The 286,220-nt window shown below is 41.6% G+C and overlaps 13 protein-coding genes, 2 long non-coding RNA genes and 2 pseudogenes across 31 annotated transcripts in view; 7 read left to right on the top strand and 10 right to left on the bottom strand.

Annotated features, from left to right (window-relative positions):
* Positions 1-11,154: 11,154 nt before the first annotated feature.
* On the bottom strand, positions 11,155-31,672 carry LOC122834273 (protein-glutamine gamma-glutamyltransferase E-like). Of its 2 annotated transcripts, XM_044122559.1 has the most exons (15): positions 27,175-27,323; positions 22,946-23,116; positions 22,574-22,828; positions 21,649-21,767; positions 21,433-21,561; positions 20,186-20,363; positions 18,838-18,973; positions 17,928-18,037; positions 17,248-17,363; positions 17,035-17,161; positions 15,287-15,480; positions 14,784-14,958; positions 14,257-14,420; positions 12,758-12,891; positions 11,155-11,881 (listed from the first exon to the last, which is right to left on the bottom strand). In XM_044122559.1, the coding sequence occupies exons 1-15, from the start codon at positions 27,209-27,211 to the stop codon at positions 11,734-11,736; spliced, it is 2,193 nt and encodes a 730-aa protein (XP_043978494.1). In that variant the 5' UTR covers positions 27,212-27,323; the 3' UTR covers positions 11,155-11,733. The 2 variants fall into 2 exon arrangements, with proteins under 2 accessions (XP_043978494.1, XP_043978496.1); XM_044122561.1 differs by lacking the exons at positions 22,574-22,828; positions 22,946-23,116; positions 27,175-27,323 and adding exons at positions 30,551-30,682; positions 31,565-31,672 and having other exon boundaries at positions 11,156-11,881.
* Positions 31,673-34,039: 2,367 nt separating this feature from the next.
* Positions 34,040-43,443, top strand: LOC122833867 (G-protein coupled receptor 37-like 1). The gene is made up of 2 exons (XM_044121805.1): positions 34,040-35,222; positions 41,358-43,443. The coding sequence occupies exons 1-2, from the start codon at positions 34,488-34,490 to the stop codon at positions 42,357-42,359; spliced, it is 1,737 nt and encodes a 578-aa protein (XP_043977740.1). The 5' UTR covers positions 34,040-34,487; the 3' UTR covers positions 42,360-43,443.
* Positions 43,444-87,840: 44,397 nt separating this feature from the next.
* LOC122833820 lies at positions 87,841-91,681 on the top strand. Of its 3 annotated transcripts, XR_006371059.1 has the most exons (10): positions 87,841-88,075; positions 88,426-88,545; positions 89,233-89,293; positions 89,438-89,489; positions 89,562-89,606; positions 89,678-89,738; positions 89,823-89,885; positions 90,334-90,360; positions 90,455-90,614; positions 90,692-91,678. It is a non-coding gene; the product is annotated as an uncharacterized LOC122833820 (long non-coding RNA). The 3 variants fall into 3 exon arrangements; XR_006371060.1 differs by having other exon boundaries at positions 89,249-89,293; positions 89,823-90,614; positions 90,692-91,681; XR_006371058.1 differs by having other exon boundaries at positions 89,823-90,614; positions 90,692-91,681.
* A 23,413-nt stretch (positions 91,682-115,094) lies between these two features.
* On the top strand, positions 115,095-178,525 carry LOC122833530 (plasma membrane calcium-transporting ATPase 2-like). 7 transcript variants are annotated; one of them, XM_044121177.1, is made up of 21 exons: positions 115,095-115,544; positions 138,274-138,699; positions 146,105-146,302; positions 146,572-146,829; positions 147,149-147,274; positions 147,364-147,489; positions 151,177-151,212; positions 155,390-155,563; positions 157,854-158,311; positions 158,382-158,623; positions 159,088-159,325; positions 160,483-160,662; positions 161,258-161,345; positions 161,423-161,529; positions 162,831-163,022; positions 164,963-165,176; positions 165,249-165,460; positions 165,784-165,891; positions 167,027-167,209; positions 170,255-170,380; positions 173,181-176,040. In XM_044121177.1, exons 2-21 carry the CDS (start codon positions 138,480-138,482, stop codon positions 173,352-173,354), a joined length of 3,660 nt encoding a protein of 1,219 aa, XP_043977112.1. In that variant the 5' UTR covers positions 115,095-115,544; positions 138,274-138,479; the 3' UTR covers positions 173,355-176,040. The 7 variants fall into 7 exon arrangements, with proteins under 7 accessions (XP_043977112.1, XP_043977108.1, XP_043977106.1 ...); XM_044121173.1 differs by having other exon boundaries at positions 170,255-170,462; XM_044121171.1 differs by lacking the exons at positions 170,255-170,380; positions 173,181-176,040 and adding an exon at positions 178,003-178,525.
* A 453-nt stretch (positions 178,526-178,978) lies between these two features.
* Positions 178,979-183,596, bottom strand: rpp14 (ribonuclease P/MRP 14 subunit). Of its 2 annotated transcripts, none has more exons than XM_044122502.1 (6): positions 183,528-183,596; positions 182,457-182,567; positions 181,789-181,873; positions 181,636-181,712; positions 181,476-181,554; positions 178,979-179,941 (listed from the first exon to the last, which is right to left on the bottom strand). In XM_044122502.1, exons 1-6 carry the CDS (start codon positions 183,530-183,532, stop codon positions 179,885-179,887), a joined length of 414 nt encoding a protein of 137 aa, XP_043978437.1. In that variant the 5' UTR covers positions 183,533-183,596; the 3' UTR covers positions 178,979-179,884. The 2 variants fall into 2 exon arrangements, with proteins under 2 accessions (XP_043978437.1, XP_043978438.1); XM_044122503.1 differs by lacking the exon at positions 183,528-183,596 and adding an exon at positions 183,450-183,516.
* Positions 179,402-179,878, bottom strand: LOC122833999 (hydroxyacyl-thioester dehydratase type 2, mitochondrial-like). Its single transcript, XM_044122034.1, has one exon. The coding sequence runs from the start codon at positions 179,876-179,878 to the stop codon at positions 179,402-179,404; it is 477 nt and encodes a 158-aa protein (XP_043977969.1).
* Positions 183,597-183,937: 341 nt separating the features above from the next.
* Positions 183,938-192,656, bottom strand: LOC122834255 (monoacylglycerol lipase abhd6-A-like). Its single transcript, XM_044122504.1, has 8 exons — positions 192,530-192,656; positions 191,294-191,453; positions 187,903-188,020; positions 186,692-186,823; positions 185,693-185,859; positions 185,563-185,617; positions 184,661-184,761; positions 183,938-184,522 (listed from the first exon to the last, which is right to left on the bottom strand). The coding sequence occupies exons 1-8, from the start codon at positions 192,646-192,648 to the stop codon at positions 184,364-184,366; spliced, it is 1,011 nt and encodes a 336-aa protein (XP_043978439.1). The 5' UTR covers positions 192,649-192,656; the 3' UTR covers positions 183,938-184,363.
* A 3,175-nt stretch (positions 192,657-195,831) lies between these two features.
* LOC122834253 lies at positions 195,832-206,895 on the bottom strand (annotated as a pseudogene).
* A 442-nt stretch (positions 206,896-207,337) lies between these two features.
* On the bottom strand, positions 207,338-215,878 carry LOC122833998 (annotated as a pseudogene).
* A 5,456-nt stretch (positions 215,879-221,334) lies between these two features.
* Positions 221,335-241,622, bottom strand: ippk (inositol 1,3,4,5,6-pentakisphosphate 2-kinase). 2 transcript variants are annotated; one of them, XR_006371167.1, is made up of 15 exons: positions 241,347-241,620; positions 234,651-234,710; positions 233,413-233,508; positions 232,701-232,767; positions 232,504-232,622; positions 231,998-232,087; positions 231,290-231,348; positions 231,100-231,172; positions 230,792-230,944; positions 230,593-230,713; positions 228,090-228,225; positions 227,902-228,004; positions 225,194-225,285; positions 223,428-223,834; positions 221,335-222,683 (listed from the first exon to the last, which is right to left on the bottom strand). XR_006371167.1 is itself a non-coding variant. In XM_044122499.1 (14 exons), the coding sequence occupies exons 1-14, from the start codon at positions 241,425-241,427 to the stop codon at positions 223,594-223,596; spliced, it is 1,491 nt and encodes a 496-aa protein (XP_043978434.1). In that variant the 5' UTR covers positions 241,428-241,622; the 3' UTR covers positions 221,335-223,593. The 2 variants fall into 2 exon arrangements, 1 of the variants encoding a protein (XP_043978434.1); XM_044122499.1 differs by having other exon boundaries at positions 221,335-223,834; positions 241,347-241,622.
* A 427-nt stretch (positions 241,623-242,049) lies between these two features.
* On the top strand, positions 242,050-246,024 carry LOC122834252 (dynein light chain roadblock-type 1). Its single transcript, XM_044122501.1, has 4 exons — positions 242,050-242,166; positions 244,623-244,698; positions 245,003-245,170; positions 245,526-246,024. Exons 1-4 carry the CDS (start codon positions 242,164-242,166, stop codon positions 245,567-245,569), a joined length of 291 nt encoding a protein of 96 aa, XP_043978436.1. The 5' UTR covers positions 242,050-242,163; the 3' UTR covers positions 245,570-246,024.
* A 608-nt stretch (positions 246,025-246,632) lies between these two features.
* LOC122834249 (dynein light chain roadblock-type 1-like) lies at positions 246,633-248,792 on the top strand. The gene is made up of 4 exons (XM_044122498.1): positions 246,633-246,762; positions 246,976-247,051; positions 248,387-248,554; positions 248,640-248,792. Exons 1-4 carry the CDS (start codon positions 246,760-246,762, stop codon positions 248,681-248,683), a joined length of 291 nt encoding a protein of 96 aa, XP_043978433.1. The 5' UTR covers positions 246,633-246,759; the 3' UTR covers positions 248,684-248,792.
* Positions 248,793-249,298: 506 nt separating this feature from the next.
* map1lc3a (microtubule-associated protein 1 light chain 3 alpha) lies at positions 249,299-256,094 on the top strand. 3 transcript variants are annotated; one of them, XR_006371162.1, is made up of 6 exons: positions 249,299-249,407; positions 250,962-251,100; positions 252,441-252,496; positions 254,044-254,150; positions 254,970-255,605; positions 255,992-256,094. XR_006371162.1 is itself a non-coding variant. In XM_044122496.1 (5 exons), exons 2-5 carry the CDS (start codon positions 251,061-251,063, stop codon positions 255,130-255,132), a joined length of 366 nt encoding a protein of 121 aa, XP_043978431.1. In that variant the 5' UTR covers positions 249,299-249,407; positions 250,962-251,060; the 3' UTR covers positions 255,133-256,094. The 3 variants fall into 3 exon arrangements, 2 of the variants coding, with proteins under 2 accessions (XP_043978431.1, XP_043978432.1); XM_044122496.1 differs by having other exon boundaries at positions 254,970-256,094; XM_044122497.1 differs by lacking the exon at positions 249,299-249,407 and adding an exon at positions 250,484-250,601 and having other exon boundaries at positions 254,970-256,094.
* A 352-nt stretch (positions 256,095-256,446) lies between these two features.
* On the bottom strand, positions 256,447-265,655 carry eif6 (eukaryotic translation initiation factor 6). The gene is made up of 7 exons (XM_044122494.1): positions 265,594-265,655; positions 265,333-265,491; positions 263,878-263,963; positions 263,626-263,801; positions 260,881-261,057; positions 260,620-260,804; positions 256,447-256,788 (listed from the first exon to the last, which is right to left on the bottom strand). Exons 2-7 carry the CDS (start codon positions 265,437-265,439, stop codon positions 256,779-256,781), a joined length of 741 nt encoding a protein of 246 aa, XP_043978429.1. The 5' UTR covers positions 265,440-265,491; positions 265,594-265,655; the 3' UTR covers positions 256,447-256,778.
* Positions 256,795-272,575, top strand: LOC122834250. Of its 4 annotated transcripts, none has more exons than XR_006371163.1 (4): positions 256,795-257,370; positions 268,030-268,208; positions 271,459-271,567; positions 271,635-272,575. It is a non-coding gene; the product is annotated as an uncharacterized LOC122834250 (long non-coding RNA). The 4 variants fall into 4 exon arrangements; XR_006371166.1 differs by lacking the exon at positions 256,795-257,370 and adding an exon at positions 267,442-267,458; XR_006371165.1 differs by lacking the exon at positions 256,795-257,370 and adding an exon at positions 267,496-267,511.
* A 1,031-nt stretch (positions 272,576-273,606) lies between these two features.
* On the bottom strand, positions 273,607-275,128 carry LOC122834057 (E3 ubiquitin-protein ligase TRIM35-like). The gene has a single exon (XM_044122158.1). It carries the CDS (start codon positions 274,695-274,697, stop codon positions 274,008-274,010), a length of 690 nt encoding a protein of 229 aa, XP_043978093.1. The 5' UTR covers positions 274,698-275,128; the 3' UTR covers positions 273,607-274,007.
* A 5,500-nt stretch (positions 275,129-280,628) lies between these two features.
* The window catches only part of mmp24 (matrix metallopeptidase 24), a 34,052-nt gene continuing 28,460 nt past the window's right edge, over positions 280,629-286,220 (bottom strand). The window contains exons 8-10 of the mRNA XM_044122157.1: positions 283,868-284,006; positions 282,803-283,069; positions 280,629-281,173 (exon numbers count right to left, since the gene is read on the bottom strand). Coding sequence (XP_043978092.1) covers positions 280,815-281,173; positions 282,803-283,069; positions 283,868-284,006 — 765 coding nt within the window. The 3' untranslated portion in view covers positions 280,629-280,814. The remainder of the gene's footprint in view (positions 281,174-282,802; positions 283,070-283,867; positions 284,007-286,220) is intronic.

The raw sequence follows: 286,220 nt of genomic DNA, 5'->3' as shown, positions 1-286,220 counted from the left end.
ACCATGTCCAGACCCAAAATGCTCCAAAACACACTCTGGTAAGGTTCCCATATGGACCCCCAACACCAACACTTGGTCCATTTTCATGACTTGGCCCAAGTCCACCAACCTCCCACGCACTCAGGGCTTCGCCCTGGCGCTCTAAGACAGTCGCCTCCGCACTCAGTGCTTCGCACTGAGCGAAAATACCTCTCCCAGGACCATGTCCAGACCCCCAAAATGCTCCAAAACACACTCTGGTAAGGTTCCCCTATGGACCCCCAACACCAACACTTGGTCCATTTTCATGACTTGGCCCAAGTCCACCAACCCCACTCGCACCTCAGGGCTTAGCCTGGCGCTCAGACAGTCTCACGCCTCCGCACTCAGTGCCCCTGAGCACGAAAAATACCTCCCAGGACCATGTCCAGACCGCCCAAAATGCTCCAAAACACACTCTGGTAAGGTTCCCATATGGACCCCAACACCAACACTTGGTCCATTTTCTGACTTGGCCCAAGTCCACAACCCTCCCACGCACTCAGGGCTTCGCCCTGGCGCTCTAACAGTCTCACGCCTCCACTCAGTGCCCCTGAGCAGACCAAAATACCTCTCCCAGGACCATGTCCAGACCGCCCAAAATGCTCCAAAACACACTCTGGTAAGGTTCCCATATGGACCCCCAACACCAACACTTGGTCCATTTTCATGACTTGGCCCAAGTCCACCAACCCACTCCCACTCAGGGCCCCCTGGCGCTAAGACAGTCTCACGCCTCCACTCAGTGCTTGCACTGAGCTCCAAATACCTCTCCCAGGACCATGTCCAGACCCAAAATGCTCCAAAACACACTCTGGTAAGGTTCCCTATGGACCCCCAACACCTTGGTCCATTTTCATGACTTGGCCCAAGTCCACCCAACACTCCCACGCACTCAGGGCCCCTGGCGCTCCTGTCTCGCCTCCGCACTCAGTGCTTCACTGAGCACCTAAATACCTCTCCCAGGACCATGTCCAGACCAAAATGCTCCAAAACACACTCTGGTAAGGTTCCCATATGGACCCCCAACACCAACACTTGGTCCATTTTCATGACTTTCTCAAGTCCACCAAACCACTCATAAGCACATCCCGCCTCAGGGCTTCGCCTGAGCACGACTCCCACCTCGATCACGCTCCTAAAATAATGAATTGTCTATGCAGCTATAGGAACCAGGACCACCAAACTTGGTGGGCAGGTAACAGGGACCCCCCTAGACCCAGTGTACCCAAGTTTGGACTTATACTTTTGAGTTATTGAGCTTGCTCACTTTTTTCAATGTATGGGGTCAATGGCAGCTATGTCAAGGAAAGCAGCCACACCCACCTTTAATAGATTGTGGGTCAGTGTCCCCTCTGGGCCCAGTATGGGCCCCTACCTCTTTACTTTTTGAGTTATAGAGCTTGCTCACTTGACTTTTCTGGTTTCATCCCTTGTCCTACCTAACCCTAACCCTAACCCCTAACCTAACCCTAACCCTACTAACCTAACTAACCTAACCTAACTAACCCTACCTTCCTAACCTAACCTAACCCTAACCCTAACCTAACCTAACCCTAACTTCCCCTAACCCTACCTAACCCTAACCCCTACTTAACCAATTAAACTAGGCCTAACTCTAACTGTTCACTAACCAAGTTGATTAATCTTGAACTACCTAACTAAATTAAAATTTACCTTGCCTAAAGTTCATTATGACCTTTGACCTAGACAATCAATTAATTTTGAAACTCATTATAAATTCAAAACTTAACCCCAAACTTAACTATTTAAATTAGATCTTCAACCTTGATATAAGGTTGACTCTGAATATAATTTATAGATTGAATAACTTCACTATAATTTTAGCCTAATATGTAACTAATTATAGAAATACTTACTTATGCTATATGACCCTGACCTACATAACAGTTTAACCTAAATCCTAACTCTGATACTAAATCAACCAATTACATTAACAATAAAAACTTCCTCTAACTGTAATGGCCAGAACTCAATAATTTAGATCCTAACCCAACCTGTTGACTCAAAATCTTAACCCTATGTCCTTGCTCCTAAACACACACCAATTAATGGATAATTCACTAAAACCTTTATTAAACCAATTAAGTTTGGCCTCTTAAACACTCTAAATATGTTTAGTAATCAGAAAATCCCCACCATATCCAAATACATAATTTAATTAATTAATTGGTAATTTTAAACCTTACTAGACCTGGCCTAACACTTTTAGTTGCTTAGAAACACTCATAACCTTGATTCTTAACCTAACCAATTAACTACTCCTAGAACGCACTATTAATTTTAAATTTAATGGAATTTGGCCTGAACTCAACACACCCCAACCTCTAATGCTAACCTAACTTAGGTTGAGACTCATTATGACCCTGACCTTAAAACACAACTAATCAATTTGAATTCAACCTTTTTCTAACCTAACCAATTTTTGGTTTTGTATCACAACTGTGGATTCTAATCCTAAACCTTCTTTAGTTTTGGGACAATAGTAAAAATTTTAGCCTAAATTCTGAAAATTAGACCCTAGATTTATTAACCCCTATTTAACACAGGATAATACACTCATGGGTGATTTTGTTGGCCCAAACAGACAATTTGGGAATTGCTGACTCCTAATTTACTAATCGAAAGTAAAAGCTTACCATACCCTTTCTACTTATTAATTAATTTGGATTTTAACCTATGATCCAGTTCCTTTAAGGTTACCTAAAATTTGGAAACCTCTTCACTACCTGGATAACTAACCAATTAAATTAGCTTGAATCCCTTACTATGGACTCCAAATTTAATGAAACTTGAATTGGCCTCACCTACCCCAATCCTCTAAATATAACTAATTACTTATTTTGAAATTCATCATGACCTGACCTTAAAACCCTAATCAATGGCTCACTCTCTTATTCTAAACCTAACCAATTGAATTTGGCCTTTTACCCTATAATTGTGGCCTAAATAAACTTATTTTATTTGAAACTTAATATATTTTTAGTTTAAATCCTAACCAATTACTTAATTTATGATTATTATTTTTAATTATTAATATACGTTTGTTAATGTAGTATTATTATTAGTATTCTTTTCTCTAACAGCACTGACAATACACTCCTGGTTTAGTTTGGGCTGGCCCTAAACAGCATCCACTTTGCCTGCACCCTCAGGTTACTTGTTAACCATTGCCTAAACCCTATAAGACACCAGCATTCAGGCTAGCTGTTGATCTCTACGTTACCTTGGATGAACCAAGATGACCTCTTATAACCCTTCAAACAAGGTTAACCCATTACCCTAACTAACCTAACCCTAACCTAACCCTAACTAACCTAACCCCTTTCCTACCTTGCCCTAACCCCTAACTAACCCCTAACCCTACCTAGTCCCTAACTACGCCTCAGGGCTTAGCCTGGCTAAGACAGTTGCCTCCGCACTCAGTGCTTGCACTGAGCCTAGCAAAATACCTCTAGGACCATGTCCAGACCCCAAAATGCTCCAAAACACACTCTGGTAAGGTTCCCATATGGACCCCCAACACCAACACTTGGTCCATTTTCATGACTTGGCCCCAAGTCCCAACCCTCCCACGCCTCAGGGCTTAGCCCTGGCGCTCTAAGACAGTTAGCCTCCGCACTCAGTGCTTGGCACTGAGCCCAAAATACCTCTCCCAGGACCATGTCCAGACCCTAAAATGCTCCAAAACACACTCTGGTAAGGTTCCCTATGGACCCCCAACACCAACACTTGGTCCATTTTCATGACTTGGCCCAAGTCCACAACCCCACTAGCCTCAGGGCTTGCCTGGCGCTCTAAGACAGTCTCACGCCTCCGCACTCAGTTAGCCTGAGCACGTACCTCTCCCAGGACCATGTCCAGACCCCCCAAAATGCTCCAAACACACTCTGGTAAGGTTCCCTGGACCCCAACACCAACACTTGGTCCATTTTCATGACTTGGCCCAAGTCCACCAACCCTACGCACTCAGGCCCGCCCTGGCCCTAACGTTAGCCTCCGCCTCAGTGCTTACTGAGCAGCCTAATACCTCTCCCAGGACCATGTCCAGACCGCCCAAAATGCTCCAAAACACACTCTGGTAAGGTTCCCATATGGACCCCCCAACACCAACACTTGGTCCATTTTCCCTTGGCCCAAGTCCACCAACCCTCCCACGCCTCAGGGCTTAGCCTGGCGCTAAGACAGTTAGCCTCCGCCTCAGTGGCCCCACTGGCTAACAAAATACCTCTCCCAGGACCATGTCCAGACCCCAATGCTCCAAAACACACTCTGGTAAGGTTCCCTATGGAAACACCAACACTTGGTCCATTTTCATGACTTGGCCCAAGTACCAACACCTAGCACTCAGGGCTTAGCCCTGGCGCTCTAAGACAGTTGCCTCCGCACTCAGTTAGCACTGAGCAGCCTAAATACCTCTCCCAGGACCATGTCCAGACCGCCCAAAATGCTCCAAAACACACTCTGGTAAGGTTCCCTATGGCAACACCAACACTTGGTCCATTTTCACCCTTTTCTCAAGTCCACCAAACCCTCATAGCACATCCCCACTCAGGGCTTGCCCTGGCGTTGGACTCCCTCGATCCGCGCTCCTAAAAAAGCGAAAATGAATGGTGTCTATGGCAGCTATAGGAAGGGACAGGACCCCAAACTTGGTGGGCAGGTCCCAGGGACCCTAGACCCAGTGTACCAAGTTTGGACCTGAGTTATTGAGCTTGCTCCTAATGTTGTCAATGGCAGCTATGTCAAGAAAGCAGCCACACCCACCAAACTTTAATAGATTGTGGGTCCCCAGTGTCCCCTCTGGGCCCAGTTGGCCCCAACCTCTACTGAGTTATAGAGCTTGCTCACTTGACTTTTCTGGTTTTCATCCCTTATCCTTACCCTAACCCTAACCCTAACCCTAACCCTACCCTAACCCTTACCCTTACCCTAACCCTAAATGTTACAACCCTAAATGTTACAACCCTAAATGTTACAACCCTAAATGTTACAACCCTAAATGTTACAACCCTAAATGTTACAACCCTAAATGTTACAACCCTAAATGTTACAACCCTAAATGTTACAACCCTAAATGTTACAACCCTAAATGTTACAACCCTAAATGTTACAACCCTAAATGTTACAACCCTAAATGTTACAACCCTAAATGTTACAACCTAAATGTTACAACCTAAATGTTACAACCTAAATGTTACAACCCTAAATGTTACAACCTAAATGTTAACCTAAATGTTGCAACCCTAAATGTTACAACCCTAAATGTTACAACCTAAATGTTACAACCTAAATGTTACAACCTAAATGTTACAACCTAAATGTTAACCTAAATGTTACAACCTAAATGTTACAACCCTAAATGTTACAACCCTAAATGTTACAACCCTAAATGTTACAACCCTAAATGTTACAACCCTAAATGTTACAACCCTAAATGTTACAACCCTAAATGTTACAACCCTAAATGTTACAACCCTAAATGTTACAACCCTAAATGTTACAACCCTAAATGTTACAACCCTAAATGTTACAACCCTAAATGTTACAACCCTAAATGTTACAACCCTAAATGTTACAACCCTAAATGTTACTACCTAAATGTTGTCCTAAATGTTACAACCTAAATGTTACAACCTAAATGTTACAACCTAAATGTTACAACCTAAATGTTAACCCTAAATGTTACAACCCTAAATGTTACAACCCTAAATGTTACAACCCTAAATGTTACAACCCTAAATGTTACAACCCTAAATGTTACAACCCTAAATGTTACAACCCTAAATGTTACAACCCTAAATGTTACAACCCTAAATGTTACAACCCTAAATGTTACAACCCTAAATGTTACAACCCTAAATGTTACAACCCTAAATGTTACAACCCTAAATGTTACAACCCTAAATGTTACAACCCTAAATGTTACAACCCTAAATGTTACAACCCTAAATGTTACAACCCTAAATGTTACAACCCTAAATGTTACAAACCTAAATAATACAAAACTAAATGTTACAACCATAAATGTTACAACCCTAAATGTTACAACCCTAAATGTTACAACCCTAAATGTTACAACCCTAAATGTTACAACCCTAAATGTTACAACCCTAAATGTTACAACCCTAAATGTTACAACCCTAAATGTTACAACCCTAAATGTTACAACCCTAAATGTTACAACCCTAAATGTTACAACCCTAAATGTTAGGTTTTTCCCAGTGATACCCTTCCTTTAAAAAAATTATTTACATTGATTGTGTGTACCGATTTATTATTAAATTTGGTAAAAGTTTGATGAATCTACACTCACTTGTCTAAAAACAAACCTTTACCCTTACTCTATCAAAAATGTGAGATATAATAATAATTTGGCTTGTTTCTATAGTTTACTATCAGGTTAGGGCAGTCTTTTTAAGGCTTGGTGAATGGTGATAGAGTGTAGGGCAAAGGGTTACTGAGATTTTATCTTCCAGATTTGTAGAATTCTTTACAATAAAATGCATGTAGGCAAGTAGTTTTGTGAAGCTACCAACAAAATCTATGAAAGTGGTTGGGAGAGCATCAACACAAGTTACACTGACTGGTAAATATTTACAAGGTGAAATTATTTTTTGCTACTACTGATGTCTACTGTTAATGCAAGAAAGGCAGAAGAGACCTCACAAACATATCACACTTAAATATATGAATCTCACAATCCCGTATTGTCCATATATACAACTCCAAAATGGCTGCAATTGACCTTATAATGAGTTGCTACCACAAAAATGGAAATTGAGGGTACTAATTACAGATTTGGCTTTAAACAATAGCTGACTATTGTAATGCAAAGACTTCTGTGTGGCACCAAGAGCTCCATGCACCATTTTGCATAGAAGCAGCAAAAATTGTTAGCTTGATGGCAACTGACTTCTCAGAGTGGGAACCAGAGATTTTACTCCAATGGAAAAAGCACCCAGTGAAGGTATTGTTCCATATCTCAGTCCATGGAAGGGCTAATGCCATATGCAAAAGGCAGTAAACTTGAAGAATGCAATGTGGCGCAGAGTGAAAGAACATCAGAAAAAATTTGAGTGCAGTTTTATTTGCAAGGTGCTCTGCTTACAGGCAGGTTGCAATTGTTGCAAAGCCATTTACACACAAGTATAAGCATGATGCCATAAGAGGAAAAATAAGTTGAAGTAGATTTGGTCTCTGAATTAAATTAACTGTTTAGAACAGCAACAATGCAATTTACTTTGAGGGATTTTACTTTATAAGGAAATTGCCTCTTCCCATACCTATTAGCAGTATAGTCAATGGGCAACATTGTGGAAACAGTCTCAACTAATGTGTAGCATTTTGTTTTTAAACTCAGAAATGATGCTAATGTGAACGGACACCAAAGGTTTGGATTTCATTGATCAATTGTTACCATGTTGTCTTTTTTATATTTAAAATAAATGTCCTCATATGTGGACATAATTTTTCTCAGCAGCTACATCATGTACAAATAATTTTACATTTGGGATGATTGGGAGCTAATGATTGCAAAAATCAAAGAAGATGTAATAATGCTTGCCATGCTAGAGCTCAGGTCTTAGGAGGTTAAAGCTATTTAGCAGACCTTTAAGCTGAAGATTTCCTGAAAATAACATTCCTTTCGCAGTTAGAAGTGGAGGAGCTGTAGAATTGAAGACAGAATGCTAGTTGGTGTGTATGTTGCGGTGTGTGAGGCTAATCCTCATAGAAGACTGGACTGCATTTAAGACTCCTGAGTCCTAGAGTCACCTTTCCCACGTGCTGTTCCTATAGGCGGAACCTGGGAAGGCTGATACGTACCGGGCCCCTGGTTTCAAAAACACGCTATCCGTTAACACCGCAAGGTGGAACTAGCATGCCCAGGAAGCAGAAGAGTTCTCCGTTGATTCTTGTTTGGTCTGGTCTGAGTTGAATGCTGGCAGTCTGCTAATACACTGACCTGTGCAGAGTGAATTGCACACCAGTAGATCTCCACCAGGTTGTTACAGGCCCCGGTACTCTAGTGCCCACCAGAAGGAGAAGCAAAAGCAGCCATAGCAGGGTGTCACTACTCAGCGATCCTCCAAGGAAGTAGAACCTGAACCAGCCACAACAAGCTGCTGCCTTCCAGGTCTCCATATACCTGCTGGGATTCAAACCATCACCCCTGAAATGAGAACAAAGAGCCATTCTAGTGCCACCATACACCGCAAGACCTCTAGAATGCTCAGAATATGTGGACCAAAAAGAATGCCTGAACACATTAACAAAGTGAGATGACTTACCCAAAGTTGCCACCAGGATATGTCCTCTGATCATGCATCAGTTCAACAATGAACACCACATTCTGACTCTTGGTACTGATTTTCTTCATGTTTCCAAGGTCATTCTAAGCAATTTAGATTGACAGAGGAGCTCATGCTACTCATAACAGTTTATATATATATGTATAGTTTGTTAGAGTTTGCAGCAAAAAAAAAGCTGAACTAGGTACAAGCTAAAATATGAAGTCCCACCATACAATGCATTCTGGGTAATGCTGACGGACATCTTAAAGTGCATTTCTGATGTTAAGAAAAGCGGTAACACATTTCTGGCTCCTAGCAGAAGGTCAGATATGAGATTAGAAGCTGAGCTGTGATTTGAAGACAAAACAAGTGAAATAAAACATGGTTAAAAGAGCGAAAACTTAAAACCAAATTCCAGCCTTCAGAGCAGCATTAGCATAAAACTCCTTCATCCAACAGATTCACAGAGATGACATTTTAAAGCTGAGCTGTGATGTATGTAAAAAAAAAGGAGCTAAAAAAACTAATGAAAATGGACTTTTTGTGGCTGACAGAGATTAATGTGCACTGAGTGTTTGTCATAACCCTTTGTCTTATTTCAAGTATTTGGGTAACATTTGGATATTCAGAGGTGCTTCATCATTCCTTAGACACCTTACGCAACCACAGTGCTTTCAACAAATTAAAGTTATCCACCAGCCTTACTGCAGTGGATTTCTTGGACACCACAAACTTTAAAGATCCAAATTTCAGCTCTACACACCAAATGGACATCAAAATTTATTTCAAACTGATATGCAAACGTTATTGAAATAAAGTTTTGATCTAAAGCACACATTGATTGGTAAAATTGCAATTATTGCAGTTTAAAAGAATTTGGAGAGAAGAATCTGATTTTTATGGAACAGTTAGGGTGGTTTTTTGCTGCTCTTTCCACCACAGGCTGCCACAGGTCCTCCTCAAGGAGCTGCTTGAAGTGGTTTTCTGAAACCAAACCGACTGTTGAGGCCGTGGCATTTCCTTTTATCACCTGATAATATTGATTTGATTAAAGATCTCAGACAGAACTTCCTGTTCCTGTTAGTGGGAGGCTGATGAACAGGAAGATCATAGCTGCTTTCAAGAGGAACAAAAACCTCAAAGACCATCTGTGTGCATGAAAAGTTCAGATAAAACCAAGAGCCTAGTACTATTGGTCCTGGGTAATTTCTTAGGTACTGGAAATGGTTGCTGAGCACTTTAACACAAATTGTGTATCGTGTTCCTAAAACGCAGGGCTGGTCAGTCCTGGTTCTGGAGGTCCAGGGTCCTGCAGCTCTTAGAGTCTCTCTGGTCCAACAACCTGAACCCAACAACTGAATCTCCTCAGTGCAGTCGGGTTCTCCTGCTGATGAACTCATGATTGGACTCAGGTGTGTTGAAGTAGAGAAACATCACAGTTGAAGGGGATCGGACCTTCAGGAAACCGGACCTCTGGCTCTCCAGGACCAGGAGATCCCACCCCTGCTATAACGGATGGTCCAGAAACACAAAATTGTGTTTATTTAATAATGTGGATGACATTTGGATATTCAGAGGAGGTATGAAATTAATTAATTTCACCTTATAATTAAATTTTTAATGTCCAGCAGGTGTCAGTATTCAGTGACAAAATATCAACACAGTATCAATACAGTTTTTCTATGGGTAAAAACACTTCATGACGCCTTATTTACCACTAATAACCAGTTCCTTTACCTGTGATAAACACGTGAGATGGTAATGAGCTGCATATTTTATACCTTATTAACAAGAATTATGGCTCTTTAAAGAGAGGCAGTCTGGTGCGTTGTCCACCTGCTCTGCCTCCCCTTCAAACACTGAACAAAAATATAAACACTTGTTTTTAATCCCATATTTATGAGCTGAACTCAAGATCTGACATTTTAGCAATCTCTTATTGTGGCACAACTGTGCAATAATCAGGCTGTGTAATCAGCATCTTGATATGCCACACCTGAAAATGACGGAAGAATTAGAAGCTGCAGAAAGTAATGCACAACAAACAGAGTTTGGTGTGATTTTTGAAGGGTGATTTGCTCGTGTGTCGGAGCTGAGAGGAGCCAGATTCATCTGTAAACAAGAAGAGAGGCAGCAGGTAAAACAGAGGCTGGATTATTACATCCTGGAGTAGCTTTAGCCTAGCCTAGCCTAGCCTAGCCTAGCCTTCCGGCTGTATACCAGCTGTTAACATCTGTGTTGTGCTATATCTGAACTTAAATATTTATTTAAATATGAAATAGTTGTGAAGTGTACCATATTAATTGGGGATTTTTATGGTTGGAATAATTGTGATATAGTGATTTTTTAAATGAAGTTAACAGTTAAACTATTTATTAAACATTAAATAATTATTTTTATATTTGTATAATAAACACTCATTATTTCAAAAGGTAAACAATTGAAATGTAAATATTAATTTGAAATGTAGCACTTAAAAGTTAAGGAATTTAAATGAATTATTTTGCTCACTTGAATCACTTTGTGGTTTCACAGTGGGTTGCTAGTATTTTCTTTTCTGGATAAAATTAATTTATGTACAGTTAAGTAATATGGGTTAGTAATATTTATTTTTTCTTCTTTTGGGGTAAAAGAAATGTCCAATACACTGATAAATAAATGGAGGGTGGAGGAAGAAAAGTGCTTGGTCCTTTGAGTGAAATCTAGTCAATTAGAAACGTTGTGTTGATGTATCTACATGGAGAAGCTCCACAAATTAAAGGGAAACTTGACATTGTGTTTTATATTTTATTCACTATAGAATAATTAAAAAAACAAAAAAACAGCTTGCACTTATTACCTTTGATGTATTTTATCATTGAACATCAGGAGGACTGCATATATATTATACAGAATTTTATTGAATAACAATAAAATTGTTATTTTATTGTTATTCAATAATAACTGAAGTTAACAGTACAAAAAACACTGTTTTTGACTTTTCAGACAAAAAAAATTTAACACACTGACAAAACAGATATGAAAGTTAACTTTTTAAACCCACAGAAAAAAACATAAAACTGGTTATTTTTACTCAGGGTTTTTTTGGAACCGCAGGATGAATTTTGTTGAGCAAATGTAAGTTCATGAAGAAACTTGCTGCACAGAGCAATGACTAAACCAGAGAAAAACACTTTTTAAAACTACATTTCACAGTTCTTAGATGTACAAAGTTTTATGGGACTGGTGTGTTTCTGTTCTTGTCAAAAAATTTATTTCTGATTTCAAGACTTTGAATAGATTAAACACACTTTATTCTCACTGAAAAGAAAACACATCAAATTCTTATTATCAGTAAATGTCTTAATGCTTGCATCAGCCATCTTTCTTTAAAGGAATGAAGGAAGAGGAGGAGAGAAATTTAAGGTTTGACGATGACTGTGCAACTATTTTTGATGTCTCTGAACGAGTCGCAGTCAAAGTCGACCAGAAGAGTCCTCTCTCCGCTCTTATAGGGAACCAAATTAAACTTCACACGAACTCTGTTCTTTGGCAGCAGATCTGGGAGTCTGAGGAGCACAAAGAAACATTTTTGAAGTAAAAACACATTAATACATTTTTAATTTGCTGACTTATGATTCCCAGAGCATTTAGATGTGTTCAATGGTACAAAAAAACTGTTAATATAAAGTAATTGAGGAAGAAAGTTGCAAGTTTTTGTTGATTATTTAACACTTTATGAAAATAGATCATGTAACTTTTGTCATGTGGTGGTGAGGCAGACGCTTGAAGACCCAGGTAGATGAATGATGAAGGTTTTATTTGAGGAATAATCCACGAAACAGAATACAATGATGAATAAACAGTTCAAATCTCTGGCAGCACTGCTGAGCAGAAGCTGAGGGTTACACAGGTAGCAACAGAAAACACAGATGAACAAACCTGACACACGGCAGAACAGACGCCAAATGAGACGAGGACCCGACAGAGACACAGAGAGACAGAGACACAGAAGGTAATCAGGGAAAACAAGAGACACCTGGGAAACAATCAAGGGGGGAAAGGAGAACACGGAGACTTAGAAACTCAAAATAAACACAGAAAAACACGGAACATGAAAACTTTTCCCAAAAAAACATGAACACAAGATTTTTTTTAAATTATTTAAAGTTTCTGAGCTTCCTTACTGTGTGTTAGTAAAATGTAGATATTACTTTTGTATTTATTGCAAGATTGTTTCCTTTTTTAAATTAATTAAAAATGTATTATTGGGAATATTGAGGCCAAATGAAAATTAGCTTCATTTCTAAAACAGAAAAATTTTTACAACTGCTGTGGGTCCTCTTAGTTTTTTTTTGGTTTTGTTTTGTTTTATTACTATACATAAATGATACACTCATTACAAACTCAACACATTTCTAAGCACTTGCATTAAAAAAACTCACCTGGTTGTGAGTTCTCCTTTAAAGAGGCCACTTCCTGTCAGGGTCAGACTGCAGTTTCTCAGTATCTCCTTCACTGGATTCTGGAAAATCACCTCAGCAATCAGTTCCCTGTTCACTCTGCTTTCACCAAACACCTACAATCCAAACACACAATGCATTTCTGCAGTGAGTTAGTGGAAGACACTTAAAAGCATCTTGTTGTTGGAACCTCCAGATTGATGCTAAACTGTTAGAATATGATGCTTTTTCCTTTTTCAGAGAACCTTCATGGATAAAATTGATGATAAAAACTGTAAGATACAGTTAAATATACAAAACTTTTCTTTTTCCATATATTATTATATTCATTCTGCCAGACTGCGTAACTTTTAGTTCTTCACAAAGCAGGAACTACAATCCATAATTGACACCTGCATATGAATCATCATTTGTGAAAGTGCATAATCCATCCGATAAATGAAATATGTATTTGGCCAGTTGGATGGATGTCTTGCTTGTTTTTTGCCTCACACCAAATTTACAGTAATAACCAAGTCACAAGAAAAACAATCTCCTCCTGTGTGATTCAGCAGCTGGTGGTTTATGACTGACTGTCAGCCTCTTCCATCATTGTGGAGGGATTTGGTCTCGCTGACATTTGCAGATAAGCTGTGGATTCGAGCAAGTTGAGTCCTGCATAATGACAAAACATCCTCTGGAAAGCCTTCCAAAAAAAACACATTAGTTCAAGCTTTTGGTATCAACAATTTAAACATTTAACACCCTGTTTTGCTTTTGTTTTCTTTCCATGACCAGAGAGATTAACAGCTGTTTTGAATCTTACTTACTAGTCATCATAATTTGTCTCACTGTTACTCTTAAATCCAATGGAATAATCGTTGTATTTATATTTTTACATTCCTGTGAATCAAAGACACAAAAATGTCAAATGCAGTGAAAAGTGATGGGGAGATCATGAGAGGAAGGAAATAATAAAGATGGAAGGAAAATGTGGATATGATCTTAATATTTACCAAAACAATCATAATTTAGTGATTATCAGAAACTATAATAGATTATTCCCAATTTGTGGACAAATGTGGTTTGAAATTAAACAGAAAATGAATTAGGAGAGAATAAAATAATTTATTTAATAAAACCAAAGGTCAGGGAAAATATTAAAAATAATTTCACTTGAGTAAGTTATTCAGGTGTGAAATAATTGTAGAAAGAGATAAAACTGTTTATTTTTAAAATAACAAAAAATATAGATAAAAATCTTTTGCTAAACAAATACTATAAGGTTTGATCGGTTCCCTTTGAGTTTGTTTAGTGACTATTCAGTGACATATTAGAAAACACACAGAAAAGATGATGCTGTTTTGTTTTTATGATGCTGTTTTGTTTTTATGATGCATAATCTATAATAAAATGAAACTTGTGCTTCTCCCCACATTTTTTTTGGTCAATACTTTGTGTTCTCACCATTGATAGGAATTGAAATATTGTTTAATACTCACAGTGATGGACATCGGGGGTTTCATCAGCACAATGCGGGTTTCTGCCAAGAACAAGTGATTTTTGTTCTGTTGGTCAGTGATGACAGCTGAAATGTTCATGCTCTCACATCCAATCATGTATTTATGGTAAGCTAAGAACGGGACCAGGATGGGGACGATCAGATCTGGAGGGACAAAAAGAAGAAAATGGGATCTAAAGTTGATTTTGAGCAGGTTAAAAGCCTCAAAAACATAAAAAGTCTAAAGAAAAGAATCTGAGATGTTGGATACAGCAGTAACAATTTTATGCTGTAAAAAGTATGGTGGCCCAAAGTTCAAAACACGACGACATTAACCGACTACAAATCACAAAATACGACACTAGAAAAACTAGAAATTAAGAAAACACAACATTAACTAAGGAAACAGCAAATTAAGAAAATATATTTTAGTACATTTACTTTTTTTATGTGAAGCTATGTTCAGTGAACTTTGGAAATGGTTTGAACTTCAGGGCCACCATAGTTAGTGTCCATTAAGAGGATGACCTTTGCCGGGCAGCAGCTCCTGTTCCAGCGTCTCACTCAGGATGTTTCCGGCCGGCTGCCCGCTGAACCTCATGGCCTGGACGGCGACGCTGATGGACAGCCTCTTGGTGGCGCTGCTGTCGCTGTTCAGAATCAGCTGCAGACTCACATCTTCACCGTCCATCAGCATGGACATCTTCAGTGTCACAAATTTAAAGAAGTGGAGACGTTTAGATTCTGCTACTCAGCTTTTTAAAATGAAATCCAACATCTTTGTTCCTCATGATATTGTGGTATTACATCAGAATTTAGTGATTATCAAAATCACTTGTTTTGTTTATTGTTTAGTTTTTATTAGTTACAGCAGTAGTTCTAGTATCGCCATTATGTATTCATTGGTTTGGTAGTGAATACTCAACAAAAGATAACATTTTCAAACAATGTATCACATTGTAAACCATATTCTGGTTTATCGCAATAACTACAAGGACAATTTATCATCCAGCAAATGTTGATGACTGTACCGGTGCAAATCGAATGAAGAGTTGTGGTGTCGCCGTTGAACTGCATATTTGATCATTTGTAGCATTTTCATCAGATACATTATTGATGTTTGTCCCATTTCCAACTTTCTCATCACCGGCACAAGTTTCTCCCTCCCCTTCGTTCTCCAGCCTGGTCAGGGCGTACTGGAAGACGTTTCTCTCCTGTTCTGTTCCTGTGAATATGATGTTTCATTTAATCAGTAAAACTGCATCAAAATTGGGTTTTCTCAATGAATTGCTTACATGTTTTGACTACCAAAAATCACCATTTCAACTGAGAATTCACTGCTTGTTTGTGTTTGAAAAATTTCAGCGTTATTAAAATGATTTGCCCCATTCACAGAGGATTAAAACCATGCTAGGATGTCAGAAATGTTCGTTCTGATGAGCAGTTCTGATGTCGTAATCTTATGCAGTGGTGGCCACACTTCCAATAACTTTGAAAACATTTAGCGCACTTAGCTTCCTAACATATCACAAACCTGAGAAGTTTGTAAAGTTACACAGAAAAAACATTAACAGCAATAATTTAGTTTCCAAACTAAATATTACAACTTTCAAGTTCAAAATATTTTTGTTTGCAAATTAAGTATTTAATTGAAAATTAAATATTTAATTTTGAATTAAATATTTAACTTGAAATTCTGTAGGAAAAAGATGGGGAAAATAGGACTTTAAAAAGTGAACACACTTTTTAACGGAAGGCTAAATAAACTAAATTATTGCTGTTTTTATTTTTTTACTGTGTATCTTTACAACAGGCAGCCTATGTACTGTTACAGCACATTCTGTCATCGACACAATGGGTATCAATATGGCTGAAGTTAGCATATTAGCATTAGATTGCACTAAATACAATGTTTATAAAGCGCTTTCACATTAGCGAAAATAATATTTAGGATTATTGCTTTAGCATAAAAAAAGCTATGTTTTTCTCTTTCTTTCTGTTGCAAACTGAATATGTATGTTTTTATTTAATCTTATTTGATCTAAAGGTTTAATTAACAAGAATCCCCACATTAAAAATGAGGATTTCATTAGTTTAGTTAAATGAAGAAAATTGCAGAGATTTTAAGTAAGAATCACAGCTGAAAGTAGAATAAAATATTAAAATATAATTGTAATATTCTGATATGACATTGGTACTGTTATAGTGAATGTTTTGGAAACAATATTATAGTATCAAGTTATTACATTTAATTGAGTATAAAGCCTGCTTTGCACTTGTAGGAGCTATTTATCTACTTTGTTAAAGCTTAGAATTTAGATTATTTAGTTTATTTGTATTTTTATTTGTTTATTTTCTAGTTGACTTATAATTAGAATTGTTGTTTAATTTGTTATTTAGAATAGGTTCTTTGGTTAACAATTCACTTAATTAGTTAATTAATTTCAGTTTGGGACGTGGGTGTGTCACAGTATAAATACGTAGCTCATTATGCACGTGGGTGGTCATAAGGTTTTTTACCAGTCAGTGTCAATCAACCAGTCAGTCATTCCAGTTGCCTGAACTGGAATAAAAGACACTAGAACAAAATTTTTGACCGTTTTGATCCCCCTTTTTTTTTAACTGCGTAAACCTGAACCCATGGTGCATCAGGTGACTATTTGTGTTTAATTCACTTTTTGCTTTGATCACTTTTGAGTCTTCAGGTTTTTTTTATTTTGGAAAAAGAGTCACTTCAGCAGTAACGGGATTAAAAACAGTGATGGAAAAGAGTAGAAACCTTCTTTCTGCTTGTAGCTGTCTGTGATGTTCATCCTGTCGTTGGTGCCGACACATTTGGTTGAAATGTTTTGCCCAATTTTGATATTGTCCGTTTCAATGTTTACCATGGAGCCATCACGTTTGACCTAAAGGAGCATGCAATAAAAACAAAAGGTGAATATAAGGACTGGCTCAGAAATAATTCAGAGAAGGTTCATGTTTTTCCACTGACCAGCCAGGTTATGCAGTCAGCGTTGACCTCAGCAAAGACAAACGGGACGTCGTATTTCAGGTGAGTGTCTCCGTTCCGGATGGCTGAGACTGGAGCCGGGCCGCAGCAGAACATACCTAAAATACCACTAAAGCTTTATTCCTCTTCTTCACTCCCATCAGCCTTACACTTTGAAACAAATCAAACTAGATCAGTCAACACAATTTTAAGTGTTGAATTAGTGCAACCAGCTTTTTTTTATATATATAAAATGAAAAGTTCAAATGTAAAACTTAAGACAAATAATCACACTGCAAAAACACACAAAGTAATTTTTGTTTAGTTTCTAGTGCAAATATCCAAATACACTTGAAATAATAAAATTAAGTGTTAGTTCCATTGGCAGATTATTTTACTTATAACAAGACATTTTCCCATAAGCATAATAATCTAGCAATGGAACCAGAACTTTTTCATCAATATTAAGGAATTATTGATTTAGAAGAAACTATTATGTCTTGCTGAAAAGCTACTTGTAGGTTTTCAAGCGTAATAAGGTATCTGTACTCCAAAACATAATTGGTTAAAAATAGTTTTTGCAAAGTTAACTTTCCATCATTTAACATCAGATTGAACAATTTTGACAAGAAGAGATCCAGGTGATCAGAGGAAAGTTTGAAAAGAAACAGGTTTGATCGTACCGTCACTCTTTTCCTGGGGAGTTGGGTCCAAAACCTGCCAGCCGTCATATTTACTGTCTTTCGCCAGGTCAGGTCGCCTCATCCAGCACTCGACCCAGACGTGATAATTCCTTAAAACAACATTCACAGATTTAATGAGAACAGTTCAGAATCAAGCATGGCCTCTTTATGGCCTCCATGACATTTTTTGTTAATTTCTATTACTAATGTGTGCAAATTCTTCTCCATATTCTGCTAATGTCCAAAAAACACAATTTGACCATTGCGGTGTATCCATTAAAAAAGAAATTCAGTTAAAATCATGCGTAAATAAGCTTGTATAACTCATTCAAAATCATGGCAGTGACGGATGTAAACAGTAGCATGAGATTTATTTAGAATTCAGCCATGGTGGCGCTAGCGCTCTTCCTCTATGAGCCAATCAGAGGAGATGTCAGCGTCTTATTCAAGCTTTGGAGCGACAAGCCCCGCCTACTTCAGAGCGGATGTGTATGCAGCATTTTGAGGAAATTTTACAGAAGAGCAATGGATTGAACACAGCTCTTCTTCAGCTGCAGATTGTCTGAAAGAAACAAAACAAACAATCATCCTCCAACTTCTTGCTGTTATCTTCAGCGTTTCCGCCAGTAGTAACATCTTTACTTTACCTTAAACATTACTTCTTTATTTTTCAACATTGGTTTAAGCAAATTTATTTTTGGGCAATTGTATGGTTAATGGAAATTCAACTATTGATATAATTTTACTTCTGTAAATGTATTGTTTTACTATTCTTTCTGTTTCTTTTACACCGGCTTCCAAAAGCTAAAGTTTGTCCTGTGACTATTTCTTTTACTGACTTTAGGAAGAAGGCAAATAAAACATATGGATTATGCATCGATTTAAATCCTCCAAGTGTGAAGCTTCTCACCAGACGCTGTCTTTGGACTTTTTCTCTCTTACTCCGTAGTCAGCGTAGTACGTATCGACGGTCAGATTCTTGTTGGTGTCGTGGGCAGACTGGTAGTTGGTGACGACGCGGCAGGGAATCCCCAGCAGACGCATCACTGCAGCCACGCATGAGAAATATCATTAAGATGCTTCAACAGCTATTTTAGTTTTATTTGTGGAAATCAAAAGTTAAATCTAAAGACAACCAGTCATTTTTGGAGAAATGTCATTTTAGTTTGCAGGTTTTCAATAAATATTTGTGTTGGGTTTCGGGTTTTCTTTTTTGTTTGTTTGTTTGTTTTTGTCGTTTTTCTTTTTTTTTGGATCCCACTGGTGGTTCATTGGCTGTCCACCAGATGGCGCCAGAGGTGGGGTTCCGGGAGAGGTGAGCCCATGGTTCCGCACATCTGACTATGATGTTCTCATCATCATATGGAGGATAAAGACGCACTTTAGGGCCAGCACTTCAACGCTGGAGTGTTTTCACCAATACGGTACTCTGAGCCCCTCGGAGTCAGTCTCCGAGTTTTGTTTCCTCCAGAGTTCCTCTCGAGTAAATCGTAGTGTTTTTCCCTGTGCTCTTCAGGTTTTCCTCTCAAGTCGTTTCCTGGATCCTTCCTGAGAGAGTCTCGTTGTGGCTTTGGGATCAAGCCCTCCTCGTGACGCAGTGAGTGGTACCCACAGGCCGCCCGAGTTTCACCTTCCATCTCATCTGTCTGACCTTAAGATTCTCCAGCTCCAGTTCCTCCCGCTGGCAGTCGGACTTTTCCCTCCGTCTTCGTGGAACCCAGAACTCATCTGTCCGCCCTCCACCGCCGTTCCCAGCCTTTGGACCTCGCTCAGCTCTACGGCCCATCCGGGACCGACAGTATCCACCCCCTCTAGATCATCTCCACCCAGAAAGTAAGAACTGACATCCCGTTTCCCAGCTGCCATTGAACTCACCATTCCTTCTCGCTGTTCCGTAGAGAGCCACAGTCAGCAGAATCCCCCAATCGGACCCAAACCACACCAATATCGTCACTGGTTTATTTTTTACAATAAATATCCTTCAACTGATTTTCTGTCTCCTGTGGTGTTCTGCATGTGGGCTGGAAACCTAAAGCCCAACATGACAACTTGGCAACATTTTCAGGGTCGAAGGGGTTCCAAACAAAAGTTGTTTCCAATTGGTGTGTTTTTTATTTTTTCTCTGATACTTTGGTCCCAATTACAAATACAGGCCCAAATACATATAATCTTTCTGTAAATTTCCTTTGCTGTTGCCAATAAACATCTTGCAAAATATCAATTCAAATACTATTTAAATTGGAGGAGCTGGATATTACCTGAACACATGACAGCAGCATATACCCAACACTGTCCGTACTTCACAGAGCTGAAGACGGAGTTGGACCATTTTTTAAGGATGGCGTAGCTGCCGCTCCAGTGAGTGGGCGGGACCCCCCCGCTGAAGTCTTTTCCCCATTGGCCCTTCAGGATGCCGCCCCCATTTTCACTGTTAATCTGGAAGAACAATTGAAAACAAAAAGGTTTCGTTTTCAGGAAAGCAACACTATGGACCTTTTAAAGTAAATATTACACAAAATGTACTTTAGGAGCTGCTCTAAAATTTCTGGATTTTCTACCCGCTGACCGAAGTACATGTTTTAAACAAAAATTCACCGGAGACACAACTACAGTTTTTGCTAGTTTTATTTATATCAAAAAACTGATTTGGAAGTTTTGTCTTTTGCATAATTTTGGGTTTTTTTTACGTATTAATTACTGTTATTCTGGTCCTTAAAATACCAACATTTGTACTTAACTTTATGTTTTAGTCCGTCTGATTATGTTATTATTAAACATTGAATGATTGATCAGTTTTTATCAAAACTTTTTTTGGTAAAAAATGGCATGGATACCAAGTTGACCACTAGGTGTCAGTATAATGTAAAGGGTTGGCGGCATTTGGTCCGATCAATAAATGATCAAACAGTATGGGACTTTCATCAATTTAAAGTGATGAGAGAGATATTTTTAATTCCTCTTTTTTGAGATTTGTCCGCATTTCAAATAATTCATCTTTCCAGGAGAATAAAAGACTTCAGTCAAAGATTTTCCTGTATTTTATTAACGTTAAACAAATGCTTCGCAGAAAAGGCATAACTGATATTGTGAATTAAAGTTAAAAATTTGGGACTTCTGTCTCTTTCAATTTTAAACAGTTAGTTTGTAATATTAAATGTTTCAGATATTTTAAGGGATCTGTGAAAGTATTTTCTGTAATATTTCAGTTTATTTGCTACAGGTAGGTTTCATGTCACATTTCATATTCACAGCATGGTGCAAGGAAAAAGATGTAAGCAGTTTTTAACAGAATAAATATATTAAAGTATTAAAATACATTAAAGTTTTATTTTTGTTTAATGGGAAAGTAAATGTATTTTCCAATAAAAGTGCTAAAACACAAACAGAACTAAACATTGTTTAAGTGTTTTTACAACCTCTTATAAACCCAGATTGTATTATTCTGAAGCATCACAGCATGTTACAAAATGTTTTAATTTGTATAAAAATAGAGACTGTGACCCACCATGGATGTGACGACACGGCTGACGTAGATGGGGTTACAGCGAGCGGAAATGTCGTCAGCTGGGTTCCGCTTGTGTTTGATGTTGTAGTCGAGTATTTTCATGCAAATCTTCACCATATCCTCTTCAAACTGGAAAACAAGTGAGAGACAGATGACCTTTAATCTACAAAAAATGCAAATAAATGTTCAATTATAACAGTAATAAAGTATGACTACCTGTCCGAAGTCCCAGTGAGTTGGAGAAATGTACTTATCAACTCCTTTGTAGATTATTCCGTGTTCATTCATCACGTACTCTTGCCTCTCAGCCTCATCTGGCAGAAAAACCCAATCCTCTGCACAAAAAAAGAAAACGATGGAGAATTAATATTAACAGCTACAAAAAATGTTGCTCTAACATTAATAGATATAAAAGTTATTAAATGTATCCAATAATTTGAGAAAACATAATTGTATAAGAGCGAAAATATTTTAAAAACTTTTGGTAACGTAGCAACACAGAAAACCATAAACTAAAACACAGCATGGAAAATGCATTTCTGTGAGTTTTATTCAAATAATATGAGCTCATTTTATTATTTTGGTCTTAACTATCCTGTCTCAAAAATCAACCTTTTCAACATTTTGACAAAAAGTAAGGCAGAGAAAATGTAAAAATATGTATTTATTTTGTTTCTTTTGTAATACAAATGTCTATTTTCTCCTTTTACAATTCTTATCTACTTGAGGTTTTCTTCCTACTTCTATATGGTACATAAACTTAGAGACTTACGCAGCTTCTTAAACATTAGTTTAATTTTATCTCTATTTATATTAATGAATTTTGGAGGTAAACATGCACAAAAATGTCAAAAACCTCCACATTGCAATTAAAATCAAACTGTTGTATGACAGCTTATTGCACATCCCATTCTAACTGATTAATTCCTGTTTGAACCAGTTGACTCTGAGATTAAGTAAAAATAACTTAAAGATAAGTAACTTCATCTTTGACTTATTAACAATGAGCAGAATATGTAAAATATTTCAAAATCACGTGTTGTTAAAAGGAGTACAAAAAGACAATAGAAGAAGAAAGAAGTGTTTTTCTAACCCCTCAAAGGTTGGACACTTTGGTGTTGGACAGAGAGCAAAAACCTACCAGGACACCAGGGGTTGAAAAGCACACAAAGGGTTGCCAGGTCCCTCTCCTCCTCCCCCAGTTTGGCAGACATCTTGTATTCCCCCACTGGACAGGAAGCTGGAGGCGTGATATCCAGCACCAACACTCCCGTTTCAGGACTGGAGCTCCACTGAAGCTCCGCTCTCCAAACCGCCTTAGCAGAACCAGAACATTGGACTTTGTCTGGGACCCCAAACCGCGACATTGTCCCCAGGTTTTCAGACGGATGTCCTCCTGGAAAGAGGAAATCAGGCAAAAGCACTTCATGTTAAATCAGTATGAACAGATCACAATTTAATCTGTTTGACTTTCTGTTTAAGCTGCATCTAAATGATGAAATAAAAGGCCAACCTGTCACAGCGGTCATGGTCAGCTGATCAAAGGTGGGTCTGAAAGGTCGTGCCAGTCGCAGGGTTAGCTGGAAGGTTTGGCCTCGTCTCACAATCAGCTCCTTCACTGAGATTTCACTGGTGCGATGCTGGTTGTTGTTGGTCTCACTGTGCAGGTCCAGTCCAATAAAAACTGAAAGGAAGACAAAACGTTTAAAACTGTGGCACAAATCAATCTATCGATTTTGTTTGTATAGCAAATTTCAGGAACAAGGCAGTTTAAAATTGTTTACATCATAAAAACACAAACTAAAAAATAATCAAAATACAGTCAGCAATTAAGAAACCAGAAACAAACGTAACATTTTGATGAATGCCATCATCGAAATCATCAATACACATCAAATATGTTGGTCTATGATCCAATTATCATGGTTGGAAAAGCGACTGTGAGAGGTTTGTTTTTAACTTTGATTCAGTGTTCTGGCTGTTTTGCAGTTTTCTGGAAGTTTGTTCCAGATTTGTGGTGCTTAGAAGTTGAATGCTGCTTCTCCGAATGGAATTGTAAACTATTTTTACAGCCATAACTTCATGAATCGCATCCATGGAGAGGAAAGTAAAAGTCCTTCACCCTTTCTTACTTGTTTGTATGTTTTTTACTTAATTTAACTTCAAAAAATATCAGACATAGATAACTTAGGTAGAAGACAGCAGTTTAACAAAGGCTTTGAAAAGATCTAAATGTGTGAAACTTGCTCCCACTCATTAGCTGTGATGTGTCATATCTTGGAAATCTGCGTTCAGTTGCCACACCCGGCCAGATCACGGCCACACCAGTTATCAATCAAGAAAACATTTCAATAGCATCTGCCTGACTCAAGAGACAGCACCTAAAAATCTTTAAAATTTAGAAATGAATGTGACACAAAATAAGTGAGATCTACCAGCCTGAAAAAAGTCCAGAGAACCAGAGAGAGTGAAACAGTGAAAACGTTGAACTATAGTGAACTTTCTGAGTCTGATCATAATAACCCAAAAATCGCAGCAAGAGCGACATCCAAAGACCTGCAGGCATCACTTGTATGGAGCTAAATTGGTGGCATAAAGTTTGTTAAAACAAAAAAAAATTCTAACTGAAAATTATTTTGAAGTTGAATTTTTTTTTTACTGAAAATAAAGATTTTAAACTTAAAAAAGGATGTGAAACTGAAAAATAACATTCAAAACTACTTTTCATATTCAAGGTCTTGTTTAAAAAATTTTGTTTTTCAATCTCTAATTTGTTTTTAGTTTCAAAACATTTAAAAAAAAAATTTATGGCCCCAATTTAGCTCCCTACTCTAGCCTTATTTAAGGTCAGAGTTCAAGCCTCCACTGCAGTTCCTGGCAACGTTTCACCTTGAAAACCCCATATTGAAAAAGAACATTCATCTCGGTTTTGCCAGAAGACATCTTGTTCCCAAAACGTTTGGGAACTTTTGGGAAATAGGGTCATAAAAAAGAACATCAAACTGCTGGTCAAATATGTTGGTAGATTGGTGGCAGATTTACTGCCTGATATGGAAGATGAGTGAAATGAATCCGCCAGTACAAAACACGTCTCCTCTTAAGAGCTGGAAGAAACAAAATAAAGACTGTAGAGGGGGCCTAGTCAAAGGCCTGACATAAATTTATTAGAGATGCTGTGGCTTTAACTTCAAAAGCTGATTTATGCTCATAAATTCTCCAAAGTGGCTGAATTCCAACAAGTCGGTGAAGATGAGAAAACCACAATTCCTCGACAGCACCGTAAATAAACGTGTGGCCAAATCCGTTATTCACTTTAATTCTTTATAAAAACGTTCATTTAAAGACATTATCATTCACAAACATACAAACTAGAAGAAATGACAAAACATTTTCTCACCAATAAGTCTCTTTAATTATACTGCATATACACTGATTATGTGTTGGTTAAAACTTGAACTGTGAAAGGCGAAACTTTGATGAAATAAGTTTGATGAAGGTTTCACACCTTGATCCATTATGTATAATTCAACAAATCTGTTTGGATTTAGAGAGGGAGTGGAAAGATCTGGATTTATTTCAGTGAATGAAAAGCCAAACACCGACACGCCTCGCATGTAAGCTTCTGAGTAACAGCCTGGAGGGGTTTGCACATGTTCCATAGCACGTTGGCACGTTCCACACATGGGAGGCTGTGAGAAAACCTATCCTTTAACTCATTATCTTTGTTAATTGATTACAGGACATTTTAAACGTCTAAATTATTTATTTGGAATTTGTTTTCTGAACGAGTGTTGGGACAGAATCTGACGAGAAGTTTAACGATCCTGATATAACGTTAAATGCTAGACAGCACAAGTCAGAGTAAATCTGTAAAACGTTTTTCCAGCGTAGCTGCGTGTTCCAGAAGAATGTGACGTAGCAACCGGTTTGTTTTCTTACTATGAAGCATTTTGGATCTAACCGTCTCCAGGTGGATGAACAGCAACCACAACTTCACCAGCTGAGGATCAAAATGTGTTTGAATTTATAATTATTGCCATTTAATTAAAAAAATGAAATGATTGGTTATGAAGCATAAAGATAATTAGGGTTTTTTTTATTGAATACTAAACAATCGCTGCTTGTGGTTTGTGTATTTTCCAGGCACATATTGCCATTTTCTACCACTGTGTTGCTATAAAAATGCTGTTTATAGAAAACATAACTTAAAAGAAACTTGAGTTTTTAATCTGACTCCTTGAAATCGGCCCTCTGTCTCTTTAAGAAGCTCCTGCTCTCCCTGACACTCTGACATCATCAGTTTGCAATCGTTCTTCAGAGCAGTGGACTGAGAAGTAGCTTGTATAATAAGTTCAGCAGATGTGCAACTCCACCAGGTGTTTGCTAGTTGCTGCTGCCACTAGTCTGAAGGAACTGAGTCTGAAAGCTGCTCTGTTAGGAGGTTGCGTTTCCATGGAGGATTCAAATTTTGACATTTCTACAATGTTAGAAAACAGAAAATAGTATATAAAAGTAGAAAACATTCAGGATTGTTGCAAATTTTCCAATAAGTTTCCATTTTTATCATTTCACTCCGTATTTGCCAGGAAAAAGCCTCAGTTTAGATTTATTGTGCTGAAGAATTAACAGTGAGCATCTGGAAATGACGGATGCAGATATATTTCTCTTTTCTTTAGTCATGCCTTGACTAAAAACCTTCATTTTAAATCGGGGCGTAGAACAATGACTTGACCTTACAGTAGTATTTATTCAGAAAGCAGAGACTGCGTTATTTTCTGTTTCCATAGAAAGCTCAACAAATCACCTGGCTCACCTTTTGGGTGTGTTCTGTAATTATTGGCATCTGTATGTGGGAAGGGCAAAAACACACGTCTTTGTGTCGTAGTCATGTGTCACCAGAGTTTATTTGTGAATGAAACTTGTGCAACTGAACACAAACAAGCCTGGAAAAAGTTTCTGCAATCGATAGAAAATAATTCTGAAAGTTTTACGTCTTTGAGCTTCATAAGTTTTTTCTCTAAATGTAGTCTATTGAGAAAGAAACATTTTTAGTAAGTTTAAGAAAGATCCTAACATTACAAAATAGAGATGACATTAAGATCATTGACACAGATGAAATAAGAAGCAAATAGTTCAAAAAAACAGTTAAAGACTTTCATAATGCAACTCTTGCTAAGTTTGGATGTTTGTAATGCTTGTGTTTGTCAATCACCAGTTTTCAGGGCTGGAAGTTTTGGAAAACTCTTGTGAACAAAAAGTTGAGAAAAGTGTGAGCTACTAAATAAAATAAATAAATATGTAAGTAAAAAGCAGCAAGCAAAAACTGTGCCATCATTTACAAAATCAAAGCACTGATTGTTTAGTCTAAAGTTCATAATTTTCTGCTTCAGAGCTGTTGGGTCGTGATCATTTCGGCACAAACAGCCTCGATTTTAACAGATTCTTATTACATGTAAATCATTTAACATTTTAAGCAGGTGACTTTGGTTTCTTCCTTTAGACTGAGATCCCACTGAGACAAGATTGGTTAGGAAGAGTAATAACTGTAAAACAGCTTTCTGGAAACAACGTGATACAAAAACAGCATTTATTTTTTAATAGTGCGTCAGATTAAAATTTAGCACGATATAACACTCTTCTGATTTATCTGTTACTACAGTTACAGGCGGTCATTCACACAGAGCTCAGTCAAATGTCTCTGAAAGACAAAAGAAAATCAACAATAAAGTTTTTAGAACATACCTGACTTTGGATAGTTCAGAGTCCAGTCAACCTTCATTTTCTCTCTTTGCAGAATTTTCTCTCTTGTGGTGCAGAAACGGCTGAATTTGCTGTAGCAGGAACACAACTGTGATGCACAGGTGGATTTAGAAGTCCTTGTTACACCCAATCACTTTTAGTCTCCTGAAGGATTGTGCAACCTCATTACAAATTCTCTGAGCGTCTGCCAAGCAAAACATATCAGTGACGTTTGTTTCACAGCTCGCTCCGGGTTGAGTCAGAACTTTTTTTAAAGAACAATAAAGCACCTGTAGTGTCACTGGAGCAGAAAAAAGATGAATCAGATTTAAAGACCGTACCCGAGTTCAGATTGCTGAACTTAGTCAAGTACAACATTCCCTCTTACATAAAAAAAAAAAAACACTTAAATTTGTTCCAGCAGACAAACATCTGCAAACTGAGTGATGGACAGGCGGTTTTCATAAACCTGTGACACCCAGCGGCGATGCGTGTTGCAGCCTCATTAAAATGTCTGAAACCACGCCAAGCTAGAAGACACTGACGTCTGTCTGTCTGTCTCTCCCGTTGAGTCAGAACATTTTTTTATTGTATTTTTTGAGCTGATGGGAGTTCTCACTGCTTTGAACGTCACTGAAAACCAACATGTAAAATTTACAGATTTCTGCCTTATGACTTTTTATTTTACTTTAATGACTGCACAGAAAGTAAAAAAGAAGAGAAAATAATAGCTATTTTCAGTGTTCACAACTCGATCCGAATTGTTTATATCTGAAGAAATCTGACGTCTGCCCACTGAGGTTATGACGGTACAGAACATGAACTTGTTAATATTTATTAAGGTTTAAAAAATTAAGAAACATGCTGAAAAAAAACTAAAAGCCATAAACTTTATCTGTAGACTAATTATCAGTACGGGGTAAAATAATGGCAAGTTTAAGGATTCTTGACATTTTTTAAAAAGACTTTTGTAAGCTGTTTTTAAAAGAAGAGGAAAAGGATTAAAAATCTAATTCTAAGGTTTCAAACCACAAGTTTCCAACTTTCACATTAGAATCAAATCATGATATATTTGGTTCTGACACTAGTTTTTAGTTTTGTTGCTCTATTTCCAAACTTATCTTTGGATTACAAACGCTCAATACTTTATATTATTTATTTTAAAAAGTGAAACCCACATAAAAGAGAGATTAATTACACATTGAGGGAAATATTTAAATGTTTTTTAACTTCTACCAGCAATCAGTAAGGGTGTGCAGTTAACTAAAAACATTTTTGAGGTTTTTAAAAGTTGCAGAAACAGTTTTACAATCTTTGTCAGTTTTATTCCCAAAGCAAATTCTGAGATCTGAAGTTGTATTTGATAAGCTCAAACTTTACAAACCCAAGACCAAAAAATAAATGGAATCAAACCAAGCAGGGGTGAAAATGTGTGAACAGATGAAGCAATTCCAAGTGACAAAAGGTTAAGAGACAACTAAAACACATTAAAGTTGTGTTTTCAAGTAAGAGCAAAGTAAAAAAAGACAGATCTGTGCAAACTTTAAGCTTTAAATCATGAAAAATATCGACTGGAGAAAAACAACAGTCAGAGTAGGACCTGTTTTCTTATGACTGTTAGAAGTTTAAAACAATAATACAACAGAAAGTCATAATTAAAATTAAATTCCCAGCACCTGAGTGTCAGATTACTACAAGTTTTTCATTATTCCTCTTAGAAATCCAAGTTTTAAATTTAAAAATAAAGAAACAACCTAAAACAACAATTTATTCAAACAAAATTCTCCGATTTCAATAATCTCTCTACTTGAAAAACATTTTTCTTTCTGTAGTTTAAGGTCTGACATTAACGATGCAGCTGGTCTTGATGTCTCTGAAAGTCGGACAGTAGAGTCCTCTCCTCGCTCTTGTAGGGAACAACGCCTAATTTGAAACATTTTCTTGTTTGGCATCCGATCTTCAAAAACACAAGAGTCAGGTTTCTCCTTAAAGCTTGTCCACTTTTCAACACCTGTCCTGCAGGTAAACAAGAACACACATACTTGAATGTTTGCTCCCAATCAATAAGTCCAGTTCCAGAGAGTCCAATCTGTCAGCGTCTCGCTGATTGGATTTATGAAAGTCACTAAGATACTCAATATCTGATTCACTCTGGCTTCATCAGACACCTGAAACAAAAAACAGAAAATGTTTTTATACAATAGAAGGAAGTGGAGATGCAAATAAAATAAATGAGTTAAAAAGTTTTAAAAACTTTAGGCAGATGTGCAAAGAGTCGCCAAAAATTATACTCAAGTAAGAGTAAAAAATCTACTCAATTACATCAGAGGGATCATAATATAAAGTTAAGTAAAAATGTTGGTATTTTAAAGATCAAAATGAAAATAATTCATATAAATAATGTCAAATTAGGAAGAGTAAACATTTTTCCAAATCATTTTAATGCAAACCTTATGAAACTTTAACAAAAATTGCAGGTGTGTGTCTGGTTAATTCTGGGTTAAAACATGTTGGATTTTCTTTCAGTGGGCAGAAATTTTACTCAAGTAAGCATAGAAATACTTCATAAAAAATGACTCAAGTAAAATAAGAAGTACAGAGCAGCAAAAATATTCCTGAAGGTAAGTTTTTTTTTAACTAAATATTACTCAAATTACCCTCTATTTGTAGCTAGAGTTTAAAAAGCAACAGAATCTCACAGTGATGGCGATGGGAGGGTCTTTCAGCACAACACGGTCCGCTGCCAGGTAGTGATCATGGCTGAAATGTTCATAGTCTGGCAGTCCATCATGTATTTACTGTAGGTGAAGTAGAGATCTGAATGGGGATGGTCAGGTCTGAAGGTCACAAAACGATAAAAGATCAAATTTAAAGATTTCCACAAACTTCAGGGTGTTTTCACACCTGATAGGATCTGCCAGATCCGGTTGTCTCATCCACTCCTCTACCCACATGTGGAAGTTCCTTTGAATGAAACCCAACAGGGATGTGCATTAGTGTCCTGCTGGTTTGAAACGCCTCCATCCTCTCTCCAACTCCTGTTAAATAACATCGTTCTTTAGATCGGCAGACATACATGACTAGATACAAACGTTGATGAATACACTAAATGTGGCTCTTGGTTGGTTTTATCAATACTTTACTTGCACCTACAATAACTGTTGCAAATTAATCATTTTAAGCTGTTTTACATTTTCCTGCCGAAATGAATATTTCTGATGGTACAAGTGAAAGAATGAATCTATTGTGATTGACAAAACTGAAACTGTGAAATTAATATTTCTGACGATTAATCACACAGTGTCTTTTGATTCCTGTGCTTGGAAGATTAAATCTAAGGATAATGTGCATCTCAGAAGGAGAAATTAGAGTATTTTACCAGACGCTGTCATTGGACGGTTTGGGTCTGACACCAGACTCTCCGTAGTAAGGTCGATGGTCATGTTTGCATCGGGGTCGTGAGTAGATTCTTAGTTAGTGACAAGGCAGGGGATTCCCAACAGGCGCATCACTGGAACCAAATAAAGCACAATTTGGGTTAATTATTGTAAATGGCTACCAAATGGTGAAATTCTCCTTCTTGTTCATTAGTCAAACAGTGACACCTAGTGGTTAATTTGTGCTTTTATTTTGAAGAACGCTAGATTTCTTCTTCGTGTGTTTTGTGATGTGCGGCACTTCCTGTTCTTGCTAAGCGTGATGAGTCAGCGTTAGATCCTGAAGAAGACTAAAGAAAATTGTTAAAATAGCGCCCTTGGAAAGCAGAATGAAGTATGAATATGCGCAATTGTGATTTGTATTAAGAAATGTTTATTTAAAAACAGTAGAACGTCATTGGTTTATTTGTTTAAAAACAAAACTGTGTGTGTTGACGAGCTAAGGACAACGTATTCTTTTCTTTGTATGTGTAAACAATAATACGTTAATTTTATACATGTCCAACAATTTGTTTTAACCAAAAAGGCTGGAACAAAAATAAAAATAAAAAAAACAAATTAAAATGTCCGAATCTGGTGCGACCCTCTGGCCACGCCGCAACAGGAGGTGAATTGAGCGCGCCGGTGCCGCACGCCAAACACCACTTCAATTAGGGCGTGTAGCCGCCACCACAATCCGAGGTTGATGATGCGCAGAATCCGGGATATCAACAGAGCAGCAATGGTAATATGGGGAGATCTGTAAAAGTTAGTCACTATTTAATAGAACTGCAACAAATTGGTGCTAACAATGAGCGTTACTCCTTACCTCCCAATCCAGACAAACTCATGTATGCGCGCACACACACACAAACCGACGACGAGGAGGAGAGCCGCACAGTAGCGTTTTGCCTGATCACACCTGGATTTATCTTCTGTGAACAAGCAGCAATAGTGCAAAGAGAGGGGAGACCTACCACCACAAGATCAGAGCAGCGTGCACCTGATGTTATGCCTTTTGGCCGTCAGTCCCTGAGACGCGAGTCACAGCCAAAGCTTGAGGAAGACATGTGTGTCCGATTGGGCGCAGCGGCTTCTTATATACCACGCCCACTTTGCCCAACCGGAACCTCGCACCTGAAAGCTATTTGTATAGCAACCTACATATATTTCTATACCACTACATAACTATTTGTACATTTAGGCTGATATCGTTTTCTTTTTGTTGTACATTTTGGATTGTTTTCTTTATTAATTGTTTTTTTTCTCTCTGTTGGCAGTGCTGAGGCCCGGCGGCGGTGTTGGTGTGGTGACGGTGTCTTCTTTTTTGTGTGCCGTGATTCCTGAGTTTGGGTTGTCTCACTGCGTCTGGTGCTTTACAGGGGTTTTGTTTGCTGTGTTTGAGTGGATACCGTCCTATAGTGGCCCCCTTCCGCCGGTAACCTCAGCTACTGTAGTTACTTTTCTTTTTTTTTTTTCCCCTTTAGTGTTATAAAGAATTGGTTTTAAAAAGAATATTTTAAGAAGCATCTAATAAAAAGCTGTTTGTACATTTTAAAATAGTCTCAGATGTCTTAATCCACGCATGAGTGAACTTGTGTGTCCTATCAAAAAGGGGAGTAATATTCCTTGGGTGAAATTCCCAAGGTGGCGCTGTGGAGCAATTTTATTTGGGTTCAGAAATTTACAATTTCCCGATTTCAATCTAGTCTCGCCACACCAACATCACAGCTCTGCTGTTTAAAAACAGATTTTTATTTCTTTTTTTATTTCAAACAGGTTTTTAAAAACACAAAGAAAACCAGCAGAGCAAGTGAAAACAAGTGCATACATACCCAAGGACAAAGTAATTAGCTTACCACTGCTTTTCTGTTTGAACAGTGAACACACTGAGTGTTAAACGTTTGGAACAGCCAGCGCTGTCCGTGGCTGGCAGCTTTGCAGAAGGAGGCGTAGCTGCCGCTCCAGTGGGTCGGTGGGAAGCCATATTTAAAATCACCTGACAAGTTTTGTTGATTTCTTCTTTGTTAACCTAAGTTAATATTTTGACAAGACGGACTCATTTATGTGTTTCCAACTTAATTAGTTTAGAGGTTTTATTATTCTAAATGACAAAACAGATTTTATTTTTATCATAAACAATATATTAAATGTGGCCATCATGTTGAGTTCTGTCGATTTACTTTTTCTTGGAACCAAAATCTGTTATTAATTTTTGTATTAGAAATTATTTGGATCACTTTGGAAACTTTTAGACCTTCCCATTAATTTAAAAGATTAAAAACACACCGGGGGTCGTGGTGCAGATGCTTTTTGTTTGCCAAATGACTTTTTCTCCCTATTAAGGCTAATGTGGGAAAATATTAGATTTTTTTTTGTCAAAGGTGATGTGGAATGGGAAAAATGAACAAAGTCCAAACCTTGTTAAAAAGAGAGAATAAAACACAGCTTTATTACATCTGTACAGACGGAGAACTCAGAAGAGAGATCTGAGATCTCACTAGACAAAGGAATCACTTATTTACTGTTTAATGCCCTTCGCACACAGACAGGGTGTCATCGCTGATATTCTAAAAAAGCTTATCAGATTAATACACATAGTGAGAAAAATGCAACCTTTAGTTAAAAACCAGTTTCAGGCAGAATATTCTGTGCCTAATAATAATCACTCAGCCGTTGGCTCTGGTCTGTCACTCCGGAGGTTTGATAGTTATTTACTTATCACACTGGAGCAAACTTGTGAAGGCTAGAAGAAAAACAATGACTCTGTAAGTCTGAGTAAAATATAATAAACTGATTAAACAATGTAAGATTAATATTAAATAAACTTCTAACAGCAAGCATACTGTAAATAATGATTTTATTCCACCGTGAGCAACACCTTAACAGGCAAATAAAGGATTTATTTTAGACAGAGAATTGGTAAAAAAAAAAAAAAAAAAACATTTCAAATAAATAATTAAAAAAAAAACTAGTTGCAACTTTCAAAGTCAGGGTTGAAAGGTTTTGTCAGTTGAAGGGTTATGCTGAACGGCTGGCCTCTCCTCACAATCAGCTGGTTGACTGAGACTGAGTTGGTGTGGTGGGGCTTGTTGTTGGTCTCGCAGTGGAGGTCCACTTCCTGAAAAGCTGAAGGAAAATGGAAATTTAAAAACAATTTAAAATTGTAATTTCACTGATAAACAAAAAGGTTTATCAAGTGTAAAAATCTGATGCAAACCTTTATTAAAGTATTTCATAAGAAATGTATTTTCAACCTGATGCTGCGAGAAAACAATTTCCTTCACAGGAATAATAGAATAGCATAATAGCAGATTACAGACAGTTAAAAAAAATCAGTAGAAAAGATTGTTGGAATGGCAGAGAATTGCTCAACTGAAATATGAGAACACAAAAAAGACTTAAACAGTTTGTCATGCCTGTGAAGTAATTGAATGTTTTGTTGGTGTGGAGAGGAGGCCGATGGAATAGCGCCCCCTTATGGACAAAACAGGAAACAAATTATACACTGAAAAAATGACTGTGTGGTGAAATCTAATATAAATGAATCTGTGATATCAGCAATAAAGTATGTAGTATTGATTAAATGTCCCTTTAAGTATTCATGTGTCCAGCGCGAAATGAAATACATTTTATAATTCCATTTGTGTTTTTCATGATATTGTTCTACAGCTGACATTAATCCATGTCCCTGGAATAGACCTCTTATTGGCGTGATTTTTTCAGATTAACCTGCTTTTAATAAATAACACGTCTATTTAAAATTAATCAATGGTTTTTAGTATTTAAATTTCTATTTTGTTCCCTCACTGTCCTCTGTAATTCTGAAATTTGTTTTAAATTTTTGCCTTTAATTTGAAATGTCTGACCGGATCCTCTGTGCTGTTTTTGTAAACTTGGATGCTGAACTTGGTTGGACTGAAACTTCTCCATCAGGACCACAGGGAGGTTGGACCGACTCCAGTACAGCTTCATGGACATTTGTCTCCTGCTTCAGTCTCAGCAGATGAAGGACAGCAGCGGCTCGGCGGAACCATGAGGCTTCTCTGCTGCGTTTTTCTGCTCTTTCTGCGCAGCGCGGACCTCCGTCATAACATCACAGCCGCCGACTTCCAGGCGGAGGATGCTGCGGGTTTGGCTGCGGGGACAGAGGAGAGGACCGGGCCGAACCGGACGGAAACTTTCAGCCTGAAACGGGTGACTCGAGGAGCCAAAGATGGGAGTTTCAGGAGAAGAGAGCCCGTTTCCCAGAACGGTCCTCCCCGCAGACACGACGACCCGAGCGGCTTCTTCACCACGCCGCGGACGCACCGCCACTCCTCCGCCCCGCGGACCAACTCCTCCGCGGGGCTCCTGAATCCGCTGCTCCCGGTCACGGATGCCTCTTACTGGGCGTACGCGGTGCTGCTGCTCGCGCTCGTGCTGTTCGCGGCGGGTCTCGTGGGGAACCTCGCGCTCATGTGCATCGTGTGGCACAGCTTCTACCTGAAGAGCGCGTGGAACTGCATTCTCGCGGGACTGGCCTTCTGGGACTTCCTCGTGCTCTTCTTCTGCCTACCCGTGGTCATCTTTCACGAGCTCACCTTGAAGCGGTTGCTAGGAGACCTGTCCTGTCGGCTCGTGCCCTACCTGGAGGTGAGAGAGGGTTCCGCAGGTTGTGTCCGGGTAAAAAAGTCAGTTTAATTAAATTATAATACAACTCCACCTTTAATTTTATTTAGTTTAGAAATAAAAATCCAAACCGCAACAAATATTATTATGTAACAGAATAACCAAAAAATGATGTCATAATTTTTGCCATTTAAATAAAACCAATTATGAAGAAAGAAAAATGTAAAAAGATGTTATTAGTCGGTTAATACAAAGCTCGCGTTGGTCATGTGACCGCGGATTTTCTCACTTATTTTCTAAGTGATCAGATGCAGTATGTGTCTGTTTCTAAAGCATATTTGGTTAAAACATGTTTGTTCAGTGAAGTTACTCACATGGAGTAAAATATTCTGAAATGTTACTCAAGGTAAATTAAACAATACCGTAGTAAAATACTCCTAAAAGCATTTTTTCCAAAAAAGTTACTCAGTTTGCAATTCAATTGATTTGAGTTTGTGTGTTCTTCACTTAACTGCTTTTCATTGTTGTAGCAATAGTCTTAGTTTGACTTACTCAAAGATTTGTCAACAATTTTCACACAGTGAAGTAAATTAAAATTACACCACTTTCGTTTTGTGGAACAAACATTTATTACCAATAAAACACAGCATCACAGATAACTGCTAAGTATTGTAGCGTAGCACCTTGAAGCTACATGTAGAGAAAGAAACAGTGTCTCGGGAATCCACCATTTCTCTGGCTACATGTCTGAAAACTGCAAAGCCCACAGTGGTTCATGTGGACCATCTCTCTCTGGTATAGTTACTCTACTGCAGGGGAGTAACTATACACAAAGTGGCTCCTGCATGTTTTAGTTCTTAATTATCGTATTAATCAACATTTTCTATCTTCTTCACTGACCTTCATAATGTTAAACAATGTTCACTAAAAGTGAGAAAAAGTGAGTTTATTAATTCCACAGTTAGCTACTTATGACATACAGATGTACCAGATGACTTTCAGTGTTTGACAAAATTGAAAGAGTAAACCAGCAACAAATATTCACTAGTTATTATTTTCTGACTGAGGTGTGTGAATTTGTTTTGCACCATTTGTTTTGGATCATTTGGGGCAAAACTGTAAGTATAATTTTTTCTTTCTTGGTAAGGGGTTAGGGGGTAAGGGTTGGTAAGAAGGCATAGATGGCAGACCGATCGTCTTACGTTTTATTACATTATTGGCTGATGTTGTTGCTCTTTAAAGGATTTTATCGTAATTATTTAATGTTAATGGAATATTCAGAGCTCTTCTCCTGATCTCAGAGTCCAGCCGGTGAACGCATTCAGTTCAGACCCAGTTCTCCATCTGAGCTGTTTTTACTCCAAATGTTGGACCGACTGTGAAGCAAACTGATGAATGGCTCTTTGTCCCTGGCTCCAGACGGCTTCCCTCTGAACAGAGCAGGCTGTTGTGACCCGTTTGGCCTCTTTGGTTCTGTTTGTGAAGCATGAAGCAACTCTTGTTTGTCAGATCTCAGAAACAAACAGTTTGAAGAGCTGAGCTGTTTGTCTGCAGGTTCAGACCAGAAGATCCACAGTTGGGTCTAAGTGAAGGCAGAGACTCAGATTCTGACGTCTTCAAGCTAAAATAAAAATATTTAAAGTTTGTGACCCGGATTACTGGGTCAGGAAGGACCGTCAGATAGAACTTCAGCTGTGAAAGAGTATTTCCATTTTAGTCGCAAATGTCACCTGATGTCTTGACAGTGCACCTGGAGAGAATCTGAGGTCACAATGGTGCAACCAATCCTTGGAGTTGGAAGAAAAGTCTCAGACACAGAAAGTCTCCCTGACTTCCTCTCAGTCACAAATCAGGTCTCAGCTGTCTCTTCACGACGACCGATGGATACTCCACCCACTTCACTACAGATGGCGCACCGAGCCATCAGTCCATCTCCACGTCATTTTATACCTCAGTTATGAAGCAGACCTAGAGATACTTCAACTTCTCCACTTGGTGCAGAACCTCTTCCCAGACCCAGAGACGGCACTCTAGCCTTTTCTGGCTCTAGAGCATAGTCTCACATTTGGAAGCACTGATTCTCCTCCCAGTTGCTTACCAGTCAACTGTGAACCACTCCAGCAAAAGGTGAAGGCGATAGGACCATATCAACTGCAAAAAAACGAGTTTCCAACTCTTCTAGAGGAGACAGGTTCTAGAGCAGGGGTCTCAGACTCGCGGCCCGCGGGCCAACTGCGGCCCTCGGGACGATAGTTTGTGGCCCCCACCTTAATATGAAAGTTTAATGTTAGTGTGGCCCGCGAGCAGTGATGTCAGTAACGCGTTAATTTGTAACGCGTTACTGACGTCGGACCACTTTTTTCAGTAACGAGTAATCTAACGTGTTGCTATTTCAAATCCAGTAGTCAGACTACAGTTACTTTTCAAAATCATTTTTGCGTTACTATCTTCTTTTGTTATTTAATCGTATTTCCTCTACTCGTCTTGTCGAGTGACCGACGTCTCTATGCGACAGAAATGTAAACAATGGAGGGAGATGCGCATTTTGTTGGTGGAAAAACTGGAACTATTTTGAGATTCTGCCGCCAAGTCCGATTATTATAAGCGGCTTTGGGCTTCATTTTTTAAAGTCGCTTGCCGATTTAATGAGTGGCGGGTTGCGCCTTTTTGGGCTCGTTTTTGAACGTGAAGTTGCTCATTTGGGCTTGGAAATAAGCAGAGACTCATAATAAATCCCAGAATTTATTCGTCATTAAGGTAGTTTTACTCAGTCTCTCCCTGTTCATCATTTCTCAGATGATCCGTCCCGCTGTGTCTTTGTTAATGGCAAGTTACTGTATTACCTCTGAATGATGTCGAGCTTCGCGTTGCGCTCCAGAAAACTACAAACATCGAGACTAATATGAACAGCGCAATAAACGTGAAAACAGCCACGAATGAACGTGTCCGTAGTTTCCAATAATTATAATGGCAACTTAATTCTAATTATTAATACTAAGATAAGTGTCGCAAATCTGTGCAGCCATCTGAGCTGTGAGCTGCAGGAGGAGATCTGTGCGCAGTGACACCAAATGCAGGGCCGTAACACAGAACCTGGAGGCTGGGGGGAGGGGGGGCTTTAAAATCCTTCTCAGAGTTTTCCAGACAACAGTGGACCACACAAACTACTCACGTTTTTTATTTTTCTACAATCTCCTCTTCAGTTCAACCTTATCATTGGAGACACATTGTTGATGTTACCATTATAAAATAGCTTACAAAAAAGTATTGGCAAAGCTCAATGTGATTTTCACAGGAGGCGGAGCGTTGTTGTCAGCACCTGCTGAAAGTAACTAAAAAGTTACTTTTAGTGTAACTTAGTTACTTTCCAAATCAAGTAGTCAGTAATCTAACTAAGTTACTTTTTCAAGGAGTAATCAGTAGTCCGATTAAAGTTACTTTTTCAAAGTAACTATGCCAACACTGCCCGCGAGTTTGATATGATTGGCACTTTTCAGTGTTGTGTGCGGAGCTGAACTAACTTACCAATCACAGTGCTTCAAATGGAGCTCATTGACCCGCAGTGCCACTCTGAACTCAAAGCCAAGTTCAGGGAGGTGAGTGGAAAAGCAGACAAGCTTGGGCAATTTTTGAGAGAATTGCCACCCAGCTTCCCTGAGCTTTCCCGAATGTTCAAGCGGACCATGTGTCTTTTTGGGAGCACATACTTGTGCAAAAAGCTCTTCTCTACCTTGAACTTCAATAAGTCCAAGTACAGGTCCAGACTTACTGACGAGCATCTTCAAGCTCTACTTAGGGTCTCAACTGCCTCCTCCCTTAAGCCAAATGTGGCTCGGCTATGCGAGAGGAAGCGCTGCCAGACCTCTAGCAGTAAGAAGTAGGCAGAAGAAACAGTTTATAAACTGTTATATTCATAACAGTTTATGTTCAATGTTCCATTCATGTTCAGAAAGTTAAAGGTTAAAGAACTGTTAATACAGCCATTTGAATCTGAATTATAATAATTACATTTATCTAGTCTTCTATAGCTGCTGTGTTATTATTATATTTTATTTATTTATTACTGATTAATTTTTTTCTTATGAATTGTTAATTTATTTATTTTTTCATCTTATTTTGTGTTTAAAAAATAAAAATAAAGACATTTGATAACATTGGTATGTTTTTGTAAGAGCTTTTCTTGTGGAAAACCCGATGCGGCCCAGACTCACCCAGACTCTACCTCCATCGGCCCCCAGGGAAATTGAGTTTGAGACCCCTGTTCTAGAGTCATGTGTCAAAGTGAGTCAAACTATTTCTAGCGGGAACCTCTCAAACTCACACACCACTTCAGAGTGCTTTCCCACCAGAGAGGTGACATTCCCCACCCCGAGAACCAGCCAAGGATCAGACCGCCATAGTCCCAACATTGGCCATCACCCATCCCACATTACACCCCAACACTTTGGCTCCTCCCCTATGAAGTTTGTGAATTCAGGCAGCGATTAGACTGCAGGCAAGAGGGTCCAAATACTCTGTATGGGCTGTATAGTTTGGAGACTGAGGAGAACCATCTCAGGGTGATCAGTCCCTTGGCTCCTGTCCTCTCGTCCTTCTGCTCACTGGATCCAGGCAACAACATCAAGTTTACGGAATTTTCTGTTAAATAAGGTGATAAGAACTGAATCACTTGTCTTTTAGAGTTTTATTAAATCTTGTTTTAACAAGGAGAGCGCTGTCATATCAACAGTATTTTTCAGAGCTCTGGCTTCTCGCATACAAAATGTATATTCTCTTTTGCAGCCACCCGCCCTGTTTCCCTCTCCCACCTCTTATCATGACCTTCGCATACCGAGAGTTGCTCCAAGTTACACCACTTTATTGATAGCCAACAGACATCCCTGTTCTGTATTACCTAGTGATTAAATATTAAATCAAATTGTCCATTACAGTCAACCAGCTGGTTGAGTTTATTTTAGTTTCCTGTCTCTGCAGCGCTCCAGTTGGGCTCCCAGGTCCCTGAACTGGAGCTTCTCCTCATTTGTAGGAGCATGTGGTCTGCAGCGGGCCGTAACGAGGTCGGCCCTCCAGCCTCATCAAGGCTCTGTCTTCACCTCTGTTTGTGCAAACAAGGGAATCTGTTTCATGCTAATTAATGACCGTTTTCTTTAATTGTTCTTTCTGCTGAGGAGCGTTTAAGCGGGTCAGGCTGCCAGCTGCCCCCGTCTGCTGTTAGTTCAGCTTTTCTCATGCTAATTACATTTCAGCAGTAATTACCCTCAGCTGGGTCATCTCACTAAGCTCTCTGAGGGAGGAGAAATCTGTTTCTTTTGGTCAAATTCTTCAGTTCATGGTGATGCTCCCTCTGCTCTGGATCAATGTGGAAATTGCTTCTCTAGCTGGAGTTGCTGGTCTTGATATGGATGTAGATTATTTAAGTTAATGTTAGGAATAAGACTGAGATAGAGTTTATCTGTTCAGTTGATGCAAAAATAAAGGATTGTATGTATTTTTCCAGGCACATAGTTCCATTTTATAGCCTAATCAAGTAACTATGTTACCTTCTGTTGTTAGAAAATGCCAATTATATCAAATATGATTTAAAATAAAATTGACTTTGTCATTTAAGATTTTGAATTTGGACTTCTGTCTCTTTAAGAAGCTCCTACTCTTTCCGACACGCCACGTTCAGCACATCGTCACAACAAGAACTAAGAAATCTTCAGGTAATGAGCTCAGCAGACTGTGTTTGCTAATTGCTGCTGGCTAGTCTGAAGGAGCTGAGTGCCGAGGCAGAGAGGAGAGCTACTGTGTGAGGTGGGGAGGAGCTGCATCTCGAAGGCGGGGCTAGGTCCAACCAGGCATTGTGCACAGCTGAATGGTTGCCATGGAGATTAAAGGATTTCTCAAACATGCATGACAGAATCAATCCAGAATCAATCACTTGTTGACGAGGGAATTATGTTATAACATAATGTAAATCTAAAATAAGGCCCATTTTACATTATACTGCCCCTTTAAGGGAATTTTGGAAATAAATTTTAATGAACACGACATTGGAGAAAATTTTCTGTGCAGCTGAGAGGGAATGGGATCTCCAGCCGTTTTGTTCTGAAACCTGTCTTATTGCAGCCAGAGAGACGTTTTAAACTCTGGTCTGGGTTCTGTCTCCTCTGTCAGGTGACCTCTCTGGGCGTGGCGACCTTCAGCCTCTGCGCTCTGAGCATCGATCGTTTCCACGCCGCCACCTCGCCCTCCCCCCACCAGACGCCAAAGGTGGAGCCGTGCCGCTCCATCCTGTCCAAGGTGGGTGTGATCTGGGTTGGCTCCATGGTGCTGGGGGCTCCAGAGTTGCTGCTGTGGCAGCTCGTCCAACAGACCGTCAGCCTGCCGGCGCTGACCTCTGACCTGCCTCAGCACCAGCCGGCGGCCTCCCTCCTGGCCTCTCTAAGGGCAGACAGGGTGAAGGTGGACGCCTGCATCCGCGAGCCGTGGGCGGAGCTCCCGGAGAGCGTCTACGCGCTGGTTCTGACCTACCACCAGGCCCGCGTGTGGTGGATCTTCGGCTGCTACCTGTGCCTGCCGCTGCTCTTCACTCTGGCCTGCGACCTGGTGACCAGGCGGGTTCTGGCACAGCGGGAGCCACAGAAACCCAGCACTGAGAAGGTGACCAGCAGGTGCTCTTCCTCCTCCTCCTCCTCCTCCTCTTCCTCCTCGGGGAAGAAGAAGCAGCAGGTGAGGGAGCAGAGGCTGCGTACCGCCGTGATGGCGCTCACTGCCCTGTACGTCACCTGTAATCTGCCTCAAAGCGTGTGCAGCATCACCCTGGCCTACGTGTCCGCCCCGGTTCTGGTTCTGCCGGCGCTGGCTCTGGTCGAACAGTTCCTGCTGTTCATTCGCTGCTCGGCGACACCGGTTCTGCTGCTGTGCCTCTGCCGCTCTCTGGGCCAGGCCTTCATGGACTGCTGCTGCTGTTGCTGCGACGAGTGCCTCCCTGACTCCTCCTCTTCCTCATCCTCGGCCTCCACCGCCCCCACCTCCACCCTCTCCTCACCCTCCTCACCCTCGCCTTCCTCCCTCGCCCCCTCTGGCAAAGAGGAGGCGATGAAGAGCATGGCGGCAGAAAAGGCGGTTTGTGAGGCAGTGAAAGACTCTGCAGCCGCCATCGGGACGCCCTGCTGAGCCCAGAGCACAAAACCACCATTTAAAGGCATAGTTAGTGTTTTCTACATCGGGGTTGTGTGAAGTAGTTATGAATAATTAGCGTCTTACATGCAGAATTCATTCCACATGGCTAAAAGTAGCTGTGTTTCCATTACAGTTGTGTGCACATCTTTGTCTATATTCTGGGGTTGGGATGTGATGCGTTCACTGATTCACACTGCTTTCATCACTTCATTATTATCATTTTCAGACGTTGTTTACGTCCAGATTTCAAGTCTGGCTTCTTCTGCTGCAGAATTATGAGGCATGTCGGATAAAATGCGACATGACCGTTCGGACTGTAGAACCTTTGAAAATTATTGGATGGGATTCAGGTCCAGATATGAAAGCAGCTCTGACTGATTTTATCGGGTCGTTCAGTGAAACAGTTGGATAAAACTGAATTGTACTTGGGTTTTGTGAATGTAGCCATGGTGACTGAGGCCCAAACTGTTAACCACAGCAGGGTAGATACTGACTGCTTGGAACTGCTTCACACAACCCTTTTTCATTTTATTTTTTTTAAATGATCCTTTTTGATATTATGAATTCTTGGGGTTTATTTTAACATTTTCAAATAGTAAAAATATGTCATGTAGTAAAAGAGCTGAGCTACTTTGAGAACACATTTCCTTTTTTCTATCTTTTTCTGTGATCCAGAAGAATGAAAGATAATAGGAAATTCTCTCTGATTTCCTTTTATTTATTCTGGAATTGCAGACAAAATAAAACCCAGGAAATAATTTTATGTAATCATATTTTCAGGAGGTTCTGTAGAGCAGACAATTATGTCCCTTTTGTTAGAAAATTACAAATTTTAGATGCATTTCTTTGTAAATGTTTGTAGATAAATATTCTTACTGTTTTCCAGTTTCATATTTTTCTGTTTTACTAATATTTGTTCAGGATTTCTGTCCGTCCTGTTCTCAGTACTGTACGACATGAAAACTAATTATACTTCGCTAAAATTCAGTTATTCTGAATTATGGCTGTTTATTTTACAGCATGTTTTTGCTGGCTGTTTTTTTACATTTTGTTTCAATAAAATGTTATTTTTCTTCTTGAATCAATCAAATTTTATTTGTATAGCACGTTTCAGCATCAAGACATTTTTTACATCAAATCAAACACAGAAACACAATGAAACATAGAATCAATAATTAAAACATGACATTAGGTCAAATTCCATCAATAAATTTTTAATTGATTACGTTTCAAATAAAATCCTAAACAGGTTGGTTTTTAGTGGAGTTTGCATCCATAAAGGTTTACCTGTTTCACTCCTACTGTGTTGTATGGAACAAAATACCTGTTGCTATTTTTATTCACAGTCAGGATCACAATCACTCAGTTTAAAACTGTGGCATTAATGTTACGCATGGTTAAAGACTACAAATGGCCACCTGTGATGACATCATAAAGGAGCGTCAGGCTCAGGTAGTCTAGTGATGCTGATTGTTATAATGCAGCCAAGCTGGAAGTTTGGTGATTCCTAATAAACCAATAACGATGATACAGTTCGACTCATTCTTCATAAAAACACGACAAGAACCATGTAAACAGCCTTTCAAAGGGCTTCCGGCACCTGAATGTTAACATTTGTTCTTTCTCTGCTAGCACAGACACGAAGAACCATTTATTTCAACATTTTGTTCGCGTTTTTCTATTTTTTTCTTAGGGATGGTTGAATATTTTCTCCAAAATCACAGATTCACGGAACTTCAATTTTACTATGTTTCTCTGTGAATTCAATAAATAGAATGAAAATAAAGATAAACCTTTGTCGGGGCGATTTCAGATTGAACATTCAGAACTTGTTCCAGAACGTCGAGTTGCCGTTGGGTTGTGTTTTGTCTGGAAGGCGGGGATGATTAGGGACTGAAAGGAGTGCTGAGCAGCTGCACGCCCACCGCGGCACCGACCCGCCATGACTGTGACGCTCCTTTTTGTTGCTGTTGGATTACTGAAGGTCACGGCTTCACAATGAGCTCCTGCAGACTGGATGAACACAGACGCTCTGTGACCGGTTGCTCTGGAGAAAATGCAGGAATTCCTCACTCAGCCGACGGGTTTCCAGAACCTTCTTCAGATTTTCTTTTATTCCGGGTTCAAACTAAAACTTCATCCAAACACAAGAAACTTCCTGACTGACTGATTCACAGACTGGGATTGGTCAGGTGTATTCAGAGATTTGATTGGCTGGTTGTTCTTTCACAAAGTTTCCTGTGTAGAAACCATAAAGCTGAATTTTTACTCAGAAACTAGTGAAAAAACCCACTAGTTTCTCCTAAAACCATCAGTTTAAAGATTTTATTTCTGTTTTCAGGAAGGTTTGACTGAGATCCAGTCTCTTCCTGAGAAATCTCTGTTTACACTTAGTTTACACCCAAATCCATTTCATTTTTACCATAATTCTGAGTACAGAAATAAGTCCGACTACCTGCGGTTGTCCACATTCTGGACAGAAAATTCTCTACATTGATCCAGAAAATGTTAAATCTGACAAACTGGAATCATCATGATTCATGTAGGATTTTTCTCCCCTGGTTGGACTCCATCAAAAATTAAACCTGATTTATGGCCTTAATATTTGCATGAATATTAGTTCTGTCATTTGAATAATAAAGCTGAAACACCTGGAGGCCGTCATCGGTCTGAGTTTCAGTTCATGAGCCGCTGCTGCGTCTCGTTTCCTTTGAGCTGAAATATTTGTCCTCCCACGTCGTTGTGCCTGGGCAAAGAGGAGGAGGAGGGGAGGCCTCAATAAGGAGCGCTTTGTTCAGGCCCCCTCCTCCTGCAGCTCAGAGAGAGACGGCTGAATAACGCTGCATATCAATCTCCATCCACCGAGGGAGTTGCTAAGCTACAACACCCACTGCCTCCCACCAGCTGCCCCCCGTCACTGAGCAGAAAGAGGCCGAGATGCAGCGGAGGGTGAACGGCCGGATAAGCTCAAAGACAAACGGCTCAGTTTCCTCAGAAACCAGTTCAACCAGAGGCAGGAGTATCCCTAAAACTAACACTGTCCCAGTTTGAACCACACTGAGCTTTAATCCTGCAGAGGTCATGTGATCAAATGTTTTCTGCAACAAACTGAAACTGACTCACTCGTTCAGAAAAAGATGTTATTTTTTATGATAGGTACAAAAACCCAGAAGTTTTTGTGCTGACAGGAAGAACAGCTGATGGATTCATAGTCATCCATCCATTATCTCACTGTTATCATTAATTAATAAGGTCACCAGCTCCCCTGGTGAGGTCAATGGGCAAGAGTACACCCTGGACACAAATAGTTCTATCATAAACTATTAATGTTAATCATACATCCATTTTTTCAGGTCAAAGGGGCAACAGGTCCAGGAGGGAAACCAAACATCCATGTCCCAACTGACATCCTGCAGAGGGAAGAGCTGGTCCCTCAGTGTTGGCTCCTCTCAGTAGAAACTTCTTCCTCATTTTGATTGTCTCCACATGAAAGAGTATGGAGGGCTGACAGTCACATGGATCATCTCTGAAGGCCGTCCCATCGGTTCTGTAAAGGTCCGTACTGAGCAGTGTCACCAGCAGCTCCTTCCAGATTCCTCTCAGTCCAGAAAAAGATCCAGAGGATCAGAGTGAGTCTGGACTGGGATGGAGGAAAGCTGTCATTCTCTGATCTGGACACTAACACACACACACACACACACACACACACACACACACACACACACACACACACACACACACACACACACACACACACACACACACACACCTTCACTAACAAGTTGTTTTCACCAAACCTATAAAAAAGTCAAACCCTAACCCATGAAGACCTCAGTGACCAAACAGCAGCTCTGATGTTCTCAGCATGAAGTTCACAAAGTCCAAATGAAAGCTCATTGATGAGAATGAGACTTTGTCTTTTGAAACAGGAAACTGGAGATGATTTAATCCGATTGTTCAGATTAGAACTGCATAAAATAAAGCTTTGATTCAGGGTGTGAAATATTACGGAGGACTGCTTGGATGTCATTGTTGAAATAAGAAACAGTAATTTGTTCAATGGTTATGGTTATTAATGGAGAACCTGTTATGCTGCCATCTACTGTGTCTTCTGTGTACTGCAGTTGTATTGTACCACTGTTCTAAGAAAGAAAATAAACGAACGCACGTTGAAACGCCTGTTCTCTTCAGTAATGTCTCTCTGATATGTTTTCCTCTTGGGAAAAATCTTCTCTGCAGAATAATAGACTTCAGATGGATTGGAGACGACCTTTGAACTTTTCCCAGATTATTGGTAGAACCAGTTATTGCTCTGATGTCAGTTCACATAGCTCACAAAAGAAAGTGAAGCGGTTTGTTTGGGTCAGAACAAGGGCGTAGGTTTGGTCTAAGTTTTGGTGGGACCTTACAACTTTCCGCCCCCCTTAACTTAATTTAAGACTAACACTTCAAATGCCATATTTACTGAGATAATTTCACAGTATATTACATATCTGAGAACTAACACCTCACCTGGAGCTCCAGCCACCTCTCCATCGATCTGCTCTGCTGTCTGAGCATCCTATGTGAAAAAATATGAGATAATTAACAGACCTATTCTACCTCACATTCAGTGCTGACCTTATTAAACATCGGACTTTACAACAAATGCGTTGCGTGATAGATATCTAACTTATGGGTACCCTCACTGTACTGACAACCGAGGTAACGAAATAACTTCTAATGTCTGTCGTCCTTTTCTCTTTTGGTCTCGGAGACTCATAATAAATGTCAAACTCAGAAGGAGACGCGTTCACTTTCAGCTCCATGGACCAAGTTTCCGTTCCGCGTGTGTCCAGCTGGCCGCCGCCTGTTGCAGCCAATCAAAGAACGTAGATCCACGTTCTGTGAGCCAATAGCGGCATGGGTCGTCATAGTTCATAACAGCGAATTTTAAAATGAATGCTACCACTGCGTAGTATATTGAAATGTTAAACTAATCAATGTAGATTTTCGTTTATTTATTTTGTTTTTGTAAAAAAAATACATAGGTTGTTTTTTTTTTATTAATATGGCAAAAATTGGTCGGGACTATTTTATATCCCTTGAATATTGGTCGTGACATGTCAGGACCGTCCATACCCCAACCTACCCATGGGTCAGAACCATTAACCTTTGACTCATAGGCGAACCTAAAGTGTCTGCATTGTGCCAACACACATCTGGCTGCTACTTTCTAAAACCTTTGAAATATTTTCACTCACTTCTTCTGGGTTTTGGTTCATTGACATGAATTTTTGTCATATTCCTGTGCATCAAAAATCAGTTCCATCATCTTTTCATAGATGTTTTACTGATCAGCAGTTTCCTCTGAGCTTCCATTGATTTCAATGCTGCACCAGATATTATTTAGATTTTGGTTTCTCTCGAGTTTGAAGCTTCCCATCATTTCCCGCCGTTCCGGATGCTTCCCTGGCCTGCGCCTCCTGAACACAGTGGGCTGTGGTCCGTTGAGAGGCAGACGGCGGGCGGTGGAAGCTGGCTGGAGGCCCACCAGCATGCCGCTGAAGGACTGCCCGTCCTCTTCCTCACTGAGTCCTTCAAGAGGACATGGGAAACATCACAGGAGCCCACAAGTGAACTCTGGGGGTCTCCTTTGAGCGCTGAGCAAACAGAGCTCTCATTAAGTCGACGGCTCAGGCTGGGAAAATGGCTCCATTCAAATTCAGTCAAAGAGAAACCAACCAGAGCAACACTGGGATCTGCTGGAGACCTGAATGAAGAACATAATGGGGAGAAGCTCATAATGTTGCAACGTGTTTAGATTCTGATTAAAAACTATCCTCTGTGATAATCTTCTGTATTATGAAGAACAATTTTAAAACTTTTTTTCTATTTTTAAATCCAGCCAATAATTTCTGATACATCAATATTTAATGTCCTAATGAGTCTGTCGTCCACCTGGGGAGAGCTGCTTATGATTCAACTAAAACATTTAATGTCAATTTTCTCTTATGCCCTTGAAGTCATAAAACATCACTGATACAACAGTGTTGTTAATGATTGCTGTAAATATTGTAAATCAGACTTTTTTTTATACATCTCATCTGCTTAAATAAATAAAAGTTATCAAAGCAGGCAGCTCCTCTGATGGTGGGAGAAGATAGGCCGACTTTCTTCCTGCAGGTAAACTTTCTTAGTCTGATGCTAATTGTTTCTGTGACTCCATCCGTTTCCTGAAGCTGCCTCCTTCACCTCATTGGCTGCAAACGCTCCTTCTATTTAAACATGTTGAGTGAAGGAGCTCCAGGTGGAGCTGTGCCAAGGATGCAACAGAAGAAATCATTGTAATGGTTCACTAGAAGGACCCAGAAAATCAGCCACGACACAGGAGTGAGCAGTAAACTGATATTTATTAAAAGGCAGCTTAAACCGGGCACACAGGACCGTCAGCTGCAGCACTGCGAAGGGGGGCGGAGAGGAGAGATTGGTGACTGGAGAAATGAAGGGATCCGTTAGTGTGTGTGTGAAGGGAACAATAACCTGGCTTGGCGATTAGTTACTGTAGTGATCGGCTGAGGAACAATGAGGAGAGCAGATGCTGCAGAGCTCGGGAGGAAGTGCCTGGGGAGGGAAGCGCTGATGCAGGGCAGCGTGCTAACTTAGTGGGGCAGCAGAAGAACCAAATCCAGATCCGAATCCTGAGTCAGATGGGCCGAGGTCATGCATGATCGGGGCAGAGAGCAGAATCCGTGGGAGTGGGCGAGAGCGGTGTAACTGAAACAGGTGTGGGTCGAGATCCAGATGGGCGATCAGTAACAGTCCGACAAGACAAAAGGGGCAGATCTGAGGAACAAAGCGTGGTCGTAACTATGAGGGCGAGGAAGAAGTGCTGGGAAACTACTTGCTGAAAGCCTTTAATAATCTGGCAGCGTGGTTGTGACTGACAGGGTTAAGAAGGGAGACAATCAGGAAGCAACACAGGTGCGAGGAATAATGAGCGACGTGACTTGGATTGGCTCAAACAAAAAAACACAGAGTACAATGTGAACGTCACAACTCAAGGCCGTGAATCCCCGGAAGGGGTCGGGGGTTCCGGACCCCCCCAGACTTGGACTTGGAAAAGTCTAGAATTGCCTCCCGAGAGAAATGATGAAGGAAAACCTTGTATTTAAACAATATAAATATAAAAAGGCAAAAATAACAAGGAACAAAATAAATCCGCCTCTTAACTAAGAAGAAAATGAAGGATGGATTTTTAGGCTCCCCCCTACTATTATTAGAACAATGGTTCAGTCCAAAGTGTGGGAGGAGCAACAGCTGAACTGTAAGGGCTTCGTTAGAGCCGCTTTAGAGAGGAGCTAGCTGCTAGCTTTAGCTCTGCAGCACGAATAAAAAACATCCAGTAAGTAAAACTTAAAGCAAAAGACATGTAACACCTTTTATTTACGTTCACTGCTCAATAGGAAGAAACACATGAACAAAAATCAGACCGCAGTTTGTTCACTTCATTACTTCGGCTTAGTCATGATATACCGCCACGCTATGCCTTAAATAAAAACTAGCTGACCTAGCTTTTTTGTTAAAGGTAGCAAATATCTCAATTATATTTAGCCCTTTAACTTTTACGTTAATAAGAAGAGTTTGAAACTGGAAGGGCTGAGTGTTAGCACTGGCCTACAGCTCAGTGCAGGGGTCCCCAAAGTGGGTCCCTGAGGGCCGGCATCCTGCATGTTTTATTTTCTCTCTGGTGGCACCAACAACCTTTTCAGCAGGTCAATGTTCTTAGGCCTCTAATGAGCCATCATTTGATCCAGGTTTGTTAAACCAGGGAGAGACTAAAACATGCAGGAGGCCCTCCAGGACCCACTTTGGAGACCCCTGGCTCAGTGGAAGCTGAGAGCAGAGGGGTGACTCTGCAGAGCAGCTACAAGAAAGTATCAATCAATCAATCAAATGTTATTAGTATAGCACATTTCAACAGCAAGGCATTTCAAAGTGCTTTACATCAAATCAAACACAGAAACACAATGCAACATAGAATCAACAATCAAAACACAACAATAAATCAGGTTCAATCAATAAATTAGTAATTGATTACGTTTCGAATAAAATCCTAAACAAGTTGGGTTTTAGTTGAGATTTAAAGGAAGTCAGTGTTTCAGCTGTTTTACAGTTTCCTGGAAGTTTGTTCCAGATTTGTGGTGCATAGATGCTGAATGCTGCTTCTCCTTGTTTGGTTCTGGTTCTGGGGATGCAGAGCAGAACCAGAACCTGAGAGTTCTGGAAGGTTGATACAACAGCAGCAGATCTTTAATGCATTGTGGTGCTAAACCATTCAGTGATTTATAAACTAACAACAGTATTTTAAAGTCTATTCTTTGAGCTACAGGGAGCCAGTGGAGAGACTTTAAAACTGCTGTTATGTGCTCTATCTTCCTGGATTTAGTCAGAACTCCAGCAGCAGCATTCTGGATCAGCTGCAGCTGTTTGATTGATTTGTTGGACAGACCTGTGAAGACGCCGTTACAATAATCAATACGACTGAAGATAAACACATGGATGAGTTTCTCTAGATCTGGCTGAGACATTAGTCCTTTAATCCTGGAAATGTTCTTCAGGTGATAGAAGGCCGACTTTGTAACTGTCTTTATGTGGTTCTAGAGGTTAGAGTTCATCACTACTCCCAGGTTTGGGCTGATTGCTGGTTTTTAGTTGTAATAACTGAAGCTGTGCACTGACTCTGGATCTATAGCTCTAGGTCTATAACTCTAGATCTATAGCTTTAGATCTATAACTTTAGATCTAGAGCTCTGGACCTATAGCTCTAGATCTGCAACTCTCGATCTATAACTCTAGATCTAGAGCTCTATATCTATGACTCTAGATCTATAACTCTAGATTGTTCCTCTTTAGGTCCAAAAATAATAACTTCAGTTTTGTCTCATCCAGACATTTATCTGTTCTAAGCATCTGTTCAGTGATTGGATGGGGTCAAAGGTCACCTGGTGACATCATAATGTAGAGCTGTGTGTCATCTGCATAGTTTTGGTAGCTGATATTATTTCCTGTTATAACCTGAGCCAGTGGGAGCATATAGATATTAAATAAGAGGGTCCTAGGATTGAACCTTGGGGTACCCCACGTGACCTTTGACCTCTTTGATGAGAAGTTTCCAATTGAAACAAAGAAATCCCTGTTCTTTATGTAAGATTCAAACCAGTCAATCTCTGGACCGGAGAGTCCGACCCAACTCTCCAGTCCATTCAGTAAAATGTCATGATCGACACTGAGGTCCAACAGAACCAGAACCAGCACTGTGGTTCTCCCACAGTCCGTATTTATATGGATGTCATTGAACACTTTGACTAGGCCTGTTTCTGTGCTGTGGTTACCATGGAAACCAGTCTGTAAGGAATCAAAGCAGTTGGTTTAGTTAGGAAGTTATTTAACTGTTTTAACAGCTTTTTCAATAACTTTGCTGATGAATGGGAGGTCAGAGGTCAGAGATCGGCCTGTAATTCTGCAGTAGTGATTTGTCTAGATTGTCTAGAAGTATGCCTTTATTTCTTACTGTCTTCAACGTAGAGCATTTAAAAGCACACAATAAAGGGAGGTAAAGATAACCAAGTCAAAAAATGTAAGGTGGAATCTAAAATAAGACTTGTAGTAATTTGTTTCTCCACGCGGGGGCAGTGTTGCTCCACACCAGAGGCATTCATGTGGTTGAATGGGTGAGTCAAACTGCAGAGAAACAGTAAAACTTTGAGAATCTTTTTTATAATAAACTAAATAATCATTTACTGTTTGTTTCCTGATATTGGAGCTGTTTAGCGGAAGCGGCTCGTGTTTCTTCTGGGTCGGACCTGCCGCAGGGTCTCCAGGCTCCCTCTGCAGTCACATGACCCGCTTGTTGGGTTCATTGATTATCCTTTCGTGCACACATCCGTGAACATGCACGCTCCTCTGTCTCTCTGTGTTAGCCTCTGGGTGGGCAGGCGACCCGTCAGCCTGCTGGTCCGAGCTCTCGATGGAACAAAGTGGGCCCAGTTAATGCTGGACTGTTGTTCTGGGTTATGTAACTCTATTAGTGGGATCAGCGCAGGCTGGCTAAAAGGAACTGTTCAGGACCATTAAACTCCTGCTTATCCTTCACAACCATCATAAACCTCTTCCTGCAGATCCTCCTGCTCACAGTGAAACTTTTATTACCAACTCGTACATCTGCAGTTTGGGCTGGGGTACATTTTTCACCCCCAGCATCAGTGCAGGGAGTTTTCCATCAGTGTGTGTGTGACTGGATGTTTACACAGCAGGCCTGCAGTTTCCTAACAAAGACCAGCTCCCTACATCCATATTTAGACTGTTAGAAGCTGCAGCAGCTCGATTGCCACGATTTCTACCCGCATATGGAGAACGTTCTGCTCCGACACCGTCACACAGTCCTTCTGCTGTGGTCACACGGTTTATGTTTGAGCCTGGATCTTGTTTAGGGCCTGAAATAAAAATAATTCTTCACAACTGAGAGAAGCAGCCATTGTTCTTCCAGAGATCTGGGGAAAGCTGCAGTTTTAGGCTGTTAGTTTGAGGATTTATAGCAGAATTGTTCTTCATTCATGCTCACATTGTTTACAGAAGAAAGTCAAACGATGAATCCAGAAAACAAAAGTGTGAATGAAAACATCCTGTTCTTCCTGCATGCATCACTTCTCTCTGGATACTCCCAAAAACATGACTGCTGGGTTAATTAGACTGTGTGTGTGTGTGTGCGCGCGCGTTTGTTTGTAATACTTTGTGGGGACCATTTTCCTGGCACATACTATGTTGTGGGGACCCACTCCTCCTTGTGGGGACGGGAAACCAGGCCGACCGAAGCGGCAGCATTGATTTAAAAACTCACGTTGACGTTTCTGACTGGGGGAAATTGATCCGACTCTGGTGCTCCAAAGCTTTCAGTAAAATGACATTTAAAGATTTGAAGCGGCGGAAATGAGGACAGTAGAGTGGCTGATTGCTCTCTGTGGTTCGGCCGGTTATGAAAACACTCAGACATCCAGGCTGAGAGCTCAGGATCCGAACTCAACAAGCTGCTTCACCGAGTCGGAGCTGGAAGTTTATTCCTCCTGCACAAAACACTGAGGACGACCACTGAGCCCAAATATTGATCCGAGTGGGTTATCTTTACGTCGTATCACATCTTTGTCTGCTGAACAGGCTGCAGGTTGACTCACTCAAACCTTCATGCAATGAAAACATCTAACTTTGACTAGGTCACTGTAAAATCTGCATATGTTTAGTTAAACTGAACCATTTTGTTTTTGTGAATAAACTGAACTGAGTCGATCCAGTTACAGTTTGTTGTGTGAGAGTAAATATTTTAGTATATTCACAAACAAACAGGATAAAAAATTTAAGTAACTTATCCAATGTGATGTTTTTAATTATTCAACTCATTCACATTAACAGTCAGGATGACTTCAGCAGAAGCAACCAGAGTCACTTTCTATTTATTCAGTTTTCTGATAGAAGTCCTGCTGATCGTTTATTAAGCTGGGAGATATTAGAAACATGTGAAACGTGAGGAGTTCCTCTGCATGTTTTAGACACTGCAGTGAAGAGGGTCAGAGGCATTACGAAGCAATCGGTTGTAGTTTTTTGGCCGACCATTGATTATCGATCATTAAAGAGTCTGACCTGCTGATTCCGATTTTGGCCAATACTGATTTTTTTTTATCTGAAATGTTGCTAAATATAGCAAGAAAGTCACTGACTTGGCAACATTGGGGTGATGCAAACATGCAGTAGTGGTGGTGAATATTATTATTATTATTATTATTATTATTATTATTATTATTATTATTATTATTATTATTATTATTATTATTATTATTATTATTATTTAATATATATTATCAATATAACTAGAAACCATCCAGCTGCTGCTGCTATAGAAATTTAAGATAGACTTATTTATTTATTCATTTAATTTTTAAAACAGGAGCAGATTAAAGAAATCATGCCTGGCTCAGCATTATTGCTGGGAACATAAAAACACGTTGATGTCCAACATCACAGTTACTAAATTTTAATTACGTAAAAATTGGTTTTTAAGGCTGGTAGTTGTCAGTTGGTAACAGGCGAACATTTCGGTCTCTGCATCTCGTTTCCTCTCACTCTCCAACCCGTCTGCATGTTCCGATGTCTGCCCGGTTCTGCAGGCTGTAGTCCCATTACTGCGCTGCCCCCTGCTGTGCATGTGTGGCTCTGCAGGCTGACGCTTGTTCTGGTTTTTGATAGTCCAGGAATCAAACCTCGGAGCTGCTGTGATTTTTCTGCGTCCTCCTTTTGAAGCAGAGCTGCCTTTAATCCCAAGCTTCCCTCCCCCTCAGAGACTCCAACTCTTCCTGTCCTTCTCTTTGTCTCTGTCTCTTCCTCCCACATCTTCTCCCCCTCTTTCCTTCATCTATCATCATCCGCCGCCTTCAGCTAACCGGCCTCCCAGCAGAGAATTATGAATAGGATTCAAATCAGTCGAGCTTCTTGTCTGCCACCCCCTCTCTACCTGCCCCCTCTGCGTCTCTGTCCCTACTTTCTAACTTTCTCGTCCGTTTTGAATCGATTGCATCCGACCCGACACCCACATCTCTCAGCTTCCTATGGATTAACCCCTTCGCTGCCTGTCTGAGGCAGGCTGAGGGGAGAGCGAGACTCGTTCTGGTTCACAGATCATTAATCATCCGTTTTCTCCACTTCCTCTGCTGAAAGTTCTGCAGCTACCAAACCTGGCCATGATCTAATGCTACGGGCTCAGTCAAAGTAACGAGGAGGGAAATAACCCAGAAAACATCTAGTTGTAGGAACCAATCAGGTGTTCCTCCGGGTTCAGCCTGATGAATTTCTGCTGACATTAACTGTTACTTTTAGAAAATTCTCTTTTTTTCATTTTTTAAAGGTTTTTTACTGCAGTCCTCCCAGTTCAGATCCAAAACTAGTAAGCAATAAATCAATCCATCTTGTGGTAAATTAAAACAGGATCAATAATTTCCTTTTGCATGATGAATCTTTTCTTTTTATCAAAAGCAAAAGTTTTCATTTCAATGCTTTTTTTCTCAGCTAAACTTTTTATTTACAGAAACATAAAATGATTCATTTTATTTATTGTTTAGGAGACGATCAATTGTCCCAGAAGTTATCACAATAAACAATAATATTGTTGATTTTAGACCATTTTCAAGAAATATAACAGTAGTAGAAAATATCAACAAACTTAAATTTCTAATGAACATTACTAAACAAAACAAAAAAAAACTAATAAAATGAATTCAGAAGTTTTTGGTAGAGAGAAATGATAACTCATTCAAATGGAAATGATTCAGTTTGTTAGAAATTATCATGTGATTAATTGATTTATTGATATAGTAAAGGACTGCACAGTGGTGCAGTTGGTAGACCTGTTGCCTTGCAGCAAGAAGGTCCTGGGTTCGATTCCCGGCCCGGGGTCTTTCTGCATGGAGTTTGCATGTTCTCCCTGTGCATGGTGGGTTCTCTCCGGGTTCTCCGGGTTCCTCCCACAGTCCAAAAACATGACTGTCAGGTTAATTGGTCTCTAAATTCTCCCTAGGTGTGAGTGAGTGTGTGTGAATGGTTGTGTGTCTCTGTGTTGACCTGCGACAGACTGGCGACCTGTCCAGGTGACCCCGTGACCCCGCCTCTCGCCCGGTACGCTGCTGGAGAGGAACCAGCAACCCTCCTGACCCCATTAGGGAAGAAGGGTGTATAGAAAATGGATGGATGGATGATATAGTAAAAACAATATCTGAAGGTTCAGAAAATATCAGATTTTTCCAAGTTTTTTAGACTTTTTCACCTTCCTGCTCATGGGAACACAAAACAACCTGAACGACTCGGATCAGAACCGAACAGAAACAGAACCAGTCCATCTCATCCTCCTGCTTTATCCTCAAGTTGATTCAAGGTGAGAACATCTCCAGATGTTCATCAGATTAGCAGCTCAACGGATCCAGCACATGTTCTTGGTTCTGAACTTGGTCTGTTCAGAACTAAGTGGGTCCAGTAGCAGAACCAAGGCTGCGGATTGGCTTCACTGAGATGCTTAACCTGTCATTTTCTCCTCCAGTCGTGTGGCGACGCACACGAGCGCGTCACCATGGTTACACGATGTTTAAATATAGGATATACATTAGCAGCTGCTCAGAGGCAGCAGGAACACACATTCTTTATTAAAAACAAGATGCAGGCAGAAAACGCAGGAGGAGTTTCAGGCTGAAGTTTATTTTAGTTTTTAAAGACAAAGTGTCATCCTTCCCTCTGACCAGCTCCTAAACTACTGGAAAAGTAATAATAAATTTCACTACAGGAGGAATTTTAATCAAATTTTACTTTTGACAAACACTCTTTCTGACGGACCAACTGTCTCTCAGGGCAGAACTCAACCTGTTCATTAAAGGGGCAGAATCAAGTAAAATCCACTTTTTTAGCTTTATGTCATGACATGATGTTATTCCTTCATCTAAAACAAACCTGGGGAGTTGAACTGATTCTTTCATGCATGTATGAGACGTCCTTTAATCTCCTTTTCAACCAGTCAGCTAAAACGCCTGGGTGGACCTAGCCCCGCCTTCATAGCGCAGCTCCTCCTCCACTCAGCTCCTTCAGACTAGCCAGCAGGAATTAGCAAACACCTGATGGAACTGCTGATGTCATCATAGGAGCTACTTCTCAGTGCAACTCTGGTAAAAAGGTTAAAGGGTTAATAGAGGAGCCATGTTGTTTCAGAAAGAGCAGGAGCTTCTTAAATAGACACAGGCCCACTTTCAGGTTAGTTAAATTACAAAGTCAAATTTCTTTTATGTCATGTTTGATATATGTAGTATTTTTAGAACAATTGAAGTTAACATAATTATTGTTATGTATGAGGAAAACACATAACACTCCTTTGAATAATCTACATTTTTGTGAAAATGTATTTTATCTCCTTAAAAGTTTCTTCTGTTTCCTTAGTGATTCAGATCATCAGTCCAATAATAATATCAGACAAAGAGGATCTGAATAAACACTAAACTGATCTGTAAGTGTTTGTACTCTTAGTTTTCTCTGTGCTCCTGGTTTTAATCATTTCCTTGTTATTCACACAGATCAAAAGCTAAATATTTATAAAATGCAAATTGGTTTGCCGATAAGGGGAAGTGGAATATCAAAATGAAAGCTGGGTTTATGTTGACCCCAACTCCACTCCTGGCAAGACTGAATTGTGGCCCAAGTAATAATTTTTTCTTTATTATTAACCGTTTGTTTTTTCCTCTCCGTGTGTCCAACCTGTCAGCTAAAAACATAAAGTGTTCAGTCTTGATGGCTTTTCAGGCATTTATTCATGTTTCTATAGCAACAGTTTCTGCATCCACATGCATCTCTGTGGTCAAGCCAGAAAACTTCTGGTTAAACATTTAGCTAAAAAACTAAATGTGTAGTTTCCTAACTAAATAGTAGAAAACTAAATATTTAGCTTATGAATGAAGCATCTAGTTTGGAACTCCGACTTTTATAAATGTAGGAAAATATGACTGAAAAATTAACACCCACATTTTGTTTCTTTGTGACTGGCTAAATAAACCAAATTATTGCTGTAAACTTTTACAAACGGCGTCCATGTTTTAATCAGTGCTGTAGCTGCACCTCCATTGGTCCAAAGGCGTCCAATCAGCAACCAGATCAGGTCCTTTCTGACAGCTGGAGGTTCTGGGAATGCTTCAGATGTGCCCCACTGGTTTCCCTGCAGTGGGACACACATGGTCTTTTGAAGCTAACGTTTCAGAGATTTGCTCCCTATCAGCTGCCACTGAACAAACTGTTGTTGATGTTTTTCATAAATGCCAGCTTTAAGGAAGCCGCAGTGTATCTTCAGCTTTCTGGAGAACTGATTCATTCCTGCATGTGGAGGCTGAGCTGAAAGATTCAGGGGAACAGCCACCGGTTAATCAGTGTCACAGCTTGAGAGCGATGACTGCAGCAGCGAGGCGGTTATATAATGTCAGACTGTGGGATTCCCAGCAGCTCTGCCTCCTCCACTCAGCAGTCTGAGGACAGGAGGGGGGATTGATGTCGGTGATTGCCATCATGAGTGTGAAGCGTTTAGATTGGTCACCAGCTCCTCTGCTCCTCAATAATCCAATAATTACAAGAAGCATGTTAACTGGGATCCCTCTGCTGCAGCTGAGCGGAATCAGACTCGCATCCATAATGCAGCCAGCCTGAGAGCACAGCGACAACAAATTACGCCTGGAAAGCCAAACAGCAACACATCTCTGCAGGAAGCTTCCCTCTGAAGCAGCAAGGAAGACTCCAGCAGCCGTCACTGGGAGTATTCCTCTGGTCCCCCTGAGGTCTCTTTAAATAAAATATCAGCTCTGTTTTAATTAAATTCTCTGAATTTAAAGGGACTCATGCAACTCTGACAGCTTAAACTGGGAATATGGTTGGAGATGGTCACTCCAGATTCAGACAAAATAACAGATTTCAGAGGCAGCCCGTTCTCAAAGACTTGAAGCTTGACTTGAACTTAGATTCTCATCTTCTTCATCCTTCCACCCGTAGATGCCATCATCATCATCATCATTCTCTGAGGCTGAGGATAGCTGCAGAGTCAACACCTCAATGGATCCTTATAAACATGACGGCTTCACCAACTGGTATCACAAACTGGATAGACTGTGTTAGAGAATTTTTGGTATTATCATTTTGTTATTACTTTAGTTAGCATTCAGTCTGTTTAAAATGTTCTCTTCCTTATGTGTGCATTAACTGACCTGGAGGTCAGGATTGTCTGTTTATCTTCATGTGAGCAGTTGTATTTTGTCTAGTTAACAGCTTGACCGAGATTTGAACCGGGCTCAGATCGTAGATCAGTTATCACACCTGGAATTGGGTTGCTGGTTGTTTAGGTTACATGTTTTACGACCTCTGTTGTTTTTACTAACTGCCCCCTTGGCTGTTTTTCTTTGACAATAAAACAGGGGCTCGCGTGGAAGGATATTCAGAACTCTCTGTGAACGGCTTGGAGAAGCTGCTATCAGAGACTTCTCCTTTTGCAAAAGCTTTGTCGTAAAATTCATATACGTTGTCTGTGGTTCTTTTATGTAGGTTCAAGGAAAAGTACCTATCAGACTGGGTGGGAATTTCACTCAAATTCAAAGTGACTTTATGCATCCAAGAGGGAAATTAAACATTGTTTTAACTCATATAATCCAAACTTGCTTTACAAATACATGAATGATGCAAACTCCAGAACACAAAAATAAAAAGCAAAGCATGCAAATATAAAATACTGCAAACACGCTCAACAAGACAGAAGTCCTCCAGGCCACTAGGGGGAGTCGATCACCTAATCATACAGGATCACGTCCTCTGTAAATGTCATAATTTAAAGCTGCAGTATGTAACTTTTATAAAAAAATATTTGTTTTACATAATTGTTGAAACTGTCACTATGAGGCTAAAATATGAGACAGATAATCTGTGAAAAAGTTGAGCTCCTCTGGCTTCTCCCAGTGCTAATCAGAAACAACCAATCAGAGCCAGGAGGCGTGTCTTAGTAATGACAGTCACAATCTCATGGCACCTCTTATTTACCCGTTTCTCTCTGCTACGCTGTCGTTAGCATAGGCTGTTGTGAGTGCTAAAGCTTATTAGCATGACCATTGATGACGGATAAACAGTTTTGCTGGAAGAGTAAATTGGTGGATGGATTGATGGATGGATGGATGGATGGATGGATGGATGGATGATGGATGGAATTATTGCTGTATATTGGTCCAAAGGCGATCAGGTCCTTTCTGACAGCTGGAGGTTCTGAATGCCAGATGTGCCCCACTGGTTTCTGCAGGACACACATGGTCTTTGAAGCTAACGTTTCAGAGATTTGCTCCTTCAGCTGCCACTGAACAAACTGTTGTTGATTTTTCATAAATGCCAGCTTTAAGGAAGCCGCAGTGTATCTTCAGCTTTCTGGAGAACTGATTCATTCCTGCATGTGGAGGCTGAGCTGAAAGATTCAGGGAACAGCCACCGGTTAATCAGTGTCACAGCTGAGAGCGACTGCAGCAGCGAGGTTATATAATGTCAGACTGTGGGATTTAGCAGCTCTGCCTCCTCCACTCAGCAGTCTGAGGACAGGAGGGGATTGATGTCGGTGATTGCCATCATGAGTGTGAAGCGTTTAGATTGGTCACCAGCCCTCTGCTCCTCAATAATCCAATAATTACAAGAAGCATGTTAACTGGGATCCCTCTGCTGCAGCTGAGCGGAATGATGATCCATAATGCAGCCAGCCTGAGAGCACAGCGACAACAAATTACGCCTGGAAAGCCAAACAGCAACACATCTCTGCAGGAAGCTTCCTCTGAAGCAGCAAGGAAGACTCCAGCAGCCGTCACTGGGAGTATTCTCTGGTCCCCTGAGGTCTCTTTTAAATAAAATATCAGTTTGTTTTAATTAAATTCTCTGAATTTAAAGGGACTCATGCAACTCTGACAGCTTAAACTGGGAATATGGTTGGAGATGGCCACTCCAGATTCAGACAAAATAACAGATTTCAGAGGCAGCCTGCTCAAAGACTTGAAGCTTGACTTGAACTTAGATTCTCATCTTCTTCATCCTTCCACTGAGAGATGCCATCATCATCATCATCATTCTCTGAGGCTGAGGATAGCTGCAGAGTCAACACCTCAATGGATCCTTATAAACATGACGGCTTCACCAACTGGTATCACAAACTGATAGACTGTGTTAGAGAATTTTGGTATTATCATTTTGTTATTACTTTAGTTAGCATTCAGTCTGTTTAAAATGTTCTTCCTTATGTGTATTAACTGACCTGGAGGTCAGGATTGTCTGTTTATCTTCATGTGAGCAGTTGTATTTTGTCTAGTTAACAGCTTGACCGAGATTTGAACTGGCTCAGATCGTAGATCAGTTATCACACCTGGAATTGGGTTGCTGGTTGTTTAGGTTACATGTTTTACGACTCTGTTGTTTTTACTAACTGCCCCTTGGCTGTTTTTCTTTGACAATAAAACAGGGGCTCGCGGAAGGATATTCAGAACTTCAGAACGGCTGGAGAAGCTGCTATCAGAGACTTCTCCTTTTGCAAAAGCTTTGTTTAAAAACATATAATGCTGTCTGTGGTTCTTTATGTAGGTTCAAGGAAAAGTACCTATCAGACGGAATTTCACTCAAATTCAAAGTGACTTTATGCATCCAAGAGGGAAATTAAACATTGTTTTAACTCATATAATCCAAACTTGCTTTACAAATACATGAATGATGCAAACTCCAGAACACAAAAATAAAAAGCAAAGCATGCAAATATAAAATACTGCAAACACGCTCAACAAGACAGAAGTCCTCCAGGCCACTAGGGGGAGTCGATCACCTAATCATACAGGATCACGTCCTCTGTAAATGTCATAATTTAAAGCTGCAGTATGTAACTTTTATAAAAAAATATTTGTTTTACATAATTGTTGAAACTGTCACTATGAGGCTAAAATATGAGACAGATAATCTGTGAAAAAGTTGAGCTCCTCTGGCTTCTCCCAGTGCTAATCAGAAACAACCAATCAGAGCCAGGAGGCGTGTCTTAGTAATGACAGTCACAATCTCATGGCACCTCTTATTTATCCGTTTCTCTCTGCTACGCTGTCGTTAGCATAGGCTGTTGTGAGTGCTAAAGCTTATTAGCATGACCATTGATGACGGATAAACAGTTTTGCTGGAAGAGTAAATTGGTGGATGGATTGATGGATGGATGGATGGATGGATGGATGGATGGATGGATGGATGATGGATGGATGGATGGAGAGATGGATGGATGGATGGAGAGATAGCTGGATGATGGATGGATGGATGGATGGAGAGATGGATGGATGGATGGATGGATGGATGGATGGATGGCCGGATGGATGGATGGATGGATGGATGGATGGATGGATGGATGGATGGTGGATGGATGGATGGAGAGATGGATGGATGGATGGATGGATGGAGAGATGGATGGATGGATGATGGATGGATGGATGGAGAGATGGATGGATGGATGGAGAGATGGATGGATGGATGGAGAGATAGCTGGATGATGGATGGATGGATGGATGGATGGATGGAGAGATGGATGGATGGATGGATGATAGATGGATGGATGATGGAGAGATGGACGGATTTGGACGGAGATGGACGATTGATTTGACGGACTTGATGGACGGATGGACGGATTTGATTGACGGATTGATGACGGATTGACGGATGATGGATGGATTTGATTTGATGGATGGACGGACGGAGATTGATGACGGATTGACGGAGATGGATGATTTGACGGACGGATGATTGGATTTGATGGATGGATGATTGACGGATGACGGATTTGATTTGACGATGGACGATTTGACGGACGGACTTTGGATTTGACGGATTTGACGGATTGGATTGATTTGATTGAGAGACTTGACGGACTTGACTTGATCGACGGACGACGGATTTGACTTGATTTGATTTGGACGGATTTGACTTGATGATTGATGGATTGACGACGGACGGATTTGATTGATCTGAGATTGACTTGGACGGATTTGACGGATTGACGGATTGATTAGACGGATTTGATGGACGACGGATTGATTGATGATGGATGACGATTTTGATTGATCTGACGGATTGATGGACGGATTTGATGAGATTTGACTTGACTGGATGATTTGATTTGGACGATGATTGATTTGACTGAGATTGATTTGACGGACGATCTGGACGATGATTGGACTTGACTTGATTGATTTGATGACTGATTTGATTTGATTTGATCTGATTGAGATTGATGGACGGATGGATTTGACGATTTGATTTGATTTGATTTGATGACTTGACGGATTGATTTGATTTGACGGATTTTGATTTGACTTGATTGACGGATTTGATTGATCGATTGACGGATCGATTTGGATTGATTTGATTTGATGATTGATTTGATGACGGACGGATTTGATTTGGACGATTTGACGGACGGAGAGATTGGATTGATGGATGGACGAGATATTTGACGGATTTGATTTGACGGATGGACGGACGATTTGATGATTTGATTTGATGATGACTTGACGGACGATTTGATTGATCGACGATTGGATTGGATGGACGGATGATGATTTGATGGACGGATGGATTGATTTGACTGACGGATGGATTTGGATGGATTTGGATGGAGAGATGGATGGATTGGATGGATGACGACGATGGATGGATGGATGATGATGATGACGATGGATGGATGGATGACGGATGGATGGATGGATGGATGGATGGATGGATGGATGGATGGATGGATGGATGGATGATGGATGGATGGATGGATGGAGAGATAGCTGGATGATGGAGAGATGGAAGGATGGAGAGATGGATGGATGGATGGATGATGGATGGATGGATGGATGGATGGATGGAGAGATGGATGGATGGATGGATGGATGGATGGATGGATGGATGGATGGATGGAGAGATGGATGGATGGATGGAGAGATAGCTGGATGATGGATGGATGGATGGATGATGGATGGATGGATGGATGATGGATGGATGGATGGATGGATGGATGGATGGATGGATGGATGGATGGATGGGTAAGTTGTTTCTCCACCATTAGCACATTTAGCACCGAGTACATGAGGATGATTGACGTGCTAAAACCCTCCTCATGACTCCGGTTGCTTGTTTTTGGTTTGGTGAATTTCTTCAGACGGTTACAGCAGTTCAGGCTGTAAGTGGATGATATCAATGTTTTCACAGATTATCTGTCTCAGCAAAATGTCACAACATGAGGAGAGTTTAAACAAATATGTAAAAAAACAACATTATTTATACAAGTTACAAACTGCAACTATAACAAGATATCAAGAAGAAAGTAGGAGGGAAGAAAAGGTCCGTTTTCAATCATAAAACCTCGGCATAGTTGCATATGTAACATTACCGAACCACTCCAGACTCCTCCTAGTGGTCTGGAGGACTTACAATTTGTGGAGAAAGTTTGGGATATGCTTGTTTTTCTTTTTGCTTCTATTTCTTGAGGCTGCAGCATTTTTTGTTTGCAGCAAGGTTTTTTTCTGTTGCATTTATGTTTTGTGTGCGTTTTGGCGTTTGCATCATTCAAGTGTTTGCAGCTCTGTTCTATATTTGCATCTGTCAGCCACCAGAGGGAATGATTGTCTAAACATGCAGCGATTCAGCCAAAAAACAGATGAACAAATCAAAACCCGTGCAGCAGTTTATCTGCAGCTATGAGGGCGTCCATCAACTCTGCTCTAGAGAAGAAGGGTTAGGGTTCTGACGTTCAGAACAGGATGAACCAGTAAAATGGAAAAAAACAGCTGAATTTTTTAGCTGTTTTTCTGTGGATAATTTCAGATTTGCTGAATGGAAATTGAACGACTCTGTTCTGATACTTTCTGACTTTGCTGCCTGTAGTGCTCGGCTTCTCGCCTGCCAGCTGCAGCAGCAGATATGAATCTTTAAAAACTTCTCATATATGTAGAGTTTTATTTATTCAGCAGGGAGAGCGACTTCCTGAAAGAGACGTTGCATTAAAATCACTTCCCCCAAACCTGTAGAGAAGATTTTTTCCCCTTGGGACTTTTTCTGCACGATTAATATGTAATGTATAATAATAACTTCATGTAGGGTTTTTTCTGTCATATTGAAAAAGGCCTTCCCACTGAAATTAAAGATGAATTACTAATGCAGCAGTGCTTCTCTGCTGGCTTCCTCTGCAGAAGCTGCAGGTTTTTGGGAGCAGAATCTTATAGGACTGATCCATTATTCTCTCTGTTTCTCCCAGAAGATCTGAAGGTTGTCGCTTCAGTTTCTTCACAGCGTTTTCACCGCAGTGAGGCTGAACGGCTCACCTGGTCAGGAATGATGGCTCTTTATGAACATTACAGAGCTACAACTCCAGTGTCATAAGTAGGATTGATTTGGAGTGTATGAAGTTGAATTTAAATTTGTTTGCATGATTAACTGGACTGATTAGATTATCTGCATGAATTGGATCCATTTGTCTTCTGAAGTGCTGAGAAATAACATTTATATCCAACTGGTGCTGAATAAATGAACACACAGAGGAAACCTGACAAGCAAACTCAAGGAAATGCACAATATTATCATATATGTGCACATTAAAACTGAAAATGTGGCAGTTAATACCAACCTGACAGTCTAGGTGTCTGGTACCAAACACAAAATATGCTTTGTAAAATGTCTTATGGGGGTTTTCCCAAGCTCTGTGAATTAAAACATCCTTCATTTAAAGTATGGAAGCCCAAGGAGGACATGCTTCCTGTGTTTCTAAAGTTTTGTCAGAGGAAACTAAAAGCTCCTATATCATCCAGCATTGTGATGCATAGAGGTGATAGTCCTTCAACATTTTATTTTAATGTTGCAGTTCAACTAAGTGAAACTAAAAATGCAATAAATAAAGTTATATGTGACAGTGAGCGGCTGCTGTAAGCTTTAAATTGTTTAAGATGATTGGTTGATGCTGCTGCTCAGAGTTGTAAACATCTGATCAATCTGCCAGATTTATAAATATATATGCTACAAAATATACATGAGAGAGAACCCATTTCACATGAATTATTAATGTAACATCATAACTCTGACTATAACGGTCTATAATAACAACTATGGATGCTCTAATTGTGTCCATGAGAGCGACCCAGCTCATTTCAGACCCGACCCAAGTTAAAGTTCATGAAGATCCAGCAACTTTAAAGCAGGAGAATAAGATACATTTTCTTTCATTCATTCTTTCTTTCATTGCCGTCTATAGCTAACTTGCTAGCTATAGCAAAACGTGTTAGCTAACTAGCTGTGCGCAAGTCTTTTTCTATATTCTGCTAATGTTGAAAAAACACAATTTCTCAATTGTGCTGTTTCCATTAAATAATAAATTGAATTAAAATAACACATGAATAAGCTTGTTAATATATGTAAGCTGTATTTTGGGGAAATTGTAGTCGGGCATTTTACAGAAGAATGATGCACAACTTTTTATGAACTGTGAAGCTGTGAGAGCTCTGGTGGAGCTGGCGACACATCCATCATCCTCCTGCTACTTCCTGTCGTCTTCTTTGCAGTTTTCTCCAGTAGTAACATCAGGCTGTCGATCATGTGACTCGTGGAGTGAAAAATTGTTTCCACTTCAGTTTTGTGAAAAACATCCACTTCAATATGGCTGAAAAACCACCTGATCCCAGAGCAATTTTTTTAAATTGGTGTTTTATTTTAATTTGCATAGTTTTATAGTTAATGGAGACGCAGTTATTCACGTCTGGCTCCTCTGGATGCCCTCATGTCAGACGATGCTCATAACTCGGTGGAGCGTCTTTCACTGAACTGAAAGAGTCACAGTGAGACAGATGAAACAGACTCTTGTCTCTTTCTCCTCCTGACCTTCTCCTCCCAGTCCATCCTAACCTTGTTTTCCTCCTCCGCTCCATCCGTCCTCCGCCTCCCACCACAGAGTGTTTTAGGACTCTGTGGACGGGTCATAAAGTGTGTTTTTTACAGCCTCCTCCTCTCTCGCTGTTTATCTCGGAGTGAATGGACGTCAGGAGCTCGTTGAATATTTACAGCGACCATTAGAGTCTCAGCTCAAAGGAAAACAGAGCAGAGCAAACTGAGGGGAGGGGAAAGAAAGAAAAACTTCCATATTTTCTGTTTAATTGGCTTCACAGAACAGATGAATCAACTGATGACGCAGTGGAACCGGATCCTTTGGATTTCCCTCTGATCATTTAAAGATGTCTTGATCAACGTTTCTCCAGGCTTTCTGGAGACGTTTCAGTGTTTTTCTTTGGTTGCTTAGCAACAACTTTCAGTCCAGTATTTGACTCAAAAAAAATCATCTATAAATTTTTGAAGTACTAAAAACCTTCCTTAATTTAAAAGATGAACTTGTGTTTAACAGACAGAAAACAGAAAACTTTAATTAGTTATGCAAATTTACAAGACTTTAGGGTAGTCAAATATAATAAATTACTACGCAATACACATTTAACTAGTTATCATTTTTATCCAAATAAACAAATTATAATAAGAAATATGAACATAACTTATCTTAAAGTCTGAATGAACAAAAACTGAATTTAGGCTTCTACACTATAGCTCTAGATCTATAGCTCTAAATCTATGACTCTAGATCTATAACTCTAGATCTATAGCTCTAAATCTATGACTCTAGATCTATAACTCTAGATTGTTCCTCTTTAGGTCCAAAAATAATAACTCCAGTTTTGTTTCTGTTCAGCTGGAGAAAGTTTTGTCACATCCACACATTTATCTGTTCTAAGCATCTGTTCAGTGATTGGATGAGGTCAAAGGTCACCTGGTAACATCATAATGTAGAGCTGTGTGTCATCTGCATAGTTATGGTAGCTGATATTATTTCCTGTTATAACCTGAGCCAGTGGGAGCATATAAATATTGAATAAGAGGGTCCTAAGATTGAACCTTGGGGTACCCCACATGTGACCTTTGACCTCTTTGATGAGAAGTTTCCAATTGAAACAAAGAAATCCCTGTTCTTTATGTAAGATTCAAACCAGTTAAACACTGGAAGGAGTCAAAGCGGTTGGTTAGGAAGCTATTTAACAGTTTAAACAGCTTTTCAATAACTTTGCTGATAAATGGGAGGTCAGAGGTCAGAGGCCAGAGGTCAGAGGTCAGAGGTCGGCCTGTGATTCTGCAGTAGTGATTTGTCCATATTGTTCTGTTTTTTTGTTCTGTTCTCACCTTCCAGGAGAAATGCGACGGATAAGTGATTTATTTCCCTGATAGCACATCAAGTGACAGTGAAAGCACCGTGATGAGTTCAGAGCTCATTTTAATGTAGGATTGTATTGTTTTGTATTGTTTAAAATTTTCTGAAGACATCTAAGGATATCCAGCCTATACATTTGATATTTTAGTTTTTTCCTGCAGTAATTTAGTTCCCTCAGTTTATGTTTCCCAGGTGAATAAAAACCATGTGACACAGAGGCTAAATTCTCCTCAAAATGGGAAAGACAAGACAGTATGGCAGTAAGAGGATAAATGAACTTATGGAGCGTTTCCCAGGTCAAAGTGAAAGGGTTCAAAATAAAGGCAGAGAATCAAACAGGACAGCAGACAACTGCATATTATAGTACTTTTAGTTTGTAAACTAAATATTTAGCTTGTGAATTAAATATCGTTTTAAACTTAAAATTTTGTTTGTGAACTAAATTGTTAGGTTCCATGTTTTTCTGTGTATTTATTTCTAGTTTCCTGTGTCCCTGAGTCTCTGTGTTGTCCTGTCTACCCCCTTGATTAGTTCCCAGGTGTGTCTCATCCCCTGATTACCTCATGTGTATTTAGAGTCACCTGTGTCTGTCTGTGTTGTCGGGTCCTCGTTGATTGTTGCGTCCCTGAGTCTGCCTGTTTTGTTTGCCCTGCTAATTCTGTTGCTACCGGTGTGAGCCCTGGCTTCCGCTCAGCCGTGCCGCCAGAATTTTGTAGATTTATTTTGAAGCTGTAATTATTTATTAAAATTTGCCTTTTCCGGGAGATCACGTGATGCACGCTGCGGAATAGTCGTGTGTTTTTCGTCTCCTCTCTGGGTCGACGTGAATCTACAATTTAAGACAACAACCCACCGTGTGAACTGAAACAATAGTTGCGGTAAGCTTCGACATGTCTCTAGATAATTTTTTTGCACCTGCTGCATCGAGCAAAAAGAAGAAAGGAGGTCGGAAAGGTGGGGCTAATGCTAGCATAGCCGCAGCTAGCCAAAACGACCAAGACGATGTGGCTGAAGACATGGAGCAGAGCTGCATTGTGAGTGACGTGGAAGAAGCTAACACTCTAAAAGAAGACATTATAGTAGAGCGAGTTACCAAGAATATCGAAGAAATACTGGACAGAAAAGTAGCTGCAATTCTTAAACCAGTCTCTGAACTTGCAGAAAAATTTGATAGCATGACGCGGCGAATGGCTGCTGCTGAACAGCGCATTTCTGATCTGGAAGACGTAACAACAAGAAGCGCACCTAGAATGGACGGTATGGAGAAAACTATTGGAAGAACACTGGAAAGACTGGACAGCCTCGAAAACCAAAGCAGGCGCCAGAACATTAAGATTATGGGACTAAAAGAAGGCATCGAAGGCAGAGAACCGGCGGTTTTTTTCGAGGAGTGGATTCCTAAAGTCCTGGGACTGCAGCAGACACAGATAAAAATCGAAAGAGCCCACCGCACAGGACCCCCGGCCGGACGAGGTGACCGAGACCATCCACGGGCAGTCCTGGTGAGACTCCACAACTACATGGATAAACAAAAGATTCTTAACGCTGCAAGGAATAAAGGAACAATTCAAGTAGAAGATCGCAGAGTCTCCTTTTACCAGGATTTTTCTGCGGAAATTGTCAGAAAGAGACAGGAGTCCTCAGGCGCTCGGCGACAGCTGCGAGAGGCTGGTGTCAAGTACGCGTTCCTGTTCCCAGCGGTTATCAAGATCTTCAACCAGAACGGGACGACCACATCCCTAAATGATATGAAAGAAATTAACGAATTCATCAAAACGCTTCATAAATGACTTCACATGGATCTTTCCACACGTTCGAGTGGCATAAAAGACTGAATAATGATGAGAGGTAAACACTGAACACTCGTAAGATAAATACATTAATAACATTATTCATAATCTTAAATCAGTTCTGCTTATATTGTTTTACAAATAAGAACGGTTTGTTGAGATGAAACATCTTCATTATATTTCACATTCATATATCCATGGGGGCTTAATATTCAGACCCAGAGAGGGCAGGATGCTTCATTCTTTTTTCTTTTTTTGATCTTGGTCCCCCCTCCCATCTGCTGTACCTTAGAGTTAGGGTATGACAAGTTCGTTATTGTTATTTTTTCATGTAGTTTGTTACGGTTACTATTTCTTTAGAATCTGGTCCAAGCTTTGTGTAATGTTCGGGTTTTTGCTTGGAACTTTTTTGTTGGTTTGTCAGCACAGAACACAATTTGAGGCATTACAGTCCTTGTATGTAATCATTATTTGGGTGGCATTGCATTATGACTTTGGATTATAAATGCTAAGAATATGTACATGGAACATTAAGGGAAGTCACTCACCAATTAAAAGAAAGAAGGTCCTTTTAGCCCTTAAGAAGGAAAGCGTAGATATAGCGCTGCTGCAGGAGACACATTTAAATGACTCCGAACATTTAAAATTGCAACAATGCGGTTTTGAACATGTTTTTTTCTCCTCTTTTACGACCAAAAGTAGAGGAGTCGCAATTCTTATTAAAAAATCAGTGCCCTTTAAAGTCATAGAATGTATTAAAGACACAAATGGGAGGTACGTACTTGTCAGAGCAATGATAAATGGGGAAGAATCTGCCATATTGAATGTTTATTTTCCACCGGGCCACCCCATTAACTTCTTAACGAAAATAATGGCAAAACTTGCAGGGCTCTCTCTTGAAAATGTTATTGTGGGAGGTGATTTTAATTGTCTTAAGAATCCACTGATTGATAGGCTCCCCACTAGCCCCCTTCCCATTTCAGGGAAATCAAAACAGATTTTTGATCTTTTTGAGGAGGCGGGGTTTGTGGATGTATGGAGAAAACTCCATCCTGCTGGAAAGGAATATACTTTCTACTCCAACCCCCACAAATGCCACACACGTATTGATTATGTTTTCCTCCCTAAAACTATTTTAAGACAAGTTGCTTCCTGCAAAATAGGACACATTGTTATATCTGACCATGCTGCAGTGTATCTAAATTATACCTTTAAAAATGCTAGGGTTCAATCAAATCATTGGAGAATAAATCCTTTAATTTTAAAAGATGAAAAATTTGCGGAGTATTTTAGAACAGAATTCAAACAATTCCTCGCTGTCAATTCTCCTTCCGCTAGCAGCCCCTCCTTGCTCTGGGACACAGCTAAGGCATTTAGTAGAGGATTAATAATATCATATACATGTAGCAAAAAACGAAGAATTGCAGAACAACAAAACATTTTAGAAAGAAAGCTTAGACTTGCGGAAGAAGAATATATAAAAAAACCTTCGCGGACTAAGTTGGGGGAGCTCAATGCTATCCGGTGCTCACTGAATACATTACTGACGCAGAACGCTACAGACAAAGTCAAATTTGCTAAACAAAAATTGTTTGAATACGGGGATAAACCAGGTAGATACCTTTCCTATCTTGCAAAAACACGTAAGACTTCCCAAACAATTGCTTCAATTTCTGACCGGAGGGGTTTATGTTCTACAGACCCAGAGAAAATAAACGCAGCTTTCTGTGAATTTTACAAAAATTTGTACCAATCTGAACAATGTGACAACTCTCAATCTTTAATGGAAACATTTTTCTCAAAAATTAGGCTGCCCAATTTGCCAGAGGACAGAAAAAAAGATCTAAATGCAGAAATATCGGAGGCAGAGGTGGTAAGAGCCATCAGATCCCTACAGGGAGGGAAGGCACCGGGCCCGGATGGCCTCACTTCGGAATTCTACAAAACATTTATGGACCTGCTGTTAAAGCCCTATCTATCCATGCTGAATGACTCATTTGGTAACGGTGTCCTTCCCCCTTCCCTCCGGGAAGCAAATATATCCTTAATTCTTAAGAAATCAAAACCTCCAGAAAACTGTGGCTCTTACAGACCGATTTCATTACTTAATGTAGATTTGAAAATACTGTCCAAAATTCTAGCAATACGCTTGGAAAACATTCTACCCCTTTTGATGGGGATAGATCAAACGGGTTTTATCAAGGGTCGTAATTCCTGCAATAACCTCAGACGTCTTTTGAATGTGATTCAGCTGTGTCATCAGCGGGCAGTGGATGGTCTTGTAGTGTCCTTAGACGCAGAGAAAGCGTTTGACCGCGTGGAATGGTCATATCTTTTTCATACTCTGCATCAATTTGGACTGGGCCCCAACTTTATCAGCTGGATTAAAGTCCTCTACAGTCGTCCCTTAGCTGCAGTTATTACAAATGGGGTTAGGTCTAGAAATTTTGAGGTAGGAAGGGGAAACAGGCAGGGCTGCCCCCTTTCACCTCTTTTATTCACTCTTGCAATCGAACCGCTGGCTGAAGCAATTCGTAGTGACCCCACTGTATTCGGTATCAACACTGATCGGGGGACCCATAAAATATCTTTATATGCCGATGATGTTCTGTTGTTTCTCTCTAGACCTACCACTTCAGTCGAAAGAGTCATTGCAGTCATTAATCAGTTCGGGTCATTCTCGGGATACAAAATAAACTTCTCCAAATCCGAGGCCATGCCCTTGGGTAAACAACTCTATATCCCTAATTCCCCTTTTAAGTGGTCTCCAGCAGGATTTAAATATCTCGGCATATTCGTCACACCTCTTTTCGATCAGATGTTCAAAACAAACTTTGTCCCATTATTTGAAAAAATTAAGCTAGACCTTGAACGCTGGAATTATCTTCCCATATCTTGGTTGGGTAGAATCTCGCTTCTTAAGATGAACATTCTCCCTCGCTTGTTGTACCCAATTAGGATGATTCCTATTTTGTTTACTCAGAGATGGATCCAAAAATTAAAGAGTTGGTTTGGTTCCTTTATCTGGGCCAAAAGAAGGGCATTCATAAAAATGTCAACACTACAGCTACCAAGAAACATGGGCGGCTTAGATCTTCCAGACCTCAGAAAATACCAATTGAGTTCTCTTATTTTATATGCCCGAGAGTGGGTATCTGGAAACTCATCCACAGTGTGGCTGGATATAGAAGCCTCGTTATGTGACTGTCCTCTTAAAAGCCTGCTTTTTTTGAAAAATATAAAAACAATAAACAAATACTGTTACAATCCAATCACTGTGAATACAGTCAAGGCCTGGAGGGCGGTTCAACACATCGAGGGAAGAACTGGGAAGACATCCCCATTTACACCCTTTGTCCAGAACCCTGACTTTCTTCCGGGTATGTTAGATGCAGGTTTTGGGGAATGGGTGGCTAAAGGTGTTTCCTCTTTGGGCTGTCTTTTTAAGGAGGGGATCCTCATGTCTTTTGATCAAGTTATGAAAGCCTTTGGAGTAGGGAAAAATAACCTCTTCCGTTTCTTCCAGCTAAGAGACTTTATTAAAAAAGAAACAACTCTAATCAGGGACACTGAGATTGTGGGCATCGAAAAATTGTTCTTCGGAACTCGTGAAGTGTCACTCAGCATGTGCTACAAAACATTAAAATGCTATAAATGTCACATACCAACTCTGGCCCGGGCCTGGGGAGGAGAGCTGAATATCGAGATCACTGATGAAATGTGGAGCAGTATTTGGAATTCTGCCAAAAAAATTACTATTTGTAATCGCTCCTGGGCATTGCAACTTAAATTAATACATAGAGCTCACTTGGCCCCAAACAGAGTGTCTAAATTTAAACCGGGGTCCTCTTCATTGTGTCCAAAATGCAAAATAGATGAAGGCAGCCTCACACACTGTCTTTGGTCATGCCCCAAGATCCAGATATACTGGAAATCTATTCTGGCTGAGATTAGGAAAATTTTTAAAACTAACATTGATCTTGATCCAGTGTCTCTTCTCCTTGGTCTACCAAATAAACATATCCAAAACCAAAATAACAGTAAGTTGTACAATGTTCTAATTTTCTGTGCCCGAAAGAATATTTTATTACAATGGATTTCTAATAAATCTCCTACTATTTTTGGGTGGAAGAAGCTTGTTTTGGAATATATCCCTCTAGACTTTCTAACATGCCTCGTCCACTCAAAGACTGACGTTTTTGGACGCATATGGAAGCCCTTCTTGGACTATGCTGAAGAACACGTGTCTACCATCCTGTCTCGAGCATTTATGAATGTTTAGATGTGTACTGTACAATGATGGAAGTATGTATGCCCCCCATCTTATATTTCTTTTTATCTCTGGACTGCACTGCTGAGCTTTTGTTTTGTTTTGTGTTTTGTTGTTGTTGTTGTTGTTATTAAACAAAAAAAAATCAATAAACATATCTAAAAAAAAAAAAAAAAATTTGCCTTTTCCTCCACTCACCTGGGTCTACGGCGTCTACCTCACCTCACACCACACATTTCACGACAGAAGGACCCGACCAACGACAAGGTGAGGTAGCGCACCATCATGGACCCAGAAGGCTTGGAGGATCTTACTTTAACTATTAAGGACTATGTGGATGCGATGGCTAAACCTTACGCCGCCTGCAGACGGCTCGGGTTTGCCATTCGCATGGTTCTGGCGCTGGAATACTGGATTCCGCGTCTTCCGCACCTGGGGTTGGTGGAGTTATGGCAGGAGGCAGAGTGGGAACGCCAGACTGCTCTGGCCATCATGGACGGACACCCTCTGCCTCGTAAGTCGGACATTACATTCTTCCGCTCCACCAACCCAGCTCCTGTATCTCCGGAACCGGCACGTCCAGCCGGCGCTTCCGAGGCCGGCGTTCCAGCCGGCGCTTCCGAGGCCGGCGTTCCAGCCGGCGCTTCCGAAGCGTTCAGCACGGCGCTTCCGAGGCGGCGTTCAGCAGCGCTTCGAGGCGGCGTTCCAGCCAGCGCTTCGAGGCGGCGTTCCAGCAGCGCGCCCGAGGCGGCGTTCCAGCCGGCGCGCCCGAGGCCGGCGTTCCAGCGAAGCGCGCCGAGGCAGCGATCCAGCAGCGCGCCCGGCGGCGATCCAGCCAGCGCGCCGAGGCAGCGATCCAGCAGCGCGCGCCCGAGCAGCGATCCAGCCGGCGCGTTCACATTCATCATCCGAGCCTCTAATCACCACGCCAGGGACCGCTCCAGCTACAGTACCCATGGTGATGGGTTTTCAAGCGCCGCCTGTCTCCAGGGCGACAGGTGGCGCGGTGTGGGCTTTAGTCCCACCCAGCCAGTCCCCGAGCCTCCTAGCCAGTCCCCGAGCCTCCTAGCCTGTCCCCGAGCCTCCTAGCCAGTCCCCGAGCCTCCTAGCCAGTCCCCGAGCCTCCTAGCCAGTCCCCGAGCCTCCTAGCCAGTCCCCGAGCCTCCTAGCCAGTCCCCGAGCCTCCCACTCCGCCTTCAGCGCGCTGACGGCCCCGGACCTGCCCGTGGGCTCCGCCTTCAGCGCCGGGACGGCCCCCGGACCTGCCCGTGGGCTCCGCCTTCAAGCGCCCATGCGGCCCCCGGACCTGCCCCGTGGGCTCCGCCTTCAGCGCCGCGGACGGCCCCCGGACCTGCCCCGTGGGCTCCGCCTTTTTTTTTGCCTCCGCCCACCCTGTGGGTAGTTTTTCGTTGTTTGGACTCTGGCCCACCATCCAGCGCCCCACCGCCCACCCGTGTTGGGTTTGAGTTTTTGACTGTTTTTGGGCGTCTTGGAGCCGCCCTTTGAGGGGGGGGTACTGTTAGGTTCCATGTTTTTCTGTGTATTTATTTCTAGTTTCCTGTGTCCCTGAGTCTCTGTGTTGTCCTGTCTACCCCCTTGATTAGTTCCCAGGTGTGTCTCGTCCCCTGATTACCTCATGTGTATTTAGAGTCACCTGTGTCTGTCTGTGTTGTCGGGTCCTCGTTGATTGTTGCGTCCCTGAGTCTGCCTGTTTTGTTTGCCCTGCTAATTCTGTTGCTACCGGTGTGAGCCCTGGCTTCCGCTCAGCCGTGCCGCCAGAATTTTGTAGATTTATTTTGAAGCTGTAATTATTTATTAAAATTTGCCTTTTCCTCCACTCACCTGGGTCTACGGCGTCTACCTCACCTCACACCACACATTTCACGACATAAATATTTAGTTTTTTCATTAAATATTTAATTTGTTAGCTAAATATTTGGCTTGTGCATTAATTTAGTTTGGAAATCTGACATTTATTAATAAAAGCATAAAATGGTGAAAATACAACTAAAACATGAATATAAAAATTTTTTTCTGACAGAAAAATTGACAGAAATAATCAGGTTCAAATGAAGTTATAATGCTACTTAGCAGCACATGCCTTATAGAAATAGTTGCAGAGAACAAAAAGTTGCACAAAAATCCTCAAAAAACAACATTTGAAACCAGACATTAACCAGAAACCAGAATAAGTCAATAAAATGATACTTGAGTCGTAAATCAGAAGAAATGAGCTGCAGGGGTCAAAGTTCAGGAAGCAAACAGGATAAACGGAGTTTTAACGACGCAACGTCTCGGTTCTGCAGCCTGATGACTTTGTATTTTTGTGTTTTTATGACGTAACACAAATTTGAACTGCCTTGTTAATGAAGTGCTACTCAAATCATCTTGATTGATTGATTCAGTGACTTCATTCGGATCAGAACAGAACCGATCAGGAGTAATTATCAGTTTAATAAAACCTTTTTTCCTCCCAGACATCAGCTCCATCTGCCTGAGCTGATTTTGGTCAACTTTACGTCACTGGAACCTTTAAATTGTGGAAATTGTGGTTCTTTGAGCTGCTTTTGGTTATTACTATGAAGTCGGGTTAAAGAAACATCCCAGGTTTCCTGACTCAACATCTCCAGAGAGAATTTTTCCGCCTCCTGCAGTGAAACCTCTGGCTTCAGGAACAGACCCCCCACCGAACGCTTTTCTTTGAATGCCGAACCGCTTGGAAATCTGCAGCCTGTTTCCATCTGCAATTAGTAAATAATTTCAGTTTGAAATCAAAACCAACCGGAACCAGACGGGTTCTCTACCTCTGCAGATGTTTGCTGGGCTTCATCTTTAATTCTGAGTGAAAAGCATCAGGTTTTAATGTGAGCTTCATTAAAACTTCTGTCTGGAGTTTAGGCTGAGGAAAACTAGCTGCAGGAACGAAGAGAAAGGTGGCAGAGCGAGGATTTACCGAAGGCCACTTCCATCGTCTCTCATTCAGTTTGACTTCCTCCCTCGTCTTCCTCACCCCCGCAGATGCCTTGATCTGTCTTTAGTCTCTCTTTCCTCCATCCAGAGAATCATTAAAGCTCAGATGTGATGGCTGGGACACATCAGAGGGAATCTGCAGCCCAATGTGTCGAAGCTTCACCTTTTCTCAACTCTTCCTTTCCTTTTCTGATCTCATTAACATTTACATTCGCTCCATAGATCCGCCACCGCTGAGCAGCTCCCACCGTTTCATCACTTTCTGCTGGAGAAAAACTTCTGTTCCTGCAGGAAAACATGTTTATAAGGTGAAGAAAATAAAATCTTCTCCCTCATTTATTACCTGTCTGTTTCTAACCTTCATCATTTTCAGCAGATCTCAAGTTTCTATGAGGTAAAAAATAAGATGAATTAAATTTTCTCATTTTTCAGTGTGATAAGCAAACACCTGGAGGAAGAGTTTCAGAAAGAGGAAGAGCTTCTTAAAGAGGCAGAGGCCCAATTTCAAGGCTTTACCTTAGAAAGTACATTTTTTAAGTTATACCAGATACATATAGTATTTTTATAACAACTGAAAGTTACATTGTTACATGATTGGCTATGAAAAGGCTTTATACACATAACGCTGCCCTTTTAAACATCTGCGTGGTTTCTAAAGATCTAATTGGATCAACAAGAAAACGCCAAACTTTCATCCTCAGATCCACAGATTCTGCTGCTGAAACTGGATCAAAGTTCTTCTTTTTAGGTTTTATTCTGAGCAGAAATGTTTGTTTTTTTAGGATAAACCTCCATTCAGCGTTGCTGTAGCAGCAGGACCCTACAGAGCAGTGGCAGCTCAGACTGAAATCTGCTGCAGGTGCAGATTAATCCAACTTGTCACGATTTAGAGTTACATTGTTTAAATTAATTCCTTTATGTTCTCAGCTCAGCTCTCAAAAATTCTCAGAAATGCTTAATTTTCTAACATCAACCTACTGTAAAACCATAGCAACGCTAACAACACTTCTTCAGCTACACAAGCAACTTTTTAAATGAACTCTGCTCTTTTAGCAGAACATAAATTAATTCTTGTTTTAGATGATTTATGGTCATAATCACATTTCCACTTGGCTCCAGTAACCCTAATAATAATAATAATAATAATAATAATAATAATAATAATAATAATAATAATAATAATAATAATAATATTAAAATGCTCAATAATTTATTGATACTTCCAGGATGTGTGTTTTTAGGAAAAGAAAGCTTAACATCTGATACTTTACATTTTTTTATTCAGATGATCATATAAAAGATTTTTTTTTTTATACATTACAAATATTTATTAGCTTAATCTATCACTGTCTTTTTTAATAAATGTATCAAAAGTATTGTGCATTGTGCATGTTTATTCAGAATGTTTTTCAATGTGTGTCTGCATTTAATTCTATACTAGTTTATTGTGGCAATTATTGGTTTTCATGGCAGATCAATAAATTGATCATTCAGAAACAGGTTCAGATCATTTTTACTTTCCGGTGGGTTTAGGTAATGATGATGATGATGATGATGATGGTGATGATGATGATGATGATGATGGTGATGATGATGATGATGATGATGGTGATGATGATGATGATGATGATGATGATGATGATGATGATGATGATGATGATGGTGATGATGATGATGATGATGATGATGGTGATGATGATGATGATGATGATGATGATGATGGTGATGATGATGATGATGGTGATGATGATGATGATGATGATGATGATGATGATGATGATGATGATGATGATGATGATGATGGTGGTGATGATGATGATGATGATGATGATGATGATGATGATGATGATGATGATGATGGTGATGATGATGATGATGATGATGATGATGATGATGGTGATGATGATGATGATGATGATGATGGTGATGATGATGATGGTGATGATGATGATGATGATGATGATGATGATGATGATGATGATGATGATGATGATGATGATGATGATGATGATGATGATGATGATGATGATGATGATGATGAAGGGAGAGCTGATCCTGCTCTTCCTCTCAGTGCTGCTCCTCTTCCTCATGTTGATTCCCAGTCCTGCTTCGCGCCGTCAGCTCTCTCTCTCTCTCTGAGCTCCTCTTCCTCCTCTTCCTCGCTGACAGATAATCAATGAGCGGCCGCCCGCAGGGGAAGAGGCTCCGGCTGGGCGCCATGGATTTCCAATCGGCCTGTCGACCCACTGAGGGATGGCAGCCGAGAACAAAATGTACCAGGACACAGGAGGAACTACTGGGAAAGACTGGAATTACTGGGACATCTGGGAACCACCAAGAACTGGAACCAGAAGAGCTACTGGAAACAACTAGTGGGAATCCTAGGAGCCACTTGGATGACAGGGAACCACTGGGAACAACTGAGAACACTGGGAAAAGTGGAATTACTGGGAACCATGGGACAACTGGGAACTACTATGAACTTTTTGAAACAACTAGGTCCACTGGGAAGTACTGGATTCACTGGGAACGATTGGGAATCCTCGGAACCACTGTGGAAAGCTGGAAAGAGTAGAAATGCTGGGAACTATAGGGAACCACAGGGAGTCACTGGGAACTAAAGGACTGGTAGCTTCGGTAACTTGAGTCTAACCCGTTAGCCTCCTCTGGGCGGCTGCTTCTCCTCCAGGCTGATTTTATCACATCAGCCTGGCTGACAGTCATTTTCAGAGCTGCTGCTTCAGCTTCTGCTGCTGACGGCCAACCGGACGAGCTGCAGTCAATTAAAACTAATTAGAGCTGAGAGTGAGGCGCTGCTGCAGCTCCTGTGGCTCCTGGTCTCAGGTGACATTTCCTGCTGACATTCAGGGACAGAATCTTCCTTTCTTAAGTTCTTAATGAGCCCATTACTGGTTCCCAGCGACCCTGTTTACTGCTGCTGTGGTTTTTGTGGGGGAGCCGGGGTATTAAAGGATCAGCCTCTTTCTGCTGCAGGTTTACATTAAAACCTACAAACATTTGATCTTTATCTCTGTTCCTGACCAGCAAATACTGCAGCAGCTGTTCATTCAGTCAAACTTCAAAGCTTCTGATCTGTGAAAAATGTTGTTTGTTGTTGGAACAATTCATTCAAATTCACTCATCATTTATAAACATTCTGTGGATTTGCATTTTCTTCTTCAATTATTCCAACAGTTTCCAAAAATCTGACCAATCAGCTAAAGGTTTTCCGTATTTCCTTATTTTTTGACCAATCACTGCAACTGGGCTGAATTTGGACCAATCACCTCAGCCGCCTTCTGATTTAACTTCCTGTTTCATTTCTTGAAAGGGGAAATTGCCTGTGATGCTAAACCGTAATGTTTACCTTATTTATTTATTTATTTATTTATGTATTTATTTATTTATTTGTTTGTTTGTTTGTCAAAATCATTTTCAGATGTTTCACCTGATTTGTTGATCCTGTCAACTTAAATGACCAACATGGAGTTCTTCTTTTTGACCCCTCCAGAACCTGGTTTTATCTGGGAACTAATTCAAGATGGTACTTGAAAATGTTATTTGAAATATAAATATTAACTAATTTAAAATCTTAACTTATTGGGAAGATTATTTGCAGCAATTTTTATTTTTTGTAAGATCATGTTTTGAAAAAAATAAAGTTTAAAAGAATTCAGGATTTGTCGATTTAGGCCGTCACAACATCCTGGAGGGCCTGATGAAACGGTCAAGAGTTTATTGGAGAGTCGTGTTTCCCTTTATGACCAGCTGTGTTCAGTGATCTGTGATCGATAACATTTCCTGTTCTGATGTCTAAATGCTGCTTTTGTCTGGAATATTTAATGCTCATCAGATGAAATGAGTGTTTAGTGTCCCGGGTTTCCACATTAAGGCCGATTGATCTGAACGGCCCTGAGTGCAGTTATGTCATCATTTACATCATAACTTTTCAAATTCACACACAGAAACATGTTAACTCAATTATTGGATTGATTCTATGTGGCTGAGTTACGCAGCAGCAGCTGCAGCTGCAGCAGCAGAAGTTGCTGCAGCAGCAGAAGTTGCTGCAGCAGAAGTTGCTGCAGATTGATGCCAGGGTGGAACGACATCAGCAGTGACATCAGAGAACCAGCTGCTGCTGCTGCTCGCCAGGCTGGGAAGGGTCAAAGGTCGTTGTTCTCCAGAAAGGAAAACTTCTCCTCAGCTGCCAAGGAGCAGACGTCCAGCAGATTCAGCCTCTTCTTCTTAGAAACAAGATGGCCGCCAGACCGAGGTTAGAAAAGCTGCATCTGGATGGAGGACAGGACGTCAGCGTTGAAACACGGTGGTGGAGGGTTGAGGATGTGGGCTTTTACTTAACGGGACAGTAGTCTGTATTTCCCATGCATTTTTATTGCATTAGCAAGTAAAAATTATAAATATATCAAATATGATTATGACTGATTATGAATACATTTTAGTTCATAATTTGACACCTTGAAACAGGTTTTTTCTGGATGTCCGCCTTTAGTAAGTCGTCACAACATGGCTCCTTTATTAACACTTTAATGAGCTTAGCAGTTCCACCAGGTATTTGCTAATTGATTCTGGCTAGTCTGAAGGAGCTGAGAGGGGGAGGAGCTGCGTCTTGAAGGCGGGGCTAAGTCCAGTCAGACATTTATCACAGCTGAATGGTTGCTGTGGAGATTAAAGGAATCCTTTTGATGAGAAAAAACACTTTAACATTATGAAAAGTTGTTTTTTTCATAATTTTTTAAAAATTCACTTTGGAGATCATGATCCATTTAAATCCAAGATTTAAATGGATCATGATCTCCTCTGTCTTCTGGAGTCAAAGGTCATCTGTCCAGCAGCTGAAACTGGGTATAAACTGGGTCATCAGTGGTCACAGTTGAAGAAGGGAGAGAAACTCTGGTCAGAGGTCATCAGGCGAACAACACGTCAACGCCCTCCATCTTTCAGGAAGTGTGATGAAACGTCTTCATCAGGGAGTTGATGCAGTTGATGAGCTGGTCCTGAAACCGTCCATCAGCCCCCAGAGGTCACGCTGAGGTCAGATTCAGGGATTTTCAACTTTTGATGTAGAAGCTTGAAATCAGTCAAGTGTATTTGTAGAGGCAGTTCAAAGCTCTTTACATCATAAAAACCCAAGAATAAAAAGTCATAAAAACAACCAACCATTGAGAAACCAAACATTTCATTTTGTCAAATTCTGCAATCAAAATCATCTTTACACATCAAATTATTCATCAATGTTTCATTTATTATGTTTCTAATCTCATGGGTTTTAATCGAGATTTAAAGGAACTCAGTGTTTCGGCTGTTTTGTAGTTTTCTGGAAGTTTGTTCCAGATTTGTGGTGTATAGAAGCTGAATGCTGCTTCTCCATGTTTGGTTCTGATTCTGGTTCTGGATGCAAAGCAGAACCAAAAGACCTGAAAGGTCTGGAAGGTTGCTATGACAACAGCAGCAGATCTTTAAGCCAGGGATTTCTAAACTACCAGCAGTACTTTAAAGTCTGTTCTCTCAGTGAAGGACTATAGAACCAGGTGATGTAGAACCAGGTGATGTAGAACCAGGTGATGTGCTCTATCTTCCTGGTTTTAGTCAGAACTCCAGCTGCAGCGTTCTGGATCAGCTGTTGCTGTAATCAATGACTAAAGATAAACGCCTGGATGAGTTTCTCTAGATTTTTATGGGACATTAGAAAGATGAATTGTGGTTTAGCAGCACAATACATTACAGATCTGCTGTTGTTGTATCAACCTCCCAGACCTCTGATGTCTGCTGGTTCTGCTTCTGCTTGGCGTCCAGAACCAGAACCAAATGAGGAGAACCAGCAGTCAGCTTCTATGCACCACAAATCTGGAACAAACTTCCAGGAAACACTGAGTTACTTTAAATGTAGATTTCAACCCGCCTGGTTAGAAACATAAACCATTAATCAACTTTCTACTGTGTAACGACAAACTGTAATGATTCAGTTTTTGTTTGCTTTTAGTGTTTTTATGTTGAAATGCCTTCTTGATGAAATCTGCTTCACAAATAAACTTGATTGAATATTTGATTGATTGATTGATTGGTTGATTGATTGATTGATTGATTGATTGATTGATCGATTGATTGATTGATTGATTGATTGATTGATTGATTGATTGATTGATTGATTGATTGATTGATTGATTGATTGATTGATTGATTAGTCCTCTGATCCTGGAAATGTTCTTCAGGTGATGGAAGACTGACTTTGTAACCTTCTTTATGTGGCTCAGAGGGTTCAGGTCTAAAAACCAGATTTCAGGCCTTGTGGAGCTCCGGCACCTTTAGGGTGTAGATGAGCCACTTTCTTCTTGCTCATGGTCTTTTATCTCCTGAATCTGCAGAAAGGTCAAAGGTTAATGTAGAGCTAATGGAGGTTTCCTGATGCTGTGAAGCAGCAGCAGATCTGACAGCAGCTAGCAGCTTTAACTGAGGGCAGTTTGGACAGGCTGGTTATTAGAGCCTTGCCTTACGGAGAGGGAAAGCATTTCCTGAAGCTATTTTCTCCTCGGCTGACGGCTCAGCAGCAGACGGGTTTATTTCTGCTCCTCATGAATCTGTCCTTTAACATCCAGAACGGGGATAAAATGTTCTGGTATGAAAAGCTGTCAACCTGACCGCAGGTCTCAATTTCAGACTATTAAAACTCTTATCCGAACCAAGGCTATTTTAGCTAACAAAATAACAAAAGCTGAAATTAAGAAAACATTTCCTGAAATAAAGAAAAACAGAAATGAATGGGAAATTATATTAAATTACATTAACTAGTATTAAATTATCACAACATAGTGACAGTTTCAACAAATATGTAAAATATATATTTTTTCTGAAAGTTAGTCACTGCAGCTTTAAACAACCTGTGTTTGAATCAGAACCGCATTAATATGCAGGAGCCAAAGGCAGAAACGCAGCCGTTTCCCTCTGATTCTCCCAGGGAGCTCAGATCTGGTCCGTTCAGCCCTGAACTGGGGAGGAAGAGGAGGCGGCGCTGCTGCTCGGGGGGATGAAGACGACTCCGGACTCCTGGGCCAGCGGAGAGCTGCTGGGTCGACTGCTGCTGGTAAACAACCAGAACCGGGCCGGTTGGGGTTGCCATTTGTAAAACAATAACAGCAAAGTCTTGAATATCATGCAGAGAAGAATTCTCACCTTTCAAAGTCATATTTTCATGTCAGAGTCCCAAATTAAAGATTTAATTCATAAGGTAAATATTTAGTTTGCCAACTAATTATTTAGCCATCAAATTAAATTTTTAGTTTCAAAGGAAAATATTTGCAATCAAAATATTTAGTTCCACACTAAATGTTTGAATGAAACTAAATATTTATTTTCCAAACTAAACATGTAAATATTTAGGTTGCTACATAAAAAAATAGTTTGTAACAATATTTATCTATGAGCTAAATATTTAGCCTGCAGCCTAAATATTTAGTTTAGAAAGTAAATGTTTAGTTTGGAAAGTAAATATTTAGTTTAGAGCTAAATATTTAGTCAGTTCCAAACTTAATAAATATTGATTTCCAAACTAAATATTTAAATAATTAATTTACAAGCTAAATATATGGCTTGTATACCAAATATTTAGCTTGTGAATTAAATATTTAGTTTGAAACACTGATATTTATAAATGTATGAATAACATGGTGAAATCTTTCCTCTGACAGGTTGAATAAACCAGAATATTTCTGAAGCCGATCTTGCAGCAGGTGGCTGTTTGGACGGATGACTCAGAAAGTGAAGTCAAATATTTACGGTCCTGGAGGAGCGGCAGCCGAAAACAGTCAGTCAGAGAGGAAGCAGCTGGTAAGTAATTCAGCCTGACAGAAACGTGTCAGAACCAGGCAGAGCAGCCAGGAGGGAAAATCCAACATGGACGCCAATCAGCCCACACGCAGATCAGAAATGGAGAGGATTTCATTTACACAGCCACTAGAGGGTGATAGTGAGCCATGACAGGTGATCAGGCAGTTACAGAAGCAACCGACAGCCGATCACAGCAGTAGAATATTTAAATCCCAAAGGTTTGAGTGCATAGAATACAACCATGTAAAAACTGGAGAACTGGAACATTATGAACTAGCGGCTCTGCATCGTAACTGCGGCATCCAAAATGGCGGAACCAAGTGAACTGGTCGTAAGTCCCAACTACCACATGCATTTTTAGAAAATGGCAATCCAGTTTTAAAAATACAGTACTGGTATTTTTACTGTCCAAAGTCATTTCAGGAAATGTTTTTATTGGTTTCTTTATTTTGAGATATAGCATCTTTTTATTGTATACATCGGGGGCCCCCAAAGTGGGTCCCTGAGGGCCGATTGCATCCTGCATGTTTTATTCTCTCCCTGGTGGCAGTGAAAACCTTCTCAGCAGGTCAATGTTCTCCTTTGGCCTCCAATGATCCATCATTGGATCCAGGTGTGTTAAACCAGGAAGAGACCAAAACATGCAGGAGGCCCTCAGGGGCCACAGTGGGGACCCCTGATGTATATTTATATTGATATATTTTTATGACTTTTCTGGAATAGATTTTCAATGCAACACTCGAAATGCTGACTTTGATAAAATTCCATCTCTTCTGACTAATATGTTCATAATTATGACATGAGTTGGATTGTTTCTAAAATCCACCTGGAATGTGGAGGAAATGACACACCTGATGTTTGTGTCCTCCTTCTTGTTAAACAAGGTTCTGGTAGCTGTTTCAGATTTCTCCTTCAGATCTCTGAAATAAGCAGAAATAGAAATGGACCCGAGACGGAACCAGAACCGTCAGGAGGGACAATGAGACATCACCCTGAATCGTGTTGGGATGACTCAGTTTTCCTCCTTCACCCTGAACATCAGCAGCTCCAGACTTCGGCTGGTCATCCCAGAAACTGGTTCACAGTTTCTGCTGACTGAATTAAGGCCCAGTGGGACGAGTAGGCAGAACCAGGCATGGAGTTTGGGTCAGAGCCCGGTGGGTCTGAAGCTAGCTCTCATTTTGTGGCTGTTTCCTGACATTTAATTAAATTTCCAGTCGGTCAACATTAATGTGCCGTCAACGCTGAAGCAGCACGTTTAATCTGTGAGTGATGAAAACAATCCCGTACTAATTATAGGGGGGGATTTGGGTCAATAACAGAACCAGATGCATGAGCATCGTCCTGATTGACCTTTGATCCCTTTCCTGGATCTTCCCAAAAGCCCCGTTACTGTGCAGCTGTGAGCTCAATTGGGTTTCAACTAGGCCTGTCACAATAAACGATAAATCAATTAATCATAGATACATTTAAACTATCGACATCATTTTAATTATCGTCTCTTCCAGCCTTTTTCTCTTTCTGTTGATGACACTGAATGAAAAAAGGTTCAACTCCGCTGCTCTCCACTGACCCTCCCTTCCTCATTTCCTCAGTGTAATGTCCAGTTCACACTACACCATCTTAGAGCTGTCGGTCGATTGTCGGCCCATTTCCAAAACCTGAGAGATCACACATTAGCCCACAGAAATCCTAGGTAGAACGGTTCCATCGGGTTCCATCGGGTTCCATCGGGCCGTGTGGTGTCCAACAATGGGCACAAAATAATGGCTGCAAGTCCAGTGAAGTCATTTTAAAACCAGGCATTAATCAATGCTTTACTACAATCTCCCTGCAGTGCATGTGTCTCTAGTGTCAGCGTAACGTCCTGACTGAATGAAAATCATTAGAACCTTTTTATGTCACGTTAACGAAGAACAGCTGAAAAGTTACCGGGTTCATCAACTGGTACCAATTTGGCTCCAACTCCTCCCCTCCTCATTTCTATATTCTTTACAAGCAATGGCCGGAACCTGCAGGAACCTGCAGGAACCTATTGTTATGCACCTATTACCGTTAATGCGGCTCGAACCGCTGAATGCACCCCTACAAAAGTGGTGTCAAAACGTGCGGCTTGATCACAGCATTGGATTTTTCATAAAAATTAAAAATCATAAGGTTCAGTAAAAAAAAAAGACAATATAGAAAACATTCTTAAAAAAAAGAAGAAGAAAGGGTAAAGCAGACATTCCCACCTCAAACATGGTGTGAAACTGCATATAAACTTTATTCCATAAACAAACTTGAAATGCTATCTGGCCAAGAAACGCTAAAATGAGACCAGCCAATCTGGTCCCATTTATAAATAATTCTATATTTATAAATGGAAATATAAATATGGACAGTTTTTATACATTTAATAAACGCGCCGTCTTCCCCAGAAATGAACCAATATGCTTTCAGAGTTCGGCTGATCGCTATAGATTAGAAATCTGAGCTGAAACCACAACTTCTGGTGGGATTAATATGGGGTGAGTTAATATGGCGACAAAAAAAACAAAAAACGCTTTTTGCCATTGTTGTGTATGGAGACAGATTGGATGAGTCATCACAGCTGCCAGTTCATGACTGGCAATTAAATACCATAGCAACGGAGCGATCAGCACGAACAGCTCAGACAGTCCGTCCGGTGCGTGACTCGTGATTGGTTGAGAGAGGAGGAGGAGGGAGGAAGAAGGACAGCAGAACCGAGGAGAAGGACTTCGCTGCAGCCAACAGAAAGGGGCGGGGACGGACCTTTCCGTCAGTCCCATACCTTATTTGGAAATGGGACTATTGCATTCCGGAAACGAAGGGGGCGCTGTTTTCATAATCACTAGTATAAATACCTTAAAGACGCGGGGTTAAGAGGAAAGGAAGAAGAAAGAAAGAATTTTAAGAGGTTCTTCCACTGGAGTTCGGCACACGATCAACAATGCAAAACCCACAAAGTCAAGAAAAGGTAATTTTACCTTCTTAAAATTTTTTCACATAGTAAATCAATACGCTTTTCTAGATTAGGTTGTAAATATAATTAACAGCTCTAAACTAGTGAAATTCGTAATTCATACGGGAAGGCTAATTTTAGCAGGTAGCTAATTATTATGCTGGATGGCACCTTTAGTTAAAAATAGTAAAGTAGAGCCTCTCGCCCGGAACGCAGCTGGAGATAGGCACCAGCAACCCTCCCGACCCCATTAGGGAAGAAGGGTGTAAGAAAATGGATGGATGGATGGATAGTAAAGTAGATAACATGTTTAGTTGAGAAATGTATTGTATACTCAAACTTTGTTTTTTATTTTTATTATACAGATCCACCTATCCATTTGCAAAATTCGGAACGGAGAGGAGATTCTCCCGTATTGCTACGATAAATATTGCTGTCGAGGCTACAGAACCATAAAGCACAAACTGCTATGGTTCAACATAACGGTATGTAAAACTACACTTGAAAAATATAAAATATTTTTGTACATACTTACCAGTTTTCTAGTGTTAACAAAGAAGAAGAAACCTAACATAAACATTTATCTGTGTATCGTGTTTTATTTCTTTATGGATTAAAATGTGTTCTTCATTCAGTTAAGTTACTTGCATTAGGTTGCATATAAAAAAAATTTACTCAAGAGTATAACATGGAAAAATAGTCCTAATTTTAATTAATTAATTTTTTTATTTTGTCAAAAGTTACAGAGTAATTGAGTAAATTACTAATTTTAATTAGTTAACACCTGCCCTTGGCTGCTTGAGCAATATTACTTTTACAATTTCAATTAATTTTTTACAGAATATATATTTGGTATCTGGAAGTCATTGTGAGTTTGAAAATTAATTATTAAATCCTACAAAACAGTAACAATAATGTTAAAGAATCTACAGTGATTAATTCAAACATGTATATTTCCTGATGTGTAAAAACCTTTTTCTTTTATGTTAGTAGCTATTACGTTGTGTCCATGCTCTGTTTTAAGTGGGAATGAACCACGTCTTGTTTAAACATATCTGCAATGTATGTAGATGTTGCCTCACCTCTGTCTTTCATTCTCATACATGTTTGTAATTTTTATGTTGTGAAATATGCCCTTGATAATTTTTAACTTAAAAACTTTGTGTCATCAGAGAAGTCTGTCTTCAGATGTCATCTGGACCTGGACAGAATCTGTTCTGTAATGATGTTAAGGTGAGATGTTCTGACCATTCCTGCTTTAAATGTTTATAATCAACACTGTGGGTAAGGCTGTTGTCCTTTACCTCAATTTAATTGTTATAATAATGACACATTCATTTTCTTCCCCCTTCTTGAATTTTCTCTTAAACACCACAGGGATTGTCTGAACAAGGACTGTCCAGCAACTGTTTTAATGTTTGTAGTCATGGTAACATCCGCCTCCACCCACCATATTGTTGTATGGTCTTTATAGATGTAATAATCCCATTTTTCTCAACAGTGTACACTGTACTTTGTGATGGGAGCATCATGTGATTTCAGTGAGGTAAGGAAACAGATGAGAGTTTATACTTTCTGTTGGAGATTTCATTAAATGTGAACCTGTGATGTCCACAGGATGATATGATGACAATACGAAGATGGTCTCTCTCTCTCTCTTAAGAAACTTCCCTGTGAGGTAAGAATAATGGTGCTCTGTACCACGTCATGTTACACATCTGTCAGTTTTTTAAGAAAACCTTCAATTTGTCCTTTTTAAAAGGTCCAGAGAAGAACAACAAAAGGAGAGAAAGCAGAAAAAAAGTTGATGAAGGCAAAATGTGAGGTAAAATTCATCACTTTGTAGTTTTAAATCATGTAATTTGTATTATGTCCATTCACAGTGTACTTTTGTTCTATGCTTATTTTTTTAAGTCCGAAAGAAAATCAAGATAGAAAAATTAAAAGGGTTGAAGCAGTTTTGATGTTATTTGGACTTGCATTCTTCTTTCACTTAGAACAAATCTGTATTTTTACAGACTGTGTGCTGATGGCCACACTGATCCCAAAGCAGTCGAGGCACAAATTGAGATAAATTTTTAAATTTACACATAACTAGTAATGTTGATTTGTATATCTTTATGTGCAATTGAGACTAAAACCCTAAATGATTTAAATAAATAATAATTTTAATTCATTATTTGGACATAATTTTTTACACCATTAGAGATGAAAGGATAAGATTCTGAGAGAGATAAAGTATAAATTATTATTTAATGCTCTTCACCATGCAGGTGCAAAGGATACCACCAATCTTACAGGTCAGATTCATCCATCATGTGTCAGAGCCATTCTTCCTGTTTCACAGTCTTGCAATACACCTGTTTTTGTATTAATTTGTTTTTTTATTTCCAGATGCCTCTGCATGGACTTGAAGCTGTTGTCCAGGTGGAGGTTCTGACCCAGGTTCTGACCCAGGAGACACAGCTGACCTCACCTTGGCATTGACCTGCAGGTCCTTTCATTGTGTCTGACCCAGGTTTCAGGAAGAAGACTCACTTTGCTTGGCTGGACGGTGAGGACCTTTTACTGTTTTCACCTAAACATGTGAAATTAGATTTTAACTACATGAAATCAATTTTTCATTAACAGATCAACTGGGGGAAATTTTCAGTCATTCCAGGCAGAAAACCGGATTCCTCTTGCTGTTGTAACGTGTTCTTCCTGCCACCGGCGATATAAAGACTGTGGGCTTCACCGGCAGTGGAAGACCAGGAGAGATCCCTCCTTCTTACTGTGATGGGTCTTCTGGACCCTGACCTGAATGTCAACACTGAATTCAAGAGAATATTAGTTGTTTTCCACAATCTGTCACACATTTCAGTCGTCACACATTGTTGTTCATTCTTTTTTTTTTGTGACATGTTAAATAGTTTCTGATAAAGAATATTTACCTTTTGACTTGTGCAGGGATCCTTTTTCATAATGTGTTCTTTCAATATTATTTACATTTTTGAAAGTTTCTTTTGTTGTAGCTCAGTTGATTTACATAATTTAGTTTTCATAGAAATGGTGTCGTTTCCACATAAAGTTACTTTGTGGCTGTAATTTGTTGGAGAGACAGTAGAACCAATAAAGTAGTTGTAAATATATTTTAACAGCGCTAACAATTGGAAAACCTTGTTTAAACATTTTAAATGCAAGCCAAGTTAATAACTTGTTATATTTATATGTATAAATACAAAGTTTCCTGAACATTTTGAACAATGACTGGAATCAGTCCAGATTTTCTTTCCAAACCCGACAGACAGAGAAGTTGTTTATGTTTTAACAGTGAGAATCAACTGTTGGTTTTTTGTAATAAAGCAAGTATATACAGAAACATATTGTTCATTTACAAATCATAATACAAACATAAGATTAAAGTTATCCTGAGCTGGACTTTCTGAAGGGTGGAGGAGACGAGACCGGCGCCGTTAGGCTGGGAGGGAGACACCTGACCAGGTGATTGGCGGACCAGGTGAGATGAAGACAGTTAGAAATTACACATTGGTCTAATTTATGTATCCAGTGACTTTATCCAAAAAGGTTTTCATATAGAAAAGAGATGATTCTCTCTGGTGGTTACCAGCTCAGTGTTTACTGCCGGGATCAGAAAGCTGAAGATTATTTCTTGTCAAATAAACTTTCTAAAACCTGCTTTCTGTGAGTCTTTCCAGGTTGAAGCTACATTTAAAGTTTTAATGAATCACTTTGGGTTTTGCAACAATTGGATATTTAAGGTCTTTATTTTGTGAATCTATTGCAATTGGTAGAATTAATATGGAATAGTGGGACACCAGTCAGTTTACTGGTTGAGCTGGAGTCCTTATAGGAGACATTATGCTGAACTATGATAATTGATCCAGTTTATCTGCAGCCAAGAATATTCTAGTTACAGAATGTCACTTGTTAGAAGTTCAGAAGTCTTTTGGTTTGTTTGTAAATTATATTCACAATGTGAATAATAAGAAAAATATTTGGCAAATAAACAACAAAAATGCACTGTGAATGGATGTATTAAGTTGGCCAAAATTGTTGACTAAATGTTTTACTGACCAAACCTCTTTTCCATCTAGTTGTTAATAAATAAGCCAAAGGCTATTATATTTTACATTTTAACTTATTTATTTTAAGAGTACCATTCACAACATCAAAATCTATTATTTGAACTTCAGCACCAGCAAGTATTTACTTATATCTGTTTTCTGAATCTGTGATGGACTGGTGATCTGTTCAGGGTCAGCAGCCCTCATGACCCACTATAAGGATAAGCGTGTGGGTATGATTAATTAATGGATGGATAAATGTGATCTTAATGCACGTTTGTCTCCAAAATATTGATTTGATTAATGTTTTATGACTTTTGTTTGAGACAGATAGGGTGTAAGGATAGATAAATACATTTCCACAATGATTCCTTATTGTTGCTCATTTTAGATCGCTTGTTACTAATATAATTTTAAATAAAGATTTAATAAAGATTTAAAAATAAAAAAGGGACATACCACGTGACAGACATGCCACGTGACATGTCACGTTTTGTAGCCATTTCTTTACTGTTTAATTAGTATTTTTAATGTTGAAAGTGTTCTTGGGTGTTTTGAAAGGCGTTGTCAAATAAAATACGTTATTATTATAATTATTATGAAACGGTCGGTACAGGAAATAGTGTCACTAGCGCCCCCGTCAGTTCCGGAATGAAATGGTCCCATTTCCATATAAGGTATGAGACTGACAGTGGTCCGTCCCCGCCCCTTTCTGCTTGCTGCAGCGAAGTGTACTTCGAACCGAGACGAGCGGACAAGAAGTGAAGAAAACACTTAAAGGAGTGGACTAAAGTACAGAGGAGGAGGGAATTCGGGAGACGTTGGAAGAGCTTGGTCGCCGCGAGAGGGACGGGACCAGAGGAGCTAGAGCAAGTAGTCCTGACGAGGTTTGAGCTAAGCTAAGTGAGCTAGCCGCTTCAGCACCACGTGTTCAGCTGCGTTCAACGGAGGACCAGTGAATTTCAACACTCTCCATGTTTTCCTATGGGATTTCAACTCACTGTTTTTTCTAACAGGCCTGCAACGTTTTCACTCTCCTGGAGGTCGTGAGTAACAAACTGACTGGGTTACATTTTGTTTAGAACTGGATATTGATATAACTGGACATTTCTTGTTTTGTCCTAGTTCTGAGAACAAAAGGGTGGCCATTAATATTTTATTTATCCTGCCTTAGATGTTTCTGACTTTCCACACACTATTGACTATTATTTAGTAAAGCTTAGGCAGTTTGCTAGCATTAGCTTGTTAGCTTAAATAAGCTATTAGCTACATTTCTGACTTATTAGCCATGTTTCATATGCTGAAATGAGTAAGTTAAGTACAGACAACATGCAGTCATGCCCCACATGCTACTGACAGCATTCACGCTAACATTAGCATTTTGGCTAATTTTGGCTCATACACTCATTTTAACACACTGAATGGCTCAAGCCCTTGTCTCAGGTTAGGGAACTGCCTTGCAAAACAAGGCAGTTCATTAGCATTAGCCTTTTAGCTTAAATAAGCTATTACCTATATTTCTGACTTATTAGACATGTTTAGTATGCTGAATGGAGTAAGTTAATCATGGACAACATCCTAGTGATGCCTCTCATGCTACTGACAGCATTTAGGCTTACGTTAGGATTTTGGCTAATGTAAGCCAAAATGCTAATGTGCATTTTAGCTGACGTTAGCATTTAGCTAAAATGCTAAATGCAATTTATCTAAATGCTAAAATTAGCATCTAGCTAATTTGAGCTAAATGCTAAAATAAGCAATTAGCTAAAATTAACAAACAAACAAAACAAACAAACAAACAAAAATTAGCATTAGCCAAAGCTAAATTTAACTAATCTTAGCATTAGCGTAAATTAGCTAAATTAGCATTTTGGCTAATATTAGCAAAAATGCCAAATGTCTTGGCTAATGCTAACATTTAGCCAAAATGTTAGCATTTTGGCAAATTTTAGCTCATACGCTCATTTTAACACGCTGAATGGCGCAAGTCCGTGTCGGTTGACGTTCTTGCGATTCTCCTCATGCAGCTTTCTATGGCATTGATGCTAACTTTCAGCGTCGGAACGCCGGGTCCACACCGCTTCGGCTGGCCCCCGTTTAAATTTCTTCAGAAATTTTATAGTTAACATTAATGTTGTTTCCACATATCATCTCCAATGTTCGCTGGACTTCGGGTTGCTCCGTGTCAGCTGTTTGGGATTCCCCTCTGTAATTTCCCCTCAGAAAGCAGGAGGAGAATCCGGCTTTCTGATTGGCTACCTGTCACATTCAACAGGCTGCGTTAAGCTCCCAGTGGGGAAAACCCCTGATTTAGATCGGAGTGCCACAACGATCTACCATAACATTAAATCAGTGTAAAAAGGTCTTCAAACAATATTACTGTTTGTTGCAATAATTTTTGAGACAATTAATCGCTCAGCAAAATTTGTTTTGTTGACAGGTCTAGATCCAACCAGTGACGTGCGGTCAAGGGAAATATCATCATGAAAAAATAATATATAATGTTAAAATAATTTATATTGCTATTTTCACCCTGTGGTTTGTACTATAAAGTACCTATTTTTCATTTAGCTTAACCAATTCGGATTATTTTTTCTTCAAAATTGCTGAATTTAGCATTTTCCCATTGAAATGTTCGGAAGCGCAGCAGGTGAGGCAGCAGGTGAGGCAGCGGCGAGTTGAGCCTCACCTGGATTGATCAACGTCTCACTAACTGCACTGGCTGCTGTTCTATAGCAGCATCATCCTCCTGTTTGTCACCAACTGGAAAAAAACCCTGATTTTTATTAGAAATAAAAACATTTTATTTCCAATAAATAAACTGCTTTAATAACATAAAGTTACATAATTTTTTAAAGTTTAATCAGTAATACCTTTAGAACAAATTTATGTCAGGTCATGATTTCTTGATTAATGACAAGTTGTCATATCAAAGACATTTGGAATAATGTCAACTTTGTATTGAAAGTGTCATAATATTTATGCCAACAGTCATAAATATTTATGAAGGCTTACTCATGTCCGTTAGTTCAGGTGTTATGTCGTGTTTATGACTGTCATGACAATCTTATTCACAACCCGTCAAAGTGTTACTGGAAAAATATTATTTTGCCTGATTTTGTTATTTTTTTATTAATAATAAAATGTTTTTGTCCTTAAAATACCAACATTTCCAATTAACTTCTTATTGTGGTCCATCAAATGATGTAATTATTAAATATTAAATAACTGATCATTTGATCAGTTTTCAGTACTTGAGTAGACATTTTACCAAATACTTTTTTACTATTTAAGTAATTACTTGGACTTTTTACTTTTACTGCAGTAAAAGTATGTTGAAGTGGAGCATCTTTTACTTGTTTACAGTCTTTGGGTTCTCTGCCACCTCTGGCTGTGAACCAGTAGCAGGAGATCCGAGTGTCTGCTGACGGTAGCCGTGATGAAGACGTGAAGCAGCTCCTCCTCATCAGCCGCTCTGGAGGAAACGGCGTTCAGCGCTCCCAGCAGCTCGGTGACAGATTCGCTGCTACCTGTTGTTTTTCTGCACTCCAACGGCTGTGATTCACCCAAACTGAGATGTTTTCACCACCATCTTTATTCATGTGTTATATAAGTGCTAACAATGCATGAAGCCACCCACCAGAACAGTTTATCCCTGACGAGAACAGAGAAATCATCCATTATTAAAACAAAAGGCGAATCTTCATTTACATAAATGGAGGTAAACATCAGATTTCTGAGGCCTTAATAAAAACATTCAAACCAGGAAAATTCTAATCAATTAGAGGAAAATCAAAGGATCTGCAGGTAGAAATGTAGAAATGCATCAGTCAGGAGACGAGAAACAAAAGTGTTCCCTCAGATGAACATTGAGTAACGTTCAAGTTTTAATCTTTGACTGGATGAAGGTCAAGGTCTAACTTTTCTCCCAGATGACCATTTATGAGGTCAGACACTGATGTTGGACAAGGAGGACCAATTGAGATCAGGACTGTGTCTCCTTCACTTCCCTTCCCTCCATGATGCACCTTGGTTTGTCACCTGAAGCGCAATTTATTTCAGCTCAGTTTACTTATATGGCACCAAAAATAATCATTTGAATTCAGTCACACTAAGATTATCAACTGATCCTTAAAATCCATTAATCAAACTAAACATTTTTAGTTTCATATCATCTTATGATGTTATTCCTTCATCAAAAACAAACCTGCAGTGTTGCTTTGATTCTTTCATGCATGTCTGAGAAATCCTTTAATCTCCATGGCAACCATTCAAATGCAAAACGCCTGGGTGGTCCGAGCCCTGCCTTTGGGGTGCAGCTCCTTCTCAGAGCTGCAGTTTCCAAGCTTCTCCCTCACAGAGCGGCCCAACCCTATAACTCCAGCTCCTTCTGACTAGCCAGCAGCAATTAGCAAACAGCTGTAACTGCTGAGCTCATTATAGGAGAGCAATGCTAGGTAAAACATTAAAGGGTTAATAGAGGAGCCATGTTGGGATGACTTCCTGAAGACGGAGCTTCAGAAAGACCAGGAGCTTCTTAAAGAGACAGAAACCCAATTTCAAGGTGTTGAATCAGAAAGTAGTAATTCTGTAAGTCATATTTGATAAATGTACATTTTTTAAAACACCTGAAGGTATCATAGTTACTTGACTGCTATCAGATGGCACTATGTTTCTGGAGAGTTCATAGTTCTTCTAGCCTCTTGAGCAGTCCGTTAAGTTTTCTCAGCAGGGCTTTTATTGTGAAATATCAGTTAGCAGAGAAGCATCAGGATGTGAAGAGGTTCCTCCTGCAGTGACCTTGGTGACTCCATCATGTCCGCTGGCCGGTCATCCACCTGCAGCTCTGAGTCTGACTCGTCCTGTTCCTGGCGCTTTGAGGCGTGAACGAAGCTGATCCGGGATCAGATGAAACGAGCATCAGCTCCCCAGTTTCTGACCGGTTTGCCTTGTTCTCCTTTATGTAAGCGCGCAGCTTTGTGTTGTTGCCATGGTGTCGATGTCTAGCAGGCGCTGCAGCGCCTACATGATTCAGTCACATCAGAGGTTCTGGCTCTGGGCTGCAGGGAGCTGCAGAGACAACAAGGTAGAAAACAGCATGTAGAAGCTGCTGCACCACAGAGTAATTTAAACACAAGCAGGTTCTTCATTCAGAACCAGAAGATCTGCTGCAGCTCATAGTTGAACTCGTCTAAGTTTTTCCACACCTGAACTCATAACTCATAAAATCAGCCTTTAAAGCTGTCGGTGATGGGACAGTGCTCTTTTATTGGACCGTGTTGCTATGGAAACAGATTGGGTCCAAGTTCACTGGCTGTCAGAGACCCTGACAATAAATATTCATAAACAAGATGCAGAACATCCATAAAGGGAGGAAGTGAGTTAAAGTGAATTTTCTGCCTTTAACATTTGGATCTTTCTTCTGTTTGTCCTTAAAAAAAACCTCAGAACCAAAACAGGAACCACAGAAACACTTCGGGACACGTTTCCCTTCTTCCTGGGTTTCATTCTTTATTTCATTTTTGTTGTGTCTGATACCGCTCAGACCGAACCCTCTGCAACCGGAACCAGAACTGAACCTACAAGGCTGCTGTAGGGTCCAACTCGTCTCTGCTGCCGTCCTTAATAGAACCAGAAACTGGATCTGAGGAGCTGGAGGACAAGGACAGGGCGTCTCCAGGACGAAGACATCTGATTGGTCCTCTGAGATGTCCTGGAAAGACGTTCAGGAGGAAAACCTGGAGAACTCCTCACTAGCCAGGTTTCCATCCAGTTCTTAGGCAAATTCTGAGCAAGCTTTTGAAATGTCACAAAAGGAAGAAAAAAAATCCAATGTGACTTGTTTCCATCTTCCGGTTTGGAGCAAATCACTCAGGTGACCCAAAGCGTGACGTGATCGGATGTGGACACTATGCATGGCTGGAATAAACAGGAAGTAGAGGATGCTGGTAGCATGGAGTACAAATCACCCCTCAGAACCACCTCTAAGCCCTGGAGGCTTGGACTTGGAAGTGCTTCGGAGTTTGGTGCCTCTGGTAAGGTGCAGAATGGACGGGAGCATTTCCTTTGTCAGAACTTTAAATCTCCCTTCCAGTGCATTTACTCTTTTTCAGAAAAACTGCCTCAAGAAAGTGTAAAAACTACATTTGCAACGTTAAAGAAGTTATTTTAAATTTTGCTGTTCTACCTTTTCTAATGCAATTTGTCAAAATGTGCATAAAAACCGTTGATGGGAAGAAATTCCTGTTTCCATGCAGACATTCAGGCGACTCAGGAAGCAGAACTGCTGCAGGGTTCTGGCTAATCCTTTCCTCCACAGATAGGGAACTTGATGCTTGTCTTTCAACAGAAGGGAATCTGATCTTAGACATGTTTGACCTCCAGTCTGGAGCTCTACAGAGCAGCCATTGATGGTACGGCTGAACGTTTGACCCCTCTGTCTAGTCAGAACCATCTGGAAACCAGTGATGTCAGTAGATCTTCAACAGCTTGTTTCCTCGAACCAAATCTTGTGTTCATTTTGCCTCCCTGCAGTTTCAGGTTCACCGACATCCATCCTCAGAGTGGATTTATTTCCCCTGCGGAGCTTTGGCTTCATGTCGCTCCGTTATTACCCCACTGACTGCTGGCGGCTCCAGGGAGCAGTTCCAGCTCTGAGGAGCGCATGGCGGCGGCGGCTCCTCTGCAGCCCAACTCCAGTGTTTACTTGGATGAAAAGTGAAAAAAAAACAACAAAAAAACAAGAAATGTGGCTGTGATGATCTGGTTGAGTGGGAGCAGCTTCCAGTGTGTGGGCTGCTGCTAGCTGTGTGTGCCACTCGATGCGTGGGCTGAATGTTGAAACGTCTCATTGACATGAGCAGAGCGCCGTTTCTGCTGCTGCTGTGATGTACGAACAGGAGCACATGGTCATAGTGCGACACTATGTGTGTGTGTGTGGGTGTCTGTGTGTGTGTGTGGGAGCTGAGGTTGTGCTGCTGTTTGAAGTGAGCAATGGGGTGCAGCGCTGCAGCTGCCGTTTGCATGCTAATTCTGCGGCAGAGCTGGAGGATGTGGGAGAGGAGGGGAAAAGGCCAGAGTCCGCCCACACACACACACACACACACACATCCCAACCTGCCATTTCACACCTCTGCTGCTGTAGGAACACGCTGGATGTGTTGATGTCTCGCTGCAGAGGAGGAAACCCTCTGAACACAGACGGCGGATCGTGTTCAGAGTTGGCTGCAGATTAGAAAATGTGTCTATGAGGAATCAAACCGCAGAGCTCCTGTTTCAGGGCCCAGATACGCGGCTGATGGAGAGAACACAGTAATAACGAGGCTAATTTCATTTGTGGGTCATTTTTCAAAGACGAAGTTAGAAAATCAAATCAGAAATGGGCCTGAAGCGGTGGTACAGTCTGAACAGCAGAACTTATTCTTAGCCTGGCCCCGTTTCAGCTCAGGAAGGCGCATCAGGACGAGACATCCATCCAACCAAAAGCTTCAGGAGGAGTGGAGGGAAAATGATGACGTGAGACCGAATCTAGGCTGGTTAGAAGAGACCGAGCTCTGCAGAGGAGATTAACAGTTGACATGGAAACTAACTTGCTTTAAAACCTGGAGTCCAGCCGCCATGTTGATGGTCCAGGTCTCCATCCATCGCAGGTCAAACACCAGTTAACTCAAATGTCTTGGTTCTGGCTGTTGGAGGAAGAACTCATGTTTGGACAGGGAGGACATGCAAATTTATAATTAAGTTATTGTAGATAGTGATGGCATTAAAGTTCTCCTAAAGTGGTGTGTATTACAGCAAATTTGAAGAAGCCTCTGACTGAAGCATTCGTGTAGATGATGGCCAGAGTTGTCCATAATTTTATTGGTCTTATGAATTATGCAGACTCCATGTAGAACAGGGGTGGATACTCCTGGTCCTGGAGAACCTGGAGTGTCTGGAGGTCCAGAGGTCCGGTCTCCTGCAACCTTTAGCTGTTTCTCTACTTCAACACACCTGAGTCCAATCATGAGGTCGTCAGCAGGAGAACCCGACTGCACTGAGGAGGCGATCCAGCTGTTGGGTTCAGGTTGTTGGACCAGACAGACTCTAAGAGCTGCAGGACACCGGACCTCCAGAACCAGGACTGACCACCCTGATGTAGGAAGACCCCAGTTGGAATTTGAAGCTAAGACCTTCTTGCTGTGCTATCAGCATGCAGACCTAGATGAACTGATGTGGATGAGAAAAGGAAAATGTCTCAGATGAATGTTGGCCTCCACATTCACCATGAAGCTACAACTTGGAGAGTCAGAGATGATCCAGACAGGAGAAGCAGAAAATTAATCTTCACAATCTTTAAATAATGAAACATTCAGGTATTCATCATCAGAGTTGTTAAAGCTTCTTCTCCATAGAGTCTCACTGTGTCCCGTTTCTGGTTCGGTTCTAGCAGTGGTTGACGCTCCAGTCATCTCATTTTGGCACGTCTACCTTTGGGTGGGCAGATCCTCTTTAGTCTCTTAGAGTATTTGTTTGTTGCCCTGTCCAGTTGACATGGTATGCGCTCTACTGCCACAGTTGATAAAAAGGTTTGGACCTCAAAGTTTGACCAAAGATTCAGCAAGCTGCTGCTTGTCAACTTCTACGGTCTCGTTGCTGATTGGTTGAGATGTTGTTGGTCGAGGAGGAATCAATGAAAGCAGTCTACTGACTTGTGCGCAATACCAGGCTTGGCTCAGCTTATACCATCCCCATTGCAAAAACCCAGAATCTCTGTTTTTTGCAACGGAGATGAATCACCCAGTATCTGCAAATGGAGACAAAGCCAGGCCTTTAGAGAAGAGGGTTAAAGGTCTGTCCTGGCTGCATTCCATTTTTGATTCCATGTGGTGAAGAAGAAAGTTGCACTAAGTGTCTCTATCAAAGGTTTTTGTGTCTCTTGCTGCAGTGGTTCTTGGTGCAGCGCCCCCACAGGCCAGGAGGGGAACAGCAGTAAAAGAAAACTTCAGCAGCTGAAAATGTAATAGGTTTTGCAGTTTTGGTCTCCAGTCAAACTGAGTCTACCGGAAAACACAATTAGTGTGTAATTTGGAGAAAAAGATGGAGGGATGGGTCTGGTGAAGGCGGGTGTGTTTCTGCTGTGTGTGAAGTCAACCTCGCCTCTTGAAACCGGAGTCAGTCGTATTAAAAATGTTGAGCATCCAGAAGGAACAATCAGCTCCTACATGCAGATGATCTCAGTTAGACGCTTTGAGTCAGTCAGTTGTTTTATTCCAGGAGCAGCAGCTGATGGAAACCTGGAGGTGATGAAAGTTTAGTGGCTCTCTCAGCCAGCAGGTGTTTCACGATGGAGACCTCCAGCAGCGCTTCGGGTCTGGAGGGAATCCCGACCCGCTAACCCGGATCCATCAGCCGCCAGCTGGCTGCGGCCGCCCCGATGCTGAGGCTGACGGCGGGTGACTCCCTGAGCAGCTGCACGGATCGATGCTGGCTGAGGAACGGCATGGGTCTGATGACCTTTCACCTGAACCGGCAAGTCCTCTGCTGTCCTTTGGTTCCACTTTGTTTGGGATTTATCCCATTTTCCTTTTAATATTCATTACATTCCTTAAGATTTCTCATCCTTCAGTTTCACTATTTAGTGTCTCAGCTGCCATCTGACTGATTTTCTTTCATTGGGACAGTGCATATATACCAGATGTAGAAATACAATAAAATAGTATAGAAAGTTGGAAAAATCTATTTCAAGAGGTTTTAAATAGAAATGCTCATTTAAAAAGTATTTATTTTCAACAGAATGTCACAAAAATAATAAAAACCTGAAAGTCCTCAAAGGTTGCTGAGGTTGATTGACTGCAGTCCTGGCCAACATGCTTTAAAGAAAAGATAGGTGGCGCTCTGTCTAACAACAAGATAGGTGACATTTTTTAATTGATAAAACATTTTTTGAGAATGAAGACTTTCTAGATTGAACCTCTCAGTCCCTTTTGAAGGTCGACTTAGTGCTTTTTGCTTTTTAATAAAATGTGTTTTTATTGGCCTTATCCATTAAAAACGTATCAATAAAACAGTGATTTTCAAAGAACTGAAAATTCTGAAAACTTAAAAAGTTCTATTTGTCTAAAACTAGGCAAATATTATATGACTGTGGCCTCCTTTAATTGACTTTTTAAAAAGCTGTTTAATATGTTTTCATGCAGTAGCACAAGCAGGTGGCCACGATGTGAAGCAATATTCAGTGTGTGGTAAAATCCTGCAGTTGAGGTCAGACTGAGAGTTTGAAGTTAAATATTTGAGTTGCCTTGTTTTTTTTGTTTTTTTTGTTTTTTTGTTAAAGCAAGCTGGAGTTAAAAATGAAACCAAGATCCAAATCTCCACTTGATCATCTGATCCTCTGATTGTCGCCTCCGGTTTCTGTTTCCTGGATTCAAGTTTGACATTTTTACCAAAGATTCATCGTTTTTCATCCAACTGCTTCCTGTTCAGCTTAATTCTGGTCTCTAATTGAGCTGCTCAGATCAGATGATCTGCAGTATCGGTGGGAGAACATTGCAGACGGGTCGGTTCTGATCAGCTGAAGCAGGAAGTGAGAGAAGAGAGGCAGAATGAAAACAGACAGCCTGTTTTATGATCCAGTGAGCCGGTTTATGTCCGGGTTCCAGCATGGACCTGTCGCCATCTTGGACGTCCTCTTCATTTTCCAGAGGACTCCATAAATCCTTCAGGTTTATACGGACAGATGCTCGTTCTCGTTTCATCAGGGTCAGACACAAAACTGCATCTGCTGCATTAAATCTTTTCACACACTTCCTGAAGCAGATCCTTTCATTTATAATAATCTTTTTCTCACCTTCTGCCTCCATCTTTCTTTCACCTCATCCCTCTCAGCAGAACCAATAAGTCCAGTGTTTCCTGTTTAAAACCACTGATGGCCTGTTTTCTCTCCACACAGCAAAGCTTTCCTGTGATCCTTCAAAGTGGTTTGGATAAAGAGCTCCAAAAACCCTGAACTCTTTCTGCTACTTTCAGTTTCACAGAATTTTGATGTAGTTTAATAGTTGAATCAATAGCAAGCAGCAGGTAGAAATTGTTTACTCTAAATTAGCTTACTCAGCTGGACATGACTTTTAATCTGAGTGTACAGTATTATCCTTTTATGCTGTATGTTTGACCAGAATGTAGGGTTAGAGTTAGACTTCCTCAAACCCATCGTCAGGTCCTCCGGTCAGGTTTACAGTGTACGTACGTATCTGGTCTCAGCTGTAGAGAGTATGACTAATGATGGCAGATGATTTTGAGGATACATTCACACATGATAGTCTGGTACAATTGATTTAATTGGGAGCCAAAACTGCTAAATTTGTTCCATTTCCAGCTGCTTTGGTTCTTTTTCTCACTGCACTGAGTCAAACCAACCATGTGCAACATGTATTTTGTACATGTTGCCATTTGGTGGAGTCATCAGGAACCATGAATCAGCTTATTCAGTTATGCTGATGTCACTCAGCCAATCACTGCATTTTTTAATTGCATTTCAGACATAAAGACTGGATGGCAGCTCAACCAGGACAAAACAGAGTTTTAATAATTGGACCAGAGGATAAGAAAGAAATTACAGTTCAAAAATTACAAAGTGCATCTTTTAAACGTTCAAAACAAGTCAGAAGCCGGCCATTCTTCGGCCATTCTTTCTATTTTAACAAATGGTTAAAATAGGATTTATCTTCTAAAAATGTAGCCAGAGTTCACCATGTTCTCTAACACTGAGACTCTGATGCATGCTTTTATTTCTAGCCTTATAGATTACTGTAATGCTGCTTTCTGGTCTCCCTGGAAAAACCTGCTCAGCCTTCAGCTGTTCCAAAACTCTGCTGGTCCGGTGCTAACCAGGACCAGAAGGCAGGCTCACACCTCGCCTGTTTTAAAATCACTGCATTGGCTCCCAGTATGTCTCAGGGTTGATTTTAAGCTTCTTTTATTGGTTTTTAAACGTCTTAATGGTCTTGCACCATCTTACCTTGCTGCTAATACCTTATGAACCTCTCAGGACCCTGAGGTCCTTTGGCACCGGACTACTAACAGTTCCCAGAGTCAGAGCTCACAGTGATGGGGACGCTTCTTTCCAATATAGTGGCCCAGTTTGTGATGACTGATTTCACTCGTTAGCAGGTTTGTTTTGGTTGGGTTTATTTAGAGGGCTGAAAAACAAGTTAGTAAATACAAACCAAGAAGTAAGAAAATAGGCACCCCAACATTATTTGGTTTCTCGTTGTAGTGAGTTTTTTGGCGTTGTTTCAGTTAGTCCGTGCAATTCTACACACGACCACTGGGGGCGCTGTCACGTTGGTGGTATAGAAAAGACTGAGCACACAAGAAGAATAAATCTTCCTGTGAGATGCTGACGGAAGCTCAACGTGTGTATCTCATCTTTTCTGTTGAGAGAAGATCGTTTTCTACATTTCTCTTAGCCATCCAAGGTTGCAGGGTAACATTTACCCAGAATGCCCAGCACTATAGTCTGCTTCCTGTTTTTGGAACGGACTCCAGTCTGTTTGCATTCCCAGACGCATTCAAACAGAACCAGAGTTCAGGTTTTTAGGTGGACCAGAGTTCTCTTTTTTTGGTACATCAGTTTGTTTCCACATTCACACATCCCCAAACGGACCAAACTTTTTAGACTAACAAACTAAAGTTTGATTAAAGCAGATTAAACAGGGTTTGTGTGAACGCACCCCATCTGTCCAGTCATAGCTCTTGCTTACTGTAGAGGAACCCATTGAGAGAAACCCGCAGTTGGATCTGCTGGATGAGGTGTTCAGCTTCGTCAAGTAAGAAGAAATGTAGTGAAAACAGAGAAGCGCTGCTTGTCTCTTCTCATTAAAATCCTCCCCTGATTCCTCCATCCTCCGGTTCAGAGACAATGGGAAGCTCCGGTTCGTCTTCTTATAGCAGCCACTGTGTGTATACCAGCATCATGTTAGCAGGAGGCTCGGGAGGAAAAACAGAAAGGCTTTTGTGATAAAAATAATACAGATTACGTGAGAAGGTAGCCATGGATACAACATCCAGTCACCCTTGTCAGTGCATATATGGAGAGATTTATGTTTCCAGCTGGAGTATGTGTCTCAGTGCGGCGTGTTGTCAGCCTGCTGCTGTGTAGGTGGATCCTGACCCCAGGAAGTCACCGCCTTACATAAGCCTGCTGGATCTCAATCACAAACTCCACTTCCTAATCAAAATTAATGCTGAAAACTTTCTCAGGGAAAAAGAGCCTCCTCTGGCAGGAACGCCAACGAGGGACTACACGTCCAATCAGATCTGCCGCTGGGTTTGTCACTGAGACCGCCCACTGGACCGTCCAGCCAACATCCGATCCGGACTGATCCAATCCAGTCCAGCCCCTCAGAGGAGGCTCCAGTTTTCAGGAAACCTTTCACTGATGTTTCCAGAACCACAATCATTGCCATACATCCATCTTCAGCACTTAACTCAAACTGCATTAACAGCTTCTGACATCAACACAAGGACTTACTGTTAATGTAATCCATAGGGGGGATCCTGTAGCCCAACTTCAGATGAATTGTTAATCAATAGACCATGTGCTAAATTTATTTTGTACCATTCACTCCCCTGCCGGTCCAGCAGGAGGTGACAGTGGAGAGGAAACAAGAAGAAACCCCCAACAGAACCAGGACCTGGTTCAATACAAGCGGGCCTCTGCCACTGATGGAGGTTTGACTTAGAAAGAAACAGATGAACTGAACCAGGCGTACTCTCTGTTTTAGAGACAAGAAAAAAGTTAACAGAAGAGGGAGAACGATTAGTTGACAGCAGCATTTTCTCAGCAGATGGCCTCCGCCAGGAAGGAATCTCAGATAAACGGAACTCCAGACCAGGTGTAGCTTCTACTGGGAGAAGATAACAGAGAAAACACAAGATAAGTAGCAAATAATTCCAATTATGGAGTAGTAGGAGGAGAAAGCAAGGAAAAGAGGTCAGCTTGAGAGAATGGAAAAGAACAGAAGCACTGAGCCAGGGATACTTTCTACAGACAGCATAAGTAAAAACCAACATGAACTGTGAATCTCGACAGATTTTCATTTATGCTGCAGGTAAATCATCCAGAGAGGCTGACCCAAACCATTCCTGTCATAAACTGTAATTGTTAAGGATCTAAACGCACACGCAGGAGGTGGGCAGAATCATGATCACACAACGATTTAAGGAAATAAACAAGAAAACCTACAGAAACTGAGGTGACAAGAGGAACCAGGAGTCCAGCAGGTGAACTCAGAGGTGTTTCAATCAGAAAACTCTTTACCACTGGAATGGGAGAGACTGGATCCTGTTGCAGAAGTGCTGCTGTTTCTGGTTCAAGTTCCTTCATCTTCATGGGTTTTTTATTTAACAATATATTTATTGAGTTTTTGAAAACATACATTCAAACAATCATTGAAGTTCCTTTAGCCAAAAATCAATATTCAGGGTACAAAATAAAATTCAGCTAAAAATAGAAAAAATATATATTTAAAAAAAGAAAAAAATACAAAGGTGTGTTGTCCATATATTTATATATACTGTCTATATAGGTTTTCATGCTAATGATCATTTCAATCTGGAGAGATTCACACAGAGAAGAAAATAGCAGTTAAAAAGATTTAATGGTACAATGGCGCTCGGACTCGCCGAGGATCGTCTTCACCCCAGGACCGAAACTGGTGGTGGAGCGGAACCTGGAGACGGAGAGCACGGAGGATCCTGGAGGACGTCCCTCATGGTGAAGGTGGAGACGGGGAGGAGGTGGGTCGAAGCACGGCTGGCGAGCAGGAAGACCCCAGGGTAGCTTGAACCTTTGAAGGTGTCCTTGAACAACAATTGGCTGGAGCGGCGTGGAGCTCCGTTCCAGATTGGCTGCGACCGGGTTTGGTGATTCAACCCAATTGATTTCTGTAATTAATGTTTTGTTTTTGTTTTTTAAACAAAATCTACATGCATTTCCACTTCAAAAAGAGCAAATTCATAAAGGTAAATAAATTCATATATATATAAATCAGGGGTCTCAAACTCCAGTCCTCCAGGGCCGCAGTCCTGCAACTTTTAGATGTGCCTCTGCTGCACCACCTGAATAGAATAATTAAGGCTCTGGAGAACTGATCTACAGGTGGAGGTAATTAAGACATTTCATTCCAGAGTTTTGTACCTGTGGCTCATCTAAAAACTGCAGGACTGCGGCCCTCCAGGACTGGAGTTTGAGACCCCTGATGTAAATAAATAAAGCTTCAATCATTCAAGTCCAATGACTAGATAAAGTGTCACTCTCTTCCTAAATGTATTAGTTATATGAATTAATATGAATCTTATTTCCAATTCAGCTTGGTCAAATTGCATAAAATATGTGATTCCATATTTCCTTAAATTTGCAGATATTTAGCTCCACAGTCAAAGTGGGAGAATGCCACCTGTAGAAATCCTTTTACCCAGGCAGACTGAAATGTGTGTCGTCCTGTCCTGTGGCCCAGTGGCCGCTGCAGACAGACTCCCTTCCCCACATCTGCTTCCTGACTGAGAGCAGCAGCTGGAGTCGGTCTGCAGGGCAGAAGCACCAATAGCGCGTCACGCCGTGATGAACGACACCATTACTCTGCAGACAAGCAGATCCGTCAGCGGCCCGCTGCAGCGCTGCTTCCCCCTGCAACACGTCCCTTTAATGAAGCCACTAATAATAATGCATAATGTGTGGTAACATCATCTTTTGTGGCTGGAAAAGCTTGACTCAGAGCTGGAACCGAAGCAGATGATTTACCAGGAAAAATCAATGGTGTGCAAACAAGAAACAAGCCTGATAGATCTGAGGATTCATGGACATTTCAGACTAAATCCTCTATAGTCTTCACCCGCTCTTTGTTTTCTGGTGAGGGTGTCCTTGTCCCCGTCTTGCTTTAGGGAGGAAAAAACAAACAAACTTTTCCTAATATTATCTGTTAAATTTCAGCGTTGGCTCGCCTTGCCCAGGGACTGAAAGCAGTGCCTTTGTTTACAGCGTTTCTCCTTGAAACTGACAGGAAATGGTGCTGATGTCCTCTGAAGTGACGGAAACATTCCCCCTTGTGTGTGTGTGTGTGTGAACTCCTGCTGTCTGTGCAGCCATGAACAGATGGAGAGGTGACTCTTTACCCTGAGCTCGGTCTCTCAGGATATTTTCTCCTCAGTATTTGAGGAAAGTCCAGCGACGACTCAACCTTTGGAAGGAGTTTGGGTCACATGTTGGGTCCCCCGTCTTGGAAAATAGAGCTGGTCCAGTTGGTTCTGTGTTAATTTGAGCTTTATGTGCTGATCAACTCAGTGAGCCTGACTCTAGTTCTGGTTTCACCTGTGTTTACTTCCCTGCTGGTACTAGTACATCTCTGTTGTTTGGGCAGTTTTATTTTCATTTTCACTTGTTATAAATCATCTGTTTTGATCCACTTTTACATGTGCATATTTTGTCTATTTTTTTTTAAATAATCCTATTAAAGATGCACTGATCTGAAATTGATATCTGTATCGGTATCGATATCGATTCAAGTTCGGGTATTGGTGTTTGTTAATTGTTGTTGGCTATTCTGAAGGAGCTGAGTGGGGGAGGAGCTGCATCTGAAAGGCGGGGCTAGTTCCACCCAGGTGTTTTGCATAGCTGAATGGTTGCCATGGAGGTTATAGGATTTCTCACATGTGCATAAAAGAATCAAGGCAGCGCTCCATGTATGCTTTTGATGAGGAGATAACTTTATAATTTGATGTCAAGCTCAAAAAAGTCACATCATGTAATATTCTGTAATGAAGTGTAGGGAGAGTCTGTTTTTCAGTCCCCACTATAGAGAGCGTTAAAACATAAAACATTAGATCAACTCTGCTTAACTGCAATCAAAGGAATAAGAGTGGTGTTTTTCATGGTTAAAGACGGCCTTTGATCCTATCAATGATCTACCTGCACATGATGATGTTTACCTGGGCTGCTCTCCTCTCCTTATATTGACAATACACACACCGGCCTGTTGTGACAACAGCCTGTTGGCGCGCTGAGGCTGCACTGCAGTCACCCACACAGCAGAGGATCTGCAGCAACAGCAGCCCCCTCATCAAACTCCGAGTCTGAAGTTAAAACATTTATCACTTTCTCTTTGATTAGCAGAATAATCCATGTCATCTCCAGGCAACGTGTTGCTGATAAAAGCTCCAACAAGTCCAAACTGAGGAGCTGAAAACAGGAAATCCTGAAGTACTGCATGCCAGGATGGATTAAAAACTGAACTACGTTGGTCTTTGATGTCATCTTTCATTAAAAATGTCCAAATAAAATAGTTTGCTAAATTTGAAACTGCTGATAAAAAAGAAGAACACCAGTGTGTATCAATGAACATCTACGAAACAATCTGTAGATGAAAATAATTAATCCAAAACAAGGATGCATTTTAATTTCATTTCATGAAATTCTAATGATTAATAAAATGACAAAATTATCATAGATTGCTTAAAATGCAGAAACTTACCTTATATTAATTATGTGTTGGCATAAATGAGAAACAACAAACTTTTCTGTTGATAAAATCAACTGTGCTCAGAAAAATAGATAGAAATTTTTAGAATAAAATTTGCAACTCAATGTATACATTTGTAAATAGTTCTGCTGATTAATATACTACAATTACTTTTTAGTAAAGTAATGAAATCCTCCTTTATCCTACAGAGTTTCTGAGTAGAAAGCTCCATGATGAAGCCAACAGAATCATCTATACTTCTGCTTGTAGCCAGTGTGATTTATGACAGAAATTATTCTTAGAGAGTTGAGATTAATGACATTAACAAAAAGCCCTGAGAACAGGATAACAAGATGTCTGTTGTTTTTACACCCAGAAGTACATTTTTACTGAGCAGAACTTCATTAAAGGTATTTTAGTAGCATATGAATTATAATGTTTTCCAGCTTATTTGGCCTCTTTGAGGCTTTTAAAAGAAATGTTTAATATACAGAGGTAACCTCTCTACTACATTTGCAATAAAGCAGTAAATTAGAAGTCATCAGGAATTATTTTAGCAAATTTTAATAACTACATTTATCATCAATACTAATTTACTGATTTTTTTTTTTTTTTTTTTTTTACAAAAATGAGTTTAATTAAAATTTTGTTTATTTAGTATATCAATGAAAATGGGTAAAATTGCATGCAGTCAGCATGATCATTTGTTTTATTCTGTTTTTACTTTTTTTATGTTCAAAATAAATGTATTAATTAATAATTCTTTTCAGTATTTATAGAAAGCTCTCAAATGCTCTCAACTTTACATTTTTGAGTGTAATGTCAAAACGTTTGGACACTGCTGATATATGAGATACATTTTAATTAGTTTATTTTTCATTTTATTCTCAGAGCTTCATTTTAAGCATTGTACTGGCAGCTGGTGGCGGCCAAAGCAGAGGAAGCGGGTAAGGTTGGGTTCTGAGGTTTAGGAGGCAAATCCTCTGGTTTAGTTTGTTACCTGGATGGTTAGCCGTCTTGTCTCCAGGGCGGCGCCGTGTCCGATAGAGAGGAGAGAAATGTGTGTGTTTGGGGGAAATGTGAGTCTTATTAGGCAAAATTACCAAAACATGGGGCGCTGAAATTTAATCTTTTCAATCCAGAAATTATACCTTGGGCCACACTTTTACACTTTACATTTTTAAAGGGGCAGTATTATGTGTTTTACAGGCGTATAGCATAATAAACTATGTTAAACATAGTTGATATTAAAGTGATTTATATATCAAATATTGCTTAAAAGAAATTAGATTTCCTAATTTAATGCCTTGAAATTGGGTCGCTGTCTCTTTAAAAACTCAACATGGCTCCTCTATTAGCCCTTTAACATCGTTCTTACCAACTTTGAGAAGTAGCTCCTGTAATGAGCTCAGCAGTTCCACCAGGTGTTTGCTGATTGCTGTTAGCTAGTCTGAAGGAGCTGAGTGGAGGAGGAGCTGCGTCTCGAAGGCAGAGCTAGGTCCATCCAGGTGTTTTTGCACAGCTGAATGGTTGCCATGGAGATTAAAGAATTTCTCAAACATGCATCAAAGACTCAAGGCAACACTCCACTATATATTTCAATGAGGGAATAATTTTATAACATGATGGAGAGCTCAAGAAAGTCAGTTTTACATAATACTGGCCCTTTAATATTTCATTTAAACTTGAAAACTGCTGGTGGTTCTGCTGGTAGAGCTGCAGCAACATCAGGCAGAAGAGAAACATCTGTCAGTCAGATTCACTGAGGGTCTGCATGGTGAGGGGAACCCACACCATGCAGACGTTCAAAGCTATTTGAGACTCTAAGCAGAGTTTAGTTTGGGTTGCAGCACCAATGCAACCTTCCACCATCTCCACTAAGCTCCAGATTCTGATGCTCAGGCTTGAGCTCATTTATCATGCAGGAGCAGATGTGATGCTGCAGTCAGAGGAGGAGTGACTGATGTCAGGAGAGATTGTTCCTGCTACACCAGAAAAGATTAAAATCTTCCTTCTGTGAACAAAACTTTCAAACAATAAAGGTTTTCCATTTAAAAAATAATGAAAAGCTAAATATGTAGGAATGCTTTCCTGTTGCTGGAGCAGCTGAACCAGCAGAGGAAACACCCGATTCATCATCTCTCTTCTTATTGTCCAGCAGTGAACCAACGCTGCAGCTCTCTGCCTCTCCATCATTAGCATAGCGTGGGAGCCACAACTGATGGAACGGCCAGTTGGAAGAAATATTCTTTTAATTTATTTATCCATTTTCTATGCCTGCAGAGTGTAAAAAAAAGAAACAACAAAAAAAAAACAATTTCATCAAGATCCGCCTCCATCTCTGATGACATCATTTTCCATAACATTGAACAGATGAGGCTATTTAATGATATTGTTGTGTTTTCATTAGTAAAATTATGGTTTAACAAACAACAAACTGTGTTTTGAAGGATGTTTAAGTGTTGTCTAATAATTAATCGGGAGCTAGTCTGAAAGTTTGATGATGGTAGAAAATGAAAAATATAAAAGGAAGTGTAAAAAATAGCAACCAAGCAGCAATGAGGTGAATTCAGCAGAGCCGTGCCATACCACATATTTTAGTAACGATCTGATAACAAGTAAATACAGAACCTGTATCACAGATATCGATTCTTTTCCATTGTTTTTTTGTTTGAAATGTCATAAAACTTCTGGCCTTCAAGCATTTTTTTTTTTTGTTCCCCACCAGGGTGTCCTTTTTGTGGGCTCTAGTGTCCCTTTTATCATAGTGGGCTGACAGGAAGGGGGGAATAAGAGGGGTGAGGACATGCGGCAAATGTCGTCGGGTCCGGGAATCGAACCCGCGACGGCCGCGTCGAGGACTGAAAGCCTCCAAACGTGGGGCGCGCTAACCTCTACGCCACCGGAGCATTTTTACAGTTTTTTCCTTTCAATTAGTTTTTTTTTAAATTAAAACATGGGGAAAATAATAAGTTTAAAGCAGTGACGTGCGGTGAGGTTCATAGCTGGTGAGGCACTGACGTCATCAGAATCAGATTTGCAAATAGATGCATAGATTGACAGCAGTTTACAGGTTATGTTTCACTTCTGCATCCTTACACATACAAACTGTAGCTCACAAAACACACATTTCCTTAAAAAAAACAAAACAAAATAAATGTTATTACTGTCTATCGCTGTCACTTACTCGGCAGTTGAGGAGTGAACAAGACGAACGTCTGGGATCTTGAGCGCCCCCTGCCATGAGGCAAGAGAACTGCCTGCCTCACCTCGAACCTGTTCTCTGCCGTTTATAATCGCTCATTACACGAAACACGTTACACAAACACAGTTGGTGACAAAAAGCACTGTACATTATATACATAAGCTAAATTATTGGAAATAAGTTCACATTAAATTTGTTCAAACCATTTTATTGACGCCGTACAGCAACATGCTCTCTCCGCTTAGCAGCCAGCGCAGAGCCAGGGGTTGCAGAGCTCGCCACTGCCTCACCGGCATCGCTTCCAAGCATTTGAATGGGAAAATAAGAAAATTCAGCGATTTTGAACGAATAAAAATCGAAATTGGTGAAGCTACATGAAAAATAAATATTTTTTAGTACAAACCACCGGATGAATATAACAATTTAAATTACTTTATGATTATATATTTTCTTTCTTTCCATGATGGCTGGTGAGGCAGTGCCTCACCTGCCTCCCCTGACCGCACGTCACTGGTTTAAAGGTATCTACAAAATACTTTAATAACAGATTAACTAAGAGCGAACAAATTTATCTGTGCTAATGTATTGGCTGATACTTACATGTAAAGCTAATCTTATCCCCCAAGCTTATCTACTTCAGCAAACATCTAAAAGATCAGAGACCGGCTCACCAGGTCACGTCTTGCTATGTTTACTGACATTTCAGGCAAAAAAATAATATCTGCCAAAATCTGAATTGGCAGGTCAAAGTTTTTGAAGATCAGTAATCTGCAATCACCCAGAAAACTTTAAAAACAACTAATTTCTGTGGATTCTTTCCAAAAACAAAGTGCATAAAATATACGGTAATTTGAGCGCAACGACAGCAACGCGCATTGACAGAGTTCATCATATTATCATTTATGTCAGTTTGCACAGCATTGTATCCATATAAAAATATAGTAAAAGTAAGACATACAGCAGAAAAAACAGGTGACTTCCTGTCAGAAGTGGGCGTGGCTTAGATGACGTCAGACTATGGTGATATAGGATCGTCAGGCATCCCACTAGGATCACTCATGCCAAGGTTGGTGCAGCTTGTTGTCAAGGCAAACATATGGCAACGGTGTTACAGGTCACTTCGCCACACTGCCACGCCCGGCTAGAATCCACAATACACCAACATGTCTTCTGTCCCTGGACACAGTTTCATGTTTATTAGGTAAAAAGGGTAAGATAGTGACCATTCAAAGTAATACATGACACTTCCTGTTCTCATGGGGCGTGGCCTAAGTGATGACATCATTTGACCATTGGATATTGTAGGACACCCGATGATGATCAATCACTGAAAGTTTGGTACAGCTGTGTGTTTTTGTGTTGGAGATATAACAGTTTTGTGTTTCATGGCGAGTAGGTGAGCTTTGACCCCCGGCATCCCCACCTCAGCATGCTCAAAAACTCACCATTTTGATAACTTTTAATTGGTCACGTCTTATGATCAGACTGACCGAGTTTGAAGTCGATCAATCGAAATCCCTAGGAGGAGTTCGATCAAATAGGAAGGCTGTAAACGTCAAAAATGGGGTCAAAATCGGAACTTCAATCCAAAATGGCCGACTTTCCTGTGATACTTGCACTATGACATTAATTGTAAGTTCTGAGGGGCTTGGTTAGGTCTACAAGTGTACAAAATTTCATGACTCTACGATGAAGAAAGGGAATAGCAAAGGGTCTTTTGAGAATTTCTAGGTGGCGCCGTTGAGCCAGGTTTTTTTTTGTTTGTTTGTTGTTTTATTTTGCATTATTGCGACGACCTTAAAAGACAAAATTTTTAAACAGGCTTGATGCGTCCGCCAAGTTTGGTGAGTTTTTGAATATGATAAAGCCCCCAAAAAGGGGCCTGCTGCTCGGGCCTAAATATTGTTACCAAAATGCACCACAGCCAAACTGTCAACCATTTCCATCAACCCAGCAAGCCTTCCCCACCTTCCAAACAAACAGAAACAGGGCCAGAGGCCGCAACCCTCCTGCACCTTAAATTAAAGGTTAGAGCAACGTGAAGCGCCGTTAAGGTGAGCAGGTCAACTGGGGGTTTGATTTCTCTCCCTTAACTGATTCAACTCCCTGGATATGGACCAGTTTCGCTTTCCCCCAGCCTGGACTTGCTGTCCCGATCAGGATAGTCATCGGTTAGGTTCCCGTCCGGGCTCCTGGTTTATGTTTCTTGATCTAATTAACTCCCGGAGCCACCTTAAAAAGCGGGCAGGGTGATCCCGGCCTGGCCCCGCCTCTCGCGGCTCGTGCGGCAGACGTTGCTCCGGCAGTTTTCCCGGGTCTCTTTCTGGATGTAGACGTTGTCGGAACCCACCGAGTCCGAAACCCAACAGCACCGCCACGAACGGGCTCCATTTACCGGATCTGCAGCGCCAGGAGTGGGGAGGTGACTTTATTCAGCCCCTCCTTATCGATTCTTTTCTGGATTCGGTTCGTTTTTGCCCCTAGGACCAGAGTCTGTTTTCCGCTGCTGAAGGAACTGGTTTCAACGTCGGGACGAAGACCAGTTGGAGGTTCCCCCCCCTTCCTCCTCCTACTCCTCTTCTTCTTCCTCCCCGCTGCTCGGAGGTTGTTCCACCGCGGAGCCCTGTTGGGAGATGGACCAGCCCCAGTAAGAACGCTGCCCCGCGGTTCGGACTCAGTAGCAGGACGTGATTTGGACCAGAACTCGCCTGTTGAAGGTACCATCTAATTCCTGCGCAGTTAAACTTTATGTCCACTTGTGGCTGGAAGACGCGGATCCGACATGTTGAATGTTCTGTTTTGTTCCCTAAAATCTGGTTGTTGTTTTTTTGTTTTTTTTAAATGCTAATTATCGAGGTTGTTTGCGCCAGTAAACGGGCACTCCGGCTGTTTTTCCTCCTTATTATCCGCCTTGGCTATCCACAGGTGTGAAGCCGTGGCGAACCCACTAAGATCCACTTTCACGTCGGTCTGGAACCCCGGGTTTTAATCCCGGCTCCAGCTGTGGAAACACCGCGGCTCGTTTCCCCCCCACCCCCGCGGCTCCGTGTTCCGGACGGTTAGCTCGGGTACAGCCGCGGCGGTACGTGCCTCCTCCATCCGCAGTCAGAGCTCTATGGAGACCTGCTGCCCGTTTTTTTGGGCTCGGAAACGGACTGAATCGGCCGTTAAAGCCCGTTATCTCCCGGTTTACCCGCACCGCGAGGCGGATGCCTCTATAACTCGTCGAGTTGGTTTTATTATAAGGTTTGAATCATCAAACTTCCATTAAGTGGCCACTTTTCATGAAACTGGCTGGATCAGCGGCTAAAGTTGCTTTTCCATTTCACCCAGGATGTTTCTGTGTCCTACAGACCGGCCGAACTGGGGCAGCTGGTTCCCAGTAACCTGGTTGGGGGTGTTAACTGAGCCGAACGGCGCTGGGTTTGCGTGGAATGTGTTTAAAAGTGGCGCAGTGTGTGGATGGCGCTGCGGGTGATTTTTTTTTTTTGTTTTTTTTTTTTTGGGGGGGTTAGGGTAACCAATTCGCGGGAGTCTCTGGTTTCTCCCGGCGCCACTGGTTGCTCTGGGGACTGCCCGGGTGGATCTGTGGTATCACGCTGGCTGGTCGCAGAGGTTTTCCCCCAACACCAGGCTCCTGAAGTGGAGGTGGAAAAATCCTCACCTAGTGCGTTTCTTCTAATTAACGGGGCTTTAGCGCATAAAGAGCCGTCCTTACGTCATCCGCCTGGATGGGTGGATGAGGCGCTCTCCTCTCTTTCCTCCCACCTCCTCCCCTCCTCTCCGGCTGGGTGTGTCCCTTATTGCGTTAGGAAGGAGGGGGATCCCGCATCTCGGCTGCGTGACTCCTCCTCGGCTTGTGACCTCCAAGGAGGGCATTGCTGCAGCTTAACCCCCGACAGACACCCAAGCTGCTGCAGAGAGAAATGGAAATAATGCGCATTTGAATCAGGTTTGAATGTTTATTTGAAATGTGAAGTAGGAACTGGAGCTCATTTTCATAGTTTCCTGGTTGAGGAATTTCTCCATGTTTGCTCCCTGAATGTTAATATCTGCATGTTGGAAAGCAACAATTTCAACCTGTGTCTGGTAAATAAACAAGAAGAGCTGAGACGATTCAAATAATCGATTAATTGTTAACTGGAGTATACAGACTCTATTAACACACTCAGAGTAGTAACTAACCAAAAACTGTACAAAAATATATATATTTATTCCATTAAAGATTTAGCTTCACCTGGTCTCATTCTGTAAAAAAAAATCTTCTATTAATTATTATGACTGTAATGATAAATTTTGTTCCTGAAGTAATCACTATTAAAGATAACATCTTTGTTTGGTAACCATCTTTAAGCAATACAACGGTAATGACATAGTAATTACTGAACACCTTATCGATGCTCATTTAAATTCTAATAAATGTTTAACACAATGCATGTGGAAGACATTTTAAATATCCCAAATAAATAAACAAAGCAACAGAAACAACAAATAAAATAAATTAATGAATGACTGAATCACTTTTATCAAGTAATTTATTGCTTCCTGTGACCAGCCTTCTATTAATCACCTTGTTATTTCCAGCTATTAATCGATTATTCAGTACAATAATCAGGTCAGTCCTACACTGCGCTGATGTTTAGTCCAGCAGAAAGCGCTTTCTGCTGGAGATTTCCACATGTTGATGTTAAAAGGATTTTTTCTAACTGCAAATTATTCTTTGCTACAAATAATCAAGGAATGATCAAATATTTAGGTATCACTTTATTTGATGGGGTGTGCATAATACTGACATGACGCTGTCATAAACATAAGATAAGCTCTGTCATGAACATGAATGAGTCTTTATGAATGTCTATGACTGTTGTCATAAAGTGTCATCCGGTAATAATGACACTTTTAATGGAAAGTTGCTTTAAAATTTGCATTAAAAGTTATTTAAAAGTGATAACTTTGTATTATGAGCTGCTGAATGTGGAGCGAATCCTTCCTGCCAGGTGCATGCTGGGAGTTTGCCGGTCGGAAACTGGTTTGCTCCAGCAGGGACGGGCCACGCCCACTTCAAGCTTCAGCCCAGTAATTTGTTGTGATTTAGTTATAAACATAATTAAAAAAATGTATCATCAGTGTCAATTTAAATGATAATTGCATCAGTTAATATTTTTTAATATCCAGTATGGCTGTGCAATAAATTGATTTTAGCCATTAGTGGAATTTGCTGTTTGTAAAGATTAAATTCTGGAAAATCAGAGTTTTTAAATCATTTTTCACTACGGGTCAGAGTGATATCAGGGCGTCTTTTCAGATTACAGATTTTACTTAGACTTTGAGTGCAACTCGACTCCCAGAAAGCATGATTGAAAAAAAGGTTTTGAAAATATTTATCATTTATTTGTTTACTTATAGGAGTAGACTGATTTCAGTTTTCTGATCGATTTTTAAAAAGCCTGATATTCCGATTTTAACATCCTTTTTTTTGTCTGAAATGTTGCTGAATATAGCAAGAAAGTAGCTGAGTTGGTAACAGTTGGGTTATTATTAACTGTAAATGTGTAGCGATGACCTGGTGGACCGGTCTGTCAGTCAAACCTGGTTCTGGTTCTGGATCTCCAGTTCATAAACTCCTCTCTGTGTGAATCTTCTCTGCTGTCTGTCTGTCCTGCAAGTTCATGTTGCTCTGAATGCATCTCTCTAAAGTTGCGTGCCGTTTTGTGCCGTTAGCTCCAGGCTAGCTGGCCTGCATGCTAACCAGAGCTGATTGATCTCCTCTGCCACTGGAACCAGTTTCTGCTTCAAAGTGGGCCGTAGTTTCCATCAGTACTAAGCCGTAGCGACACCATCCTGCCTAGATGTTTAATCATCTGATAACCTGAAATCTTTAGTTTCATCTGAAAACAGCAGATTTTACAGGATTAGTTGGTTGCAGTGATTCTCCTCCATTGATCAGTTTGGATCAATATCCAACTTTAGTGTTAGCTGCAGTGGTGAGAACCAGCGGTTCTGGTAGTCGGTCCGGTCCGGCAGTGAACCTGCTGCAGCTCCATCATTACCAAAGCGTGGGAGCCTCAACTGATGCAGCGGCCAGTTGGAAGAAATCTTCTTTTAATTTCTTTATCTGTGCTTTCAAAATGAAAAACGTCTCGTCTTCATCGACGTCCGCCTCCGTCTGTGAAGAGTGATGAAGTCATCAACTCCATGCTGAACATCTCGCATTAAACTGCTGCTGAAAAATCATTTTTATCTGAAAAATACCTTTTAAACAACCTTATAAACACCATGTCGCAAGAGTTTTCTAGTTTACTCTGAAGCAAATATTACGTAATCAGAAATAAAGTTTATTTCTGGGTCCAGTTCTAGTCCAGTTGGGTGGAACCAGAACTGAACCAGACGGAGCTGTGCAGTCAGCATGGTTTAACTCCAGCTGTGGGTAAATAATTAACCAGAATGATTTAGAGTGGTTGCTGCATAATGAGACGAATGTTTAACCAGTTTCAACCTGTGACTTTCCATTCAGACATGGAACAAGATTCTGACAATTAACCAAAGCAGCTGATTATGACTTCATGTTCTGTTGGTTTATTTCAGCTTTCAGTGTTTTCACTTCACAACTTGAGGAAAATCTGAATATTGATACCGAACTGAGAACAGTCTGCACTGCAGTCAGCTAAATATTTAAATATTGTCTCTTCAGGCTCTCTGCAGCTGACATATTTAGTGACGTTTTTCGTTTGAGGGGATCAAGTTGTTATAAAGTTCTTTTATTTCTATTTTTTTAGCTGAAATCTATTTTATTTTTTACATTTTTCTGCATGTTCTATTTAAACCCAACTGCTGTCAGACTTCCATGTAAACAGCAGAAGAAGAACGCACCGTTACCCAGCAGCGCTCTATTTACAGGAGTAAAGATGGCCGCCGCTATTGTCTATTGATGGATTTGAAAGTTGTTCAGAGCAGACAGCATTGTCACCAGCTCAGAACCAGACCAAGAAAGATGATAAAATTGACTGTCAGAATTATCAATCAATCAAATTTTATTTGTATAGCACATTTCAGCAGCAAGGCATTTCAAAGTGCTTTACATCAAATTATGTCACGTCTCATATCAATGATGTAAAAGATAAAATGCGACATGATCTTTCAGACATTTTGAAACTGTTTAGCTCCACATCTGGAAGTGGAGCAGATCGGATTGCTTTTGGGTGAAAAACTCTTCATTTGTGTCACGCTTACCAGTCTGAGTTGTTCCAGGAGAAATGTTCATCAGAAGCAACTTTTCACTCAAACTTTCCTGTTGGGTGGAAACGTAGATCTCTTTCCTAGAAGCTGCATGGAGTTCTCATTATCTGGGTTTTGTTTATGGACCCAAAGCAGAGAAATTCAGTCTGTTTTAAATTTTATTTATCGCTTTCGTTTCTGTGAGTGAGCAACAATCCAGCCTGGATCAAACTTCAGTCCCCTGGGCAACCTATAGATGGGGTGTGACCGCTCACTAACCCGACCAATCAGAGTTGAGTTAGTGCCGTTAACATCAGAATACAGTGAGACGATCATGAGAACTGATCGCTGGTTCTGAATGTGAAGAACTTGGGTCAGCTGACCCGTTAATGAGTTATGTCTCAATATTTCCATTACTTTCTATTTCCACATCAAACAGAGACTGATGGGAGAAAATGAAGAGGAGTGATGAAGATGAGAGTCAGCTGGAGCAATAATAATATATGAGCTGCATGGTTCATATCAGACTGAGCTGTAATGTAACAGCTGCTCTACATGCTGCGGCTCTACGCTGAGTTAGTCATCATCAGTGATGAAGATGGGCTGTTGAAGCATTAGCTTTGTTTTTTTGAAAGCTTTTGAAATGTCACATAAAAGGGAAAAAGTCGTGTTTCCATCTGCTGGTTTGGAGAGAATCAGCCAGACAACGCAGAACGTGATGTCATCGGATGTTGGCGCTACGCATGGCTGGAACAAACAGGAAGTAGAAGTTGCTAACGCTCAGCGTTCCTCCCACGTCAGCATGCCATTCCTCTTGCTTGACTACAATCGTCCCATCCTGGAGGTTTGGACGTTTTCAGAGTTTGGTGCCTCTGGTAAGGCACAGACATACCAGGGGCTGGGAAAGTCTGCTTCGTCAGAACTTATCAAGCAAACATTTTTGGATTAACTCTTTTTTGGAAAAGCCACAAACCACATCACATGAGCAAAATACTTTTCTTTTTAAATTGAGGAAGTTGTTTAGAATTTTGCCTATGCTTCAAAATATTGATGGGAACTTGGCTATTGAGAGGCTGAAGGCAGCTGATCCTCAGGAAGGAAACACTGAGTCATGTTTACCTGCAGACAGAAGCTGCTGCTGCTGAGGAGGAGCACAGGAAGTGACATGTGCTGACTCCATGTCTCTGTCCTCCTAATGTCCCGCTGGACGCTCAGGTGTCTTCATGTTTCCCTGTGATCTGCAGCTGTGCTGTTAGATGCTCCAGATGGTCTGAAACCAAGAATCAACACTACACCAGCTCACTGACAGCTTGACTCACTCACTGCCACTTATTTAGCTTTTTCTAATAGTCATGATTTTCCTGAGTCCATGTGACAGTTCTGGTGATGTTCCTCCAGCATCGTTCCCACCAACCCTGGTCAATCAGCTTTAATCAACTCCAGTCCGTTAGTCCAGTTCAGTTGTTGGGGAGTTTTTGATGCAGACCAAAAAACTGAACTCTGGTCCGCCTACAAATGTCGGTGTGGGTTCAGTTGTAGTGAACTCTGGTTCGGTTTGAATGCATATATGAAAGCCATGCGGACTGGAGACCACTCCAAAACCAGGAAATGAACTACTGCAAAGAGCATTCTGGGTAAATAAGTCCAAATCTACCGTGATAGCCTAGCACTAGCCGGAGAAATGGCTCCTGGTCTTTGTCCAAAGTCAGAAGTGAATCTTCTAACTGCTAAAATCTGCCGCCACGCCATGTTTTTAACCTTTTGTGAAGAGGAAGCTTAAAATGATGTTTGAACATTTAGATATTATTTCCTCTTTCTGTTGGAAGCAACTAATGATCAGTCTGACCTGATTCCTTCAGAGGCTCCACTGACCTTTGACCTCCTGGGACTTTGATCACTTTCATAATCAATGTCTTTTCTCTGTAAAAGGAATGTAAGATGTAGAGCTCAGTTAGTGATTAAAGTTTGAATTAGACCTAAAGGTGCAGTCAGTGCCTGGTTTACAATCTGAAGTAAAGAAACTGGACCAATGGTGGACTTCCAGACTTTCTTCCATGATTTACTTTCATTATCTTTGAGTCCAGCCCATTGATTAAGAACCACACACAAAGATAAAACACATTATTTTTCTGCCCTCTTGACCTCTACTCAGGACTTGTGGAAATATTTCTACATCTTAAACTGTTTAAAATGAGGATCTAGTCTGGATTACTCTAGATCCATCAGGATTATACAGCTTAAAATTAAAGTGATCTAAATTTAACAGATGGCAAAAAGGTTTAGAAATATGAATATGAAATATGAAGTTATTTATTGTTTGATGAGTTGCAATATTTAACAGGAGAAAAATAGACATTTTAATCTGGATAATTATGGAAATAATATCATGAACAGAAACAGGAAATGACCTCAGTAATTATTCCAAACGGTAAAGAATTGATATTAAAGTTCATGCTGTTGGACAGGAAGTGATGCAGCTGCTCTCTTTCTCTCTCTTTTTAGCAACAAGTTGTTTAATTTGAATGATTTTGTTCTTTTGCATGAGAAGAAAGTCATTTCAGTGATTGGGATGAATATAGCACATGGACATTTTACTGCTGTTATGTTTCCTTCTTTTTTGCAACTTTTAAAATGTTGCAAAAAAAAAAAAATGCAACTTGGGCATTTTTCCATTTGCTGGCTCAGAGTGAATCAACCAGACTGACCAGAGCATGATGTCATCAGAAGCTGCACATGGCTGCAATAAACAGGAAGTACAAGTTGAAATGGAGCAGAGAGAGAGTTCTGTTGCCCTGGTAAGGCAGGAGTGGTTGTGAATGTTTGCTACAGCAGGACCTAATTACCACATTTGTTTCCATCTCCCCTCAACGTGTTAACTCTTTACTATAATAAAAAAACACAAACCAACTCAAGCAAGAGTAAAAAAATTTAGAGTTTTGCCTTTCCTGAAGCGATCCTTCAGAATGTGTATGGAAACCCGGTCAGTGTGTCAGAATTTCCTGTTTGGACTGAACGTGAAGGCCGTTTGTTTCCTGAAGCCCCACAGAGGGAGGAAGGAATCCCGGCCCTGAGCCGCATCCAGCAGCACTCTGCCTCTCATGCTAGTTGGCATCAATTATTAATGCAGCGCTGCAGCTATATTTAAGATGGGGAAGCTCTGCAGAGTCCTGTGATGGAGAGCTTGGCCTTCATCATTATTTCATGGCAGAGTGGGGCTCCCCTGCTTGTTGCTCTGCCAGCTGAGCTCCACACTCACCCACTGACTGTTCCCATCAGTGAAAATGGAAGTGGGCCGCCGCCACCAGAACTGCTGGTTCTGTTCCACTACACATGATGATAAGATTACATACAGCAATGCCTGGATGATATATTATCAAGGTAATCACAGGGTTTCCCCCAGAAAACTAGCTAAGCCCGTTGTTAACAGTCATCCAACGGCCCGCCGTGTTTTGACTTAAGAAATGTTAAAAGTTGACAGGAAATTTTTTAAATATCCCCTGTTGTGTTATTGAAAGATATTATTAACAATATCTAAACACCATATATATATATATATAGTCTTTAAAAGGCAAAAATTAAAACAGTGAAATAAATAAACTAAGGATTGTTAGGCTGGTGGGGGGCCAAGTAAAAGCTGCCAGGCTTATTATACACTGGGCCAAACAATGAATGATGATAAACAATAACACTGTTGTTTTGAGACAATGTTTCTTGTTGTGAATGATTCTGGTTCTGGTACTGGTTCTGGACCCGTCTCCCAGCTGATGTCCAGCTGGATGGATGATTGTAACTGAACCATCTGAATTTGTCCTCCTGACACACACTTGCATAACGGCTGTGTGTGTATTGGCAGGTGTTCAGTGGGTGGTTGTGTGTGTGTGTGTGTGTGTGTGTGTGTGTGTGTGTGTGTGTGTGTGTGTGTGTGTGTGTGGAGGTTAGTCGTGCCGTCTCATTAGATCAAGTTGCTGATCTAATCAGCTTCAGCTTTCATCGTTTCCCAGTAACTTTGCTTCTAAATCTGTCGCTTAAAGATTCAATTCAGCCATAATCACATTTGTTTCCTCGTTTGGGTTTTATTAGAGACTAACAAACATTGGCAGGCTGCGGGCGCAGGCAGCAAGCCGGCCTGCAGCAGCAGGTGGGGGTGGGGTGCACAGAGCCTTTATTAAATGAATGAAGGTCCTGATTCACACTGAGCAAAAATTATTATTATTATTATTATTATCATCGGCTGGAAGTTTTCATGAGGAGGTCGGCAGAAACTCATCAGTTAGTTCTGTTATTGTCTGGGTAAGACGCTGCCTACAAATGTTGTCTCTGCTGGACACTGGCTGGTTTGATGGAATCATTATTGATTATCGACCAGTAAATCTGTAGCGCTTGATCATTAATCTCATTAATCATCATGGGAAGATCTTACTGCTGCTTCAACAATAATTCCAGAAGCAAAGGCGTGAACCGGATCCGTCCCACCCAGAACCAGAGGTTGGCCGTCTGGGACAAGGTTGGTGTGTTTTGCTGCAGGAGTTTCACACTCTACTGTTGCAAACAGAGATTTCACCACAGCCATGTTGCAGCAACAGAGCATCCTGCAGCGTTTTCATCACCTGCAGGCAGACGGACACTGAGGATCATATTAAAATCTGTATCTGTCTGCATATTGAAAATATTTCTAGATCGAGTGTCAGTGACAGTATGCCCAATCTATTCAGTCTAATTCTATGCTTTGTTCTTTGAGCAACATCATGATTTATTATGTATTTTACATTATATTTAGAATTTCTAATTGCACTTGTTGAACTATTTGATAGAAGGTTTGTTGCAGTTTATTTTTGCATTTGCTGTTCTGCTCCTAAATGCACCATCTGAACAAATGAAAGTTGTTTTTAGATGTTTGCTTGCTTGTGAAACTGTCGGTGTGTTGAAGTGTACTCTACTAGTGCAGTTATAAAATAAGTTTGTAATACAGTACATTGGTATTTGTATAACATAAATGTACCGAAAGAAAATTTCCGTTCTAGGAACTTTTCTGAGGTCATCAAATGGATCTATTGACTGAATTGTTTCAACTTTTAAAATGTGTTTAGAAACTAAAATATGAAAAAATGAAGAACCAGAGTATCAGTGTGAAGACGTGACTGAACCAGTGACTGGAGCTTCACGCTAGGCTAACAGGTTTCATGCTAGCTGTTTAGAGAGCTTCATGCTAGGCTAGCAAGTTTTATACTAGACTAATAGTTTATGTGCTAGGCTAGCAGGTTTCATGCTACGTGTCTAGAGATTTCTGAGCATTTAGTGAATTTTTAGGTAAATCCAGCAGCTGAAGCTCCTTCAGATCTTCATCTTTTAAAGAGGATGGATGTTTCTGTGCTGTGCTCCAGACTCGCTCTCCTTTTCTCAGCGCTCTAACTTTAATCGGCTGTTTGTCACCTCATGGAGCTGCTACCGTTAACATGTTAATTATGGGTGCAGAGAGGTGCTGACGGCTGCTGTGAACGTCTGACGGGTTTGTGGTTCTAGTTCTCACTGCAGCTCCTCTCCAGCATGGAGACACATTTCCTGAAATGAAGCTTGTTGATGTCTATGTGAAGATGGAAAACGACCCATTTTCTGCTGCGTCTGTCTCATCATCCTGAGCTCTTCAGGCTCATTCAGAGGTCAGAGGTCAGAAGCAGCTGAATAGAAAAACTGACAGAGTTCACAGCTGTTCATTATTTTGAACATCTCATCTTGCTGTATCCTGTTAAAGAAGAAATATTGGATCTTCTGAAGATGTTTCTGTCTGGGTTTAAACCGCCTCTAACTGAGAAGTTATTTATTATTAAAACCAGTTTTCAGATTTTGGCTTTCAGTTTGTATTAAAGATAAAAACATCTTCAGTTCTTGCATGCAGTGAAGATGTTCTCTGATTGGTGCAGCATCTCCTCTAACTGTAGAAGACCTTCTCACATCACTGACCTTAGAGCTGCCGCCATGTTGGAACCCAGAGGAACCAACCAGACTGGACCTGGTTCCTACTGCGGTTCTGTTGGCCCAGAGGACACGAGACAGTAGTGGTCCGGTCTAACAGACAGGAGGACTATTATCCTTTAAAGGGGTGGTACTATGTAAAATCTAGTTGTTGAACTTTGCATCATGTTATAATGTTGCTTTGATTCTTTCATGCATGTTTGAGAATCCTTTGATCTCTATGGCAACCAGTCAGCTGTGTAAAATCCACTCAACTCCTTCCGACTAGCCAGCAACAATCAGCAAACACTTGATGGAGCTGCTGAGCTCATTATAGGAGCTACTTCTTAAAGTAACGCTGATAAAAACGTTGTTAAAGGGTTAATAGAGGAGCCATGTTGTGACCACTTCCTGAATGCGTAGTTTCAAAAACAGCAGGAGCTTCTTAAAGAGACAGAGGCCCTGTTTTAAGGTGTTACATTGTGAAGTCAAATTTCTACTTTCAAACTTTCTAACAACCTAAGGCAACACAGTTGTGTTATAAAATGATTCTATGTGTCTGGAAAACACATAATTCTGCCACTTTAACGCCTTCAGGACAGAGTCTGGGATCCTCTATCTGTCTGTGTGTATTTTTAGTCGGGCAGCTTACTGGGCATTCCTGTGCAGCATGTTAACAGCTGATAAAGAGAGAGAGGAGCAGAGATTAGAGACGGACTGGAGTCCATCTGCATGTTCATTCTAATGATTTTTAAATCAGAGTTCTGCTGTGGGATCCTCCACCCGTCCTGGTGATGGAGCCAACAGGAACCCGGGTGGTTTCCTCTGGTCGGGTTCACTTCCTGCTCCTGTGGCAGCCAGCAGGTGTTTGTGGTTTGGGTCGAATTTAACTTCCTGGTTCCGTTCCTCAGACTGAGGTTCATGCTGGCGCATAACCAGATATGGCTCAGACAGAAATAGGCTGGACTCTGGTTACCTTCCATGGTTTAGTTTTTACAGAAATGGGTCGTAGCAGGACAGATGTTCTGCTGGAAACCCGTTGGTTCTGGTTCTGGCTTCTGGTCTGAACCGAACCGCGAGGAGAACCATCGTGTTTCTTTTCTCTCCAGACCTCTCTAGCTGCTAATGCTAATGCTAATGCTAATGCTAGGTAAACTAACTGCTAACAAGATGTGGGCTGGGCTCAGAAGGTCAGCTTAACGTACCAGCCTGGACCATCAGAACCGGACCTAATGGTCCTTTTACACTCAGAACAACTGATGCTGAGACACAACTTCCTTCAGACCTTCACAATAAGAGCTGAAACCTACATGCTGGGCTGAAGTTAATTCAAACATCTGGCAGCTTCTTTTCTTTCAAGATCTGATTTGGTTCTGATCCAACGGGCTTCAGTGCGACTGTAAATCTAACTGACTCAGCATGATACTGTCGCCGCCTGGTTCTCCTCTGGTTGGACCCGCGGTCGCTTTCTACTGTAGTCTACATGGAACTCAGCTGCAGTCCGACCCACTTTGGTTCTGGTCCGGAAAGTTCTGATGGTAGTCATGTGACTGGGTCATGTGTTCTGTATAAACCGTCATGGTGCTGCTGAGTCACTTCTTTATTCAGAACAATTTTACTATTTGAGATGCAGATAATCTGATCAGCTGATCCAATCAGAACTTTTTAAGTCCATTCTGATGAGCGACTCCAGTCTCTGCTGGGTGTTTGGGCTGTGTTGGGTCGGGTTCTGGATTTTGGACGGGGAGTACTTTCTATGTGGAGTGTGTACTTATTAAATATCTGCTGCTGGGGGCTCAGGTTGTTCTGATACAGAGAAAACTTACAATAAAGTCCAGATGTTACAGTAAAGGACATTAAAGAGTCTCCAGGTTCTACTGGTACCGGGTTCCTCAGGGTTCTACTGGTACCGGGTTCCTCAGGGTTCTACTGGTACCGGGTTCCTCAGGGTTCTACTGGTTGTGTCGAATGCTGCACGGAGGAGCTCTGCTTGGTAAATAGAGAGTCTAAAGACTGGATCTTTATTTCTGCTGCAGAATCTTGAATGCATTGATCAATGTTCCAGTAATAATTCTGGTTCTGGTTTGGTTCACCATCCTGTCCAGATCTTCATGACGTTTCTGCCACGTTTTCACTGTGAAACGTGAGTCTGTGTGTGTTTGTGCCGCTGGGCTCTTCTTGTGATCATCTGGCTGGGAAGAGTCAGGAGACAAGCCGGTCGGGTCGGGTCGGGTCGGGTCGGTTCGCCCCCTGCTGACACTCGGTTCTGGTTCCTGTTCAGATCGCCAACGCTGCACAGACTCCCTGTCACAGTTTGTTTCTAGCTTCCTGTCAGCTTGTTGTCATGGTGACCGCAGGTGCAGCCGGCAGGAACTCTGCTGCTGGCGGCTCCGGGCCCCTCCAGGTCCAGGTCCAGGTCCAGGTCCAGGTCCAGGTCCAGGTCCTGTAGAACAGACAGTGCAGTGGGAATGAGTCAGAGGAATGCAGTGTTTGTGTTGCAGTCGGGGCGTGGCTGTGTTTGGACACTGTGACCGAGTCCAATCAGGACGCAGTCATCCATCAGCGCCGACGCCGGTTCTGATCCAAACGCTCAGTTGCAGAAGAGGCTCCGGGACGGGAGGATAGAGGAAGATGAACCGGAGCCGCTGGTAGGAAATGTTCCACCTCCTCTGGTTTGGTCCGGTCTGGTGTTCTGGCCCGGTCTGGTGTTCTGGTCCGGTCCGGTCTTGTGTTCTGGTCCGGTCCGGTCTCACTGGGACAGATCAGCAGCCCAGAGAAACTCAAGAGGCTCAGAGTTGAACAGGAAAAACAGAACAGGGTGTGTTTCACTCTCTGTTAGTATGAGTGTATGGAACATTTCCCACTGTGTGTGTGTGTGTGTGTGTGTGTGTGTGTGTGTGTGTGTTTTTAAGTGTGTGTGTTTGGTCTTGTTTCTGCTTTCAGAAGTTTCAGGACGTGATTCTGTTTGTGAATCTCAGCTGTTTTGGTTTCTATCTGCAGAGTTGCTGTTTTTCTCCTGAACTCGGTTTTCATTTTCATCCAAACCCAAACACCTCTAATCACTTCCTCCTGAACTTTCTGCATGTTTCTACTTTTTCTCTGACGTCTCCCTCTCATCAATTTCTGGTTTCCTAACTCATCACCAGGGAGAAACTATAGAAATAACGTCATTTTCACACGTTGAGCCCTTTCTCTACTTTTGGCCTTTTCACCAAATTAAATATTTTACTTGTTCTTGTGAAGTTCATCCATTTAACACAGATGTTGAATTTATTCAAATAAAAGTTTTCAGAACAGCCAAGTAAATTAGAATTTTTCTGGAAAAACAATTTAGAGGTAGCTAAAAAATGAGCATCTTAGCCTCAGTGTGGCCAGCAGTAGTTGCCATGACGAGCTGATGATGCTGATTCCTTCCTGACGGCTCGTCTGACTGGAAGCTGCGGATCAGGAACATGACTGCTGGATAATTCAGATCATGACTTGTTTTCGTTCTGCCGCTCAGCTGATCACGTTGGAGAACTTCCACTAGTCCCACTAGTCCCACTAGTCCCACTAGTTCCACTAGTCCCACTAGTTCCACTAGTTCCACTAGTCCCACTAGTTCCACTAGTTCCAGATGCAGAACGCTGCGATGTGAATCTGAATCGATTATTGCAGTAACATGACCTGCTGCCTGTCTGCTGTTGGAAATTGATCATGAATCGGTTCCAGTGTTTGGTTCCTCAGGAACCCGTTCTGTCTTCATTCTAAGCTAATTATTTACTTATTAATTTGACCTAAACTCTGCGCCCAGCGGCTTCCTGCAGCTCCATTGGTCCGGCTGTCAGAGAGACAAACATGTTTCCTTTGTCACCTTCGTAGATCGCATTCCTCCTGTGAATGCGCCTGTCACACAGCCTGCACCCCTCCCACTCAGTCATATCAATGGCAGCTTGTGTTTTGTGCGTTCACATGTTCTGCGCTCTCTGACACCAAACATTCCTGGGATTCAGGCTGACACATTGTCCCACTGGTCCTCAGCCCAACAAACAGCAGACTGTGAGGCTTTTTTTCCGCTCTGCTCTCAGTCACAAGATGCTCCACCAACAGTCATTGGAGCCTGAGTAATGTGCTGCTGAGGGTGTGAGGGTCACTTCACTGCTGATGAGGAGGAGAATCAGAGCAGCTGGTTGGGATTACCAGGATCTGGGTGGAGGATTTCAAACTTTATTTAGTTTCAAAATTCAAACACAGAATTCCTCTTGGAGCTTCTGTTCTTCCCCCTCAAACAAGAAAATGGTTCAGGAATATGAAAAAGCAGCAACTCAGACAGAAAATGACTCTGTATGTGATGAAGACTCTTAGTTTGCTCATTTTTACCAATTTCCAGTTCTGCCTTTTGCTGAGCCAAAACCTAAGAATGAGAAAACTTTATGGCTTAAACAACCTGATTAATTATGATGAATGGAAATAATCAACTCATTTAGGGACAAATGTAATCATTAACTGAAATAAACAGATTTCAGTTTGATGAAAGAACAACAGTCTGAGCAGTAATTTAGCCAAAATCATACAAAAATCTAAATATTTTCCACTAAAGATGAAAAATCTTCTTTGTTTTCTGTTTTACCCAGAAGTCCTTTAGTGGCAGCTTTAGCTTCACCTGGTTCACATTCTGTGAAATAAATTTCCTATTAATCACCTTTTGCATCCAGTTATTAATCAGCTAATCAATAAATAATGATCAGATCTGCCTACACTTTCAGTACACATGCTGTTAGAAGGATTTCATCCTTTGCTGGAGATGATCCAGTCCTCACTGAATGACTGTTTGACTAATATTCTATAAAATAATCTTGAGTGGTTAAATAAAAAATCTTCAGAATTTGCTGATTAATTATTTTGAAAAAAGAATGCCTTCTTGCTTTGCATCTAAATTATTCTAGTGTTTCCTTTAATGATTATTCAAATACTTTCACTTTTGTTTTGTAGTACATTACATTTCACAGCTTTCATATTTAAACCATAAATAAATTATCTTACATTATCTACATTCTTTTTGATATATCAAGCTTTAGTTTGATATAATGAGCCGTCCCATTCTGTCATCAAATGAGTCTGAGTTAGTTTCATTTTGTTTTTTCAAAAAGTGAGTGAAGTTTAATGATAAATATCACAGTCATGGCATCTGAAAAACTAAAGCCAGAAAGTATTTCTGATCACATGAGGCAGCCTGATATAGAGGAGCAGTCAGCAGCTGCAGCTTAATATTTATTCATAAATCACACCCTGACTGTGTTGCTATGCAGGCTTAGTTATTTAATAAACATTGTTTTCTGATCATAATGTAGCTCTTGTACTGGATAAGGAAGCATGTAATGCATTTAAAATAAACTTGGTGAGGAACACAATGTTGTTTTCACAAATTGAAGAATCAGAAAAGGTGAAGAGGAATCTAAGAACTGAAATATGTTAATATATGGATGATTAGGACTCAACCAGAACCAGAACTGTTCTGTCTGGTCAGGAATGTCAGAGAATATTAGATTATCATAAATGTCACATGAATGGAGGTTTACAAGCCTGAACTTTGTGGCTGAAAGAGTTTTCACTGTATTAACTATACAGTGATATGTAATAAACTACAATATATGTCCCGTTTATTGATTATTTTTAAAATGGAAACCTTTATTCTGGTGTTAAACATACTTTTATTACTAAGTCCTTTGAAAAAAAATCTATTTTTTATTGTTCTAATGTAATATTCCCATTTTAAATGTGGAGTTTTGATTGGCTGTTAGTAGAAAATCATCATAATTAAGAGACCAGGCTGTTTAATCTGTAGAATGTTACTGAGATTAATGAACTTTATTAAACGGGCTTGTAGATGTTTAGTATGAGAGTGAAGAGAGATCTGATGTGTTTACATCCAGGTTTACTGGTTCTGATGGTTGGGAGGTGTTTGCTCCATCACCAGTCTGGAGTCAGAAACCGTTCTCACAGAAATCTAACTGCGGTCTCCTTTCACTTAGGGACGCACCCATCCACTTTTTAACTACAGATATCTGAGGTTGTGGTATTGGAGAAAATACTCCTGAACTTCCAAATGTATTTAGTAACTCTGTACCAGTACAGTACACTTACACACTCCAATATAAAAGCTTGGCATAAAATCAACCCAACTTTAATTAGTTCAGTCTGTGCAATTAAGGGTAAAAGAGCCGATGTAAAATAAATAAGACTGAAAGAAAAAGTTGGTCAAACATCTAAAACCAAACTGCATCTAACTTTCTTTCAAATGGTTCATAAAGTGCAATTAAGAAAATTATCATCTTAAATATAATATAAATAAAGCATGACAGTGCTCTGAGCACAAAGTATAGAATTAGACTGGATAGATCTGGCACATTGTCACCAATACCCAATCTAGAATTTTTTTTACAAATATTAATATTGGAATGGTCTCTCATCTCTACTTTAATCAGTAGAATGAACGACCACAAGGAGAAAAAAATGGATCCCAAGAAAAAAAGTCACAACTGAGCCTGAAGGCCCAGCAGGCCAGCTAGCACCAGCTAGCAAACCAGCCTTGCTAGCACCAGCTAGCAAACCAGCCTTGCTAGCACCAGCTAGCAAACCAGCCTTGCTAGCACCAGCTAGCAAACCAGCCTTGCTAGCACCAGCTAGCAAACCAGCCTTGCTAGCACCAGCTAGCAAACCAGCCTTGCTAGCACCAGCTAGCAAACCAGCCTTGCTAGCACCAGCTAGCAAACCAGCCTTGCTAGCACCAGCTAGCAAACCAGCCTTGCTAGCTGGTTTCTTCACATTTGCCTCTGTCGCTGGTTCCTACGAGCTCCAAGTGTGTTTAGTTGTTGTGGAGCGCTGATGTCTGGACCAGGTCAGACAAACCCTGGCTTTGGGACGTGGGATTGTCGTCTGCAGTCCGGTTGGTCTTCTGCTGGTCAGCTAGCTGTGTAGCTTTAGCTCCAACTGATTTCTGCTCTAACATTTCCTCTGATAAGCAACAGAAACAGAAACTGCCTCCATAACAGGGAGCTCTCCAGATCTCCCAGTGCTCCAATTGCAGGTCTCCACAGTGTGTTACCTATCTAATGTGTGTGTTGCACGTCTAATTATAGCTGGCTGTGATTCGTTCCCTGTAACGTAACCAGAGAGACGGCTACAACCAGACAGTTGGGTATCAGTAATAACTGATAATCAGCTGGATTAGCATTGACAGCAGAAGTCTGTTTGGATGTGGAGCGGTGGGGTTGGATGTGATGCATTCACTGACTCAGACAGCTTTCATCAACTCATAATTATCATTTTCAGACATTTTTACTTCCAGATTTACCGTCTGGCTTCTTCTGCTGCAGAATTATGACACACGTCTCACCTCAACAACATAAAAGTCACTTTTATTGGAAACTATTGGATCTGATTTAGTTCTACATATGGACATGGCACACAAAAATAATTAACTAGAATGTATTTATTTATTTATTTGGGTAAAGTTCAGTTATGAAACAGGAGAAAACTTTTTTGGACATTTGGTCAGAAGCCGTCTGCTGTGAAACAGAATAACATGTTTGACTCGTGTTTCAGCCTCAAACCACAGCATGGATCCATGAAGCAGAATTAGAACCTGGAGGGAAAATAATGCAGCATTATTCAGTCGGTCCAATCCAGCCGGTTCTGCTGGTTCTGCAGGTTCTGCAGGGTGCAGCAGAGGTCACAGGTGTGCGCCCAGTCTGCCTTTCCTTAACAAACTGGTGACCTGGTTGGTCCAGATGGAGGCCGCTCTAGGGCCCAGTTCGTTTAATCACAGTTCAGTTTGGTTCTTTGGTTCCTCCTGAAAACACCAGGAGATTCTGATCCGGACGGGTCTGCTGACTCATCGTTTTCCCACAGGAACTCCTCCAGGTGGTGGTGATGAGTCAGCAGGCGGTGTCTGCAGCCAACAGGTTCAGATGAGAGCAGAACCTCCTGGGGATCAAGTTAAACCCTGAACCGGATCCAACATAACCAGAACCTTCTGGATCCGATGGAACGCTTCAGTTGGAGAAAAAGTGAAAGTTGATTCTGGAGTTTCTGTGTTGAAACTCATCAACCAGGATCATGTAGTAAATAATAACCAGGTCAAGGTTCAGTAATAATCCTAATAATCATAATAATAATCTGGACCTTTTGTTCGTTTTCTTTCTGTTCTTCCGTCTGGGAACCAGCGGGTCGGACATCCAACAGAGATTAAAACCGGTTCTGATCACAGAATCCTGGTCGCCTCAGCTAAATGGGTCTCCATAGCAACAGAGAAATCGATGGTTTTATTGTTTGAAAGTGATGGATCAGAACATGTGAAAAAGGAGTAAAATTGTAAAAAAAAATATTTAAACAAACATGAATTAGTAGAGACAAATAAAATAAATGGGAGAAATGTTTTTGCTGCTCCAGGTTCCTGTTTTTCCTGATCTGGCGCTCAAAGCGGTTCTTATTAAAGCTGCAGAACTTAGCAGCAGTCAGCATGTTGTAGAAAACTGGCAGTAAATGTTAACCCTTATTAATCCCTTCATTCGAGCTCTCTGAAGTTATTTATGGAGACAGTTGATGTTTAGAGCAGCGTAAAGAAGTGAAGAGCTGCTCCAGTCTCAGGATGTTTCTCTCTGATAGTCACACAGATTCAGTTAAAAACTTTATCATTTGTTCCATCTCCAGCTGAAGTGGTTCTCTTTCTGTCTGCTCTGAGTCAAACCAACCTAACCCTTTGAGCAACCTGTTCTCCCCCTCGCCTGTGGGGGCGCTGCACCAAGAACCACTGAAGGAAACGACACACTGAGCACAACGAAATGTAAACAGAAATGGAGTGGCTTCAGATTTTAGCTGTTGGAGGGTTTCTGTCTGAAGACCACGAGACATTTCTCCTGGTAGTGCTAGGCTAACGCGTTTGTCTTGGTTGTTTTTACCCAGAATTCCCTGGTCCTGCTTTGGTTGGTTGGCATTGACCTTTGCATTCATTAAGCAGCCTGACTGAGTCCAGCTGCTGATGAAAACATGTTACACCTGATGGTGATGGTGATGATGATGACAGGTATTTGTCCGCCAAGATTCAACCTCAAACTCCTGGTTGGCTCAAAGGCAGCAGCAGGTTCTCTGCAGCTGATTCTGGTTTGGGTTCTACAGGTGGTTCTGGTTCTGGTTGTGGTTCTGGTTCTGGTTGTGGTTGAAGGGGAACCTGGAGGAAAAGCTCTAATCTCATCTTCATTGCTCTGTGTTGGTTCTTCAAGTCGGTTCTGTTCAGACTAGCAGACCTTATTTATTCATTCACGCCGTCCAGCAGTTATTAGACTTCCTGGAGAACCTTTGACCTCTGGCCTGTTGCAATAAGCAACAAATCAATCAATCATGTGATAAATTATAAGGGTTCAATAATCTGTTTTCTCTTTCTAAACTGGATGATTAAACTCTTCAGTCTGGTGTTTTGGACCCAACTCGTCCGCTTTTGAAGAAAAGTTTTGTTTACAGAAACTTCATAATTATTTTATTTGTTGTTTCTGTTGTTTTGCTTATTTATTTATTTTGGAAATTTAAAATGTCTTCCAGTTTTAAAAATCAGATGGGTAACGCAGTTAGGACCACATGTCCAAGCAGCCGGGATAATTAGTAAAAATCCGAGCCGAGTCCAGTCAGGTCTCTGATGTGAATAACTGCAGGGTCCAGGCTGAACGCAGCACAACGCAGCACATCTGCATCCTGTCAGGTGGACGAGTCGTCTCTGCAGCTGAGCTTCATCAGACTGAAGAGCTGCAGGTTGGCTCAGAGCGTGCTCTGAATGCAGAAAGCTGCAGCTGTGTGTGTGTGTGTGTGTGTGTGTTGCACGGCGAGCCTGCTCCTCTTCGTCATCTCTCTGCAGTGTGGGGATTTCCTCCTTCCTCTCAGGTCATGTGACTGCAGATGTGGGTGTGGTCTCCTGCATTCCTGCTGCCTCCTCCGCCCCAGGAACTGGAAAGTGTGTGTGTGGCATGCTGCAACACACTCCCTCTCTCTCACACTCGCACACACATTTGTCTTGGCCAATCCCGCTGTGCAGCCACTCTCTGCATGAGGAAACGTCTGCATGGAGTCACAGGGGGACGGAGTGTGTGTGTGAGTGTGTGTTTGGCTCTGATGCAGGAAGAGAAGTTCCTCTTCAAGTGGAGAGTGTTACCAGAGTTTTCATTGTGTGTGTGTTGAGAAGGGTGGTGCAGGCTGCTCCTTTAGTATGCAGAGCAGGTGTGTCTGCAGAGGCTCAGAGCAGGGAGGAAGGAAAGGAGGGGGAGGAAGAGGAGGGGGCACGAAGAAGAGGAAGATCAGGACCAGACTGTTGTGATTTCTGTCAGTCCAACTTAGAAAACACAATCTTTTCATTCAGAATCATAAAATACGACAGTTTGGATGTTTTTAACAGGTAGCAGTAAAGCCCCACCCCCTTTTTGCCAGATCCCACCTGATTGGCTGAAAGAAGCTGCTCTCTGTTGCTGACAGAGCAACTTTAAGAAAATAGTCTGAATGATTTCTGTTCGTAAACCTTAACCTGCTTACAGATTTCTGATCTCAATGTGACATCCCTGTTTGCCCTTTGACCTTAAAGATTAAACACAACAAACCTGCTGGTGCCAAGCTTTATGATCTATGACAGAAGCCGCTCTAAGAACATAAGAAATATGAAACATTTCCTCTCGTTTCTCCAGTTGTGAGCGTACATGAGTGATTTGCATCAGGAACATGGCAGTCAATGTAAAACAGCTTAGCAACTGTTAGCTGCTTAGCGTGGAGCTACTTTAGCTAAAGCTAAGACCTGAGTGTGAATACATTAGAGAATGCAGGTTCTTACCTGTCTGAAAGCTAACCACTAATGAATTCAGCCTTCCTGTTATCTGCTGAATGTCCTGCTCTCTCTCGCTTGCCAGCAGCCTGAACAAAGTGCTGAGTCAGCTCTAAACCTGAACCTTGTCATGTTCACAGTGAGGTCGCTGGTGCGTTCACAGATTCCCATAACGTGGGATTTTTATTTTTCCAACCGATCATCCTGTTCCCATCAGCAGCTGATGGGAACAGGATGGGAACGGGATGGGAACAGGATGGGAACGGGATGGGAACGGGACGTTGCAGTGACGCCACTCTGCAACGTCTCTATACTACGCAAACTGATGCTCAGGCTCACTGATTCTGGGTAGAATGCCTGAGTTTCTAATATTAGAGGATTATTAATATATAATAACTGGGGAAGGGTCCACAGTTTCTCCGTTGCCAAGGAAACTAAAAGTTTCCCAGAATCCCCCTGCTGCCTTGCCTCTTTCCTGGGACCCAGATCATCAGGAACGGATCAGCTCCTCTGATATGAACCTGTTCTCAGTAGACGTCCACAGTTCGGCGGTTGTCTTCTAACACTTTCTGTGTCTGTTCAACCTCTCAGTGTCTCTAAGCTAGCCTGATGTAGCACAGGAAGCTCCTCCCCCTTGCTGCTGATGTAATGACCTTGTCCCTGTGACACGTCTCTCATTGTCCTCTGATCTGCTGTCTGTTTGTATTTGTAGATCCAGATGATGCAGTGTTGCTTTCTGCTTTGTAGTCCATCAGGAATGACTGGGTGTGTCCCTCAGGGCGCCACCTTTGGACTGACGTGTGTGTGTGTGTGTGTGTGTGTGTGTGGATATATAGACGGTGCTGCGACTCGGACTGACTTGGAGGCGACTTATTAGTGTAATGAGTTCAAACATCTCTGGTGGAAATAAAATCCTTACCAACGGGAAGAAGAAGTGAAACTAGCCAGCATGGGGACGGTCTGTCACTAGTCCACTGTTGTTGGTGTTTCCGTGGCAACCAAAACGGCCAATTCAGCAGAGAAATGACTCAAATATGTTTTTATCATTACAGCAGGAAAAAAACTCAATATTGCTTTGATGCATTTAAAGTCAGAAAGACTGGATGGATAATTGGAGTAGTGATAAATATGATGAAACTTGTTTGCCCTTTGACCTCAGAGCGGAGGGAAAGGTTCTGGTCCAGTTTGTTCTTTATTACAAATATTTTTAAAAACTGGCTTTTCTTCCAGTCATTTGTTCTGAGTTGACCTGAATTCAGTAGAAAATAAAAAAAACACAAACAATATGGCGGCTCTGTGCGCGCTGACGTCACACTGAACTCTGGAAACCCAACAAAGGGTTTTCCGGGTTTTCTGGAGGATCTGATTGGATGGTTCTGGGTCTGTAATGAGTTCTGATCTCTGCTGCTGTTTGGGTTTCTAAACCTGTTCCTGTTTCCCTGCAGAGTGGCAACATGTTTACTTCCTGGTTTCCATGGTGATCAGAGGGAGCATGCTCGTGCACGCCCGGATCTAAGATCAGCGTTCGTCTCCAGCAGCCGCCTCCAGAGGGGAGAAGAATTAGCGGTCCAGAACTACGACCCGCCAGAACCGACCGCACCCAGAACCCGTCAGCCAGCCCGGACAGAGGAGGAGCGCCAGCGGCATCGACATGGCCAACAACACAGCCGACCACCCTCCGGGGAACTCGGTGGCTGAGGGCGGCCATGACGGCGGCCATGACGGCGGCCATGACAGCGACTTCGGAATTAACATGCAGGAGCTGAAGGACCTGATGGAGCTGCGGAGCGCTGAGGCTGTCGGAAAGATCCAGGACGGTCACGGAGACGTGCAGAACATCTGCCGCAAGCTCAAGACCTCGCCCATCGAAGGTAGGAACCAGAACCAGAACCGGCTCTGTGGGCTGGGTCCAGAGGCTGGACTGGAACCCGTGGTCTGAGACTCAAGTCCTGGTTCCAGTTTCTGTCTGATGTGATGAAACAGGAAGCTGAACCATTTTGACTCCAGACTGGTTCACTGGGAAAGTAGAACTTGATTATTATGGGATATTAGTGTCTCCTAGCAACAAGTAGCTTCATAATAAAACAGATTATTATGGGATATTGGCATATCATAGCAACCAGTAGCTTCTTGATCATTTCAGAACCAAATAAACTGACCTTTGACCTCTCCTGTAACTCTGCAGAGGAGTAGAACCCGGGTTGGTTCTGATTGGTCCTCTTTGTTCTGGACGTGGGCCGGTTCTGCATGTGGGTGGTTCTGCTGGTAGGTGATGACAGAACTGGACCTGGAGAGCAGCACCATTCTGCTGACCTGCAGGTCCGGTTTAACAACCAGGAGAACCACGTATGGTTCTGGTTCAGAAACGGATCGGTACCGGCTCACCAAGCTCCCAGATGTTATGACATGTTCCGAGGAAATGAACCCAACCGCAGAACACCGGGTTGTGTCAGAGTAGAAAATGGCCGACGTTTGCTGTTTACTCCTCCCTCCTTCAGCTTTGATCCCTCCGTGTGTGTGTGTGTGTGTGTGCGTGTGTGTGTGTGTGTGTGTGTGTGTGTGTGTGTGTTTCCATGGGTCCATTCCAGGATTGAAATTAGTTCCAGCTCGTTCCCCTAATGGCTCCACCGATCATTGCTCTGCTCCATTTAGTAATCAGAGGATGTCAAAGTTACTCCTTAATGACAGAAGCTTCATTAGATTCGCTTTACTGATACTGGAGGGGGCGGGGCTTAAGGTTCAGGACCAACGAAACCGGGTCAGAACGGATCATCTGCTCCTACTGGTAGGAAACTTCACTCGGGGAAGGTGTTGGGGTTGAATCTGACCTCTGACCTCCCCAGTTATCCTTACAGCTGCTTTTCACTGTTTCTTTTGATTCAGTCAGAAGAATCTTTACATTAGCAGAGCTGCCAGGAGTATGAATAATTATGGACCTAACCTTTGACCTCCTTTATGAATGGCCTTGATGACTCGGTTCCTGCTTCATAGTGGCCATCATCAGAGCTGCAGGGGATTTTTAACAAGTTGCTGCAACAGAATTAAATGTTTATAACATTTAATCACTTAAATGTTATAAAACCACAATATTATGAAGGCTGTTTTGATTTAGGTTTAATGTCAGGATGAAGAGCATCTGCAGAAATAGTCAGATTTTCATTATTTTTTTGTTTTTAGAATACAAAAGCATATTTAAACATCGCTGAATCTAAAAGTGAAATATCAGATTAGATGAACTTGGGAGCTGCAGAAGTCTCTGGTCTGGTCGGTGTCCCTGGTTGGACCGCCATGTCCCCTCAGAGAGCCTGGTTCTGACCCACTTTGGGTCCGGGTTCTGCCTGTGAGCCCGCTCTTTGTTGGACAGAACCTCCAGCATATTGAGAAACAGCCAGCAGGAATCATTTCATGGTGACAGGCTTTAAAGATGGCTTCTATAAATAAGCTGCTATTTTAGGACAAAGGAACACTGGCTGTGGTGTCACTCAGGTGAGAAGATGGCAGCTGGTTGCTATTGTCTCTGTTAGCAGCGCAGCTTTCATCTCAGCATGTCTGATCCAGGATGTCTGAAGCTGTCAGAGAAGAAGTTTCATCTTTCATCACAAACATCTGTAGATGTTTAACATGATGGAGAGCAAACATTTGGTTTAGAGCAGCAAATGCTCCAGATCCAGACATGTTGGCTGTTTTTTATAAACTCATAAGAGTTAGCATTGCCGTTAGCATCACAGTCAGCATGGACCTTACCAAGCTCTGCCCACAACCGACCCACGTGACCACAAGTCTCACAAACAAAGCCTGGCGGCGCCTTGTTTCTATGGAATGCATAGAAACAAGCTCGCATCTATGTTTCTAGCGGATTTTCACAATATAGTCAGTCAGTTATGGTAGATCTGAACTTTGACCTCAATATGAGAAGCTACAGACTGATAGGAGGAACCAAAGAGCTCTGGAAAGGTAAAGAAGCCATTTGTTTGTTAAAATTGTATTAAATCTATTTGTTTTATGTGATGTTTGTTGTGAATGATGTAAACTCACAAACAAACGAGGTAATTAGTCCAACGGTTAGCAACTACAGCGGCTGTAATGAGCCACAGCAAAGGTAAACAAAGGTAAAATAACCCAAACAGGTAATCAACTCAAAACCACTCCTACCTTTTTACTCTCTCTTTGTAGTTTAAACACACCTGTTACCATGGCAACCGCCTGCGCCCCGCAAGATGAGTAAAGATTACGTTAAAAACAAAACATTCAGTCCGTTACCATATCAAGTTTATTTGTGGATTATTAATCGTTGGTTCCCTGAACACAGCGATGGTTGATTGACCAGCTGTACTTGGTGCTAGAGAGGCTAACAGGAGGAACAGTTTAGTCCAAAACCTTTTCTGCTAAAATCAAATCTTCAGTGTGAGTCAGATACACGTTGCATATTGATCTGTTTAGCTAACATAAGACTGTAGCAGACAGGCTACAAGGTGTACAAGTTGTATCAGTGCTGCTATTATGCTGTACTTAGCTAACAGGAAGCGGTTTGTGAGACGGCCAATCAGGTGACCACGTAGAAAGAGCATCAGCCAATGAAAAGCGGCCCTCTGGTAAGGTAAATTGAGGCGCTCCAGTATTGTTCAGGAAAAGAAACAAAAGTTCTTGTTTTTACACCAGAGAACAGCTTTAATAGGATGTTACAGGGAGTCTGGGGTTCTATAGAGAGGATACCAATAGTAAATGTCTTACATGTGACAGATGACTCTTCATCAAACTGTATTTGACCTCAATAAAAGAAAGGTAAAAAAATGATTCAACAATTAAAAACCAAGAATCCATTCAAGCTAAAATGATCCTTTATTTCAAAAACAAATTCAAAGGAGGAAACATAAGAGATGATTTATTTAAAATTACAAAATACCTTTAAGGAAAGCAATTTATGTTTAAATGTAACAAAATAAGTTGACGACTCGTTGCTGCAATGACTCATGGAAAAATAAAGCTGAGTAAAAAGGAATAAAGATTTCTTCTCAGAGATGAGTATTTTACAGGCATGGAAATTTCCTTAAGTAGTTAGTTCATAGTTGGCTATTGACCTTTGACCCCCTGGTTCCTGAGTGGGAGTTTCAGTGGCAGCAGAATTGATTCTGACCCAGTTATTGATTAAAAGTTCATCAAAATGTTGAGTTTTTTCCCTCACTAATAATTAGATTAAAAGTTTCTGAAAAATAGTTTCACCTTGTGGAAAATGCCAGAGATTTAAATTTCTGCAATATGAACAATTACATTAAAATGCATTTGAATGAGTCAGAAGCAGAAAAAACATTGTTTGCATTTTAACATTTCAATAAGCAAATGGAAGACTTTAAGAAAACCAAAACTATGCAAAAAATAAAAACAGCTAGAAACCCAGGATGGTTACAGAATGATAACCATCTATTCCAGCAGAAGTCGAAACATTTTCAGCTCATTTTTAATGTTTTGTCTTCTCTGACGTCACTGAAAGACAGAAACTGGAGCTCAGAGATGAAGGAGGAACCATTGTGTCTCTGTCTGGTTCTGACCCAATCGGTACTGGAACAGGAGAGGCCGACCCGGTAGTCGGACCAGTAACCCATCACTGTCTGGGATCCATTGTTTTCACCTCCGCTGCCGATATCTGATGTTTGATATCCACTGATGCCGATTCATTACAGAAAAACAGCTGCACTGACTTTAAATGTTTCTTTTTCTAAACACAAACATAAATGTAGTGAGTTAGTAATTTATTAAACTCTGGACCAGAACAGCTTGTTGAAACACACCAACAGCTTCATCAGCGTGGTCAAACATGTAAAAACAAGTTTGACTGGTTCAGTTAATTAGGAGAATAAAAGCCGATGTAACAAAGACTAAAACAGTAGTTTGACTAACTTGGTTAAATGGTAAAAAAAAAAACCTGAAACAAACCTTATCTCAAATGGTTCAGAAAGTGCAATTAGGAGTAATAAATATAATTTAGAGAAAATAAGTCATGACATCACTCAGAGCAGAAAGCATAGAATAATACAGAATAGATTCGCCCTCATGGATCAGGAACACTGATACCTGAGACGGATAATAATATCTGATCGGTGCATCTCTGGCTGCTGCAGCTTCAGCTCAGGGCTGAGATGTTGGTCTCCTGTGGGACACTGAGCAGCTGTCAGAACCAGAACCAGAACCTGCAGCAGGAACAGGAGCCAGAGGAGCTTGTGTGAAGCTGGTTGTGCTGCTCAGTGACAGCAGCTTTCAGCCTCAGATGATCAAACCGGCTCTGAACATCGATCAGCAACGCTCTGACAGCTGCTGGGATATTTTTAAAATCCGTCCTGGCAGCCTCATTACGTTCCCTTCAGACGGGAGCTGGACTGTCGGTGACGAACCCGATGCTGCTGAGCTGCTGCTGCAACATGAACGATTAAAAATGATGATAATCATCACCTGACCAGATTCACCTCCCACATCCTCTCTGGGTTCTGGTTCTGGTCCGTCACTACAGAACCGCTCAGATGGGCCAGAAACAGGCCGGTAATTAATCCCAGAAGTTATTGCAATAAATAATAACACTGGTGTTATGAGAGCCTTTTCAAGTAATGTTGTGGTAACGGCATAATAATGCAAGAACACGTTCTGAAAGATCAATAAACTTTCAATTCTATTAAAAATTTAACACTTAAGCATCCCAGATTAAAGAGAAAACAGAAACAATAAATAAAATACATTTTGAAGTCAATAAAGTATATTCTATTCTGTCCTTCAACACCAGACTAAAGACTTTTATTATTAAATTTTGCATAGTAAATAACATTTTGACTAAAAATAAAATCATGCAAACACTTCTAGTTTCAAGTCTTTAAGCTGCATTTATTTCAGCACCTGAAAAATCTGGGTGATGGTTGATCCTGCGTCAAAATGTGATAATCATATTAGCGCTCTTATCCAAGCCGTGCAAAGATAAAATCTTATCTTCCTCTGCCTGAATTTGAGAGATTTATCCACACATTTATTACATCTCTTTCAGATTATTGCAATTATTTGTATTTAGGGTTTGACCAGAGCGTTTTGGCAGCGATTGCAGAGGGTGAAAGACGCTGCAGCCCGTCTATCAGCCCCATTCTGCACACCTTTCTCTGGCTCCCTGTTTTAAGTTTTATTATCTGCCCTCCACCCAGAGCGCCGAGGTCAGACGACGAGCTTCTGTTGGCTAAAAGCAGGTTAGACTCTAGAGGTGACAGAGTTTTTTCTGTGGCAGCACCCAGACTGCAAGTTCAGACTGAAAACGCCTCATTGTTTCTAACACCAGGGACAAAAGGGGGAAAGAATGAGTACTTATTTTACTACCAATTTTATCTTATTTTTTATTTGTCATTTATCTATCTGCAATGTTTGTCTTATTCCAAGTGTAATATTTACACTAGAAACTAGACCAAAATTACTATTTTGTATTTTTGCTGTGTATTTATATAAAGGGCTTCACAATAACTTAAAAGTAACTTTTAGCATAGAGGGTTGTTTATGAAAAAGTTCTTGTTCTATTGTCAGATAAGTTAACTTATAACATGGGAAAAATGTTCTAAGTTAGATAATTTCCCAACGGAACTAGAACTTTTTCATCCATATTCAGGAATTATTCACTCAAAACAAGCCTCTATGTCTTGCTCAAAGTTACTGATAAGTTATTTTTGTCTTACTTCAAGTTCGCTAAGATATTTGCACTAAAAACTAGACCAAAAATACTTGGTAAGATATTGTGTTTTCCTGTGTAAACTTTGATTTGACCTGATCTGACCTGATGTAGACATGAGCTGGTTCCCAGACCCGGTTCCCTTCCAGACCCGGTACCAGGCCCGGCTCCCTGGGAAACTTTGAAACGAGGTTTAAAGTTAAAATTTATCTTCCATTTTCAGTTTATTCTCCTGCCAGAGCAGATTAGTTTGCAGCAGCTGGTTGCCTCTTAGAATATCGTAGCACCAACCCTTTCCCCACCTATTGCTGTGCACTGCCAGTCAGCTGTCTTAAAGGTTTCCCTGGACTATTTGGAAATGTTTCTGGTCCTGTAAAGCCGTCATAGTTCAGATCTGCAGCATTACGTCTGCGGTTCAGTCAGGAAGCTCAGAGGGCTGTTCAGTCGCAGACTGACTGACTGACTGACTGACTGACTGACTGACCAGCCTGCTCTGCTCTCACTGCAACGCCATATTCATATATAACCAGTCCTTCATGGTTTAGCTCAGGGGTGGGCTCTCCTGGTCCTGGTTGGCCGGAGGTCCTGGAGGTCCTGGAGGTCCTGGAGGTCCTGGAGGTCCTGGAGGTCTCCTGCAAGATGTTTCTCTACTTCAACACACCTGAGTCCAATCATGAAGTCGTCAGCAGGAGAACCCGACTGCACTGAGGAGGAGATCCAGCTGTTGGATTCAGGTTGTTGGACCAGAGAGACTCTAAGAGCTGCAGGACACCGGACCTCCAGAACCAGGACTGACCAGCCCTGGTTTAGCTTCTGCTGTTTTCATCGTATCCCAGAATGCACTAACCCAGAGCTCAGGTCTCCATTAGCTTCCAGTTCATATTTAATTAAAGAGGAATTTGAGGAAATTGATCATAATCTATAAACAAATGACAGATGGGGTCCAGATGTTTTGTCTGAACCTGAAGTACTGAGAACAACCTGAAGAGCAGCAGTTTAGCAACCCGGGTACGGATTGGACTCAGCGCCTTTATTTAGGTTCATGAAGTTTATTTCGTGGGTTAGTCGGGAAACCTCGTCTGAACCATCTCCAAACTCATCGGACCTCCAGACTCTGAACCATCTCTAGAGTTTCCATCTGTATGGCCAGGAAGGTTCTGGGCCCAGAATTTGGTGGAAGAACCATTAGGAATGGCCCTCTGGTTCTGGAGGTTCTCTGTCCCACTCTGAGATCCGACTGTTGCTGTTAGCAGCAGAGAGCCGGCCTGACCAGGAACTGGGCCAGGACGGCCCAGTAGGTGCTGATTATTGGCTCTGGACGGCGAGCAGATGGAGCGTCCAGCAGCGGCCTGGCCAATCTGCTCCGGGTCAGCCGAGGTGGTTCATCTTGGCTTCGTGAACAGGTCCAGAACACGAGGGGGACGACTCCAGAAACAGGAGAAGTCCGATTCGAGATTAGTCTGTTTTCTTGGCAAACCGTTCCCGCTAGAGCCCCGCCTCTAAACCAACTGAGGAGAATCCATCAGGATTAGACTGCAGCAGTTGTCCAGAATCAACAGAACTAATGTCTGTGCTGTTTGTTTCTGCAGGACTGTCTGGAAACCTGGCCGATCTAGAAAAGCGCCACGCTGCATTTGGGAAGAACTTTATTCCTCCCAAGAAGGCTAAGACGTTCCTACAGCTGGTGTGGGAGGCGCTGCAGGACGTCACACTGATCATCCTGGAGATCGCCGCCATCATCTCCCTGGGCCTGTCCTTCTACCATCCACCAGGGGGCAATGCTGAAGGTCTGACTACACTCTGATCAAATTCAGTCGGGTTGTTTTAGTGGTATCATTAACTAGATTGTTGTTAAAGTCGTTACTGTAACTGATTTGAACTTATAAGGTCAACAGTTGGTGTCACGCTACGTCAGCATCCACTGTGCTGTGGATGTTAGCTATTTCTAATCAGAATGAACAAAAATAAACTGGTAGAACCTGTTGTTACCAAGATAAAGGAGAACTGGAGGTGGTCTCCATGGAAACAAGTTCATTGGTTGTTCATTGGTCGTCAGCATGTGGCCAGGCTGCGGGCGGCGTGGAGGACGAGGGAGAGGCGCAGGCCGGCTGGATCGAGGGAGCCGCCATCTTGTTCTCTGTCATCATCGTGGTTCTGGTCACGGCCTTCAACGACTGGTCCAAGGAGAAGCAGTTCCGCGGCCTCCAGAGTCGCATCGAGCAGGAGCAGAAGTTCACAGTCATCCGGAAAGGCCAGGTGATCCAGATCCCCGTGGCTGAGATTGTGGTGGGAGACATCGCTCAGATCAAGTACGGTGAGTGGGTCACATCCGTCCCTTGGTTACTGATTATTCTCAATAAATAATTCCATTTTTATTTGAGTTGGTATTATTTTGTATTTAACAGGGATAGATGCAAGAAACATAGATGAAAACAATCTGATGCCTTCCTCACATTGTTTATTAGCCGTGGCTAATTCACCAAACCTCTCCCTTCATACCAGTTGATTAAAATGAAAAACTAAACACAATGATCAAAGACATGTAAAGCAACTCTTTCAAAGTTACTGAATCAAAATTATTCCAATAAGTTTTCTTGGCAAGCTGCAGCCCTGACCTCTGACCCCGCCTGCAGGAGACCTGCTTCCCGCCGACGGCATCCTGATCCAAGGCAACGACCTGAAGCTGGATGAGAGCTCTCTGACCGGAGAGTCGGATCAGGTCCGGAAGTCCCTGGACAAAGACCCCATGCTGCTGTCCGGTGAGTGGTTCTGGTCCACTTTCACCTGCTGATCAATAGAAAGCAGGATCACGGCCAGAATAATGACCCGGTTCTGAACCGGTCCGCAGGGACTCATGTGATGGAAGGCTCTGGCAGGATGGTGGTGTCTGCCGTTGGCCTCAACTCCCAGACCGGCATCATCTTCACCCTGCTGGGCTCCAGTGAGCACGACGAGGAGAAGAAAGTCAAAAAAGGTGAGACTCAGACAGGAAGCACAAGAGGCGTGATGTGAAAGGTCATAGGTCGGCCGGAGGTCAGGTTAGGTCAGGTTCTGAGCGGTTCCAGTGAGCTTGTGTTGGTGAGAGGGTTCTTGCTGTCCTTCAGGAGAGACGTTGAAGGGTCCAGCTGTCGTCTCCAAGTATCAGCGAATAAATGAGACCAGAGAGATGTGGAGTCTGGAGACAGAACTTTTACAGAACCTTTCAGTCAAACAAACTAGACATTAGTTACTCTACTTCAGCCATCAGCACTCAGCAGCTGGGATGCTTGATATGATGAGCCAGGCTGGACTTGTGCTGCTCTCACTTTTCTCCACATATTCAGTTCCAGGTTTTCAGCAGCTGAGCTGTAGAAGTTCAGCCGGACGTTTCCCTTCATGCTTTAAAAGCCAGGTTCAGCTCATGTTTGAGGCGTGGCGGAAACACAGGAGGTTCAGGCTGCTTAATAGCTGGTAGACTTGATTCGACTGGGGACCAAAACTGCAACAGGAAAACCTCTGGAGACGACACTGAGCGCAACTTCCTTCTTTATGAAACGTAAACAGGAATGGATTAACGTCAGATTTTAGCATTTGGAGGATTTCTCTGTTTTCTTCTACTAAAGATCATGAGTCATTTCTCCTGCTGGCCTAGAATGTTTGTTTTTGTTGTATTTACCCAGAATGCATTGCGCTGTAATCTACTTCTTGGTTTTGGAGTGGTCTCCGGTCCACTTCTTGTTCACATATGCGTTCAAGCTGCACCAGAGTTCATTTCAACAAACTGAGACCAAGGTTTGGTCTGGGATCAGAGTTGGATTATGTACTCACACTGACCCAAAACCAACTGGACTTTCTAGTCCAGTGTTTCCCAACCCTGGTCCTCCAGGCTCCCTGCCTTCATGTTTTAGGTATTTTCTTGCTTCAGTGCAGCTGATTTCAATTGATGACTGATTAACAGGTGTTTGTTGAACTGCAATCAGTTGAATGAGGCAGATTAAAGCAGGGAAACCTCTAAAACATGGAGGGCAGTGGGCCTGGAGGACCAGGGTTGGGAAACACTGCCAATGATGCAGCCTTAGCTGCAGTCAGATACTCTCCTTCATTTAGTTCAGACACAGAGGAACAACGTCTCCTAGTTGAAGTCTGCAGACATCAGAGCTGCTGATCGACTTTATTACAGCAAACTCTGTTGATCCCCTGCTGAGCCGGGGCATCAACAGTCTTTCTCTCTCAGTTTCATGTTTTTCCTTACTGGTCATACTGGGTTTCCCCAGAGATGATCTGTGTATTGAGTGGTGGCTCTTCATCCTCACTTCCTGTTTTATCTAGTTAGGGTTGGCAGTCCTCCAGTCAGTGTCCTGCTGCTTTTGAAAGCATTCCTGGTCTTGAAGAAGAATTCGTTCAGGTTCTCCTTAAGACCTGTTCAAAAAGAATTTAAAATCATTTTTCTGTTTTGAAAGACTTAAAAAGCCTCTCTGTGGCTGTTCATGCTGAGTTTCTGGGTTTGCTGTCCAGAGGAGACGTTGATATTTGCTTTGTTCCGGACAGCCTCCTCTGCTCCACGTCATGGTCTCATTTATTCCTGCTGCTTTCTGGAGACTGAACCGAGCTGCTGCTCAGTCAGTTTAAAGAGTCCCAGATTGGTCTCCAACCGGGCCGGCTCTGATCCGCTCGTGATTACGCTGAATCTCCTTCCCTCACCTCCTCGGTTTGTCCCTTCTGGTCGTTTCTTTTACCAACTGAGGTTTGAGTTTGTCAGGCATTCATTGAGCTGGCTGAACAGACGCTCAGCAGAGAGAGAAGCCCAGAGGTCCGGGAGAACTGCACTCTGGTTCTGGTCTGAGTCTGACCCGGACCAGGCTGCCGATCCTGACGACAACAGACACAAAGCAGACCTCGTAGACCCGTTGAAGAGCCCGCCCCCCCAACTTCCTGCTGGAGGTCAAAAACATTATCTTTAGCTTCAAGTTGTGAACATAATGCGCTAAATCTGAAATGTATTTGTGAAATATAACAGAAAAGGGGATGTAGTGCTTTGCTTCTAATTGTCAGCACTATGACAACTAGATAACAAGGTCAGGAAAAAGTTTAATCTAGATAAAAAATAGTAAGAGAGAGGGCAGTAGGTCAGTTATGCTAGCTTGACTTTGACATCCTTAACATGCAGATGGACTGCAGAATTCTGTGTGTTTCAGTTCAGTAATAAAATGGCGACCCAGACACCAAGTCTGGCAGATCATCACTACTGCAGATGTTTGAATTAGCTATTCAGCCACCGCTGTGTTAGCTTAGCTAATAGTAGTGGTAGCTAATCAACCACCGCTAATGTTCATACAAACACTTATTAACAATCACAAAATAAACTTCAAGCCTGGAAACATAAAATTGTAATGGACTGAATGTTCTGTTCTTTGTGTGGAAAATGTTTGTGTGTATTTTGGTGTTGAATCCTGATACACGACTGGAGCTGTTGTCAGTCTGTTGCTATGGCAACGGCTCTGTGGGAGAGAACAAAGAGCGAGAAAAAAAGGAGAATACGAGTGGTTTTGAGTTGTTCAAGAATTCTTCTGAGTTATTTTTCCTTTTCTGAGAAGCGCTGCACTAAATTAATAATACCCAAGTCTCCAGGTTTCATTTTGTAACTTGCTTTTCTATGGTGGCAAGTTAAAGAATCTTCTTTTTGCCCTGCAGCATTGTGCGCATGTAGACAATAACATGCACTGTCTAGCTGCACCAGTCACACGTTCATTCATGTCGGGTCACATCCTCTCATTTCCTAGAAACACACCCTGAGACTGAACCTCCCTTCACAATAAAAGCACTCAGCTCCTTCATGCAACCAGCAATCTGATCCTCACTCTGACTCTTTTATCTGCTGAACATTCACTTGTCACATTAGACCAGGGCTGTAAAACCTGACGTACAAAAGGCTCTTTGGACTTTTCTCATTAGCTCTTAACTTTGACTAACAATAATACAGAAGCCACAGATTTTTTTAAAAATATAGTAGCCAATGCAGGTCTTGGTGGTTTCTCTGTTATTTCATGGGATAATTGCAGTAAAATTCCACTGCAGAATGATTCCAAGGTTAACAGCAATATTTATTAGAACTTGTTTTGTTGTCACAAGATTGGAAACTGTGGTTGTTTAGCATATTTTTAAAAAAAATATAAACTATGAGATATTAATTAGGCCTGAGCAGCAGAAGGGCTGCGAAGGCCGATTGTAATTGAAAAGTTTATTTTCTTTATCGTCATACCTAAAAGTAGATTTAAAATTTTGCTGATTATAAAATGACAACAAATTCCTCGTGGTGAATATTTCTAAAAACAAATTAGTTTTTCAAAAACTGATGTAACATTTGCAGCTGTAAATGAGTTTTATTTAGCAGAACTAAGTTTAAAAACGGGTGAGAAACAGAACGGGGGGTTCTGATATCAAGTAGCCCTGACCTGGAACCAGAACCAGAACCGCCTCCAGCACCAGTTGTTGTACTGCTGGATGTTGGCGTCTCTCTCCTCTGATGCGTCCATTTCCGCCCACAGCGTGCACACACACACACACACACACACACACACACCTGTGGGTTTGATCACTTTGAATTTTGTTCTCCCTCAGCTTGATTTGATCTTTCCTTTGAGCCATCTTATCAGCACTCCGCCCTCTCTCTCTGTCCGAACAGGTAAAAAACAAGGACCCCCCGAAAATCGCAACAAAGGTAACCCCTCCATCCATCCACCTGTCTCCCTCCCCTCCCCCCTTCATTCATTCACCTGTCCCCCCCTTCCTCCTCATCCTCACTGCTCCTCCCTCCCAGCAGCAGCAGGACGGGAGTCTCCAACCCATTTGTCTCTCTGCTGTCTAGAGGAGACAATCTCGCTTTGCTTTACCTGTCCAAGGGTGCAACTCTCACCTGTGACGGCCACTGTTTCCGTGGTAACCACCACAGCGGTGAGAATATCCTAAAAGCTTGATTTTTAAGGAGGCAGCAGGGAAACCTGTGCAAAAGAGAATCGGTAATGTTTTCTGTAGTGGGCCGACGGTTTGGACCAGATCAGCTGGGTTGGTGCGGAGCAGAGCGATTTGTGTCATAAACAAACATGATAATCGTTCATTAATCAGCCGCCGCCAGCAGGTGATGCAGCATCTGCTGAGCATGGAGGGAAACCTCCTCCAGCTGCTCTCCCTCATGTGATTAATGTCACAACATAACATAAAGTCATGATGAACCGAGAGGTTTAAGATTCATCTTCATCATCAGAATAATAATAATAGTAACTATGGTAAAATTGGTTCTGACCGCTGACCCTCCGTGTGGGACTAAAGATCGGACCGGATCAGGATCAGGATCAGGATCAGGGACTGAAAGCTGCAGGTGCAGCTTTTGTGTAAAACAAATGTTTTTTACATATTTGATGAAATTGTCTCCATTTCGCTTCAGTTTGGAATGAGTCAGATAATCTGTGAAAACATCGTCCTCCTCCACTTCCTTCCAGAGCTACTATTGACCAAAACCAGCCAATCATAGCGCTGTCAATCAACCTCATGTACTCACTGCTAAATGTGCTAGTGGTGGAAAAACAAATCACTGTTAGAGGAAATCTGCTTATCCGCCATCATTGATGGCTATGCTAACTAGAGTTAGCATTCACAACGCTGATGGGGAAAAGCTGCAGCGTAGCAAAGAGGGGCGGAGGATGAAGCATGAGCAGCGTCACACAAGATTATGATTGACAGGTTCTGACTGGTTGTTTCCAGTTAGCACCAGGAGAAGGCAGAGGAGCTCGACTTTTTCACAGATTTTCTGTCTCATGCCAAACTGTCAGAACATGGAAACAGTTTCAACAAATATGTAAAAGTTCTAAAAGTTACTGCAGCTTTAGGGAGCAACAGGTTTCATCAGGAAACTGCAGGATACAAATAAAAGTAACCTCTTATTAGCCAAGAGTTTTGATGTTGTTACTTTTACTGGTTTCATGTAAAATGATCCCAGACATGGAGGAGCGGCTTCTGTGACCCTTCCTGTTAGGACGATGAGCTTTGAGTTACCAGAACCTTTAATGCGCCGGTTTAGCTGTTTGGTTAAACAAAAGTGAAATGAAAGGCAGATAAAGAAGAATGTCTAACATATTTATTTCTGGGTCAAATGTTGTGGCCCTGCTCTAGCTGTTTTCATTAAGCTTCCTTCCTGGTTGATCCAACACCGGCCCAATCTTAGCTTGGGTAAAATCAGATCCAGTTGTTTTTTACTTCGCCTCCAGCAGCACTCACCCGATCCAGACCTGCTGGACGAAGTGAAGCGTAAAGCAGGAGGCCGGATGTTAGCAGAATAACTAAAGTCTTGCAGGTTCTGAACATCTCAGGATTCCAGGCAGAGAAACTAAACGCTGCTTCACCCTGTTTGGTTCTGGTTCTGGAGCGCTGAGTCAGCAGATCATTCTGCATGGTTCCTACAGACCAGGAACTCAAAGTGTTTCAGTTCCAAACCATTTATGGACCAGCAGCAGAACCAGTAACAGTGGAATCTAGTGGACCTGGGTCTGGTTCCACATAGAGATGAAGCCGCATGTCGTCGACATGGAAACGTTTAGCTCTCCATGACCTAAGCCACTTTAGATCAAACGAACTGATAAAAACTGATTCTGAAACGATAAATTGATCAGGTCTGGGTTGAGGCTCCGCGCTTCCATTCCTGTCTGGCAGCGTGCGGTGATGATGTCATCGGGTCGTTGTCCAGAACGCACCAACTGTCCTCCATCTTCCATGCGATCCAACACATGTCCGACTTCCTCTGCGGCGCCGCCCTGCTGCCGGCCTCCTGCCGTCGCAGCATCTGCTGCAGACATGCCGCAGGAACTCACGCATCATCGGCTCTGATCCCACCGTCGCCTGGGCAACGGCCGCCGAGAGGAAAACCTGGTCCAGATCCACACGTCAGGATGGGTTCTGAGGAGTTCTGGGTTCACTGGTCCCAGCACCACGGGAACAGCTCCACTCTGGTCTGAACCGGTTCCGGTCTGAACTGATTCTGGTCCAGTCTGACCTGGTTCCTCCCTGAACTGGTTCCTCTGAACTGGTTCTGTTCTGAAGTGGACCTGTCTGTGGGAGTTGCACCCTTCCAGTGTTACTGGACCTCTGTAGCATTGGTTCTGCTCTCATCCCCACTTCCTGGTGGGCGTGTCCTCACTCATTCACTCTTCCTCTTTCTCCTTCTCTTCTTTCTTCTCCGCCCTTTCCTCTTCCTCCTCTTCGCTGTTCTGCATCGCTGTCGTTCCTCCATTTTGTTCGGGGTGACCCTTTGAGTTCATCTGGTTTGTGGAGTCGCTTCCCCCCCGTCAGACACGCCTCCTCCTCTGACCGCCGTGCGTTTTCCCATGGTGCCTTGCTGCGCCTGTTCCTGGTTTTGTCGTGGGTCCGTGGGTCCGTCCTGTTAGTCCAGTGTTGTGGCTTGTTGTCAGAGTGGACCATGTGCATAAAGCTCCACGGCTTCCTGGTTTGACACACGACTCATTCCCACATCTGGAATGTTACATGTCCTGTGCTGTGATGATGATGATGATGATGTGTATGGGATTAATTACCAGAAGCTCCTGCTGCAGGTTGGGATTCTCCTCTGATGTCCAACCAGGCAGGTCTTCATTAACAGTTTCAGCTATTTTTGTTTTCACTGTTTTGATTATTTTTTTATTCCTCGTGAAACACAAGAACTGATCAGATATGAACCAATAATCGTCTTTACTCTGATAAAACCTTAAAATGTCCCACGTTATTAAACTTCCCTGAAGGTGTCAGCGTCAGCCAGGTCACAGCAGTGCTTCTGCAGGAGGTCAGAGGTCAGCTGCGAGAGGTTCCAGCTGACCTGGATGCTTTTTCTGTGACAGACCAACACAAAATTCAGTGTGGACAAGTTTTGATCTGCAGAAATCTGAAAAGTGTGGCGTGCCTGTGTTTTGACTTCATATTGGGAGTTTATGGTATTGTTTATCATTTATCCTAATAAATTTTTACTGTAAGAAATTAGACTTGTTATTGTCAGAATAAATTATTATTAATGATATTGAAAATCCCCCAAACCTGTCAGGATAGTTAACAATATCATCTCTGCAGTGCCTGTTCACTGAGAGTATCAATAAATATCAATACACATGACTGGTGTCCTAAGACAGGTATTTCACCAGCAGTGTTTGTTTGTTTGTATCTTAAGGTCTTAACTGTACGGTTCTTTGAAAAAAGTAGTAAATAGTTTTTATTGTCACTTTTCTTGTTATCAAAATAATACAACAAAATATCATGATAAAACTTCATCATGACATTTTATCAAACCTCTGCATATCCAAAGGTTTGGATCTTTGTTTCAGTTTGGACGTCTGTCAGAATGAAGGGAGCACGCCGCACTTTTCAGATTGGTATTATACTTCCACTTCACTGCTTTTTGTTAATCTGTCACCTAAAATGCGACTGAACCTCGGATTCAAAGAAAACAAAAGTGAGAAAGTTTGGTGTTGTGTAAGCATTTGCAACACACAGCTGTTGTGTGGAAACGGTCGCCCACGGCGACCCGGTTACAGATGGCCGAGTCCAGCTGCAGAGCGGCTCCCGGCTGATGCAGCAGGATGCAAATCTGAAGTTTGTTTATGGAAATGCAGCCTGTTGCAGCATGGCCGCGGTCAGAGCCGCTGCAGGACGTGTTGACGGGTCTCCGTGGTGTTCCTCCAGCCCAGACTGAACGTTCTCCTCTCTCCTCTCCTTTCCTCCTTTCTCATTCATTTCAACTCATCAATTTATTTTCTCTGCCTTTCCTTCATGGAATTAAACCTATTTTTGTTTTCATCTCATCTTCACCGCATCCGTCATTCACCGTGTTTTCCCCTGAAATCCTCCCTGCCCCCGACCAGCCAAAACCCAGGACGGCATCGCGCTGGAGATCCAGCCGCTGAAGAGCGAGGAGGCCACCGAGTCGGAGGAGAAGGAGGAGGTGAAGCAGGTCAAGAAGGTCAACGTGACCAAGAAGGAGAAGTCTGTTCTGCAGGGCAAGCTGACCCGGCTGGCGGTCCAGATCGGCAAGGCTGGTGAGGAGTGCACACACATAGTGGGGCTGGGCATTTATCACAGTAAATTTATTATCATGATAAGATTTTGATTTATTGCTGTCACAATAGAATAATGACGCTTTAAAAAAATAAAACCTCCTAAGACTGTTTTGTCATTTTACGCTGCAAAAACACTAGAAATGCCAAGTATTTTATATTAGTACACTTGAAATAAGTCCAAACTAATTTACAAGCATCTTTTCAGCAAGATATAGGAGCTTGTGTTAAGTAAATAATTCTTTAATGTTGGTACAAAGGTAATGGTACCACTGGCATATAAATTTACTTATAACAAGATAATTTCCCCGTGTTATAAGTGAAATGATCTGCCAATGGAACTAGTTCTTTTTAGCCAATAGTTAGGAATTATTTACTTTAAACCAACTTTTATATTTTTCTGATAAGCTCCCTTTAAATTAGTTTTGTCTTAATTCAGGTTTACTAAGAAATTTGCTCAACAACTACTTGGTAATATTGCGCATTTTTACAGTGTTTCCGTTTTTCTCCACTGTTTCTTCAATATAGGTGTTTCAGTAAATTTGAAAATGACTAAATGCACTTTAGCAATAGAAATCACACTTCTTTATGTGAGTAGTGTCCTAAATAAATCATTAGAAATGGGAATGTCTTTCAAGAGCATTACTTGTGTTTGTGGGCTTATTATAGCAGTCATGAATGTGGGAATGTTCCTTTAATGGCTCAGTGGAGAAGCTGATTGGTTGCTGAGCTCGGGGGTCAAAATGCACTTAGTTTTATTAGATGGATTCTCTATTGGGAACAGGATTCATCCTGAAATTGAAGGTGTTTTCTGTCTCATTTCAATTGACCCTAATGCACCGTTACATGACTGAAACATTTGGGTCGCGGGACGGTGGACGAGTCGCGAGGATGCTTCAGAATCAAGAACAGACGACTTTATGTTTCAGTTTTATCTCCGCTTTTGAACATGTTGGGCAAATCTAGACTAAAATCCTTCCTGTTCCTGTTGGACCTGCCAGGATGAGCTGCAGAAGATCAAACTATCTGAACTCATGTCGTGTTGATCACAATCATTAATGATTATATGAATCAGTTCGTTCAGATCAGAAATTCATACAAAATCAACAGATCCTGGCATTTTTTTTCACTCTAGGTGTAATTGTGTTTTTTGCACATTTTCATCAGAAATTGTCAAAAACGTTTAAGTGACGTTTAAGTGATTTGTGCTCCCACCTGCAGGTGGCAGTAGTTCTTACTTCTGCCTCAACATGATTTAATAAGTTACACTATAACTTATTTAATGAGTTATATAACTATAACTGTTCTAGTAATCGCTGTGGTGAGTAACAAAGTTGAGGTGTTTCACTTGCTGAGCCTGACCCTAGGGGGCGCCAGAGAGGTCCACCAGCTGTCCAGCAGTGGCCCGTTGTGTCTGTTGGAAAATATTCCAAATTGACAGGAAATAAAAAAATATGACTCGTTAATTATGTTGGCAATATTTAGACACCAAGTTAAAAAGGCAGACACAATGAAAAACATTTCAAACAAATATTGATTTTTGGTAAATCCTCATCAGAAAGTGGATCTCTGGTCACATCTAAAAGTAAATAAATTTGAAGAAATGTCCAAAATGAACATTACGAGTCTGCCTATATGTATACTTAAATAAATGTTCTTTGGGTACAAAATGAAATTATTCAATAGATTATTTTTTTCTGCCGTTTTTCTCGTTGTATTTAATAATGTTTGCAGTTTGGTGCAGGTTTTTGATGTGCTGTTTGAATGTGCCAACTATAAGCCACCTAGTTTAACCAGACTTTGCTATCACTGTTACTCTTAAGTACCTTTTTAAAATAAATAAACGAGCGATGCTTAGCCTGGCGGGGGAAATGAAGCCTGCAGCTGCCAGGCTTCTAAAACATTGGAGGAGGAAACTCAGACTTTTGTTTTTTAAAATTCTTCTGTTCAGTTTGTCTGCTTGTTGTTTTTCTTCTTTTCTTTTATATGTAGGTTTTTGATGAGAGCTTTAATAAAGATTACATTTTGCAAATATTTCTCAAGTAGCACAGCAAAATCAGTGACTTTAAAAATTGAAAGAATTGTGAAATCCTGGAGGGACTGATTAATGTAGACAAATAAATGTGACGTATTAGAAAACTTGAGAATCCACTTTTCATCGATTACGTCTCAATTCATTCCTCTTAAAAACTTGATAAAGGTGTGAATGTTCAGAAGAACCTGGGCTGGTACCGGCGCTGATAACATGTTCTGGTTCTGTTTCCTCCCCCAGGTCTGTTCATGTCCGCCCTCACCGTCATCATCCTCATCCTCTACTTCGTCATCTACACGTTCGCCATCCAGGGCCTCCCCTGGATGGCCGAGTGCACGCCCATCTACATCCAGTACTTCGTCAAGTTCTTCATCATCGGCGTGACTGTTCTGGTGGTGGCGGTTCCCGAGGGGCTGCCGCTCGCCGTCACCATCTCTCTGGCCTATTCCGTCAAGAAGATGATGAAGGACAACAACCTGGTGCGCCACCTGGACGCCTGTGAGACAATGGGCAACGCCACGGCCATCTGCTCGGACAAGACGGGCACGCTGACCATGAACCGCATGACCGTGGTGCAGGCGTACGTCGGCGACATGCACTACAGGACGGTCCCGGAACCCGACGCCATCAACCCGGGAACCCTGGACACCCTGGTCAACAGCATCTCCGTCAACTCCGCCTACACCACCAAGATCTTGGTGAGGCACCATCTCTAGAACGGCAACCAGACGCGGAGCAGAGCAGCTGTTTGACGTTTTATTGTTTCAGCCTCCAGAGAAGGAAGGCGGCCTCCCGCGCCACGTCGGCAACAAGACGGAGTGCGCCCTGCTGGGCCTGGTGCTGGGCCTGAAGAGGGACTACCAGCCAATCAGAGACGAGATCCCAGAGGAAAAGATGTACAAGGTTTACACGTTCAACTCCTCCCGCAAGTCCATGAGCACAGTGCTGCAGAACGCTGATGGAGGCTTCCGGATGTACAGCAAAGGAGCGTCGGAAATCGTCCTGAGGAAGTAAGCATTTAACAAATTCCCATCCAACTGGAAGACTGCAGAAGCAAACACTCAGAAACGAAATGCTCCGCAGCTTGGCACCAGCAGAGCGTTCAGTTTCTCTACCCAGAGAAACTGAACGTTCGACAGCAGCTGCTGAGGGAAAAACCAAAATGTTCAGCAGCGGTTGGACAGAAAACGAAACGCTCGGTGGCGGCCAGCGGAGCAGCAGTTGGTCAGACAAAGGAAACTGTCTCTGGTGGCTGGAAGGAGAATTAAATGCTTGTTAGTGTTTTATTTCAACACAGTACTTAGCCGCCTGCGAGCCTTTCGATTCTTTGGCAAACAGCTGAAACGCGCGGCGGCCACTCAGCAGAAAACAAAACCCTCAGCAGTGGTTGGGCCGAGAACTGAATCACTCTGCGCTCCAGCTGGGTGGAGAAACCCGCATGCTGGCTGAACGTTCTCTCTCTGCTCTTCGCCAGGTGCTCCCGGATCCTAGACGCCAAGGGTCAGCCCCGTGTGTTCAAGACCAAAGACCAAGACGAGATGGTGAAGAAGGTGATCGAGCCGATGGCGTGCGACGGACTGCGGACCATCTGCGTGGCGTACCGGGATTTCCCTGCTGAGGCCGGGGAACCCAACTGGGACAACGAGAACGACATCCTGAACGAGCTGACCTGCATCGCCGTGGTGGGCATCGAGGACCCCGTCAGACCCGAGGTACTCCCCTGATTCAGTTCTCTTGTTAAAGCAGCAGAAGCTGCTTCTGAAGTAACAAGATTTTTCTGTCTGTGAAAAGTTAGTCGCGCCCGGACATCTTCGTTCCTTCTGGAGGAAGTTGAGGCTACTGCCATGTCGTTGCTGATAGACACTTTAATACACGGCTAGATGGCTAGCTAGTTTGCTACAGTTTACATCTGCAAATTTCTCACATGCACACCATGCTGGAGGGCAAAACCATCATTCTTTCACGCCGTCCATAGCCGTGCTGCCACAGAAGAACAGTCTTTTAACTAGATGAAGGTGTTATTAATTTAGTCCAGTGCGTCCAAGCAAAGGGAAAAGTAACGCAGAAAAAACGGTGAAGAACAACTCAAAACTTCTTTTTTCCTGATCTCTGCTTTGCTGTGTTACATGCAGACCTGTTGCCATAGCAACTGACCAATAACAACGCCACTAATGTACCAGGATTCAACACCAAAAACTATGCAAAGATTTTCCACACAAAGAACAGAACATGCAGTTGGTTACAGTCTGATGTTTTCAGGCTGTTTATTCTACAGTGATTGTCTGAACACAGAAGTTTCTGATTAACTCATTTAAACATCCAGAGAGTTGATGTATGGGTCCCCTAAACATGCCAAAGTTGTCAAAGTCAACCCATAACTGACCTTCTTCTCTCTCCCTTTTTTAATGAAATCCTTTTCCTGACCTTTTTATTTAGTTGTTGTACTGTTGACAATTCATAGCAAAGCACTGTGTCCCTTTTACTTTTATATATCACACATACATTTTAGATTTGCATGTTATGTTGACAGCATGGGGTTGTGACGGGACGTCACCCTGCAACGCGTCTATATTTGTATATATTTATATTTGTTTCAGCATCACGTTGGAGAAGCTTCACTTCCTCTAACACAGAGTCTCAAACTCCAGTCCTGGAGAGCTGCAACGTTTAGATGAGTCTCTGCTGCAGCACCTGAATAGAATAATTAGATCATTAAGGCTCTGAGAACCGATCTACACCAGGAGGAGGTCATGAAGCCGTTTCATTCCAGTGTTTTGTACCTGTGGCTCATCTAGAAACCACAGGACAGCGACTGCAGGCCTGGAGTTCGAGGCCGCTGTGCTAACAGCGTGTTGCTCCAACCCTCTAGGTACCCGCGGCTATCGCTAAGTGCCAGCGGGCGGGAATCACCGTGCGCATGGTAACCGGGGACAACATCAACACGGCCCGCGCCATCGCCACCAAGTGCGGCATCCTGCTGCCAGGAGAGGAGTTCCTCTGTCTGGAGGGCAAAGAGTTCAACACGCAGATCAGGAACGACAAGGGAGAGGTAGAAACACTCAGAGATCTCTGAAAAGAGGAAATGTCTGTTAAAACAAAACTTACTTGGTGTGGGTTTATCGTCCTGAACGTTTCTGTAAACTCTCATCCTTGATGATCGCTTCTCAAACTAAAATCTGAACGTTTTATGTGGACTCCGATATTTTTATTAATAATAAAATGTTTCTGTTTTATCTGGACCAGGTGGTTGGAGATTTTCACATAGAAGTTGGAAAATAAACCAGACTTGAGGACATAAACAATAATTATTTCTACTGCTGTTAAAAATGTTTCAAACATAAATTATTACAGACAGAATAAGTTCAATAAAAGTGCAACATGAAAGAATTGTATTGTTTTTCTTATTCTGGAAGCATAGCAAGTTTTCTTTTTATATGTGTATATATTTGAAAATGTAAATTGACATTTGTACAAAACAGACCAGCAAATAGTGCAGTAAACTTATTGTGAGGAAACGCAAAAGTATTGTAATGCAAAGAACCATTTTTCCCCGTGTCCCTGTAGTTTATCATGTGGTGATAAACTACAACCTGCCATTAAATGACCATTATTATTGTTATTTATATCCATAATCTGATTTTAAGGTAGAACAGGAGCGTCTGGACAAAGTCTGGCCCAAACTTCGTGTTTTAGCGCGTTCATCGCCGACGGATAAACACACCCTGGTTAAAGGTGAGCTGCTCTTCCTCTTCCTCCTCATCCTCTTCCTCCTCAGGTGCTCCTCCTCACCTTCTGCTCCTCTGTGTCAGGAATCATCGACAGCACGGTGGGAGAAACCCGACAGGTGGTGGCCGTGACGGGAGACGGCACCAACGATGGCCCTGCTCTCAAGAAAGCCGACGTCGGCTTTGCCATGGTAACCGTTTCCTTCACTTCGTCTCGATCCCAGCTGGAGTTTCTCCGCTCCGGCAGCTAAAGAGGAAAATGAACGGCGTCTTGGATTCATGGAGGCTGCTGGGAATTATGAATCGATAAACGTTGAGGTTGGAAGGTATAGACCACATCCCTCTTGGGGAGGACAGCCACAGTTAGATCCTCCAGATCAGAGCAGAGATTCCTGGGATGTTTCCACATTCACACCAGTTTAGCTCCTAAAGCTTCACAGAGCTGTTACTCCATCCAGGCTGGATCTGTGATGTTCTGACCCAAAGTTAGAACAACCTTTAATGCAAAGTCACTCATCATCCACAAATTTTGACCAGAATTGCAATTTTTCCACAAATCTGAGCAGTCAATTATATTTCAGGATGTCCATCTTTTTCTGATCTTTTCAGTTTTCTTCCAAATAAGTCCTGAATGTTGATTAATGCTGTTACATTCAGATAATGTTAGCTAAATGATGATCCATTGCAGTATATAATATAAATCTAGTTAACAAGAATATTATAATGTTGATCTTACCTATTTTACATCCCTTATAACCTAGTTAATACCAGGAATGCTCCTGATCAGCTTTCATTTCTCTATAGAAGTTGTTCTCACTGTTTCTTTTCACATATTTAAAATCATTTTTTATTGTCACACTAGAAGAGCTAAGAGTCAGGGAGGAGACTTTAGACCAGAGTCCAGCAGCAGGACGGTGAGGCTGCTGCTGATGATGATGATGATGATGATGCAGATGCAGGGTTTTCTCAGGTAAGCAGGGATTATAACCTGATAAGAAAAGACGAGGAAAGGGAAAGTTATGTGCAAGAATTTAAACTTTTTTTGTAAAATCATGTTATGACAAATATAAAGGCTAAAAGATTTGCAACTTTTTGAAAAATGTGCTACAAAATCAGTAATAAAAAATCCTAAACGAACTCATAATATCACTGACCAGCAGATGGCAGTGAAGGACTGCCATTATGAATTCAGCTATGTGTTTAAAATTCATCTACAGGCATCAGTGGTAAATTTTCCCCAGTAGTCTCCAAGTTTTCAGCCATGGGGTACCAGGGACTGTCACTCCACGTTCCTACCCTCATCTGTGGTCGTGTGACTTTGAGTTGAGACCAGATGAATGAAATCACGGGTTCAAGCAATCAGAGGGAGACCTCTGCTGACCCGTCCTCTGTCCAGAATGTCTTTGTAGAAGCTCCTTCCTGTTTTCATCCCTTTGTGGACTCTGTTAGCATCCTGCAGAGATGTGCATCTCATCCTGCGTGTCACCTGCAGGGCATCGCCGGTACCGACGTGGCCAAGGAGGCCTCTGACATCATCCTGACCGACGATAACTTCACCAGCATCGTAAAGGCCGTCATGTGGGGCAGGAATGTCTACGACAGCATCTCCAAGTTCCTGCAGTTCCAGCTGACCGTCAACGTGGTGGCCGTGATCGTGGCCTTCACCGGCGCCTGCATCACTCAGGTAACCGTCCGCCTCCACCCCCTGCAGGCCGAAATATGATGGCCGCAGGGTTCTGACCCACTGGTACAAACCAGTCATAAATCAGTTTCAGGTTGATACAGAGTGCAGAACCAAGGTTATTATAGTTAACTAAAACATTTTCATTAATGTTTGATTGATTAATGGGGAAATCTACAACTAACTGGGACTGTATTGTGCATATATAAAACTAAAGCGTTGTGAATTTGTACATGTAATGTCCTTTTGTGTGTTTATGAAGCTATTTATTAGCTTTTCGAACTGAAGTGAAATAGATTTTTTTCCCGCACAAGCAGTTTACGTCAGCTGTCGGCAAATTACGACGTTTACCGAAATCCGCAAAATGGCAAGACCAGAAGTTGGGAGAAAGCAACTTTGTGTTGAGGGTTTGTTATCCAGTCCATGTTTACATAATCACAATCTTTAGGTAAATTCTGCTCCTGAAAATTAAATGAAAACTGTAATTAAGTCTGAAAAAACTATAACTACTACTATAACTAATAAAGTACAACTAAGCAATATTTAACTAATAAAAACAGTCAAATTCTCTAACAATGAATTAGACAAACAAAAACAAAACAATAATGAAGAACCCTAAACTACTCTAGTTTGAATAAAAATCTGTTAGTATGTCGTTTCTGTAATTCCAGCCAGCTAATCAGATGCTAATCAACACATTAGTGAATTTGTCTCTTAGTGATCGAATGGTGTGATTTCCTTGAAGAGGGCTCTGACTGAAGCGTTGAAGAAGATGATAGTTTCTGGTCGCCTTCATCGTGTCAGGAAGTGATGCGACCAGGAAGCTGAACTCCTGAACTGCAGCAGAGCAGAACATCTGGAGGCTGTGTGTTAATTAAGAAGCTCACAGCTGGCACAGTGATAACTAACCGCTCTGCAGCAGCAGCCAGGCCAGGATGCAGCCTGAAACCATGGCAACCCATCACGTCCGCGGTCCTGAAATAAAACAGGAACTCAGCAGGTCTGCAGGCTCGGATTTTCCCCCCCTCAGCAGCACCGGCGGCGCTTGGTGCATGTGGAGCCACCGGCACGTCGACACGCATCATTAGAGTGGATCTGTGTTGAACAATCTGGTGTTAACGAAGTAAAATAATGTGACCAGATAGAGGCAGCACCGACATGGCCTCCACATGCAGCGAGTCACACTCAGAAAGTGATTTTATTTCTTCTTCTACTGTTATTTAAAAGATAAACATCAGGTTGTTTTAAGCTGAATTTCTCATCTTTGCCTGGCACAATAACTACATTTAGTCTGCGACAAACTTTCCCAGAAGTTATTGCAATTTCTGATCATTTTGTTCTTTTGAGACCGTTTTCAAGATATCTAATAGTATTAGCAAAATAATAAACTTTAAATCCTAAAGAACATTTTACACTGGAGCTGGAAGAGATTTTACATATCCAAAATAAATAAACAAAACAACAAATAAAATGAATTATGAAGTGTCTGAAAACCAAATTATCCTTCAAAATAAGACTAGTTGAGACCAAAACACCAGACTGAAGAGTTCAGGTAGAAAGACAATAAATAAATAAATCATCCAGATGGAAGTTTGTTATAAGTTATCATGTGATAAATTGGTTTATTGCTTATTACGACTGCACTAATCAAATTGTGACCTTTTACCTTTTGCCACATCACAACTCATATTTCCATTAATCAAATAGTGAAGCTACAGAGGATTTAGATGCTAATCGCTAATAAGGGAATTTATTTGTGTTGGAGAAAAGATGTGAAACGGCGCCATATGAAAAAAATTATTTGAGCCTAAAACTAGCAAGATGGTGAGACTTTGTTGTCGGTTACCATGGTGACAGAAATGGTTTTAACTGGAAACCCAGAGGACGGCTCTAAAAGTGGGGTTATTGTTGACCTCAGAGCTAACAGACTCTCCGCTCTGCAGGACTCCCCTCTGAAGGCCGTGCAGATGCTGTGGGTCAACCTCATTATGGACACGCTGGCGTCCCTCGCTCTGGCCACCGAACCGCCCACCGAGTCGCTGCTGCTACGCAAACCCTACGGCCGCGACAAGCCCCTCATCTCCCGGACCATGATGAAGAACATTCTGGGCCACGCCGTGTTCCAGCTCATCATCATCTTCACTCTGCTGTTTGCAGGTGAGCTCAGCTCAATGCTAGCTAATGCTAACAGCTTGCAGGTTGTAGCTACAGCTTCTGGTCGTTTCTCAGGGGAAAAGTTCTTCAACATCGACAGCGGCCGCAACGCTCCGCTGCACTCCCCGCCGTCTGAACACTACACCATCGTCTTCAACGTGTTCGTGATGATGCAGCTCTTCAATGAGATCAACGCCAGGAAGATCCACGGCGAGAGGAACGTGTTCGAGGGCGTGTACAAGAATCCCATCTTCTGCAGCGTGGTCCTGGGCACCTTTGCCCTGCAGGTACCATCATCATCATCATGTTACTTCCAAAATGAGGCTTCCAGCATTCTTTTTATTGAAATAAAAAACTTTCTTTTGTTCAGTGACTGAGAAAATCATTCAACTAAAGTCTTTAAACAAAAACTGTTTATAGATTTATAAATAACTAGAATATCTGCTGAATGCTGCCTGGTGGCTGTTCTAGAGTCTAGATCTGTTTCCAGGTGGGAAAAGGAAAAGGAAGGATCTGACCCACATTCAGGTGGCGATCAGGACAGACAGCTGGCCATGGAGTCCTCTGGTGAAAGCCTGAAAAACGCTCTGTTTCTTCCTCTCCTGCTCAGATCATCATCGTTCAGTTCGGAGGGAAGCCGTTCTCCTGCGCGCCGCTCACCATCGACCAGTGGCTGTGGTGCGTCTTCGTGGGAATGGGCGAGCTGCTGTGGGGACAGGTGAGTTCCACCCACACACCTGGCTGCAGGGGAGCTTTGTGCCGCTGCCACGTTACCATAGCAACCGTCGGCATGGCAATGAGCTCCTGTTTACGAGTTGCGAGGGAGAGCGAGCCGCAGCATCGGTCCCTCTGTGTGGTTTGATGGCGCTCTGGTGAGGGAAAGATGTCCAAACAATAAATCCATTAATCTCACTATAAATGAAAACAAAGCCAATAATTTACATTTGCATTATTTATTGTTTCTCTCTTTTCACCAAAACCTGAATAATTGGTCTTCAGTTTAGTGTTTTGGTCTCAACTAGACAATTTTGTCTTTATAATTCATTTTATTTGTGTTTCTGTTGTTTTGTTTATTTAGATAAAGGTGTGCGATATGGACTTAAAGTTTTATTTTGTGGTACTATTGTGATAAATATTAAAGTAACAATAAGAAACATTTATTACTAACTTTTTAAGCAACTGAATTCAGAGCTCAACAATTGCTAATCTTGAAAAAATATTTTTAGGACACCAGTAAGATAACAAAGTGTGATTCATATCACTAAACTGCACACAGTAACTGTATTAATCATATTTTCAAATTTAGAAATATTTATACTCTAGTTAACAAAAAAAAAGAGAAAATAGTAAAATTAACAATCCTGATGATGCAGACGCTTTTGGGAGCTTTAAAAATCATTAATTGGAATTTATTGTGATGGTGATAAATTTAAATTCTGTAAAACTCATCATGATAAATGATCAACAAAATAAGAGCATGTTTAAAATGTCCTGCAGTTCCAGTGTTAAATGTTCATTAAATTTGAACATTTATTGATCTTTGAGAATCTATTCTTGCATTATTATGTAATTATTATATTATATTATATTATATTATATTATATTATATTATATTATATTATATTATATTATATTATATTATATTATCGTCTATTGCAATAACTTATGGGATCATTTATCATCCAGCAGTATTTATTGTGACAGGCCTGCCAACAGCAAACACAGAAACTAGAATTATTAAACTATGGACTAAATGTTGAAACTCCTCCACTGCTGGTGGAGCCGGGCTAAACCAGTCCAAACTGGCAGGATGTTCTGGAAAGCAGGAAGTAAGCTGGTTGTCCCGTCCTCAGCTGATCTCGGCCATCCCGACCCACCACCTCAAGTTCCTGAAGGAAGCGGGCCACGGCATCACCAAGGAGGAGATCCACAAGGAGGACCTGACGGAGGACACGGACGAGATCGACCACGCAGAGATGGAGCTGCGGCGAGGCCAGATCCTCTGGTTCCGAGGGCTCAACCGGATCCAAACCCAGGTACCGCTAACCGTCCCGGTTCAAACTGGTTTTACTCCTCACATCAAAGCTCTGCTGAACTGGGCAGCGACAAGACCGAGGTTCTGTTAATTTCACACTCTGCTGCAGATCCGCAGCCCAGAACCTCTTCATTAAAACCTCCAATTAAAGCGGCAGGCGACCCGCTGACAGCCACAGACACTCCGGCTAAAACCAGTCAGGATCACAACTGGTTACCAGTTCAACCAGTTCTGACAGAGCAGAGGACCAGTTATCCTCTAGTTAGTGCAACACTTACACACATTGGCATGGAAACCAGGCTGGAGACTGTGTGTGTGTGCGTGTGTGTGTGTGTGTGTGTGTGTGTGTGTGTGTGTGTGTGTGTGTGTGAGATCCTCCTACAGGATCAACACACACTGAGCATCAACATGTCCAGTCGGTCCATTCTGTCCCTGTTGGCTTCATTAGCCTTGATGCTAACACCCACGTCCAGTAGCAGCAGCCAACACACACACACGCACACACACACACACACACACACAGTTGGTGGTTCTTCTCGGCTCAGTGTTTAAATGATCATTGCTGCTGATTCATTTCTGCATTAATTAACTGGAGACAATCAATTAAGATCCGTCCAATCACATCGACACATTTAAACTCCTATTTTAGTCCCGATTGTTTTGTTTTTAGTTAGTTTTTTTATTAATCATTTATTTATACAGGAAAATCTCTTGAAACTCATTTACAACAGAGACTCTGTTACACACATCATCAACAAATAATATAAAAACAATAATAATAGAATCTACTTAACACTAATAAAAGTCACTTACCAGTTTAATGAACTGGTTGGTAAAACAGGATCAGTAGACTCCTGAGCAAGCATATGGTAACAGTGGGGAGGAACTACTCCCTGCTAGTAGAAGGAACCCTCCAGCAGAACCAGAAACTCAAAGCTGTTTCTGTTCTCCATCAGTCCCTCTTAAAGACACAGCAGCCTTTTCCAGTGCTTCACTGGTACTGGTGTTTCTCAGCACCAGTCTGCTGCTGCACCTGAACCAATAACTGCTCTTGTCATGAGCTGGAGGCGGGCTCATGGGGAACAGCGACCAATCAAAATGCAGTGCGCTCCAAAAACAGTAAAACCACCGAGCTTCAACAGGAAGATGACAGATTAGCATCAGAAAACAAAACTCCTGGTTTATTAGTTAATGAGGCCATGACAGGCCTTCTGTTTGCAGAAATATAGTCAAGTTATTATAGCTAAAATGTCGTTAAGCTTCTAGTCATATGGTTCTAAATGGGCTTTCAGAAAGCTGACCAGTTAGGAATCGACTATAGAACCAGAAACACTAGAAAGGACAGCGCTAATAGGCGCAGCTGCATTATGTCCTACAGCAGCCTAACTACAGCGCTAAGCCTGTCTGTCTGGTCTTCCACTGAGGAGGATCCGATCGGCACCAGGAACCCAACAGGTCCGAATGTTTCCGAGAGAAGAGATCCAGTCGAAGCGCTCACCTGAGAAACAAGAAAGCATTTCCTCTTGTCGTCGTGTATCAGCACCATCGTCCTGCTGGGACGGGAGGACGGCAGGACGGGGAGGCGAGCTAATTAGCTTCTTATCTCTCCGTGCTCCTCTTCGTCTCGCCCTCCTCCCTAATCCGGTGGGGCGGCGCTGCTCCGCTTGACGCCTCAGCAGTCAAACACAGAGGGGGAATAATTGGTACAAGCAGCACCTCGTCGCTGAGACTTTATCAGTCATTCCAAATGACATTTCTCCTCTTTCTGCTGCTTGCGTTCCTCTGAGCGCTCTCCATTCATCCAGCTCCGCTTCCGTCACTCGGATGAACGCGTCTCTAAATCACAACGGCTCCTCCGTGACTTCCTCTTCTCTCTGCCTCCATCTTTGTTTCTCCCTCATGGTTGTGTTTCTTCACACATCAAACCCACGATGTTCCTCAGGACTCTGGTGTTTGTCCTGGAGGGAACCAAAGCAGAACTTTATCCTGGTTTCCAGTCTGATTCATTTTCTGATTTCTTGCGAAAACATAAAACATTTTTTAAAATGAAGAACAGATCAGATGCTCCGGTTAACAGAGGGAACCTCAATGTTTTACCCAGAGGTGAACATCGGTAAAAAGTTAGCTATGCCTGCCGCTAATCACAAACATTAGTTCAGCTAACGCTAAAGCACTAAATTCAACCTCCACTGGATCAATCTGCCATTACACCTCTTCCTGTTCAGGAAGTGATTCTCTGGGTCAGATCTTCCTCTAAAGGTTTCAGTTTTACAAAAGTTGACTTTTCCTCACTCTGCTGCTAGTTTGGCCATATTGACCACAATAAGCATGATTTTAAACTGCAGATAATAATAGACATTACTGATGCGTAAAAGGTCTTCCTCCACTTCAAAATAAGAGCATGAATATAAACATCTAGGTACTTAAAGAATACTTAACAGTCGAGAACCAAAACTTCATCACAGATGTTGAACTTTATTTAACCGAAGTTTATGAAACGCCAAATTAATTAAAACATTAGTTTTCAATTCTCAGCTCAATTTAGGTTTGGTCTTTGACTAGGCCACTGACCAGGGTTCAGGGTTCTGCAGCCTCTAAAAGGTTTTCTATCAGGATTGTCCTGATTTAACTCCATCCATCTTCAACCCCCCCGTCTCTGATGCAGACCAACATTAAGAACTTCTGAAGGGAATTTGTTGTTTAAGATGCATCACAGTACAGAGAGCTGAAGAAAAAGAGAATCACACTTTACAGATTAGATTCAATAGTCTGAAAATCAGAAATCATCAGTGAAATTCATAGAAATGTGATGTCAGAAAAGGAGAGGGTTTGTTTTCTGCTGATGGACAGAAATCCAGTGGATCCGTTTTCAGACGTAGTTCTGGTGGATTTCTGGAGGAACCTTTCCACTGACCTCTGACCTCCTAACTCTGTTCAGGTCTGCCTTTGTTTAACTCTCTGTCCTCTCTAACCCCTCTGGACACGTCCCCGTCCTGCTGTCCTCTCGCTCTGTCTCTGCTGTCTAACTGTGGCTGTCCTCCCCCAGATGGATGTGGTCTATACCTTCCAGACGGGCCAGGCGGCGGTGCCCGGTGCCCTGCGCCGCCAGCCGTCCGTCGTCAGCCAGCACAATGACGCCACTGCCGCCAAAACTCTCTCTAGCCCCACCCATGTAGGGCTTAGCTCCTCCTCCTCTCTCACCAACTCGGCTGGGGCTCCGGCCCCTGCTGCTGCTTCCTCCTCCGCCGCAGGCAGTGAGTGTGTGACTGGAGGCCGGCTCACACGGCGCCTCAGCCAGGCTGGACTCTGTTTAATCTGCATGAAACCGCGTCTGTCCCTGACAGGTGTCTGCATGTCCTCGTCTGATCACAAACTAGACAGGAGGTCAGGAGAGTTTTAGTTCTGATCAAAGATCTCAAAATGAGCTTCAGTCAAACCAGAACCAGCAGGGCGAAGAAGTAGCTGCTCCGCGAGAGGATAGCCACCCAGAAAGCATTTGAGAGTACTGGAGCGTCCCTCCAAGGGTCAGAGGTCAGGAGTCCAGGAGTAGAAGGGTCAGAGAACATGCAGACAGCCTCCTCTGCTTCATCTTCATCTCTTTCAGTTTCAGCTTGCTCTCAGCCGTTTCTTCTGCATGTTCTGGACGTTTGACCTGTGAACTCGTGTAAAGACCTGGTGAGACTTGCAGCCGTCGAGTCGGAAACAGAAGAGAAGAAGGTTTCTGATTGGTCGCCCTGCAGGCTTAACGATCCATAAATCTGCTGCTCAGAGGCAGCAGCCTGGTTACCAAGATCATTTTATGGCTTTAAATCCTTCGGGCTCCGCAAGTCTCTCATGGTTTAACATCCAGCAGTGTCTAAACTTTGTGTGTGAAGGTGTGTGTGTGTGTGTGTGTGTGTGCGTGCTCAGCTGCAGCTCTCCTGTGGTTCAGCTTTGAGCTGCAGGTTATTAATTATAATGGAGAGTGTGTGCTGGTGCGTATAAATCAGGGTGATCGGCAGCAGCCGCCTCATCAGAGGAAAGGCCTCCAGAGGACAGAGCAGGATTATGTTGGGTTGTGTTTTCCCAGTGACCCTGATGGTTGAAATGACTTCATGACCCGCCGGGACCCGACCTTCTCTAACTGAGCCGTTTTCTGGTTCTGAGGCTGCGGTTGTCACGGTAACCCAACAGGATAAAGGTTTCAGGAGTGATGTTTACGGTCTGAGCTGTACGAGGAATCTAACGCCAGTTCAGGTGGAAGTGTGACTGTTCAGAGTTCTTTCTGTTGACCCGGAAAAGAACCGGATATTGGTCAGGATTTACCTGAGCCTCCTGTCCCGGTTTGTGGTCAAATGGATGATCCTGTTCAGGTTCAGGGAGAGCTGCACGTTTTCATCCCAGAGGGAAATTTAAGCCTCCACAGGGAGCCGACCTTTATGAAAACAAGTATCTTCTCTGCATTGTTTTTTGTTCCAGAGAAGTTTTCATCCACATTAACTCACACAAATCCACTCTGAGTGTTGCTTTAACATCCCAGACCCATAGGGGGCAGCGTAGAGCAACACTATCATAGGCTGTCATGTGTCCATCCATCCATTTTCTTTACACCCTTCTTCCCTAATGGGGTTGGGAGGGTTGCTGGTTCCTCTCCAGCTGCGTCCCGGGCGAGAGGCGGGTTCACCCTGGACAGGTCACCAGTCTGTCGCAGGGCAACACAGAGACATACAAGACAAACAACCATTCACACACACACACACACACACACCTAGGGAGAATTTAGAGAGACCAATTAACCTGACAGTCATGTTTTTGGACTGTGGGAGGAAGCCGGAGAACCCGGAGAGAACCCACCATGCACAGGGAGAACATGCAAACTCCATGCAGAAAGACCCCGGGCCGGGAATCGAACCCAGGACCTTCTTGCTGCAAGGCAACAGCTCTACCAACTGCACCACTGTGCAGCCCTCGCTGTCATGTGTGGGATCCTAAATTTCTTTTTGTGTTTATTTAACAAGAGTTTTCTCAAATCTCCATTTTGATTAGAGTTCTTAAAAATATAAATATAAAGATGTATTAGTTTTCCCAGATAATGTGGTCAGAAGCATTAAACTGCAGGCAGTCTGAAAACCCAGTCCAGAACTGGTCAAAGTGACTTTTCTGATTTGCACCACCTAATCTCTAACTGGGAGTTTATGTGGAATTCATGGAGAAGTCAGTAGTTTTTAAAATGAAAGCGCTGCATCACTGAGGATCAGTGAGGAACTGTGGTGGCGTGTTGGAAACCAGACTGGGCTCTAAATGTGAAGATGAGTTTAATGCTTTCCTGCTTGGAATAGTGTGTGCTGGGATCAAGGCTGTGAACTATCCTACTGCGTCAGAATGTAGTATTGAAATGTTTTGTAATTTCAGCTTTTTATTCCTTTTTTCCATAAGTAACGTTAAACACATTTCTGGTAATGAAGCTTCAATATTCTGTTAAGAACCTTAATAAGTGATTATTATTATTAGCCAAACTGATCAGAAAGTGGGTCATGCCGTCAGTTTAACTTTCATGAATGAATCTTTGAGTGTAGATGGAGCGTTTGCTTAGTGCTGCATGAGATTAGGTGACACTTTGACTCAGTTGTTGCTGCAGGTTGTGCAGCAGTGATGGAGCATCCGCCGTGGCGTGATGGGGTGTTAGGAATAACTGTGTGATGCCTAGATGGTGTGTGTGTGTGTGTGTGTGTGTGTGTGTGTGGGTGCCTCCAACATCATGATGAGCATTTTTGGTCCTCTTGTGTTTAAGAATCTTTCTCGGTTTTCCTCCAAAGTTTGCAGTCATCGTTCCTTCGTTGTAATTGTTGTGATCTGTAGTTTTGCATCTCCCTGCCCAGATCTGGATGCACCCCCACACCCCATGAATGTCCCATCAGCCCCGCTGCCTGTTAAAATCAGTGTTCTTGCTGTTCATCTTCCTGCTCCTGACGTGTCCTCTCTGTTTGTTTCAGATTAAGGTGGTGAACGCGTTCCGTAGTTCCATCTTCGAGATGGAGAGTCCACATTCCCGTAGCTCCATCCATAGTTTCATGGCTCATCCTGAGTTTTTGCCGCATTCTGAAGAGGAGGCGCCTCGGTTCAGCATCATTGAGGAGAAAAGCGACGCGATCGAGGAACTTCACTGATCCTCGGCGAAGGAGAAGCACCTGGCAGCAAGGAGCTCCTCCTCCTTCCCCTCCTCTTCATCACCTCCACCAGCTGGGTTGTTGCTCTGAGGAGGGGCGTCATGACTCACCCTCTCATCAGCTCACATCCTCGCCCCACGCTGTCTCCATCCTGACTGTGATGTTGTTCAGTTTGTTCCTCCATCGCCTCCATCCCATCAGCTGGGGGCGGAGCCTCCTCACCAGGAACACCTGCTTCTTGTTTAAACTCCCTTAGTTTACTTATAGAAATCTTCCTCCCCTTTTCACCTCTGCATGCTGCAGTGCATTGTGGGAAGGCAGTTTGTTGGCTTTCCAACACTGCAGCATCCAGACACGACCCGCTCTCCGACCTCGTCCCGTCTGAGCCGGGTTCTGTTTCCCCCCGCCCCGGTCTGTCTTAACCTGATGCATGTTTTGGTTTCCTGTTGAGTGGCATGATGGCCGTGAGTCCAGCTGTTTGGACGCGTCTCTGTTCAGAGCTCCATGATCTTCCTGTCTGTCCCACGGTGGAGAACCTGAAGGAAACATCCCGCAGATCTTCTGCTGTTTTGCTGCGACGGTTGATCGCTGCCGACGCATTAAACACTAACCGTTTCCTTTCGTTTCGCCCCCCTCCCTTCTGACGCCACACGGCGGGGACGCCGGCGCCGGTCGGCCCGTCTGAGCTGCACCGGATCAGATTAAACTTAAGGGGGTATTATTATGTATTTTCCAGGCACATGGTGCCATTTTATAAAACAATAAAGTAACTATTGTACCTTCAGTTCTAAAAATCCTGTATATATCAAAGTTGACATAAAATAAATTTCTTTCCAATTTAACGCCTTGAAATTGGGACTCTGTCACCTTTAGAAGCTCCTGCTCTTTTAACACTTTCTGCTTGGAGACTGCAGCTCTGTGTGGGAAAAGCAGCGCTCAGTTTAACCAAACACTTCTTCACCCAGTGATTTACATGCAGATTAAAGGATTTCTCAAACATGCATGAAAGAATCAAGGCAACACTCCAGGTATGTTTTGGAAACCTGGAGTGTTGCCTCCTGGAGGAATAACATCATAACCTGATGTACAGCTCAAAATTGTACATAATACCCCCCTTTAAAAATCATGTAAAAAATGAGAACTCATTTCAAACTGCAGTGTGTTTAGGGTTTGCCCCGACTCAAACGTAGAGCCCACTTTTCCTGCTTTGCACGATGGAGGCCTGGCTGGAGCTCCACCTCTCCATCACAGAGGCCCCGCCCCCTCAGGCAGCTGCTTCCCTGTCATCACACACTAAGGAGTTTAAACATTCAGAAGGAGCTGACTGCAGTACTGATCTGTTGGTTGGATCAGTGCAGGAAGTTCCCTTAAAGTGGAGCCATGAACAGAGTCAGAATGAGGCTGCAGACACAGACGGCCAGAGCGCAACGTTTTTCTAGCCAGTAATGGACAGTAGGCTCAGCGTCTGCAGCTACAAGCTCCTGGGTCCCTCGTCGTCTGGCCTTCCTGGAGTTCCCATATCATTTGTTGCCAGGAGCTCTTAGAGCTCATGGATCGCCCACTGACAGAAAGTCCTGGGTTTTCTGCATCTTGCTCCTGCATCTTTAGCCAATGGGCACTTCTTGGGTCACTCGCCGCTGGGCGTTCCCTGGTCGCCTGGCGTTCCCTGGTCGCCGGGCGTTCCCTAATGGCTGGGCGTTCCCTGGTCGTTTGCCGCTCCTGGAACTCCTGAGTTGTGCTTCCGTCGTTTCTATTCCCTCGTTTGTCTGATTTTTGATGAGCTGTCAGTGACATCACACGGCCAGCAGTGGAGCCGGCGTCTGCTCATCGCCATCACCGTTGCCCCGGCGACACCGCTCTGCCATGCCGTGTTGGACAGGCGTTAGTGTGGAGGCCATGCTGAGGTTTATAGGAGACTGATGATGTCACCAGTCGGCCTGTAGAGTTGAATCCACTGTGTCCCCGCTGCTTCCCGCAGCGGCGCGTCCGATCCCTTCTAACCGCCGTCGGCCTCTCCTGACGGAGGCGATGTGCGACTACTGCCATATTCTCCATGACTTGGTTGATCTTTTCCCCTCAACGAGCTTTTTCTAAGTACTCAGAGCCATATTTTCTAGGATGTTGTTTTCCGTCATTATTCCAGAGGCCCCGCCCCGCCCCGCCCTCCAAACTCGACCAAAAAGCCAGGAGAAACTCTTCAGTTGTCACTGCCGAACCGTGTTTGAAGGACCTCTCCGATGTTTACATGAGAAGCGGTTTGACCCCCTCATCTGTTCCTCTCCTCAATCTTACTGTTTAACTGAGTAGGAAACCTTTCTTGCATGGTGTTCATATAAAATTCAATGTTTTGTTCATTTTTTACAATTCTTCTGTATTTTTATATTGAGTACTTTTTAATATTTTGCAGATGTATGAATCTGTACAGGCTGAGGAGTTTGGTGAGCCTTCAGAACCTGAATGATAGGAATCTGCCGTGGACTCTGTTTTTACAGCTGCAATGTTTCTGCCACGTGTGGCGTCCGAGTCACCTGACGTTAGGGCTCCCAAACCTGCAGTGACTTGTTTACTTCCTGTTGGCTGTTCACTTCCCATCAGCCCCTCTGGCTCCACTTTGGTTTCTTTGTTGTAACGGTTCTGACTTGGTTTGAGTCCAACATTAAACAGGAATGTATCGTTATTCCTCCAACTTCTGGGTTTGTTTGTTCACTGGATCATGTTGTGTTCGGCTCCAGGCTCCGCCCCTCATCCAGAGCTCGGCGCCGGTTGGGTTAGTCATCCGTTTACAGCCTCTGTGGGACTCTGGGTCAGAACCGGGCCCACGATAACCAACTCCTGAGGTTAGTGTTCAGACCCAACCACTCACTGTAGAAACGGATCAGAGACCAAACGGAGACGATTAACCAAGACCAGACGGACCTGAGAACAGAACTCCAGGAAAAACCTGAGCTTAGTGCCGGTAGAACCGGGTTGGCCCGGGTCCAGAGGTTCTTCCAGAACCCAGACTTATCCGTCCTGTAGATTCTGACTGCAGCAGTGGTTTTCCGATCCGGCGCCTGGTTCTGGAGCCTGGAGCGGGACACAAGGTGCCGCTGTGCTCCATCTGACTTTCAGCCTACTGTGGAGAGGACGGGACTGTCCGAGCTCTCTGACATCACTTCCTCTTCCTGCTGAACTGCTGCCCCTGACCAGCAGGTGGCGCGTGTGTAAATAATGTCGCATACCGAATGAGGCCAACCAGGAAGTGGGAGAGCGGCCAATCAGCCAATCATCACCCAGCATAGCTTTAAGATTGTTCTGCCAAAGTCGTTTCCACCCTCTCTCTCTCTCTGCCCCTCCCTCGGCCTGGTTCAGGATTGTCCCTCTGCTCTTGCCGTAGCCTCAGTGGCTCCGCGGGGCGTCCGGCTGCTTGGACCTCATCCCGGACGCCCCTGCGGCAGCAGAACTTTGTTTTCCATCATGAAGGAGCTTCCTCTGTTACGACCCTGCTCATCGTCTGCAAAACAAACTGGAACATCACAGCTGGAAGCCACATTTACATTCCGTGTGTATTTATCTCCGATATGTACCAACATGTATCAGATTTAAATATGAAGGCAGAAATCCGGTTCTCTGTTTGAACTTTGTTGCAAAAAAGACTGAAAGTTTTAGTTTCTGTAATTACTATGATAGCCAGTTATAGGCGTTGGTGTTATTTTTGTATAAACATGATATCATCTATGTGGCATGCATGACATATATACAGACTTTGGTGGTTTAAAGCAATATGTCCAACCTGGTGCGATTGGTTCCGTCGTGTTCTGTGTAGCCAGAAAAAACCCAACAAAACCCAGAAAAAAGAATCAGCAGCTGTTCAGTATCTGTGTTCAATGTTCTGTGTTCTGCATGTTTTAGTACGGAATGACGCATCCCAACTGTTGACTCCACACACACACACACACACACACACAGTCAGTCTCCGTTACACTGAGAGGAGAAAACACTGAGCAAACCTGGAATCTCATCTGTCTGTTCCCATCTTCCCCCATCACAGAACTCCGGTTCACATACTGTCCCTGAACTCATCGCTCTCTCACCAATCGCATCAATTGATCTGAAAAACTAAACTTCCAATCTCTGGATCAGAATCCAAACTTTCCCATCAGCAGTTTGTCGTCCACAAGCTCCAAAAATTTAAATCTGACGTCAGAAATTCATTTTCTGAAAAATGATCTGCAGCTGCTTTACGTATGAAAACGTTTATTTTTCTCTGGTTCCATCTGACCCGGTTCAGGTGTCACACCGGATTCTGAGGCGCCCTCAAATCCGGTGTGACACCGGATTAGCAGGAACCAGTCTGAAGCTGTAAAACATGAGACATCTGGACTGTCTGGAACATTTTGGAGGGTTTTATTTTTTTGCGTGAATGTTTTTAGCTCCTCTGCAGCTTCTGACTGAAATATTCCCAGGAATCCATTTCAGCTCAAATTTAAGAGGCAGATAAAATTATTATTATTATTATTATTATTATTATTAGAAATATTGTTATTAAAGTAAACAAAAGCTGATGCAGTCAGAAATGTTTGAAAAATGTTTTTCAGAATAAAAGCCTGTATTTACTGCTTGTTATGGACTCAGATTGTATTTCATTTAAAACTCATCTGGTTCACAGCAGCAGCTTCAGATCTGCAGCGCCACCACCTGGCTGCCACCGGCTGCGGCAGACACCTCAGTTCTGGTTCTGAGCCTCGGTTTGGATTTGGACCAAAACGTCCTGTGCTTCCCCACGTGTGTGTGTGTGTGTGTGTGTGTGTGTGTGTGTGTGAGACTCTCATCCTGTCTGTTTGTCTCTCGTTCTCCTGTTTGCTTCGATCTATGCAACAGAATAGTCCCGTTCGCCACCTGCTTCCTCCTCCTCCTCCTCTTCCTCCCTGTCTGCTCGTCTCGTTGGTTCTGTGACCTTCGGTTCTCCATGCAGACAAACGACGCGCTGATGGATGCGCGTGTGTGTGTGCACACACTCCTGGTTTTTCTTTACTCTTTTGTAAGATATGATCATGTGGAATGCCCTGGTCTTGGTGTCATGTCGTTTGAACAAAAGATGATAATCAAGCAACTGAGAACAAGTTGTTACATAAATATATATATATATAATATATATAAATATATACAAATCTATATACATAAAAAATAAAGCCATTGAAATTTGAAATAAAACTGAGTTTGTGGTTCTTTTAAAGATCAGTTTTTAGTTTCTTAGTGATGAATAAATGTCGCCTCACCAGCTCTACAGAACCAGTTTGGATCTGCAGGTTGTGCAGCTCAGAACCCGACGGCTGAATCGGGTCTGATGCAGTTCCTACAGGACACGAATGTTACTGCCGTCCATCCATCCCTCTCTCCGTCCAGCCCTCTGTCCATCCCTCCCTCCGTCCAGCCCTCTGTCCATCCATCCCTCCGTCCATCCCTCTGCCCATCCATCCATTCCTCCATCCCTCCCTCCGTCCATCCATTTCAGTAAATACTCTGCGTGTTCTCCATGAGCTCCTTTCACATATCTCTTAGTCCAGAAGAAATTTTTCTAAATGAAAATACTTCATTTTTCCCTGTGGGATTAATAAACTCTGCGACAAAGCAAAAACTGAGTATTTAATTTGAAAATATCGCTTTTTTATTGAATGAAAGATTTCACACAAAAGTGAGTGCATTAACACAAGAAAACCAAAAAACCCATCCAACGTTTATCACCTCTAATCTACGGAAGCCTCTAGGGGACATGGAGGTGTTTTTCTGTTGCAAGGTTTTTTCATCAACTGTTAGTGTGATATCTGAAGTTTAGTATCTTTAAAAGTTTTTTACCGAGGCTCATTAAAGGCGTTTGAACTTTTAAACTGATTTATTAAACTGTGACTGTGTACAGAACAAACCAGGATGTGTTTGCTAATTTATTGCGAGGAAACGCAAAAGAAAAAGACATTCCCGCATGTCCCTCAGGGGCCTCCGTACAGAACACCTAAATAAACTTGACATTAACGCTGTCAGGGACCCGGATTTAACCGCCACCATCTTCATCACTCCTGCTGCTGCTTCTCGGGCATCATCACCATCACCTCCCCCTCCATCACCACCTTGTCCTTGGCGGAGCACGTCACCGCGATGAAGGCAAACGACATCTTGATTTTACGCACTTCCGCCTCGGCCAGAACCTCCTCGCCGACGAAGAGCGGTGCCGGGAAGCGGATCTCCTGGTACAGGAAGACGCTGCCGGGGCCAGGCATCCGGGTGCCGAGCACCGCCGACATCAGGCCGTTGATGAGGACGCCGTGGACGATGGGCGCCTCGAAGGACGTGGTGCTAGCGTAGGCCGGGTCGACGTGGAGCGGGTTGCTGTCGCCCGTTAACTCGGCGAACAGCTCCACGTCGCGCGCCGAGAACGCTTTGGTGATGGAGGCGCGCTGGCCGACGTGGAGGCGCCGTCCGAGGGACGGGGCCAACGGGAGGCGGAAAGGGCGGAGCCTGACGCAGAGCGGTGTCCAGGCTGACGTCATCCTACTTCAGTCCAGCTGCAGGTCGCGGCTGTTTCCGGTCAGCGCCAGGAGGAACGGAGACACCTGAACGCACCATGAGGTCCGAGTCAGCAAATAAACTTTATTCCTAATCAAGTGAGTTGTAGTTTTAATCAGCAACAGAAATATAACAAATACAAATAGCACGCACGCGATACATGCTATTTGTATAGCACGCACGCGATACATGCTATTTGTATAGCACGCACGCGATACATGCTATTTGTATAGCACGCACGCGATACATGCTATACATGCTATACAAATTTAAAAAAAGCCAAATTAGAAAATTAGCTCACCTAGAAGAAACTAAAAGGTTTTATGGCTTTCACAGTAGTTCTGTTATTTTTACTCAAATAAAATCACATCAAGTTAAAACTTTTAGCAAATGTGTCTGCAGAGGATGCAGGTCAGGTTTTCTATTCGGCTAAATTACACTGGTTACTTTTTAAGCCACAATTTTCTCTTATAATAATAAACAGAACTTTTTGTTGCGTTATTAAATAAAATCCATTACAAAAATGTTAAATTGCTCAAGTAAAATTAAATCAAGCTAAAACTTTTAGCAAACTGCATTTGGGTCAGAATTAGTTTTCAACTAAATTACTTTGGTTATTTTTTAATCCATAATTATGAGTTTAATTTATGGAAATAAATATTCTTCTGTCCAAAAATTAAGAAAAACACAACTTTGCGTTAGGTTATTAAATAAAGAATTAAATTCATATTTCAACTGGAACCGCTCACATCAGAACCTGAGTTTAGGTTCTGCAGCAGAGTCCGGTCCAGATCGTGGATCCATGTTGTTCCTTCAGCAGTCTGGCTCCATTTCTGCTCTGGAGTCGAGAACAAACCGACTTTTTGAGCTGAAAGTGGTTCTGATATGGCTTCCTGTTTGCCTGGCGAAGGGCCAGGCAGCAACGTTTTCCCCGCTGATAAGAGCGACAACGTTTGCCAAGAACGCAGCAAAAGTCTTAGAGCTGCAGAAAACATCTTCCTCAGATGATCAGCCAATCAGAATCAAGATGGAAACATGATCAACCAATTAGGCTGGTCATGGGGACATTTTAAATCTTCTAGGGAAAGGTTTGTAAATCTTTAACTGGAAACCGTTAGTCACAGTCTGTTATTAGTCATATTTATTTTTCTTGAACATTAATGGAAAGTGGGACCACAAACATCCAACGAGGTTTACTGAAATCCATTCATCAAAGTTACTTTGTATTTTAGCGCCTTGAAAATGGGCTTTTGTCTCTTTAAGAAGCTCCTGTTCTCTCTGAAGCTCCTCCTTCAGGAAGTCGTCCCAACATGGCTCCTCTATTAACCCTCTAATGTTTTAATCAGCATTGCTCTGAGCAGCAGCTCCTATGAGCTCAGCAGATATTTGCTAATTGCTGCTGGCTAGTCTGAAGGAGCTGAGTCTAGAAGGCGGGGCTAGGTCCAACCAGGCGTTTTGAACAGCTGAATGGTTGCCATGGAGATTAAAAGTTAGGTATGTTTCATAAAACAAAAAAAAGTTGACTTAACAAGATACTGCCCCTTCAAATTTGAAAATCACTGATGAATGAGATGTGCTGACCTGCAGAACCCTGAAGGCGCAGGCCTGGTTCTGGTAGAACCCCTGCAGGGTGAGGGAGCTCCACAGCTTCACCAAACCCCTGAAACAGAACCCAGAGGAGAGAAATGAAAACCCAAACCAGCTCCAGGATCTGCGGGCGGAGCCGGCTTCGGACCGGTACCTGCTGGGAACGCGCAGCAAAGCGGTCAGCGTCTCCTCATCGTACTTCAGCACGTCCACATTCAGTGCCGCTCCGACCTGAAGAACACCAGCACCGAGTTATCAGAGGAAAGGTCTGGATCCGAGCGGCCGGGCAGAACCGTGAGGATCCCACCTCTCCGAACAAACTCCTCAGGCAGGAAGTGATGAAGGTCTTCAGGTCAACGGCGCTCACTCTGGTCGACTCATCCTCCAGCACCCTGGGGGGGAGATCCGACTTAACGCGAACAAACAGAACCAGTGCACAGAAAGCATTGACCTCTGACCTCCTTAGCAAACCCACAGACAAGATATGTAAACAAACACCAACTTTTTAAAGTTTTATTACATTAATTCAGCGTAAACGCTAACATTGCACTGTCTGAGTTTAGACCACCATGGACTTCTGCAGCAGAAACATTTATGATCAGATCACATATTTTCACCATTTTTCCTTATCAATCCCCTCTTTTGATAAGAAAGAGGGGATTGATAAGCCTAACCCTTTTATTCCCACAGTTTTCATTTAGTCTTGACAGAAACTTTTTCACTTCTTGCTGCTATTCTAGCTTGAAAAACAAAGTAGTTTGATTAATTATTTTAATTTAAAAAAGATGAACAAAAAACAAACATGATGAAGAACTTAAAATAAAGACAATTCTGGGATTCATTTTTTAAAACTTTTAAAATTATTTTTTGTTTCTTCCTTCCAACTTGGTGAAGCCCCCACTGTGCCCTCCGGTGGCCCCCATGTGGCCCACGGCCCCCACTTTGGCAAACACAGGTCTAAGTAGGGAAACTTACAGACGGACTCTGAGGTAGTGATGTGGTGAAGCGTTCTTCAGTACGACCCGTTGGTACCCAGAAGATTCTGCCTCCTCAGCACCCGCTCTCATTTTCTGCAGACTGGAAACTCTGAAGAGGAAAAGGTCACAGGACGTGACCTCGAGGTCACACGACAGAAAATAGCGGTCCAATTCTTTCACTTCTCACAGCCATCCAGAAATCTGTTGGTTGATCTCTTCAAACGAATAAATCAGAAACCTGAGGAATGCAATCATTAAATTTTTTTTCCTACAGTCAGTGAACACACCACAGCTACTCTTAACAGGTTTTCCTGCATGAGGAGTTTTGGTTTCAATGAATGGTTAAGAGGCTTTTATTTACAGAAATGTATTCGAAGGTCTTAAGGGTCTGGATCATTAACTGGACTCAACAGAACCAGAACAGTGAAGAAATAGGAACATTTTAATAAAGTCTGTTAGCATTCAAGCTAATAGAAGCTCATTTATAAACAACTATATTTCCAAAAATCTTTTGGACAAATTGCTGGACATAATAAAAACAAACGGCGAGCCGGAAAATAAAGTTCAGAAATTTAAAAGGCTCATATCTACAAAAAGAAAATCATAAAAATTACAAGAAATCAAGACTGAAATTTTATTCTTACTAATATTTACCTTTATTATAAATAAAAAGCAGGACATGTAGTTTCAAATAAACAAAATAAAAACTATGCGTGATGAATATATATTACCACTTTCTACATTGAGGGACAGAAACTGCTGAACTTTTTATGACATTTTGACTTATAGCTGTAGAACGGATTAACGGTCGCCTGGAGAATCAAGAACCGCGTCGTAATCAGACTGGATCACCGACAGACTGGGGTCACACCTTCCAACCCCAGGAGGAGGTCAGGGCGGAGCAGCGTGTAGCTCCAGGCCACTAGAACATCACTGGATCGGATCAGAATCTCCAGAACTCTGACGGAACACCATAAATGTTTTCACTCACCGTCTGCATGTCCGTGGAAAGAGAACTATAGCGTGTTTACCCTGCCGCCATTAAAATTATCGACGCATGCGCACTTACCTCATAACTCTCTGTGAACAGGAGGTCGCACTCTGTCATAGAGTGACGGGTATGTTCACTCTATGACAGGTATGTTCATTTTAATCGCGAGTTTTTCCACAAACGGCAAACTTAACTTGGATTTTCTTGGAGTATTTTGAATGTGTATGAACTGCTTTATGTTGACCAGAGCTAAAATTAAGCTTTGGGAAATTTATATAAAAAAATACAGTACATTCTTGCTCAAATACATTTTCTATGTCCTTCTGTGACTTGTTTTAATCTATTTAAAACAGTAAAAACAAATTTTAATGTTTGGTATGTTATAAAATACTTACATTCAAATTTTATCAAAAATATTCCTTATCTGTTGCGCTGTATATAATTATTTGGATGTTGTCTGGAGAGAAAAAAATCCATGGACTGAAAGATCTTGGATAGTTTGTTTACTCTTTGACAGAGATGTTAAAGCGGTGTAGGGTGCTGCCCTCCAGTGGCCAAATGATGTTACCGCAAGCAAAAAAAGAAAACATCTAACCTAGTTTACTCTTTTTTTTAATAAAATTTTCCAACCATTGAGAAATATTTGTGCAAAATTATTCTGTTAAGTCATTCATCAACATTGTTAGTTTGCAAACGGAATAAAAATTAGTCAGGATTCAGGTTCTGGTTTTTAGTCTCATTTCCTGTTAAGTTAATATCATAAATTCTTCCCTACAAAAAAGGAAAAAAAGAAACTATCGTTCAGAATAAAAATGAGTCAAATTCCTCCCATGGAATGATTTTTGCTAACAAGATGAGAGTCATCTGTCAATTACAATAAGTGCTTTAAGTTCTGGTTTTCACTCCTCCACTGCTCAGGCTTGTTTCTTTGCTTTATTGTGGAAGTCCAGCACTAGGTTAGCAAATTTCCTTGGCCTCTCCAAGGCGATGGCATGACCACAGTTGTCCAGCAAATCCACCTGGCAGTGAGGCAGCGCCTTCTGGATCACAGCGGCTCCAGAAACATCCAGGATCTGGGAAAGTGGAGACATTTGTTGAGACTGAATTAAATTCAAAGTCCAAATGGGATCAGAATCAAATGTTTTTGATGTTCTGATTTCCGAAAATATGTTTTAGCGGTATCTAAGACTTTCCAGCATTGCTTTATTTACCTGGTCGTTCTTCCCCCAGATGACCTGCAGGGGCGCTGTGATCAGATTCAGGTGTTCCTGCAGCGAGTGCCGAGACTTCTCCCCAACGATCTCCAGGAACACTAAACAAATAGGATTTGCACAGATTAAACCAACAGAGGAGGCAAAAACCAAACAAAATCAGACACTGACTGTCTGATGAAATAGCGCCAGAATTAGTTTACAACTTATTATAAGTATTTGTTGCGCAGATTATGAATCGGATAATTAGTTAACTGGTTATTTGTCTCATAAATTGTGATCTTTCGCAAATTGTTCCCAGTAATGCATAACTGTGAGTTTATTGCAAAATTTCCCCAAAAATAGTTAAAAACATTGAGTTTGAGATGCCAACTCTCACCTGCAGGTGGCAGTATTTCTTCTATTGCACTGCGGCCTCAGGTTGGAAGTTTTTAAAAGAACAAAAATGTTTGTGCCTGATCTGTCTGCTTGTTGTTTGTTCCATATGCAGATTTTGCAAATATTTGCAAAAAAAGCATCAGAAAATCAGAAATTTTGATTGAAAAAAAATCTCAAAACTTTACATTAGATTTTGGACTGTTTGGTTACATTTGATTATGTAATTTTAAAATATTAAATGATTGATAATCAGATCAGTTACTCAGTGCTTTTCACCAAATATTTTTTTACTCTTGACTAATTTGATGGTTACTTTCTACTTTTACTTGAGTAAAATTTTTGGGAACTCTGCCCACCTTTGCTAAAACTTCAGCCGCATTTTTCACATTTCTGCCAACAAATCTCACATAAATACATTTTAATGAACAATTTTGGTCTTGAACTGAAAACTAAAACATTCAGCAACTTGTGTCTATTTTATTTAAATCTGAGGAACGACGGAGAGTGAAAACAGGAAGACTGACCTTCTCTGTAGAAGTCATTGTTTGGGATCCTGTTGGCCAGGAGGCCCCGGAGGAACTGCAGGAGCAATCAGAGACACACGTCTGTTAGCGCCGCGCCGCGGATGGAAGCCTGCAGGGCTCGGCGCCGTACCTGGCGGGGGATTGTGGGCGGTTTGTAGCAGCACAGCTTCAGCATGGCCTCCAGCTCCTGCATGGAGGTGGGGATGAGCGGGATGGGTTTGCTGGGCGCGACGGGCTTCTCCAGGTCCAGCTCCTTCAGAAGGGCGATGAAGCTGGACTCTGTGGGGTAAACCAGACCTGCAGGGAGGCGAGGAGGAGCAGAGAGCACCAGGAACGACGGCAAATTAAAATACCCAACATTTCTGAAGACAGAAAAATAGAAAATCTATGAACAAGCAGACAAAGTCCCTGGAGCAGGGCGGTCCAAACTTTAATTATGTTGGTCAAAATATCATCAAGTCAAAATGTCTGCAGGCCCAAAAAAAAACAACATAAATAAATAATAGTAATGTAAAGATTAAATTTAAATCAAGCATTTAAAGTTTTCTGATTTGGCTGTTTTTTGTAGAAAAGGTTGTTATTTATTGAAGATTCAAAACTTTAAAAAACTTTTACATATTTTCTGTGTTAAGAGAAATTTCACTGAGTTTCCAGATTCTATGGGCTTGAATGAACAAATGTATTCTGTTCTAAAAAAAAGATTTGGCAGCTTTTAATTTGAAGGGGAGTGAAGACTGACATCCCAACATGAAGGAGTCTTCATGAATGTCCAGAACTGCTGCCAGGAATTTGGTAAATAAGGACATTTTTAGTGCAAAGTTGCATTAAAAGTGTCATTATTTACACAATAACACTATTCAATGATTCTTCTTATGTTCACCAGTTCAAGTAATGTGTTACCAAAGACTTGAGTTACTTGCTTTATTCAGCCAAGTTTAATAAATTAGATAAAAGTTGGTTTCCATCTGCACCTGTGATGGAACAGCCAAATTCGGATTATTCTTGATTTGCAGTTGGAAGCCACACAAAATCACTCCAAGGGCCACAAATGGCCCGGGCGCCGCACTTTGGACACCCCTGCCTTACAGGCTTACAGGGAAGTGAAACCTGAAGAAAGCTGCAGATTTACCTGCTGGACACACCAAGGTGAGGCTGCAGACGTCAGCCGGGTAAAGAGCGGCGTAGACGCCCGCCACGTTGCCGCCCATGGAGGTGCCGACCAGGTGGAACGGCGATTTATCCAGGCTGACGCCATGACGAACTGAGCAGACACAGAACAGACGGGCGGCCATTTTCAACATGCCGATGTAGGATTATGATGCAGAAAGCAGATGTATAACAACAACTCTGGGTTTTCATCAGACTTTAGTTTTATTGTGACTGTTTAATTCAGTTAGTTTGAATCCGTTTTACAGTCTGTTAACTAGTTTCTGTCAGTTCAATCTTGTTCAGTTGTACTTTATTTTTTATTGTATGAGTTATTTCATACTTTGGATCATTTTCAGGTGCAGAATTCAAAAAGGTCAAAGTATTCTCTTTACGCTCACATCCAGTGGGTCATGAATAACCAACAGAAGAAACTGTTTTCAAAAAACGGATTACATTGTTGTTGAACAACCAACTGACTCTGGAGTTTTCTCCCAGATTTTGTTGTTGCCATCTTAGGGACTAGTGATAGCGCCACCAGGAGGATTATGGACTGCAGCAATTTACCAACTACTGACGTGAACTGCTTGTGTGTTTAGAAACAATAATCAATGTTGCATCAGTCTGAAAAGCTAATAAATAGATTAATAAACACAACAATGAAGCTAGCCTGGCCAGATTTGTGAGCTACATGGAGCCGAGAGCTAACAGCTTCCTGTCTGAGGCTGCAGAGTTTTACCTTCAAAATTCAACATTTTGCTGAATAAAAGCCGTTTCTGGAGATAATTTCAGTAGTGAAACGAGGCCGACGAGTCGTCTTGTGATCGGAAGGTTGTAGGTCCTGACACATGTTGATGTGCCCCTGGGCAAGGCACTTAACCCCAAACTCCCTACTGATCTGCGTATTGGTGTATAAATGAGTGTGTGAGTTCGAATGGGTGGATGTGACTCAGTGTAAAGTGCTTTGAGTGGTAAAAATGATTGGAAATGCGCTAGATAAGTTCAGTCCATTTACTGCATCATGATGTTTGGCCTCATGTCAGAGGTTTCCATGGAAACAGAGCACAACCTGAAGGGATGTGATGGGAAAGATGCTTTATTTCAACAAAATTTGAACTTTCAGGCTGTGTCAATATGTCTTTAAATCAAGTTTATGATTTGTATTGATATGGTAAAAGCTGGAAGTGTTTGCACCGACCTGATGGACTCGCCTGGTCTGACCCTGGATGCTGTAATCTTCTGCACCCGTTCGACTCGTCCCTTCATGTCCAGGCATGTCCAAACAAACCACATGCAGGTTCCTGGGGAGGTACTGGAAGTAAAAAGCAAACATAAACAAATTATTATAATGTTCTGATCCTTCTATTTTCCTAAACTGAAGAAAATAAATCATTAAATAAATCAGAATTTATGTTGCAACCAGTTTATTGATATAGAAACTGAGTTGAAATTAAAGTAGTGTAACTATGAAGTCTGGTTTGGTTTGAATGCAAAAGCAGGAAGTGGACTACAGCGCAGGGCATTCTGGGTAAATCCAACCAAAGCTAACATGCTAGCCTAGCGCTAGCAGCAGAAATGTCTCCTGGTCTTCAGCCAAAGACTAAAGAGAAATCCTCCAACACTAAACTCTGACGCCTCCATCTTGTTTCCATCTGGTGAAGAAGGAAGTTGCTCTAAAAGTGGGGGAAGATAAAACTAACATTATGGGGTAAGATTAATGTTATAAAAATGATTACCGATAATAATTAAACATTTTTTGTGGGAAGGTAAAAGAGCGAGAATAAAATTAGAAAAATGATATGCTCCTAAGGAAAAGGGCGGCCTAGAACTTCCAGATCTTAAGCTCTATTGCTTGTCATTTGAAATGGCAAAATTAGTTAAACATTGTGAAGGTGAGAATGGGCAGGAATGGTTACATATTGAAAGGGATATATGTTTGCCGTTTGACCCTAAACACAAATTATCTCAAAAGATCAACACAACAAACCAGTTTATGTTCATTCTTGTAAAGTTTGGTCAAAGGTACACAAACTGTTAAAGCTCCCACATCAGGTAGAGCAGTATGCATCTCTCTGGAATAATCCTGAGATATGTATTGGTAAAACACCTGTGTTTTGGAGGCAGTGGCATTCACGTGGCATATGAGTCATTGGTGATTTGTACAGAGATGGACGATTCATGTCCTTCAATGAACTTACTCATTTAATTTGGAAGGTAAAGCAAATTTTTGGAAATATCTACAGATGAGACATTGTGTTACCTCAAAATTTAAAAAGATTGTAGAAAATGATATATTGAATTATATTAAGATGCCGCGTGAGCGACACACTGCCTCTCAATTTTATAAGCTGCTAAGTTATAATCTGAGTAGTGAATCGTCGAATATTAAACTTCTATGGCAGAAAGATTTGAGAAAAGAGTATACAAAAGAAGGATGGTTGAGGGTACTGTCAGAGAGTGGTAAATATGTGAAAGAGGCCAGAAGTAAATTTATACAGTATAAGGTGCTACATAGATATTATCATACACCTACGAGGTTACATAGAATGAAACTAATGTCAAACAATAGGTGTTGGAAATGTAAGAAAGAAGTGGGCACATATTTGCATTGTTTTTGGGACTGCTCTCTGGTTTCACCATTTTGGATTAAAATCTTGGAGGCTCTGAGTGCATGGCTTGGCTCAGAGATCCCTCAGACTCCAGAACTGTGTTTACTGGGAGACCGATCTCAAATGCCAAACACCCCAAAAGGAGCTTTTGCAGTTGTGATGGTCGGTCTGGTGACAGCCTGCAGAATCATCTTAAGACATTGGAAGACCACAAAGTGTCCCGAGCTAAATGAGTGGATTAAATCAATGACGGATACAGCTTCTTATGAAGTCATGCTCAACAACATGGATGGGAACAACAACATGGAATGGGAACAACAACATGGATGGGAACAACAACATGGATGGGAACAGGGACATGGATGGGAACAACAACATGGAATGGGAACAACAACATGGAATGGGAACAACAACATGGAATGGGAACAACAACATGGAATGGGAACAGGGACATGGAATAGGAACAGGGACATGGATGGGAACAACAACATGGATGGGTTAGCTTTTGGGACTCATTGAAAAGAACTATGGCTTCGAGTAATGTATCTGGATGAAGTCTGATTTTCCTGGACAATTACCTTTCTCTCAACTACTGAATGTTTTTGAATTGACACTGTAACATACATATAATATCTGACTGTACCCTGGGTATTGGGGGGGGGGGGGGGTGCACCAGCCTTTTTTGTTTTGTATTTGTGTTTTATGTGAGATAATATTCAGAAAATCTATAAAAATTTGAATTACAAAAAAAAAAAAAAAGAAGGAAGTTGCTCTCAGTGTCTTCAGAGGTTTTTGTGTGGTTTCCTTCAGTGGGTGTTGGTGCAGCGCCCCCACAGGCCAGGAGGGGAACAGGTTGGTTTGACTCAGAACCACAGCAGCTGGTGGAGTTCTGGTTCCAATAGAACCGGGTCAACCAGGAGGGAAAACAGCCCAATTCTTGTTCTCACTGACCGCCTATATCAGGGGTCCCCAAAGTGGGTCCCTGAGGGCCGATTGCATCCTGAATGTTCTAGTGGAAACCTTCTCAGCAGCTCGATGTTCTTCTTTGGCCTCCAATGATCCATCATTGGATCCAGGTGAGTTAAACCAGGAAGAGATCAAAACATGCAGGAGGCCCCTGAGGGCCACAGTGGGGGCCCCTGGTCTATAAGAAGCCCTCCTGGATTAATAGGGTTAGGGTTATTATCTCCAGGTGGTTTCAACTCATCACCTGGAGAAAAGACACCTGTCTTCAGCCAACCAATCAGATTCCACCAACCTGCCTTCAATAATGGCTCTGAATCATTTTGGCTAAAACCATGAAGAAATCTCAGATATTTTTTAAATGCAGACAATTAAAAAATGCTGAGCTTAGTCGTTTTTTCTGTTTATTAGATTTCCAAATCAGAATCCAATCAAAAGCATGAATCATGTTTTCAGATCTAACTATGTTCTGTTTTAATATTTTGCAAACTTTTTAAGTTTTTGTCTCTTTCTTAACCTAAAAAAAATCTGGACCAACGACATGAAATTTCCTTTCAGAGAGGTGATGCAGCGCTGGCTGCAGCGCGGGTCCAGAGCAAAGCTGCTCCAGAGGTTCTGGGCCAAAAATCCCAGTTAGTTTTCTCTTGTATCAAGAACTGATCTAATGCAATAAATGCTAATTAATCAATTCGATGGGATTTTCTAGTGTTTCAAATTCGGCGTGGAGGAGAGCTGAGGTCTCATGATCAAAATGACTGGAGTCGTTCTTTACAACAGGAAAAAGCTGAAGAATCACTTCAAATGCTTCTTCCTTTATTTCTGTTTGTTCTGCAGCAGAACCTGCTGTTCCCGACCTGGAGAACCGGGTCGGGAACATGACAAGAACTGAAACGCATCAGTTCGTCAACAACAGCATGACTGGAAAAGTGGTTTAGTCAAAGTTCAGACCTCAGCCTGACTGTGTGTATGTGTGTGTGTGTGTGTGTGTGTGTGTGTGTGTGTGTGTGTGTTACCATGACGACAGGCAGCCACATGTCCTTGGAGGCGCCGAACCCGTGCAGCAGCAGCAGCGACGGCGTGGCGCCCCCTGGCGTCCCGCGAGTGGAATAGCAGAAGCGGTAACTTCCGCTGTGGGAGTAGCGGACCGCCACGCCCTGCGAGCGCCGATTGTACCTGACAGGAGAACAGCGGGTTAGACCCAGCAACCCAGAGCCGACCTCTGACCTCTGGATCCAGAGCGTCCTTCCAAACAGACAGGCTTTCCTCTAATCTGGTTCTGATCCAGTTTTCCAGTCCTGAAGGTTTTGTTAGCTGCTGTTTTATTCGGTACCAGAACATGGTGCCACCATCTGGACCGGTCCAATGCCAGTCAAGCTCAGGGCCTCCACTCCACCAGGGGACGCTCAAGAGCAACAAGCTAGCATGATAAAACAAATTCATTTAAAAAACTTATTAAAACAAAAAGGATTTTCTAGATTATTTTTACAGTTGGTAGCCATTTTTAATCTCTCCCTCCTGTTGGGGAATTGAAATAAATTAGATGTTTTTCAGCTGATGGTACTTTTAAATAATTAAAATAATATGGCACACTTAAATACCACTCTGCATTTAAAATGTATTTTTTTATTTTCTACTCCTATAAGGTGAAAATGAACGATCACATAAATGTTATATTTTATACATTTTAAGCTAATTCTTTTAACCAGGATAAAACTCCTTCAGATCAAAGACTTTTTTCTGACAGTCATCAAAATGATGCTAACGACGGTTAGCAGTTCAGCTAAAGCATGTGGTGTTGACATGTCGGTGTGTGGAGGGGGACCCAAATGAAAATCTGCTCTGGGCCCCAAACCGACTCGGACCGGCCCTGATCTGGACGTTGGTGAGAATCCCTGCAGCGGTTTATCCATAAACAGTCTACTTTCATAATTCATTGCAAAAAAACTATTAATCAAATAAATGCAGATTTTTTTGCACAGTTCCAGATTAAATCAGTGTGAAAAGATGTTTGATACCATTTAACTTTTAGAAGTAGCAGGCAGAAAGAGGTATTTATTGATTTCTATCTTTGTAATTTGATAAGGGCTTTCATCAATATTTTCTGCCACAACTGGCCCTGTGAGGACATTCAGTCTTGATGGGGCACAAAATGAAACCAAGTTTGAACCGTCTGACAGAACAAAGTGTTGACATGAAGAACATGTAGGAGGTGATCCAGTGACTCCTCAGCGCGTTCTGTGTGTGTTTACCAGTTGTAGGCCTTCAGCAGCACTCCGGGCCAGAACACCAGGGACGTAACGATGGCGAAAACAGGAGCAAGCACGACTCCTCCTGTTAGCAATAAGGCTTTAGCCCACGTTAGCTCCATCGCTGCTGCAGACGCCTTGAAAAGCAACCAAATATCTGATCAGATTGTTTTTTCCTCCCGGATCTTTAGCAATAAAAACTGAACTTCAGCTGCAGTAACTGATGTCGCTGGACAATAATAAAGTTACCATGAGAAACGATAATACCGAAAAAAAAAACAATAAATCATACAAATTAAGATTGCTGAGATCGTTTTAATCTGATTTATTGATTCTTGCCACGGGGCTGCACAGTGGTGCAGTTGGTAGAGCTGTTGCCTTGGAGCAAGAAGGTCCTGGGTTCGATTCCCGGCCCGGGGTCTTTCTGCATGGAGTTTGCATGTTCTCCCTGTGCATGGTGGGTTCTCTCCGGGTTCTCCGGCTTCCTCCCACAGTCCAAAAACATGACTGTCAGGTTAATTGGTCTCTCTAAATTCTCCCTAGGTGTGAGTGTGTTTGTCCTGTGTGTCTCTGTGTTGCCCTGCGACAGACTGGCGACCTGTCCAGGTGACCTGTCCAGGTGACCTGTCCAGGTGACCTGGAGAGGCAGCAGCTCCTCCCGACCCCATCAGGAACAAGAACAGTAATGGATGGATTTTCAGATCCAATTTACTAAATGGTTTCTTTGTAAAGTGAACATGTTGGAACTTTTCTTTGAATACTTTTTCTGCCTCTTTACTGAGGTTACACTTATTTTAGAACATCTTTTGCTCATATTTTGTGTTATTTTCGTGCTTTCTGTTTTCATAATGCTGCTTTTAAACCGTTTTCCTTATTCAGTGGTTTTTACTTTTCATCAAATTAATATAATCATAATAAATGTTAAAAGCAGCCGACTGGGGGTGAATTAAACTAAAGTTTCCTGGCCAACAGTAACCTGCGCTACATGCAGAGAGGGTCACTAAGGTCACCATTTCTCCCCTGAAACACGGGGGTGGAGCGATGATGGTGTGGGATGAGAACATAGGATAAAATTCAATGATCCAGAACCCAAGATGGACTCCACAGGAACCAGTGGAGGTTCTGGACCAACCATCTCAGACTCTGGTCAGAAACCAGGTTCTGATCAGGGTCAGTTGGTTCTGATTGATCTTCTTCCAGGAAGAAGATCAATCAGAACAAAAGAAAGAGAAATGCTGCCACCGTATGTAAACTTATGAGCAGCTTACCTCGACCAGTAGATCAAAGTGGGCGGGGATAAAAAACTGTAAAACTTTAAAAACCGGCTGTGAAAGTTTGCAGTGAAGCTGGAGGATATTCTGGATTATTACAGCGGACAGATTATCAAAAGGAAACTTCTCTCTGCTTTTAATAACATCCAGCCTCGTTCATAATTTCCTACCGAAGAGAAAAACCGTCCAAAACCGGTGAACAACGTCGGTTACATAAACCAGGAACCGGCAGAAAAAACGGAAAACCTTCACACCGTGAATCCCGACCGAACCGAACCTGAACAGAAGCACCTGTCGAGCAGAAGAAGAGACAGAACCGAACCTGTTCAGCTCCTCCCGACTCCTCTCTTCTCTTTCACCTAAATTACACAATCGTTGCTCAGCCTTTCATCCGCACTTAAAGAGGAGCGACCGTGCTGCGTTCACGGACCGTGGGAAATGCGGCAGGACTCCGTTGGAGATAAAAACACAGGCAGAGATTTTCTCAGGAAGTTTCTTCCACCTGGTGACCTCAGATATGTGGAGTCTCTCATGTGTTAACTTCTCTAAAATGTATTCTCTCTGAATTAGGCCAGAAGAAATCTGTGAAGATTACATCAAAGACATCTGGCCAATGATTAATAATGCCACTGAGAGTGATGAAGCAAAAAAGTTGTGGTTGAGCAATGTGACAGTGAGTCCCTTCGAGAAGCAAGGCGTTGCTCAAACCCATTATGAGACGTTGGTGTTGGAGGATGTGCATGAAAAAGATGCTCAAATCCAAAAAGCCAAGCTGAGAATGGACAGAGGTCAGTGCCTGACACCTGGGTGGTGCATGCTAGGACACATTATCTCTCCTGCAAGGTATGTGAAGTCCCTTAGAGGAATAACAAAAGAAAGAAGAGGAGAAATTACTTTTGTTAGAATGCCAGTCCATTGCACAACAGCTGCACAGACAGCTCTGGCAGTGAAAACGTGTTGCATGGAGCAACAGTATTAAGAAAAGAGAAAGAAGGATTCTGGGTAGGTAGGAAGGTCTCAGGTCTCTAACTAAAGCCAACGTAAAATATCTGGCCAAATCAAGAAGCAGGTTGCAACTTCAGAGGATCTGAGAGCCCCAGAGAAAATTTCCCAGACAACCCATAACTCCTGGCCCACAAGAGATAAGTTATTTTTCCCTAAAGAAGAATACGGCAAACTGACCACAGAAGAAGGTAATCTACGAGTCTCACAGGACAGAGACAGGGGGCCACCCAGATGATGATGAAACGACCCCAGATCACCCTAGAAAACACCTGCTGATGGGGGTACGAACCACACAGAGGGGGAAGGAGAACCGTGCCGACTAAACACCGAAACTAAGGAGTCGTGATCCACAGAAACCCAGAGACACTCGACACCTGAAGGTTCAGGATGTCACTGGGATCATAGAAGAGATACATGGAAAAGTATTGTATGAAAAATAAAACATGCCAATTAGTGAGTTTTATAGCAGTTCAAAGATTGAAATCTGGACTTTGGAATGAAACACCTCAGTTGAAGGTGAGTAATCAGTTTGTGATCGTTGGTCCTTTCAGAGACGATCAGATCAGATACTAACGTGAAAACCCGTTTGACTTTTGCATTGAAACAATTCACGTCCTCATGTTTCATTTCTTCCGGACGACACGAAGCCTCATTTTCTGCAATGAGGCTGTACGCAACTTTATTTTTTATGGATGACAACTGTCAGTGGAGAGAACAGCTGGAGCTGCAGGTCAGAGGTCACAGAGGTAATGTTCACACGAGTTCAGCCCATTTAAATGATTGGTGCAACGTTAACTAATTTCTGGAAAGTCTTCCTGTTAACGGGAAGTTTTTCTTTTTGGAAAGTCTTTCCCCCCAGCTCTGGTTCTTAGACTTGTTTTCAGTGGAGCTAAAATCACCAATTTTTCCCTACAAAGAAAGATACAAACACTTTTTCAGAGAAAAATGAGTCAAATTCCTCCCATGGAATGATTTTTGCTAACAAGATGAGAGTCATCTGTCAATTACAATAAGTGCTTTAAGTTCTGGTTTTCACTCCTCCACTGCTCAGGCTTGTTTCTTTGCTTTATTGTGGAAGTCCAGCACTAGGTTAGCAAATTTCCTTGGCCTCTCCAAGGCGATGGCATGACCACAGTTGTCCAGCAAATCCACCTGGCAGTGAGGCAGCGCCTTCTGGATCACAGCGGCTCCAGAAACATCCAGGATCTGGGAAAGTGGAGACATTTGTTGAGACTGAATTAAATTCAAAGTCCAAATGGGATCAGAATCAAATGTTTTTGATGTTCTGATTTCCGAAAATATGTTTTAGCGGTATCTAAGACTTTCCAGCATTGCTTTATTTACCTGGTCGTTCTTCCCCCAGATGACCTGCAGGGGCGCTGTGATCAGATTCAGGTGTTCCTGCAGCGAGTGCCGAGACTTCTCCCCAACGATCTCCAGGAACACTAAACAAATAGGATTTGCACAGATTAAACCAACAGAGGAGGCAAAAACCAAACAAAATCAGACACTGACTGTCTGATGAAATAGCGCCAGAATTAGTTTACAACTTATTATAAGTATTTGTTGCGCAGATTATGAATCGGATAATTAGTTAACTGGTTATTTGTCTCATAAATTGTGATCTTTCGCAAATTGTTCCCAGTAATGCATAACTGTGAGTTTATTGCAAAATTTCCCCAAAAATAGTTAAAAACATTGAGTTTGAGATGCCAACTCTCACCTGCAGGTGGCAGTATTTCTTCTATTGCACTGCGGCCTCAGGTTGGAAGTTTTTAAAAGAACAAAAATGTTTGTGCCTGATCTGTCTGCTTGTTGTTTGTTCCATATGCAGATTTTGCAAATATTTGCAAAAAAAGCATCAGAAAATCAGAAATTTTGATTGAAAAAAAATCTCAAAACTTTACATTAGATTTTGGACTGTTTGGTTACATTTGATTATGTAATTTTAAAATATTAAATGATTGATAATCAGATCAGTTACTCAGTGCTTTTCACCAAATATTTTTTTACTCTTGACTAATTTGATGGTTACTTTCTACTTTTACTTGAGTAAAATTTTTGGGAACTCTGCCCACCTTTGCTAAAACTTCAGCCGCATTTTTCACATTTCTGCCAACAAATCTCACATAAATACATTTTAATGAACAATTTTGGTCTTGAACTGAAAACTAAAACATTCAGCAACTTGTGTCTATTTTATTTAAATCTGAGGAACGACGGAGAGTGAAAACAGGAAGACTGACCTTCTCTGTAGAAGTCATTGTTTGGGATCCTGTTGGCCAGGAGGCCCCGGAGGAACTGCAGGAGCAATCAGAGACACACGTCTGTTAGCGCCGCACCGCGCCGCACCGCGCCGCGCCGCGGATGGAAGCCTGCAGGGCTCGGCGCCGTACCTGGCGGGGGATTGTGGGCGGTTTGTAGCAGCACAGCTTCAGCATGGCCTCCAGCTCCTGCATGGAGGTGGGGATGAGCGGGATGGGTTTGCTGGGCGCGACGGGCTTCTCCAGGTCCAGCTCCTTCAGAAGGGCGATGAAGCTGGACTCTGTGGGGTAAACCAGACCTGCAGGGAGGCGAGGAGGAGCAGAGAGCACCAGGAACGATGGCAAATTAAAATACCCAACATTTCTGAAGACAGAAAAATAGAAAATCTATGAACAAGCAGACAAAGTCCCTGGAGCAGGGCGGTCCAAACTTTAATTATGTTGGTCAAAATATCATCAAGTCAAAATGTCTGCAGGCCCAAAAAAAAACAACATAAATAAATAATAGTAATGTAAAGATTAAATTTAAATCAAGCATTTAAAGTTTTCTGATTTGGCTGTTTTTTGTAGAAAAGGTTGTTATTTATTGAAGATTCAAAACTTTAAAAAACTTTTACATATTTTCTGTGTTAAGAGAAATTTCACTGAGTTTCCAGATTCTATGGGCTTGAATGAACAAATGTATTCTGTTCTAAAAAAAAGATTTGGCAGCTTTTAATTTGAAGGGGAGTGAAGACTGACATCCCAACATGAAGGAGTCTTCATGAATGTCCAGAACTGCTGCCAGGAATTTGGTAAATAAGGACATTTTTAGTGCAAAGTTGCATTAAAAGTGTCATTATTTACAATAACACTATTCAATGATTCTTCTTATGTTCACCAGTTCAAGTAATGTGTTACCAAAGACTTGAGTTACTTGCTTTATTCAGCCAAGTTTAATAAATTAGATAAAAGTTGGTTTCCATCTGCACCTGTGATGGAACAGCCAAATTCGGATTATTCTTGATTTGCAGTTGGAAGCCACAAAATCACTCCAAGGGCCACAAATGGCCCGGGCGCCGCACTTTGGACACCCCTGCCTTAGAGGCTTACAGGGAAGTGAAACCTGAAGAAAGCTGCAGATTTACCTGCTGGACACACCAAGGTGAGGCTGCAGACGTCAGCCGGGTAAAGAGCGGCGTAGACGCCCGCCACGTTGCCGCCCATGGAGGTGCCGACCAGGTGGAACGGCGATTTATCCAGGCCGACGCTGCGGACGAACTGAGCAGACACAGAACAGACGGGCGGCCATTTTCAACATGCCGATGTAGGATTATGATGCAGAAAGCAGATGTATAACAACAACTCTGGGTTTTCATCAGACTTTAGTTTTATTGTGACTGTTTAATTCAGTTAGTTTGAATCCGTTTTACAGTCTGTTAACTAGTTTCTGTCAGTTCAATCTTGTTCAGTTGTACTTTATTTTTTATTGTATGAGTTATTTCATACTTTGGATCATTTTCAGGTGCAGAATTCAAAAAGGTCAAAGTATTCTCTTTACGCTCACATCCAGTGGGTCATGAATAACCAACAGAAGAAACTGTTTTCAAAAAACGGATTACATTGTTGTTGAACAACCAACTGACTCTGGAGTTTTCTCCCAGATTTTGTTGTTGCCATCTTAGGGACTAGTGATAGCGCCACCAGGAGGATTATGGACTGCAGCAATTTACCAACTACTGACGTGAACTGCTTGTGTGTTTAGAAACAATAATCAATGTTGCATCAGTCTGAAAAGCTAATAAATAGATTAATAAACACAACAATGAAGCTAGCCTGGCCAGATTTGTGAGCTACATGGAGCCGAGAGCTAACAGCTTCCTGTCTGAGGCTGCAGAGTTTTACCTTCAAAATTCAACATTTTGCTGAATAAAAGCCGTTTCTGGAGATAATTTCAGTAGTGAAACGAGGCCGACGAGTCGTCTTGTGATCGGAAGGTTGTAGGTCCTGACACATGTTGATGTGCCCCTGGGCAAGGCACTTAACCCCAAACTCCCTACTGATCTGCGTATTGGTGTATAAATGAGTGTGTGAGTTCGAATGGGTGGATGTGACTCAGTGTAAAGTGCTTTGAGTGGTAAAAATGATTGGAAATGCGCTAGATAAGTTCAGTCCATTTACTGCATCATGATGTTTGGCCTCATGTCAGAGGTTTCCATGGAAACAGAGCACAACCTGAAGGGATGTGATGGGAAAGATGCTTTATTTCAACAAAATTTGAACTTTCAGGCTGTGTCAATATGTCTTTAAATCAAGTTTATGATTTGTATTGATATGGTAAAAGCTGGAAGTGTTTGCACCGACCTGATGGACTCGCCTGGTCTGACCCTGGATGCTGTAATCTTCTGCACCCGTTCGACTCGTCCTTCATGTCCAGGCATGTCCAAACAAACCACATGCAGGTTCCTGGGGAGGTACTGGAAGTAAAAGCAAACATAAACAAATTATTATAATGTTCTGATCCTTCTATTTTCCTAAACTGAAGAAAATAAATCATTAAATAAATCAGAATTTATGTTGCAACCAGTTTATTGATATAGAAACTGAGTTGAAATTAAAGTAGTGTAACTATGAAGTCTGGTTTGGTTTGAATGCAAAAGCAGGAAGTGGACTACAGCGCAGGGCATTCTGGGTAAATCCAACCAAAGCTAACATGCTAGCCTAGCGCTAGCAACAGAAATGTCTCCTGGTCTTCAGCCAAAGACTAAGAGAAATCCTCCAACACTAAACTCTGACGCCTCCATCTTGTTTCCATCTGGTGAAGAAGGAAGTTGCTCTAAAAGTGGGGGAAGATAAAACTAACATTATGGGGTAAGATTAATGTTATAAAAATGATTACCGATAATAATTAAACATTTTTTGTGGGAAGGTAAAAGAGCGAGAATAAAATTAGAAAAATGATATGCTCCTAAGGAAAAGGGGCCTAGAACTTCCAGATCTTAAGCTCTATTGCTTGTCATTTGAAATGGCAAAATTAGTTAAACATTGGGAAGGTGAGAATGGGCAGGAATGGTTACATATTGAAAGGGATATATGTTTGCCGTTTGACCCTAAACACAAATTATCTCAAAAGATCAACACAACAAACCAGTTTATGTTCATTCTTGTAAAGTTTGGTCAAAGGTACACAAACTGTTAAAGCTCCCATATCAGGTAGAGCAGTATGCATCTCTCTGGAATAATCCTGAGATATGTATTGGTAAAACACCTGTGTTTTGGAGGCAGTGGCATTCACGTGGCATATGCGTCATTGGTGATTTGTACAAAGATGGACAATTCATGTCCTTCAATGAACTTACTCATTTAATTTGGAAGGTAAAGCAAATTTTTGGAAATATCTACAGATGAGACATTGTGTTACCTCAAAATTTAAAAAGATTGTAGAAAATGATATATTGAATTATATTAAGATGCCGCGTGAGCGACACACTGCCTCTCAATTTTATAAGCTGCTAAATTATAATCTGAGTAGTGAATCGTCGAATATTAAACTTCTATGGCAGAAAGATTTGAGAAAAGAGTATACAAAAGAAGGATGGTTGAGGGTACTGTCAGAGAGTGGTAAATATGTGAAAGAGGCCAGAAGTAAATTTATACAGTATAAGGTGCTACATAGATATTATCATACACCTACGAGGTTACATAGAATGAAAATAATGTCAAACAATAGGTGTTGGAAATGTAAGAAAGAAGTGGGCACATATTTGCATTGTTTTTGGGACTGCTCTCTGGTTTCACCATTTTGGATTAAAATCTTGGAGGCTCTGAGTGCATGGCTTGGCTCAGAGATCCCTCAGACTCCAGAACTGTGTTTACTGGGAGACCGATCTCAAATGCCAAACACCCCAAAAGGAGCTTTTGCAGTTGTGATGGTCGGTCTGGTGACAGCCTGCAGAATCATCTTAAGACATTGGAAGACCACAAAGTGTCCCGAGCTAAATGAGTGGATTAAATCAATGACGGATACAGCTTCTTATGAAGTCATGCTCAACAACATGGATGGGAACAACAACATGGAATGGGAACAACAACATGGATGGGAACAACAACATGGATGGGAACAGGGACATGGATGGGAACAACAACATGGAATGGGAACAACAACATGGAATGGGAACAACAACATGGAATGGGAACAACAACATGGAATGGGAACAGGGACATGGAATAGGAACAGGGACATGGATGGGAACAACAACATGGATGGGTTAGCTTTTGGGACTCATTGAAAAGAACTATGGCTTTGAGTAATGTATCTGGATGAAGTCTGATTTTCCCGGACAATTACCTTTCTCTCAACTACTGAATGTTTTTGAATTGACACTGTAACATACATATAATATCTGACTGTACCCTGGGTATTGGGGGGGGGGGGGGGTGCACCAGCCTTTTTTTTTTTGTATTTGTGTTTTATGTGAGATAATATTCAGAAAATCTATAAAAATTTGAATTACAAAAAAAAAAAAAAAGAAGGAAGTTGCTCTCAGTGTCTTCAGAGGTTTTTGTGTGGTTTCCTTCAGTGGGTGTTGGTGCAGCGCCCCCACAGGCCAGGAGGGGAACAGGTTGGTTTGACTCAGAACCACAGCAGCTGGTGGAGTTCTGGTTCCAATAGAACCGGGTCAACCAGGAGGGAAAACAGCCCAATTCTTGTTCTCACTGACCGCCTATATCAGGGGTCCCCAAAGTGGGTCCCTGAGGGCCGATTGCATCCTGAATGTTCTAGTGGAAACCTTCTCAGCAGCTCGATGTTCTTCTTTGGCCTCCAATGATCCATCATTGGATCCAGGTGAGTTAAACCAGGAAGAGATCAAAACATGCAGGAGGCCCCTGAGGGCCACAGTGGGGGCCCCTGGTCTATAAGAAGCCCTCCTGGATTAATAGGGTTAGGGTTATTATCTCCAGGTGGTTTCAACTCATCACCTGGAGAAAAGACACCTGTCTTCAGCCAACCAATCAGATTCCACCAACCTGCCTTCAATAATGGCTCTGAATCATTTTGGCTAAAACCATGAAGAAATCTCAGATATTTTTTAAATGCAGACAATTAAAAAATGCTGAGCTTAGTCGTTTTTTCTGTTTATTAGATTTCCAAATCAGAATCCAATCAAAAGCATGAATCATGTTTTCAGATCTAACTATGTTCTGTTTTAATATTTTGCAAACTTTTTAAGTTTTTGTCTCTTTCTTAACCTAAAAAAAATCTGGACCAACGACATGAAATTTCCTTTCAGAGAGGTGATGCAGCGCTGGCTGCAGCGCGGGTCCAGAGCAAAGCTGCTCCAGAGGTTCTGGGCCAAAAATCCCAGTTAGTTTTCTCTTGTATCAAGAACTGATCTAATGCAATAAATGCTAATTAATCAATTCGATGGGATTTTCTAGTGTTTCAAATTCGGCGTGGAGGAGAGCTGAGGTCTCATGATCAAAATGACTGGAGTCGTTCTTTACAACAGGAAAAAGCTGAAGAATCACTTCAAATGCTTCTTCCTTTATTTCTGTTTGTTCTGCAGCAGAACCTGCTGTTCCCGACCTGGAGAACCGGGTCGGGAACATGACAAGAACTGAAACGCATCAGTTCGTCAACAACAGCATGACTGGAAAAGTGGTTTAGTCAAAGTTCAGACCTCAGCCTGACTGTGTGTATGTGTGTGTGTGTGTGTGTGTGTGTGTGTGTGTGTGTGTGTGTTACCATGACGACAGGCAGCCACATGTCCTTGGAGGCGCCGAACCCGTGCAGCAGCAGCAGCGACGGCGTGGCGCCCCCTGGCGTCCCGCGAGTGGAATAGCAGAAGCGGTAACTTCCGCTGTGGGAGTAGCGGACCGCCACGCCCTGCGAGCGCCGATTGTACCTGACAGGAGAACAGCGGGTTAGACCCAGCAACCCAGAGCCGACCTCTGACCTCTGGATCCAGAGCGTCCTTCCAAACAGACAGGCTTTCCTCTAATCTGGTTCTGATCCAGTTTTCCAGTCCTGAAGGTTTTGTTAGCTGCTGTTTTATTCGGTACCAGAACATGGTGCCACCATCTGGACCGGTCCAATGCCAGTCAAGCTCAGGGCCTCCACTCCACCAGGGGACGCTCAAGAGCAACAAGCTAGCATGATAAAACAAATTCATTTAAAAAACTTATTAAAACAAAAAGGATTTTCTAGATTATTTTTACAGTTGGTAGCCATTTTTAATCTCTCCCTCCTGTTGGGGAATTGAAATAAATTAGATGTTTTTCAGCTGATGGTACTTTTAAATAATTAAAATAATATGGCACACTTAAATACCACTCTGCATTTAAAATGTATTTTTTTATTTTCTACTCCTATAAGGTGAAAATGAACGATCACATAAATGTTATATTTTATACATTTTAAGCTAATTCTTTTAACCAGGATAAAACTCCTTCAGATCAAAGACTTTTTTCTGACAGTCATCAAAATGATGCTAACGACGGTTAGCAGTTCAGCTAAAGCATGTGGTGTTGACATGTCGGTGTGTGGAGGGGGACCCAAATGAAAATCTGCTCTGGGCCCCAAACCGACTCGGACCGGCCCTGATCTGGACGTTGGTGAGAATCCCTGCAGCGGTTTATCCATAAACAGTCTACTTTCATAATTCATTGCAAAAAAACTATTAATCAAATAAATGCAGATTTTTGCACAGTTCCAGATTAAATCAGTGTGAAAAGATGTTTGATACCATTTAACTTTTAGAAGTAGCAGGCAGAAAGAGGTATTTATTGATTTCTATCTTTGTAATTTGATAAGGGCTTTCATCAATATTTTCTGCCACAACTGGCCCTGTGAGGACATTCAGTCTTGATGGGGCACAAAATGAAACCAAGTTTGAACCGTCTGACAGAACAAAGTGTTGACATGAAGAACATGTAGGAGGTGATCCAGTGACTCCTCAGCGCGTTCTGTGTGTGTTTACCAGTTGTAGGCCTTCAGCAGCACTCCGGGCCAGAACACCAGGGACGTAACGATGGCGAAAACAGGAGCAAGCACGACTCCTCCTGTTAGCAATAAGGCTTTAGCCCACGTTAGCTCCATCGCTGCTGCAGACGCCTTGAAAAGCAACCAAATATCTGATCAGATTGTTTTTTCCTCCCGGATCTTTAGCAATAAAAACTGAACTTCAGCTGCAGTAACTGATGTCGCTGGACAATAATAAAGTTACCATGAGAAACGATAATGCGAAAAAAAACAATAAATCATACAAATTAAGATTACTGAGATCGTTTTAATCTGATTTATTGATTCTTGCCACGGGGCTGCACAGTGGTGCAGTTGGTAGAGCTGTTGCCTTGGAGCAAGAAGGTCCTGGGTTCGATTCCCGGCCCGGGGTCTTTCTGCATGGAGTTTGCATGTTCTCCCTGTGCATGGTGGGTTCTCTCCGGGTTCTCCGGCTTCCTCCCACAGTCCAAAAACATGACTGTCAGGTTAATTGGTCTCTCTAAATTCTCCCTAGGTGTGAGTGTGTTTGTCCTGTGTGTCTCTGTGTTGCCCTGCGACAGACTGGCGACCTGTCCAGGTGACCTGTCCAGGTGACCTGTCCAGGTGACCTGGAGAGGCAGCAGCTCCTCCCGACCCCATCAGGAACAAGAACAGTAATGGATGGATTTTCAGATCCAATTTACTAAATGGTTTCTTTGTAAAGTGAACATGTTGGAACTTTTCTTTGAATACTTTTTCTGCCTCTTTACTGAGGTTACACTTATTTTAGAACATCTTTTGCTCATATTTTGTGTTATTTTCGTGCTTTCTGTTTTCATAATGCTGCTTTTAAACCGTTTTCCTTATTCAGTGGTTTTTACTTTTCATCAAATTAATATAATCATAATAAATGTTAAAAGCAGCCGACTGGGGGTGAATTAAACTAAAGTTTCCTGGCCAACAGTAACCTGCGCTACATGCAGAGAGGGTCACTAAGGTCACCATTTCTCCCCTGAAACACGGGGGTGGAGCGATGATGGTGTGGGATGAGAACATAGGATAAAATTCAATGATCCAGAACCCAAGATGGACTCCACAGGAACCAGTGGAGGTTCTGGACCAACCATCTCAGACTCTGGTCAGAAACCAGGTTCTGATCAGGGTCAGTTGGTTCTGATTGATCTTCTTCCAGGAAGAAGATCAATCAGAACAAAAGAAAGAGAAATGCTGCCACCGTATGTAAACTTATGAGCAGCTTACCTCGACCAGTAGATCAAAGTGGGCGGGGATAAAAAACTGTAAAACTTTAAAAACCGGCTGTGAAAGTTTGCAGTGAAGCTGGAGGATATTCTGGATTATTACAGCGGACAGATTATCAAAAGGAAACTTCTCTCTGCTTTTAATAACATCCAGCCTCGTTCATAATTTCCTACCGAAGAGAAAAACCGTCCAAAACCGGTGAACAACGTCGGTTACATAAACCAGGAACCGGCAGAAAAAACGGAAAACCTTCACACCGTGAATCCCGACCGAACCGAACCTGAACAGAAGCACCTGTCGAGCAGAAGAAGAGACAGAACCGAACCTGTTCAGCTCCTCCCGACTCCTCTCTTCTCTTTCACCTAAATTACACAATCGTTGCTCAGCCTTTCATCCGCACTTAAAGAGGAGCGACCGTGCTGCGTTCACGGACCGTGGGAAATGCGGCAGGACTCCGTTGGAGATAAAAACACAGGCAGAGATTTTCTCAGGAAGTTTCTTCCACCTGGTGACCTCAGATATGTGGAGTCTCTCATGTGTTAACTTCTCTAAAATGTATTCTCTCTGAATTAGGCCAGAAGAAATCTGTGAAGATTACATCAAAGACATCTGGCCAATGATTAATAATGCCACTGAGAGTGATGAAGCAAAAAAGTTGTGGTTGAGCAATGTGACAGTGAGTCCCTTCGAGAAGCAAGGCGTTGCTCAAACCCATTATGAGACGTTGGTGTTGGAGGATGTGCATGAAAAAGATGCTCAAATCCAAAAAGCCAAGCTGAGAATGGACAGAGGTCAGTGCCTGACACCTGGGTGGTGCATGCTAGGACACATTATCTCTCCTGCAAGGTATGTGAAGTCCCTTAGAGGAATAACAAAAGAAAGAAGAGGAGAAATTACTTTTGTTAGAATGCCAGTCCATTGCACAACAGCTGCACAGACAGCTCTGGCAGTGAAAACGTGTTGCATGGAGCAACAGTATTAAGAAAAGAGAAAGAAGGATTCTGGGTAGGTAGGAAGGTCTCAGGTCTCTAACTAAAGCCAACGTAAAATATCTGGCCAAATCAAGAAGCAGGTTGCAACTTCAGAGGATCTGAGAGCCCCAGAGAAAATTTCCCAGACAACCCATAACTCCTGGCCCACAAGAGATAAGTTATTTTTCCCTAAAGAAGAATACGGCAAACTGACCACAGAAGAAGGTAATCTACGAGTCTCACAGGACAGAGACAGGGGGCCACCCAGATGATGATGAAACGACCCCAGATCACCCTAGAAAACACCTGCTGATGGGGGTACGAACCACACAGAGGGGGAAGGAGAACCGTGCCGACTAAACACCGAAACTAAGGAGTCGTGATCCACAGAAACCCAGAGACACTCGACACCTGAAGGTTCAGGATGTCACTGGGATCATAGAAGAGATACATGGAAAAGTATTGTATGAAAAATAAAACATGCCAATTAGTGAGTTTTATAGCAGTTCAAAGATTGAAATCTGGACTTTGGAATGAAACACCTCAGTTGAAGGTGAGTAATCAGTTTGTGATCGTTGGTCCTTTCAGAGACGATCAGATCAGATACTAACGTGAAAACCCGTTTGACTTTTGCATTGAAACAATTCACGTCCTCATGTTTCATTTCTTCCGGACGACACGAAGCCTCATTTTCTGCAATGAGGCTGCACGCAACTTTATTTTTTATGGATGACAACTGTCAGTGGAGAGAACAGCTGGAGCTGCAGGTCAGAGGTCACAGAGGTAATGTTCACACGAGTTCAGCCCATTTAAATGATTGGTGCGTTAACTAATTTCTGGAAAGTCTTCCTGTTAACGGAAGTTTTTCTTTTTGGAAAGTCTTTCCCCCCAGCTCTGGTTCTTAGACTTGTTTTCAGTGGAGCTAAAATCACCAATTTTTCCCTACAAAGAAAGATACAAACACTTTTTCAGAGAAAAATGAGTCAAATTCCTCCCATGGAATGATTTTTGCTAACAAGATGAGAGTCATCTGTCAATTACAATAAGTGCTTTAAGTTCTGGTTTCACTCCTCCACTGCTCAGGCTTGTTTCTTTGCTTTATTGTGGAAGTCCAGCACTAGGTTAGCAAATTTCCTTGGCCTCTCAAGGCGATGGCATGACCACAGTTGTCCAGCAAATCCACCTGGCAGTGAGGCAGCGCCTTCTGGATCACAGCGGCTCCAGAAACATCCAGGATCTGGGAAAGTGGAGACATTTGTTGAGACTGAATTAAATTCAAAGTCCAAATGGGATCAGAATCAAATGTTTTTGATGTTCTGATTTCCGAAAATATGTTTTAGCGGTATCTAAGACTTTCCAGCATTGCTTTATTTACCTGGTCGTTTCTTCCCCAGATGACCTGCAGGGCGCTGTGATCAGATTCAGGTGTTCCTGCAGCGAAAAGTGCCGAGACTTCTCCCCAACGATCTCCAGGAACACTAAACAAATAGGATTTGCACAGATTAAACCAACAGAGGAGGCAAAAACCAAACAAAATCAGACACTGACTGTCTGATGAAATAGCGCCAGAATTAGTTTACAACTTATTATAAGTATTTGATGCAGATTATGAATCGGATAATTAGTTAACTGGTTATTTGTCTCATAAATTGTGATCTTCAAAATTGTTCCCAGTAATGCATAACTGTGAGTTTATTGCAAAATTTCCCAAAATAGTTAAAAACATTGAGTTTGAGATGCCAACTCTCACCTGCAGGTGGCAGTATTTCTTCTATTGCACTGCGGCCTCAGGTTGGAAGTTTTTAAAAGAACAAAAATGTTTGTGCCTGATCTGTCTGCTTGTTGTTTGTTCCATATGCAGATTTTGCAAATATTTGCAAAAAAAGCATCAGAAAATCAGAAATTTTGATTGAAAAAAAATCTCAAAACTTTACATTAGATTTTGGACTGTTTGGTTACATTTGATTATGTAATTTTAAAATATTAAATGATTGATAATCAGATCAGTTACTCAGTGCTTTTCACCAAATATTTTTTTACTCTTGACTAATTTGATGGTTACTTTCTACTTTTACTTGAGTAAAATTTTTGGGAACTCTGCCCACCTTTGCTAAAACTTCAGCCGCATTTTTCACATTTCTGCCAACAAATCTCACATAAATACATTTTAATGAACAATTTTGGTCTTGAACTGAAAACTAAAACATTCAGCAACTTGTGTCTATTTTATTTAAATCTGAGGAACGACGGAGAGTGAAAACAGGAAGACTGACCTTCTCTGTAGAAGTCATTGTTTGGGATCCTGTTGGCCAGGAGGCCCCGGAGGAACTGCAGGAGCAATCAGAGACACACGTCTGTTAGCGCCGCACCGCGCCGCACCGCGGACGGAAGCCTGCAGGGCTCGGCGCCGTACCTGGCGGGGGATTGTGGGCGGTTTGTAGCAGCACAGCTTCAGCATGGCCTCCAGCTCCTGCATGGAGGTGGGGATGAGCGGGATGGGTTTGCTGGGCGCGACGGGCTTCTCCAGGTCCAGCTCCTTCAGAAGGGCGATGAAGCTGGACTCTGTGGGGTAAACCAGACCTGCAGGGAGGCGAGGAGGAGCAGAGAGCACCAGGAACGACGGCAAATTAAAATACCCAACATTTCTGAAGACAGAAAAATAGAAAATCTATGAACAAGCAGACAAAGTCCCTGGAGCAGGGCGGTCCAAACTTTAATTATGTTGGTCAAAATATCATCAAGTCAAAATGTCTGCAGGCCCAAAAAAAAACAACATAAATAAATAATAGTAATGTAAAGATTAAATTTAAATCAAGCATTTAAAGTTTTCTGATTTGGCTGTTTTTTGTAGAAAAGGTTGTTATTTATTGAAGATTCAAAACTTTAAAAAACTTTTACATATTTTCTGTGTTAAGAGAAATTTCACTGAGTTTCCAGATTCTATGGGCTTGAATGAACAAATGTATTCTGTTCTAAAAAAAAGATTTGGCAGCTTTTAATTTGAAGGGGAGTGAAGACTGACATCCCAACATGAAGGAGTCTTCATGAATGTCCAGAACTGCTGCCAGGAATTTGGTAAATAAGGACATTTTTAGTGCAAAGTTGCATTAAAAGTGTCATTATTTACACAATAACACTATTCAATGATTCTTCTTATGTTCACCAGTTCAAGTAATGTGTTACCAAAGACTTGAGTTACTTGCTTTATTCAGCCAAGTTTAATAAATTAGATAAAAGTTGGTTTCCATCTGCACCTGTGATGGAACAGCCAAATTCGGATTATTCTTGATTTGCAGTTGGAAGCCACACAAAATCACTCCAAGGGCCACAAATGGCCCGGGCGCCGCACTTTGGACACCCCTGCCTTAGAGGCTTACAGGGAAGTGAAACCTGAAGAAAGCTGCAGATTTACCTGCTGGACACACCAAGGTGAGGCTGCAGACGTCAGCCGGGTAAAGAGCGGCGTAGACGCCCGCCACGTTGCCGCCCATGGAGGTGCCGACCAGGTGGAACGGCGATTTATCCAGGCCGACGCTGCGGACGAACTGAGCAGACACAGAACAGACGGGCGGCCATTTTCAACATGCCGATGTAGGATTATGATGCAGAAAGCAGATGTATAACAACAACTCTGGGTTTTCATCAGACTTTAGTTTTATTGTGACTGTTTAATTCAGTTAGTTTGAATCCGTTTTACAGTCTGTTAACTAGTTTCTGTCAGTTCAATCTTGTTCAGTTGTACTTTATTTTTTATTGTATGAGTTATTTCATACTTTGGATCATTTTCAGGTGCAGAATTCAAAAAGGTCAAAGTATTCTCTTTACGCTCACATCCAGTGGGTCATGAATAACCAACAGAAGAAACTGTTTTCAAAAAACGGATTACATTGTTGTTGAACAACCAACTGACTCTGGAGTTTTCTCCCAGATTTTGTTGTTGCCATCTTAGGGACTAGTGATAGCGCCACCAGGAGGATTATGGACTGCAGCAATTTACCAACTACTGACGTGAACTGCTTGTGTGTTTAGAAACAATAATCAATGTTGCATCAGTCTGAAAAGCTAATAAATAGATTAATAAACACAACAATGAAGCTAGCCTGGCCAGATTTGTGAGCTACATGGAGCCGAGAGCTAACAGCTTCCTGTCTGAGGCTGCAGAGTTTTACCTTCAAAATTCAACATTTTGCTGAATAAAAGCCGTTTCTGGAGATAATTTCAGTAGTGAAACGAGGCCGACGAGTCGTCTTGTGATCGGAAGGTTGTAGGTCCTGACACATGTTGATGTGCCCCTGGGCAAGGCACTTAACCCCAAACTCCCTACTGATCTGCGTATTGGTGTATAAATGAGTGTGTGAGTTCGAATGGGTGGATGTGACTCAGTGTAAAGTGCTTTGAGTGGTAAAAATGATTGGAAATGCGCTAGATAAGTTCAGTCCATTTACTGCATCATGATGTTTGGCCTCATGTCAGAGGTTTCCATGGAAACAGAGCACAACCTGAAGGGATGTGATGGGAAAGATGCTTTATTTCAACAAAATTTGAACTTTCAGGCTGTGTCAATATGTCTTTAAATCAAGTTTATGATTTGTATTGATATGGTAAAAGCTGGAAGTGTTTGCACCGACCTGATGGACTCGCCTGGTCTGACCCTGGATGCTGTAATCTTCTGCACCCGTTCGACTCGTCCCTTCATGTCCAGGCATGTCCAAACAAACCACATGCAGGTTCCTGGGGAGGTACTGGAAGTAAAAACCAAAACTGACACAGAACGTAGAAACTGTATGTAACTATAAAGACTGGTTTGGTTTGTATGCATTTGTGAACATCAAGTGGACCAAAGACTGCTCCTAAAGCAGGAAGTGGACTACAATGCCAGGCATTCTGGGTAAATACAACCAAAACAATGTGCTAGCCCAGTGCTAGAAGGAGAAATGGCTCCTGGTTTTTAGCCAGACTAAAGAGAAATCCTTGCTGCCTAGCAATTGTAGCTTTCTTTTTGTAGGCATGTTGTATTAGAAAATCTTCCATTTATGCTTTTTGCGCTTCCCAAGATGCACCAGCAGATGGAGCTGTATTGAGATTATTCTCCAGAAATAAGTTAATTTGAGCTATTAAGGCGTTCAGAAAGTCAGTGTCCTGAAGTAGCCTTGAATTTAGCCTCCATCTTAGATATGTGGAGGTGCTAAATTCCTAACCTAAAAAGTAATCTAAATAGCATGTTACTGATCTAAATAATGAATACTCCACAATTTCTAAAAATACTGATAAACTAGTATGATCTAAAAAGCATAATACTGGTCTGAATAGTGAGTACGCCACAGTTTAAATTTATTTCTCTGGATTCTAAGTTTGTTCCAATTCCTTTTCTGGGTTAAAGTGAGAACTCCACAGTTTCTAAATAATAAAATAAAAAAGAGGAAAGGACGCATTAGGACAAATGGCAACATTCAGACAAAACAAAGACATGAATGGAGGCGGTGACATCACAGGGCCATGAAACCTCGTTGCTCAGCCTCCCGACAGAATCTGATAAGATGTTGTTACCAAGGCATGTCCTTGTTAGCGCTCAGCTCCACAACTGCATGGATAACAGGAAGGGCGAGGTGAGGAGGAGCGTTATGTTTCCATCTCTTCAAAGAGATTGGAAATATGCAGCCCTTACAAAGCAACATGGGGAAGACAATTCAGATATCGAATGTTTTAGGTAAAGGTAGATTATAAATTTCAATCTTCCCTGAAGTCTCTGATAAATCTCAGTTCCCAGTTCTCCAAATTAGTTTGGTCGTTCCACTGAACCAAAGCTAGCAACTTCTCCAAGATGGATTCCATCATGTTCGTGAGTTTTAGAGTCCTCAGCTGGGCTGCCAGTCTCACAAAGACTCACGTTGGTGTGAGTTGGTGTTGGTGTCTCTGTCCACACCAACAGTCTGAGTGTTTGCTAGTTCTACCAAGTCCGTCACAAGTTTTTCAGTAAGCCAGGTATCCAGCAGAAATCCTGCTACCACGAATAAACCCAGGGCGTTTCCCGCCGGGTGTGTCCAAGACGGCTCTCCTGTGCCCAGTCTTCTCGTCGAGAAAATTGGATCGATCGCATTGAGAGACCGGTTGACCAGATCCGTAATTTGTATGTTTGGAGGATGTGCAAAGAAATGCTCCAAAAATATAGAGAAAGACAAAAGCAGAGCAAGCAGGGCAGGGAGGGAGCAGAGGAAGAACGCGTCGCCCTTCGATGAGAGCAATGCATTGGTGAACATTCTGTGGCCTTGAATCTCTGGCAGGATTATATTAGTACTCATCCTTAACCTCTCAGGTAGCTTTAAACTGTAAGTGCTTGTGAATGGGTACTGCTACCCCTCTGCTTTGTCTGCTGCCTCATGAATAACATACCTGACCCACCCAATCTCGGCATAGTCTCTCCAACTCCAGGGCAGCAAATGTGTCTCCTGTAGGAAAACATCCACTTTTTTAGTTTTATTGAGAGTTGTTATTTTATTCCTGATAATATTGATTTTCTAATAGGAGGATTCAGGCCCTTCATGTTCCAGGTCATCAAGGTGAAGGTCTTCTGACTTGCTGTCATGAAATTTGTACATATAGACGCAATGTGATGCATTCCTGCCATCAAAAAGACAGTGATGAGGCTGTTTGTGATTGGCCAGATTCACATGTCCAATCACAAACAGGGAAGAGGGGAGGAGGGTATGAAATAATCTCATGAACAGGTGAACATTGTGACAAACACATTTGGAGTGGTAACAAACAGTAGACACTCTCTGGTGCACTAACAGCACCTGGACTTGGGCCCTAATGTCAACGAACCAAAACGCAGCAACAGATAAAGTCAAAGTTCAGAACTCAACCTGGCTGAAACGCTGAATTGGGACCTCAGTGATCTGAAGCAGTGAGTGTGTGTGTTACCTTGATGACAGACAGCCACATGTCTTTGGAGGTGGAGAACCCGTGCAGCAGCAGCAGCGATGGCGTGGCGCCCCCTGGTGTCCCGCGGGTGGAATAACAGAAGCGGTAACTTCCACTGTGGGAGTAGTGGACTGCCACGCCCTGCGACAGGGACATGTACCTGAGGAGGAGACCAGAGGGTTAGACCCAGCAACCCAGAACCGACCTCTGACCTCCGGATCCACAGCGTCTTTCCAAACAGACAGGCTTTCCTCTAAGGACCCAAATGAAAATCTGCCCTGGGCCCCAAAACGGCTTGGACCGGCCCTGATCTGGACGTTGACGAGGATCCCTGCAGCCACAGAGACGAGCTGTTTATCAATCAACAGTCTGATTTCATAATTCATTGCAAAAATCAATAAAGCAGCTGAATATTTCTGGATCAGAAAGTGTCTTTGTAAAAAGAGAAATTACATAAACTGGAGAAGAATGATGCAGACAGAAACTAAAACCCAGCATGAAGTTTATGACACTCATCATTTCATGGCAGTAAAAGGTTTATAGTAGAAATTTTCATCAGCAACTCTGAGAACATGTGGAGAAGTGATGACTTTACAGGATTGATGAACATGTTGAGGTAGGAGGTGATCCAGTGACTCCTCAGCGCGTTCTGTGTGTGTTTACCAGTTGTAGGCCTTCAGCAGCACTCCGGGCCAGAACACCACGGACGTAACGATGGCGAAAACAGGAGCAAGCACGACTCCTCCTGTTAGCAATAAGGCTTTAGCCCACGTTAGCTCCATCGCTGCTGCAGACGCCTTGAAAAGCAACCAAATATCTGATCAGATCGTTTTTTCCTCCCGGATCTTTAGCAATAAAAACTGAACTTCAGCTGCAGTAACTGATGTCGCTGGACAATAATAAAGTTACCATGAGAAACGATAATGGTGCTGTTTTGACAATCTTTAGGTCATATGGTAATGGAATAATGGTGTAAGATCACATTGTATAGATCAATAAATATTTAACACTGGAACTGGAAAACATTTTAAATATCCAAAATAAATAATCAAAACAACAGAAGCAACAAAAAAATGAATTCTGAAATCTCTATAAACAATGGCTATTTGAGACCAAAAACAAAAAACTGAAAACTTTTCACCCAGTTTTTGGTAGAAAGACCAAAAACTGGTAATTTCCATGATGGAAATGGAAACTATTTACTTTGTTTTAAATTATCATGGGATTAATTGATTTATTGATTATTGTGACAGAACAAGTTATCTTTGCAAAGTTAAACAAAAATGTTGGAATATTTTTTTCTGATTGCTTTTTGTGCCTCTTTGCTGAAGTTATAGATATTTTAGAAAATGTTTTATTCATATATTTTGTGCTATTTTATTAATTGCTGTTTCATAATGCTGTTTCTAAACTGTTTTCCTTATTCAGTGGTTTTTACTTTTAAATATCTTGTGAAACATTCTGAAACTGACTATGCTACTTTAAATCAAATTTATTATCAATGCAATCATAATAAAAGTTAAAAGCAGTCAACAGGGTGTGAATTGATGTATAACCCCTTTAAAAATCTCTGCAAATAGTAAAACCATAATTACCCGTAAATTCTGGGTGAACGTGAAGCCATTTATTATCAAACAGTATTTTTTCTTTAAATCATAACAGAAACAACCCAAATTAATGCGATTTTGGTGTAGAAAAACATGAGGGTTAGGGCTAGGCCAGCTTTCAGTTTCAGCTGACTCACCAAACTTTCTGAACTTAAGAGGTTAAGTTGTTTCAAGACGACAGACATGGAGGAACTTTAAAGTAAAAATAAAAAATGGGCTGCACCAAACAGCCTCAAAGGATATCAAAATAAAAGTTTCCTGGCCAACATTGACCATAAGGAGGGGTCACTAAGGTCACCATTTCTGATGATGGTGTGGGATGAGAACATGGGACAAAATTCAATATTTAAAAATAATGATCCAGAACCCAAGATGGACTCAACAGGAATCAGTGGAGGTTCTGGACCGACAATCAGAAACCAGGTTATGATCAGGGTCAGTTGGATTGTTTCCGTTATGATTTATTAGAAAATCAATTTTATCACCCAACCGGCAGTGAAAGTTTGCAGTGAAGCTGTGGGGATATTCTGGATTATTACAGCGGACAGATTATCAGCAGCGCATAAGGAAACTTCCCTCTTGTTGTTAACAACATTCAGCCTCACTACGATTTTTTTTTTAATCGAAAAAGAAAACCGCTAAAACCGGTGAACAACGTCGGTTACATAAAACCAGGACCGGCAGAAAAACGGAAAACCTTCACACCGTGAATCCGGACCGAACCGAACCTGAACAGAAGCACCTGTCGAGCAGAAGAAGAAACAAAGACGCACCTGCACAGCTCCTCCTGCCTGACTCCCCCAGCCTCCTGTTTTCTCCTTCACCCAAATTACACAACCGCTGCTCATCCTTCCCCCAATCGAAACGAAAGTGCTGCGTTCACGGACCGTCAGAAATATGGCAGGACTCCGTTTGAGATAAAACACAGGCTGAGATTTTCTCAGGAAGTTAATTCCACCAGCTGTCCTCAGATTTGTGGAATCTCTTAAGTGTTAACTTCTCTAAAATGTATTCTCCCTGAATTAATTTATCACAAAACAGATTCCAGATCTGCAGAAAATGATCCATAATCTGGCAAATTCATGCATCAAAACTGAGAAATTAAGCTTTAAATGTCCGAAAGAAATTCTGTGATGTTTTTAAATTTTTGTAAATTCTGCATCTTCCTTCTCTTCTACCAGATTCAAAATGCAACAGTTTATTTTCAGTTATTTAAAGTCTAACTAACCTCCAAATCAGCTGGTCCCCCTGATAAACTGTTTAAATAGGTTAGAGTTCTATCTTTAATTTTTTGTGCAAATTTTAACGTTTTCGTGTACATTTGTTTAGTTGTGCTTTATTTTTTGTCTAAAACCGTCTCAGTGCTTTCCCTTTCATGAAAAGATTTAATTCTATTAGTTGAAGATGGGTACAGCTGTTTTTCCTTAACACGGACACAAGTTAATGAATGAAACCATTCGAAACTGCTGATGCGAGTCATAAAACATTTTTAAAAGTCACACTGTACTGCAGTTTCCTACCATTTGTCACGGTTAAAGTTTAGTATCTTGTGGGTAGTACTTGTACGCCCGTACAGCAGGGGGCGCTGCCAAACTCGGTATCACAAATTTGAAATACTACCAAGGGACCCAGAAGACTTCTGGCTGTACTTTGGACATTAAATCCACCAGTTACTAGAGATGATGGGATGCTAGAGGAGAGTCTCTCTGCCTGCTGAACAAAATGATCAGGTTCTGTAGTCAGAAACCCAAATATCTCAAAGGTTTAAAACACAAATGAATCAGTCTGCTCGATGGACTGCTGACCTGTCCAGGGTGACCTCACCTCTCACCTGTTGCCAGCTGGAGATAGGCACCCAAATGGGATAAGGGTGTAAGAAAATGGATGGATGTCCTTCCACTGTTGTCACACCAGAAAAGAAATGTAAAACATGTTTTCTGGAATGAAAAGAGTCTTTGGAGCCAATCTTAAACAGAAAGAAACTTAAATCTGGATGATGATTTAAAGTTTGGAACCCAAGTTAGTCTGTTTATTGATGAAAGTTAATTCAAAAATATCAAATGGGAATATGTGGAATGAATGCAGCGAGTGATTAGTGGCAACAAAGAAAAAAGGACAGTGTGAGCTCTCTTCACTTTGCCATATCTATGCACAATCTGACTTAATGCATAAACAAGTCTCAGAAATAATTTCCAAAAAGTAGAGAAAAAAGGGTGAGATATATAATTTAAATTTAAAGCATTTGGCCATCCAACCGTAGGATTTGAGATGAAGCTCAGATGAAGCTTTAAGTTCAAATGAAACTATGGTGAACTGAGTGTCTCCTAGAGGAAGAAGATCCATCCATCCTCTTCCTCTTATCCTGGTCGGGTCGGGGGGGTAGCAGCTTCAGAAGGGAGACCCAGACTTCCCTCTCCCCAGCCACTTCTTCCAGCTCCTCTGGAGGAATCCCAAGGCGTTCCCAGGCCAGCAGAGAGACATAGTCCCTCCAGCGTGTCCTGGGTCTTCCCCGGGGCCTCCTCCCAGTGGGATGTGCCCGGAACACCTCACCAGGGAGGCGTCCAGGACGCGTCCTGACCAGATGCTCCTCAGCTGGCCCCTCTCGATGTGAAGGAGCAGTGGCTCTACTCTGAGTCCCTCCTGGATGACTGAGCTTCTCTCTCTAAGGAAGAGCCCAGACACCCGACAGAGAAAACCCATTTCGGCCGCTTGTATCCACGATCTCGTTCTTTCGGTCATGACCCAAAGCTCATGACCATAGATGAGGGTGGGAACGTAGATCGACCGGTAAATCAAGAGCTTCGCTTTTGGCTCAGCTCTCTCTTCACCACGACGGACCGGTACAGCGCCCGCTTGACGGCAGAGGCTGCGCCAATCCGCCTGTCGATCTCCCGCTCCCTTCTTCCCTCATTCGTGAACAAGATCCCGAGATACTTGAACTCCTCCACTTGGGGCAGGACACCCCCCCTGACCCGGAGAAGGCACTCTACCCTTTTCCGGCTCAAGACCATGGCCTCTGATTTGGAGGCACTGATCGCCATCCCAGCCACTTCACACTCGACTGTGAACCGCTCCAGTGAGAGCTGCAGATCACGACCTGATGAAGCCAAAAGGACCACATCATCCGCAAAAAGCAGAGATTTGATCCTAAGGCCACCAAAACGGATCCCCTCAACACCTTGGCTGGTCCAGAGATTCTGTCCATAAAAGTAATGAACAGAATCGGTGACAAAGGGCAGCCCTGGCGGAGTCCAACTCTCACCAGAAACGAGCCCGACTTACTGCCGGCACTGTGGACCAGACTCTGACACCGGTCCTACAGGGACCTGACAGCCCGTATCAAGGAGCCCGGTACGCCATACTCCCGGAGAACCCCCCACAGGGTTCCCCGAGGGACACGGTCGAACGCTTTCTCCAAGTCCACAAAACACATGTAGACTGGTTGGGCGAAATCCCAGAACCCTCCAGGACCTGCTGAGGGTGTAGAGCTGGTCCAGTGTTCCAGAACCAGAACCAGAACCACACTGCTCTTCCTGAATCCGAGGTTCAACAATCCGATGGACCCTCCTCTCCAGAACCCCTGAATAGACCTTGCCAGGGAGGCTTAAGAGTGTGACCTCGCTGTAATTGGAGCACACCCTCCGGTCCCCCTTTTTGAACAGGGGGACCACCACCCCGGTCTGCCAATCCAGGGGAACTGCCCCCGATGTCCATGCGATATTGAAGAGTCGCGTTAACCAACACAACCCTACAACATCCAGAGCCTTGAGGAACTCCGGGCGGATCTCATCCACCCCCGGGGCCCTGCCACCGAGGAGCTTTTTAACCACCTCGGCGACCTCGACCCCAGAGATTGGAGAGCCCAACCCAGAGTCCCCAGGCTCAGCTTCCACAATAGAAGGCATGTTGGTGGGATTGAGGAGGTCTTCGAAGTATTCTGCTCACTGGCCCACAACATCCCGAGTTGAGGTCAGCAGCACACCATCCCCACTGTAGACAGTGTTGGTGCTGCACTGCTTCCCCCTCCTGAGACGCCGGATGTTGGACCAGAATCGCCTCGAAGCCGTACGGAAGTCTTTCTCCATGGCCTCTCCAAACTCCTCCCACACCTGAGTTTTTGCCTCACCAACCACCCGAGCTGCATGCCGCTTCGCCCGCCGGTACCCATCAGCTGCTTCCGGAGTCCCACAGGCCAAAAAGGCCCGATAGGACTCCTTCTTCAGCTTGACGGCATCCCTCACCGAAGGTGTCCACTAACAACACGTTAGGGCTGCCAGGTCTGACCGGCATCCTCCCCCACCAGCGGAGCCAACTCACCACCAGGTAGTGGTCAGTGGACAGAACCTCTCTTCACCCGAGTGTCCAAGACATACGGCTACAGATCCGATGAAACGATGACAAAGTCGATCATCGAACTGCGGCCTAGGGTGTCCTGGTGCCAAGTGCACATATGGACACCCTTATGCTTGAACATGGTGTTTGTTATGGACAATCCATGACGAGCACAGAAGTCCAACAACAGAACACCACTCCAGTTCAGATCGGGGGGTCGGTTCCTCCCAACCACGCCCCTCCAGACCTCACTGTCATTGCTCACGTGAGCATTGAAGTCCCCCAGCAGAACAAGGGAGTCCCCAGGTGGAGCACTCTCCAGTACCCCCTCTAGGGACTCCAAAAAGGGTGGGTAACCTGAACTGTCGTTCGGCCCGCAAGCACAAACGACAGTCAGGATCCGTCCCCCCACCCGTAGGCGGAGGGAGGCTACCCTCTCATTCACCGGGGTAAACCCCAACGTACAGGCGCCGAGATGGGGAGCAACAAGTATGCCCACTCCTGCCGGACGCCTCTCACCTTGGGCAACTCCAGAGTGGAAGTATATCCAGCCCCTCTCAAGGAGACTGGTTCCAGAACCAGAGCCATGCGTCCAGGTGAGACCGACTATTTCTAGCCAGAACCTCTCAACCTCACACACACTAGCTCCGCCTCCTTCCCCACCAGAGAGGTGACATTCCACGTCCCAAGAGCTTCTGCAACCGAGGATCGGACCGCCAGGGCCCCTCCCACGGCCGCCACCATCACGTCTTTCTGTCCATGCTATGCGTCTAAAACGGCTGTCGTCATTTTTACAGAGCAAAAACTAAAGCGTGTTGTGTTAGGGCAGGGCGGATTTATGGGTAGCACAGGTAGTTAGAACACCTGTTTGTGTCTGTTGAAATTTTGGTTTAAACATGTTTGTTCTTCATTCAGTGAATTTACTCAGTGGGTTGAGAATCCCAAAATTTTACTCAAGAGTAGCAATACTCCTTAATAAAATGACTCAAATAATAAAGTTTAGTGCACTCTTCCTGAAAATACTTCTAAAAGTATTTTTTCCTCAGAAAAAGTTACTCAAGCAAATGTAATTAAGTGAATGTAACTACTACCCAACTAAGATCCCACCTGCTGACAAAAATAGAATCTACAGTGTTTACTGCCTACCTGTGAATTGGTATGATTACAGCACTGCAGTATGAGCAGGTCAGTAAATTAAATCAATCTGTGCAGCTGTAGCTGTAGCATATTTTACATTTCTACAGTGTAATAAAGTATCAACATCCATTATCCATTCTGTCTTCTCTTTGTTTGACCCTTGACCTCCACTGCTTTGCTCCTGAAGGGTGGATCAGATTGGAGCAAACATCACGGATCATCAATGATTCTAATGAGATCAGCGTCTTCTGGCTCCACAAAGCGCAGATTAAAGGCCGACTTACAGTTGCTCTTTAGACAGGAAGCGTTACCTGTTTATCCTTGACGCGCAGATTGTTGCAGTATTCTCCTGAAAGATAGGGGGCAGTAAACTATTCTGGTGAAAACGGGGAAGAAACGCTTGATGCCAAATATCCAGAACGGCTGTGCGGGGTAACACAAGAACTGTTGTGTTTTAATCAGAAGTTATTGTACTTGAGTAAACATGTGTTGAAGTAGTAAAAGTAAAACGTATCCACCCAAAAAATTATTCCACAGTAAAATAGTATCTGGTAAAGCCCTACTCAAATCCTAAGTAACTGCTCAAATTATTAATCATTTAATATTTAAGAACTACATCATCAGATGGACCAAAATATAAAGTTAAGTGGAACTGTTGATATTTTAATTACGAAAATGAAAATAATTCATATATGTACCAAAAAAAAAATCAGGCAAAAGAAATGTTTTCTAGAGCAATTTCTTTCAATAAAAAAAATTGAAACTTTAACTAAAGCTGCATGTGTCTGTACCTGGTGAATTTTTGGTTAAAACATATTTGTTCTTTATTCAGTGAAAGTTACTCAAAGTAGCAGGAGAATCTAGAAATTTCACTCAAATAAAAAGCGCAGTGTAGGAAAAATCTCAAAGTGCATTTTTTTTACTCAAGTAATTGTAACCTGTCACAACCCAACTCTGCTCAAGATTAAACATAAAAATCCGAAAATTTGACATTAGTGAAGCGTTTCTATACAGCAGTTCCCCAGACAGTTGACTCTGAACCAGACAAACACACAGAGAGCAGACAGACCAGGGTTCGGTCCGGTACAAATGTTTATTCTGATACAAAGAGCGTGACTGTGACAACAGAACCAGCGGAGCTTGTTGGTCCAAATCTACAAAAATAAAATGATTTCAGTAGAAAACACCAGACAGCTGGTTGGCCTTTACATCCTCAGAGTTTCTGTTGCTTTGATTTCCAGTCTGCAGGAATCACAGAGCTGATGACCTATGACCCTCAACGAATGGAGGCGCTCAGACAGCCGGCCAATCAGGTTCCAGCTCAGATTTTTAACAATTTCAACAGAAAACTGAAGCTTAATGTAACTAAAAATCCTCTGATTTCACATTTTTTTAATGTTTAAAATATTTTTTTTAATTTCTTAACATAAAAATCTCAGTAAAACTGTTCATATGTCATTTATTTTCCTTTTGCATTAAACAAACTGAAAGCTCCCCTTTGCTGTAAAGTTTTCACCCTGTTGAAGTCTCTTCCTGTAGTGGTGAGACGTGGAGCGCTGAAAGTTCTGGAAACATTTCATGTGACTTTTATCCTGGAAAAACAAGAACCTGCATGAAAACGTTTTCACACCCTCAACCCAACTGTCTTGGTTCCAGGGAGTCATTCTGCCTGCTTTATACAAGTTCTCCAGTCTAGTCTTCACTCGCCTATTCAGCTCATTGATTTTCAGTCTGGACTTTGACTAGGCCGTTCTAAAACTATGTAGTTTTCCTCCCATAAAATCATTCATGAAATGTTCTGACTTGATGTTTGGTCTCTCGGAGATGATGGAAAATAAAATCCTTCAGTTTTCTAGCAGATCAGTGTGATGTGCCCTTCTCCTGACTGATACCTTTAAACCGTCTGACCCTGTGGAACATGAGCAGATGTGAGGAAGATCCCAGCTGAACTTTACTTCAGGTTCATCAGATTCACCCAAATGCTAGAACTGGACCAGAACCTGCTAGTTGGAGGGTGTATAAACCCGACCGGGTTATTACAGATTTATTGGTTCTGTTTTCCCCACTAAGAAGTCAGTTTGTGTTCCAGGTGAATTTTTCAGGATAAAGGTCACATTAAGGGTGAATAAAGTCGGGTTTTGCCTCAGAGGAAGTGGATATGTTCACCTTTCAGCTTCGTCATCAAATCGACTTTATCAACATTTTACTGATTGTGAGCCGTAACTTGAAAACTGGAGCGTTTCCGGTCTGCGGTGCCGTTCAGACAGGCCACACCCAGTGAGCACACACTGCTACTGATTGGCCAAAGGAGAGCGCCTTCAACGGGAACCGAGGTCAAAGGTCAGCGGTTTCTCTGAAGCCGCTGCTGGCCGGTCCAGCAGAATCGGTCCAGACCTGCTGAACGGGTCGGGCTGCAGGGGAACGCAACCTGTAACAGAGATAGTTTCCTCAACAAACAAACCATCACCGTCCTCCAGAACCGGCACCGGCCATGTTTGGCACAGAAACCAGCAGGTCAGAGGTCAGATCGGACCTTCACAGCAAAGTGCAGGTCAGCCGAACGCTCTGAGTTCTACAACGATTCTGAAGGGGTCCGGTTGGACTCTGGAGCAACTTTCAGTCCAGAAATCGGAACTCAGAACCTCCTGATATCCAACCGGTCCTCATTTCCTCACTACTTCTTCTCTGTTTGGATCAGCGGTTCTCCAGAACCTCCATAAGGTCCTCTGGGTTCTGTTGGACTGAAAAGGACTGAATATCAGCCAAAGTCCAAAAGAACTGTCTGGAAGACTTGTAGAACCAGAACAGAGAGAGGAAGGAACTGGATAAGAGGAAAGAACCGGGACCGGATCAGAACCTTTGAATGCTGCTGTTTGTTTAACCGCCAGACTGAAATCTGTTCTGAGCCCAGTGAGCGGTCCAGTCCGATATGGCACAAACAGAACCAAACCCGCTCTCTTCAGACGCTGGGAGGTTCTGGCTCAACCCGAAGCTGGACCCAGTAAAAGGCTGTCCTGTTGCTGCTCGACAGTAAATCACTTCCTGTTATGAGAGGAAACACCAGCGGTTCTGTCCCAGCTCAGTTGGAGCCCGGATACAGCGACCAGAACCAACTGACCCAGGAGGTTCTGCTGGTTCTGGTCGGGGTCCACCGACCTTTAATTTGACTTACTAAAGCGTTTCAGTCTTTGATGATGATGGCCTCAGAGCATCAGAGCCCGTTGCTATGACAACAGCTTCAGGAGAGGTCAGAGTGAAGCTGCGAGTTTGTGGTGAAGTAAAACAGAACCGGTGCTGGGTTCTGGTCGGACTGCTCTCTGAGCTCAGGACCGGTCTGCTCACACAGCCTGGAAAAGCAGCGCCCGCTCCTCCCTCTCCGCCGCCAGGATGCTGGGCAGCGGCGGCAGGGAGCCGTTGAGCAAGGTACCGCCCGTCCTTAGGTAACAGGAGACGATCTTCTGGTCCAGACGCAGCTGGCGGGGGACGCTGTCCAGCGGCTTGGGGTCCAGATCCAGGACGGAGACGGAGGAGGAGAAGGCCTGAGGTCTGAAGTCCCTGAGACGCTTCTGGGAGGAGAGGCTGTGGAGGAAGAGGAGGGTCAATGACGAAGCTTTAACTTGCCGTCCACAGCCACCACAACGCGGCAGAACCGTTATAAATTAAACCGGGAGATGTAGGGATTAATAATTTAGCGCAGTGCGCCACAGCGAGGGAAAAGTAACACAGTAAAGCCCTGAAGAACAACTCAAAACCATTTTCCTTTTTCTCCCTGTCTGAGTCGGCTACGGTACAAAAACACACGTTGCAGTTTTATGTTTCCAGCTTTGCTGTTTATTTTGTGATTATTAATAAGAGATCGCAGTGGTGGCTAATTTGCCGTAGCAGTAGCTAAACGATCACAGCAGTGGTTGATTATTCATTTAAACACCTGCTGATCATCTACTGATGATCGGTCTGAGTTGGTGTCTGGGTTTTTCTTTAACTCAACAGAAACATCACAATTTGCAGAACCTTCACATGTTGAGGTGGTCAAAGTCAAGCTAGCATAACTGACTAACTTCCATCTCCCTCGCTATTATTTAGACCCGGTTCTGCAACGGGTCTATATAAAAATAAATGTAGATGTCTTTTACTTGGGTTGCAACAATACATGTATCTGTTATGAACCGTTCAGTGCAATGCTCTTGGTTCAGTAAACACCATACAGATTTTTTTAAATTATTAGATCATCATTCAGATCTGCTGTTTGGAATAATTTTAGTTTTCATGGCAGATCGTGGACAAAAGCACAACCCTTAACTGCATCGGTAGGAACACAAAGAATGACGGTACATCACCCGGTGTGAAGACAAGTGGAACCAGACAAAGATTAACAACAAGCAGACATGCTGCAAACTTCATCCCAGTCATTTAGACAAACATTAGCGCATCGATTCACAGAGGGAAAAAGAAATGGACCGTGTGATCGCTCTGTGCAAAACCCATTTCTGTTGTAGAAAGCAGAACATGCTGTGAGTTCTTGAGCCTCGTTACAAGATTTATTCATAAATATATTTTACCAATACCGCAGTCCCTATCTTACACAAGACAGAAATGGAATTTGAGACTTATTTGCCGTTTCAGTAACATTTAATTTACAAACTGCACTTCTGGGGTTCAAAAAATGTTTAATTGATTCAATAAATTATACGTTGACAAATAATTGTTTTATGTGTATCAAACGAAATATTGAATCGTGACACTAAAGCACTAACTGAACCGTGAATTTTGTGTATTGTTGGACTTCTAATCAACTGAACTATCTGTGATCCAGTAGCTAAAGTCCAGTTGACTTGGAATAAAATCACTCAGGTCAATTTTCATCTCTAGATTCAGTGAACATCCAGGCTACAGACTGAAGGCCTCAGCTCTGATTTAACAAACAGACTAAGGTCTTACTCTTCATCATCATCCTCTTCCTCACTACTGGGAACCAGCGTAACCATGATGGAGCAGTCCTTAGCTGTCATGGCGATCCGGTACTGATGGACCTGCAGAGAAAGAAAACAGAACTGGATTAAAACTGACTGAAGAGCAACAGAAAACCTGAGAAAAACTTTAACTGTATCCTGAGAGGCTGAGTTTTGGCGGATCAAGCGGGCCGGATCAAGCGGAGGCGGATCAAGCGGCGGAAGCGGATCAAACGGATCTAATGGAAGCGGCGGATCAAGCAGGCGGATCTAATGGAGCGGATCAAACGGAGCGGATCTAATGGAGCGGATCAAACGGAGCGGAGCGGATCAAACGGAGCGGAGCGGATCAAACGGAGCGGAGCGGATCAAACGGAGCGGATCAAACGGAGCGGATCCAACGGACCGGATCCAGGAGCGGATCTAACGGAGCGGATCTAACGGAGCGGATCTAACGGAGCGGATCTCAGTACTGATGACTTACAATCTTTCCTACTGCAGAGAGAGCAGAAAGTTTCAGAGGGTCTCTGCAGTCTGCACTCTGAGAAACTCAAACTCTTCTGTCTGGACCATCAGCAGCCAGTTTGTCTCGTCTGCAGAGATTCAGAAAAACACTCCAAGCACAGATTCAGACCCATCGATGAAGCTGCTCAGGATCACAGAGAGAATCTGAAAACATTTCTGGAGCCTTTAAAGGAGAAACTGGAGCTGAAGAAGGAAGTTAAAGAGAAGTTTGATCAGACAGCAGAACACATGAAGGTCCAGGCCCGACACACAGAGAGGCAGATTGTTGAGCAGTTTAAGAAGCTTCGTCAGTTTCTAGCAGAGGAAGAGGAGGCCAGGCTGGCTGCACTGAGGGAGGAAGAGGAGCAGAAGAGAGGGATGATGAAGGAGAAGATGGAGGCTCTGAGCAGAGAGATAGCAGCTCTTTCAGACACAGTCAGAGCCACAGAGGAGGAGCTGAGAGCTGAAGACGTCTCATTCCTGCACAACTACAAGGCTGCAGTGGAAAGAGTCCAGCGCTGCCCCCTGCTGGAGGATCCACAGCTGCCCTCAGGAGCTCTGATAGACCAGGCCAAACATCTGGGCAACCTGGCCTTCAACATCTGGAGCAACATGAAGGACATGGTGACCTACACTCCTCTGGTTCTGGACCCAAACACGGCTGGGTCAAGACTCTTCCTGTCTGACGATCTGACCAGTTGGACAGTAGGAGAGATGAAGAAGCTTCCTGATAATCCAGAGAGGTTCAAGTCATGGCGTTCTGTCCTGAGCTCTGAAGGTTTTAACTCAGGGAACCACAGCTGGGATGTTGATGTTGGACACGGTGAAGACTGGATGCTTGGTGTGTTAGCAGAGTCTGTCCAGAGGAAGGGAGACAGAGAGACTGGATTGTTGGTTTTAGGGTTCAGTAAAGGTAAATACTCTGCGTGTTCTCCATGAGCTCCTTTCACATTTCTCTCAGTCCAGAAGAAACTCCAGAGGATCCGAGTGAATCTGGACCGGGACGGAGGAAAGCTGTCGTTGTCTGACCAGGATACTAACACACACATACACACCTTCACACACTCCTTCACTGGCAGGGTGTTTCCTTACATCATCACTGCAGACAACGTAAAAATCTTACCAATGAATGTCTCAGTTAGCAAACAGCAGCTCTGATGTTCTCAGCATGAAGAACCTAAACAGCCTCAAACGGCCCTCGCAGCTCTGCACCGCTCTGTCCTCATGGCAACCACCACCTATCACAAACACTTTCCCACTCCCGTCCACTAGGGGGCGCATTTGACAAATCTTCCAAATAGACTCAATGCGAGTCCAGCAGCATGTCTTAAAAGTTTGGCTTCAAGATAGGTTGGGTCTTGAAGGTCGAAGGATTGGCGAGTACTTCCTGCAGGCACATATTATGTGTGGTTATCTACAGTTAGTGAATACAGTTTCAATCTGAGATCACAAACTGGGTGATCTTCAGTATTTTCTCTGTATTGGGTGTAAAACATGGCTGGCAAAGACATCTCTGTACGTTTTGGGAAATTGTAGAAGTGTTGCGATGTTTATGCTTCTACAATAAACTAAGGTCAATGTGCAGGGTGTTTTGAATGTTGCCAGGTGGCGCTGTTGAGCCGTTTCTATTGCAAGTTTTGCAATGACCTTAAAATACATAAATGTCAAGCAGGCCTGATGCGACTGTCATGTTTGGTGAGCGCTCAAATATGTTAAGGCCTCCAAAAACCCAGTTTATTTGACGGAAGAATCATCATAATAAACACTAATTACAATATTCCTTCACTGCGCTGAACTTAATAAAACCTTATGGATCCGACCAGACCAATAAACACTGCAGAGGAAAACTCAGAGGTTTTTATTCTATCGTCTCAGCAGATATTTAGTTGAATGAAACCATTTAGTTTGTCCTGTGGCTTGGAGAACGGCTATAGAAAAACCTAGAACACTGATCTGGAGGATAAATCTGTTAGTGCTGGACTGTTTGACACTTAAAATCTGTCCAGCATCAATAAAGAGTTTCTGTCTCTGCTGTTCATCATCATGGAAACATTCTGGGTTTAGTTCTGTTAAATGACGTTGTTGTTCATCTTTATTTAAAAAGCAAAACTGGAAGTTGGTTTCAAGTGTGAAAATAAAGAGGAAATTGTTCCAGTGTTTCTGTGTTACTGGGAGAACTGGTAACCATCTGACCTTGGCTGCAGCGTACTCCACAGAGTCGTCATCCTCCATCGAACATTTCTGCACTTTCTCCAGGAAGTTCTGGTCGTACGGTCCGTCTATCTGGAGGCCGGTCCTGACGCAGAGAGACAGAGACGTAAGAGTCCAGGTCTACCTGTAGGGACAGGTTTTCCTTCTGGTTCTGGTTGGCCGGGTTCTACCTATCCTTGGGGAAGTCCTGCAGGTGTTGCTCCACTCGGCAGTACAGAGGATAAAGTCCTTCGATGTCCAACGAGTCCAACATCTGAGTCTGAAGGATTCTGGACAAAATGTTGTTGGTGGGTAAACCTTGAGATCCTGCATCACAGAGAGACGGGTTCATTAAATCAACCTGGAAATGGTTCTGGTTTCAGGTCCGGTTCCAGAGAATTTCATCAGGAAGTCTGCTCTTCTGTTTTATCTGTAACATCAAGAACTGGAAGATGCTGCAGAACCAAAACCTTTGGAGGAAAACAAACTAAAATCTGAACTAAACTCCTGTTTCAAACGTCTCGGACCAGAACCAAAGGTTTTGTGGTTGAGCTAGACCCAAAGTGCATGAGGTTTGAACTTACAATTATTAAAAGCTTCTAGTAACAACAGTTTATATGTTTCTCTTCCATAAAAACAACCAAATAGTTATTGTTGTATCATGCAGCCTTTCAATGAAATCCTTCTGGTGTGGGTCAAAGGTCACCTGCATATGAATGTTTCTGTCTGTATTTATTGTAATTTTTATTCATAAATAACTTATTTATTAATGATAAGATGTTTGTAAATATATGACAGAAATCAACACAAAGTTCCTGCTGATTCTGATCTGGGGAAACTGAACGGATACTGACCTTCCATAACAAACTTCAAATTCAAATAATAACTAGGAAATGTTTTTATCCTGAAAATGTTAAAAAGACTAACATCCATCACTGAACTCCAGCAGAACTTTACGTCCTAATTCTACAATAATGGGCTTGTTAAACATCAAGACTTATTTTGTTGAGTATGTTTAGCTGATTTTCTGCTTTTTTGTTTTCTGAGTCTTGAAGCTGTTTTCCAGTATTCCATTTTGTTTCAATACTTCAATATTCTTCTTTTTCTTGGTAGTTAAATTGCATTATTGGTGTAAAGTTGAGTTATTTTGCTAATAAACTCTCAGAGAACGGTGTGTGTTTATAGTGGTTTCTGTGTGAGGACGTTCTGCTGTCCAGAAGAGTTACATTTATTCCTTCATGAGAAAATAGCACGTTTACCTAATGATGGCGCCCCAATTAACTAAAGAAAGTTACTCCATAAATTATTTCATTAATAATAAATTACATAACATAACCATTACTAATGGCGTGTTTAAAAAAATCCTCTTCTTCCACTCTGTTGTTTCCATTCTAACAGGTAAGTTTGTGTTGCTTTAGTGATAAAGTTGGAAAATCCACAGCAGATAAAGAAAATTCACCTTCACCTGTGAACAGAACAGATTTCTCTACAAATAAAAAGTTAAACTTTGCTTCTAGGTGAAAGCAAGACACAGCAAAGCCCTGATGATCGCCTCGTTACCAGACTAAATTCATTCCTGTAGGACATTTTAGGAGCATCATTGGCTGTTCACGTCACCACGGTAACTCAAAATACCAGTAGAAGTGTACATCATCACATCTCAAGTCTGAGCTGCATGTTTTCATATGCATATTATTTGGGTTAATGCTGAGGTTTGCTCTGCAATAATCTTGACAGAAGATCAGAGTGAAAAATACGAGGTGCCTCCATGTATTGCCATGGCAACGCTGACCCATATAATGCATTTCTGAAACGCAGTTTCATAAAAAAAAAAAGGCGACTCAACGACCGACTGGCTAATTTAAACATTTAAACTCCTGCTCAGCTGGTCAATCAACCATCACTGTGTTCAGGGAACCAACGATTAATAATCCAGAAATAAACTTGATATCGTAACGAACTGAATGTTTTGTTTTTAACGTAATCTTTACTCGTCTCGCAGGCGGTTGCCATGGTAACAGGTGTGTTTAAACTACAAAGAGAGAGTAAAAAGGTAGGAGTGGTTTTGAGTTGATCACCTGTTCAGGTTATTTTACCTTTGTTTACCTTTGCTGTGGTTCATTACAGCCGCTGTAGTTTCTAAACGTTGGACTAATTACCTCGTTTGTTTGTGAGTTTACATCATTCACAACAAACATCACATAAAACAAATAGATTTCATTACATTTTAACAAACCAACAGCTTCTTTACCTTTCCAGAACTCTTTGGTTCCTCCTATCAGTCTGTAGCTTCTCATATTGAGGTCAAAGGTCAGATCTACCATAACTGACTGACACCTGCTGGCCTCAGGTTTGCAACCAGCTGGTGACTGAGAAACCAGTAACCTCCTCCCAGTGTCAGAATCTGCATCAGGTTTTCTATCACTTTATTATTTCTGCTATAACTGATGGATATTCACATATTTTTATATGCAAATATAAAAATATGTGAAACTCTATTCTCTTGACTCCAAGTCAATAGAGTTTAATTTACTATTTTTATGTCTTGGTGTCATGAGGTCGATCTCAGCCAGCTGGTGAAAGAAAAAGTTTGAGCTCCCCCAATTTAACAAATATGTACAAATATTTTTTATAAATGTTACCCTCTGCAGCTTTAAAGGAACAAGTTCTGATGATGTTTGAGGACAAACTGACCGTGGCGAATCCGCTCCCTGTTAAACAGACTGGCCTCGCAGAAGCTCCGCCCCTCTCCTGTCCTGTCGGTCACCTGACCTCCGTCTCCTCCTGCGGCGCTCAGCAGGGCGTTTCCCAGGACCTTCGGACACAAAACCAGCCGTTAGCGCCGACCGACACCAGCAGCCTCAGGCAGAGCCATACTGGGCCGCTGCTTCACCTGTATGAAGTCGTTCAGGACGGCTTTGGTGGTCACGTGACCGTTGACGCGGTTGTTTCCACGCAGGAAGTAAGGTCTGAGGTGATGCAGCAGAGAGTTTGTGTCGGGCGACTCGTCACTACCCTCCTTACTGTTGTAGATACACTGACCACCCTGAAACCCAGAACCAGCTGTTAGTCCGGTTGGAATAAAAACAAAACACAATCAGCAAAGTTAGCCGGAAAAAAGAGAAGAAAACAGCTTAAAAATATGATTTATTAAAACACGAAGGACCAGGAACATCAGAGAACCAAAGTTTGGCTTCATACCTTAAATACTTTGAGATTATTCTGAGGTTCTTCTATCAGGTGTCTGATGGCGAAGTGCATTCTCTGTTTGTTTCTGCACAGAAGAAGAAGAAGAAGAAGAAATCAGACTGCGACAGAATACAGAACACAAAGACGGAAGACAGTTCTCTGAAAACCTACGGGGCAGCAAATGCATCGTCAGTGAACTCACCCTGAGAACAGGTCCAGGGGACAGTACAGACTGCGTCTCTTCCACTTCCCATTGGCCACCTGAACAGGTGAGACCGAAACAGAAGAGCTGCTGGTGAGAAACCAGAACCAGAGCAGGACCAGGTCACTGGACCAGTAGGACCAGTTAGAGTTCTGTTCTGGTTCTCTTTAGCTGAAACATCTGTCCTGGGCCCCTGGACATTATTTAGTTTTTTACTTGTTCAGAACCCTGATAAGTGGATAATTGCTTCTTCTTTTGTTTTTAACTCTAATAAACCTTTCAAACTAAACTCAGTCACTTTATCTTCAACAACAGATTAAAATGTTCTGATGCTCAGCTGGTTGTTATTTGCATCTTTACCACTAGATGTCAGCATTCCTTCAGCACAGGTCTTGTGGTTTAATGAGGAAGATGCAGTAAAACCTGTATGACTTCAGTCAGGATGATTTCCTTTCCATCAGAGCAGAATGAAAGACGATCTGAGGATGTTCTTCATCTGACAGGAGGAACATGTTTATGTTCTTCTGCAGCTTTACTCAGAGGAACCAGCTCAGAAACAAACAGAGCAGCTTTTGTTTTTAGATCAGAGTGATACAGCTTAGCATTCTGCATGTCTCAGAACAGAGGCGTTGATTCACCACAGGCCGAGGCGGATCAAACATCAGTGTGTGTGTGTGTGTGTGTGTGTCCGTGTCCTGCAGGCTCTACCTTGTAGTGCTGGTGCATGCAGTAACGACACACTCTGGTCTTGATGTCCTTGCTGACGTGTTTTGGGGACGGCAGGAAGCCGCATTTAGGCTGAAAACAGAATCAAATTTATTTGTAGAGCCCATTTCATCATCAAGGCAGTTAAAGTGTTTTGAAACACAAAAACACAAAAATGCAAAGTCATAAAAACAACATACAGTAATCACTGTGACTAGAGATAAACGCCTGGATGAGTTTCTCTAATGCTGAGACATTCGTCCTCTGATCCTGGAAATGTTCTTCAGGCGATAGAAGGCCGACTTTGGAACAGTCTTTATGTGGCTCTGAGGGCTCAGGTCAGAGGTCAGCCTGATTGCTGGTTTCCAGCTGTAATAACTTAAGTTGACTCTAGATCGTTCCTCTTTACATCCAAAGATAATAACTTTAGTTTTGTTTCTGTTTAGCTGGTGAGTGACGCTCCGACCCACAGAGCGTCACTCTGAGGGAAGCATGGCGGCGAGTCGTACCTTGATCTCGATGCAGAGGGGCGGGGTCAGCGTGGGCTGGTGAAGGGTCGGAGACGTCAGGTTGGGCAGACACAGAGCGCAGCCGCTGTAGATGTCCATGACTTTATCACAGCGCCAGGCTGAAACAGAAACACAGATTGGGGATTCAGGTCCTGATCAGGGTCCAAACGGGCCCCTGTCGGGTTCTGAGGTCTCACCTGGTCTCTGATGCTGAATCTTGATGGATAACTGTCGAACAAACTCCAGCGGCAGTCTGACCACTTCCTGCAGACCAAATAAAGACACAACACTTCAAGTTCAACATCAAACTGAACTTCCACATAAATCTGATTCGCAGCATCACTGAGCTCAGGGTGTACAAACTTTTTACCATAACAGCCAAAATTATTCAGGCTGAAAGTTCTCAATGGTCAAAAATACAACAGAGTATTGGAGTAAGACTAAGAGATATCTTTAAATTTACAGAGTAAAATCATAATATTGCCAGAAAAAAAGTCGTAGCTTTAAGAATAAAATCATAATTTTAGAAAAATAAAGTTGTAACTTTGGAGAAGAAAAAGTAATATTAGGAGGATAAAGTCATAATATTACCAGATTAAACACAATAGATGATGCATTTTTGACCCTCCTGGCTCAGGAGAATCAAATATGCACATTTTTTAACCGCTTATGAGGGGCTGCAGAAAATCAGCCCACGGACCACAAATGGCCCCTGTGCCCCACCTTGAACACCCACAGATGTGAACCATAACCAGCCGGATGATCTGCTCTGTCTCTAAACAGGAAACTTTTGGGTCAGAGTCTTCCAAATTAATGTCAGTTAATCAGTTTTCACTGTGAAATTAGAGGGTTTTTATGTCTATTTTTTTTAAATATGATTGATGATTTGTATAAATTGTGTTTTATTACCCCACTGTGGACAAACTTTTCCCCCAACAGGCAGCTCATGACATTGGAGGTGAAGTCCACGATGTTCTGGATCTGCCTGAAGGCCTGCTCCGCCGTCTGCAACACAACAACATCCTGCTGTCAGCGCTGGGGTCAAACCGCCCACCAGGGGGCGGAGCCACCCGTCCACCAGGGGGCGGAGCCACCCGTCCACCAGGGGGCGGAGCCACCCGTCCCCGGTGACCTCACCCGCCCACACCAGGCGGCCGGCAGAACGTGAGAAGGATAACGAAGGGAAATGAGGTCTGATGAAAGTAAAATCAGCGCCGGGCTTCATGCAAATAAAGGAGAAGAAGAAACACTGAACTGCAGATGCAGCTGCAGAGAAACTGGAACTGAAAACTGTTTCCGTTTCAACTGAATGTTCTGGTTCTGCGGGTCAGAACACAGTCAGAACCAGAGAGCCAGGGATGGGCATTCATCATATTGTTTATTATTTATTGTAAAAAATTTTGGTGTCACTTTATTTGAAGAGATGTGCAGAAGAATGACATAATTCAAGTCATCTCCAGTTTTGTTAAATTCTTGAAACATAATGACAAATAAAAGATCTGATATCACTAACACAAAGGACGCTCTATGAATGTCTATTCATTTTGTCAAGAAGTGCTTTTTGGTAAATAATGACCATTGAAATGCAAAGTTGCATTAAAAGTGTCAATTTTTCATGAAGAGAGGTAATCTGCAAACTGTTTTTTTTTATGTTTCTTTTGAAGTAATGGCTTCTTACTCGCTGAACGGCCCACTTTGGATCAGAACCCGTCTCTTCCTGACCCGTACGATGTTTGGACATTCGCATCATGTCTTTCTTTGCTATAATACTTTGAACAGATGAATGAGGCTCTTTCAAGCATCTAGAAACTGGAGGTGAGTCTCCAATAACTTATATGCGTCAGTTAACCAATCAGAAGCTTCCAAAACCGTGACATCATCACCTGGGCTTTCCCTCATTAAAGAAACAGTAATCATTTTGTATGTAAACTCCAGGATAAAATAATCTCTGACATTTTCTCTTATGATTGAGGCTTTTAGCTAACAGAACATTTTTGTTGATTCTGACATGAAACCAGGGAAGTTTGTTCTGATTCTGGTCTGTAGAACAGAGTCAGATCTAGCATTTTGGAACAACGTGAACAAATCAGAACTTTCCAGAACAAGGTGGTTCTGGTTCTGATCAGAAGGGTAAACAGCAGCTTTACCTGAGGAGGGTTCTCAGAGTCTTCTGCTGGATACTTGAGGAGACGTAAAACTCTACAGTGCTGCAGGAAGAGAGAGAAGTCCAGTTAGGATTCAAACATAAGAATCCGACTTTCATCAGCAGAACCAGCCTGAAGCAGCAGAACAGTTCTTCTAAACACAACGACCATGATTTATTTTACTACAGATAATCTTTCAGCCTCCTTGGAGCAGAAAGAAGACTGTCCTGATCTGGTTCTGGTTGGGTCCTGTTTCTGGATGTTGAGCCAGGCTTGTTTGGGTTTTGTCAGCTCTAGTGGCCTTTATTTGACAGTTGTCAGGCAGGAAAGTGGGGTGGGAGAGATTGACAAAGGTCAGGGGGCAAAGGTCACTCTAACTTGTGACTGACACCTCAGAACAAATTCAAGCTCTGGGTTTGGTTGAAGTGAACTTTGATTTGATTTGAATGCATATGTGAGCACCAAGTGGACCAGAGACCACTCCAAAAGCAGGAAGTGGACTACAGCGCAAGACAAATGTAGGAGAAATGAGGAAATGAGTCGTGGAAAAAAAATCCTCCAACCTCTAAAATCTAACGCCACTCCATTTTCTGCATTTGATGCAGTGCCTCCGCAGGCAAGGAGGGGAACAGGTTGCTCAAAAGGTTTGGCTGATCTGACTCATAGCAGAGAGAAAGAGAACCACAGCAGCTGGAGATGAAGCAGATGTTGCCCTTTTGGTCCCAAATCAAACCAAATCTACCGGGCTGTAAGGAGCAATGTCCCTTATTTGTTGTCTCTCACCAGGACTAGAAACTTAACAATTACTGAAAAACAACAAAATAATTACAAAACAACAAAAAAAAAAGGCTTAACAAAATTTGAATGATTGAGTCATTTTCTATTTGGATAATTTAGTGTTATAAAACAATAAGTGCAACCAAGAACATCTATAAGAACTCATTCATCCTAAATGCAATAATGTTCCTGAGTTGTTGACTGTTATTGTGCCCATTGCTGGTTTGTGATAATGGAAAGATTAAAACAATTAAAGTTGTCTGATTTTTATTATAAAAGGTTGGTTATAAAAAGAAGAAAACTTTGTGCTGTAGTTAACATTTTCAATTGTAAAAATTATTACAATTTTAATTTTTAATGAACTTTTTCATTAAAATTTAAAAAGTTTGCATCTGCATCTGTGATGGACAGGCCACACAAAATCCCTCCCAGGACCATAAATGGGCCCCAGGCCGCACTTTGGACACTCCTGCGTTAGACCAACAAGCGCATTGCGATGCACAATAAATGCACACGCAGCTCCTCCGATCCGCTCCGATCAATCGCAGTTGATAGGAGATTTGCTGGACATTAAACAAGCATAGCATCGAGTATATAATTAAATGTCTGCTAAATCAAACGCCCCCCTTTACTTAGTCTCTGCTATGCTAAGCAAAACAGCTTTTCTTGTTAAATGTGTTTTGATATTCTCATTGTGGCGTAATTAAAATGTCTAACTCCATGAGACACCATGGCTGAAAAACGTATCACAATGGAAGGGTTTTATATCAGTTGATTTATAATTATTGATTAGCTTACTGGTTTTAAATGTCTGCCAAACTGGTGGTCTGACCCTTCTGGTTTTATCCACAGTTTTCACAACCTGAAGTAATGAGGCACAGCGGCAAAATATGAAACTGCTGCTGCGCGTGTTACTCAACGAGTTGTTGCTAGGTAACCAAGGAGTGAGTTAGTTGATTCCACACCATCCTTCATTGAGAGAGGATGAGCGGATAAAGCCTGTGCCTATATCTCCCAGAATGCTGTGTGGTTCTGAATCAAAGTTCAGTGATGAGTCCATTGATACTGATCGTGTTTCTATTGCAATATTTCTTATTGACTTATTGTCCAGGACTAAATTCCATTGTCAAAAAATATGCAGTTTCAAGTTTTTTTTTCTCCCGTTGTCATGGCAGATCTGCCTTCGATTGATGATGTCTTCTTCTATACTCGCGCTCACGCTTAACTCAGAGCTAGTTGATCTATTTTGTTCTGAAACCAAAAACCGTGAGTATCAGAGCTGGGTAGGTTTATTCAGAGTATCTGCCTTCTACTCAAGGTTTGTTAACCCAGAAATATTGAGATGCGGTTGGTAAGATGACTGAAGGTAACCGTGCAGGTGAAAGGTCAGGGATTTGTTCATCATGTCAGGTCTTTAAGGTGAAATGTTGGCGATAAACATAATATAAAAAACATCAGCAGCAGGAGGCGTGTCTGACATAATCCCATTGGGAGCGCCGTGACGGAGAATTTCCAGGCGGTTTGTCAGGTAGGTTCTGACATGTACGCCCATTTTACACACAAAGACCTGATTTCACAACGTCTGGGAGTGTCAAACAAAGACCTAGAGCTGCAGCTTGGGGCTGGATGAGAATTCAACAACACCAGAAACCTGCTGGGAAAACGTCCCCAGAACAAACAGGGTTAAACATCCCAGTTTAACCCTGCTGGAAACCAGTAAGCAACACAGCTGGAGGTCCAGTCAGTTTAGAGACAGCCAGGTAAATTCAGATAAAAGCAAACTTTCTCTTCCTGAACTGTTCTCACATCAAGGCAGCATAAAGAAACCTGACGCCAGGTGAGACTCACCTGGCATAAAAAACAAACAGACAGAAAATCTAAAACCGTTTGCTGGGACGTCGTTTCACACCGAGCCTCTCGTCGGGCCCCAACTTCCTTTCTCAGGAACTAGTGGTGACTTCAGAACCGGCCCTAACGGACTCACATCCCACTTTCACAACTCCACTTCTTCTTTTATTTCATCTTTTAATATTTTATTTCATTATATGTTCTTTTTACATTTTTAACAAATACGCTCATTAATTTTTAAATTTTATTTCGTTTTTTTTTTTACTTTAATAACTTTACTTCTTTTTTAATGTTATTTATATTTACTCATTTTTGTTATTATCCTTTGCTACATATATTTTTAAACTTTATAACTTCATTTCTTCAATTTGATTATTATTTACAATTATTATGATTTGCGACATATTTTTTTTAACTGTTTAACTTCAATAGTGGTTATGTATGTCTCATAATTATTAATGAATTTATTAATGTATTTTTATAAACTTCTAACAGGTTAGAGGAGGACAGTATATTTCTCCTTAAACATGCATTTTCATCAAGAAATTTATTTAAAATGAAATTTTTATATTCAAGAAATGTGTATAAAATTTAGACATTTTAATGTATATTTTAATACACACACACACACACACACACATATATATATATATATATATATATAAATTTCTTGACAAATGCATGTTTAAGAAAAAGGACAAACAAAATACATATCTATTTCTTGATGAAAACATATGTATAAGAAAAATAAATATATTTCTGCTTTCATTTTTACTTATGTCAGTTTTGATCCTCCATATATATCAGGGGTCTCAAACTCCAGTCCTCGAGGGTCGCAGTCCTGCAGTTTTTAGATGTGCCACAGGTACAAAACACTGGAATGAAATGTCTTAATTACCTCCACCTGTAGATCAGTTCTCCAGAGCCTTAATTATTCTATTCAGGTGCTGCAGCAGAGGCACATCTAAAAGTTGTAGGACTGCGGCCCTCGAGGCCTGGAGTTTGAGACCCCTGATTTATATGAATACAACACCTGACTAAATGCAAATTAAGGTCTGAGTTCAACGAAAGCAGTCGGCGGTCGGTCTGAAGCTACAAGCGACGGCGGCGTTTCAGAAACAAATGGCCGCCTGGATTCAAAGCAGTGTGAGAAACGCAGATCATGTTGGAGCAGCGTTCCCTCATTGGGTCCTCAGGCACAACGCTTCACATGTTTCAGATGTTTTCTGACGTCAGCTGCAGGAGAGAAACATCCAAAGCTCACAGGACCGTTTCCCCCGACGACCACAGGGTCCAGTTGGGCCACAGGGTAGAAAGGGATTACATCAGCAGGGCGCCAGTTTGTTGAGGGGGGCAAAGGAATTTTATTTTAATGTTTTTTAATACATATTTTGCCAACATTGTTATATGAAACTCAGTGGCCCATTTCATATGAGTTGCAGTGATATTTGGGATTTTTATGAACATAAACAATATTATAAATTTACTGTTTATCATATTTTTATATTCTATTGTGATAACAATAAAAGCAACAATAAGAACTTTATTTATTGTTACTTTTTTAGGTAACTTTAGGTGGCATATGGAGAAACCATAGCTCCAAAAACACAAATATTGTAATATGTTTCATTTGGAACCTTGTTACATGAATATGTTTTATTTGTGTCACTAAACTGATCACATTAACCCCAATTAATAATATTTTCAAATTTATTGGTACTCTCAATGAGAAAACTGTGTAATAAAATTGACATAATGTTAAGAAATTTATCATGATAAATGATAGAAGATATAATGAATGCCAAACGCTACATGAAGATATTATATTGGTAAGGAGATTTACAGAATTGTAGTTTATTCTTTTTTATGTTTGTCTGAAAACTATAGAGTCAAACACTTGAGAGAAGCACAGCAACTCTTTCAAATGTCCAGGTTTTGTCACATTTCCAGGATCAAAACTGACATAATTAAAAATAAAGCAGAAATATATTTGTTTTGTTTTTCTCTTTTCCTCATACATACGTTTGACAAGGAATGTATCGAAGGTTAAGAACACGTGAACGTGTCCCGAACATTTCCTCGAGACAACAGTGGTTAGAGATCTTCAGCAGGAACATTTTCTATCAATTAAAACAGAAGTAGGATCACAATGTCTGTTTGAAACCAGAGTTTAACATCAATCAGCTTCGGAGCGGGATTAAAGATGATCCCGTTCAACCTGTTTGAACTTCAGAAACAAAAGATGTGCACAATGTAAGAAGCAGACAATTATTCCTGCTGAGCCCAATTTTACTACAGAGTTTAATGGGTTACTAAACATAACATGTTTAAATGCAAAACATTGTTCAAAAAAAGAGGAACAGAGGGATCTGAACGGTTCGCTTCGCTTTCTAAACCAGATGGGCCAGAACCAGCAGGCACTTTTTTTTATCTTTATTTAGACACCATGAACTGTGAATTAATCCCAGAACATGTCTGTAACTTTTAAACCCTTCTGACCGTGAATGCGTCATAAGGTCCTTCATCTGAACAACAGAAGACGAACCAAACCGGTTCCCAGTGATTCAGGTTTATCACTTATAGTGTTCTGGACTTATTGCTCAACAACACGGTTAGTCTCTGACCTGTTCCGACTGCTCAGACACAAGAACCAGACCATAAAAAACACTCTATTGGGAAAGAAATATCGGTTTTAATGTCAGATAAAAATAAGAACAGGCCTATTAAATCATTTCCATCAACAGCTGATGGAAACACTGATGCTAAGTCCGTTAGCTTATCAACAGCCCCGATACTTTGGTTTTTCGATCTAAAATATGTTAAACTCTCAGTTAATCTGCCCGGTGACACGTTTAAACAAGATTGTGATGTAATAAAATAAATAAAAGTTTTGTTATTCCGTTGTAAGAAGCTGTTTACATGACTTAACTAGCTTCAACCGTTACAGAGGACCAGGGTGAAGTTAGCTTTCGATTCGAAGCTTCCGTAAAGGGCTAGTCCACAGTTTTTGAAGACCCTAAACTTTCAAAAATCTAAAATACTTAATAAAAATCAAACCAGGATTGAATTTCCTTTACAGATTATTTGGAGGATTTTGATCATTAACATTAAAAGTTTTATTTTCGTCCTTTTTAGGTATGTATGTTTTTGGTATGTAAATCATTACATTGTTTTTTGGTGCATACGTTAACAGTTAATATCTGAACTGAATTAATCTACAGTTAATGCAGATTCCTGCATAAACATAACAACTGAAGATCTGCCAAAAAAAAATCACATTTATAAAACATTTAATCTACTTGTCAAATATAATAAAAGGACAAGTTTAAGTATGTTTGTTTTCAAGAAACATGAGTCCAGAATAAAGACAGGTGTGTTGTCAAATCTGAAAAGGAAACAGCAACTATTTAATACAGTTTTCCAAGAATATTAAAGTTTTAATTGGAGGGTTTATGTCTGTCAATGTAACATGATGTTTAGTAATACTGTATTTTGTATTAGAATAACATAGAAAAAGCTACACATACAGAAGGACTAAAATATCAAGTTTATTCAAACGTCTGCAATGTTAACTTAAACAACAGAGCCCATGTTTGAAATATTGAAAATAACTGAGTATTTTCTTAAAGTAATTCTGAATTTTGCTTTTTATGTCAGGTGTTAGAGAATTTAACCTGGAGATTTAATTCTCTAAGATTATTCTCTTTTTCAAGACTCAATCAAATTAAAAGCAATTTCATACTTCTCAAGCAGTGTAGAAAAATTATAAACGATATTTATTCCCAGACCAAATGTACTTAAGCTTACGTTTGGAGGTTCTCCGTTAGATCTAAAGCAGTTCTGGAGACTCTGAAATCGCTATTTATAGAAATTTCAACAATCAAAATTAAGTTTAAGGTATTAAACGTTGTTTGATTAAGCTATAATAAATGCAGAATATTTTTCTTAGCTTTGGTCAAAATAGTTGCTTTGGATTTTGTTGTAGACCGGATGCCCCAGGTTCCCTAAACAGTGAACTAGCCCTTTAAAAAACTTCGAATCAGACGCTAACTTCAGCATCGTTAGCCTATTTACCTGAACATGGGAGACCACCAGGCTCTTGTTTCCTTCTCCGTGGTATTTCCAGTCATTTTCATCCACTCTGTCCAGTTCCATCACACCGCGGAGAGCCGACCGAACTCCCGACACACACCACACAAGGAATCAGGACGGTGCAAACCCCGGACCCTGCTGGCTGCTAGCGGTGGACCGACAGATTGACGCCCTGTGTTCCGTCAAAGTCCGTCCCTCTCAGAATCCCCCCAGGCTCCTCTCCGAGCACGCCTCTGACGTGCTGTTCTCGCTCGGCCTTCTGAATTTGATGGATGCAACTGACAAATTACTAAAAATAAAAGTAGAAACACATATTTAGTTTGTCCTTTTCCTAAACATATATTGTTTTATCTTTACGAGTTTTCGTATATATATAATTTAATTTAATTTAATTTAATTTAATTTAATTTAATTTAATTTAATTTAAGACTATCATTATTAACAAATGTTTTATATGGAGACAGATAACTCGCTGAGGTGAACCCTAAAGGGAAAACACCGAAAGGAATAGAAGAATATTAATAACTGTTGTTTGAATAAAAACTAACTATTTTATTTCGTTATATCCAAACACATTCTCAATAAAGCATAAAAACTCAATATTTTCGTACCATAATTTTTTTATAGCGGATAATAAAAAGAACAGAATAAATAGAAAATAAAAAATCTTAACGGCATTGACAGGAAGTTGTTTTATCCTAGTTACTGACAACTGGAATTAACTTCCGCTAATTCCAGTTAGCTTTCGTTCTGGAAGAGGATCCGTTTCTGTTACAATTTTCCCCCTACGTACGTCGAAATGGTAAGATAGAAAACCCGGATTTAGTATTTATATGTATATCAGCAGGTTTTATCGCCACCCGTGGGGATGTATTGATTTATATTTGGAGGTTTGACAGGATGCTAACTATGTCTAGCAGAGAGAAGCTAGCCGGGCGTTGTCTGAGTTCAGAAAATGTTCATTTCTTATTATTTAACTGTTTTTATTATTTAATGATTTTGGTTTGTTATTGAGAATGTTTTATTCTTAGTATTACTGTTTATATTTCCTTTCTATTTATAGCAGCAATGTTAGCAGAAAGGGGTTATTTGCAGTTGTGTTTTTATTGTTGTTTTAGGCCCTGTTTACACGATAACAATTTCTGGTGAAAATGGTAGAGTTTTGTTGTGTTTGTACTGTACATTTACATGAAACCACCAAATGTTTTCTCTGACAACGGTACAGATTAAAAACGGGTTCCAGAGGGCGATGGTTCTAAAACGTGCCGGTGTCCGTTATCTGGTAAATAGAGTAAATGGATCTTTTCTGTCAGGGAATCTCTAGCTCATGCATAAAGTGACGCAAACCATAGCTGCTTCCTGCGATTCACAGAAGAATAAGAAACTACTGACAATGCTGGGGTTACTACAGTTCGTGTTTCCCCATCAGATACGGTTCCTCCAGCGTCACTTCACCGCTCCGCACCGCCAAAATACTTTGTATTAGGCAAAATACATGTGTGCTTGTTCAGCACTCATAACAAGCACTCGGCTGTTAAGCGCTCTTATTTAGAGAACTACGGATACCGTGAAAGCTCACAAAACGTGTTTCAGTGAAGTTATCCCACTTTTTTTTTTTTTTTTTTTTTACAAATTGCGCCCTAATCACATGCAGACGTGTGTTTTCCCCCAGTATGTGGGGGTAGTGATGGGTTATCTGATGGTGTCGTCTTGCTGAAAACCACGTGACTGGCAACAAACGAGGCCTCGCATTGCATGGGTCACGTGACTGCTTCATTTTGCGTGTCGGTTTTCAAAATAAAAGCGTGATGAGCCGCTGCTTGATCGCATCAGAGGAGTATTTGTCTTCAGCAGTGGCCGAAATAAAAGGAACCTTTTATAGTTCATGTGTTTTAATGATTTTGATGATGGCACTTATAAAAAATTAATGTTTGTTTCCAGTTTCCTCAATGGTTGATTGTGGCATATTTTGTGACTTTATATTTATGTGTTTTTATTATGTAAAACATTTTGACACTGCATTGCTGCTGAATTGTGCTACACAAATAAACTCGATTGAAAAGGAGCCAGCAAGAAGAAAAAAATCTGACATCAGGGAAAACTTGAGATGATTCACTCACAAGATTCTTAATAAAAATAATTAAACCTTTCACCTCAAAAAATTCTTACCTTCTTGAAATTTCCACCATTTCTTTGTTCTGCAAAAATATATCAGTCTTACACAGCAGAAACAGACTTAAAGCTGTTGGAAAAGTAAAATTCTGGCTTATGAGTAAAAATATAAGGAATCAGATCAGAGAGCTAATAGAAATCCAAGAAAAATAATTTTTGAAGAATTTTAGATTTTCAGGAGGCAAATCAAAACTCAAAGAAAACTGTCTGACCAACAAGCTGCACTCCAAGTACACTAAAACAAACGTCTTTATTGTTAAATCAGTCAGTGACAAAAGAAAACAGTCACTGACAGTAAACATATACCACGATTGACTACAAATAATTTTAATTACTAAAAAAGATTAGTTAAATAGGATTTAATTGACTCTCCTGTTACTAAATGTGAGTTTGACAAAAACTTTGTGACAATATTGCATTTACTAATTGTTTTAAAATATGTCTAACTGAGTGACAGGCTGTCACAGTTTGAACAGCAGATGTCACTAGTGAGAAATGAATGAAGCATCGAGTGATGAACCTTTGGGCAAAGCAATGGGCCGGGAAGCTTGATTGCTTCATGAGGCTTCATTTGGCCATCACTATCTGGGAGAACGGAACCTGATGGGGAAACGCGAATCGTCGGGTTTTCAAGTAGAATTTTTTTTTTAAACATATGCGCACTTAGTTTCAAAGAACCTAGCACCGACTAGTGGTGTGGCGAGACCGTTACACCTTTTCGATGTGTACCGTTGCTGCGTAAACAAAGACTGTAATTAGAACGTCTTTGTGTTAACAGAAACGAAACAAAAATTAAATTTTTGTTGGATCATTGTCATGTAAACAGGGCCTAAGTTTTGTTTATTATCAGGTCCAGGTTTCTTTTTCTCTTCTCCACGCACACACATCATGCACAAACACATGTGCGTAATTACTAATTTTTATTAGAAACATACTTTGTATGTTTGTTGTACAATCACAGTAATGTCCCTCTTAAATGTGTTTATTGATGTTTCTTAGAAGAAAAAGGAGATTTACTGATCTGTGGTGTTTGACTTGCTTTTGTTTCTGAGTTAAATGAAGCCACCTGCTGTTTTTGATTTTCAGGCTGAAGTTGAAGAAACTCTGAAGAGGATCCAGAGTCAGAAGGGAGTTCAAGGAATCATCATTGTTAACTCTGAAGGTAAAACGTTTTAAAGGTAGAATGCAGAACAAATGTAGAACATTACCAATTTAAGAGAGATAAATATTAAACTACCAGGTTTCTAAATGGTTTAAATCGGTTTCATAAGCTGTTTTGAAAGGCTTTGTGTCAGAATATGTCAGAATATGTCACCAGATCTCTGACATATTGATTGAGGTGTTGTTTTCTGATTAAAATGATCTTAGAACAAGATTTCAGTCAAACTTGGACTCGTTAAAATGCTTCACTGGATGCACGGCTCTGTAATCTAATTACATGTTTGGTCTGCAAACGTTCCTTCCAGGAATTCCTGTCAAGTCGACCCTGGACAACCAAAGCACGGTGCAGTACTCGGCCTTGATCCACCAGCTGGTGATGAAGGCCAGGAGCACGCTGAGAGACATCGACCCGCAGAACGATCTCACCTTCCTGCGGGTTCGCTCCAAGAAGAACGAGATCATGATCGCTCCAGGTGAGAGAGACTGTCCTTCTAATTTGCTTTGATTTTTGGAGAAAATTATGGTTGAACATCTGTATCTGATGATACGTATGGAGGACCAAAACTGACATGTTTAAAAATAAAAGCCGGATTATATAGATTTTGTTTTTGTTTTTCTTCATACATGCATTTGACAAGAAATGTATATATTGTTACATACATTTCTTGACAAAAATTAACGTGTAAGCAAAACGAAAAGCAAAAATATACGTAATTCTCTTTATCATACATACTGTATATTTTCATGTCAGTTTTGGTCCTCCATAGATTCCCAGCCTCACCGCGGCGATCCGTTTCTGATTGCTGGTTCTGTCTTGTTTCTCCTCAGATAAAGACTATTTCCTGATCGTCATCCAGAACCCTTCAGCCTGAAGCTGCTGCTGCTCCTCTCCTCTTCATCTCCTGTCTGAATTTAAACAGCCAAACTGTTTTCTGTTTGCTTTGCTGAAAGAGAAGACCCTAATGTTGGTTCTGCAAGGACAGGAACTGATGGAGGATGAAACTGAACTGATCGGGGATCCGTCTGATGTGAGATGGTCCAGATCTCTTCTTCCTTTTTCGATCATTCCAGATCACTCGTCTCTTGGCTTTTCTGATTCTCTGCTGTTGTCTTTGTGTTGATTTCACTGATGAAGATGTGCACAAAGTAGGAAACATAAGTTTGGACCGGAACGTCTAGAACTCCAGAGGTTCAGTTTGATGCAAACTTTGGGTTATTTATTGTTCTGTCCCAGAAACATGTTGAAGTATTAAACATGTGAGCTGCACTACATTCACTTCTCTGTTTGTTGTTTTCAACAGAATAAAGAATAGAGAAATACAAATGATTTATTGGCACACATTATTTTAATCATTTCTAAAAGCCCACATGATGTTGCCACTACCATGTATGACAGTTGGTACCATCTATTTCACCTCGACTGTCTCATCTGAAAATAAAAGTTTTATCCAGAAAACATTTGACTTTTCAACAATTTAATAGCTTAAAGTTTAACAGAAGGAAAATAAATAAGTGATCATCGATGAATTGATAGTTTTGTGAATTATTTCAGACATTTTACAAATATATTTCATTTAACTTGTGGTTTTCTGAAAGATTAGAATCTTTTTAACATTTCTTACTTATGGTGGACAGAAAATTTTAAGTAATTAATGTTAAACATGAATTGATGTTTTTACTTACATTTAATTGTATATTCAAATTTTTGTTTATCAGTAGTCTCATTGAACAGAAATAATAGAACTAACAATCTTGACAGTACAGGCAGTTTTTTGAGGCGGGGAATTGTTGACAATCATTATATGGAATTTATCGTGAAAACAACTTAACCACGACAATAATAGACAATTCCATAAATACCCACTCCTGTTTTTCTTAAGTTTATCAATGAGTTTTGTGACAATATCACAAACGGAAGCTAAGAATTCCGGGTTCGCCTCCAGGACCGTGAACACACCAAAGTAGCCGTTGGGATCGAACCTTATAGTTTCCCGTCAACAACGGTTCTGTTAAATGTCAGAAGATTAATTTTTGTTCGCGATTTCTTCAGCTAAACGTTAAAATGGTAAGACAGAACACCGCACTGTGTCCTTTGTAGTAAAATGCAGGGTTTTATCGCCTCCTGTTTTAATGTGTTGCTTTATATTTGGGGGTTAGCGGGATGCTAACTGCGGCTAGCACAGAGAAGCTAGCAGCTGGTTAACAGTTTAAAGAGCAGCGGTGTTTGGGTTGCTTTGGTTTCTGAGTTAAACGAAGCCACCTGTTCCTCGTTTTTAAGGCCGAAGTTGATGAAATAGTGAAGAGGCTGCAGGCTCAAAAAGGAGTGGAAGGAGTCATCATCGCTAATTCTGAGGGTAAAACTCATGGTTTTAATTAATGATTATCTCTGCTGAGTTCATGATTAATTCTGATTTGAAGTTTCTGCTTCGATGCTTTATTAAAGGGTCTGCATTCAGTGACTTAAAAAGGCAGATTTCTGACTTTCCACTCAAGTCAGAAATCTGAAATGCTTTATAGCATAAGATAATTGTGAAAAAAGAACTTTAAATTCTGAATACTCTGAAAATGTCAGTATTTTGACTTTAGCTATCCCTAGTGGGGTTAGCTAACGTTCCGGGCGAGAGGCGGGGTCACCTGGACAGGTCGTCAGTCTGTCGCAGGGGATACACAGAAACAGACAGGACAAACAACCACACACACACTCACTCCTAGGAAGAATTTTAGGGAGACCAGTTTACCTGACAGTCATGTTCTTAGACTGTGGGAGGAAGCCGGAGAACCCACCATGCACAGAGAGAACATGCAAACTCCATGCAGAAAGACCCCGGGCCGGGAATCGAACCCATGCAAGGCAACAGCTCTACCAACTGCGCCACTGTGCAGCCCTTCAGTATTATGATATCAAAATCAAAATTCTGTAGAGAAAAGAAATCAAAGCTGATTGGATTTTGTGGTTTCCTGTCAATTCGCTATCAAATAAAGGCCACTAGAGCCAATAAAAGGTTCCTCCACCCCACTTGAAAACCACTGACCTAATACACAGAAATCTAAAACATTTTGGTTAACTGAAAAAAAGGAAATCTCAGAATTGTTTAAAAAAAGTTGCAATTCTGAGAATGATGTCAAAATTCTATGGGGGAAAAAAGCAGAAATCAGATTTTTGAAGAATTGCAACCTCTTCCAAAATTCTGAGAAAAAATCTAACTGTTTGAAAATGTTGGAATTCTATGAAATTCTGGGGGAAAAATAGAATTCTTAGAAAAATATAACATAAAAACAAATAATAATCATAAAAATAGTTAACAGTTGATAATCCAGAAATAAATGCAGAAATGTGTCAGAATTCTTCTTTTCTTTCTTCTTTTTTAAATAAAAGATGAAATTTCCTAAAAAAAAATGTCAGAAGGGTAAAAAAAAAAGTCAGGATTCTGAGATTAAAATAAGAACCCTGAAAAAACCCCAATATTGTTTTATTTTGAGAAATTATACTTTAGGGTGAAAATGTCAACATTTGGAATTCTGAGAAGAACATCCAGAATTCTCTGAAAAATGTCAAAATTATTTAAAATAGACATTAACAAAGAAAAAAAGTTTAAATTTTTACATTTAAAATGTTGTAAGTAGTGGTTTTTATTGCCATGTTATTTCATGGTGTGTAATCTGATTACCTGAGTGTTTGATCTGTCCAGGAATCGCCATCAGGTCCACTCTGGAGGACCAGCACACGGTCCAGTACGTGGCGCTGATCCAACCTCTGCTGGTGAAGGCCAAGAAGATGCTACAGGAAATGGATCCCTCGGACGACTTCACCTACCTGCGGATCCGCACTGAGAAGAACGAGATCATTATCACTGCTGGTGAGGTCCAGACGCCATTCTGAGCCATCAGAACTGGTCCAGATCTGTGGAATTAACCTCCGGGTTCTGGCTTTTCTCTCCACAGATAAGGAATATTTCATGGTTGCGATCCAGAAGCCTGCACCCTGAAGTTGCCTCTTCTTTTTCAATCTTTAATCTTTATTGAAAGTTTATATTTTATCATCCACACCAACAATATTCAATGTTTCTTTAAAGATGCTACATCTTGTTTGTCCCAGGTTCTTGTTCTAGTTTGCTTTTTTTTTTTTTTTTTGGCAGTGATTAATAAATTTTGCTCCCAGAGGATCTGTATTTTTAAGTGTAACTAAGCCCCGCCCCCAGACAAATTCCAAGAATAATTCCAGCAAAGTGGGTGGAGCCAAGACACACTGAGGGGCGTGGTCAATACAACAAAGGCACTGTTGCCCATTTATCCACTTTGCTCTATTTAACACAGGGGCCTCAAACTCCAGTCCTCCAGCCGCTGTCCTGCAGTTTCTAGATGAGCTACAGGTACAAAACGCTGGAATGAAACGGCTTCATGACGTCCCCCTGGTGTAGATCGGTTCTCCAGCCTTGCTAATGACCTAATTATTCCATTCAGGCACATCTAAAAGTTGCAGGACTGCGGCCCTCGAGGACTGGAGTTTGACACCCCTGATTTAGCAACTTTTCAGACTCTAATCCTCTTCTGTTTATATTGGGGGATTTTGTAATACACTGCCAACTGCTGGCCATGCACTGCACGTGCAGCAAAAGTTTCTCAAATCCAAGATGGCAGACAGACAAAAAAAGCATGCTGAGCATCTCAGGAGTGTCCAGTCAGTCCTTCTAGAGTAGAAGAACTCTGCAGGTAAAATAAATATTGGAAAAACTCAAGAATACATCTAGTCATATATTTTATAAATATAAGCTTTAAATATAGAGAAAAAGATAACTGGTCATCCTGTAAATTGGACATTATGCATCACTGGACATATTTTAACAGCCATTGATGTCATTAATCTGACAATAGTTTTATAAGATGCACCACACTAAATGTTTCATATTCTACTGCATAACTTGGAGATTTTTGGAAGAAAAAAGTTAATTGCAGCCATAAACATATAAGTTGGTGGAAGAGCCTCCCAGAAGATGTTCTTCCAGAACTTTCTTTCTGTATACCCAAGTCCAGTCTAACATTTCTATTATTTAGAGTGGTTTTCAGTTAGTCTTCAAAGCTTTTCTGCGTTATTTTTCTCTTTGCTGTGGCGTGCTGCACTAAATTTATAATTTCCAGGTTTCATTTTGTTAATGGGATTGTTCTACAGTGGCCGTGCATATATGGAGGGCAAGTAAAAGAATCCTCTTTGTTTTGCAAAGTTTTCCAGATGTAAACTAAATGTAATCTATCTATATGCAAATCCAATTAGTCTGAACCGCTAGTTGGAATTAAAGCTCTGCTGTAGCACAAAGCATAGCGGACCCATGGCTTCCAGACCAACAAAAAGAAAATATGTGGCCACTCTTAACCAATCTGCGAGAAAAACATACATGAACAAAATGGCTGCTATTGTGATCGATCCATGTTGTACAGATAAGGAAAATATGTCATATGTCAAGCTGCCTCTGATTTCCTTCTACAACATAGTTCACTTAGTGAACACAAACGGTGAACTTCGCAGACTGAAATCTATACAATCAGTGTTTAAAACAGGGGTCTCAAACTCCAGGCCTCGAGGGCCGCAGTCCTGCAACTTTTAGATGTGCCTCTGCTGCACCACCTGAATATAATAATTAAGGCTCTGGAGAACTGATCTACAGGTGGAGGTAATTAAGCCATTTCATTCCAGTGTTTTGTACCTGTGGCTCATCTAAAAACTGCAGGACTGCGGCCCTCGAGGCCTGGAGTTTGAGACCCCTGGTTTAAAAGTATTTGTAAAGGACAAAATGTTTGTGTGAATTGCAAGGTTCTGCCGACTGGCAAAGCAAGTGTATATAGGCTACATATCTGTGTTAGCTCGGAGATAAAAACTACATTAGCTAAGATAATTTTGCTAGTTCAGCAGTAAGTACTACAGTAAATATCTCTGACATTTATCTTAGTATTACACAGAGGATGCTAGAGTATTCAAAACTGTAATTCAGTAATAGATGTAATGTACTTGTATAGTTTATAAATTTGACAGACACGAGGCTAAAGCTAATTCTAAGCTTGCGACTTTGTTGTTGACATAGCAACTGTCAATTACAAGTTCACGTAAGTGTGACTTCACATGAGATCTATGTATTGGGTTGGGGACCCCAAGTGAAAATCTACTTTAGGGCCCCCAAAAGGCTTGGGCAGCAGCGGGACCTCTCCTCATCCTCCAGGAATTAAAGGTGCGCGTCCCCTTTAAGAGCCAGTGATGACCTCACAACTTTCCAGGCTTTGTTTGTCCGGAGCAGCCGCTGATCCACAGACGGACGTCGGAGAGCAGCGGACGCCGATCTACAACCCCTTCTTTCGGACCCACCTGCAGCAGCCATGCCGTCCGACAGACCCTTCAAGCAGCGGAGGACCTTCGGTAAGACGGCGGGCCCGGAGCCCGGCCGGCGGGCCCGAGCCCGGTGATGGGTGCCTGTAGGCCGGGGGGGATGCGTTGCTGTGGCCGTTAGAAGGTCCAGGCTGAGCGGGGACGCAGCGTAAAGCTCCACCGGGGGTCCAAATGAACCACCAGAACTGTTTTAAGCGTAAAGCAGGGGGATTTAAGTGGGTTCTGGTGCTTTAAGGTTCGGTTTGAAGGCTAACGGCCATTTGGGTCAGTGTGACATCAGGCCCGGACCAAGCGGTACCACCAGAACCAGAGAGGCTAAAACAACTGGACCACTGGTTCTGCTCAGTGTTTAATGGGGAGGGGAAAAACATGTTCTGAAACTTGATCCCGTCACGCGTGTTCTGTGGTTCGGCTGTAATCTGATTCTGGTAGAGGGGCCCAGTTCGGACTGGGAGGAGCCCAGACTCTCATAATTGCATAATGGGCCTGAACCAGAGGAAAACAGAAGAACCGGAGGAACTGCAGGGGTTAAAGGTCAGCTAGGCTCTGGATTTAGAGTCGGACTTGAACGGGACTCGGAACCCAGCAGAACCGCTTCAGTTTCTGTGTTTAGGATGCTTTTTTCCAGTTTAGTTTTATCAGCTGACAGGAACATGGAGGCCGGACAGCTGATCCTGGTTCCGGTCCAGAGTCCAGGCGGTTTGTTTACCTCCTGGGATAAAATTAAATGATCCTATCTGGGTATAAAACTGGACCTGGCAGCGTCCACAGACCGAGTCGGGTCAGAACGGCTCGGTTTAATGTGTGTGTTCACTTTTACAATTTAACTTTAGTTTAATCCCAATTTTATTCGGATTTTTGTTCTTTGCTTAATTCAAGTTTTATTTAAACATTTATTTTTAAAAATTGATTTATAAGCTTAATCCTTGTTTATTTTTCCAGCTTTTGTTATTTTTCCTCCTGGTTTTAATAATTTAGAAAATAAACCCAGAATTTATCCTGATTTTATCCCATCAAGCAGTGGGAAAGGTTCCTCTGCCTCCATCTCCCAGAATGCTTTGCGTTTCTGGGAGATTGACTTCAGTGAAATTATTTAATATTCTATCAGATGTATTATCTATTGATATTAATCTGATGGTTCTGATCCGACCCACCTGAATCTCCTGCAGAGAACCTGAACAAAGAGCCCATTCAGGTTCCAGAGTTCTCCTGACCTTTGACCCCAGTGATTAAGGGGCATTGGGTATTAAGTGTTTTCTGACTGGTTTGATGAGTTCTGAGGAGGAAGCAGCTGGTTCTGACTGAAACGTTTCTAATGGTTCTACTGGGCTCAGAACCTCGGTTTGACTCCTCCTGCTTTCCATCCACAGCCGATCGGTGCAAAGAGGTGCAGCAGATCCGGGAGCAGCATCCCAACAAGATTCCCGTAAGTCCTCATCTCGCCTCTTGGATTGATCCTGAATCGGGCCATCTGATCAGAATCAGAACAGAACCTTGAAGTGTCCGTTTCCATCTGTCTGATTCAGCAGCAGGGAGTCAGACGCCTCTTTAGCTGAACATTTTAAGCTAGGCTGAAAACGCAGGACATAAGCAGAGCTGAATCTAAATTAGTAATCAATAAATCGTTAAGTGGCATAAACAGACTATAAAACAGTTAGAGCAGAAATGAAACTAAAACTGCACAAAAATAAAAACATTCAGCATTTAAACAGGCAGCATCGTGTCAAATCAACTTTTTTAGCTTTACTTCACGTTAACCCTGACCCTATACATCAAAAACAGACCTGGAGTGTTGCTTTGATTCTTTCATGTATGTTTGAGAACTCCTTTAATTGCCATGGCAACCATTTAGCCGTGCAAAGAGCTCGGTTGGGACTAGCCCCGCCTTAGAGGTCCAGCTCCTTCAGACTAGCCAGGAGCAATTAGCAAACACCTGGTGGAACAGCTGAGCTCATTGTAGGAGCTGCTGCTCAGAGCAACACTGGTAAAAACGTTGAAGAGTTAATAGAGGAGCCATGTTGAGATGACTTTCTGAAGGAGCAGGAGCTTCTTAAAGAGACAGACTCCCAATTTCACAGCATTAAATTACAAAATCAAATTTCTTTTAAATTCAGATTTTTAGATTTGGTATTTTTATATCAACTGAAGGTAACATAGATACTTGATTATGTGATAAAAAGACATTATGTGTAAATCTGTTCTATCCAGAACTCCTCCAGTTGCAAGTTTAGCTTCACCTGGTTCACTTTCTGTGAATAAATGTCCCATTAAGCACTTTTTTTCCCATCCAATTATTAATTGTTTAATTAGTTCTACACTGGATTGATGTTCAGTCCAGCAGAAATGCTGGAGCCTTTTGTATGTTAATGGATGTTTTAGATTATTTATTGTTTAAAAAGAAATTGATTTGTATATTTCTTAAAGAATAATTAACAAATAATGTCTTGAGGTGAAGAAAAGAAAATCAATTTCACATTAATTCTAATTTATTCTAGTTCTAAGTTTAATTAATTATTACAATTAAATGTTCCTGTCTACTGGAACCCAGCAGAGTATTGAGTCGTTGCCAGTACAGCGGCACCTTTGACTGAGCGCGCATGTGGTGACAGTGGAAAGGAAAAAAATGTAAATCCGTCGATCCAGACTTTCCTTTTGATTCAGGAGTAATTTGAAAAAAGTGTCATCCTCATATTTGGTTTTCAGTTAATTATACAGGATAAATGATCAAATCTGTCAATTTAAAGGAGAAAAATTTTGGTAAAAACATTTTTTTTTTGTGCTTTATTTTATGATGAACATTTATTTTCCTTATTTACAGATTTAATAATCAAAAACTGCTTCTATAATTCAGACCAGAAGCTTTTATTGTCATCTCTACTGATGGACAGGAAGTGTTATTTAAAGTTGCAGTGAATATTTGCCTGGATGGATTGAACTGTCCGGATCTTTCCTGCTCCTCTTCGCCCCCTGCAGGTGATCATCGAGCGGTACAAGGGGGAGAAACAGCTTCCTGTTCTGGATAAGACCAAGTTCCTGGTTCCTGATCACGTCAACATGAGTGAGCTGGTGAAGATCATCAGGTAAACATCGTCTGCTGCTCCAGAACACTGAGATTGAAACTCAGCTGGTTTTTATTGTCCTGGTGCACAGAAACGTCAATAACAAAGTCTGACACTCAACTTAAACTCAATAAGGATGTAGCTTTATTAGGCCACCAAGGACGTCAGGAGACCCATCAAATCAGCACCCTATGGACGGATTTAAAAGCCCTCACTGAAGGAAATGACACGAAAACCTCTGAAGACACTGAGAGCAACTTCCTTCTTCACTGTGGAGGCGTCAGATTTTAGCGGTTGGAGTTCATTTCACCTTAACCCAGACCGAGGTTTAGAGGACCAGAGTTAGCTTAGCATTCACACCTCACCAACCCAACCTGACTTTTTTTTTTTTTTTTTACCATTTTTGAGCAGTTTGAAAGTCCAAACTGTGATCTGTTTACCAAATTTGTTCCACCTCTGAATGTGACAGAGGCCTAATTTTAAGGTGCTAAATCAAGAATATATATTAAAATATTTGTTATAGTCAGTATTTTTAGGTGACATAGTTACTTTATTGTTGCATAAAATACCTGGAGAGCACAGGATGCTGCCCCTTAAAACTTGTATGACGTTTGGAAACAGCTACTGAGTCCCCGGTGAAGATAATTATTAAAAAATACTTTCCTTACTTTTCAACTCCCTGCTCAGGATTTTCAGCGTCTTCTGCCTCTAAAACGGCTTTATCATTAAACAATGAAGGATTTGATTCAGTCTGGTTGTTTACTCTGAAGCTGCAGGACGTTAGCATCATTATGAAGTGATGAAGCTCAACCTCTTGCTCCTCCTCTTCCTCCCTGCCAGGCGTCGGCTGCAGCTGAACCCCACCCAGGCCTTCTTCCTGCTGGTCAACCAGCACAGCATGGTGTCCGTGTCCACCCCCATCTCCGAGATCTACGAGCAGGAGCGGGACGAGGATGGCTTCCTCTACATGGTGTACGCCTCGCAGGAGACCTTCGGCTGCTAGGGAGGAAGAGGAGGAGGAAGAGGAGGATGGGATGTCCTCTCCACCTTCAGACTCTTTAGTTTATTCAGTTCATTCAACACAAGCTGACGCCAGCAGAGGGCGCGCTGCAGTTTCTCCACACACAGGCAGAGAGCTCTTATTTTGAAAGAACACAAACTGACCAATCACTTTAGAGAATGTAAAGGCGTGGTCTCAAACACTAAACATTCATTTCCGGCTCATTTCAACCCCTTTTAACTGAAGTCTTAGTTTTATTTACAGCCAACATAGAGCTTAACCTTTGACCCCGATGTGCAATATTTTTGCCCTCTCTCAACATCCCAGCTTTTAGCGCCGTAGATTCCCAGGAGCAGCAAAAGCCTCGCGCTGCATTCAGGGCTGGTCGTAGTTCCTAGTGTTCAGAGCGGAGTGACGCTGCAGCTTCAGGGAAGAGGAGCCACTGGTAGAGGTCAGGAGGGCGGCGCCTCCTGCTGGTCAGTAGAAACACTACAACGCTCAACAGAGAAATGGATTTAATGTAGGAACTGAATGAGCTTTTTGTTTTGCACATAAATCAGTAAAATGAGGCTAGTTTCTTTTAGGTTGTTTGTAATAATCATCTTTTTTTGTACTTGCTCCCAGTCTGCCTTCTTTAGCAGGAATTTATAGAAAACAGTTGGTTCTGCACTACAAACCCTGCATGTTTTCACTTTTTTATAGAAATATTAACTGATTTTATGCCATAAATAATTGTTTTCTTTTAACTATTAAAGTCTTTATTAGATGTTTTGTTTTTTTTCCAAACCAAAAATGTTAACCTATGTATGTAAAGGAAAGTGTGCGTCATATAATCAAGCTGTATCACCGTGTTTTTCTCTAGGCTTCCACCAGGTGTCGCTGTTTTCCGCTGGTGTACATAGATGCATTGCTTCGAGTCGACTCAGAGCGTTTGCCAGTAAATAAATAAAAACATAGAAAGCTTTGAAATGTTTGGAGGTTTAATTTTTACACGAAACTGCAGATCCCGCTTTTGGTCAGCAGATGGCGCCAAACGCCACCAAATTTGACAGCCTTGGATAATTTAAAAGCTTGAGCAGAGAAATACTGCCACCTACAGGTGGGGGTTAGTATCACCTGGGTCCTATCACCTAATTATTTTAGCGCAAAATTTAATGCAGCAATCTGTTTTTGCCTGAATTGCTGAAGAAAATTTTATTCAAATGAAATTTTGTTTCATGCAAGAAAACCAAAATAACTTTAGTCCAGAAACCTGAACAAACCAGTTTAGTCATTATTCCTAAACATTTGATTAAAATGCAATAAAAGACACTCAGATGAAAAGAGAGCAGTGAGTTTTATTTTACACATAAAACATCCAACATACTGAGTTCGTCTCCTGACAGAAACACAGCTTTCTGCATTTCTTGGTTCCTCCTGCAGAGCCGACAGAATCAGGAAGTGGACCCAGGTCCAATCAGCTTAGAAACCTGCAGACCGATTAATCTGAATGAGTCTGGGCTCACCAAGGTGGCTTCCACCTGACTGGAGGCTCCAACGTCTCTGATCTGGTTAATGTGCTTGAAAAAAGGCGGAGATGTTTCTGAAATAGGTACAGCTGCTTTAGGGAGCGGAGCCTCATGATGGCGGAAAACTGAGGCGGCAGCTTCTTACGCCATGCTGAGGGGAAACAGGAAGTCAATGAGTTAAATATGAATAAATCAGAATAATCCAGCTGGTCATAGTAGAAAACATGGCTGTTTGAGTCTGGAAACAGGAGATCCTCAGCTTTAGCCAGACTGTTTAGGATGTAGGGGGAGCAGATCACAGTTTCAGCATGTGGAGGTTGCACTTTAATCAACAAAATAAACAACAATTTCAATTCAAACACCTTGCTGCTAAATTATTGATTAAATAGACATGAGCACAACAACACATTTTATTCTGTTCTTCAGCCATCAGATTGGTGCAAAGTGTTATCCTACCCGTGTTGCCATTTGGTCCAATGTAAATAAATTAATAGTGGAAGTTTAAGTTCATAGCTAGCAAATTGTATGACTAAATTTATGCTATGAATGGGTAAAGCTTGGATTTGAAATTTAATAACTCATATTGTATTTGCAACAAAAAAATGACAGAGTGAGAGCTCTTAGCAGCAAACTAGCTTTGGTGTAAACTTATCTGGTAACCATGGGAACCAAGAATTTAGGCCGTTTGGAAAATAAACGGCTCCTTTACATACGTGGGAAGATATTCTTCATTGTAAGTATTTATGGATTTGGAAGTCAAAAATGCGTTATTTTTTCTTTGGTGATAAAATGTGGAGTAGTGAACAGAATTTTTGAGTGTCGCATTAAAATGATCAGCTAATAATTAAAATTTCTGTTTTGAGTGTAGCATTAATATTGGTGTATTACCCAGTAATGTATTTTTATTTTTTAGCTCCTGTTATACATCATCTACAAAAATCTAATTATAAAAGATCAGTAAAAGCAAGCCTTTTAAAACTGTTCGCACAAAAGCCATTCAGCTTTATATTCGCTCATATGCCAACTCTTTTTAGCACAACTTGAAAAATACTCATTTCCAGCATCCCATCAGAATGATTCATGCGGCAGAAATTAAACCCCAGTGGGCCGAGAGAAGCAGCTTCGTCGTCCATTGCTATTAGCTAATGTCGTTTGTGCGTCAAGCTAACAGGCCTACCGGAAACACTAGAAAACAAAGGTTCCGGCTGGAAACTCTGTATGTAAATGGGGACTTGTGATTTTCTGACCAGACAGCCTGATAAGTATTTATTTGCAATTTTTACATTAACCTGCAAACATTGACTGATTCCACATTCCCCGACAATTGCAGACTGGATAGATATTGTAAATGATATATACAAGAAATTACCTTTTCCATCCATCTTAAGAAAAGTTTTTATTCATTTATGGGGCCAGATTTTTGTAGAGATGTTGCATTAATCAATCTATTTGTGCTTTTTGGTATGCGTGTTTCTAGCCCCCGGTATAAATTAGGTATGTCCCTATAAATGATTATCTGTGGCCCTTGTCCATAATTCAAGAATAGCACAGCTTTATTTCATCACACTGATGGTGAAAGGCTTAAAACAAATGAAGCCATGCAGATAAATTTGAATAATCCTAAAATGAAAAATTTAAACAACACAAACTATTCATCTTTTATAAACCACATTTTTGCTTTCATTTACTTTGATAGTACATATTTAGTCAAAAGAAAAATTGGGCCAGACTTTTCTAAATAAGAGGCTTTTAAAAGAAATAGAGGAATTTATATTGCGTTCTTATAGTCTAGACCAGGGGTCACCAACACGGGGCCCGCGGACCCCCGGTCGCCCGATGGGACCTTGTCGTTCGCCCGCAGAGCAAGTTCTCAAAACAGCCACTGTCTTTAGGGAGCACTGCCAATAAAATGATTTAATTTAATGTTTTTACATTGAATTAATAACATTTGATTAGATTTAGATTTTTTTTAAAGTTAATTATAAAAAAAGGTTTAAAATAAATTGCTTTATCCATAAAACTCTTTTCTATGGTTAAAGTTCAGAACTGCGCAGACGCCTGCAGGGTTTTATCGGAGGGCGGCGGCGCCTGCAGGCTGCTCCCTCTCTGCCTACCTTAAGATTTTCCTTCAAGTAAAAAAAGAAAATAATAATTTCTGAAATTTTTATTATGAAGCCTCTTTACAATTAACACAATTGTGGAGAAATAAAAAAATGTTATGTGTCAAAACATCTTGTACGTAGCACGTCTGAGTCTATGAGGGTCAAAGGTCACGCCAAAGCTTAAATCTTATTGGTCAGTTTGCTTTTGTTTATTTGGTGTTTTTTCTGTGATCTAAAACTGAATGATCAGAGTTTGAACCTCCTGTAGTTCTAAGAGCCGTTTGGATCCCAGTGGAGCTTTTTACCGGGTCGGTTCTGTTGGGTCGCCGGTTTATGAGCTTCTTTGATGTTTCCTGAACTGGAGAGCTGATGGGTCACCAGTTAACTGACCTCTGCTGCTCTTCCTGAGCGTGGAGCTAAAACTGAGGGTTAAACCATTTAATCTAGTGGAAACGTCCCCAATGAATCAAACATTGTTGCTTCACCTTCTGCTCCTCTGGACTCTGACACCACCTGGACCTGGAATCTACATCCTCCTCTGGACGTGGATCTACTGGGTTTATAGGCTTCACTTCCATGTCTTTATTATTTAACATCGTTTGTGTTAAAATAAAACAAAGTGTGTTCTGCTTCAGTGGTTTAGTTTTGTGCTGCTTTTGTTCAACACTCACATGATGGAGATCTGGTTGTTCTCCTGCAGGTCAGTGATAGTTTTACCTTCTGATCTATCGGACATTTTTATTCAACATCTCCTGGTTTCAACAGGCGACCCGTCAACTGTTCAGTTCACAAAACCACACACAAAAAAAAAAAAAAAAAAAACGGCGACCCACCAGAACCGCACACTGTAAAAACTCAGTTGGGATCTTAGAACAACAGGAGATTCAAACTCCACTCATCATTTTTAGTTCACAGTAAAAATAAACTGACCAATCAGATTCAGGCTCTGGCTGACCTTTGACCCCCACAGACTCACACTGATGTGCTACATACAAAATGTTTTGGTACAAAATAACTTTCTCTTCCCTCCAGTTTAGTTAATAGTAAAGAGGGTTGGATAATAAAATAATAATAACTTTTCTGTTTGTATTTAAAGGAAAATCTCTCAGTGCCTCCAGATGTTCAGCTGCAGCTGCAACAATCCAGACTCTCAGTCACTTTGGACAATTTAGAATCAGACAGAAAATCTCCAACAGGGAATCAAACTCACAACTCTGAACTAAGAACTTCTGATCACATGATAGTAATGAACCAATTATTACTGATAACTATTGTCAGTAGATCATTAATATGATCATATATACATATATTAATATTGTTATAAAGGCTGAGACAACAATATTTATGTCTGAATCAAACCAGCAGCCCTTCGTGTTGCTCTGGACCCGGGAAGCAACTCCCAGTTGACCTCTGACCCCTGACCTAGAATATAAAAATGATCTATAGATTGGTAGGTTTTAAAATATGTCTTTAACAATAGAATTGTTTTTGCTTTTTTTATATCAAAATGAATTTATTTATATTTGCAGCCTACTGATACTTTTGATTTGTGGTGACCTTTGTCTGGACAGTCCAGTCTAAATAATACAGACGGATGTACCGGTCGGCACCAGTGTTTTATTTGACCCGTTCTCTCCCAAACTGTTCTAGGTTGGTGTATGTGGAAAAAAAGATAAAAAGGTATTTCTACTTTTTGAACTTGGAACTTTGTATTGTTGACTGAAAATATAAAATGCCAAGAACTCTGCATAAAATAAACGTGTTAAAGTCCCAAGTTTAGACTTCAACATTTTGCTCTAATCTTCAATGTTTTTACTGAGAAGAAACACAACGGTGATCTATCTTAAAAACAAGAATCTGATAAGTGTGGATGGCCTGACCTGTCGATGAGCGAGTCCCTCATGCTGGTGGTGATGGCGGACGCCTGCGCCGCCTCGCTGAGCCGGAACACGCTCTCTATGACGGACAGCTCCGTGCTCGTGGTGTCCAGGCCGCAGAACGCGGACCAGTCGTTGACCACCATCCCCGCCGCGATCACCTCGCTGCCCCGGTTCACTGTGCCGGCCTGCACACCAAACCCACTGTTACTAGCGGCTCTTGTTCCACTGAGCCCAGAACCGGGCCAGCGGACCGGGACTCACCACCAAGGGGACCTGCAGCAAGGACGACAGCTCATCCTGGTCCTCGATGGACGTCTTGGGGTGGACCAGGCCGCCCTGGTTGCTGAAGGCACAGTAGGACCCGACCAGAACCTGCTCGGCCACCGTCTGACGGAACACCTCCACCTTCAGCGTGTCGGCCAGGATCTCCTCCGTTTCCTGGGGCAGAGGAGTCACTCATCAGTGGGGCTGGGCAATAAATCAATAAAAATATATGTCGCCATAGAAACATGATCAATATTCAACACATAGTTCTCATGTGACATCATACTACTGGAAACTTTGCAGCTGACAGACATCTTGGTAGGCAACCGTAACTGACTCTCATTCTCTCCGTCATACAGCTGAACCTGTCACAATAAGCAATAAATCAATCACATGATGAAATACAACAATATCAATAACTTTCATTTGCATGATTTAGCGGTTTTCTCTTTCTACCAAAAACCGATGATAAAGTATCAGCCTGGTGCTTTGATCTCAACTAGCCATTTTATATATAATTATTATACAAATTATAAATTAAATAAAGTAAGTAGGCCTGTCGATAAATTAAAACTATCGAGGTCATTTTAATTATCGTCTCTTCCAGCCTTTTTCTCTTTCTGTTGATGACACTGAATGAAAAAAGGTTCAACTCCGCTGCTCTCCACTGACCCTCCCTTCCTCATTTCCTCAGTGTAATGTCCAGTTCACACTACACCATCTTAGAGCTGTCGGCCGATTGTCGGCCCATTTTCAAAACCTGAGAGATCACACATTAGCCGACAGAAATCCTAGGTACAACGGTTCCATCGGGTTCCATCGGGTTCCATCGGACCGTGTGGTGTCCAACAATGGGCACAAAATAATGGCTCCAAGTCCAGTGAAGTCATTTTAAAACCAGGCATTAATCAATGCTTTACTACAATCTCCCTGCAGTGCATGTGTCTCTAGTGTCAGCGTAACGTCCTGACTGAATGAAAATCATTAGAACCTTTTTATGTCACGTTAACGAAGAACAGCTGAAAAGTTACCGGGTTCATCAACTGGTACCAATTTGGCTCCAACTCCTCCCCTCATCATTTCTATATTCTTTACACCAAATGTTTTATAAACATTAATGTTGTTTCCACATATCATCTCCAATGTCCGCTGGACTTCGGGTTGCTCCGTGTCAGCTGTTTGGGATTCCCCTCTGTAATTTCCCCTCAGAAAGCAGGAGGAGAATCCGGCTTTCTGATTGGCTACCTGTCACATTCAACAGGCTGCGTTAAGCTCCCAGTGGGGAAAACCCCTGATTTAGATCGGAGCGCCACAACGATCTACCGTAACACACCACACACTGCAGGATGATCGGTTATGAAACCACAAGAGACAATCTGAGAACATCAACGTTCTCAGATTGTCTTAAGGGGAAAATGTAGGAGTGAACTAACGTGTAGTGTGAACTATTGCATCAGGTAATGCAATGTTAATTTTAGTTTTTGGTTGTTTTGTTTATTTTATCAGTTCCAGTGTTAAATGTTCTTTTGAAAATAAAGTGTATCTATCTTTGGGACAATTAATCGCTCAGTAAAATTTGTTATCATGAAAGACAGAAAAGAAATTATTTTATAATTTATTTTGTTTGTTTGTTTTGTTGTTTTATTTTACTTGGGGCATTTAAATTGTCTTCCAGTTCCAGAGTTCAATGTTCATAAGAATTTAAAGTTTATAAAATTTTGAGAATGGGTTGTTGCATTATTATGCCATCATCCATCCATCCATGTTCTGTTCACCTTGTCCCTAATGGGGTCGGGAGGAGCTGCTGCCTCTCCAGCTACATTCCGGGCGAGAGGCGGGGTCACGGGGTCACCCTGGACAGGTCGCCAGTCTGTCGCAGGGCAACACAGAGACACACAACCATTCACACACACACTCACACCTAGGGAGAATTTAGAGAGACCAATTAATCTGACAGTCATGTTTTTGGACTGTGGGAGGAAGCCGGAGAACCCGGAGAGAACCCACCATGCACAGGGAGAACATGCAAACTCCATGCAGAAAGACCCCGGGCCGGGAATCGAACCCAGGACTGCGCCACTGTGCACCATTACCATTATTATTTATTTATATTAGTTCACTTCTAGGACAAATGATCATCCAGAAGAATTTGTTATTGTGACAGACCTACATGCAGCAGCGTTTTTCTTGCTGTCTTTCTTTTGCACATTGGTAAAGAGTTTCTTTTTGTTGGGTTCATCTGCACTTTATGCTGCGCTTGCCTACCAAGATGGCAGTTCAGTGGAATGGAAAACGTCCTGTTCAGATTTATGGGGACTATGTATAATTTCAGTGAACTCCAATCTAGAACTGCACAGCATTCTGGGGAATGTAGGCAGAGGAAAGACTTTAGCCAGTAAAGGTTAGCATTTGCAGGAATCAACTAACTCTCTCACTCACTCTTTGGTTACCTAGCCACCAAAGGGTGCTAGGTAACTAGCACTCTTTACCTAGCAACAACCTTTTGAGTAACTTGTGCAGCAGCAGTTTCATGTTTTGCCTCATAACTGCTTAAAAAAAAAACCCAACAGTGTGGAGTGAAAACTGTGGAACAGGAAAGATCACGTCACCAGCCTGGCAGCATTTCAGATATTTAAAATCAAAAAGTAATCAATAATTCTTGATCCTAACTGATAAATGTTTATATCTTGGTACGGTTTGTGGTCATATCATCAAGCCCTACTCCTGAGGACCGGCTCTCACCCGGTCCAGGTCCGGGTGGACCAGCGCCACGTAGTCGTTGCAGGCCACCACGTTGCCCAGCGCAGACAGCCGCTCCTCGACCCGCTGGATCCGCACGGCATCCGGCAGAGAGTTCCTGATGTGCTGCAGCTCCTGGTCCGTCGTGTTGTTGGGCACCAGCAGGCCATGGCGGTTCCCTGATGAAGAAAAGGAGGAAGAGGAGAAGCTCGTTAGCAGACCAAGGAACCGTAACGAGGAAGAGGCTCCACTCACCGACACACATCCTGCCGATGATCCGGCATCCGGCGATGGAGGCGTGAACCACGGGGATGGTTTCTGACAGCTCGCCTTCAAACACGCTGAAAACACAAACCAGGGTTACAACACTTCTACGTTTTCATTATAGTTTAGTTTCATTTCATTCTGGCTTTTTGTTTGTCAAATTCAGTTACTTATAATTAGTTTATAAGAGAGTGTCTTCTAGTTTTTAATAGTTATAGTATAGCTAGTTTTAATAGCTATCTCTGGTGTTTTCTCCAAACTTTGGCTGTAGCCATTTTGCAAACTAGCATAGCTACTGTCATGAATTCTGATTGGCTGCTCTTTGGACCAATAGGAGCTTCTGAATCGTCCAATCGGAGCCATTTCCTCCTGCAGGAAAACTCAGATCTGGACCAGAGCTTAACATAAAAATCTTCTAATAAAACCCAGCAGCCTCATCAAGATCGTTACTTTTACTGTTTTCTCTAATAGCTAATCAATAGATATTAATAAAAGTCAGGAATTATGATTAAATGGAGCTTCTGTCTGCAGTTTAGCTATAAAAGTCAGACTTCTTTATAAAACCAGATGCCTGAAAACTCATATTTGGATGTTTTTGAAGAGTTATATTTCCATTTCACTTAATGAAGATTCATCCTCAGTTTTATTGTTTTCACAGTAAATAAATTTTATTGTGAAATGAACTTATTAATTTTAGATCCAGGCCAGAAAAACAATTCTCCCGATCCGTCTGCGTGGCTCATCTGCTGGAGGACAAACTGACCACTTCTCATAATATTCTACTACTCTCCAATTTCCATAATTTGCTGTTCACCCTTTGATTTCTCTCAGATATTTTTCTGATACGACTGCGATTCCTTCCTGGAGGACTTTCTACTTTTAACGAGACACAGGGGTCCTGCAACTCTTAGACACACACTTGAATCACTTCCTAAGTGCAGTCAGAGTGATGACCTCATTATTTGACTCAGGTGTGTTGAAGTGGAGATTCAGTTACTTTTAATTAGTTTATAAAAAGTTGCAGGAGATCTGGAGTTGCCCACCCAGGGGCCAACAAGAGAAAGTTGTGGAAGTTTTTTCCTGTTTTCCTCTCCACTGTCGCCACACGCATGCAAACTTTTATTGTGCATCGAGATTACATTCGTTGTTAATTGACGCTATGTAAACAAAATGAATTGAATGAGGCTGGTTAGCATCTCATCATAGTTTTGAACTATGGATGTTAGCAGGAGTTCTGATCCGGTCTAGTTCGGACCCAGACAGCTCGAAGAACTGGGTTCTGCTCTGGTTCTTCTGTCTCAGCCCAGCTGGATCACCTGGTACCGCTGCTGATTGGTGCTAGTGGGGTAAAGTCTGTTATTGCCTCTCAGTCAGAACTCCGGGATTAGCCGCTTCGCCCAGATGTTTGTCAGAACCGAAGCGCGTGCGCGGCAGGTGGGGACCCACCTGTAGAAGTTTTCGGAGCCTCCGATGGCCACGAGGCAGTAGGTGTTGGTGAGTTTGGCGAAGCAGCCGATCTCGTTGTTCTTCTCGAAGGAGGCTCTGACAGCCATGTTGAAGGAGAAGGAGAACGTTCAGCTCCAGGAGAAACAAAACCGTTCTTTTCTTAAACAAGAACAGAAATTAACGTTATTATCAGGTGATCCAGCAGCCTCACGCGCTCTGGGAACTAATATCAACCTTAAGCTAGCTCGCGGCGGCTCCTACCTTCAACCCCACGTGTTGACTTCCGCTTCGGGGTTCCCGTAGTGACGTAGCGCGTATGGTGCGTTGAACTATTTATATGCTATGAGTCAAATATTTGGTATGTCCATTATAAAACACAGAGCTCTTCTTTATTTTATTCTTTAAAGGTTCAGATTTTTATATTTGTCTCCTTTTTATTTGTCTATAGTTTTGTTTTTGTTTTTTTTACGAATATTTTTTTCCCATTTATTTCTGAAGAATTCATGTGTTTTGTATTTTTCATTTGTGTATATTAATTTCATTATTGCTTTCATTACATCACTTACTAATGTAAAGTAATTTTAATAATTCTGTTTTAAAACATATATATTGTTCGAATTATTCGTTATATTATATTTCATAATCTTTATTTTTTATATGCATTGTCCAGGATTGTAGAGATAACATCGATACCAACGCATTGTCAGCATTGGACCGATTAGTTTCAGATTTCTTCTTGAAATGTAATGTTATTTTTATATTGTAACTTCTCAAATCTGTCTACGAAAAAAATTCAGTTTTAAGTTGATCTAAAATTCTATATAGTAGTTTGGTTTTTTTAGGATTTTGTTTTTGTTTGTTTTTCACTGTCTCTGATTGTCATGTTAAAAACTACTGTATTTATATATTTACTTTGCATCAGATTGATACCAAAACATGCAGATTGCACACTCCTCTATCATTTGTCTCCATGGAAACCAAACTACATCCAGATCAGACTTTCCAGATGTTTTTTTTTTTTTTTTCATTGAACTTTATTTAAATGAAATTAGTATACATCAAAACAGCATAATGAAATATACAACATTCAAGCAATACAACCAGGGGTGATTAGATAAGAACATGCAAAGACGTACATATCGAGATTGTCCTTTGAGCCTTTTCATTTGTAGAGTCTGTTATTGATTTGATATATAGACCCATATCTTTAATGAAAAAAGAAAAACAAGGTGTTTTATTAGCAAATTTGCATTTATGAATATAAAATTTAGCAGAGTATTAGTAAGTTTATTATAAAGAAATGATTAGCAACCTTTCTATGAAATCTATAGAAACAAAATAAAACATTTTCCCAGCATAAAGAAAAATTCTTTAAAATATGGTCAATAATAAACCTGCTAAATTCAGACCAAAACCTTTGTATAAAAGGGCAGAGCCAAAAAAGATGAGTCACAGTTTCTGGATGGCCCTCACAGAAAGTGCAATTAGTGTTTATGTCGCTTTTATATTTTATCATATAATGTTTAGCAGGGTACATTTTATGGAGAATTTTAAATGACACTTCCTTTACCTTGTTTATAATTAAATATTTATGGGGGATCATCCAAACAGTTTTCCAGTGAATATCTGGGATATAACGGCTCCAATAAAGTGTTATGGCTGGACGAGAAACAGTAAGTTCTTGGAACAACCTGCGTTTTCTCTCATTGCTTTTCCTAAACTCCATTGAAAAACAGCTTTTTCCCACAGATGATTCGGTTAGAACAGGGATACAAGGTGGAACAGACAGAGTATAATTAGTGTTTTTAAACAACATTAAGGTGCCCAAAGGTACAGCATTAACCACCATGGAGAATGGTTTCCAGATGGTTACCTGCTGTCATTTGTTTGTCCAGTTGGTTTTGAAGTTCCTGACTGATTCACGCTTTAAAATTATTTTATTGGTTCCTGTCCTCGTGTTTATCTCCAGCAGGTGGTGCTCTCACATTTCCAGACTGAATTTTCTTAACAATCAGTGAGTTAATCCATAAATCCAATCAGAGCGGCTCCTCTTGTTTAATAAGCTGAATAGCAACCAGCTTCAGGCTGCTCGCTCTCAGCCAATCACAGAGGGCTCTTCCACTGACGTAAGGTGCCCTGTTGTTTTTCACTGCGGTGCAATAAAGACCAGAAGAAGAGCGTACGCGCATCACTCTGACTAGTAATGGTGACCGGGGGGACAGATGTGTAATAATCATTAAATCAGTAACAGGGGTGGGCTCTCCTGGAGGTCCTGGAGGTCCTGGAGGTCTCCTGCAACCTTTAGATGTTTCTCTACTTCAACACACCTGAGTCCAATCATGAAGCCGGCAGCAGGAGAACCCGACTGCACTGAGGAGGCGATCCAGCTGTTGGGTTCAGGTTGTTGGACCAGAGAGACTCTAAAAGCTGCAGGACACCGGACCTCCAGAACCAGGACTGACCAGCCCTGCAACAGACTATTTCCTTGTTCTTTTCGTTTTAAGGGTAATTTTGTTTATTCCTTGTTTTTGTTTATTTATTTTGGATATTTAAAATGTCTCCTAGTTCCAGTGTTAAATGATCACTAGAATTTAAAGTTTATTGATCTTAAATTATTTTGCCAATGCTATTGTATTACTTGAAAATGGTCTCAAAACAACAATATTACTTTATCGCAATAACTTTATCGTCCATCAGGTTCTGAACGCAGCGGTTTACCCCTCGGAGTGATGCTTCCTCTCACTCTCTAGGATCTCTGCAGCCGTCCTCTCAGCTGACACGTCGGAGTAGATTCTCTGCCTGGAAACGTTGGAAACTGATCGGAACCGCTGTCAGACAGAGACACGGACCTCCCCGGACCCCCAGGGGCTGATTAGGTGGGAAGACGTTAATTTCTGTTGTAGATCAGATCCCAGATCCGGCTGTCCTGTAGGGGGCAGCAGCGGCAGAGAACCGATAAACAGTCTGAGAATAAAGTAGTTCAGGTTTAGTTTAGCTGTAAAGTTCAGGCTGGCTGCACTGATGAAGAGGTCAGAGGTCTTTCCAACCGGCAAACCGTCCCGCATTTCTTTAGATTTCATTCAGCCACTGAAACATGCATGAATGAAAAACAACCCAGATTTTCTGCCGGATCGGAACCATCATCACTCTTAGCTGAATATTCAGGGGGAAATCTGGAAAAATCCCAGTTAAACTGGGATTGTGGAAAAACTGGATTAGAATAGTAACTGGATCGGGTAAAATCCAGGTTCCTATGACCCGGTTTGACTCTGAATGATGGTTCTGATGGAAGGATGGTTGAGATATGGAGGTTCAAACGGGCTATTGCCAGCAAATCAATAATATTATTACTGCTCACAAATGATTAATCTGAATTATGTCCTGCAGGGTGCCTCTGCCTCTGTTTCATTAACTAAAACTCGCTCTGGCTTTGTTTTCGGATCGGAACAACTTGGTTTGGGTCGGTTTCATCTCTCGCCTGTTTTTCTGTTGGGTTTTCTGGTTCTTCTTGTTCATCTCTTCCCTCTGCACATATTTAAAGGTGCAGTATTATGTGTTTTCCAAGCATACAGTGCCATTTTATAGCAGAGTCATGTTACTGTGTTACCTGCAGTTGTTATGCATATACTGAATATGACTTAAAAGAAATGTGACTTTGTGATTTAATGCCTTGAAATTGGGTCTGTCTCTTTAAAAACTTCTACTCTTTCTGAAACTCCACCTTCAGGAAGTTGTCACAACATGGCTCCTCGTTTACAGTTTTCACCAGCGTTGCTCTAAGAAGTAGCTCTTATAATGAGCTCACCAGATGCTCGTTTCCATTATGTGTTTGCTAATTGCTGCTGGCTAGTTTGAAGGAGCTGAGTGTGGGAGGAGCTGTGCCTCTAAGGCGGGGCTAGGTCCACCCAGGCATTTAGCCCAGCTGAATGGTTGAAAAGGAGATTTAAGGCTATAAAATAATCAAGTCAACAATCCGGGTATCTTTTTGATGAGGGATAACATTATGACATAATTTAAAGCTAAAAAAGTCGATTTTACATGATCCTGCCCATTTAGCGAAACCTGGCAGCCATCTGTGGTTTTGCCGAACCAGCCTGCTGCTGAATCTGGGTCTCAGTCATGCTGCGGTTCTGGATGGATGAGGACAGACAACATCAGGACCTGAGAGGATAGAGTTATTTTTAGACCGATCTGATCTAATCAGACGATGAGGAGGAGGAAGAGGAGACTGGACGATGATGAAGGTCATGACTGAAGCAATTCTGAAGTTAGAGAAGATGTTCAGTTTAATCCGTCATGAAAGGAGGAGAGAATGTTCTGAAGCAAAGGTTAAAGGTCAGAGTTGACCTGGATGTTGGAGATTTGATGATAAAATGTTGATTATTTAAATCAGGGGTCTCAAACTCCAGTCCTCCAGGGCCGCAGTCCTACAACTTTTAGATGTGCCTCTGCTGCAGCACCTGAATAGAATAATTAAGGCTCTGGAGAACTGATCTACAGGTGGAGGTAATTAAGACATTTCATTCCAGTGTTTTGTACCAGAGGCACATCTAAAAACTGCAGGACTGCGGCCCTCGAGGCCTGGAGTTTGAGACCCCTGATTTAGAGACTTGACTTGGAGATAATGATTAGTGACCTTCTCTGTTTTTCCACTGTAACATAAATATAAATACAGCTAACATCCATTCATCCATCCATTTTCTGAAAACCCTTCATCCCTAATGGGGTCAGGAGGGTTGCTGGTTCCTCTCCAGCTGCGTCCCGGGCGAGAGGCGGGTTCACCCTGGACAGGTCACCAGTCTGTCACAGGGCAACACAAAGACATACAAGACAAACAACCATTCACACACACACACACACACACACTCACACCTAGGGAGAATTTAGAGAGACCAGTTAACCTGACAGTCATGTTTTTGGACTGTGGGAGGAAGCCGGAGAACCCGGAGAGAACCCACCATGCACAGGAAGAGAACATGCAAACTCCATGCAGAAAGACCCCGGGCCGGGAATCGAACCCAGGACCTTCTTGCTGCAAGGCAACAGCTCTACCAACTGTGCCACTGTGCAGTCCATACAGCTAAAAGCAGAGCATAAAAGTCCTGTTTGGGGTGGGGCGATTTTAATTTCCCAGCATGCATTTCTTCCCACTGTGAGACGGTGTTGAGAAGAGGAAGGTGACCCGATCATCTGCTTCCTCCAATCTGATCAAAGACGACCTGATAACCAGGAGAGGAGAGGACGTCTTGTTCCCTTCCTGTCTATCACCACCATCCATCTCTGTTCACACACCTACACACACACATACGTGTTTTCATGAAACATAAAGACGTATGACAAAAATAGGACAAATGGAGATCTTAGCTAGAATTTTGATCAAATCAGATTTTTATGTGACTTATGAGGGCTATAATCTCTGTTATTTCATGTCAAAGTGAATTGTGGGACCCAGAGATACACACAATATTTTCTAGTATAGGTGACTTATGAAGACTAGGTACGCATACGGGCGCACGCACACACACACACACACACACACACACACACACACACACACACACACACACACACACACACACACCGTTTGCGCAGCTATCTTTGTGGGGACTCTCCATCGACTTCCATTCACTTCTACAGCCTAAACCTTACCCTTACCCTAACCATTACATCCCTAACCAAAACTCAATTCACACCTTAGATTAGATTTAGGAATCTGACCCCTGACCCAAAAACAGTGTTTCCCCTTGTGGGGACCAGGCTTCAGTCCCCACAAGGAGCAGTGGGTCCCCACAATGTAGTATATGTCAGGAAAATGGTCCCCATAAGGTATTAGAAACAAACACACACACACACAGAGCATTTAACTTTAATGAAATATTCTACATAAAATTTCTAATCTGTGTTTCAGTCAAAATAAAACAGTTTGAATTCATGTAAAATTGGTTTTGGTAGCTACATAGAGCTTATTATGGGATGGATGACAGTGGAAACCAAACTGTTGGTGAAAACTAGAAGTAAACTCTTGACTGCGTTGTGCCACCTGCGTGACTCGTGGCTCGAGTAGGGGGCAGCAGTCTGCTGGATTTTCAGAATAAAAGTCCAAGCATTAACTGGTTTTCTGCTCAGGTCTGAAAATTGACAATGGGAGGAGGTCAGAGTCATGAGAAGGAGGATGAAAAGCAAAGAGGAGGAGCTGAAGAACATAAGAATCCTGAGGAGGCTGAATCTTCTGAAGGTAGAAACAGAAATCTGAAAAATTCAGCCATTTATTTCTGATGAATTAATGTTGTTCTTCTCCTTAGAGTCGTCAGGTGATCTGCCCCAGCGCAGGATTGGAAACAGGATGGTGGACAACATGTGCTTCATGATCTCGTGCACCAACTGGTATTGAACTGGGACTTCTGGAGGAAGATGGATGAAACATTCCAGAAGCAAACCTTCAGGAAGTTTGGTCTTTAGTTCTCAGGTTTAATTATAAATCTGTTGAAAAACCTTCCAGGCGTCATTTATGGCTTTGGATCTGTTAGTTCAGTGTTTCCCAACCCTGGTCCTCAAGGCACACTGCCCTGCATGTTTTAGGTATTTTCTTGCTTCAGTGCAGCTGATTTCAATTGATGACTGATTAACAGGGTTTGTTGAACTGCAATCAGTTGAATCAGGCACATTAAAGCAGGGAAACCTCTAAAACATGTAGGACAGTGTGCCTTGAGGACCAGGGTTGGGAAACACTGGACTAGTTTACTGCAGGAAGAGCAGAGAGTTGCATGATGAGGTCAGAACCTGAGCTTCTGTTGGATAGAGGAGGATTCATGGATTCACCTTCTTATTGTCTACCTAAAATTAATCTGATTACCTTCATTGCTGCATCACGCTTGATCCTGCAAAAGCTGACACCAGAATTTATACATTTGTAGAGACGCTCTAATGGCTGAAGGTAGAAACATGGCTGCTGCTGCTAAGTTTTCTCTTTTTTTTTGAATCAATGATCAGGAGAAGTCAGTTTTTCATCCCTGCTTCCACTGAAAAACTTCAGTTTCTCTGCAGCTTCAGCAGAAAAGATGCAACAGCTGATGATGTGGAGCTGATTCATCCAGATTTAAATTGATGCTCTGATGATAAAGATTAAAATGAAAAGATAATAATGGATTTCTGAGGCTTCTATGGAGTGTTTCACATTGGATCAATAAATTCTTTGCATTGGAAAAACTATGAATAAAAATACAAATAAAATAATTGAAAACCTTTTTATTAAATATTTTTATTGATTTTATAGATTTCCAGCATAAAAAACACCCAAAAGTGAGAAAACATAAGGTAACGCATTCCATAGCATGTGCATAAAATACAACGCAGAGTTGATATCATTTAAATGTATCCATCAAAGTAATTTCTGCTTGACAAATATATATTCCTGGGTTAGTCAAGAAAAATCTAATTTTCTCCAGATGTCATTTCACTTTTACCTTTATCGTGTTTGATTTACATGCAAAATTAAAAATTTTGAACACACTACCCCCAAGGTGAAACATGGTAGTGGCAGCATCATGCTGTAGGAAGATGGAGCTAAATCAGAACAATCCTGGAGGAAAACTTGTCAGAGGCAGAAAATGGGATGTAGGTTCACCAGGCTGAATGTATCTCTGTGGCAGAAGAATCAAGACTTTGCAATGACCTAGTCAAAGTACAGAGCACAACCTGACTGAAATGCTTTGTCGGGAATCGGGCTATAATAGTGTAATAGTTTGGGGTTTTCATTATAGTTTAGTTTTATTTTGGTGTTTGCTAGTTTTTAATAGTTATAGTAATACTTTTTTTAATGCTTCTAATTTTTAGGTAAAGAATAAAAAATATCAAAATTATAGCAAAAATGTATTGTGATAATTTTGAAGAGTCCTGACTTCAACCCGATAGAACGCTTTGGGATGAATTAGAGACTGAGAGCCAGGCCTTCTCGTCCAACATCAGTAAGTGACCTCACAAATGCGCTTCTGGAAGAAGGATGAAAAATCCCTATAAACATTCCTAAACCTTCTGGACAGCCTTACCAGAAGAGCTGAAGCTGTTCTAGCTGGACCAATGTCATATTGAACCCTATGGATTAGGAATGGGAGGTCACTGAAGCTTATACGTGAGTCTCTTTTGGCAATATAGTGAATCTCTGAGGGAGAAGAATCAAGGCGCTGCAATGGCCTAATCAAAGTCCAGAGTTAAACCTGATGGAACCTAGAGAGCTGAGCAGAAACAGAGTTCTTGTTTTAAGAAAACAAGACTTCACTCATCAGTCTGGATGTTTAGAGCTAAGTTTGTTTCCACCAGCAGAGCTGGATCAGCACACCTGCATCCTGACCAGTCAGGTTTCATTAGACTTTGTGATAGGTGGTGGTTGCCATGAGGACAGAGCGGTGCAGAGCTGCGAGGGCCGTTTGAGGCTGTTTAGGTTCTTCATGCTGAGAACATCAGAGCTGCTGTTTGCTAACTGAGACATTCATTGGTAAGATTTTTACGTTGTCTGCAGTGATGATGTAAGGAAACACCCTGCCAGTGAAGGAGTGTGTGAAGGTGTGTATGTGTGTGTTAGTATCCTGGTCAGACAACGACAGCTTTCCTCCGTCCCGGTCCAGATTCACTCGGATCCTCTGGAGTTTCTTCTGGACTGAGAGAAATGTGAAAGGAGCTCATGGAGAACACGCAGAGTATTTACCTTTACTGAACCCTAAAACCAACAATCCAGTCTCTCTGTCTCCCTTCCTCTGGACAGACTCTGCTAACACACCAAGCATCCAGTCTTCACCGTGTCCAACATCAACATCCCAGCTGTGGTTCCCTGAGTTAAAACCTTCAGAGCTCAGGACAGAACGCCATGACTTGAACCTCTCTGGATTATCAGGAAGCTTCTTCATCTCTCCTACTGTCCAACTGGTCAGATCGTCAGACAGGAAGAGTCTTGACCCAGCCGTGTTTGGGTCCAGAACCAGAGGAGTGTAGGTCACCATGTCCTTCATGTTGCTCCAGATGTTGAAGGCCAGGTTGCCCAGATGTTTGGCCTGGTCTATCAGAGCTCCTGAGGGCAGCTGTGGATCCTCCAGCAGGGGGCAGCGCTGGACTCTTTCCACTGCAGCCTTGTAGTTGTGCAGGAATGAGACGTCTTCAGCTCTCAGCTCCTCCTCTGTGGCTCTGACTGTGTCTGAAAGAGCTGCTATCTCTCTGCTCAGAGCCTCCATCTTCTCCTTCATCATCCCTCTCTTCTGCTCCTCTTCCTCCCTCAGTGCAGCCAGCCTGGCCTCCTCTTCCTCTGCTAGAAACTGACGAAGCTTCTTAAACTGCTCAACAATCTGCCTCTCTGTGTGTCGGGCCTGGACCTTCATGTGTTCTGCTGTCTGATCAAACTTCTCTTTAACTTCCTTCTTCAGCTCCAGTTTCTCCTTTAAAGGTTTCAGAGTTTCCTGAAGTTTCTACTTGTGTTGCTGAGCAGCTTCATCGACGGGTTTGATTTTGGTCTGTGGAAAAACACCACTAATAATAGTTTGATATATAGAAAATACTTTCAGTTTTTAGTCCAACAGGCAGATTGGGGAAAAGAGGGCACTTTACTGGAGTGTTGTGGTGAATAGAGAGCTGAGCTGAAAGATAAAGCTCTTGATTTCAATGCAACTACATTTTGTTGCTTGTACTTGTGACAGTGCAATGACAATAAAGTTGAATTCTATTCTATCCTAGCCACAGTTTGGGAATGCAATTTCCTCTGCAGGGTGGCTGGAATCTCCCTTACAGATTGGAGCTTGGTCATCCAGGACAGACTAGAGCTACTGCTCTTCCACATAGAAAGGAGCCAGTTTAAGGTGGATCAACATCTGGTTAGGATGGACGCCTCAAGGGAGGAGATTCCAAGGAAGACCAGGACAGGGACGATGGTTCTGCCAGGGAACATTATCCCACGAGGGATCACAGAGGCTTGGAAGAAGGTTCAACACCGAAGTATGGAAGGACTGGCAGCTGATCGCTTACAGGGGACCAGGAACTCACCTGCTGGCTGCACACTTCACTCCTCTGGCTATTGGGTCAACTCTGGTGGAGACCAAGATGTAAAACCAAAACAAACAGTCACACACCCCCAACCCTAAAACAGCACTTCTTCTTATTTGTCTACACATTTACATTATGATTTTATCAGAATTTTAGCAAGTTTCTTAACTTTTTTTAATGTTATTGTTTCCTTTTAATCACCTTTAAAGAAATTAACTAAAGTTATGATTTTGGTTTAGTTCATAACTAAAGTTATGATTTTGTTCTGGTTTTATAATTTTTTTAATTGGCTGTAGCTTTTGTGTTGTTTATGTCAGAGTTTAATAACATTAACTGTCCTTTCTAATTACAATAAGTCCAGTCTACAGTGGTCCTACTGAGTAGATATCTTGAAACAACATGTTACTGTTCAGCAGGGAAGGTAAGAAAGTAAAACTATTTCATATTGAGGAGCTAAATCCAGTCACCCAGAGCCACAGGTCTTCATTTTAAGTGATGAAGTCTTTTATTGATATTTCTTAGAACATGGTGGTGTTGGTACAGAACTGGTGCTGAACAAACTCAGAGAGATAGAAACCGTTTTCATTTTGCAGAATAAAATCATTCAAAAATAAACCCTAAATTGGAAACAGAAACATGGTTGTTCATCTGACAAATGACAGAAATAACATGAAATAGATTTTCAAAAACACATATTTGGTATTTACAGTACTTGAGATGAAACTGGATTTCAAAAATGCTTCAATATTTTGAGTCAAAACTCAAGATCAGATTTTGTTTAGCTATTTTTTTTATTTTACAATCAACCCATTATTAAAGAAACAAGCAAAAGTCAAACAATATTTACAGAAAAATATTTTTTTCTGTTAAGAAAATTCAACAGAATTTTTCAGATGAATCAGCAGTAAAAAGTCTGAACATCTGAATGTTTTTCTGCGTCTTAATAATCAAAGACAGGAATAAAAACTAAAGGCAACAACAGGTTAAAAACCAACTGGTTTTCCGGCAGGTTAGTTTGCATTCATCAGGAAAACTGACTGTGGAGGAAGTTGGCAAAAATAATTCAACTGATTGATTCTCTTTTCAGTTTGGACATCTGCTTTGTTAGTAAATCTTTTTTTGCATCCTTTTAAAAGTTTCTCCTTATTCTGTTTGAAAATATTAAACTTGTTCATTTCATGTAAACTAAAAATTAAAAGGAAGCTTACCGCTCCAATTTTCAAAAAGAAAAGAAGTTCAATAAACTCGAAGTGGAAGCAGTCCTTCCGGGTTCCCCGCTCAACGTGGCAGGACCCACCGCAATAAAATGAAATCATGCAAACATCCGTGCTGCTTTTTTTAATCCATGTCTTTCCATGTTTGCTTTTATTGCATTAAATAATCGTTTTCTCTGAATGAACTGAGTAAAATCTAGAACATAATGAGTGTTTCAGCTGCTTGCTGTTGTTTTGAACTATTTGCTTTCAGCTTTGTGAGCTGAACTTTCCAGAACGACAAAATGACTGGACCCTGGACACACAGGAGTGTCTGTTATCTGCCCAAAGCAAACCATCCAGAACCAGCAGTTTGGCCCAGTTCTTCCTGAAGAACCCACAAAACTTCTATACTACGTACAAACATCTCATTCATACATGTTTCTCTATTATGTCCATTACATGAACAATGCAATCACTACAGAATATCTTCTTCAAGTACTTTTCTTTATTTTCCACAAACAGACATTTGCTGAAATACACAGTAATCTGCTTTTCTGTAAATCTCAGTAAATATGTACAAACTCCAATATTTTCTGCCTAAAGATAAAAAAAAAAACATGAATTAGATGAATGAATATTTATTTTTTTCAGCCCATTATTTAACCTCCACCCAAAAAACAGTGATGCTATTTTGCCATGTCCATCTTTAGAAAGAGATTGTAGATCTGCAGGAGGTTTTTTATTATAATATTATTATAGAAGGTGTCATCTTAACTCACAACTCTAAAGGTCACTGCAATTTAAGCTGCACTTTATTTAGTTTAAACCTGCAGAAAAAGTTTTCTGCACAACCAGAAACAAGCGACGCTCCCACAACGTGGAAAAGCACCAGATCAAGAATGGGACCAGAATCTGACTGCCAACAAAGGGTTAACTGAAAACAGATGCAGGCTGCACTTTTCAGATTTCTGTCTATGAATTAATGTATGCTGTTATGGTGCATTTTGTGTGGTCTGGCCTACAAAATAAATCAGCAAGCAACATGTAAGTAGTAATAAGTTTGTCTAAATTAATGCAAAATAAAGATGCCTCTATTAAAACTGAATCACATAATATTCAGAATAAAAACAACTAATTAAATTAAAACACTGCATAGTAATAAAGATAAAAATATTAATCTATTCAATTTTATAGTAAGGAAATTAATCCCTCCAATAAATCAGCTTGAATTTACAATTCATCTTGTGCTATTATAAAATTATTTTGAATTTTCTTTAATAGTTCATCATCATTATGATTTGACTACTTTTCTAAATATAATAAATATTTTTTTGCCTTCTATGTAACTTTTTGGGTTTGGAGTTGAAAAGGATCAATAATGATGATCAACACTAGAATATTGGATTTATTTTTGAAAATGTGGCAAATCAGAGAAAAAAGATGATTTCTGATTTCCTTCAAAACCTTCATCACTCACTGACTCGTCAGGGAGCAAAGAGAAGCTAAAAACTGCATGTTTTTTCCAATAAAAAACACATTTATCTTAGTTTGGTCCAAACGGTTCTGCAGAACTCTGAGCAGATCTGAAGCAAAAGAGGCTGAAAAAAGCTGGAATACATGAAATCCCAGCAGAGCAGCGATGTTGGTGAAGGAGGAACAGATCAGGGTTTAACAGCCTCTCATGAAGGAGGATGAACCAGATCATTTTCTGGGGTAAAAATTCTTTATGATTCAAAAAACCCAGCAAAGTTCTGGACTGTTAGTGGAAATTTCAAACCAGAAATGGGAAGCAGTGAACTCCGAAAATCTCTCTGGGAGACCAATTATCCTCAGTGTGCATCACCTCAGAGAGGTAACAGCATTTACATCCACAGCTTGGGCGTTAAATAAAGCATGCCTTATAGTTCAAACTGCAGTGATGCTGCGCCGTTACATAACGCCTTAAATCTGCTTTTCTGAAATTCACTGCCTCTGCAACCCCAGCTGAGTTAGAAAACACCAGAGCCTGCTGAGAATGTCTGATTTCAGGAAAGAAAGACGAAACTGAAAACTGAAACTCAGCTGCATCAGGAGCAGCAACACGGTCGAAATCAATCATTTTAAATGTAAAAAAGAATCTGCTGCTGACGTAAATTGCCAAACATTTTAAATGAAAACCACCAAAAAGTACCAAACGTTTGGATTAAAATTGTTCTTATTGAGATGACGCTTGCATGCTAACACAATAGCACCTTCACTTCCTGTTCAAACTGCACCAGGATCCATGAACACTGCCGCTTCCTCCTGAAGTTTGCAGAATGACACAAATGTCATCAAGTCTATGTGTATTTATGACCTTATTTATCAGCAAAAAAAAACTTGCTGTCATGTTTGATAATTTGGCTGAGGTTTGAACATGCAGGAATGATTTTTTTAGTTCAGATCTGGAACTATTGTTATTATTTCCCGGGAGAAAAGAAATGCAGGTTTGGACAAAAAACCTGCATTTGGTTTTATCCAAAACTAAATGGTTATTTTTATTATTATAAACTGCAGATTTAGGAACCATAAAGCAAACAGAGGAGAATGAATAAATCAGCAAAGTGTGAATAAATGACCCATCAATAACAAAACATAAAAAACCTTCAGCAACTCTTATAAATTTAAAACCAAATAATCCCAGTAAAGATGAAACTGGGAACAAACTGGGTCCAAAATCCAAACAGGAAGATGTGCATAAAAAAACAGGGAAAAATGAATAATTAATTGATTTGAGTTTTTGGGTAGTTGCTGCTATTGGAATTAAGTATGTCTTGGTTTTTATTTCTATTATTTTATTATTATTTTCTTGGTATTGTGCTGCCAATTTTATTATTATTTATTAATATTTTTGTCAATCTTAGTTTTATTTCGTTCTTTTGTTTATGTACCTGTGAAGTTGTAATTATTGTGAAGCATTTTGGTCAGCAGAGGTTGTTGTAAATGTGCTTTATAAACACATGCAGAAAAGTGTTACATATAAGTGAAACATACATTAAATAAATAAAAAAGTAAATAAATAAAAATGATTTTTGTGGTTTGTCCCATTATTTCATGTTATAAGGTGCAGGTTACTTTATTCCTTTTCAATCTTTTATTTTCAAGAATTTAGCATGCTGATGTGAGTGAAGCGTCAACATAGCACAGCGTGAGATTAAGGGATGTTGTTACTGGTTGAGTTGTGGCTGTGCTGATTTTGGAGAAGTGAGCATCTGAAGGTGCTGAATCTTTTAACAATCAATCTTCAGCAGCCTGATCCGGTGACCAGACTGAGGATGTTGTTGTGTTGGATGTGTGGGAAGACAATGCTGGAGTTTAATTCTCTGTGGCATCGTTTCTTTTTTCACTCTTAGAATGAAAGGCAGATATGTAACAGTAACTGCATTTCCCAATGTGCCCAAATCTTTGTCCATGTTCTGCTAATGTTGAAAAATCACAATTTTGTAATTGCAAAATTTTTGTAATCCCATTAAATAAGAAATTAAATTAAAATCCACTGTGAATAAATAAAATCATGGCAGCAGAGAGGAGATGTTTGGGAAACTTTAGGTTTCATTTAATCCTATAAGCAGCAATTTGTTAATATTGGAGGTTTTTATCTTCAATCAGACTGATAATTATAAACCTCAGCTTCCTTCAGCTTCAGACAGACATAAGAAGTGTCTCTACTTCTGTAACAAATTAGTGATTCTGTTACTGTGTGACTAAATGAAAATAGCTTTATGTTATGAGCTGCGGTGAGTTGGTATTATGTTGTTTAGTGAAAAAACAGATCAACAGTTTTCCATTCCAGTCTAACTGAAAACAGAGCTCTGTGATCCACAGAAACTCCTTGGTTTACTTTTTGTTATGGCCTTTCTACCTATAGTTTATTTTCAAGTTTAATTTGAAATGTTTTATTTTCTTATTTAAGTTTGACCTAACTTTATAACTGAAGCAGTTCTCATGTAAAGTCTAAAGGTAGTTTTCAACTGGGAGATGTTTTCTGCCTCTTATTTTCTACAAGTTTGTTGTTGGTCCAGCAAGAACTTTCAGCGTCCAAAAAGAGATGAAGACAAACTCGCTCCACATCACTCTGGACTTTATTTTACTGTCCACCCTGTTTGGTTTTAACATCGCCAGATATGAACATTTCTTTTAAACTCTTTGTCTCAAAGTTCAGATCTTCTCTCTCCAGCTAGCAGCATCTTTCGGTCCAGTTCTGTTGGCTGAAAACAGCAACAGCTCTGGGGTTCTGGTCCCCTGTCATACCCACTCCTGAACCGGGTATTTGTAATAAAGCTGCATCATCGTGTTCTGCTGTGCTCCTTTGCTCTTAAACTGGAAAATGGTGTAGATCAGCACCAGGATGCAGAGCGACAGGATGCATGGTATCACCACAGCGATGGCGTTGACGGTCGTGGGGACGTCGTTGATGGTCACGATGACGTCCACGTCGTCAAGTGGCAGCTGTCGGTCTCCGCGGTTGCTGCCGGAGCGCTCCATCTCGGACTGGTAGCAACCCATCCAGTCTTTTAAAATGGACTTTGGATATCCAGGCTCCACCGTCAGCTTCTGGTTGTCAAACCTCCAGTATTCTTTCCCCCTGTAGAAGTAGGTGTGATCTAAGGAAGGTGGGGGTGGGATAATGGTGCGGATGGTAGAGGGTGATGGATGACATAAACGGAGAGAAGGTAAATTCAGGGGTAGGTCTTATTTATTGAAGCTATTGAGACGTAAACATGGACAAATCTGATGTGTCTGTTTCAGTTCAGCCAGCCATTGATCTGATTTAGCCCAGGAAATTGTGAAAACTGGACCATTTAGCCACAGATTTCCAGTGGATTTGATCAAGCTGACAATGAAGGAACAATTGTATTTGAACTAAATTTTGCAGAAAGTTATTGGGAAGTCCTTGAGGGAACAGTTTGTTCGTCTGACTGAAGGTTAAAAACCTCTAGCTGCCTTTGGTAAACAACTAGAACACTCATTATCTCTGGTCTGGATTACAACTTTGGTCTTTATGTCGTGGATGTAATGTTTCTTTTTTATTTGTTATGTTTTTAACCATTTGTAGCACTTTGAACTGACCAGTTGCTAACATGTGCGATGTAAATAAACTTGCTTTGACTTAATTTCTTTGGTTCGATAATCATTCCCTCCTGGATGTTGAGGATTTTTGTTTTTACACAGTTGTGAAAACAAAAATTTGTAACCAAGGCAACAAGGAATTGTTTTTACAACTGGGAGTAGCTGATTAGCATCTCAAAAGTTCAAGTGTTCCTGAACTATGACCCCAAGTCCCAACATCTCTCTATGCGAGTTTTTAACCCGACGGACTAACAGAGGCATAAAGAGGAGCAGCAATTTGAGATTTGAATCTTCATTTCACATGATTATAATAATTTTTCTTTAGAAAACAAGGACCATGTTTGGGGGGTTCACAAACTTTCAAGCAGCTCCAATATATGGATGAACTCAGAGTGTCGTACAGCTGCCTTTTAAAAGTTCCCCAGGCTACGCTGAGAAGGTTTTAACAGTTCTTTCTCCATCCAACAGAAGATAAATGATAAATGGTGCTTCTCAAGACCAGAGATCCATGAAGCGCTTCACCCACATTCAGCCATTCACATGCTGGTGGAACCTGCTGGACAGGAGTCTGACTGCCACACACCGCCACCACCGTGACCTCTGACCAGGCAAGGCAGGAGACGTGTCCAAGGACACAATGACTGAGGCGGATGTAGTGGGTATCAAACCGGCAACCTGCATTACGGGAAGAACTCTTAGCACCGTGGCCACCATCGCTCCATGATGGAACGATCCCATGATGAAGACATCCCATAATAGTCTGTGGTGAGACAACCTTCTAAAAAAGTTTCTGCATTAAATCTCTTGAATACACACAGGTTGTGTGTATTAACCTGTGTGTGTTGAATACACACAGGTTGTGTGTATTCTGAGAGAACTTTCAAACCTCAACGTTGTTTTTTAAAAGTTGTCGCTTTGTAGTTTTTTTTCTAAATTAAACTTTGATTGCGACACATTTCAAACAACGACTGTCTGCTTACGGAGAGATTGTCTATTTTTCTGTTGCTTGATGATCTTCACACCACCTCAGTTAAACTGGGTTTAGTTCAGCTGCAGAACCAGAACCAGGGCTCCGTCCTGCAGAACGCTTCATCGTGGCTGAGCTGAGTTTTTATTTCTACTGATTTAGACTAAATGAAAAGCGACATCATGCTGGTACTCACATCCCTCTCTGCTGGTGAAGGCTCCCTGGGGAGAGTCGGGGACTCCATCCCACACACTGATGGGCTTCGGGTATCCCGGGTCCACCGTCCGCTTCTCCTCATTGTAACGCCAGTACTGGTTTCCTTTGAAGAAGTAGGTTTTCCCGACAACCTCCCAGCGGACGGCGGCATCGATGCCATCTGTGGGGAGGAAGCTGCCCAGCTCCATGAGGCTCCGAGGGTAACCCGGCTCGGCCTTCACCTCCTTAAACACCCAGAACTTATCACCTGAAATAAAAACAAAGGAGGAAATCAAAGTTTTTTTTATCTTGATTGATATTTTTTAATGTTTGTGTCTAACGTCTGTATTCAAACACAAAATCTTACCAAGTATGTTTAGTCTTGTTTCTAGTGGAAACATCTTAGTTCACTTGAAATGAGACAAAACTAATTTACAAATAACTTTTCAGCAAGGAGCTTATTTTAAGTCAATAATTCCTTATTACTGGTGTATACATTTATTTGCACAACACATCTCAGAATCAAGGCTATTCAAAGTGCTTTACATCATAAAAACAAAAAAAGAAAACATCATAAAAACATCATACAACTGAAACGAACATTACATTTTATCAAGTGCCATCATCAAAATCATCAACACGTCGAATATGTTGGTCAATATTCCATTTATTATGGTTCAGAAACTAAACAAGTGGGTTTTTAGCATTGATAACATGGAGAAAATGTCTTGTGATAAGAGAAATTATCAACTAAATGATGACAACAACAGTACAGGGGAAGATGCATCTCATGCAAATCCCCCAAAGACAAAGAAGCAAAATTCAGAAACAAGAAATTTGTCTCCAAAGACAAACATATGAAAAATGGGACAAAGAAAATCCTGAATTATCCATTGATTTAAGTAATACAGAAGAACATTGAGTTACTAAAAAACTTGAAATATGTTGGATATCAAAGTCATCATATTTCTGGTTCTTTATGTCCTGAATTCATAGCAACTAAAGCCACTAGACGTGTTTATCAGGTAGGTCAGTGATCTCCTGGGTTTTGTTTAATTTCTCCTACCTTTGAAGAAGACGAACTTTCCGTCGGACCTCTCGTAGGCAGCGTCGATGCGAGGAGGCAGGCCCTTCCAGAACTGGTCGATCTCTATGGGATAACCCTCCAGGACCTTGTTGTTCCTCAGGCGCCACAACCAGCGATCCTGGAAACAACAATCAGAAACATCAGCCTTGATTCACCAGCCTGAACTGCAGCAGCATCAGTAAACACATACAGTAACTGGAGAGTTGTTTTCTATTCGGCAAACAAACCAGACCAAATATCTTCAACTAAACCAGAACTGTCACTTTGAAGGACCCAGGAAAGAAGGATTTTCTGGCTGCAATCACACCAGTCCGCTTTAACTGACCTCCAGTCTGCTTATCTAAAGTCTGGTTCAGTTGAGGAGGTGTGAATGTGTAAACAAACCAAAAAAAGCTAACTCTGGTCCTCCAAACCTCGGTCTGGGTTCGGTTGAAGTGAACTCTGGTTTGGTTTGAATGCATATGTGAACACCAAGCGGACTGGAAGCCACTCCATAAAAAAGAAGAGTACTACAGTGAAGAGCATTCTGGGTAAATACAACCAAAACAAATGCGGTAGCCTAGTGCTACCAGGAAAAATTTCTCGTGGACTTTAGCCAAAGGTGAAAAAGGAATCCTACAATCCCTAAAATCTGATTTAGTTTCCCTCTGGTGAAGAAGGAGGCTGCGCTCGGTGTCTTCAGAGGTTTTTGAGTCGTTTCCTTCAGTGGTTCTTGGTGCAGCGTCCAAGTTAGCATGTTTAACATGCTAACTGTTAACAGAGCTGTGGGCTCCGTTCTAATTTTCCTGAGGTTGAACACACTAAAATGTTTTCCACCTGGGAAATAATCTTTCTCTCAGCAGAAAACTTCATGTCATGTTGGAGATGACCTTTGAACCCTTCCCAGATTGCCATTGTGTTAGCACATGTCTGGATGCTCAAATAAATCTTTGTTAGGATAAATAAATCAGGTTATAAATTATGTTTTGTTGCCTGTGAGGATGAATTTACCTAAACTATAATGTTTATTTTGTTAATTTTTAATCTGCTTGATCTTCAATTTACTTTTGTTTATTTTTATCTTCTTGTTGTATGTTGATTTTAACTTTTTTGTACAAGCACTTTGAGTTGTCTTTGGCTGAAAGGTGCTACATAAATAAAGTTGCCTTGCCTAAACTCGGACCAGATGAGCATCAGAACATATTTCTATGTTTTCCTATAACATCTGATGTAACGTTCATCCTTAATCTGTTCCAATCTTGAATAAAGTCACGCTGAAGCATCAGCCTCTGTCTTCCTGTCATTGACAGACGGAGGACAGGTGTGGACAGGTGAGCTGCCAGAGGAGATGAATATTCTCAGTGACAGGCGATCCTGAAGGTAGACGGAGAGCTAGATCAGTCTGTGACCTTTTCTACAATTCAGTTTAAAAATCAGAGACGTGAATGGATTTTTATTCTTCCATCCGTCACTAAGAGTTAAACACTTTATCTGCTGCATTAATGAATTTTCTGCAATTTCTCAATAATTGGGAATGTTAACCACTGTTGCTTCAGCCTTTATCTGTAGACTTAGACAGACTGTTTACTTCAGTCTTGTTCTGCTGCTATTAACTTTAACGTTCCAGTAACATAGAAAGTAATCCTGGTTCAGTTCTTCTGTTTCTTCTTGTGTCTCTGCTCAAATATAATATTATCAAAAACAAACCTGGAGTGTCGCCTTGATTCTTTCGTACATGTCTGAGAAGTCCTTTAAATCCCATGGCAACTATTCAGCTAAAACTCCTGGGTGGACCTAACTCCACCTTTGAGGCGCAGCTCCTCCAGACTAGCCAGCAGCAATTAGCAAATGAACTGCTGAGTTCATTACTGCTACTTGTCAGTGCAATGCTGGTAAAGCCATTGTTAAAGGGTTTATAGAGGAGCCATGTTGGGAAAACTTCCTGAAGGAGCCAGAGCTTTTAAAGTAACAGAGAACCAACCAGAGAACCAGAGGCATTAAATCTAGAATTGAAATTTCTTTCATATGTGATATATAGCATTTTTATAACAACTGAAGGTAAGATAGTTACTTGATTATGCTATAAAATGTCAATATGTGGCTGGAAAACTCAAGGATTTCCTCTCCACTGTCGCCCCCTGTTGGCCCAGGAGGAGCGCGTGCTGCAGGTGTATGACTTGATGCTTTGCTGGGTTTCCTTAGAAAGAATATTTCTCTTTCTCTGACAGACACAATGATCACCTGACTACTCTTGCACTATTCTGACCTACTTTTAAAAAGAAAGAACAGGACAGATTAACCATGAAGCTTCATTTCTCTGCCTCACATGCAGACCAGTGAAAGACAAAGAGAA

This window comes from Gambusia affinis, linkage group LG07 (genome assembly GCF_019740435.1).
Source record: "Gambusia affinis linkage group LG07, SWU_Gaff_1.0, whole genome shotgun sequence".
Lineage (NCBI taxonomy): Eukaryota > Metazoa > Chordata > Actinopteri > Cyprinodontiformes > Poeciliidae > Gambusia > Gambusia affinis.
Note: the sequence above shows the minus strand (reverse complement) of the source record. Positions and strands in the feature narration are given on the sequence as shown.

Excerpts from the sequence above, each read along its gene's own strand:
- LOC122833530 (XM_044121171.1), top strand. The coding sequence starts at position 138,480 with ATGGCCAACAACACAGCCGACCACCCTCCGGGGAACTCGGTGGCTGAG. Across the intron at positions 147,275-147,363 it reads AGACCCCATGCTGCTGTCCG|GGACTCATGTGATGGAAGGC; the intron begins GTGAGTGGTTCT and ends ACCGGTCCGCAG. Across the intron at positions 161,346-161,422 it reads TAAACACACCCTGGTTAAAG|GAATCATCGACAGCACGGTG; the intron begins GTGAGCTGCTCT and ends CCTCTGTGTCAG.
- LOC122833867 (XM_044121805.1), top strand. The coding sequence starts at position 34,488 with ATGCTGAACTTGGTTGGACTGAAACTTCTCCATCAGGACCACAGGGAG. Across the intron at positions 35,223-41,357 it reads GGCTCGTGCCCTACCTGGAG|GTGACCTCTCTGGGCGTGGC; the intron begins GTGAGAGAGGGT and ends CTCCTCTGTCAG.
- ippk (XM_044122499.1), bottom strand. The coding sequence starts at position 241,427 with ATGGAACTGGACAGAGTGGATGAAAATGACTGGAAATACCACGGAGAA. Across the intron at positions 228,005-228,089 it reads CAGGACTTCCCCAAGGATAG|GACCGGCCTCCAGATAGACG; the intron begins GTAGAACCCGGC and ends TCTCTGCGTCAG. Across the intron at positions 225,286-227,901 it reads TGGAGTACGCTGCAGCCAAG|GTCCATCAGTACCGGATCGC; the intron begins GTCAGATGGTTA and ends CTTTCTCTGCAG.
- map1lc3a (XM_044122496.1), top strand. The coding sequence starts at position 251,061 with ATGCCGTCCGACAGACCCTTCAAGCAGCGGAGGACCTTCG. Across the intron at positions 251,101-252,440 it reads CAAGCAGCGGAGGACCTTCG|CCGATCGGTGCAAAGAGGTG; the intron begins GTAAGACGGCGG and ends TTCCATCCACAG. Across the intron at positions 252,497-254,043 it reads AGCATCCCAACAAGATTCCC|GTGATCATCGAGCGGTACAA; the intron begins GTAAGTCCTCAT and ends CGCCCCCTGCAG.
- rpp14 (XM_044122502.1), bottom strand. Across the intron at positions 181,555-181,635 it reads TTGCTGCGCGTTCCCAGCAG|GGGTTTGGTGAAGCTGTGGA; the intron begins GTACCGGTCCGA and ends GTTCTGTTTCAG. Across the intron at positions 179,942-181,475 it reads GCGCCTTCAGGGTTCTGCAG|GTGTCTCCGTTCCTCCTGGC; the intron begins GTCAGCACATCT and ends TGGTGCGTTCAG.
- LOC122834255 (XM_044122504.1), bottom strand. The coding sequence starts at position 192,648 with ATGGAGCTAACGTGGGCTAAAGCCTTATTGCTAACAGGAGGAGTCGTG. Across the intron at positions 191,454-192,529 it reads CTGCTGAAGGCCTACAACTG|GTACAATCGGCGCTCGCAGG; the intron begins GTAAACACACAC and ends TTCTCCTGTCAG. Across the intron at positions 184,762-185,562 it reads CAATGACTTCTACAGAGAAG|TGTTCCTGGAGATCGTTGGG; the intron begins GTCAGTCTTCCT and ends CTATTTGTTTAG.
- LOC122834057 (XM_044122158.1), bottom strand. The coding sequence starts at position 274,697 with ATGAAGGTCCAGGCCCGACACACAGAGAGGCAGATTGTTGAGCAGTTT.
- eif6 (XM_044122494.1), bottom strand. The coding sequence starts at position 265,439 with ATGGCTGTCAGAGCCTCCTTCGAGAAGAACAACGAGATCGGCTGCTTC. Across the intron at positions 263,964-265,332 it reads GGCTCCGAAAACTTCTACAG|CGTGTTTGAAGGCGAGCTGT; the intron begins GTGGGTCCCCAC and ends TTGTGTTTTCAG. Across the intron at positions 260,805-260,880 it reads TGCTGCAGGTCCCCTTGGTG|GCCGGCACAGTGAACCGGGG; the intron begins GTGAGTCCCGGT and ends TTTGGTGTGCAG.
- LOC122833999 (XM_044122034.1), bottom strand. The coding sequence starts at position 179,878 with ATGACGTCAGCCTGGACACCGCTCTGCGTCAGGCTCCGCCCTTTCCGC.
- LOC122834252 (XM_044122501.1), top strand. Across the intron at positions 244,699-245,002 it reads CATCATTGTTAACTCTGAAG|GAATTCCTGTCAAGTCGACC; the intron begins GTAAAACGTTTT and ends CGTTCCTTCCAG. Across the intron at positions 245,171-245,525 it reads CGAGATCATGATCGCTCCAG|ATAAAGACTATTTCCTGATC; the intron begins GTGAGAGAGACT and ends GTTTCTCCTCAG.
- LOC122834273 (XM_044122559.1), bottom strand. The coding sequence starts at position 27,211 with ATGAAGGTTGACTGGACTCTGAACTATCCAAAGTCAG. Across the intron at positions 17,364-17,927 it reads TCCCCAGGAAAAGAGTGACG|GTATGTTCTGCTGCGGCCCG; the intron begins GTACGATCAAAC and ends GTGGTATTTTAG. Across the intron at positions 11,882-12,757 it reads AAAGGAGAACTCACAACCAG|ACTCCCAGATCTGCTGCCAA; the intron begins GTGAGTTTTTTT and ends TGTGCTCCTCAG.
- LOC122834249 (XM_044122498.1), top strand. Across the intron at positions 247,052-248,386 it reads CATCATCGCTAATTCTGAGG|GAATCGCCATCAGGTCCACT; the intron begins GTAAAACTCATG and ends TGATCTGTCCAG. Across the intron at positions 248,555-248,639 it reads CGAGATCATTATCACTGCTG|ATAAGGAATATTTCATGGTT; the intron begins GTGAGGTCCAGA and ends TTCTCTCCACAG.